Genomic DNA, 252136 nt, shown 5'->3' with positions numbered 1-252136 from the left:
TTGTGAACTGTTCACATTGTTGAACTCATGTCTGGTTGAATCTCTACTTTATATTTATAGCAAGACAAGCGTTGAAACGTCTGAAATTAGTTAAATGACGTTGGCGTTGAAACCCCTCACCCCAGTCTGCAAATTAAATTATTTTACTGACATCTCTGCAGTGACTGAGTGAGAAAACATCAATGAACTCAGTGTATTAATTTGGATTTGCCTCTGTCCCCTTTTGGGACCCCCTAATCACTGTCCAATGTGCTGTGATGTCCGCGTGCTTATGTGCAGTTGTAATGTCTGAGGCTACTGTGAAGGAAATGGGCATGGGCCCATGCAAGCAGCCCTGGAATTTCAAAGACAGGAAGGCCTGTTGATAAGAATCACACCAGACAGTCTGTGCTCTAAACACACTTAGACTAGAACATTATACAATGGTTTCTAATGGACACCACGACCTGTTAAGTAAACAAAGGGCTACTTTAAGATGTTTTTCATTGTCAACATATTTGGTTATGTGTACATGGATAATTATCAGTGTAACCACAACAACTACAGTACAAATACATTCTGTACATTTCAACGACAAAAACATTGACGTTTCTTGGGTAGTTATCATTTTCATTCACAATGGAGCCCCTGCTTATCCATTCTAAAACCCAGACTTTGAATAATATGAATAAAGTAAAAGATTACATTATGATTATTGTTTGACTCTATAACCAACTATAGAGTGGGACTGGACTTTATGACACACTTTCTAGTGACTTAAATGTCTCAAACTAAGGGGGCTACTGTGTTTTGGTGGTAACCATGGCTACCTCCACTTATTATTAAAACTGTGTTTGTGTTTGTCATATCTCCACAGTGTCTTATAGTAATTTCGAGGTAAGTGATCTTATCAATTACATTTTATGATTTCATCTGTCTGTCTGTCAGAGAGAAAGACTTGGTTTGCAGACCATGTATGGGTAAATGTGTGCTGTGTTGTCATATAGCCATGGGATGGAACTATTTCACATTTCCCAAGCTAATTTTAGAAACTCAAGTTCAACTACTCCTCTATAGGCTTGTCTGTCTTTGGGCTAGATCAACATCTGACTGCCTGTTCCCTCTGTCACACAACATTGTTACCACGCCTATTAAAGGTGCATTCCAAATAGATTGTAATGTCTTTGATATATAGTAGTAAAGGAATAGTATTCCTTTAAATATTTTTTTGGTATTTGAATAATTTGAAAAGCTATAAAGTTGCTTGTCTACTGAGTGTCTAGGCCGCCCATCTTCAACAGCAGTGTCTTCCTGATTCGCAATAGGTTCTCCTTCTTGCAGGTTGCAAATGTAAACAACATAGGCCTGACCATATTTCATGTCCCACAAGGAATGTGTTTTTGGTTTATGATCAGGTAAAAAAAAACTGTAGTAAGCTATGTTCCATACTGCCTCTTTAAAGGGCTGAGGAATACTGAAATGTACACTATTCTACATCTCTACCAGTATCTACTGTGCACTGTTTCTAGAAAAGAATGTTTACCTCAGAGATAAGATAAACACACTGACCAATATAGAAAGACGTCTGTTCTCTCTCTTAGTTCAACCACAGATACCATAACACCCTGACATGTCTGTCCCCTCTCTTAGTTCAACCACAGATACCATAACACCCTGACATGTCTGTCCCCTCTCCTAGTTCAACCACAGATACCATAACACCCTGACATGTCTGTTCTCTCTCTTAGTTCAACCACAGATACCATAACACCCTGACATGTCTGTCCCCTCTCTTAGTTCAACCACAGATACCATAACACCCTGACATGTCTGTCCCCTCTCCTAGTTCAACCACAGATACCATAACACCCTGACATGTCTGTCCCCTCTCTTAGTTCAACCACAGATACCATAACACCCTGACATGTCTGTCCCCTCTCTTAGTTCAACCACAGATACCATAACACCCTGACATGTCTGTCCTCTCTCTTAGTTCAACCACAGATACCATAACACCCTGACATGTCTGTCCCCTCTCTTAGTTCAACCACAGATACCATAACACCCTGACATGTCTGTCCCCTCTCTTAGTTCAACCACAGATACCATAACACCCTGACATGTCTGTCCCCTCTCTTAGTTCAACCACAGATACCATAACACCCTGACATGTCTGTCCCCTCTCTTAGTTCAACCACAGATACCATAACACCCTGACATGTCTGTCCACTCTCTTAGTTCAACCACAGATACCATAACACCCTGACATGTCTGTCCCCTCTCTTAGTTCAACCACAGATACCATAACACCCTGACATGTCTGTCCCCTCTCTTAGTTCAACCACAGATACCATAACACCCTGACATGTCTGTCCCCTCTCTTAGTTCAACCACAGATACCATAACACCCTGACATGTCTGTTCTCTCTCTTAGTTCAACCACAGATACCATAACACCCTGACATGTCTGTTCTCTCTCTTAGTTCAACCACAGATACCATAACACCCTGACATGTCTGTCCCCTCTCTTAGTTCAACCACAGATACCATAACACCCTGACATGTCTGTCCCCTCTCTTAGTTCAACCACAGATACCATAACACCCTGACATGTCTGTTCTCTCTCTTAGTTCAACCACAGATACCATAACACCCTGACATGTCTGTTCTCTCTCTTAGTTCAACCACAGATACCATAACACCCTGGCATGTCTGTTCTCTCTCTCTCTTAGTTCAACCACAGATACCATAACACCCTGACATGTCTGTCCCCTCTCTTAGTTCAACCACAGATACCATAACACCCTGACATGTCTGTCCCCTCTCTTAGTTCAACCACAGATACCATAACACCCTGACATGTCTGTCCCCTCTCTTAGTTCAACCACAGATACCATAACACCCTGACATGTCTGTCCCCTCTCTTAGTTCAACCACAGATACCATAACACCCTGACATGTCTGTTCTCTCTCTTAGTTCAACCACAGATACCATAACACCCTGACATGTCTGTTCTCTCTCTTAGTTCAACCACAGATACCATAACACCCTGACATGTCTGTTCTCTCTCTCTCTTAGTTCAACCACAGATACCATAACACCCTGACATGTCTGTCCCCTCTCTTAGTTCAACCACAGATACCATAACACCCTGACATGTCTGTCCCCTCTCCTAGTTCAACCACAGATACCATAACACCCTGACATGTCTGTCCCCTCTCTTAGTTCAACCACAGATACCATAACACCCTGACATGTCTGTTCTCTCTCTTAGTTCAACCACAGATACCATAACACCCTGACATGTCTGTTCTTTCTCTTAGTTCAACCACAGATACCATAACACCCTGACATGTCTGTTCTCTCTCTCTTAGTTCAACCACAGATACCATAACACCCTGACATGTCTGTCCCCTCTCTTAGTTCAACCACAGATACCATAACACCCTGACATGTCTGTTCTCTCTCTCTTAGTTCAACCACAGATACCATAACACCCTGACATGTCTGTTCTCCCTCTCTTAGTTCAACCACAGATACCATAACACCCTGACATGTCTGTCCCCTCTCTTAGTTCAACCACAGATACCATAACACCCTGACATGTCTGTTCTCTCTCTTAGTTCAACCACAGATACCATAACACCCTGACATGTCTGTCCCCTCTCTTAGTTCAACCACAGATACCATAACACCCTGACATGTCTGTCCCCTCTCTTAGTTCAACCACAGATACCATAACACCCTGACATGTCTGTCCCCTCTCTTAGTTCAACCACAGATACCATAACACCCTGACATGTCTGTCCCCTCTCTTAGTTCAACCACAGATACCATAACACCCTGACATGTCTGTTCTCTCTCTTAGTTCAACCACAGATACCATAACACCCTGACATGTCTGTTCTCTCTCTTAGTTCAACCACAGATACCATAACACCCTGGCATGTCTGTTCTCTCTTAGTTCAACCACAGATACCATAACACCCTGACATGTCTGTTCTCTCTCTTAGTTCAACCACAGATACCATAACACCCTGACATGTCTGTTCTCTCTCTCTCTTAGTTCAACCACAGATACCATAACACCCTGACATATCTGTTCTCTCTTAGTTCAACCACAGATACCATAACACCCTGACATGTCTGTCCCCTCTCTTAGTTCAACCACAGATACCATAACACCCTGACATGTCTGTTCTCTCTCTCTCTTAGTTCAACCACAGATACCATAACACCCTGACATGTCTGTTCTCTCTCTTAGTTCAACCACAGATACCATAACACCCTGACATGTCTGTTCTCTCTCTCTTAGTTCAACCACAGATACCATAACACCTTGACATGTCTGTCCCCTCTCTTAGTTCAACCACAGATACCATAACACCCTGACATGTCTGTCCCCTCTCTTAGTTCAACCACAGATACCATAACACCCTGACATGTCTGTTCTCTCTCTCTCTTAGTTCAACCACAGATACCATAACACCCTGACATGTCTGTTCTCTCTCTTAGTTCAACCACAGATACCATAACACCCTGACATGTCTGTTCTCTCTCTCTTAGTTCAACCACAGATACCATAACACCCTGACATGTCTGTTCTCTCTCTCTTAGTTCAACCACAGATACCATAACACCTTGACATGTCTGTCCCCTCTCTTAGTTCAACCACAGATACCATAACACCCTGGCATGTCTGTTCTCTCTTAGTTCAACCACAGATACCATAACACCCTGACATGTCTGTTCTCTCTCTCTCTTAGTTCAACCACAGATACCATAACACCCTGACATGTCTGTTCTCTCTCTTAGTTCAACCACAGATACCATAACACCCTGACATGTCTGTTCTCTCTCTCTTAGTTCAACCACAGATACCATAACACCCTGACATGTCTGTTCTCTCTCTCTTAGTTCAACCACAGATACCATAACACCTTGACATGTCTGTCCCCTCTCTTAGTTCAACCACAGATACCATAACACCCTGACATGTCTGTCCCCTCTCTTAGTTCAACCACAGATACCATAACACCCTGACATGTCTGTTCCCTCTCTTAGTTCAACCACAGATACCATAACACCCTGACATGTCTGTCCCCTCTCTTAGTTCAACCACAGATACCATAACACCCTGACATGTCTGTCCCCTCTCTTAGTTCAACCACAGATACCATAACACCCTGACATGTCTGTCCCCTCTCTTAGTTCAACCACAGATACCATAACACCCTGACATGTCTGTTCTCTCTCTTAGTTCAACCACAGATACCATAACACCCTGACATGTCTGTTCTCACTCTCTTAGTTCAACCACAGATACCATAACACCCTGACATGTCTGTTCTCTCTCTCTTAGTTCAACCACAGATACCATAACACCTTGACATGTCTGTCCCCTCTCTTAGTTCAACCACAGATACCATAACACCCTGACATGTCTGTCCCCTCTCTTAGTTCAACCACAGATACCATAACACCCTGACATGTCTGTTCCCTCTCTTAGTTCAACCACAGATACCATAACACCCTGACATGTCTGTTCCCTCTCTTAGTTCAACCACAGATACCATAACACCCTGACATGTCTGTCCCCTCTCTTAGTTCAACCACAGATACCATAACACCCTGACATGTCTGTTCCCTCTCTTAGTTCAACCACAGATACCATAACACCCTGACATGTCTGTTCCCTCTCTTAGTTCAACCACAGATACCATAACACCCTGACATGTCTGTCCCCTCTCTTAGTTCAACCACAGATACCATAACACCCTGACATGTCTGTCCCCTCTCTTAGTTCAACCACAGATACCATAACACCCTGACATGTCTGTCCCCTCTCTTAGTTCAACCACAGATACCATAACACCCTGACATGTCTGTCCCCTCTCTTAGTTCAACCACAGATACCATAACACCTTGACATGTCTGTCCCCTCTCTTAGTTCAACCACAGATACCATAACACCTTGACATGTCTGTCCCCTCTCTTAGTTCAACCACAGATACCATAACACCCTGACATGTCTGTCCCCTCGCTTACATCTGTTTGTTTACGTTGTAGTTTGACGAGGATTTTACTTTGTTTAGAGTTTTACTGGCCCCACTTTGCATTTAAAAGCCCTGTTGTGCTGCTCTTTTACAAGTGCGGAGTACTTAGAGAGAGTGCTGTCTGTTGCTGTCTAAATGAACATCAATCAAAGAACCTAAATCCAAACATATAATTAACTCTCCACCTCCCCTCCTGCTCTTTCTACCTCTCAGGACATCTATTGACTAACAGACAACGTCAAGTCCCTACTAGTGGCAGAGCACAGTCCTTTCTGATTTAGAGGGACTAAATCAATCTAATCCAAATAAACACTTTTCTTCCAATATATCATCTTGAAACCTGTGCTGTAGGTGGGATGCAGATTGTCTTCATGCGGTTAGTTGCAATTCAACCCTTCTACAAAGCAGGAATCGCATGTTATTAAGTAAAGTCTTAATGGGAAATCTGCCATATGTCCACCTTTGTTTTAATGACAAGAACCAGTTGTGTTTTTGACATTAGTCCTGTCTGTTATTGGGAAATACAACATGGCTAGTGCTACTTCCTGTTCAATCTTCTTTCTTTTCTCAGGGATCATTGGCATCCCATTCAAATGTATCTTGCCTCTGAAAATCTGGACATCAAATGACAATGGTCATCATTAAAGATGGAAATACTGGGATTACACACTTTTACAGCTAAAATCTGTTTTCTCTCTGATTGGTGCCCTATTTAGAATGTGCAAACCAGCAGAGGGTTATCTGGACAGAAGAAAGCTGGATTCTTGAGTCACCTGCTCAATTTAGACTCTAAGGCAGTCAGCAGAACTAACAGTGTAGAACCAGTGAGCGGAACTAATCTCATCAAATATTAAACCTGGTTTGGAGACTGGTTCAGTGGTGCAGGATTCCCCTGGGATCCAACATAGACAAAACTTCAGGATTATAGAACACAGTGTACAGGAAGTGAAACCTGGTGCGGCCATTTTGAAAGAGTAGACTATGCCAAGACGAAACCTACAGAAAATAAGGTCAATGCTGTTTTGTGCCACCACTTCCACTTCAGATTTATAGACAAAATGCATAACTGATGCAGGCAAGGAGAGAGGTGACTTCAACACACTTTGTAGATCTTGTCAACAAGAAGCATTTTGTAAACCACAAGAAACGAGGCCAACACTTCCAGTGTTAACACAGCTCTTTGCAATGAAACTTCCTAACTCTAATTGCATATATATACAGTACCAGTCAAAAGTTTTAGAACACCTACTCATTCAAGGGTTTTTCTTTATTTTTACTATTTTCTATATTGTAGAATAATAGTGAAGACGTCAAAACTATAAAATAACATATATGGAATCATGTAGTCACCAAAAAAGTGTGGAATGGTTGAAAAACAAGTTTTAATGACTCCAACCTAAGTGTATGTAAACTTCTGACTTCAACTGTATTGTAGCGAATGGTGGGGCAGGAAAGCAAACTCGGGTCGCTGGCATGAAACGCAACACACCCTACGTGTCACTCAAATAAGGTTAACCCACTTGGTGGGAATTGTAATGTGGCTCATAAAGCAAGGATCACTACTATATACACTACCGGTCAAAAGTTTTAGAACACCTACTCATTCAAGGTGTTTTCTTTATTTTTACGATTTTCTACATTGTAGAATAATAGTGAAGACCTCAAAACTATGAAATAACACATATGGAGTGATGTAGTAACCAAAAAAGTGTTAAGCAAATCTAAATATATTTTATATTTGCGATTCTTCAAATAGCCACGCTTTGTCTTGATGACAGCTTTAACCTGAAAGACCGCTCAGCAAAGAAGAAGCCACTGCTCCAAAACCGCCATAAAAAAGCCAGACTACAGTTTGCAACTGCACATGGGGACAAAGATCTTATTTATTTGAGAAATGTCCTCTGGTCTGATGAAATAAAAATAGAACTGTTTGGCCATAATGACCATCGTTATGTTTGGAGAAAAAAGGGGGAGGCTTGCAAGCCAAAGAACACCATCCCAACCATGAAGCACGGGGGTGGCAGCATCATGTTGTGGGGGTGCTTTGCTGCAGGAGGGACTGGTGCACATCACAAAATAGATAGCATCATGAGGAAGGAAAATTATGTAGATATATTGAAGCAACATCTCAAAACATCAGTCAGGAAGTTAAAGCTTGGACGCAAATGGGTCTTCCAAATGGACAATGACCCCAAGCATACTTCCAAAGTTGTGGCAAAATGGCTTAAGGACAACAAAGTCAAGGTATTGGAGTGGCCATCACAAAGCCCTGACACCAATCCTATAGAAAATTTGGGCAGAACTGAAAAAGCGTGTGTGAGCAAGGAGGCCTACAAACCTGACTCAGTTACACCAGATTTGTCAGGAGGAATGGGCCAAAATTCACCCAACTTATTGTGGGAAGCTTTTGGAAGGCTACCAGAAACATTTGACCCAAGTTAAACAATTTAAAGGCAATGCTACCAAATACTAATTGAGTGTATGTAAACTTCTGACCCACTGGGAATGTGATGAAAGAAATAAAAGCTGAAATAAATAATTCTCTCTACTATTATTCTGACATTTCACATTCTTAAAATAAAGTGGTGATCCTAACTGACCTAAGACAGGGAATTTTTACTAGGATTAAATGTCAGGAATTGTGAAAAACAGAGTTTTTAAATGTATTTGGCTAAGGTGTATGTAAACTTCCGACAACTGTATATACAGTATACACAATATGCCATTTAGCAGACCCTTTACCCTAAACCCTTTTATCCCAAAATACCTACAGAGAGTGCATAATACACTTGACCATTATAGCCCCAGCGGGATTGAACCCACAACCCTGTCATTGATAGAGCCACACTCTTACCCTGGTGTTGTATCGCTCTGCTGGTCTTTCCCACAAGTTAATCTAAAGTTTTGGAGTGGGTAGAGGAGGTTGAGTTTTGAGCAGGTGGAGTTTTTAAAGGGAAGCAGTAATGGGGAGGGAGAAATGGGAACAGAAAAAGGAACATTCCAGACTTAGTCAAAGTGAAGTGCATTACCCGGGGGCGCCCGATGGGGTTGGCAGGCTCATCGCACGTTACACAACGCCTCCAGTCAACTCCACCAGCGCCAGCTGAGGCTTTACTTAGCGGGATAAATATTTCATACACCACCTTCCCCATCGCATAGGCCTGTCATAGTGCGTTCCCTCTGACAACTAGGCACAACTCCACTTCTGGCCATAAGAGGATGCTGGAGTTTGCATAATTTAGACGGCCCATGCTGTGAAATGTGCCCCGTCGCTTATCAAATATGTATCAGATTTGAACTTCAGGGAGGTTGTATTTGGCATGGGGGTGGGTTGGGGTTGAAGAGCTAGTCCAGACAATAGATGTGTGTGAAGTCCAAAGTAGTAGTGCGACTCTGTCAAGAACTTTTCCTGTCCAGACCACTGGGAAGCTAACGTCCGTGGATGCTGTACATGCTAACGTGTGTGGATGCTGTACATGCTGAGGTGTGTGGATACTGTACATGCTAACGTGTGTGGATACTGTACATGCTAACGTGTGTGGATACTGTACATGCTAACGTGTGTGGATACTGTACATGCTAACGTGTGTGGATGCTGTACATGTCAACGTGCATGCCTGCACACATACAGTGCATGAGAGCAGAAACCTAAAGTCAAAGACATCAGCCAATAGTTTGGTTAACTGGAGCAAGATAATCCACCCACACAATACTGTGTACAGTATGAATGTAACTCTAGAGATCCTAGCCTTGAAGTGGTTGGATGCTTAACTGTTTCCTATTGCTAACACCAACAGTTCAACATTCCAATTGGAAATGGAAGTAAAGAAAGTCTTCCTTTTCAATAAAGGGTCAGCAGCATAAAGGGAACTAACAAAATGGGTAAGCCTACTTCTCCTGACAGAAACGCAGTCTGCACTACCAATTTTATCAGCACTAATAAAAACAAACATTCTCTTATAATTATTACTATTGAATGTATAGCTTTTTACATTGTATGGGGGAACAAATGTGTAGCACCCACCTTAGCCAAGCCATGGCAGCCATTTTGCACCAGAAACATCACCACTCATCACAGTGGAGCAGTGAGGTAGTCACCATAACTAATGGGCCTATGAAAGCAAATGGAGAAGCATGTGAAAATGGTGGTAGCACAGTAGTTGAGCTGTGTGTTTATGAAACAGAAGTGATGATCATCATGGAACAAAAGGCCCATTGACAGCAGTGGGCAGGGAGCCAACGAGGACAGGTGCAGTTACACAGGTCAAGGTGAAACAGGCCAAGACGAGTGGAGAGGAAGAGTAGTGGAGAAGATGACTAGTGGAGAGGAAGGGTAGTGAAGAGGAAGACTAGTAGAGAGGAAGACTAGTAGAGAAGAAGGGTAGTGGTGAGGAAGACTAGTGGGGAGGAAGACTAGTGGGGAGGAAGGGTAGTGGTGAGGAAGACAAGTGGGGAGGAAGACTAGTGGAGAGGAAGACTAGTGGAGAGGAAGAGTAGTGGAGAGTTGCAAGGAACGCTTGCTGTATTGGAAAGTATTTGGGAAATTGTTTTAACTTAATTTCTCAATAATAGTGTAGCTATTTCTGGGGGTAGCCCGAATGGAAAACCTACGACACTGTGACTGTCAGTTTAACACCTTAGCCATTACATGAAGCGATCCAAACCTTTTGATGAGGTCGTTGGTGTTTTACTTGGGATTGGTCAACTCCAGTCCTCGGGGGCTGGAGTGGTGTCACACTTTTCCCCACCCCTAGAAAACACAGCAGATTATACTAATTGCATTCTAAACTGATGATTGTGATACGTTTATTATTGGACTCAGGTGCGTTAGCTGAGGTTGGGGCAAAAGTGTGACACCAATCAGGCCCCCGAGGACCGGAGTTGCCCATCCCTGTGCAAAAATATTATATCTGTGCTCATGCTTCTAGTACAGGGCTCTCCAACCCTGTTCCTGGAGAGGACCCTCCTGTTGGTTTTCACTCTAACCCTAATCTAGCACACCTGAATCTAATAATTAGCTGGTTGATAATCTGATTCAGGTTAGTTATAACTGGGTTTGGAGTAAAAACCTACGGGAGGGTAGATCTCCAGGAACAGGGTTGGAGTTAAAACCTACAGGAGGGTGGCTCTAAAGGAACAGGGTTGGAGTTAACCGGGTTGGAGTTAAACTGGGACATGCTTAACACCCCGGCCATCCTACAATCTAAGCTTGATGCCCTCAATCTCACACAAATAATCAATGAACCCACCAGGCACAACCCCAAATCCGTAAACACGGGCACCCTCATAGATATCATCCGAACCAACTTGCCCTCCAAATACACCTCTGCTGTTTTCAACCAAGATCTCAGCGATCACTGCCTCATTGCCTGCATCCGTAATGGGTCTGCGGTCAAATGACCACATCACTGTCAAACGCTCCCTAAAACACTTCAGCGAGCAGGCCTTTCTAATTGACCAGGCCCGGGTATCCTGGAAGGATATTGACCTCATCCCGTCAGTAGAGGATGCCTGGTTATTCTTTAAAAGTGCCTTCCTCACCATCTTAAATAAGCATGCCCTTTTCAAAAAATGTAGAACCAGGAACAGACATAGCCCTTGGTTCACTCCGGACCTGACTCCCTTGACCAGCACAAAAACATCCTGTGGCGTTCTGCATTAGCATCGAATAGCCCCCGTGATATGCAACTTTTCAGGGAAGTTAGGAACCAATATACACAGGCAGTTAGGAAAGCTAAGGCTAGCTTTTTCAAACAGAAATTTGCATCCTGTAGCACAAACTCAAAAAAGTTCTGGGACACTGTAAAGTCCATGGAGAATAAGAGCACCTCCTCCCAGCTGCCCACTGCACTGAGACTAGGAAACACTGTCACCACTGATAAATCCACTATAATTGAGAATTTTTCTACAGCTGGCCATGCTTTCCACCTGGCTACCCCTACCCCGGTCAACAGCCCGGCACCCCCCACAGCAACTCGCCCAAGACTCTCCCATTTCTCCTTCACCCAAATCCAGATAGCTGATGTTCTGAAAGAGCTGCAAAATCTGGACCCCTACAAATCAGCCGGGCTAGACAATCTGGACCCTCTCTTTCTAAAATTATCTGCCGAAATTGTTGCAACCCCTATTACTAGCCTGTTCAACCTCTCATTCATATCGTCTGAGATTCCCAAAGATTGGAAAGGTGCTGCGGTCATCCCCCTCTTCAAAGGGGGAGACACTCTAGACCCAAACTGCTACAGACCTATATCTATCCTACCCTGCCTTTCTAAGGTCTTCGAAAGCCAAGTTAACAAACAGATTACCGACTATTTCGAATCCCACCATATCTTCTGGTTTCAGAACTGGTCATGGGTTCACCTCAGCCACGCTCAAGGTCCTAAACGATATCATAACCGCCATCAATAAGAGACATTACTGTGCAGCCATATTCATCAACCTGGCCGAGGCTTTCGACTCTGTCAATCACCACATTCTTATTGACAGACTCAACAGCCTTGGTTTCTCAAATGATTGCCTCGCCTGGTTCACCAACTACTTCTCTGATAGAGTTCAGTGTGTCAAATCGGAGGGCCTGTTGTCCGGACCTCTGGTAGTCTCTATGGGGGTGCCACAGGGTTCAATTCTCGGGCCGACTCTCTTCTCTGTATACATCAATGATGTCGCTCTTGCAGCTGGTGATTCTCTGATCCACCTCTACGCAGACGACACCATTCTGTATACTTCTGGCCCTTCTTTGGACACTGTGTTAACTAACCTCCAGATGAGCTTCAATACCATACAATTCTCCTTCCGTGGCCTCCAACTGCTCTTAGATGCAAGTAAAACTAAATGCATGCTCTTCAACTGTTCGCTGCCCCACCTGCCCACCCGTCCAGCATTACTACTCTGGACGGTTTTGATTTAGAATATGTGGACAATTACAAATACCTAGCTGTCTGGTTAGACTGTAAACTCTCCTTCCAGACTCACATTAAGCATCGCCAATCCAAAATTAAATCTAGAAACAGCTTCCTATTTCGCAACAAAGCATCCTTCACTCATGCTGCCAAACATACCCTCGTAAAACTGACCATCCTACCGATCCTCGACTTCAGCGATGTCATTTACAAAATAGCCTCCAACACTCTACTCAACAAATTGGATGCAGTCTATCACAGTGCCATCAGTTTTGTCACCAAAGCCCCATATACTACCCACCACTGCGACCTGTACGCTTTCATTGGCTGGCCCTCGCTTCATACTTGTCGCCAAACCCACTGGCTCCAGGTCATCTACAAGTCTTTGCTAGGTAAAGCCCCGCCTTATCTCAGCTCACTGGTCTCCATAGCAGCACCCACCCGTAGCACACGCTCCAGCAGGTATATCTCACTGGTCACCCCCAAAGCCAATTCCTCCTTTGGCCGCCTTTCCTTCCAGTTCTCTGCTGCCAATGACTGGAATGAACTGCAAAAATCACTGAAGCTGGAGACTCATATCTCCCTCACTAGCTTTAAGCACCAGCTGTCAGAGCAGCTCACAGATCACTGCACCTGTACAGTACATAGCCCACCTGTAAATAACCCATCCAACTACCTCATCCCCATACTGTATATATTTATTTATCTTGCTCCTTTGCACCCCAGTATCTCTACTTGCACATTCGTCTTCTGCACATCTACCATTCCAGTGTTTAATTGCTATATTGTAATTACTTCGCCACCATGGCCTATTTATTGCCTTACCTCCCTTATCGTACCTCATTTGCACACACTGTATATAGACTTTTTTTCCTACTGTATTATTGACTGTATGTTTGTTTATTCCATGTGTAACTCTGTGTTGTTGTATGTGTTGAACTGCTTTGCTTTATCTTGGCCAGGTCGCAGTTGTAAATGAGAACTTGCTCTCAACTAGCCTACCTGGTTAAACAAAGGTGAAATAAAAATAAATAAAAAAACCTTACAGGAGGGTAACTCTCCAGGATCATGGTTGGAGTTAAAACCTACAGGAGGGTACCTCTACAGGAACATGGTTGGAGTTAAAACCTACAGAAGGGTAGATCTCCAGGAACAGGGTTGGAGTTAAAACCTACAAGAGGGTAGCTCTCCAGGAACAGGGTTGGAGTTAAAACTTACAGGACGGTAGCTCTCCGGGAACAGGGTTGGAGTTAAAACCTACAGGAGGGTAGATCTCCAGGAACAGGGTTGGAGTTAAAACCTACAGGAGGGTAGCTCTCCAGGAACAGGGTTGGAGTTAAAACCTACAGGACGGTAGATCTCCAGGAACAGGGTTGGAGTTAAAACCTACAGGAGGGTAGATCTCCAGGAACAGGGTTGGAGATAAAACCTACAGGACGGTAGCTCTCCAGGAACAGGGTTGGAGTTAAAACCTACAGGAGGGTAGATCTCCAGGAACAGGGTTGGAGTTAAAACCTACAGGAGGGTAGATCTCCAGGAACAGGGTTGGAGTTAAAACCTACAGGAGGGTAGATCTCCAGGAACAGGGTTGGAGAGCCCTGCTCTAGTGTTTTCAGTCATATGAATGTGAGAGCACACTGCGTGGGAGTACAGGCACGGTTGTGAATCTACTAAAGAGTCAAGGGGTCAAGTCTGGGATTATTTGCTTGCCAGTGAGTTGTGGAGTAGGAGTGTTATTTTTCTGTTATCTAGCTGGCCTAAGCATACATGAGATGTGCTGCATCTAGCTGGCAGGTATATAATTAAATAGCATAAGACATACTAACATTATAAGTGGTAATACATGTAGTAGGTCTAAAATGGGGCAGCATAAATTGCTAGAGCAGAAAAAGGCCAGTTCCAAAGCAAAAACATTGTTTCATTATGGTAGATAGTTTGAAATTGCCTCCCATACCGAGTTCATTTCGAGATCAAAATAATCATTTTAAATAGTGCCAAAATGTTCTCCTAAGACATGATGTCAAAATAAGACAACAGCTGCTACAGATGTATTTAATATATATTTTTTCAAAATGTGTTTCGTTCTTGTACATTTAAAAAGCAAAATGTTATTCAGCAATAAAATAAATGTGTTTATTGTCTGCCCCAACAAGACAAGAACAAAGCAGGTCTGTCTTCTTCCAGCTAGGAGAGGGATACCATACAATCCAACCATGTGATCGTGTGCCAATAGACACAGAAGGTTAATATATCTCCATAGAAGGTAATGTTTGCCAGTTCCTAATTATTGTTGACATCCATGAAAATGAACCCTTCATGTAAGGTGAAGCTACGCACCAGAAGGCTTGTCTGTTATTTTAGTGATATTGTAAGGGCATTACTAAACCCTACTCTCTAATTCTGCTCAAATGCTGGTCATGAATGACCAGTTATGGTCAAATTATGGTAATTAGTCAAAGTAAGGTTTTGGATTAAGTAAGTTGACTGTTTAGGACTCTATAGAGAATGGTGTTTTCTGTTTAGTCTCATGCCCAAATAAATCAAACAGATACATTAGATGCTGTGGTGAATTTATAATGGCCATAATGTTTAAAGAGTAACTTCCATTATGTTTACACGGCAGACACCACTGGGCACACCACATCATTTCAGCGTGGAAAATGAGCTCATATTTAGTATGTAGATATTGATCAATAAGATTCCAACCTATTTTCACCCACTCAAAAAGACAGCCAAAAGTTTGCTGAATTCCCAATGTTATCATTATGATTTCAACCATTTAAAAGGACATTCAAATTCCAATGGAAAAGCAATGTCTGATTTTTGGTTTAGTTGCACCTAAATGTGTTATAACTCCACTTTCAACCATTTGAAAGCACACCAAAGTTAGAATGTGAATACAATGTCAGATATTTTGTTTATGTATACAACTTAGTGTTATCACTGTGCTTCATCTAATAGCAGAACCAAATGACCTGAATTACAGTTAGTTGAGATTACATTAAAGTACATGGTGCAAGTGATCAATGCCGTTGGAGATTCTGTGCAGATCATTTTGCAAAAGTAATATTGAATTGTGTTTGGTTATCAACACAACCAAATATCACCCTTTGAAGGAGATGTATCTTCTGCTTGGATAGTTCCATCTGTGCCACTGAGTCTGGCTTTAATTCCAGTTTGTCTACAAATGAATAATTGATGTTAGATTTCAACCAAAAATCTAAGTTAAAGAATTGGACTTTGTTTTTGGTTGAGATAGAGACGTGAATCCAACATATTTCTTATTAACTTGTAGATTCCATTTGAAATCAACCAAGGCTTGAAACTCTAGGCCTATATGTATTGTCTATTTTTAGTTCAATCCTGGGCTGAATTTAAACAATAGCTGTTGATGACTTGCCAAATGCTATATAGGCCAGAATAGCATCATTGATGATACATGATTGATAATATCTGGTTACATTTCATTTGCTCTATTGAACCTACCCTTTTGAATGACTTCGATAGCAACAGTGAATCTATTAAGTGGCGATCTCTCAACAATCATTCTCATGATAGCACATTGGTATTAGTCAGTGACATCATAGCTAAGCAGGGCTGGGCTTGGTTAAAACCCTGGATAGGAGACCAAAGGGATAGCTGTAGATAGATCAACTCTCCAGTAGGAGGTGCTTCCCAGCCTATAGTTTTATTGATCTGACCTTGTTTCAAAGGTACAAATTCAACATATTTTATACAAGGTTTGTCTATGTTGAAAATTGGTTACCATGATGACATACTGTACATAATCGTGGTTGAATCTTTACCCTCAAAACAACAGTTGATTACTTTTTTTTAAATCTAATGTATTTCCCACGTAGATTTGTTGACAAATTACATTGAAACAATGTCAATTTAACCAGTTTGTGCCCAGTGGGACATTAATATTGGTCAGACTCTGTAAAGGCAAAATGAGACACAGACATCAGCAGACATCCCACTGGGCAAAAACTGGTTGAATCAACATTGTTTCCACATAATTTCAACCCAAAAATTCAGTGTGATGACGTTGAATCAACGCAGACAACTGATTGGATTAGCAAAAAGTAAGGCAAGTTCGGAAATCCAATGACAGGGTGACATTTTTGGCTGATTTCACATTGAATTCAAGTTAGTTGACAACTCAACCAAGTGTAAATGAAAACTAGATGTTGAACTGACGTCTGTTCCCAGTGGGGGATGGCACGTTCTTCTCCCTCGTCTATGTGTATCTTCAGTGTTCTCCTGCAATGTAAACCAGCTCTGATCTGCCCGTCAGTGATTTGTTGCGTGAGTTCTCAAGATCAGTGGAGGACTGGAGGCCTCGGGATCAAGGGCTATAGAAATGGCAACAGTCCCGTCTCATGTACTAACGCTTGTTTCTTCTCACTGGGATAGAGGACAGACCAGAGCAAAGCAGAGCTGAGCCAGGAAGAAAAATGACTCCCCCTGATACTGGCCCTTGTCTATATGTCCCCCGCTCCTCCTCTTTCCCTTCCCCAGCATCGCTAGCGCCTGTCTCTTGTTTGGATAAGTTAGTGGGGAGACGTCAGCTCGTTGCTGATGTATACCACCTGCCTTGGCCTCTCCCTGAACCTTCCTCCAGCTCCCACCACAGAGACATTCCACTGCCTTTTCTGGGCCTGTGTTTACACAGCAACAGATTACCCAGCACTCCCCTCTATCTCTTTCTACTGGTTAAGGACAGGAGGCCAAGGGGCTACTCCACCACCACCGCTTCGCTGCCAAGATCCTCCCACTCATAATCAGTCATGGTCATTAGGCTGAAAATGGAATGAAACAAGGAGATACTACCAGGTCTCTTCAATAAAGAACTTTCATTTTCGTTTTTTATTGCAAAATGTTTTTAAACCTTTACCATTGCATGCCCTCATGAACAAAACCCAGAGCCGTGGACGGGTCAAAACAATTAGGGCTCACTAGCGAACATGCATGACCTCATCGTTACTGCCCTTTGAGAAGTTTAATGACTGTTGATTTACACTTTATGTTAATTGAAAGCAATGGAAAAACTAGTAGTTTGGATGTGTGCGCACCTAACCATGACGCATGGAGAATGAAAATGATCCGTGGATGAAAGAGAAGTCATTCACATGGTCCTGCAGACCCTGTACTCCATGCAACAGCTTCATTTCAGTTGATCCCAAGCTCATTGACGTCTGTCATCAGGATCTGACAGACTGTAACATTGGCTCTGTGTTGAGTCGAGTTTAGTGGAGAAACCACAGTTCCAGTGGGCAGGAGTTCCTTTTTAGTAATACAAGTATATGTGCTTAGATAAATGAGTTTGTTTAGTATGTTAGACCTACTGTCCTCCTTTCAGGGTAGCCATGTGTACACTGAGTGGTTAATATAACCATGTTGATAGAATCATCACAGGAAAACCCATAAATAATATGCACACAAAAAACACGAACCCAAATCAATCCATGGGTATAGGGTATAAAGGAAAAGGGGGATACCTAGTCAGTTGTCCAACTGAATGTATTTAACTGAAATGTGTATTTTCAGTATAGGGGATAGAGGTATATAGTGACCGTTCAGACAGTGTTTCTGTGTGGCACAGCCACAGCAGCAGCTGTTATCAATCGTGACCACCACCAGACTGTAACGGTCATTCAGTCTCTCCATTACTGACCACACACACACTGATACACCACACATCAAATACTTGGTCTTTACCAGAGAAGCACCACCTGGTGTTTGACCTCTCACCTATAGCCAAGGTTCTACTGCTCTTCCCCCCAGAAACATAAAACATTCAGAGTTAGATCTGGATAGGTTGTGGAACTGTCCCCAAAATGTGCTGCTTGTCTATGATCATTCAGAGAGCCTTCTCCCACTTTAAGGTCTCCTACTAAATTACCCTTACTCAGAGTATATCACTTCATGTCTTCATTAACAGTATATCATTTGTCTTCATTAACAGTATATCATTGAATATCTTCATTAACAGTATATCATTTGTCTTCATTAACAGTATATAATTTGTCTTCATTAACAGTATATCATTGAATATCTTCATTAACAGTATATCATTTGTCTTCATTAACAGTATATCATTTAATGTCTTCATTAACAGTATATCATTTGTCTTCATTAACAGTATATCATTTAATGTCTTCATTAACGGTGACGGTATATCATTGAATATCTTCATTAACAGTATATCATTTGTCTTCATTAACAGTATATCATTGAATATCTTCATTAACAGTATATCATTTGTCTTCATTAACAGTATATCATTTGTCTTCATTAACAGTATATCATTGAATATCTTCATTAACAGTATATCATTTGTCTTCATTAACAGTATATCATTGAATATCTTCATTAACAGTATATCATTGAATATCTTCATTAACAGCATATCATTTGTCTTCATTAACAATTGTGGCAAAGAAGGGGGTCGAGTGATAAATGGCAGATATGTGAGGGCAGAACTAATAAACGGGCTCTGCCCGATCACTAAAATGGCCACCCCGATCAGAACTACAGATCACAAAATGGCCGACTGCCAAAACTACAATTCCCAGAAGCAAGGGGAACCCTCAGAAGGTGGAGCCGACCCACAGATAAAAGGTCAAGAAAAACCAGGAAGAGAGAGAGAGGGCGGGAAGGATCTATGAACCATAGAGAGAGAGACATTCTACATTGGCTGGATTTACCGTGTACGAGCTGGACTGTTTTGGACTTACCTGTTGGCGTTTAGACCTGGACCTACCGAGAACCAGATTTGTGTACCGAACCCTGCTATCCTTGACCTTACCTACGGCCTGGGTGGACCAGGACAGAGAAACAAACATACAGGTACTGTCATGTTCGAAAGAACTTTAATTCTGGGCTGACTTTGGTGACAGTTTCTCACTTAATTTGTGACAAACGCTCCTAGCTTTGAAGAGGTTTGCCACACAATATACACTGCTCAAAAAAATAAAGGGAACACTTAAACAACACAATGTAACTCCAAGTCAATCACACTTCTGTGAAATCAAACTGTCCACTTAGGAAGCAACACTGATTGACAATAAATTTCACATGCTGTTGTGCAAATGGAATAGACAACAGGTGGAAATTATAGGCAATTAGCAAGATGCTTCCTGGCTGATGTTTTGGTCACTTTTGAATGCTGGCGGTGCTTTCACTCTAGTGGTAGCATGAGACGGAGTCTACAACCCACACAAGTGGCTCAGGTAGTGCAGCTCATCCAGGATGGCACATCAATGCGAGCTGTGGCAAGAAGGTTTGCTGTGTCTGTCAGCGTAGTGTCCAGAGCATGGAGGTGCTACCAGCAGACAGGCCAGTACATCAGGAGACGTGGAGGAGGCCGTAGGAGGGCAACAACCCAGCAGCAGGACCGCTACCTCCGCCTTTGTGCAAGGAGGAGCAGGAGAAGCACTGCCAGAGCCCTGCAAAATGACCTCCATCAGGCCACAAATGTGCATGTGTCTGCTCAAACGGTCAGAAACAGACTCCATGAGGGTGGTATGAGGGCCCGACGTCCACAGGTGGGGGTTGTGCTTACAGCCCAACACCGTGCAGGACGTTTGGCATTTGCCAGAGAACACCAAGATTGGCAAATTCACCACTGGTGCCCTGTGCTCTTCACAGATGAAGCAGGTTCACACTGAGCACGTGACAGACGTGACAGAGTCTGGAGACGTCGTGGAGAACGTTCTGCTGCCTGCAACATCCTCCAGCATGACCGGTTTGGCGGTGGGTCAGTCATGGTGTGGGGTGGCATTTCTTTGGGGGGCCGCACAGTCCTCCATGTGCTCGCCAGAGGTAGCCTGACTGCCATTAGGTACCGAGATGAGATCCTCAGACCCCTTGTGAGACCATATGCTGGTGCGGTTGGCCCTGGGTTCCTCCTAATGCAAGACAATGCTAGACCTCATGTGGCTGGAGTGTGTCAGCAGTTCCTGCAAGAGGAAGGCATTGATGCTATGGACTGGCCCGCCCGTTCCCCAGACCTGAATCCAATTGAGCACATCTGGGACATCGTCTCGCTCCATCCACCAACGCCACGTTGCACCACAGACTGTCCAGGAGTTGGCGGATGCTTTAGTCCAGGTCTGGGAGGAGATCCCTCAGGAGACCATCCGCCACCTCATCAGGAGCATGCCCAGGCATTGTAGGGAGGTCATACAGGCACGTGGAGGCCACACACACTACTGAGCCTAATTTTGACTTGTTTTAAGGACATTACATCAAAGTTGGATCAGCCTGTAGTGTGGTTTTCCACTTCCATTTTGAGTGTGACTCCAAATCCAGACCTCCATGGGTTGATAAATTGGATTTCCATTGATTATTTTTGTGTGATTTTTGTTGTCAGCACATTCAACTATGTAAAGAAAAAAATATTTAATAAGATTATTTCTTTCATTCAGATCTAGGATGTGTTGTTTAAGTGTTCCCTTTATTTTTTTGAGCTGTATATAATTGAATGTCTTCATTAACAGTATATAATTTGTCTTCGTTAACAGAATATCATTTAATATCTTCATTAACAGTATGTAATTTAATATCTTCATTAACGGTATATAATTTGTCTTCATTAACGGTATATCATTTAAGATCTTCATTAACAGTATATAATTTAATATCTTCATTAACGGTATATCATTTAATGTCTTCATTAACGGTATATCATTTAATGTCTTCATTAACAGTATGTAATTTGTGTTCATTAACGGTATATAATTTAATATCTTCATTAACAGTATATAATTTAATATCTTCATTAACGGTATATCATTTAATGTCTTCATTAACGGTATATCATTTAATGTCTTCATTAACAGTATATCATTTGTCATCTTCATTAACAGTATATCATGTCTTAACAGTATATCATTTGTCTTCATTAACGGTATATCATTTAATGTCTTCATTAACGGTATATCATTTAATGTCTTCATTAACGGTATATCATTTAATGTCTTCATTAACAGTATCATTTAATGTCTTCATTAACGGTATATCATTTAATGTCTTCATTAACAGTATCATTTAATGTCTTCATTAACAGTATCATTTAATGTCTTCATTAACAGTATCATTTAATGTCTTCATTAACAGTATCATTTAATGTCTTCATTAACAGTATCATTTAATGTCTTCATTAACAGTATATCATTTAATGTCTTCATTAACAGTATATCATTTAATGTCTTCATTAACAGTATATCATTTGTCTTCATTAACGGTATATCATTTAATGTTTTCATTAACAGTATATCATGTCTTTATTAACAGTATATAATTTAATGTCTTCATTAACGGTATATCATTTAATGTCTTAACGGTATATCATGTCTTCATTAACAGTATATCATTTAATGTCTTCATCCAGTAGAGCGTTCATCATTGTGAATTCTAAATGAACCCATCCTGGTGTACGGGCCTCAACACTTGTCTAAGATTAGGAACACACACACAAATGTAAAACTGACCGTGACAATGAAAGACTAGGCCTATATACATTTTAAGACACTGAAGATAAGAACTTGTCATTTCTATAATGATCTCTTCAGTTGCATTATAGTTTATCTCCACAACAAAGAGTGATTGATTGTTCCACGTGTTAATTAACAGGCAACTCAGATAAATAGCCATGAATTGATAGTTGCTACACGGCGCCACCAAGTGGCAGAACATAAAAACATTACACAAATAAAAGAATAGAAAGCACTGCACTACTGAACTAACTGTGGCAGCCGTAGGCATGGTGGATATCATACCCTTTATAATGTGTTAAGTTGAAAGAGTACAGTACTCCTGGTGTTTATTATGGATCCCTATTAGTTCCTGCCAAGGCAGCAGCTACTCTTCCTGGTGTTTTATTATGGATCCCTATTAGTTCCTGCCAAGGCAGCAGCTACTCTTCCTGGGGTTTATTAGTGATCCCCATTAGTTCCTGCCAAGGCAGCAGCTACTCTTCCTGGGGTTTATTATGGATCCCCATTAGTTCCTGCCAAGGCGGCAGCTACTCTTCCTGGTGTTTTATTATGGATCCCTATTAGTTCCTGCCAAGGCAGCAGCTACTCTTCCTGGGGTTATTATGGATCCCCATTAGTTCCTGCCAAGGCGGCAGCTACTCTTCCTGGGGTTATTATGGATCCCCATTAGTTCCTGCCAAGGCGGCAGCTACTCTTCATGGGGTTTATTAGTGATCCCCATTAGTTCCTGCCAAGGCAGCAGCTACTCTTCCTGGGGTTTATTAGTGATCCCCATTAGTTCCTGCCAAGGCAGCAGCTACTCTTCCTGGGGTTTATTAGTGATCCCCATTAGTTCCTGCCAAGGCAGCAGCTACTCTTCCTGGGGTTTATTATGGATCCCCATTAGTTCCTGCCAAGGCAGCAGCTACTCTTGCTGGTGTTTATTAGTGATCCCCATTAGTTCCTGCCAAGGCAGCAGTTACTCTTCCTGGTGTTTATTATGGATCCCCATTAGTTCCTGCCAAGGCAGCAGCTACTCTTCCTGGGGTTTATTATGGATCCCCATTAGTTCCTGCCAAGGCAGCAGATACTCTTCCTGGGGTTTATTATGGATCCCCATTAGTTCCTGCCAAGGCAGCAGTTACTCTTCCTGGGGTCCAAACACATTAAGGCACTTACATTACATATAAAACAAAAGATAAAACAGTACATCATATAACATTATTACACCACTACATATCTACAATACAAAATGTACAATACCACCATACAACAATATTACAATGTACGTGTGTGTAGAGTGCGGAATCTCCTAGTTTCCAAATTATGTAACTAATATATTAATTGTATATTTTTGTATATTCATTATGTAATTACTATACAAAACCCATTTTAACATTCAGAAATTCAACTGTTTTTTGACAAGAGTTTAATAGGAATTGGCCATGGATATGAATCTTAATTAGCTACACATGAAGTGTGCTATAATTAAGCAATAATGCACGAGGGGGTGTGGTATATGGCCAATATACTACGGCTAAGGGCTGTTTTTATGCATGATGCAACGCGGAGTGCCTGGATACAGTCGTTAGCTGTGGTATATTGGCCATATCACAAACCCTGAGGTGCCTTATTGCTATTATAAACTGGTTACCAATGTAATTAGAGCAGTAAAAATAAATGTTTTGTCATACCCGTGGTATACGGTCTGATATACCACGGCTGTCAGCCAATCAGCATTCAGGGCTCGAACCATCCAGTTTATAATCAAGTACAAACCCCAAGAAAATGAAGAGCTATTCCCTCTAGAAATGTCAGTACAAATATCAGTTACATACAATTATTAGCATACTTCAATAACCCAATGGGTGTGGTAACATTAGTTCCAACATCATCATCATGTTTCACCAAAATGTTCCAAGGCAGGAACATTTGCTACAAGGCAGGAATGCTACATTTTGGCAACCACATTGTGTTTTAAACATCTGTCTCCTGAATTTGCTGTTTGCGATAGTCCATCACCATTTTTCTCATGTCTTGGTATGGCTTGAGGTCAGTTAATGTCAGTAACTTGTTTGTTTTGGGATCAGTCCCAATCCATGTCCTGTAAAAGTTGGGAAGACAGTAAACCATTCTCAAAAAATAGTGGTCAAATAATTCATTTAATTAGTTAATTCATTTTACATTTTTACAGTAGGTGAAGACGTTCCTGTTTGAAGAATTGTCAATCAGTTAAATGTCTAAGCCTATTGCAATAAGACACAAAAACTGACACCGAACTGTCACATAGTTGCTAGCAATGTGTTATTTCAGTTCTGCATGCAAGGGATGAGAAACATTTATTTTATAAATAAACTAACAGTCATTTGCTAATATTTGAGCCCACAATTAATACAAATCAAATCAAATGTTATTTTAGCGGATGTTATTGCGGGTGTAGTGAAATGCTTGTGTTTCTAGCTCCGACAGTGCAGCAATATCTAACAGTTTCACAACATATACTCAAATACACATAAATCTAAGTAAGGAAAGAATTAAGAATTACATGAATGTGGCCTGTGTTTAAACAAACTCAGAAGCAGCCGATGAAGAAAACACATAACGACATTAGCTTAATATTTTTGGATTAATTTATAAAAGTAACACGTTAATTATGAATCATAAATAATGACTTATCAATATGAATAACCAGCTTACCTCTTCAGATGTTTCTCAATGGCCTTTCGCTCGTACACGGTTCCCTCCTGGTTCTTCACTGGGTCAACAAACATCTTGTTGGTTAGTGGACAAATCAAGTGTGAGGGTATGAACTTCTCAGTCAACTCTTCACCCAACAATTCCTGTAAATTTAAAAGGAAAGGATTATCATACCCTGAATAAACTGTTACATTAAAGGGGTTGCTGTTAAAATAAATGTATCTGAGAAACTGGTAACGTAGACCAGGTATTTCCAAACTGGGGTACGCGTACAAATGCCGTCGGGGTATGCCAAATAAAAATGTGATTCACATTTAAAAAAATTTAAAATACAAATATTCTTCACATTTTCAAACAGTACATTTCTATTTTCCAACGGGACTATACATTTGGGTGAGGTTTTTCTCTCGCCTGAGTAGCCTCGTTTCACTGCCAAAATAACATTAAACCATCTAGTGTTCAGCAACAAAAAAAAAACACACCATGTCAAATACAGGTAGCCTAGTCAAATAATTAACATCCAATCACATTAACCGTTACTCTCTCGCAGGAAACCACTCTTGCGCAGACATTTAGAAGCGAAACATGACAATTTGAAAAATAAGCCATGGAAGTTTTTGAGCAAGAATAAAGACGACTTTCGAGTAGTAAGACGTGTATAAAAGTAACAGATACCATTAATAAGAAGGGCTAGAAGCATCTTATATGGTGAGCTACCGAGTGGCTAGGACAGGCAAGCCCCATGCTATTGTGGAGGACTTAATTCTTCCTTCTGCCCCGGATATGGCTGGGACAATACTGGGGGAAAAGGTCCAAAAGAACTATACAGACAATGCCTTCATCAAACAACACTGTTTCACGATGCATCAGTGACATGGCAGGAGATGTTTTGAAACAATTACTCCTTCGCATACAAGCCAGTGAATTATATGCGTTACAGCTGACTGAGTCAACAGATGTGACTTTGTGACATCAAATGGACTTTGGTGGTCAAGATGTGTTGGTATCTGTACTGATGGCGCAAAAGCCATGACAGGGAGACATAGTGGAGTGGTAACACGAGTGCAAGCAGTTGCTCCCGACGCCACTTGGGTACACTGCAGCATCCACCGAGAGGCTCTTTCTGCCAAGGGAATGTCTGACAGCTTGAAAGACGTTTTGGACACTACAGTGAAAATGGTTAACTTTGTTAAAGCAAGGCCCCTGAACTCTCGTGTACTTTCTGCATTATGCAATGATATGGGCAGCGACCATGTTACGCTTTTACAACATACAGAAGTGTGCTGGTTATTAAGGGGCAAAGTATTGACACTTTTTTTAAATTGAGAGACAAGCCATAACTTTCAGTTTCTCACACAACTGGCCTGTCTGGGTGATGTTTTTTCCTCGCCTGAATGATTTGAATCTAGGATTACAGGGACTCTCCGCAACTATATTCAATGTGCGGGACAAAATTGAGGCTATGATTAAGAAGTTGGAGCTCCTTTCTGTCTGCATTAACAAGGACAACACACAGGTCTTTCCATCATTGTATGATATTTTGTGTGCAAATGAACTCAAGCTTACGGACAATGTCAAATGTGATATAGCGAAGCACCTGAGTGAGTTGGGTGCGCAATTACGCAGGTTCGTTACCCCTTTCATGCCCTGCCTCCAGTCCACTTACCAATATCTGAACAAGAGAGCCTCATTGAAATTGCAACAAGCGGTTCTGTGAAAATTGAATTGAAATCAGAAGCCACTGACAGATTTCTGAATAGGGCTGAGCTCAGCTTCTTGTCTTGTCAAATCGCGCTGTTAAGACACTGATACCCTTTGCAACCACGTACCTATATGAGAGTGGATTATCGGCCCTCACTAGCATGAAAACTAAATACAGGCAAAGTGTCACGATTGTCGTAGGAACATTCAGACCAAAGCGCAGCGTGAAATCGGTTCGACATCTTTTTATTATAAGTCAACTGCACAAAAAAACTATAAAGAATACACGACGCGTGAAGCTACGGCGTGCTCACAGGTAATTACACAAACAAGATCCCACAAAACACAGTGGGGAAATGGCTGCCTAAATATGATCCCCAATCAGAGACAACAATAAACAGCTGCTTCTGATTGGGAATCATACCAGGCCAACGTAGAAATAAATAACCTAGACCAGAACACCATCCCTAGTCACACCCTGACTTAACCAAAATAGAGAATAAAAAGGCTCTCTATGGTCAGGGCGTGACACAAAGACTGTGCGTGGAAAATGATTTAATACTGAGACTCTCTCCAATACAACCCAACATTGCAGAGTTAGGTGCATCCTTTCAAGCACACCTTTCTCATTAACCTGTGGTGAGTTATTCACAATTATTGATGAACAAATAAGGTTTTAAATGTAAGATTGCTAAATAAAGAGCAAAATTATTGTTTATTATTATTTGTGACCTGGTCCTATAAGAGCTCTTTGTCACTTCCCACGAGCCGGGTTGTGACAAAAACTCACACTCATTCTTATGTTTAATAAATGTATCGTATAGTGTGTGTGTCGTATAAATCGTATAGTGTGTGTGTGTGGCAGGCTTACACAATGATGGCAAAAAACAACATTTGAAAGTGCGCTGACCCTGGTGCTAGAGGGGGTACGCAGCTGGAGGTTTAATGTTTGAAGGGGTACGGGACTATAAAAAGTTTGGGAACCACTGACGTAGACTGTGATATGTCAGTTTTACACGGAAATGTCTGAAAAGTGAATCCACCTCTTTTTACACACAAGTGCCCCTAATAAAAGATGTAGCAGAGCTAACAAAAATAAACATAATTAGATAAGTGCATTCACCTTCTCCATGTCATCCAATGAATGGCCTGCAACTTCCTCTGTGTTTTTCTTGGCCTCTTCTTCATACTTGCATCTGCTGATCAGGTATTCCTCTGCCAAAATACTTTTACAAGACATTTTCATTCAGATAAAATGTAGGTATATGAATTCAATATACTACTATACTATATACTAATAAATATAATACACTATTTCCTACTTTTCATTTTTGATTTTAGAATCAGAGTTAACACCACTCTTGTATTCAGTGTGGTCATCAAATAACGTGAAGCCAACCTGTCCAGTGGATCTTGGGGTTCAGGAACGATGAGCACTCCATATACAGCATCCAAGATCTCTCTCATGGTTATGTGAGCGTTGTAGCTGCGGTCAAATATGTTGTGGCAGATACGACCCACACTGTTTATGTTGCAGTGGTACACCTTTGTCCACATTAAGGATTTTTCATGGCCTCCCGAGTGAGCAGTGGTCTAAGGCAATGCATCGCAGTGCTAGAGGAGTCACTACAGACCCGGGTTCAATCCCGGGCTGTATCACAACCAGCCGTGATCGGGAATCCCATAGGGTGGCGCACAATTTGCCCAGTGTCGTCCGGGTTAGGGGAGGGTTTGGCCCGGGGGGGGGGCCTTTACTTGGCTCATCGCGCTCTAGCAAATCCTTGTGGTGCGCCTGGCGCCTGCAGGCTGACTTCGGTAGTCAGTTGAAGTGTTTCCTCCGACACATTGGTGCGGCGGGCTTCCGGGTTAAGCGGGCGGGTGTTAAGAAGCACTGTTATGCGGGTCATGTTTCAGAGGACGCATGACTTGACCTTTGCCTCCCGAGCCCGTTGGGGAGTTGCAGCGATGAGACAAGATCGAAATTGGGTTAAAATACAAAAAAAATGTTTTAATGATTTTTCATGATGGAAAAAAGCATCAATCAACTGGATAGAATTTGAAAATGTATGACTTAGGTAATAAGAATAAATACACTGTCTTCATGTATTCATTGTGTAGAAGGATACAGGTGTGACAAAGCGCACAAGTGGAGGTTTGACGGGATAGTCAGCTCCAAACTGACAGTACAGCTCAAAGACTCCATCCTCATAAGGTGTTTCAGGAGGGCCTTGCATGAGAATCTTCCAAAATGCTGAATAGATATGGAATCACAGGGTTTAAATGTTTTAGACAATATTCTGCAAAATGATTCACATAATAACCAACTGGTTATGTGGATGGGAAGTTGATTTGACCAGTCAAGCAAACAAACCAATAACTTGAGGCTGTTACGGTCATGGTCCATGTAGACTATATTTAAGCAATAAGGCCCGAGGGGTTGTGGTATATGGCCAATATACTACGGCTAAGGGCTGTTCTTACGCATGACGCAACGAGGAGTGCCTGGATACAGCCCTTAGCCGTGGTATATTGGCCATATACCACAAACCCTCGAGGTGCCTTATTGCTATTATAAACTGGTTACCAACGTAATTAGAGCAGTAAAAATGTTTTATCATACCCGTGGTATACGGTCTGATATACCACGGCTGTCAGCCAATCAGCAATCAGGGCTTCAACCACCCAGTTTATAACAAGCATTAACAATGATATTATAAAGCATTATGAAAAGTATATTTATACTAAGTGTTACCAGATCAATAACACTTAACACAATACCCCAATAATGTTTACTTACTAAAGTCTGACTCTGAAGGCAAAACAGTGCAGAATGGATGTGGGTCACAGTGCAGGCTCTTCAGCTCTTCCAGAAGGCGTTTGTCCTTCTCCAAAAAGCGTCCGCTCTTGGATTCCTGGATCTTCTTTTTCAATGCACTATTTTGTGACATATTCGTTTTGTTAGAGCAATACAGTAGTTTACCTCAATTTCAACATTATATAAATGCTTCTTGAGCATAAGAGTGGTTTACTAGAATAGTATTTAGTAGTGGAAGTAAATGACTCTGTCATCCCAGAATGACATGCTGATAATGGAACTGCTCGTACTTCTCTGTCCCAGTCACTTTATCGTTTAGTCCACTTGGCAGAGCAACCTCTGGCTTCTCATCATAACCCTGGTTGGCGACGAGAGCAACGAGAATGCTCTGTAGAGGCAAATGAGCATTGTTCAGTACAATTCATTTTAAGATCAATGTTATGAACGTACATATTTAAATAAAATAAAAGGTTATTTGTCACATGCAACTTTACCGTGAAATGTTTGTTTACGAGCCCTTCCTAACGATGCAAAGTTTAAAAAATCATACAAATAGAAACACGAGGAATAAAATACACAAGAATGGAACTATATACAGGAAGTACCAGATCAATGTGCAGGGGTATGAGGTATTTGAGGTATGTACATCAAGGCAGGGTAAAGTGACTAGGCATCAGGATAGATAATAATAAGAGTAGAATAAAGTAGAGTAAAATAAAGATCAAGAATCGTATTATTTTATATAGAATATATGGAAACATATGTCCTATTTGAATAGTTTTTGTTTAATAGATCGTACCTCGCTCCTAATCTTGGATATGTCCAATTTCTTCTTCAGCTTCCTCATCTCCAAAGACAGAACAGTTTCCATTTCAAAGAGCTTCAGACCAGCTTTACTCGTCTCTGGTTTGAAACAACACCCTCCTAAAAGACATGGATAGTTTGAAACAACACCCTCCTAAAAGCAATGGATGGTTTGAAACAACACCCTTCTAAATGTAACCTTTATTTAACTAGGCAAGTCAGTTAAGAAAAAATTCTTATTTACAATGACGGCCTACCGGGGAACAGATTTTTACCTTGTCAGCTCGGGGATTCGATCCAGCAACCTTTCGGTTACTGGCCCAACGCTCTAACAACAAGGCTACCTGCCACCCCTAAAAGACATGGATGGATTGAAACAACACCCTTCTACAAGACATAGATGGATTGAAACAACACCCTTCTACAAGAAGACATGGATGGTTTGAAACAACACCCTCCTAAAAGGCATGGATGGTTTGAAACAACACCCTCCTAAAAGACATAGATAGTTTGAAACAACACCCTCCTAAAAGACATGGATGGTTTGAAACAACACCCTCCTAAGAGACATGGATGGTTTGAAACAACACCCTCCTAAGAGACATGGATGGTTTGAAACAACACCCTCCTAAAAAGCATGGATGGTTTGAAACAACACCCTCCTAAAAGACATGGATGGTTTGAAACAACACCCTCCTAAAAGACATGGAATGGATTCAGTTGCTTCATTGTTATAACTTGAAGCAAATATGTATAAAATACGACATTGTTATGTAGGGGCTCAAAAAACACCCAATGGCTGCCTCACATTTTATTAGACTGTAGACTGCTGCCATCTTCATTTAACCAAATGCAATTCAAACTTCCAAGGGAATGCAAACTGTCTGTAAAAGGATGCATCAAAATGAAAACCACACCACTAGTGATATAGAAACCAAGTAAGTCCAGATTTTAAACCCTTTACAACCCTGGTACAAAATATACGTCAATTGTTATCTATATTACAATAAACTGTAATATTATGACATTGAATACTGACACGAAACTCTTTTCCTTCAAATGTTTTTTTATCCCAACTGCAGTAAACTTCATGTCGAAACATTTTGTTTTGCTTGCGTTCTTATGTGCAGTCAGGCCAAAATAATATAACAATGAGAAATGATTCAACAAAATGCATTCATTCTGATTTTGTGTCCATATTTCAACCACAAGAAGACATCATGATGATGGCGTATGTCCACTGCTGGGATATAAACCAGAATCTCTTTAGACATTATACAGTACCTGTTGCATTGCTGATTCCACGCAGCACGTTGTTGTCCACCTTTCCAACAACGATGGCATCAACAACAATGTTATGGCTCATCAGTTTGGTTGTGACAGCATCTGGTTCGGTCATTGATCTACGGATAGAATTATTAACCAATCAATCCCTTTGTGTTAACGCAATGAATGTAACATCAAGGTAATCACTGTTTTACACACTGAAAAAGTATCATTCTATTTACCCATCATCATTCCCATCTGTGAGACATATGATGCGAAGTCTGCAGTCTGGAAATTGCTCTCCAACTTTTTTCAGTTGAGACATGCCACGTTTCAAGGCATCATACAGCACAGTGCATCCATTGGCCTCCAGATTGTGTACGTGTTCCTGTAAGTGCCAAAAATATCTACTAATATCTCTAATATTATGTGACGTTTGCAGATGCATGCTAAAGAATGATATCATGAATGCCACAAAATCCCTGATTGAACGGTAGCGTCAGCAACGCACACAAAAACCACCACATGGGGACAATTTGAAGCGCCTCCATACACATGCAGATCCTCTGAGTGTAAGGGGTGCGTAACTGGTGGCAGTGAAGTCAGACGCCGTAGAGCAGAACTAGGTAAATAGCCGGAGCAGTTTAATTCCAAAACCAACGGCATAAAGAAATAATCGACATGGGTACAAAACCCGACGCGCATCAGTACACATGTGCACAAGCGCTTACAAACAAACAATACCACACAAAGACATGGGGGAACAGAGGGTCAAATACACAATACGTAATGATGGAATGAAAACCAGGTGTGTGGGAAAACAAGACAAAACAAATGGAAAATGAATCAGTGATGGCTAGAAGGCCGGTGACGTCGACCGCCCGAATAAGGAGAGGGACCGACTTCGGCAGAAGTCGTGACACTGAATGCATCACGCTCATCTGTAACATGTACAGTGCTGCTCGTGGCAACATCATATTGCTGAGTCTCAGTTTCAGTCTTTAAAAGAGGTTTGAGGGGAGTACGTATGTGATCTCAGTACAGTAAGTACTTGACTGGATCTTATTGAAATCACCCCGTCGCTATTTTGCATTCATAAAATAGAAATTAGAAAATATATTTACCTTGAAGGTCTCCAGAGTCTCTGTAAATGTGTGGAGAGTTTTAACTGATGAGTCAAACTTCACCAAGCCAATGACATGATGAAAATTGTACGCCATGCTTCTAGTTGCGAAGTTATCAAAGAGCTGTTTAACAGCATCCAACCGTGTTATTGTGTCATCGGAATCATAGCATGTCTCATTCATGGAGGAGCTTGAATCCACTAGCACCTAAAAGGTTGGACGGAGAAGTATTATTTAGCTACAACAAAACGGAGGAGATAATCTAACTATTATATTGTATAACTTTGTTACATCAACATGGATCGTTTTTGGCTATCATCTTTATCATTCAAGGTATCTATCTGTAAGTAAGGCTGCTTTGTGTTTGCCAAAATTTGAGCCATAGCAGGGGGTCAAACTTGCCAAGTGTCAAAACTGACCTTAGCTTAGATGCATCATATATCATATACACTACCGGTCAAAGTTTTAGATCACCTACTCATTCAAGGGTTTTTCTTTATTTTTACAATTTTCTACATTGTATAATAATAGTGAAGACATAAAAACTATGAAATAACACATATGGAATCATGTAGTAACCAAAAAACTGTTAAACAAATCAAAATATATTTTATATTTGAGATTCTTCAAATAGCCATCCTTTGCCTTGATGACAGCTTTGCACACTCTTGGCATTCTCTCAACCAGTTTCACCTGGAATGATTTTCCAGCAGTCTTGAAGGAGTTCCCACATATGCTAAGCACTTGTTGGCTGCTTTTCCTTCACTATGTGGTCCGACTCATCCCAAACCATCTCAATTTGGTTTAAGTCAGGTGATTCTGGAAGCCAGGTCGTCTGATGCAGCACTCCATCACTCTCCTTCTTGGTCAAATAGCCCTTACACAGCCTGGAGGTGTGTTGGGTCATTGTCCTGTTGAAAAAAAAATGATAGTCCCACTAAGCCCAAACCAGATGGGATGGCGTATCGCTGCAGAATGCTGTGGTAGCCATGCTGGTTAAATGTGCCTTGAAGTCTAAATAAATCACAGACAATGTCACCAGCAAAGCACCCCCACACCATAACACCTCCTCCTCCATGCTTTACGGTGGGAAATACACATGCGGAGATCATCTGTTCACCCACACCGAGTCTCACAAAGACACGGCGGTTGGAACCAAAAATCTCAAATTTGGACTCCAGACCAAAGGACATATTTCCACTGGTCTAATGTCCATTGCTCGTGTTTCTTGGCCCAAGCAAGTCTCTTCTTCTTATTGGTGGTTTCTTTGCAGCAATTCGACCATGAAGGCCTGATTCACACCGTCTCCACTGAACAGTTGATGTTGAGATGTGTCTGTTACTTGAACTGTGTAAAGCATTTATTTGGGCTGCAATTTCTGAGGCTGGTAACTCTAATGAACTTATCCTCTGCAGCAGAGGTAACTCTGGGTCTTCCATTCCTGTGGCGGTCCTCATGAGAGCCAGTTTCATCATAGCGCTTGATGGTTTTTGCGACTGCACTTGAAGAAACGTTAAAAGTTCTTGAAATTTTCCATATTGATTGACCTTCATGTCTTAAAGTAATGATGGACTGTTGTTTCTCTTTGCTTATTTGAGCTGTTCTTGCCATAATATGGACTTGGTATTTTACCAAATATTTTTCACATTTACATTTTAATCATTTAGCAGACTCTCTTATCCAGAGCGACTTACAGTAGTGAATGCATACATTTCATTTCATAATTTTTTTTTTCTGTGTTATCTTCTATATACCGCCCCTACCTGGTCACAACATAACTGATTGGCTCAAACGCATTAAGAAGGAAAGAAATTCCACAAATTAACTTTTAAAAAGGCACACCTGTTAATTGAAATGCATTCCAGGTGACTACCTCATGAAGGTGGTTGAGAGAATGCCAAGAGTGTACAAAGCTGTCATCAAAGCAAAGGGTGGCTACTTTGAAAATCTAAAATCTATTTTGAATTGTTTAACTTTTTTGGTTACTACATGATTCCATTTGTGTTATTTCATAGTGTTGATGTCTTCACTACTATTCTACATTGTAGAAAATTGTAAAAAAAATTAAGAAAAACCCTTGAATGAGTAGGTGTTCTAAAGCTTTTGACCGGAAGTGTATATCATTAATTATATATTAATTATCACAAATATGTATGATATACAGTTGAAGTCGGAAGTTTAAAATACACCTTAGCCAAATACATTTAAAAACTCTGTTTTTCACAATTCCTGACATTTAATCCTAGTAAAAATTCCCTGTCTTAGGTCAGTTAGGATCACCACTTCATTTTAAGAACGTAAAATGTCAGAATAATAGTAGAGTGATTTATTTCAGCTTTTATTTCTTTCATCACATTCCCAGTGGGTCAGAAGTTTACATACACTCAATTTGTATTTGGTAGCATTGCCTTTAAATTGTTTAACTTGGGTCAAACGTTTCAGGTTGCCTTCCACAAGCTTCCCACAATAAGTTGGGTGAATTTTGGCCCATTCCTCCTGACAGAGCTGGTGTAACTGAGTCAGGTTTGTAGGCCTCCTTGCTCGCACACACCTTTTCAGATCTGCCCACAAATTTTCTATAGGATTGAGGTCAGGGCTTTGTGATGGCCACTCCAATACCTTGACTTTGTTGTCCTTAAGCCATTTTGCCACAACTTTGGAAGTATGCTTGGGGTCATTGTCCATTTGGAAGACCCATTTGTGACCAAGCTTTAACTTCCTGACTGACGTCTTGAGATGTTGCTTCAATATAACCACATAATTTTCCTTTCTAATGATGCCATCTATTTGTGAAGTGCACCAGTCCCTCCTGCAGAAAAGCACCCCCATAACATGATGCTGCCACCCCCGTGCTTCACGGTTGGGATGGTGTTCTTCGGCTTGCAAGCCTCCCCCTTTTCCACCAAACATAACGATGGTCATTATGGCCAAACAGTTCTATATTTGTTTCATCAGACCAGAGGACATTTCTCCAAAAAGTCAGATCTTTGTCCCCATGTGCAGTTGCAAACCGTAGTCTGGCTTTTTTATGGCGGTTTTGGAGCAGTGGCTTCTTCCTTGCTGAGCAGCCTTTCAGGTTATGTCAATATAGGACTTGTTTACTGTGGATATAGATACTTTGTACCTGTTTCCTCCAGCATCTTCACAAGGTCCTTTGCTGTTGTTCTGGGATTGATTTGCACTTTTCGCACCAAAGTACGTTCATCTCTAGGAGACAGAACACGTCTCCTTCCTGAGCAGGATGACGGCTGCGTGGTCCCATGGTGTTTATACTTGCGTACTATTGTTTATACAGATGAACATGGTACCTTCAGGCATTTGGAAATTGCTCCCAAGGATGAACCAGACTTGTGGAGGTCTACAATTTTTTTTCTGAGGTCTCGGCTGATTTCTTTTGATATTCCCATGATGTCAAGCAAAGAGGCACCGAGTTTGAAGGTAGGCCTTGAAATACATCCACAGGTACACCTCCAATTGACTCAAATGATGTCAATTAGCCTATCAGAAGCTTCTAAAGCCATGACATAATTTTCTGGAATTTTCCAAGCTGTTTAAAGGCCCAGTCAACTTAGTGTATGTGAACTTCAGACCCACTGGAATTCTGATACAGTGAATTATTGTCACGCCCTGACCTGAGAGAGACGGTTTATTTCTCTATTTTGTTAGGTCAGGGTGTGGGGTGGGCATTCTATGTTTTGTATTTCTTTGTTTTGGGCCGAGTGTGGTTCCTAATCAGAGGCAGCTGTCTATCGTTGTCTCTGATTAGGAATCATACTTAGGCAGCCTTTTCCCACCTGTGTTTGTGGGTAGTTGTCTTCTGTTTTGTGTTTCTGCACCTGACAGAACTGTGCGCTTTCGTTTCCCTTTGTTATTTTTTGTTTGAGTGTTTGTTTGATTTAATAAACAATCATGAACACGTGCTGCATCTTGGTCACCTCTCTACGACAGTCGTTACAATTCTAAGTGAAATAATCTGTCTGTAAACAATTGTTGGAAAAATTACTTGTGTCATGCACGAAGTAGATGTCCTAACCGACTTGCCAAAACTATAGTTTGTTAACAAGACATTTGTGGAGTGGTTGAAAAACTAGTTTTAATGACTCCAACCTAAGTGTATGTAAACTTCCGACTTCAACAGTTGATCAGAATATCTTGAATTACCAGTATGGCCTCTTTAGGAGTCCTGGTGGTCATGAAGGTCAGGTCACTTCTGATGTCTCTCATTCTGAAGAGAAATGAAAGACATCCCATCAGGAATAAAAGGGACATGGAACATCACGTCTGGCATTATGAGCTGTAGCTGCAACTAGTTTACCATAGAAATATAACCCACTTCTGAGTTTCCATAGATACACCTATACTATGGACTGTAGTGCATTTCATTTGTTCATTATTAAAGCCATTCAGCCCTGTACCCCAGCTTTTAAATAATGAATCTGGTTATGCTGCCAGATAACCTACATTATACAGCATTTCACAAGTCTGAAGATTAGTAAAGCACATTTCACTTTTCATGTCCATTACACTTTAACAGGAGGTAGAACAGGCTTCAAGCTAGAATCATTAGTTGCTGCATCCATTTTTGGACTCATCAATTAATGATATATACACATTTATTTGTGAAGAATATAACTTAGAAATGCCTCATAAGCGTAGTTCAACTGTCATATCCCATCTGAACCCAACATATAAGATTGTTTTACTCCCAATGTAAACAAAAAAAATCAAAAATAAATGTGAACAAATACTGTATAGCCTCAGAACATGGTTAAAACTATAATGTTGATGTCATGAATGGTTATTCCATCCACACATAGCACGCTCTGAATTTGAGAGTGGTTACATTACTTCAGGTCCATCCCTCAGCTTTTTACCAAAACACAGGTGGGTGACTGCTTTGTTATTGTTACAATGAAGGATTCCAGCTTTAAGGCCAGAAGTTTGATGAAGAAGATAGTTCAGTTCATGAATTGATCAAATGTTTTTTTTTCATGAACAGACCACCAGTTATTGTGATGCTTCATGTCATCGCAAACAAAGTATTTGGCACATTTTCAGATGGAGGTACTTACGCATTTGCCAACTCGTCCACATTCAACGTTTTGAATTTCATAGCTAAGCAATCAAAAACGTCAATATCCTGAGGAGATCCTTTTTGTTTACAGATGTAAACACCAAGGTTATCTGTCAAGGAGAGGCATTTGTTAAAATACAACAAACAAGTATTTCTCCAAAAACAACCTGCAACCAATCATTAGATGACAACCAAATGACAATAATAGTCCAGCTTTTACAATAATGAGACAGCTGAAGCAGAACGTTTATATTCTTCTAAAACGGATCATAAATAAGCAGAGCCCACTCAAAAACATAAACACTACTTATGTTTCAGAGCACACAGTAAAGTTTCAAGTGTTTCAAATATTTTTGTGTTTTTGTTCTACTTGACTTTATAGTACTACTGATATTGATTACTGCATCGTTGGGAAAGAGCTTGCAATTAAGTCATGTCACTGTACTTGTGCACGTGACAAAACTTGAAATGACACCAACATAGACTATGAGGCGTCCTTCAAGAGGCCTGGGTTCAGTCCAAAATATCACACATTGGATAACTTGGGTTAATTATTTCCCAATAATTATTTTAGATTTGCACATTTATGCTAACATCCTACCCTCTAAGGACATTTAAATAGATTGCAGGAATATCTAAAACATTGGCCTAATTCAAACGGAACGTCCATGAGACATTAGGAAACAAGGCCCAGTACTTTGTTGACTACACACTTTCTTTACCCAACCGTGGGACAGACTGTGTTTGTGCCAGACTCGGGGCTCTGACTCTCTATTGGTTACACAGACTTTTGGCCTCCCATCCTTTTCTAGCCACCTCTCACCGGCTTTGTATTCATGTTACCTGATGAAATTGCTGTACAATATGATCTTGTTGCCATCTGATGCACATTCAGATGTCATAAATCAGCACTGCAGAGCTCTCCCTGTCCTCTGCCGTGCCTTGATTGTATTACTGTTGATGATATCTGGGAATGTGCATGTACACCCTGGCCCACCTACAGCTGCTAGCCCCAATTCTGACTTGTGCTCTGATATCTGCTTCACTGATTTCTGCTCTCGTAAAAGCCTGGGTTTTCTGCATATTAACACTAGAAGCTTATTACCTAAATGGGTCAAGTGTGAGTTCACAGCTCCAATCCAGATGTGTTGGTAATTAATGAGATGTGGTTAAGAAAGAGTGTTTTGAATACTGATGTTAACCTTTTCTGGTTATAACCTTTTTCAGTAAGACAGATCTTCCAAAGGTGGGGGAGTGGAAATCTTTACCAAGGATCACCTTCAGTGCTCGGTTGTCTCCACCAAGTCTGTCCCTAAACAATTTGATTTGCTGGATTTAAGCATTAAACTTTCAAATAGTTATTTGTTGACTGTTGCTGGGTGCCATCGTCCATCAGCACCGGCCTGTACCCTACCTGCCCTAAGCTCTCTCCTGGCCCCTTACACTAGGTCTGAATTTGTCCTGAACTCGGACATGCTTAAACTACCTGACCAAGTCCTAAAGCAATGAGACTCCCTAAATATTTCTCAGATTATCAACAATCCCACAAGGTATTACTCCAAACACCCAGAAAAGGCTACTCTCCTCGACGTTATCCTCACAAATAATCCTGATAGGTATCAGTCTGGTGTTTTCTGTAATGACCGTAGTGATCACTGTTTTACAGCCTGTGTTCATAATGGCTGCTCAGTGAAACGACCTGTCCTGATTTGTCATAGACGCTTGCTAAAAAACTTTAATGAGCAAGCCTTCCTTCATGAACTGGCCTCTGTGAAATGGTATAGAATCAGCTTGATCCCCTCTGTCGAAGACACTTGGACCTTCTTTTTAAGATATTTTCAGTGGTATTGTTAACAAACACACCCCCATAAAGAAAATGAGAATTAAAAACAGGTTCAGCCCCTGGTTCGACCGGGATCTTGTAGAGTTACTCCACCTCAAGAATTGCATTTGGCGAAAGGCTCGGCACACGCATACTCAAGCTGACTGGCTCTCGTTCAGGCAAATAACAAATAAGTGCACTCAGGCTATCCGGAAGGCCAAAGTTAGTTACTTTAAGGAGCAGTTCTCTCTCTGTGGGTCTAACCAAAAAGTTCTGGAAAACGGTTAAAGACCTGGAGAATAAACCTCCTCCTCACAGCTGCCCATGTCCCTTAATGTTGATGATGTGGTTGTTACTGACAAGAAGCACATGGCTGAGCTCTTTAATCACCACTTCATTAAGTCAGGATTCCTATTTGACTCAGCCCTGCCTCCTTGCCCGTCCAACATTTCCTCATCTTCTAATGCGACTATCCCCGATGCTTCTCCCTCTTTTTCCCCTGCCCTGCTACAAAGTTTCGCCCTGCAGGCAGTCACAGAGTCCGAGGTACTAAAGGAGCTGCTTAAGCTTGACCCCAAAAAACCATCTGGGTCAGATGGTTTTGACCATTTCTTCTTTAAGGTTGCTGCCCCTATCATCGCCAAGCCTATCTTCAACCTTTTTAACCTGTCTCTCCTCTCTGGGGAGGTTCCCATTGCTTGGAAGGTAGCCACAGTTCACCCTTTATTTAAAGGAGATCAAGCTGATCCTAACTGTTATAGGCCTATTTCTATTTTGCCCTGTTTATCAAAAGTGTTGGAAAAACTTGTCAATAATCAACAGACTGGCTTTCTTGATGTCTATAGTATTCTCTCGGGTATGCAATCTGGTTTCCGCTCAGGTTATGGATGTGTCACTGCAACCTTAAAGGTCCTCAATAATGTCACCATTGCCCTTGATTCTAAGCAATATTGAGCTGCTATTTTTATTGACTTGGCCAAAGCTTTTGATACGGTAGACCATTCCATTCTTGTGGGCCGGCTAAGGAGTATTGGTGTCTCCGAAGGGTCTTTGGCCTGGTTTGGTAACTACCTCTCTCAAAGAGTGCAGTGTAAAGTCAGAAAATCTGCTGTCTCAGCCACTGCCTGTCACCAAAGGAGTACCCCAAGGCGCAATCCTAGGCCCCACGCTCTTCTCAATTTACATCAACAACATAGCTCAGGCAGTAGGAAGCTCTCTCATCCATTTATATGCAGATGATACAGTCTTATACTCAGCTGGCCCCTCCCTGGTTTTGTGTTAAATGCTCTACAACAAAGCTTTCTTATTGTCCAACAAGCTTTCTCTACCCTTAACCTTGTTCTGAACACCTCCAAAACAAAGGTCATGTGGTTTGGTAAGAAGAATGCCCCTGTTCCCACAGGTGTTATTACTACCTCTGAGGGATTAGAGCTTCAGGTAGTCACCTCATACAAGTACTTGGGAGTATGGCTAGACGGTGCAATGTCCTTCTCTCAGCACATATCAAAGCTGCAAGCTAAAGTTAAATCTAGACTTGGTTTCCTCTATCGTAATCGCTCCTCTTTCACCCCAGCTGCCAAACTAACCCTGATTCAGATGACCATCCTACCCATGCTAGATTACGGAGACATCGTTTATAGATTGGTAGGTAAGGGTGCTCTCGAGCGGTTAGATGTTCTTTACCATTCGGCCATCAGATTTGCCACCAATGCTCTTTATAGGACACATCACTGCACTCTATACTCCTCTGTAAACTGGTCATCTCTGTATGCCTGTCGCAAGACCCACTGGTTGATGCTTATTTATAAAACCCTCTTAGGCCTCACTCCCCCTGTCTGAGATATCTACTGCAGCCCTCATCCTCCACATACAACAGCCGTTCTGACAGTCACATTCTGTTAAAGGTCCCCAAAGCACACACATCCTTGGGTCGCTCCTCTTTTCAGTTCGCTGCAGCTAGCGACTGGAACAGGCTGCAACAAATACTCAAACTGGACAGTTTTATCTCAATCTCTTCATTCAAAGACTCAATCATGGACACTTACTGACAGTTGTGGCTGCTTTGTGTGATGTATTGTTGTCTCTACCTTCTTGACCTTTGTGCTGTTGACTGTGCCCGATAATGTTCGTACCATGTTGTGTTGCTACCATGCTGTGTTGTCATGTGTTGCTGCCTTGCTATGACGGCCTTTTGGTAGGCCGTCCTTGTAAATAAAAATTTGTTCTTAATTGACTTGCCTAGTTAAATAAAGGATAAATAAAATAAAGCCTACTTTCTTCCAAGAAAATGAGACGTGGTCCATATACTCCAACATCCTTCAACTGTAATGCTGGAGTCACTGTCAGATTAACGTATTCTTTCACTTTTTCCTTCATCTTGGCAAATGTGTCATCGAGAACAATCTGAAAGCTTTAATTTTTATTCGACACTTAGCATTATTATCAACACATATATTTATATAGAACTTATTGTGTGATAAAAGCAATGTAAAGAGGAATCATACATACTTTTGGCCAGTCACAAGTCCAGATGAAGCCCACTTAGGGAATGTTTTGATGAATGGAGGCAGACTGAGCAAAATCCTTTCAACATCAGAGGCTCTAGACATTGAAGTCTCTGTTAGGATCTCCACAGAGCAGTTTGGGATTCTCTCTCCATCTTAACAATGGGAAAACAGTAAATCATGCAATTAAAGATCATGCTACGTAAAACTATTAAAAAATGCTGAAGATTGCTGATGTTTAGTTTACCTTTGATTTTCTGCAGAACATACTCTCTTTCAAAGACATCTGGTAACCCAGGTACTCGAACTGGGTCGCAAAAACGTTCTCCAGGTTGAGAGTTCAAGTCTATCGGTACATAGACCTCATGTTGTGAACTTTCTTTCTAGGGTAGATAGAAAGGTCAAAAGTATTTATCACACAGGGGTTTGTATGATACATGTACACAGTGTTATGCCTGTAAAGTCTAGGTGCAGTATCTCAATTCACCATTTAAGTTATTTCATAACGTGTTTCAGTAGGCTACAGTAGAAACAGCTTTAATCAACAGCATCTCAAAAGACAATGGGCACACCTTTGCTTCAGATAACAGGTGGGCCCAGCACACTGGTGCATTCTCAAAAACCTCGGAGTCTTCAATGATTTTGTCACCTCTTCTTTTGTGGAGGCTTGGCAACAGCTCTCTGAAAAGATTGTACAATCCTTCAACGATAGCAACCTAAAACAAATGTATACATTTTATTAATACATTTGTGGACATATTAAATGATATTATATTTGTATGCTTTTGTGACAAAATATATCACCTTCTGGGTCCTTGTTCCAACCTCATTTCTGCACAACAGCTGATGCAAACTTTGGGCCAAAGGATTGCACCCACTGAGCTTTCGAATGTATGCAGTCACTTTGTTTAATCCATCTCCAGAACGTTCTTCTCTATCGTTCTGTAAAGATTAGGGGGAAAGCATGGAATGTGTTATAGCAGGGGACGAAGTCCACATCAAAACCAATGAGACAAGCAAAGGAACCCTGTTGCACGCTTGGCCTGAGCATGGTCAAACATGACAAGACAGTGTAATACATTTTGGAATATCTCACAATGGCATAAAGTGAAGAAAAGAAAGCACTGAGTCCTTTCTGGGATTGTTGCACTGAGGGTACGACATCATTGAAGTAGAATTCCATAGTGTCTGGACACTCATCAGGGAAGGAGGACAAAGAAAAGCCCACAGTTGACTCCTCATTGATTCCACAATCTAGCAAAGTCTGTCCAACTCCACCGCGTTCACGTCTGCAGAAACATCAATATTGACTTAATAATGATGGATTATCATGGCTAGTGATGCTTTGTGAAAGAAAACGTATTGATACCATCAGTAGTCAAAACATTAGATGTGCTGGGGTTTTTAAATGTATGTGTTTTTTATGCTATTAAATGTATTACAAATTCCTTAATGATTAAATGAATTAATGAACATAACATTACTTGTAATGGAGGACATGTGCTGGGATTCCACTTTCACCAGAGAGCTTCTGTCTCAGATCTCGTAGTGTGTCACTTGCCAAGTCCACCTTGACCTCAAAGTCTCCCTGTTGATGAAAAGTTTTCATACACTGCTCAAAAAAATAAAGGGAACACTAAAATAACACATCCTAGATCTGAATTAATGAAATAATCTTATTAAATACTTTTTTCTTTACATAGTTGAATGTGCCGACAACAAAATCACACAAAAATAATCAATGGAAATCCAATTTATCAACCCATGGAGGTCTGGATTTGGAGTCACACTCAAAATTAAAGTGGAAAACCACACTACAGGCTGATCCAACTTTGATGTAATGTCCTTAAAACAAGTCAAAATGAGGCTCAGTAGTGTGTGTGTGGCCTCCACGTGCCTGTATGACCTCCCTACAACGCCTGGGCATGCTCCTGATGAGGTGGCGGATGGTCTCCTGAGGCATCTCCTCCCAGACCTGGACTAAAGCATCCACCAACTCCTGGACAGTCTGTGGTGCAACGTGGCATTGGTGGATGGAGCGAGACATGATGTCCCAGATGTGCTCAATTGGATTCAGGTCTGGGGAACAGGCGGGCCAGTCCATAGCATCAATGCCTTCCTCTTGCAGGAACTGCTGACACACTCCAGCCACATGAGGTCTAGCATTGTCTTGCATTAGGAGGAACCCAGGGCCAACCGCACCAGCATATGGTCTCACAAGGGGTCTGAGGATCTCATCTCGGTACCTAATGGCAGTCAGGCTACCTCTGGCGAGCACATGGATGGCTGTGCGGCCCCCCAAAGAAATGCCACCTCACACCATGACTGACCCACCGCCAAACCGGTCATGCTGAAGGATGTTGCAGGCAGCAGAACGTTCTCCACGGCGTCTCCAGACTCTGTCACGTCTGTCACATGTGCTCAGTGTGAACCTGCTTTCATCTGTGAAGAGCACAGGGCGCCAGTGGCGAATTTGCCAATCTTGGTGTTCTCTGGCAAATGCCAAACGTCCTGCGGGGTGTTGGGCTGTAAGCACAACCCCCACCTGTGGACGTCGGGCCCTCATACCACCCTCATGGAGTCTGTTTCTGACCGTTTGAGCAGACACATGCACATTTGTGGCCTGCTGGAGGTCATTTTGCAGGGGTCTGGCAGTGCTCCTCCTTGCACAAAGGCGGAGGTAGCGGTCCTGCTGCTGGGTTGTTGCCCTCCTACGGCCTCCTCCAGGTCTGATGTACTGGCCTGTCTCCTGGTAGCGCCTCCATGCTCTGGACACTACGCTGACAGACACAGCAAACCTTCTTGCCACAGCTCGCATTGATGTGCCATCCTGGATGAGCTGCACTACCTGAGCCACTTGTGTGGGTTGTAGACTCCGTCTCATGCTACCACTAGAGTGAAAGCACCGCCAGCATTCAAAAGTGACCAAAACATCAGCCAGGAAGCATAGGAACTGAGAAGTGGTCTGTGGTCACCACCTGCAGAACCACTCCTTTATTGGGGGTGTCTTGCTAATTGCCTATAATTTCCACCTGTTGTCTATTCCATTTGCACAACAGCATGTGAAATTTATTGTCAGTGTTGCTTCCTAAGTGGACAGTTTGATTTCACAGAAGTGTGATTGACTTGGAATTACATTGTGTTGTTTAAGTGTTCCCTTTATTTTTTTGAGCAGTGTATAAAAGTATTAAAGGTAGACTTAGTGGGATGACGTAGATGCACAAAGTAAACAGCATAGTGGGTCAATTAAAGAGTGCAAGGCAAAACTTCTCAGCTGTTTTGGTCCCATAACTAACGCCTTGTAGAAGATACTGTGCGTGACAAAGAAAATTATGTCCACTACCTGTACCCCCGCACACTGACTCGGTACCGGTACCCCCTGTATATAGCCTCCTTATTGTCATGTCATTTTCTTGTTACTTTTTGATTTCATCGTATTTATTATTTAGTCAATATTTCTTGAACTGCGTTTGATTAATTAAGGGATTGTAAGTAAGCATTTCACGGTAAGGACTACACCTGTTGTATTCGGCCATGTGACAAATAAAATTTGATTTGAGCAAAGTATTGCATCGCGCTCATCGCAATATTTGCAGTGCTGCTCTTGGCAACATCATTTCGCTGAGTCTACCTTTTAAATAAGGGACAGCAATGATTTACGAAGAAATCCAGGGATCGCACCCTTTCATACACAAAGGTTTGGGAAAATGTAGGCTACAGTAATAGCTGATTTGTGCTTTATCCGGAATTCAGTGTGTACGGTAACAAACACAGAATGCGGCATTGAAAAAACTTCCCCCCACTTCACCAGTCAATGTGTAACCATCTGTGTATGGAACGCAGATCCAATAGAGTACACCAATGTAAAGATGAATTCACCTTGAGCATGATGTGGCATCGAACATTATCCTCTCCTGTCATGTCAGTCATCTCTTGCAGTGTCACTAGCAGGGCTTGTCTCAAGTTCTCCTTGGGTGTAAACATGGCATAGAGCTCACTTCCATTTTCAATGTGCCTGTCTTTCAAAGACCCTAATGGGTGAAATAGAAGATGCATGTCAACACAAGGGATGGTCCATGTCATTACACAAGCTTCTTTTCACTCAGATTATACTGAAGTAGACAAGAATTACCAACCCTTTCAAATGGACGTATACAATGATTTGTATCATAATATACTGTAAAGTGTTGTACCATGTCTTAGAGGCTACATGCATTTGATTGTATAGCTGTGATACAGTTATGGGGCCAAAAATGATGGGAACTGAGTGAAATAAGAAAACTATGCAAACTGTATCTGGTTAACTGACATGTGTTGAAGAAAGGATCATCAGTTAGAGGCATTCCATCAACAGTGTAGAGGCACACAGCTTTAGAGTTCTCAATGCCCTCTTGGTGACAGATCCTTAGCATCAGATCTTCAACGGTGTTTGTAGCAGGATCCATGTCTGCATTCAAAATTGTACAAAAGGGAGTAAGGATAGTTAGTGATGTGATGCTTTTGATTTCTCCCCTCTTTCCTATAAGGACTACATAAAGATGGTGTATGTCTCACCTCTGATCTCTTTCAGCTCAGGACAGTGGGGGTACGTGTACCACAGTCGGAAAGACTCCATTGGTTTTTGTACAGGCATCGCTTGCTGTGGCGCTCTGAGTCTTTGGATGAAATCTTTCATTTTTTCAAAACGATTCTTCTCTACTTGACTGAAACCTGTTAGCAAATTAGGGGCATTGGACAAGTTGAATGCATGTCTATGGTGAGTGAGACAACCAATTATTATTTTATTTTTTTAAATAGTGAATTTACATATGACCAATCAGAACAGTTTACATATGAACAAGCAGAACAGTTTACATATGACCAAGCCAAACTGTTTACAGTGGAATAATGCAGTTGTTGGCATGATGGGATACTTTAAATCACCCGAGTCAGTAACCGGTCTGTGACCTTACCCATTTTGTCTAAATCTTCACCATTTACCCCATCGGTGAAATCTCTCTCATCTTGGACACCCAAAGTGAGGAATTTGTGGTAGTAGGCGTCCAGTCTGTGCTGCCGGAGAAGGTTGTATATTGTATCCATCTGAAAAGAACAATCAGGTCAGACATCAAATATTTTGAGAACTAGTTTTGGCACAAGACTTTTCCTCTCAGCCAAATAATGCTCTGCACCAAGAAGAAGAAATAACGTTCCTAGTTTGTAATTCACTTGAGAAAAACAAAGAAAGAATGGGGATTGTATAATGTCAATGTCTCTTTATTCTCTAGAGAACTGCCGTTTCTTCACAAACTAAAATGTTTATTTATTAGTGTTAATTTAAATGTATGAATATGCCTCCAACCTGGACTGCACACCTTAATCACTGGATATTTACTTAGTAATGGCTGTGACAATAGCTTTGACTGTTTGTTGGCCCGTTTAAGTCCTCCGCCTCATGTTCTGGAGTAGCCAAACTGAGTTTTATTAAGACATTACACATATAGCTCTGGAGCAGCTCACACACCTGGGGTGTATTCACAAGGAACCAAACAGAAGCAAATGGAACGAAACGGGGAGGGACCTACCTGAATTTGTCCAATAGAAACTCTTATTTTTCGTTGCAAAACGTTTTGGACCAATGATTACACAACTGATTAAACATATTGCATTCTAAACTGAAGCCCATGATAAGCAGTTTTAAGAGTCAAGTGTGTTGGTAAAGTGTGGCAATAAAGTGTGCCAGTCAGACCCCTGGGGATGGTTGTTCTAAAGTTATCTGATTGGATTACCCCTATCGGATAGGATTAGAATAGTTTTTTTTACAAAACTGAAAAATTGGATTCTGATCCTCCGGATAGGGATAAGGAATTGGTCATTCAATCTGACCTTTAAAATCAGGGATTGTAGGTCATTTTTCAAAACTCAAAGGTAGTGATTAGGATAGTTTTGATCCCAAAAATCTGGATTATCTCGATTCCACTAGGAGGGTAGATTTAGAAAGGTGAAAGGCACTACAACCAAGAAATATCAATGTAACTCAGGGGAGGTTTATCAAAAACGTTCTTCCACCTGAAAACCAAAGGTTCATTATGTTAATGCCCTGAACAAGGCACTGTTCCCCAGTAGGCCATCATTGTAAATAAGAATGTGGCTTGCCTAGTTAAAAAAAAGGTAAAAAAAGAAATAAAATTGACCACAGTATAGGTAAGCCAATGTGGTCAGTTGTTATATTGAGAAGTGTCAAATAAATACATCCATTTACTTACAAGTGAAATGCAGGCTTTACTATTGTGAATCAAGGTACCTTATTCATGTAGTTTTAATCATGTCTGTTTCTCTATGACAATGAAGAAGTAGTAACACAACCTGTCCAGTAGATGGCGAGGTGTAGGCCTGTTCAAAGCACTGAACACCTGGATTCTGTGACCTTGATATTGTAGTATCCGGATCAGAATGATCCTATCCAATTATATTCTGGAAAATCGGCTCAAAAACAGACAGATCGATTTGGTCCTGGATAGCAAAAATTAGGATTACAAAATCCGGATCCTTCTGATCCCCCAAAATGTTTTGAAAAACCGTCCCAAGGACTGAAGTTTGCCCATCCCTGGTCTGGAAAATGCCAGGCTATGCCTAAACCAAGCCTTCCGTTGGTCTGGTGTGCATTAGTATTACCGGTCTATATGACATGTCATTATTTTTCATGTTGCCATTATGAATCAATTATATTAAATGTTACAGTGAGTTTAGCTGGCTAAATATGACATCTGTGCGCGCGCTAAAGTGAGCTAGCTAACATCGTCAGGCCCTGCCAAGTAATAATGGCCAACTTTTCCAGGAACTGTGCAATAATACTCACGTTTACACATTGAAGGCCTGCCATTGGGTGACAGGAGCTATATAGCTATGCCTACTCAGTCGGTTACATTTACACTACGGAGTCTTTTGATAGCTGGGTTCAGCAGCTGCTCGTCTTCAACACAGTGTCGAAGTTTTTGGGGAACTTTTTTGTAACTACGTTTTGATTTCCGCATTTCTAGACTTTTTTTGTAACTACGTTTTGATTTCCGCATTTTACACTTGTTTTACTGTTAGGTGTTGTAGCACCATCTGCTGGAGAGGTGTCGGATTGCTCACCAGGGAACTGCTGTCAGGATTCCAGTTTGTCTTTACACGGTGCACACAGGTGAGTCCGACAGCAGTCCAGTTCCATCTGCGCTGCCCTGCAACAGTAAAATAGGACCGTCTTTAGGACTACTAGGCGCTTCACGGATGGTGAATTATTCTGCCGAACGTCTATTGAATAGCCATTGTTTTGGTTGTAAGGAAATTCCCTTTTATTTTTTATTTTCTCATAATGTCTGCCACTGAAGAGGGGTAAGAATTCCTGATATTATTGATGGTATAATTTGCGGAGCAGATTGATTACATGATTTGGACAACATTTAGCAAATATATTAATAATATTGCAAACGTAATGTATGGTGAAATATGCTGCTGTCTAAAAACAGGAATATCTTACTTTCTACAGAGCAACAACACTTTTGCAGCTATTCTGTTGGTGTAATTCCTACAATAATTAATGCTGTTTTTTTAAGGGTGAGATTGTGCACTTCTTCAACAGATTGTTCTATTACAGATAGCTAGCCTCTTAAAGTGATTGTTATTTGAAGTTTAAAAAATCTATATATCCTGTGACCTGTGTATCTGATAATAATGACTCGTGTAGGTCACCAGTTATAATATCCAATTTGTGAAACGTGCATGCATTCAAAACAGGGATAAGGCCAACATCTGTAGACAGTCTGAAACCCGTGTTGCCCAGTGTTCCTCAAAACAGTGCATCACGCATGCCTCAAGAATCACTTTTATTGACTACTGGCTCAACAACTTAATATGAATGATTAATGAACCACTATCCAATGACAAAATATCAATAGCAAATCCATCTCTATTTTACATCACTGTAACATAGTTTTGTTCTTTGCATAGAGCAGTTTCTTTGCATAATTTTTTTCCTTCAGTCTCCTTTTTTAAACGTTACAAGCATTTCGCTACACCCGCAATAACATCTGCTAAACTCGTGTATGTGGCCAATACAATTTGATTTGATTCACAGCACATAGTAGGGCTATGAGAATCTCTGCCACAGCACAATTCCAGCCACCGGATCTGTCCCTGTTACACAACCGCTCCTTTATGCAGACTCCTCCCCCCTAGAGAATTAGATAAGCCACTCAGAAATAGTACCCTTGCTTGAATGGATAGTAGACTCTCTCCTCCCACAGTGCAGCACACTAAGATGCTGTTAATAATATGTGGGTGGTCAGTTAGATAGCTAGATGGACCTGAGCCCTACTTTTCTAGAAAGTTCTATAGGTGTCTTGTTGTGATGTGTTTTCAGTATACAGCACAGGAGGTTGGTGGCACCTTAATTGGGAAGGACAGGCTTGTGGTAATGGCTGGAGCGGAGTCAGTGGAATGGTATCAAATACATTTGTTTGATGCCATTCCATTTGCTCCGTTCCAGACATTATTATGAGCCTTCCTCCCCATCAGCAGCCTCCACTGGTATATAGGTCAGGTTAGAGGTTACATGTCCACTAGCACACACTAGGTCATGGTTTCCTAGCCAGGCTCTTAATTCCTGACCTAATTCCCTCTCTGCCAGTGAGCTGTAAATAATGAGTTTTTTAAAGGTTGGTTTAGTACAATAATAGAAACATGTTATAGTTTTGAGTGTGCATGCCAAATGTGGGGTGTTTTGAGTGAACAAACTCTGCTGACATTCTTCATTACATTTTGAATTGGAAGTACAATAGGCTACGTAGCTTTAATCCTAGCCTGCATAAACAGTACAATAGCACTCTGAGGTGAAAGGCTTTTTTTGGTCAGGCTAGTGTCTCCACTGTTTTTATTTGAATTGGTACCCCATGCTAACTGACCATCCTATCCAAAGCCACTTATATTACAATAACTTTAGCATGACTTACTCAACCTCACCTTGTTGCTCTGTGTACCGCCAGTCCCATGTTGGTGTCATATATGGGCTGCTCCAAACGCCAGGCTCCAGGGCCTCTGTGGTGCTCCTGATGGACTGGCAGGGATCCCCCTCTCTGTGTGCTCCTTCACAAAGTGAGTTCCTATAGGGCCCCATCCCAATAGCCAAACAATATATTCTTCCATTGAAGTTATCAATCAAAGATCTGAGAGAATTGGGTTGGTTAAAGCAATGGGGTTAGAAACTGAATTTCACTAATCCAAACACATAGGTCATAAGGGAAGAAATTAGGAAGGATGTCTGTTTTAATAACCATGAGGATATTCCAAAGATGAATGTTAAAAATGTGCACATTTTGTCAAAAGATACATTGCATCTTACTGTTTAGCTTTATAGCCATAAGCCCACAGGCCCTTCACTTGATCTATGCTCCATCTACCATTTGAGAGACTGCAGTCGGTTTACATGGTCTGTTTAGCTACTTGTTAACATGTTCAGGGATGTGGGTCACTGTGTCAGGCGCCAAAACCCACTCTCATTAACCCAGAAAGCTAGTGAACCACAAAATGACACGAGCCCAAAGACACTCAGCATTCCTACACACACCCAAAAGCATGCTCTTAAAGTTAGGTTAATCCTTGCTACTTTTAGTAGTGAACAAGTAACCCTTGTACACAAGGACAAGTTTCATCCTAGACTGCCTGGAATATCGCTATGTGTACAGGCTAATATCGCTATGTGTACATGTTAATATCGCTATGTGTACATGTTAATATCGCTATGTGTACATGTTAATGTCACTGTGTACAGGTGAATGTCGCTATGTGTATAGGTTAATGTCAGTCACTGTGTCAATCAAACAGCAATGGTGAAGATAGTAATTCTGCTGGAGGTCCATTGGTTAGAAAATATTACGCTCATAGGCAATAATCATAACAACAGGAATCCTTATTTGAGATAGATGCTAGATCAGGCTAAAGTGTAACCTACCTAGTTCCTAGATAGAAAGCTGACAAAGACATATGTTATGGGTTGAAACCTTGTCCATCTAATAACTGTGGAAGTTCTGTATCGAACAGTGTGCCAACACGTTTTGTATCCCTCTCTCAGGATGGAAGGCTGACAGTGACCCAGGTGACCTCTGTGCGTGGATCTCTCCCCATCCTGCACTTTCACTACCAGCTGAGCGAGCAACGCAATGCATGCTGGGAGACTATGTTCACCCCAGACAGCCTCTTCCTGGAGATCCCAGAGGGGTCACTCCCTGAGGGCAGCAAAGAGGGGTGAGGAGGAACTGCCATCTATCCTCGCTGGCTTTATAGTCATGCATACATACACCTGTTATAACCATGCATTATGCCATCAGTAAGGCTGGAATTAAGTAAAAAAATATACATTTTAAAGATTTTAAATGAAAAAACATGCACTTTCAAACAACAACAAACAAACAACAAATTATTATTTACAATGATGGCCTTTCAAGAGACAAAAGGCCTCCTGCGGGGACGGGGGCTGGGATTACAAATAAAAATGTAGGACAAAACACACATCACGACAAGAGACACCACTACATAAAGAGACCTAAGACAACATGACAACACAACACAGCATGGCAGCAACACATGACAACACAGCATGGCAGCAACACATGACAACACAGCACGGTAGCAACACAACATGACAACATGGTAGTAGAACAACACGGTGGCAGCACAAACATGGTACAAACATTGTTGGGCACAGACAACAGCAAAAAGGTAGAGACAACAATACAGCACCTGAAGCAGCCACAAGTGTCAGTAAGAGTGTCCATGATTGAGTCTTCAAATGTAGTGAGTGTTTTTTGCAGCTCGTTCCAAATGGTACAAAACATCTAGCCGCTCGAGAGCACCTTTACCTGCCGATCTATAAATTACGTCTCCGTAATCTAGCATGGGTAGGATGGTCATCTGAATCAGGGTTAGTTTGGCAGCTGGGGTGAAAGAGGGGCGATTGCAATAGAGGAAACCAAGTCTAGATTTAACCTTATCCTGCAGCTTGGATATGTGCTGTACTGGGTGGAGCCCCAGAGGACTACTTTGGGAGAATCCTGTATATTACAGTGTACATGAGTATGGAAGGGAACACAAAGGAGCAACACTTACATTTGAGATACACCCCTATCTTCTTTCCCCCCTTCTCTCTTATCAGACTCACCAGTCTCCTCATGTTCTCGGAAGAAAAGTTAGGAGTCAGCCATGTGTTTCTGTGGTTCTCCAAAAGCAGAGTGGATCAAGGTATGTCGAAGTCTAGACACATTTTCTTTCATGTGTACTGTATACATCTGGCCCTTCTTTGGACACTGTTAACAAACCTCCAAACGAGCTTCAATGCCATACAACACTCCGTCTGTGGCCTCCAACTGCTCTTAAAAGCTAGTAAAACTAAATGCATGCTCTTCAACCGTTCGCTGCCGCACCAGCCCGCCCGACTAGCATCACTACTCTGGATGGTTCTGACTTAGAATATGTGGACAACTACAAATACCTAGGTGTCTGGCTAGACTGTAAACTCTCCTTCCAGACTCATATTAAACATCTCCAATCCAAAATTAAATCTAGAATCGGCTTCCTATTTCGCAACAAAGCCTCCTTCACTCACGCCCCCAAACATACCCACGTAAATCTGTCATTTGTCATTTACAAAATAGCCTCCAACACTCTACTCAGCAAACTGGATGCAGTCTATGACAGTGCCATCCGTTTTGTCACCAAAGCCCCATATACCACCCACCACTGCGACCTGTATGCTCTCGTCGGCTGGCCCTCGCTACATATTCATCGCCAGACCCACTGGCTCCAGGTCATCTATAAGTCTATGCTAGGTAAAGCTCTTCCTTATCTCAGCTCACTGGTCACGATAACAACACCCACCCGTAGCACGCGCGCCAGCAGGTATATCTCACTGGTCATCCCCAAAGCCAACACCTAATTTGGCCGCCTGTCCTTCCAGTTCTCTGCTGCCAGTGACTGGAACGAATTGCAAAAATCGCTGAAGTTGGAGACTTATATTTACCTCACTAACTTTAAACATCAGCTATCTGAGCAGCTAACCGATCACTGCAGCTGTACATAACCCATCTGTAAATAGCCCATCCAATCTACCTACCTCATCCCCATATTTTTTTAATTTACTTTTCTGCTCTTTTGCACACCAGTATTTCTACTTGCACATCATCAGCTGCACATATATCACTCCAGTGTTCATTTGCTAAATTGTAATTACTTCGCTACTATGGCCTATTTATTGCCTTAAGTCCTCACTCCATTTGCACACACTGTATATAAACTTTCTTTTTTTCTATTGTGTTATTGACTGTACGCTTGTTTATTCCATGTGTTGTTTGTGTCGCACTGCTTTGCTTTATCTTGGCCAGGTCGCAGTTGTAAATGAGAACTTGTTCTCAACTAGCCTACCTGGTTAAATAAAGGTGAAATAAAAAATAAAAATGTTTTATGTGCTTTATATTAGACACATTCAATTAGTTGAATGATTTATTGATAAAAATGTCACGTTAGTGACCTCTAACCTTACTGGTGTTTAAAAAAAAAACATCAGGAATAATGCAAAGTGCACACTAACATTGAAAAAGGGAAACTGAATTTAGAGACTGTCTGAACAGTCACGTTAACAATCCTATGTTTTCTACGTCTTTCCAGCACTCCTTACCAGGACTTTCCACTACATAGGGTTTGAGATTGTGAAACCAGGCCACCCTCTGATACCACCCCGAGCAGACCTTGTGTTTTTGGGCTACTCCATGAGTCCAACATGCCCGGAGTCAGAGGAAGATTGATGTTTGGGTTGATCAGGAGGGGATCACTCATCTGTTGCTCTGACCCAATAGTCTCTTTTCCATGCCTACCTGACCTTTGTTTTTTTTCCTGTGGTGGTGATAGCTTCCTTTCCTTGTTTCCTATTTAAGCATATTGGGACAAGACCTCTCTGTTCCTCTCTGCACTTCTCATATGTACTGCTGTAGTCATGACAGAGAGAAAGCCATTCATTCTGAAGACCTCTTTGGTGATAGAACCTTCAAGGAGATAACCGAAAAGATTGATCCTATTAGGCGGCTGCGTTCTTGACATCTTGCATGTTGTCGCCTGTGTGGCTCAGTTGGTAGAGCAGGGTTGTGGGTTCAATTCCCCCAGGGGAACAGTATGAAAAAATATGCACTCACTACTGTACGTCTCTCTGGATAAAAGCATCTGCTAAATGACTAAACTGTAAATGTTGCCACAGATTCTAGTACAAGTGGGACACTCAGTCCTAAAAATATTTAACTTAAACTCCACAGTGCAGCTAAAGGTGAGGGACTGTAACAATATAAAACTAGTGTACTGGAAGAGGGGGCTAAGGGCAATATGGCACATAATATTGGAATCTAGATGTCTGGATAATTAAATTATGGGTACGCTTTCAGGACTATTTTTTTGACTGAATCGCTGCAACAAATGTATTAAAGTGCAAATGTCTCCATTGTCTTGAATTGAGTGATTGATCCATGTAAACTCCCATTATTGACATGCAGACTTCAAGACTAGTTAAGTCAGTGACAATACATCCCTTAACTGTAATGTTGCTCACACTTACAGGTTTAGCGGAGGTCAGGGGAGCACTTAATACATACTGTGTACTGGACTCACTTTCCATTCTGCTTGTGCATTCTGTTGAGAAGATTAGGCTGCACGTGTGAAAGCAAGAACCTACATTCCACTATAGCTGATTCAACTTACGTACTATGCACACACTCTTCCTACTTTTTATACTATTGTGTCCTAGAATTGCTATATACATTTTAGATTTCCATGTTCATGTAATGACACTAAAGATGGAATAGAATTCCTGTGTTCTTGTCAGTATTGTGTTTTGGCACTTAACACTAGTTAACAGCCCATGTGTAATGTGAATCCAATTATATTACATAAGTATATTGGTTGTTCTAAGTGAAACAAGCTGAACTTAATAACAAGTGCTTTAAAACATTTTGCTACTGTGTGCCCTACTGAACATGACCCAGTTCACAACAGGGAAATTCTCTAAACAATCAGGACATACCCTGTGGCATTAATCTTTCCCTTGCCTTGGCTTTTGGGGGGGGAGTTACTGCAGTCTTGAAAGTATTTCTGAGAAGTGTGCCTGGATACACAATAGTTATCACACCATAATGAAACTAGAGATTCTATCAGCACATTTGCTTTCAATGTTTTAATAAAGAAAAAGACAAACAAGCGCGTAACACATTACGGGACTTTTAGGAAAGTATGAATTCAAAATACGTGTTTATTTGTCCTTCTCCTTCTGTTCTTTGTCTTTCTTGTCCTTCTCGGCCTTGGCCTCTTCAGCCTCGTGTCGTTTGATCAGCTCCTCCACCTCTTTCTGTTTCAGCACCTTGATCTTGGTCTTTCCGTCTTCTCGCGTCAGGGTGGCTATTTCCACTGGGGAGGTCAAGATATCCATGAGTCATACAGTCTATGTTCATATCTCATGCTGTATTACAGACGTATCGCTTAATATGCATATCTCTAGACACACAACATATTTATTATATACAGTATGTGTGCATGATGTACAACAGCTGATGATGTCTGTTTTAGACATCATCACTGCCTACTCCCCATAGAACAGCTGTGAATTAGGATAACACTGTCCCACTCTATACAACATCTCCAGTCTGTGTTTACTCAGTGTTCTCCAAGGCAGGATGGGCTCAGTAGTTGTTTAGAGCGGTGATGTCAGGTGTAGATCTTACCTTTCTCCGCCGAGAGCTTGCTGACGTCCATGGTCTTGTTCAGGACTTTGACGGCCAACGCCAGGGCAGAGGACAGCGACATCTCACCCTCTTTGAAATCCTGCTTCAACATGGACACTGCAGCCTGGGGGCAGAGAAGACAACATGATGATTTATACAAACAGGTGGGTCTAATCCTGATTGCTTAAAAATCGTTCTCCAGCCGGTGTCTATTCCACAAGTTACCACAGGCTAAAACCTCAGTATCACTCGATGAGATAATTGTGTCTATTTTCATTGGGTGGGAGTATGCCACTTAAGCAACCATAAGTCAGACATCCAGCGAAGGGGCTGAATTATTGAAATATGCCATAAAAGTATCAGCTATATGTTAATTCCCAGTCAACACTGTAGCACCATCTACTGTGACGTTTCACGTCTTTACTTTGTGGCAATGCTGCTGCCAAAACATGTGCATTGTGCCAATGTTGATGACAGCAAACAGGCTTACCGCACTGTTGTTGCCGATGCAAGTAGCCTTCCAGCCTCCATAGTTCCCACTGGGGTCACTCTGGTACAGCTGGAAGCCGTAGTGTTTGTCCCAGCCCATGTACAGCAGAGACACTCCAAACGGCCTCTTCCCTGAAGACACATAACACATCAAATACAATCAAACCTGTGCTTACCCTAACTGTACTCTAATGACTCTGGTATGTTCTTTTCCACACAGCCCTTTGGTCCAGTATGGTTTCAGCAACAGTGTAACCAAGGTGGTGTTTACTAGAGAAACCAACTGAGGTGTTTGTGGCATTTGTCTTATAGCTAACCTCCAAACTGTGTGTAGGCCTGTTTGATGTCACACAACGCTGTCACCAACTGCTCACAGGGGATTGGCTCCTGGTACTGCAGTAGATATCTGTGTGAATTAAATAACACATAATCTGTCAGATAAACAGACACGGTGCTAGATCACTAGAGGTGCCTTGTTGGTCTTGCACTAACACTGTACATGGCTTGAATACAAATGAATGAACAAATGGGTCACAGGTAGAGACCGTGGACTTTACTACCCAACGTACCTCTGTGCTATTAGCCTCAGCTCATTGGTTAGAACGTTAGCATCGGAGGTGATTCCGGCAACACTGCAAGCCATGTCTCTGAAAGGATAAAGGTTACGACACCAAATCACAGAGCAGCCCATGGGTATAATGTAGCAGCATGTCTGACATCACCCCAGCTTCAGAGTAGGAGTGCTGATCTAGGATCAGTTTAGCCTTTCTGACCATAATAATAATAATAATGCAGACCTGATCCTAGATCAACACTCCTAGTCTTGAGATGCTTTATGAGAAGATCCTGATATGTCTTGTTGGCATGCTTATAGCAGTGCTACATATAAGCCTGGCAAGAGAGACTATGGTCATACTCACTCATTGAGCTTGTAGATCTTCTCTGAGAAGAAAACCTCATCAAGCAGCTTGTGGATGTTCCGCCTCTCTGCAGCCAACAGCACTCCGTCATTGGCTAAAATCCCAAGACATGAGCCGGCGTGGCCAATAGCCTCCATGGCATACTCCACCTGATATAAGCGTCCTGTAAAACAGCAACAATGAATTGTTATGTCTGACATGGTTGGTTAGAGGAGAACACTTGACAGTATAGTCTTGAATGTGATGGTAACATTGATTATGGACAGTAAATCTTTATTAGAAAGATAACACTTGCCTTCAGGTGAGAAAATGGTAGTCCGGGAATCATATCTACGAGACTACAAAAACAAATAAGTGTTATCAATTTCCCAAGACAGCACCCAAGTAAAAGTTGCAAGGTAGTCAATTGCATCATATTAATCATGTACAGGTAAGTGCCAAAATAAAGGAAACATTTGAGTAAATGAGAGATACCAGGTATATTGAAAGCAGGTGCTTCAACACAGATGTGGTTCCTGAGTTAATTAAGCAAATAAAATAAAAAGTACCCAGTTTTATTGGCTACCATGGCTAGAAGAGATCTCAGTGACTGAAAGACAGGTCTCAAAGGAACATAGGGGGTTTAAAAGGTGTGTGTGTGTCTCAGTCACCAGATCTGAACCCAATTGAAGATTTATGGGAGATTCTGGAGAAGTGCCTGAGACCACCATTAAACAAAACACCAAATGATGGAAGTTCTCATAGAAGTATGGTGTCACATCCCTCCAATAGAGGTCCAGACACTTGTAGAATCTATGCCATGGCGCATTGCTGCTGTTCTGGCAGCTGGTGGTGGTCCAGTGCCCTATTAAAGTTGCACTATGAAGAAATTGCTCTGCCATTTCCTGGTTGCTAAAACTCCAATCGTTTGCCTAATTTTAGTTTGACAAAATAAGTTAGTATAGTGTAGAGCCCTCAAACTCAACTCTGGACCTCGACGCCAGTTCCACTATTTTTTCCATTGTTGCTCTCTGGTCAGGGACTGATTTAGACCTGGGACACCAGATGGGTGCAGTTAATTATCAGGTAGAACAGAAAACCAGCAGGCTCCAGACCTCGTAGGGTAAGAGTTGAATATCCCTGGTGTAGAGAATCATTGTACCATCTAAACCACTGTGAAATATATTTTCCATAACCAAAAATATTGTATTTTCAGCTCTTTGAAACTGGTACAAAACAGAAAGTAAAAGATGCAAAAACAAAACTTAACGAAAAAAAAGCATTGAAATAGCGCACATAGAACAGCTCTACTGCTTCTTAGATTTGCTTTGAAGTAGAATGATAAATCTATAACTCACATTTCTGTGAATTTGGTTGGGTCGCCCAAAAAGTTACATATTGCCACTTTAAGACACTATGTTGGCGTTTCCTTTATTTTTGAAGTTACTTGTACATTACAGATAGCGACGTTAACGTAGCTAGCTACTTACCATGATTCAGCCTGCCTGTAAAATAAAACCTGCGAAACAAATAATTCCAATAATATTAATGAAGTTCCAAAATGCAAAGCTCAAAACAATAAGTGCTGCTGTCAACTGAGGGCATGGCAAATCATGACTACTGTTCATTAGACAGGGGCTGGTAAGTTAACGAACTATATTTGATTAAAGTATAGTTAGTTAGCCAATTAGAAAGTTAACATATAGCTACAGTAGTAGTTAGAGTAGTCAGCAAACGTTAGCGAAGTAACGTTAACGTTAGTTCATTCATACAAGGCAAATGTGTTAAACAGAAATATGATTGCTAGCTAGCATGCTAACCCTTAGCTAGCTATCTTCACAATGACTGGAGAGGCTAGCTGACTTTTGGCGCCGTTTTAACAAGAAGTCACGTTTTGGCAATGTATGAGATTTTTATAGTAAACATGTGGCTAAACAGACAGGAATATAAAACAGCTATTTACCTTAGCTAGCCTGATGTTGTAGTTTGTTGCTGACACACCGCTGTGAAGCAAGCAAGAATAACTAAGAACTTCCGGGTCCCGTATTTTTTGGAGTCCTTCAGAATAAAAGTTCTGTCCTATATACTTTGTAAATTAATAATTATGGTGAAAATGTGCACAATTATCAATATATTTTATAGTAGTTAACATACAAAGAAAAATGTAAAGTATTTCTATAAGATATGTCATTATTTTTTCAAGCCTAAATAGTCAACAATGTTTTTTTGTGTGTACTCCTATCATTTATTGCACCGCACAAAATTATTTGAACTTTGTGTCGCAGTAATAGGGGTCCATTCTACTCAGGAGCACTTTTAGTTTCCAAATCCACAGAGTTTACACCCAGAGGAGCGCCACTGCTCATTTTGCGGGCCCTATAGAGTGGCCCATCAACTTAAAAACAATATTTTTTTATATTGTACATACATATTGCACAATAAAGAATTATCTGTAGGTTGTGTCAAAGTAGAATGGGGGGGGGGGGGGTCCATTCTACTCAAGAACACTTCTAGTTTCCTCTGGGTGTAAACCAGTGGAGGCTATTCAGAGGAGGAAGGGAAGGACCATCCTCCTCAATGAATTTCAACAAAATAAAAATTGTGAAATATTAAAAAAGGTACACTTTTTAGAAAGAACTATACTAAATATATTCACATCACCAAATAATCTATGAAAACACACTGTTTTGCAATGAAGGTCTACAGTAGCCTCAGCAGCACTCTGCAGGGTAGCACCATGGTGTAGCCAGAGGACAGCTAGCTTCTGTCCTCCTCTGGGTACATTGACTTCAATACAAAACCTTGGAGGCTCATGGTTCTCACCCCCTTCCATAGACTTACACAGTAATTATGACAACTTCTGGACGATGTCCTCCAACCTATCAGATCTCTTGCAGCATGAACTGACATGTCAGGATCAGAGAATGAATCTAGTGCTGAAAGCATAAAATATGGCGTCAAATAAGCCACTCTTTATGTGTTATTTGCCGAATCTCAGTTTTCCATGTGGGTTTTATGATGTAACGTCAACTTTATACATTTATATCCCGGGACCATTCAATTTCCAACTCACCCACAGCAATTCTCCATAAATCTGCTGTGGATTACCCAGAATCCCATACCTTTATCACTCAGTGTATTATACAATGTAAACACACTAATCTACCAGGAGGTGGCATAATACCCATTTTATGCAGGAAATTAACAATTTAATTACAGCGTTACAGAGGCAAGAGTGTGCAGGGCGTTATAGAATGTGGGTACTGTCTGTCACCTTGATTACTCTCATTTCTCTCGACAGTTCGCCTACACTTTAATTCGTAGGCTAGGTTGAAGCAACCTCATGATGGGTAAAGGGAACATTTGAGTATAATGTAGTAACCTAAACCTATCGATGTTACATTGAGCTGGGTGAATGGAATATGAATGACAGTCATCCAATATGCTGTAATAGAAATAAGGCCACGCTCATGAAAACATAAGTTTTCCCTCATCTTAAAGGTAAACTGTGTTGATTTGGAAACTAAAAGTGAGTAGAATAGGCCTCCTTTTTACTGCAACACAACGTACAGATAATTGTTTTCGGTGCAATATGTATTCCCAGTATGAAAAAACGATTGGATTCAAACTGAGTGGCCACTTTAAGGAACTGGGAACTCTGAAAAATACGAGGTCAAATCAAGTCCCATTTATTTTGAACCCACTGAAGTCGGAGATTTCACTTTTGTATATTATCTACTTCACTTGCATTGGAAATGTTAACATATGCCAATGAAGCCCGTTGAATTGAATCGAGTTCCGAGTTGTTTTGAACGCGGCACAAACTGCGGATTTGGAAACTAAAAGTGTTCGAGTAGATGGACCCCCTTTTTCTGCGACACAAAAGCACATGCAATTATTTTTTTAATGCTGTTAACAATAATGTAAATTCTAAACATTTGTGTGTGCTATGAATTCGATTACCTTTATTACATTTTTCATATTAAACAAAATTCTAAGTCTGCTAACATTTCCTCATATAATGTTATGGATTTCAACCATTTGTATTATTTTTTATTTCGGGATTTTCATTTTGAAGGAAAATCGCCGAGGTTACAGCCTTATTCTTGCTAGGTTTTGCTTATTCTTGTTGGCTGAACGGAGGTCGGGACACGGGGCATAGAGTTTAGAAAAAGCTATCTCATTGGCAAAGAACCGGTCTTAGAAAATACTGTATAGCGCCATCTATCGTCAAGGTGGTGTCTCTCTGTGGTAGCGCAGTACAGTGGAGGAGAAAAGTTCAATTATTACAAAACCCCCTCGCTTGCTGAGCAAAAAAAACTACGAAAAAACGCCACCTGCTGGAAACCACAAATGTTTTCCCCAGTTAACCCTCTCGCGTTGCCTCTTCCTCTCTGGTTTAGTTCTCCAACATAACATCAAATCATAACCCGGACAGATATCTCTAAATTCGGTATCGCTTTCCTCACCTGCTGATATGACATTGCTATTCTGACAATGTACATAATATTTTGATATACATTTGTCCAACGAGGTAAGTTAACGTTTGCTTGTTTCAAATAGTTAACTGTTAGTTAGCCTGCTTGCTAGCAAGGAAATCAACCAACGCATAGCTGGCTAGCTAGCAATAGCTAGTGACTGGATGCATTATTATTAGCCAGCTAGCTAGCCAATTTGTGGTTACATACAGTCTGACCTACTGTTTACACATGCACAAGTATTCAACCTATGCATTGTTAGTTAGCTACTATTTCAGTGTTATTTCCGGATTGCGCGATTGACAATAGGCTCTTTGGTTTAGGGAACATTGTGTCCTGTGACCTGCAACTAGCAGTAGTTTGTAATGTTAGCGCATAACTACTTAAGCTAGAGAGCACATTGAAGCGCCCCATCAATGCGCGATCTGTTTTTACCTTATCAGGTTTTTGATAACATGGTCATGACTGCTACGAAGCAGTGTGTGTATGACCTTTGATTCTTCCTAACACAAACCCAGTCAGTTTAGACATCGCTCATTTCCCAAGGAGACTTGCGAGATAATGAGTGACACACCACACAACACAGGCCTTGTTTTCTGATGTAGTAGTTTGTGAATCATTGTCATGATACTGGTACAACCTTCAGACCTACTGCCATCTTTAATTCATTCAAAGATGATATATTCAAGACTTCCAATGTTGTGCTACCTGGTGGAGGAAACCGTTGACAGTGTTGTGTGGTCTGTATTTCCCCAGGTAGCGGCTAGTCTGATGAGGGGGCTCTCCAGAAAGGCAGGATGCAACAGAACAGGAACATCCAGATCATTGAATGGGAGGACCTGGACAAGAGGAAGTTCTACTCCTTCGGGGTATTCATGACCATGACCATCCGGGCCACCGTCTACCCGGCCACCCTCATCCGCACCAGGCTGCAAGTGCAGAAGGGCAAGTCGCTCTACAACGGGACCTTTGATGCCTTCTTCAAGATCCTGCGGGCCGAGGGCGTGCGGGGCCTCTACCGCGGCTTCATGGTCAACACCTTCACTCTCATATCGGGCCAGGCTTACATCACCACCTACGAGCTGGTGAGGAAATACGTCTCCAACTATTCCAAGGACAATACCGTCAAGTCTCTGGTGGCGGGTGGCGCGGCGTCCCTGGTTGCACAAACCATCACTGTCCCCATAGACGTGATTTCCCAGCAGCTGATGATGCAGGGCCAAGGGAAGCACCTGACTCGCTTCCGGGTCAAGCTCAAAACGGAGGCCGACGGGAAGACCAAAATGGCATTTGGCCAAACCAGGAACATGATTGCTCAGATCTTTGCGGCCGACGGTTTCCGAGGCTTCTACAGGGGATATGTGGCCTCCCTTCTAACATACATCCCAAATAGCGCGGTCTGGTGGCCTTTTTATCACTTTTACGCAGGTAAAAAGGAGTGTTTGTTTACAAGGATATTTATCCAAGGATCGAGTTCCCGGACACAGGTTAAGCCTGGTTCTGGACAAAGCGCTTCATTGAGCTTTGAGTCCTGGAGTAGGCTTAATCCAGGAAACCGGCCCTTAATGTTATTATTACTATTTTCTTCAAGAAGGGCCGGAGATTAATAATGTCTTATATCTTTATAGTTCATATAGTCAACATACATTGTCTATAAGTAGCATTTCAAAGCACAAATCTTCCACAACGTTTCACAGAACAGCTATCCAAAATGGCGCCCAGTGACTGCCCTCATCTACTACTCCAAGCCATGGCCGGACCACTAGCTGCTGCGACTGCATCCACTGTCACCAACCCCATGGATGTGGTCAGAGCTAGAGTGCAGGTAGAGTGCAACTTCAGCTAAATGCACTAGTGGAATGTAATGGGGTAATGGGGTAAAGGGTCTGTTTGGATAGGCAACCCTGGTCCTGGAGTGCCACAGACACATTTTTTATTTATTTAAACAATTTTTCAACAAAATCCTACAGTGGCTGTTGCACTCCACGACCAGAGTTTCCTACCCCGGGTCTAAATCCTGGCATTGCAAATCGAATTTTACACAAAAAAATGTACATGAATAAATACCTTTGTAACAACAGCCTTGTGTGGGTGGCAGGTTGAAGGCAGGACCTCCGTCATCGAGACGTTCAGGCACCTGCTGGCAGAGGAGGGATTCTGGGGGATGACCAAAGGGCTGTCTGCACGCATCATATCCTCCATTCCCACCGCCATCGTTATGGTCGTGGGCTACGAAACCCTCAAGAGAGTGAGCTTGAGACCGGAGCTGGTCGACTCCAGACACTGGTAGAGGACATTAGCATCCAATCCCAAATCAACCCCTCGCCCAAACCCTCTATGCCCAGGTGAGGGGGTTAGGGGATAGGTTTTACCAATATGGAAATAGCTACAAATTTCTCACTTGAATTTTCACCACATTGTATATACAATCATAGGGGGTAAGGGACACAGATTGATTTGGGATTGGAAATTGTTGTTGTGGCCCTGATTCCAATTTGGCCTCTAGAGCTCCCCTGACCTCACCACTGCATAGGTGATAGCAATAGAGCCTAATATTGGCCCAGGGACTGAAATGGAACTGGGCCAACAAGCTCTGCCTGCTTCTATTCCTTAATGGCTTCCTTGTCCTTATCATTTTGTTTGCCTTTTAAACTACTGCTGCCTTTTAGTGGGGATTTTTATCTTAAGTTGTAAGTGAATGAAGGAACAGTAGTTTGAGATTTGATGTCATTACAATGTGTAATTTGTGACCGGTGCTGAGCGATTAACCGAAATGTTGGTTATTTTTTGTTTTTTAAACAACTAATTGACCCATGTCTGTTGAATTATTTGAATTCCATGTAGTTGTTTTTTTTGTCTGAGCGCTATGCACAGTTTTTCTAGCGATAAATCAGATCAAGCCCGAACTGTCCAATGGAGTTGTAGTTTCCAACAGGCTAATATTCTACATAGTTTAGCGCAGAAAACACGGTAGTCAACTACAATGACCATAAACCATTGCGTGCCAACTTGTCTGGTCTGAGACAGAAGAACGTGATCAGGAGGGATAGAAAACAGTGGCATAGTGAGGCATCTACCTGAAAATAAATTATCCAAGATTGATAGTTGGTATTCAGCAGTCATAAAAGCATGCCTTGTTTACTTTGAAGAACTACTCAAATAGTGATTTTGTCAGACAGCATGGGCAGCAGCTCTGTAAAGATGAGATGACTTGGAATGAAATAAAGTCATCAAATAAGCTTAAAACAAATGAAATATTGAATTAAAGTTGTGAATAAATGATGCTTAATAAGTGATAAGCAGTAATGGGCAGTCACTACTGTCATGGGACTTTTAATTGTTTTACTCTGTGTTACAGTATTCAAACCACATAATGCGCAGTGCATTTAATGTAAAAAAATTAATAATTAAAGAAAACGATAATTTTTTTAATCAAACCAAACCGACCTCAAAAAGTAATCGCTCAGCACTAGTTGGTTCCTTCGGTATAAACACTGAACTGATCCATCACTTCTAATGTATTTCTACTGTCTTAGTAATAGGATAGATGCTCTTAAATCTGTTTATAGCTGCCCTCTGTAGCCTTTATCAGGTTTAGTCCTAGGAGGTAGCAATAGTAAATTGCATACACAAGTTCAGCTCAAACACACAGGACAAAACAACCAATTAGGGCACATGTTCCTCTTCTTCTTTGACTTTTCACTTGCAAAGACCCTCCCCTTTAGTCCTCCCAACCTAATCTCGTCCACCCAGCCAGCTCTCTAGCAATTGAGCCTGGGGTCGGACAAGGTTACTCCCAACACAAAATAAAGAAGTCAGTAGAGTCACATTATTTAACAGAAATCTAGGCTATGGAGGGTAGATGTAAATGATACAGTTATTATATTAGAAGTAGTACATATAACTTTGGGGTGTTTAGGGCAGTCATCTTATTGTGAATGAAAAAAAGATGTGATGTGATCCTGTAAATGATACTGTTAAAGCACATTGTTTCCAATTGTCTTCACCTCAACTCCAATATTCAATAGTTTGACCCTGGTATTTACCATTGCTGCTGTGGCAATATTAGCAATATTCAACGAATGTTGTACTGAACCATCAAGGTTGTTGGCCAATTGTGAAATGCTAACTGTTGTAGTTTAAAATGTTCAGTAAATGACTTCTCTGATGGTTTCAGGGTTGGTACTTTGGGAGGGATTTGTTGTTAGTGTGCTGGACCACCAGTGAAGTGCTCTTTGAGGATCTTGTCCCGATCTTATCCCGGTATTGGGATTCATTGTCATGTGACCATGGCGGGGAATTCAAAACTGCAAGAGTAATCATTTCAAAAAATCAAATAATCAACTATTTTCCTCCATTTGAAAGATATTTCTCCTAAATCTAACCACGCTGTCCGATTTTCAGAGGCATTACGGAGAATGCATAAAGTTAGGTTATGTGAGGAGAGTACATTGACAATAGCTGCGTGTAATGTTTAGCCAATTCAAAGAAGGGCATCAACAGACAGAAAACTAGCTAGAATTATGCACTTACCTTTGACAATCTGCATCAGATGACACTCATAGGACATTATGTTATACAATACATGCATTTTTAGTTCCATCAAGTTCATATTTATATCCAAAAACAGCATTTACAGTCGCGGTGAAATTCAGAATTTTTTTCGGCTCGAATGCACCCAGTGAATCCAGCATTACAAATCACGGAATTACTATTCGAAAACATTGGTAAATTATAATATTGTCATTCAAAGAATAATATATTATCATCTCGTAATTGCTACCGAATGGCCAGATCTCAAAATAACTTTACTGGGAAATCACATTTTGCATAAACTGGGTACTATGCTAACAACAATAAGCTATATGCTAAGCTAAGCTATACCGTTAGCATTAGCATCATCTAATATCGATAATAACATTCTAAATATCCCCTTACCTTTGATTATCTCCATCAGAAGGCGCTGCCAGAGATCCCAGGTCCAGAACAAATGTGGTTTCTTTTGACAAAGTTCATAATTTATGTCCAAATAGTTAGCGTTCAGTAGGCTCCCACAAAATGAGGTGGGCAGTGTAGTCACGTCGAAAAGCTAAAGAAAACCTAGTAAATAATCTATTTACGTTTGTTTAAACATGTCAAACGTTGTTCAGCATTAATCTTTTGGTCCATTTTTAACGTGAAACATCAGTAAACATCAGTAATATTTTCACACAACCTATCAAGTGTCTAGAATAAACGATAATGACAAAGGCACTCTTCTCAGATTCATGCGCAGGCGCAAAAAATGAAGTGATGACGTGTCAACTTGTAAGCTTTCTAATTCGGTCTGTATTCATGACAGATGCTTCCAACAACTTTCTAAAGATCGTTGACATCTAGTGGAAGCAGTAGGAGTTGCGAACTGAATCCTTTCTCACTGTGGTATCTTTAAAACAATGACACTAAATAGTAGTCACAAAATTCTCATTTTTTTTAATCTATTTTTCACAGGTTTTTGCCTGCAATATGAGTTTTGTTATACTTACAGACACCATTCAAACTGTTTTAGAAAATTCAGAGTGTTTTCTATCCGAATGTGTTAATAATATGCATATCCTAGCTTCTGAGTTGGTGTAGGAGGCAGTTAAAAATGGGCACATATTTTTTTCAAAATTCTCAATACTGCCCCCGTGGCCCGTAGAGGTTAAAGGACTCCAGGCAGAGAACGAGATGAGGCATGTCCCTTTGTGTATTGTGGCAGTAAACCTCTGAGTGCAATCTATGTATTAACTTAATCACTTCCAGCTCAAACGTGTTTGCACAATGTACATTTCTTTGAATTTATCAATATATTATTGTCTTAAAAGAAAATGTTCTGAAGTTATTTATTGAAAAAAATATTTGTATTTTCATATTTTTCTGGACAATAGCATAGCAAATGTTCAAACTATACTGAAGAAAAATATAAACGCAACAATTTCAAAGATTTTACTGAGTGACATGACTGGAAATACAGATATGCATCTGTTGGTCACAGATACCTTAAAATAAATGGGTCTCACAATGTGCCTCAGGATCTCATCACGGTATTTCTGTGTATTCAAATTGCCATTGATAAAATGCAATTGTGTTCGTTGTCTGTACCTTATGCCTGCCCATACCATAACCTCACCACCACCATCGGGCACTCTGTTCATAACGTTGACATCAGCAAACTGCTCACCTACATGACGCCAGACACGTGGTCTGCGGTTGTGAGGCCAATTGGACGTACTGCCAAATTCTCTAAAACGATGTTGAAGGTTTTTTGTAGAGAAATGAACATTAAAGTCTCTGGCAACAGCTCTGGTGGACATTCTTGCTGACAGCATGCCAAATACACACTCCCTCATCTTGAGACATCTGTGGCATTGTGTTGTGTGACAAAATGGCACATTTTATAGTGGCCTTTTATTGTCCCCCAGCACAAGGTGCACCTGTGTAATGATCATGCTGTTTAATCAGCTTCATGATATGGCACACCTGTCAGGTGGATGGATTATCTTGGCAAAGCAGAAATGCTCACTAACAGGGATGTAAAGAAATTTGTGCACAACATTTTTAAGAAATAAGCTTTTTGGGCATATGAAATGGGACCAACACTTTACATGTTGCGTTTATATTTTTCTTCAGTGTAGTTTACATCTTACTTGCCTTCTAGGTTCATTTATGTACATTAGTATTTCTGTCTCAAATACTCTGTCATGTATTGGAAAGGGCACTTCTGATGGGCAACAAGGCTACCCTCTTTCGAGGCTTGTTTTGTAAATCCATGCTCCCCTATGGTGAGTAGGGACTGTAATTTGACTTCAAAGAAGACAATAAGCAAGCACATTCAAAATATATAGACTACTGCCTGGAATTTTAATATCAAACTTGACCCAAAAAACAATAATTAAAGAAAAAGGAATCCAGGCAGCACACAGGCTTGCTGTTTAACAAAGTGTGTTCTGTTGTCTACACTGACAACCGAGTGGCTCGTTTAAAACGTCTGCTATGGTCAGTCACATCACATGGCTCCAACATAATGGAGATTTACTAGAAACCAAACGGAAGAAAAAGGAGAGAAATGGGGAGAGACTATACTTGCACTAATGAATAGGACCCAGGCTTCTTTGATGGTTTTGTGTGGCAGTTTTGTTTCACTAACTTGGGTCATTAAAACATCACGATTGGATGGCAGACTCACCTTGGTTGTTCTGCCATGACTAAGGTTAAGCATGACAAATGACCATTAAGAGAATGATAGAGGGGGTCTTTAAGCTAGTCCTTTAGGAGTCCATAGAAAAAGCCCCAGGGCTTTGAAAGGGTCCGCATTGGGCTAGCAGACATTTTGGGAGAGCACAATGCAATTCGCTGCTCTGAATGGCTAATGTCTCCTAGATGTTCTTGTGACTGGGGGGCCTTAGTATGTCTATTTGGAAGTGACGTTCTGACACACAAGGTCATGTATCGGTGTTATTAGGTGAGATGGATAGGATCCATTAGAAGGAGTCCGTTTAATTTAAATGTAATATACAGTCTTAGGGGGAAAACGGTTCTATATAGAACCAAAAAGTGTTCTATCGCTTATTTCATATATTTCGCCCCTAAAGGTGAAGCAAGCAATAGAACCCTTTTTGGTTCTTAAAAAAAAAAGTTTTTAAGAGTGTATGGTTAACTAGTGGCGCAGCGTTCTAAGGCACTGCATCTCAGTGCTAGAGGCTTCACTGCAGACCCTGGTTCAATCCCGGGACTGTATCACAACCGGCCGTGATCGAGAGTCCCATAGGGCGGCGCACAATTGGCCCAGTGTCGTCCAGGTTAGGGGAGGCCGGGTAGGCCGTCATTCTAAATAAGAGTTTGTTCTTAACTGACTTGCCTAGTTAAATAAAAACTACGTCATAGTCCCAAGTGTGCATACAGATTTCAGGGAGGATGAATATCTTGACTAAGCTGTCACCCATTCATTTGTTTGAAATATTTTGAAATTCAAATGTCTATGGATTGTCTCATCACAACCAGCAGAATACTTTCAAAGTTAGAAAATGTTTATCAAATCAGTGAATTATCCCTTTGTGTATTTCTCCCCTCACAGCATGATACTAATAATTAAATAAGTCCACTCACTAAAAAAACTAAAACAAAGCTGCACGAACCTCGTGAAAGGGTAATTCATTCAATGCTTAACACAAAAAATCAAACCATTTCTCTGTTTTTCTTTCCCCTACTGCTCTCTGTGTGTTCAAAGAAAAACAGCACCCAAAGACTAAAGACAAATCTATTGATTGATGAGACAAACTGTGGTGGACCAGCATGCACAGGGAAATAGATGGGAGCCTTTTTAACGTGACACTTCCTGGAGGGATGACAGAGTGCTCCCTGCTCTGCTCTATACATGAATTATCAACTGCTGTCTGGAAGCCACTTTGTCAAAGAGATTGATGAAGAGCCATCAGAAAGAGAACAAATCAGACTTGATGGGAGGGGGAGTGAGTGAAGCTATCGGGGCCTCTCATTCTGTGTTGGGGGGCTGTTTCAGTGAGTTGGTGAGTTGGGGGGGGGGGGTGCTTGGGTTGAATTGGACTTAATGGGAAATGTATTGAATGCATGTTTAGTCTGATCCTTAGCTGTAGCCAGGGAGAGAGGGCTTGTCAATGGGATGAACGTTAGATGGACATTGACTCCCATCGTTTATCAAAGAAAGATCTTAGATCTTATCGCAACTACAATATTGGTTTATATTGGAAACCATAATTGCATTCAACGCTTTATTATATTGCTGTGATGGTGACATCCATGGTTCTTTTCTATGGAATTCATTCCATTTAAATGTCCTATTTGTCCTATTTATATTGCAGGCTTGAAATGAGACCACCTGAACCCCTGTCCATCTGTCATTTAAAATGGTCATTAAGAGGAGGACATTTCACTCACTACAGGACTAGAGAGAGAGGAGCATGCTGTGAGGGGTTATTACAGAGAGAGAAAGAGGAGCATGCTGTGAGGGGTTATTACAGAGAGAGAGAGAGAAAGGGAGGGAGGGAGGGTTAAAGGGAGCGCGTAGGGGAGGGAGGGTGAAAGGGAGCGCGTAGGGGAGGGATAGTGGGACAGTGAGCTGATGAGATACAGAGCATATCAAGAGGCAGAGAGAGATCGGTACACGTCGAGCCTTCCCAAGAAAATGACCAATTTCGCAGGCACTTGGAAAATGAGAAGCAGTGAGAATTTTGATGAACTACTCAAAGCACTTGGTAAGATGTCTATAGTTCTTACCTTCTATCATTAAGAGCTATTTGAAAGAATAAATACTTAACCATATACTATCAAAATCCTAACTGTTCTTTCTCTATTGTGTCCGACTACCAAACCCATCATTATTTTTATCTGTGTTCTATTATTGGGGAAATATTTGAGAAAACAATAATTGGGAGAGACCACAGGCTGCCTGACATCTTGATCATCTTTGAGTTTTACATATATCATCAGTTTTAGGATCATCCCAGCATGTATTAATCCATGTACCTTGTTCATTTGAGATGCATTTGATGTTGATATTCCGAAAGTCAATTGAGTTGGGCATGTATTAAAAAAAAGAATAGAAAATGTACACAAGGTGCACATGTAATATACATATTACAAATCACTTAAGCTTGATCTTGCATGTTGTTTCCTGCCATAGAATAGTCATCTTTTCAGTGAAAGCAGTGAGGGTGGATCATCCCAACGCTGCACTATTGAGCCCAGCTGGTGTGGAATAGATGAGACAATCCACTGTGTATGTTTTCTCAAATACGTCTCCTGTGACTGCACTGAGATCTCACTTCATCTGAGCTCTAGGTATTGGCTTGGACAAAACTTTGGCTTTTGGTGCCATAGTTTGTTTTTTTTCATCGTGGAATAAAGAGATGAGAGGAGAAAAAAAGGTGAAAAGATTGAACTCCTCTCCTCTGGGGAACTCAAGTACACAGATTGTAGTTTTAAATGAGAACAATAAGACTAGTACTGAAGGATACAGTATTTGAGAGAGAGAGAGCAGCTCTGAAAACATATGCAGAGGGGAATGAATGGAAACAGCAAGACATTTTCTCATCCAATTGGTTATATTGCAACTGTGTGACACAGCCAACTAACGCCATAATAACTTCTTGGAGGAATCCATCAGTCTGCAGGAGAGCTAAACAAGGCTAATGACTCCAGCATTCCTTGTTTTCGTCACCTTGTCATAGCGTCCACCCATATTTGCAACATCTGCTGATAACCATCTCATTTGCAGTTGCTTGCCTTGAGAACTCTGTATATAACAACTTGAATACCTACAGTGCACCATTGATATCTTCTCACACTCCAAGAACCTTCTGTCTACCATGACTTTACCACAAATAGGTAACACTGCCACTATGCATTCCTCTTGTAAATAAGCACAACCTACACCTTTGCAAGTGGAATTCAGGATTGTTTTCCTTCTATCAATGTCGCCAGGAGGAGACAGAAATGTAACTGTACTCATCTTTGAATTAGGTGAGGATAGGAGCAAACATGACATACCAGATGTCAGTACAAGTCAAACGATAGCCCCGTGAAGCCGTATTGTCACCATGGGTTCAACCCAGTGGCATGTCAAGGTTGTGTCCAGTCAGTTGTCATAACCTGACAAAGTCAAAACTGATCAATGACACATTCTGACATGCAATTGGTTATGCAGCACTTATGACTGTTAAAGTAAGCATAATGACAGGTGTTATTTGCCCACAGGCGTCAATGCTATGTTGAGGAAGGTGGCTGGTGCCGCGGCGTCCAAACCTCACGTGGAGATCAGGCAGAATGGGGAGCAGTTCTACATCAAGACCTCCACCACCGTGCGCACCACCGAGATCAACTTCCTCATAGGCCAGGAGTTCAATGAGGAGACAGTAGATGGCAGGAAGTGCAAGGTAAAGTCTCTGAGTCTGCCCCATATAATGTAAAGGTAGTCTCTGCCCCATACAATGTAAAGGTAGTCTCTGCCCCCATACAATGTAAAGGTAGTCTCTGCCCCCATACAATGTAAGGTAGTCTCTGCCCCATACAATGTAAAGGTAGTCTCTGCCCCCATACAATGTAAAGGTAGTCTCTGCCCCCATACAATGTAAAGGTAGTCTCTGCCCCATATAATGTAAAGGTAGTCTCTGCCCCATACAATGTAAAGGTAGTCTCTGCCCCCATACAATGTAAGGTAGTCTCTGCCCCATACAATGTAAAGGTAGTCTCTGCCCCCATACAATGTAAAGGTAGTCTCTGCCCCCATACAATGTAAAGGTAGTCTCTGCCCCATATAATGTAAAGGTAGTCTCTGCCCCATACAATGTAAAGGTAGTCTCTGCCCCCATACAATGTAAGGTAGTCTCTGCCCCCATACAATGTAAGGTAGTCTCTGCCCCATACAATGTAAAGGTAGTCTCTGCCCCCATACAATGTAAAGCTAGTCTCTGCCCCCATACAATGTAAAGGTAGTCTCTGCCCCCATACAATGTAAGGTAGTCTCTGCCCCATACAATGTAAAGGTAGTCTCTGCCCCCATACAATGTAAAGGTAGTCTCTGCCCCCATACAATGTAAAGGTAGTCTCTGCCCCATACAATGTAAAGGTAGTCTCTGCCCCCATACAATGTAAGGGTAGTCTCTGCCCCCATACAATGTAAAGGTAGTCTCTGCCCCCATACAATGTAAAGGTAGTCTCTGCCCCATACAATGTAAAGGTAGTCTCTGCCCCATACAATGTAAAGGTAGTCTCTGCCCCATTCAATGTAAAGGTAGTCTCTGCCCCATACAATGTAAAGGTAATGTCCCAATCCTATTCAGATAGCCTTTGTACGGATGAAAGAAAGGAGACAAGCAGAGGAAGCTACATTGAGATGCAGCCCATGTTCACTCATCCAGATCAGATCCCCTTCAGATAAGTGAGGACAGGAAAGTACATGGATGTACTGACATGGACCCTCTTCATTGCATTACACTCATATCAACAGAGCCTGGCCACATGGGAGACAGAGAGCAAAATGTACTGCAGGCAGACTCTCCTGGATGGCAACGGCCCAAGGACCTTCTGGACCAGAGAGCTGAGGGGAGATGAACTCATACTGGTGAGGAAGTTTGTGACTAAAGAAAGGTAGTAGGCAAGGCTGTCATGTCAGGCCCACTCAGTTTTATCCATTTGTACACTGAAAATATAGAACAGCGTTCCTTTCACAAATAATTCATTCAAAGAGCTCAAATTTGTCTATCAAATTAGTTTTATGATGTATACAAATCAAATTGTATTTTTCACATGCTTCGTAAACAGGTGTAGACTAAACAGTGAAATGCTTGCTTATGGGTCCTTTTCCAACAATGCAGAGAGAAAGATAAAGATTAAAATAATAAATAGTGGCATGAGGTAAAATACACACTGAATAACAATAACGAGTAGAACATAGCATGGCTTTATACAGGGAGTAGAAACTAACATGGCTATATATAGGGAGTAGAAAATAACATGGCTTTATACAGGGAGTAGAAACTAACATGGCTTTATACAGGGAGTAGAAACTAACATGGCTTTATACAGGGAGTAGAAACTAACATGGCTATATACAGGGAGTAGAAACTAACATGGCTTTATACAGGGAGTAGAAACTAGCATGGCTTTATACAGGGAGTAGAAACTAACATGGCTTTATACAGGGAGTAGAAACTAACATGGCTTTATACAGGGAGTAGAAACTAACATGGCTTTATACAGGGAGTAGAAACTAACATGGCTTAATACAGGGAGTAGAAAATAACATGGCTTTATACAGGGAGTAGAAACTAACATGGCTTTATACAGGGAGTAGAAACTAACATGGCTTTATACAGGGAGTAGAAAATAACATGGCTTTATACAGGGAGTACAAAATAACATGGCTTTATACAGGGAGTAGAAAATAACATGGATTTATATAGGGAGTAGAAAATAACATGGCTATAGAGTCCAGTGTGTGTGTGTAGAGTCCAGTGTGTGGGTAGAGTCCAGTGTGTGTGTGTGTAGAGTCCAGTGTGTGTGTAGAGTCCAGTGTGTGTGTAGAGTCCAGTGTCTGTGTAGAGTCCAGTGTGTGTGTGTGTGTGTAGAGTCCAGTGTGTGTGTGTAGAGTCCAGTGTGTGTGGTAGAGTCCAGTGTGTGGGTAGAGTCCAGTGTGTGTAGAGTCCAGTGTGTGTGTAGAGTCCAGTGTGTGTGTGGTAGAGTCCAGTGTGTGGTAGAGTCCAGTGTGTGTGTAGAGTCCAGTGTGTGTGTGTAGAGTCCAGTGTGTGTGTAGAGTCCAGTGTGTGTGTGTAGAGTCCAGTGTGTGTGGTAGAGTCCAGTGTGTGTGGTAGAGTCCAGTGTGTGTGGTAGAGTCCAGTGTGTGTGTGGTAGAGTCGTAGAGTCCAGTGTGTGTGTTGAGTCCAGGTTGTGTGTAGAGTCCAGTGTGTGTGGTAGAGTCCAGTGTGTGTGTAGAGTCCAGGTTGTGTGTAGAGTCCAGTGTGTGTGTAGAGTCCAGTGTGTGTGTTGAGTCCAGGTTGTGTGTAGAGTCCAGTGTGTGTGGTAGAGTCCAGTGTGTGTGTAGAGTCCAGTGTGTGTGTAGAGTCCAGTGTGTGTGGTAGAGTCCAGTGTGTGTGTGTGTAGAGTCCAGTGTGTGTGTAGAGTCCAGTGTGTGTGTAGAGTCCAGTGTGTGTGGTAGAGTCCAGTGTGTGTGTGTAGAGTCCAGGTTGTGTGTAGAGTCCAGTGTGTGTGGTAGAGTCCAGTGTGTGTGTAGAGTCCAGTGTGTGTGGTAGAGTCCAGTGTGTGTGGTAGAGTCCAGGTTGTGTGTAGAGTCCAGTGTGTGTGGTAGAGTCCAGTGTGTGTGTAGAGTCCAGTGTGTGTGTAGAGTCCAGTGTGTGTGTGTAGAGTCCAGTGTGTGTGGTAGAGTCCAGTGTGTGTGTAGAGTCCAGAGTGTGGTAGAGTCCAGTGTGTGTGTAGAGTCCAGAGTGTGGTAGAGTCCAGTGTGTGTGGTAGAGTCCAGTGTGTGTGTAGAGAACAGTGTGTGTGTAGAGTCCAGTGTATGTGTGTAGAGTCCAGTGTGTGTGTAGAGAACAGTGTGTGTGTAGAGAACAGTGTGTGTGGTAGAGTCCAGTGTGTGTGTAGAGTCCAGTGTGTGTCTAGAGAACAGTGTGTGTGTAGAGTCCAGTGTGTGTGTGTAGAGTCCAGTGTGTGTGTGTAGAGTCCAGTGTGTGTGTAGAGAACAGTGTGTGTGTAGAGAATAGTGTGTGTGTAGAGTCCAGTGTGTGTGTGTAGAGTCCAGTGTGTGTGTAGAGAACAGTGTGTGTGGTAGAGTCCAGTGTGTGTGGTAGAGTCCAGTGTGTGTGTAGAGTCCAGTGTGTGTGTAGAGAACGGTGTGTGTGGTAGAGTCCAGTGTGTGTGTAGAGTCCAGTGTGTGTGTAGAGTCCAGTGTGTGTGTAGAGAACAGTGTGTGTGTAGAGTCCAGTGTGTGTGTAGAGAACAGTGTGTGTGTAGAGTCCAGTGTGTGTGTGTAGAGTCCAGTGTGTGTGTGTAGAGTCCAGTGTGTGTGGTAGAGTCCAGTGTGTGTGTAGAGTCCAGTGTGTGTGTAGAGTCCAGTGTGTGTGTAGAGAACAGTGTGTGTGTAGAGTCCAGTGTGTGTGTAGAGAACAGTGTGTGTGTAGAGTCCAGTGTGTGTGTAGAGAACAGTGTGTGTGTAGAGAACAGTGTGTGTGTAGAGTCCAGTGTGTGTGTAGAGAACAGTGTGTGTGTAGAGTCCAGTGTATGTGTAGGGTCCAGTGTGTGTGTGTAGAGTCCAGTGTGTGTGTGTAGAGTCCAGTGTGTGTGGTAGAGTCCAGTGTGTGTGTAGAGTCCAGGTTGTGTGTAGAGTCCAGTGTGTGTGTAGAGTCCAGTGTGTGTGTAGAGTCCAGTGTGTGTGGTAGAGTCCAGTGTGTGTGGTAGAGTCCAGTGTGTGTGGTAGAGTCCAGTGTGTGTGGTAGAGTCCAGTGTGTGTGTGGTAGAGTCCAGTGTGTGTGTAGAGTCCAGTGTGTGTGTTGAGTCCAGGTTGTGTGTAGAGTCCAGTGTGTGTGGTAGAGTCCAGTGTGTGTGTAGAGTCCAGGTTGTGTGTAGAGTCCAGTGTGTGTGTAGAGTCCAGTGTGTGTGTTGAGTCCAGGTTGTGTGTAGAGTCCAGTGTGTGTGGTAGAGTCCAGTGTGTGTGTAGAGTCCAGTGTGTGTGTAGAGTCCAGTGTGTGTGGTAGAGTCCAGTGTGTGTGTGTAGAGTCCAGTGTGTGTGTAGAGTCCAGTGTGTGTGTAGAGTCCAGTGTGTGTGGTAGAGTCCAGTGTGTGTGTGTAGAGTCCAGGTTGTGTGTAGAGTCCAGTGTGTGTGGTAGAGTCCGGTGTGTGTGTAGAGTCCAGTGTGTGTGGTAGAGTCCAGTGTGTGTGGTAGAGTCCAGGTTGTGTGTAGAGTCCAGTGTGTGTGGTAGAGTCCAGTGTGTGTGTAGAGTCCAGTGTGTGTGTAGAGTCCAGTGTGTGTGTGTAGAGTCCAGTGTGTGTGGTAGAGTCCAGTGTGTGTGTAGAGTCCAGAGTGTGGTAGAGTCCAGTGTGTGTGTAGAGTCCAGAGTGTGGTAGAGTCCAGTGTGTGTGGTAGAGTCCAGTGTGTGTGTAGAGAACAGTGTGTGTGTAGAGTCCAGTGTATGTGTGTAGAGTCCAGTGTGTGTGTAGAGAACAGTGTGTGTGTAGAGAACAGTGTGTGTGGTAGAGTCCAGTGTGTGTGTAGAGTCCAGTGTGTGTCTAGAGAACAGTGTGTGTGTAGAGTCCAGTGTGTGTGTGTAGAGTCCAGTGTGTGTGTGTAGAGTCCAGGTTGTGTGTAGAGTCCAGTGTGTGTGGTAGAGTCCAGTGTGTGTGTAGAGTCCAGGTTGTGTGTAGAGTCCAGTGTGTGTGTAGAGTCCAGTGTGTGTGTTGAGTCCAGGTTGTGTGTAGAGTCCAGTGTGTGTGGTAGAGTCCAGTGTGTGTGTAGAGTCCAGTGTGTGTGTAGAGTCCAGTGTGTGTGGTAGAGTCCAGTGTGTGTGTGTAGAGTCCAGTGTGTGTGTAGAGTCCAGTGTGTGTGTAGAGTCCAGTGTGTGTGGTAGAGTCCAGTGTGTGTGTGTAGAGTCCAGGTTGTGTGTAGATTCCAGTGTGTGTGGTAGAGTCCAGTGTGTGTGTAGAGTCGTGTGTGTGGTAGAGTCCAGTGTGTGTGGTAGAGTCCAGGTTGTGTGTAGAGTCCAGTGTGTGTGGTAGAGTCCAGTGTGTGTGTAGAGTCCAGTGTGTGTGTAGAGTTCAGTGTGTGTGTGTAGAGTCCAGTGTGTGTGGTAGAGTCCAGTGTGTGTGTAGAGTCCAGAGTGTGGTAGAGTCCAGTGTGTGTGTAGAGTCCAGAGTGTGGTAGAGTCCAGTGTGTGTGGTAGAGTCCAGTGTGTGTGTAGAGAACAGTGTGTGTGTAGAGTCCAGTGTATGTGTGTAGAGTCCAGTGTGTGTGTAGAGAACAGTGTGTGTGTAGAGAACAGTGTGTGTGGTAGAGTCCAGTGTGTGTGTAGAGTCCAGTGTGTGTCTAGAGAACAGTGTGTGTGTAGAGTCCAGTGTGTGTGTGTAGAGTCCAGTGTGTGTGTAGAGTCCAGTGTGTGTGTAGAGTCCAGTGTGTCGTGACGTTGTATTAGTTAATGTGACGACTGTTGCTCATCGAATGATTAACGGTTTATAATTACGTGATTAAATGAATTAAGCAATGAATCAAGCAATTATTAACTCATTAACCTGGGGCACCATGGGAACATTGTTTTGATTGAGTTTCTATTTCCCAAATTAACTCAAAGGATATCAGAATATCGATTACAACAGTCGCTAAATTAATCAGTTTCCTCTACAGTCTCATAATCTGAAAGTCGTATAATCCGGGAATCTGCACGGACCCGGGCTTTACCACTGAATTTACCACACCAATCTTAGTTGATTATTTATTTACTAGCAAGCTAAAATGATGATAAAAATGCACATACACAAAACACAGTCTAGCTATTGATTAGGACTTAGTATAACGGGCCAACACACTATGGCGCTTGTTACCCAAAATGGGGATTTTAAAGAGAGAGAAAGAAAGGAAGTACACGAGAGAAATATACATTTGGGTTCATTTGTCAGCCATGCTTATTTAAAATTAGCCTTGCCCCGAACTGCCGCTCTTATGGGTCAGAATATAATGATGTAATTACGTGTTGTAGTTCTCAGGTGGGAAGCTCCGCGTGGGTCGTTTAGGCTTCTAAATGACGAAGTTCTCCGGCGCAACTCTCTGGTTGTCCTCACGATGTCAGTGTCCTTCTTGGCTAAGTGGTCTGATCCTCACCCTTGATCGGAAAGGGGTCTTCTGAGGACAGACAGCTCTGTAGCTCAGAGCTCACAGCTTCGGCTCGAATGGTGTCGATACCACGATTCAATGGAGAGTGGAGGCTGGGTGGTTCGGCTTGAATTCACCCGCTTAGACACAGCTACTCGTCCGTAGCTCGTGTAGAAAAATATTTCTTTGTCTTCAACCTTGTGTTTCGTTTTGGGGTTCGTCGACTTTGTTAGACCTTGGCTGCAGCTTGGGGTCAATAGTCTACTATGTTAATTCTTCACTCTCCTGTCTTATACCCTCGGGTCAGAAGTGGGCGTAACAGCCTTTAGGGCGATTCTCTGGGCGGACCAAGTACAGGGGGCAAGGCTTAGATTTGGCTAAAAATCTGATTTTAGACACTAACTTCACATTTCATCTTTATCAAAACATTCTGTTTGATTTGGATATTTTCCAAACAGCGTACAATGTATAAACATCAGGCATATACTGGGAAAACTCTTAAAGGTACAATGTTTTCATAATAACGTCATCTCTTAACCTTTAAAAACAAATACCAAAGTTACATACATTTTAATATTCCACTTTTCGTCATAACCACCATTGTGGCTGACGGAAACCATTGTTCCAAAGTTCCTTTATTGCATGTTTAAGGTTCTGAGGCCAGTTCTCCATTGTTAGGACAAAGGAATTTCTCTGTATTATGGGCATGAGGTGTCATAAAACCCCCACATCTTCAGACCCCTAGATCTCTCCTCCTCTGTTGGGGGTTTGGGAGATAATCTGTAGGGTGGTGGTCTCCTGTACCCTGACCTGATCAGGACAGTCATGACAGTCCCCCTCTGGTAGGTTCAACTTGGAATGATTCTGCATGTTGCAACCCACCATAAGAATGACCATCGGATGTCCTGGTCTGTGGATCATCAGAGCAGCCCCCCCCCCTTTAGTGGTTCCGCCTGGTAGGCTTTCCGCAAGCTGTGGATCACCACCAGAATGGATCAAGGAGGTCTGGCAGTGGCTCTGTGTTCCGGCCCGTCGTCCGGTTATCCCGGTTAGTGGACCTAGGCAGTAACTTGGCAGACGTTAATAACGCACAACACTCAGGCAATACATCATTACATTTCCTCCCCAAAGGAGCGGTGTCTTGGCTCTAAGGCTTCCTAAGTGTCAAAGGTAATGAAACGAAAAATTGGAATAAAAACATAAAAGTATACAAAATATGTCTACCACACCTTAATCATCTAATATGGACTATGTTCTATATATGTCCAAGGCCTTGGCTAAATAGCTCTATCATGGCATTGTCTCTAATGTCATGTCTAGGTTGATCCTACTTGCAGGTGGGTAGTTAAGGCACTTGGAAAAACTTGGCCCCTGAAGGCCAAGCTTACATTAGGGACATTACTGGGCTGACCTAGCGAGTTCGGGAGAGGAGGCTGGGACCGGGTCCTGTAAGAGGGTTTCCGGATCCATTGCCACCTTTCCAAAAATCGGGATCGCTTCCGTCCCACGGGTGATCCTAGTATAAGACCTCATTAGGTCTTCCATTGCACGTGTGCGCCTGTGTACGTAGTAGGTGCACACGCCAAGGGAAATGAGACCAAGGATCATGGTAACAGTCAGGATACTGTCCGGCACCGTCCAAGAGCGGGCGACAGACCAATCTTTTGGTCTGTAGTCAGTCGGGTCGACTAACAGTGCCTCATCCAGTACGCTAAGATCGACAGTCATGGGTCCCTCGTACTGGATTTGGTATTGAATGGCTTGTGGTAACTCAAGGGAACGTTTAGCAAAAGCGTCCGGCATTTCAATCTCCGTGTCTATCCGGTCGTCGGGAAGGTGGTATAGAGCGAGGTCGTCTACGTGAATAATCGCCCCCTCTGGTACCGTAACAAAAACAGTCTGGTTGGGGAGGTTTAATTGGGTGATGGAGTCATGGCGTTCGTAAGTCATAGTGGCGGACGCGAACGGTGTGTTGACCAACCATCGGTTCCCTACCACCTCCACTTGTGTGGTGGTGGCCCCATCCCTGGCTGTTAGTTTGGCTCTACAGCGTTCTTCGCTGGTGATAGCTTTAATACCACAAAGACGCTCAGTGTTATCCCTGACAAATGGTTTGCTAGGACAAAGGTAGTGGACATCTTTGGTTAGAGTACACATTAGCAGGTTAGGGGTGAGATAGAAATCTGGGTTGTTTTCCTGGTAAGCTACAACTGGGGGCGTGGCAATCTTTACGTGGGTACTGTCGCGCCAAAATCCTACATTGAGAACCGTTTTCAATCTATAGATATTCTCCAGTTCAACAACCGGCAGCGTCAGTAGAAAACCCACTTCATTACGATCAACATCAACGTGTATTGGGATGGCCGACCCCAGACTATAGGCCAAATGTGATTGTAACGGCCTTAGTGTGGTTGAAGTAGCTGAGGTCAATATGTCGTGCACCATTGAGAGGGGCACTAGATATGAGGGGATTCTATTCATGGCCAAGTGGTCCATAGAAGAGCTAACTTCACGGAGAAAATCCTCCAGTAACAATCGAACCAATTGGACATGGGCATAGTCATGGTTCATGACCTCTGCTAGCTTTCCTACAGACAGGATAGTTTTGTTCAGGAGAGTAGCTTGTGTGTTGACCACCAGAATAGTGTCCTGGAGAGACTTTCCCACATGTTGCAACCTAAGGGCCTGTGCCTTCATCTGCTGCTGGATAAGTGGCATCTCTTCAGTAATCTCCCTAACATTCCTCTTGACTGTGGCTAGACTGACTGCGTTGACGGCAGTGGTACCTAGGGCAAATAGTGACCCTACGGCTGCCCCTATCGATAGTAGCGCCCCGACGAATCGTTTTTCTCGCCTGGGCTCAGCTAGTTCTGACTGGGTTACTGTGAACTTTTGGAGTTGGGCCAACATATGGGCAGTGTCTAGCTGGGCGTGCTTAATTGCCTGGCTGGTCCAGTCAGCCCCGGCCCAACTCAAATGCGCCGCAGGTGGAATGTGTTGGCGGTACACATTCTCTGCATCTAGGCGGACATATACCCTCTGCGTGTGTACTCTGCAGTTAGTTATGAGGAGTCCTGGATCGTCGCGGAGAACGATTCCCGTAGGGGGTCCGTTCGTGATTACGTCTGCTGGGTTGGTTTTGACCAGGGCGCAGAGTGTCAGGATCATCCAAAGGAACTCCATCCTACAGAAACGCATAATCAGAGATTGTTGGATTATTTCAGTTATTTGTATTCGTAAACAAAAATTGTTTTGACAACTATTTTTTTCTGTTTTTCTTATTTTTAATCAGTACAGCGCAGGACGATATCACTAGTGACAACAGATGTATATCTGGTAGCTGGGAAGAGAATAAAAGATATTAGGTGCAACGTACTGGTCTCCTGGAAGGGATCAGCTGAGGGTACTTAAGAATTTTCTTAGTACCTCTGGTTTTTTTGCTAGGGTTTTTATCTATTCGGTGCTGGCTAGCACCCCTTCTATTCCCATGGGGGGAGTGTACAACTTGATTTGGTTCCGGTGGACCCACTTTAATGTGGCGGTTTGTCGACCTTTGCTGATTTTGATCTGGTAAGCTACAGGTGATAGCTTCACCACAATCTCGTGTGGCCCCGTCCAGTGGGGCAGGAACTTTGTTGCGACGCCCGCGGGTTTGGTGTATATGTAGTACCACACCTTATCTCCGACCTCGAACATCTGGTGTGAGGCTTTTTTGTCGTAATAGGTCTTGTCACCTTCTGCACTTCTTTCCAATTGTCCTTGAGCGTACGCAAAGGTAGTCTGGAGATGGTTCCGCAAGTCGGTCACGTATTGGTGAGCCGTGTAGGCGGTGGCTGCGGCGACATCTCCCGGTTGGTACAGGAGATGCAGTGGAAGGGTCATTTGCCGGCCCGTCATCATCTCAAAGGGTGTCATTCCCGTAGACCTGTTGCGTGTGGCTCTGATTGCCATCAGTACCAATGGGAGTTTGAGGTCCCAATCTTTGTGGTTGGCTGCCACATATTTCCTCAAGATTCTGACAATTGATTGGTTGCTCCTTTCTACCCCCCCCGAGCTCCTAGGGTGGCACGCGATGTGGAGTTTAGCTTTGACTCCCAGGAGCTTCCACAGTTCGGTCATTACAGCTGCCGAAAAGTGGGTTCCTCTGTCGCTGTCCACGGTTTCTCATGGCAGGCCGAAACGAATGAAAACGTGGTTTAGCAAAAGAACGGCAGTGGTTTCCGCTATGTCATTGGTCGCCGGCAGGCACTCCACCCACTTTGTGAATGCGCAAGTCACTGTGAGGAGGTACTTGTTGCCTCTGGCAGACCTGGCAACTGGGCCGACCCAGTCGATCTGGATCGAGCTCCAGGGGTAAGACACACCCTTGCGTTGCAGGGGTGCTCTGTGAAGTGGCTTGGTGGGTTGAAACTGGCAGCAAACTAGACACCCCCTCACGTATCGTGCCACGTCTTGTTCCATGTGAGGCCAGTGGGCCACCTGTCGCAATGTTTCGCATGTAGCCTTGACCCCCCTATGGCCTCCACATGGCTCGTCGTGGGCATGAGCTATCATTATCCCCCTCTGTGTTTTAGGAACCACCCACCTTCGAGCGGTGTCGGTTTCTGAAACATACACCAATAGGTCATCTACAAGTGTGAGGTGCTGTTTAGTTGCGTACAGCGAACGCAAGTCGTGTGAACCTGCCAAAGCCAGTTCGGACACTGGGTGGTTGACAGGATCCGACAGGAATGCCATCAAAGTGGCGAGGGACTCATCTTGGTGTTGCATTGCTACCAGGTCGCCATTCATGAATGAATGCGTTAGCAACACATTATGTTTGTGCGACGACGTTTTCCGTGGTGCTACATGGCTACGCGTTACCGCAGACACCATAGCTTCCTCAGTGGGTTTTTCGTCTCGAGCAGCAAACACCCAAGGGGTGCCGTGAATTGCACCAGATTTCGCCATGCTGTCAACATGGTCGTTGCCAAGTTTGTCACGACCAGGTGATTTGGAGTGTCCCTTGACTTTCTTCCAATACACCTGTATGTCGTGTTTGGTGATGAGATCATCACAAGCTAGAATGAGCTCTTTGTTTTTCACCTCTTTACCACTTGAAGTAGTCATGTGCTTTTGTTTCCAAAACGGCAAGTGGCATAAGAAGGTGAGTCTCGCGTAGTTAGAGTCGGTGCAGATCGCCAGTTCTGCCAATCCGTGTTTCACCGCTGTTTGCAGGGTGATCAGCACGCCAGCCACTTCTGCAAACTGGCTGGTCTTGTTGCCAAGCTGAAATTGAAGTGGTTTGCACGGAATGTCGTTGTGCCATACCAATCCCACCCCAGCTTGCAAGTGGTCTAGATGGCGGTAAGAACAGCCATCTACAAATGCCATCGGCATGTCGAGACACACGTTCTCTTCGAAATAGTGATGGTTCGAAGGCAATGGCGGAGCGATGTCACGCGGGGGTGGTCCGGAGTCGGTTTCATCGTCACCACAGTGTTGACACACCGCCAAAGCACTGCCCAAAGGCAGGTTCTTTGCTTTTGCGTAGTTGATTACTACATCATGGCTCTGCAGCGTCATGAGCCAAGCCGCTATCCTGCTGTTGTGTACAGCACCCTCACGGATTCGTTGGCTTTTCAGAAAAGTCACAGGCTGGTGACATGTTTCTATGATCACCTTTTGTCCGCCGACATAACTGGTGAAGTGTTTGATCGCCCAGACTGTCGACAGCAGCGCTTTTTCGCAGTCTGAGTATTTGTGTTCGGCGGGGTTGAGTGTTTTGCTCGCGTAAGCAACCACACGTTTGTCTTGGTCGTATTTTTGGTACAACCCAGCGCTAAGGCAGTGCTCTGAGAAACCGACTTCCAAAAAGAATGTCTTGTCTTTGTTGGGGTATACCAGGCAGGGTGCCTCGCAAAGCAGGTTTTTCAAGGAAGCCACCGCTTCGTTGTGAGTGACATCCCAAACGAATGGGGTGTCTTTCTGAAGAAGGTGAGTCAACGGTTTTGACAAGTCGGCGTAGTTTTCGATGAATTGACGGGAGTAATTACATACTCCCAAGAAGCTGCGCACCTCGTGAAGGTTTGTAGGTGTTTTGATGTTGCGGACTGCTTGGATTCGGTTAGACTGTGGCAGGATGCCCTCGGCACCCACCAGAAGCCCAACGTAGTTTACCTTGGTCCTGCACCATTGCCCTTTCATGATGGCCAACTTAGCCCCTGCAGTCCCGAGTTGGGTGAGAACGTGGTCCATTTCATTGAGGTGATGTGACCAAGTCTCACTTCTCATGAGAACGTCGTCCACGTAAATTATCGTCCCCCTAGAGGCTGCATCTGGCATCGCCTTGTGCAGGAAGATGTTGAACTCTGAGGGGGAGTTCGCATACCCGAATGGGCAACGATTGAACGTGAAGAGCTTGTTCGAGAAAGAGAAAGCCAACTTGTGTTGGTCACGCGGGTCGACTGTCATGGTCCAGAAACCATTTGCCACGTCGACTGTGGAGAAGTACTTGGCGTTTGCCACCTTTGGCAACTCTTGGTCGAGCTGTGTCATTGGCCAACGAGACAACGGAACCAGTTTGTTGAGTTGTCTGTAGTCAATGGTAAGACGCCATTTACCCGTTGGTTTCAGAACGGGCCACACGGGAGCGCTGTACGTACTGTTACATTCCCTGATTATCCGTTTAGCTAATAAGGAATCGATAATCTCTTGTACTGCTGCGTATGCTGCGAGCGGGATTTTGTATTGTCTAACGAACGTAGGAGTTGCTCCGGGTGGCGTAGGAATACGCACCACATGGATACCCGTAACCCCGCAATCCAGCGAGTCTGTCGACCAGATCTCACTGTGTTTGTTAAACAATTCTCTCAACTGATGGCGTTCAGTGTCATTGACAAGAGCATCAGCCTCCGACAGTAGTTGTATTACCTGTGCATGGAAACCAGGATATGGTTCGGCGACATTGTACAGGTCTTCATCGGGTGGTGACGGCATGTCACCTTTGGAAGAGTCATCGGTTGTTTTCTCACAAGAGTGTACTTCGCATGCAGGAGGAGACGCAATATCATCCTCCGTGACGATGGAGTATATTAACAGGTTGCTGTCAGGATCGGCATCCAGCCGGAATGCCGATGTGTCGTCCAGTGGCAATACGGGAGTTAGTGCTATTGCTTTTGACTGACAAGTAAACAGCGTACCTCCCTCGCCATCTAGGTCTAGGGAGGACGGAAGAGGCCCAATCACAGGAACAACTAGTTCAAAATCATGGAAGGCGTAATCGATCAATGTTCCTAGCTGAGTGTGCCGAGGAATGGAAATATCCGCTTGAGTCAGATTTTGTACCAGGAGGTAAGTGGATCTAGCGGTTAGTTCCAACAGTGGGTTGCCATTGATAGTTAGCCCCAAGTCGAATAGTTTTGGAGAGGGTTGGAAGAACGCAGTGGTGCCTTCCATCCGGTATCCGGGCGCCAGGTTCAGTCTTACAGAAACCTCTGTGGTTCTTGCCGGTATCAACATGGCGGACTCAGTTATCGTCTTGCAAGCTTAAATGATGATAAAAATGCACATACACAAAACACAGTCTAGCTATTGATTAGGACTTAGTATAACGGGCCAACACACTATGGCGCTTGTTACCCAAAATGGGGATTTTAAAGAGAGAGAAAGAAAGGAAGTACACGAGAGAAATATACATTTGGGTTCATTTGTCAGCCATGCTTATTTAAAATTAGCCTTGCCCCGAACTGCCGCTCTTATGGGTCAGAATATAATGATGTAATTACGTGTTGTAGTTCTCAGGTGGGAAGCTCCGCGTGGGTCGTTTAGGCTTCTAAATGACGAAGTTCTCCGGCGCAACTCTCTGGTTGTCCTCACGATGTCAGTGTCCTTCTTGGCTAAGTGGTCTGATCCTCACCCTTGATCGGAAAGGGGTCTTCTGAGGACAGACAGCTCTGTAGCTCAGAGCTCACAGCTTCGGCTCGAATGGTGTCGATACCACGATTCAATGGAGAGTGGAGGCTGGGTGGTTCGGCTTGAATTCACCCTCTTAGACACAGCTACTCGTCCGTAGCTCGTGTAGAAAAATATTTCTTTGTCTTCAACCTTGTGTTTCGTTTTGGGGTTCGTCGACTTTGTTAGACCTTGGCTGCAGCTTGGGGTCAATAGTCTACTATGTTAATTCTTCACTCTCCTGTCTTATACCCTCGGGTCAGAAGTGGGCGTAACAGCCTTTAGGGCGATTCTCTGGGCGGACCAAGTACAGGGGGCAAGGCTTAGATTTGGCTAAAAATCTGATTTTAGACACTAACTTCACATTTCATCTTTATCAAAACATTCTGTTTGATTTGGATATTTTCCAAACAGCGTACAATGTATAAACATCAGGCATATACTGGGAAAACTCTTAAAGGTACAATGTTTTCATAATAACGTCATCTCTTAACCTTTAAAAACAAATACCAAAGTTACATACATTTTAATATTCCACTTTTCGTCATAACCACCATTGTGGCTGACGGAAACCATTGTTCCAAAGTTCCTTTATTGCATGTTTAAGGTTCTGAGGCCAGTTCTCCATTGTTAGGACAAAGGAATTTCTCTGTATTATGGGCATGAGGTGTCATAAAACCCCCACATCTTCAGACCCCTAGATCTCTCCTCCTCTGTTGGGGGTTTGGGAGATAATCTGTAGGGTGGTGGTCTCCTGTACCCTGACCTGATCAGGACAGTCATGACAAGTGTGTGTGTAGAGTCCAGTGTGTGTGTAGAGAACAGTGTGTGTGTAGAGTCCAGTGTGTGTGTAGAGAACAGTGTGTGTGTAGAGTCCAGTGTGTGTGTAGAGTCCTGTGTGTGTCTAGAGAACAGTGTGTGTGTAGCGAACAGTGTGTGTGTAGAGTCCAGTGTGTGTGTAGAGTCCAGTGTGTGTGTAGAGAACAGTATGTGTGTGTAGAGTCCAGTGTGTGTGTAGAGAACAGTGTATGTGTAGAGAACAGTATGTGTGTGTAGAGTCCAGTGTGTGTGTAGAGAACAGTGTGTGTGTAGAGAACAGTGTGTGTGTAGAGTCCAGTGTGTGTGTAGAGAACAGTGTGTGTGTAGAGAACAGTGTGTGTGTAGAGAACAGTGTGTGTGTAGAGTCCAGTGTGTGTGTAGAGAACAGTGTGTGTGTAGAGTCCAGTGTGTGTGTAGAGAACAGTGTGTGTGTAGAGTCCAGTGTGTGTGTAGAGTCCAGTGTGTGTGTAGAGTCCAGTGTGTGTGTAGAGTCCAGTGTGTGTGTAGAGAACAGTGTGTGTGTAGAGTCCAGTGTGTGTGTAGAGAACAGTGTGTGTGTAGAGTCCAGTGTGTGTGTAGAGAACAGTGTGTGTGTAGAGTCCAGTGTGTGTGTAGAGTCCAGTGTGTGTGCATAGAGTCAGTGCAAGAGAGTTGGTGCAAAAATAAAGGGTCAATGCAGGTAGTCTGGGTAGCCATTTGATTAGCTATTTAGCAGTCTAATGGCTTGGGGGTAGAAGTGCATCCTGTTGGTTCCAGACTTGGTGTACTGGTACCCCACACTGTTAGTGTTAACACTTCATTCTGAACCCTAAAGAGAGTAGGCCTGCACTTCATACTATGCCCCAAGAGATTATACTGTAGGTTCAAACAGACGCTTGACATCAAAGCTAAGACAAGCTTTTCCACCAGAACACTCCGTATAATGGATTTTGCTCTGCACAGCCTAACTCAGAAACTATTGTCACTGTTACAAACACCTCTGAAAGGGTTCCTAAGGGATTTCAAAGCTTGCTCTTTGATGTATTGGTACAGGCTGATATTATACTGCACAAAAATATATGTTGGCTGTTAAGCTCCTCACATACCAGGTTCTTACATCCATCAAAACCACTTCTTGACTTCTTCACGACACTGGCTTTCATATTAAAAAGAAAATGTGCTTTCTGGAAACTTCTGGCCTGTTTTAATTTTATAGACCAGATTGACAACAATAAATGGGGCCAATAACCTTAGATTCCAGTTTCTAAGTGATGAGGATAACCTCTTTATTGACTCTTACAAAGCCCAGAGGGAAATCAAGAGGAAAGCCTCTATGTAAGGGACTCCTATCTGGATAGCATGCTTGGACTTTGCAACACTCATGACATGTGTGTGTTTCAACTCAAGGGTGTGTAGTTCTGTGCATATTGAGCCATATGATAGGTCTGTGAGGCCGTTGTTGGACAACTGTCTGATTGTTTAGAGAAGGGATCATGAGGTTGGCTCAGAGTTTTGTCCAATATTAGAGGGAGAGGTCAGTGTAACACCTGTTGTTTTTTGATGTCAAACATTTTTCCCGCTAGGCACACAATCTTGTGTTTTACTGTGGAGGAAAATACTTTTTCACTAAATGCTCAACTTGGTAGGGTCTCAAAAGGTGGGAACCATGACTTTTTCTTATTGAATTACCGCAATATGGAGAAAGTCACCACTGCACTGCATCTGCCCATCCACATGTAGCAAAACCCATTTGATGACAAACAAGGTGCCACGATACACTTCTTCCCAGGTCCCACACATCGAAAAATAAACCTCTTGAAAGGTTGATCCCCCACATAACTCCAGAATTTTGTTCTCACAGGCAATGGATCTAAATTTCAACAATTTGAACAATTTGTTTATTAATTCCAGGGAGCTAATGGGCAGCGCCTCATCCTCCACTAAAACAAGCCTGCTCTCCTTCCGGTGACAAAGGAATCTGGACCTGGCCAGGAAAACGGAAATGCAGGTGGCTCATGTCAAAGCATCTATGAGCTGATGAGGAAATTAAGCTTTGAAGGAGGAAGGGAAGGAGGGATGGAGGGGAGGAGGGATGGAGGGGGGTTGGGGGAAGGAAAGTAATGAAGACCGTATGGTCTGGCTTTACTGTATCCAGTGATGTAAGACGGATGGAGTCCAGGATGTGTTCATTAGCATGGAGAAATCTCGGGGGACTAGTTTAGTTTAATAGGACGGGCAGCAGGGGATGTGCCTGTAGTTACTCTGATACTGCATGTGTTCCTGACTGGCACACTGTTCACGTTATCTACAATACTGTTGTCCTGTAGTTACTGATACTGCATGTGTTCCTGACTGGCACACTGTTCACGTTATCTACCATGCTGTTGTCCTGTAGTTACTGATACTGCATGTGTTCCTGACTGACACACTGTTCACGTTATCTACCATGCTGTTGTCCTGTAGTTACTGATACTGCATGTGTTCCTGACTGACACACTGTTCACATTATCTACCATGCTGTTGTCCTGTAGTTACTGATACTGCATGTGTTCCTGACTGACACACTGTTCACGTTATCTACTATGCTGTTGTCCTGAAGTTACTGATACTACATGTGTTCCTGACTGGCACACTGTTCACATTATCTACCATGCTGTTGTCCTGTAGTTACTGATACTGCATGTGTTCCTGACTGACACACTGTTCACATTATCTACCATGCTGTTGTCCTGTAGTTACTGATACTGCATGTGTTCCTGACTGACACACTGTTCACGTTATCTACCATGCTGTTGTCCTGTAGTTACTGATACTGCATGTGTTCCTGACTGGCACACTGTTCACATTATCTACCATGCTGTTGTCCTGTAGTTACTGATACTGCATGTGTTCCTGACTGACACACTGTTCACGTTATCTACCATGCTGTTGTCCTGTAGTTACTGATACTGCATGTGTTCCTGACTGACACACTGTTCACGTTATCTACCATGCTGTTGTCCTGTAGTTACTCTGATACTGCATGTGTTCCTGACTGACACACTGTTCACGTTATCTACCATGCTGTTGTCCTGTAGTTACTCTGATACTGCATGTGTTCCTGACTGACACACTGTTCACATTATCTACCATGCTGTTGTCCTGTAGTTCCTGATACTGCATGTGTTCCTGACTGACACACTGTTCACATTATCTACCATGCTGTTGTCCTGTAGTTACTGATACTGCATGTGTTCCTGACTGACACACTGTTCACATTATCTACCATGCTGTTGTCCTGTAGTTACTGATACTGCATGTGTTCCTGACTGACACACTGTTCACGTTATCTACCATGCTGTTGTCCTGTAGTTACTGATACTGCATGTGTTCCTGACACACTGTTCACGTTATCTACCATGCTGTTGTCCTGTAGTTACTGATACTGCATGTGTTCCTGACTGACACACTGTTCACGTTATCTACCATGCTGTTGTCCTGTAGTTACTGATACTGCATGTGTTCCTGACTGGCACACTGTTCACGTTATCTACCATGCTGTTGTCCTGTAGTTACTGATACTGCATGTGTTCCTGACTGACACACTGTTCACGTTATCTACCATGCTGTTGTCCTGTAGTTACTGATACTGCATGTGTTCCTGACTGACACACTGTTCACGTTATCTACCATGCTGTTGTCCTGTAGTTACTGATACTGCATGTGTTCCTGACTGACACACTGTTCACATTATCTACCATGCTGTTGTCCTGTAGTTACTGATACTGCATGTGTTCCTGACTGGCACACTGTTCACGTTATCTACCATGCTGTTGTCCTGTAGTTACTGATACTGCATGTGTTCCTGACTGACACACTGTTCACGTTATCTACCATGCTGTTGTCCTGTAGTTACTGATACTGCATGTGTTCCTGACTGACACACTGTTCACATTATCTACCATGCTGTTGTCCTGTAGTTACTGATACTGCATGTGTTCCTGACTGACACACTGTTCACGTTATCTACCATGCTGTTGTCCTGTAGTTACTGATACTGCATGTGTTCCTGACTGACACACTGTTCACGTTATCTACCATGCTGTTGTCCTGTAGTTACTGATACTGCATGTGTTCCTGACTGACACACTGTTCACATTATCTACCATGCTGTTGTCCTGTAGTTACTGATACTGCATGTGTTCCTGACTGGCACACTGTTCACGTTATCTACCATGCTGTTGTCCTGTAGTTACTGATACTGCATGTGTTCCTGACTGACTGACTGACACACTGTTCACGTTATCTACCATGCTGTTGTCCTGTAGTTACTGATACTGCATGTGTTTCTGACACACTGTTCACATTATCTACCATGCTGTTGTCCTGTAGTTACTGATACTGCATGTGTTCCTGACTGGCACACTGTTCACGTTATCTACCATGCTGTTGTCCTGTAGTTACTGATACTGCATGTGTTCCTGACTGACACACTGTTCACGTTATCTACCATGCTGTTGTCCTGTAGTTACTGATACTGCATGTGTTCCTGACTGACACACTGTTCACATTATCTACCATGCTGTTGTCCTGTAGTTACTGATACTGCATGTGTTCCTGACTGGCACACTGTTCACGTTATCTACCATGCTGTTGTCCTGTAGTTACTGATACTGCATGTGTTCCTGACTGACTGACACACTGTTCACGTTATCTACCATGCTGTTGTCCTGTAGTTACTGATACTGCATGTGTTCCTGACACACTGTTCACATTATCTACCATGCTGTTGTCCTGTAGTTACTGATACTGCATGTGTTCCTGACTGGCACACTGTTCACGTTATCTACCATGCTGTTGTCCTGTAGTTACTGATACTGCATGTGTTCCTGACTGACACACTGTTCACGTTATCTACCATGCTGTTGTCCTGTAGTTACTGATACTGCATGTGTTCCTGACTGGCACACTGTTCACGTTATCTACCATGCTGTTGTCCTGTTGTTACTGATACTGCATGTGTTCCTGACTGACACACTGTTCACGTTATCTACCATGCTGTTGTCCTGTAGTTACTGATACTGCATGTGTTCCTGACTGACACACTGTTCACGTTATCTACCATGCTGTTGTCCTGTAGTTACTGATACTGCATGTGTTCCTGACTGACTGACACACTGTTCACGTTATCTACCATGCTGTTGTCCTGTAGTTACTGATACTGCATGTGTTCCTGACTGACACACTGTTCACGTTATCTACCATGCTGTTGTCCTGTAGTTACTGATACTGCATGTGTTCCTGACTGACACACTGTTCACGTTATCTACCATGCTGTTGTCCTGTAGTTACTGATACTGCATGTGTTCCTGACTGACTGACACACTGTTCACGTTATCTACCGTGCTGTTGTCCTGTAGTTACTGATACTGCATGTGTTCCTGACTGACACACTGTTCACGTTATCTACCATGCTGTTGTCCTGTAGTTACTGATACTGCATGTGTTCCTGACTGACACACTGTTCACGTTATCTACCATGCTGTTGTCCTGTAGTTACTGATACTGCATGTGTTCCTGACTGACACACTGTTCACGTTATCTACCATGCTGTTGTCCTGTAGTTACTGATACTGCATGTGTTCCTGACTGACACACTGTTCACGTTATCTACCATGCTGTTGTCCTGTAGTTACTGATACTGCATGTGTTCCTGACTGACACACTGTTCACGTTATCTACCATGCTGTTGTCCTGTAGTTACTGATACTGCATGTGTTCCTGACTGACACACTGTTCACGTTATCTACCATGCTGTTGTCCTGTAGTTACTGATACTGCATGTGTTCCTGACTGGCACACTGTTCACGTTATCTACCATGCTGTTGTCCTGTAGTTACTGATACTGCATGTGTTCCTGACTGACACACTGTTCACGTTATCTACCATGCTGTTGTCCTGTAGTTACTGATACTGCATGTGTTCCTGACTGACACACTGTTCACGTTATCTACCATGCTGTTGTCCTGTAGTTACTGATACTGCATGTGTTCCTGACTGGCACACTGTTCACGTTATCTACCATGCTGTTGTCCTGTAGTTACTGATACTGCATGTGTTCCTGACTGGCACACTGTTCACGTTATCTACCATGCTGTTGTCCTGTAGTTACTGATACTGCATGTGTTCCTGACTGACACACTGTTCACGTTATCTACCATGCTGTTGTCCTGTAGTTACTGATACTGCATGTGTTCCTGACTGACTGACACACTGTTCACGTTATCTACCATGCTGTTGTCCTGTAGTTACTGATACTGCATGTGTTCCTGACTGACACACTGTTCACGTTATCTACCATGCTGTTGTCCTGTAGTTACTGATACTGCATGTGTTCCTGACTGACACACTGTTCACGTTATCTACCATGCTGTTGTCCTGTAGTTACTGATACTGCATGTGTTCCTGACTGACTGACACACTGTTCACGTTATCTACCGTGCTGTTGTCCTGTAGTTACTGATACTGCATGTGTTCCTGACTGACACACTGTTCACGTTATCTACCATGCTGTTGTCCTGTAGTTACTGATACTGCATGTGTTCCTGACTGACACACTGTTCACGTTATCTACCATGCTGTTGTCCTGTAGTTACTGATACTGCATGTGTTCCTGACTGACACACTGTTCACGTTATCTACCATGCTGTTGTCCTGTAGTTACTGATACTGCATGTGTTCCTGACTGACACACTGTTCACGTTATCTACCATGCTGTTGTCCTGTAGTTACTGATACTGCATGTGTTCCTGACTGGCACACTGTTCACGTTATCTACCATGCTTTTGTCCTGTAGTTACTGATACTGCATGTGTTCCTGACTGACACACTGTTCACGTTATCTACCATGCTGTTGTCCTGTAGTTACTGATACTGCATGTGTTCCTGACTGACACACTGTTCACGTTATCTACCATGCTGTTGTCCTGTAGTTACTGATACTGCATGTGTTCCTGACTGGCACACTGTTCACGTTATCTACCATGCTGTTGTCCTGTAGTTACTGATACTGCATGTGTTCCTGACTGGCACACTGTTCACGTTATCTACCATGCTGTTGTCCTGTAGTTACTGATACTGCATGTGTTCCTGACACACTGTTCACGTTATCTACCATGCTGTTGTCCTGTAGTTACTGATACTGCATGTGTTCCTGACTGACACACTGTTCACGTTATCTACCATGCTGTTGTCCTGTAGTTACTGATACTGCATGTGTTCCTGACACACTGTTCACATTATCTACCATGCTGTTGTCCTGTAGTTACTCATACTGCATGTGTTCCTGACTGGCACACTGTTCACGTTATCTACCATGCTGTTGTCCTGTAGTTACTGATACTGCATGTGTTCCTGACTGACACACTGTTCACGTTATCTACCATGCTGTTGTCCTGTAGTTACTGATACTGCATGTGTTCCTGACTGGCACACTGTTCACATTATCTACCATGCTGTTGTCCTGTAGTTACTGATACTGCATGTGTTCCTGACTGACACACTGTTCACATTATCTACCATGCTGTTGTCCTGTAGTTACTGATACTGCATGTGTTCCTGACTGACACACTGTTCACGTTATCTACCATGCTGTTGTCCTGTAGTTACTGATACTGCATGTGTTCCTGACTGACACACTGTTCACATTATCTACCATGCTGTTGTCCTGTAGTTACTGATACTGCATGTGTTCCTGACTGACACACTGTTCACGTTATCTACCATGCTGTTGTCCTGTAGTTACTGATACTGCATGTGTTCCTGACTGACACACTGTTCACGTTATCTACCATGCTGTTGTCCTGTAGTTACTGATACTGCATGTGTTCCTGACTGACACACTGTTCACATTATCTACCATGCTGTTGTCCTGTAGTTACTGATACTGCATGTGTTCCTGACTGACACACTGTTCACGTTATCTACCATGCTGTTGTCCTGTAGTTACTGATACTGCATGTGTTCCTGACTGACACACTGTTCACGTTATCTACCATGCTGTTGTCCTGTAGTTACTGATACTGCATGTGTTCCTGACTGACACACTGTTCACGTTATCTACCATGCTGTTGTCCTGTAGTTACTGATACTGCATGTGTTCCTGACTGGCACACTGTTCACGTTATCTACCATGCTGTTGTCCTGTAGTTACTGATACTGCATGTGTTCCTGACTGACACACTGTTCACGTTATCTACCATGCTGTTGTCCTGTAGTTACTGATACTGCATGTGTTCCTGACTGACACACTGTTCACGTTATCTACCATGCTGTTGTCCTGTAGTTACTGATACTGCATGTGTTCCTGACTGACTGACACACTGTTCACGTTATCTACCATGCTGTTGTCCTGTAGTTACTGATACTGCATGTGTTCCTGACTGGCACACTGTTCACGTTATCTACCATGCTGTTGTCCTGTAGTTACTGATACTGCATGTGTTCCTGACTGGCACACTGTTCACGTTATCTACCATGCTGTTGTCCTGTAGTTACTGATACTGCATGTGTTCCTGACTGACACACTGTTCACGTTATCTACCATGCTGTTGTCCTGTAGTTACTGATACTGCATGTGTTCCTGACACACTGTTCACGTTATCTACCATGCTGTTGTCCTGTAGTTACTGATACTGCATGTGTTCCTGACTGACACACTGTTCACGTTATCTACCATGCTGTTGTCCTGTAGTTACTGATACTGCATGTGTTCCTGACACACTGTTCACGTTATCTACCATGCTGTTGTCCTGTAGTTACTCATACTGCATGTGTTCCTGACTGGCACACTGTTCACGTTATCTACCATGCTGTTGTCCTGTAGTTACTGATACTGCATGTGTTCCTGACTGGCACACTGTTCACGTTATCTACCATGCTGTTGTCCTGTAGTTACTGATACTGCATGTGTTCCTGACTGACACACTGTTCACGTTATCTACCATGCTGTTGTCCTGTAGTTACTGATACTGCATGTGTTCCTGACTGACACACTGTTCACATTATCTACCATGCTGTTGTCCTGTAGTTACTGATACTGCATGTGTTCCTGACTGACACACTGTTCACGTTATCTACCATGCTGTTGTCCTGTAGTTACTGATACTGCATGTGTTCCTGACTGACACACTGTTCACATTATCTACCATGCTGTTGTCCTGTAGTTACTGATACTGCATGTGTTCCTGACTGACACACTGTTCACGTTATCTACCATGCTGTTGTCCTGTAGTTACTGATACTGCATGTGTTCCTGACTGACACACTGTTCACGTTATCTACCATGCTGTTGTCCTGTAGTTACTGATACTGCATGTGTTCCTGACTGACACACTGTTCACGTTATCTACCATGCTGTTGTCCTGTAGTTACTGATACTGCATGTGTTCCTGACTGGCACACTGTTCACGTTATCTACCATGCTGTTGTCCTGTAGTTACTGATACTGCATGTGTTCCTGACTGACACACTGTTCACGTTATCTACCATGCTGTTGTCCTGTAGTTACTGATACTGCATGTGTTCCTGACTGACACACTGTTCACGTTATCTACCATGCTGTTGTCCTGTAGTTACTGATACTGCATGTGTTCCTGACACACTGTTCACGTTATCTACCATGCTGTTGTCCTGTAGTTACTGATACTGCATGTGTTCCTGACTGGCACACTGTTCACGTTATCTACCATGCTGTTGTCCTGTAGTTACTGATACTGCATGTGTTCCTGACTGACTGACACACTGTTCACGTTATCTACCATGCTGTTGTCCTGTAGTTACTGATACTGCATGTGTTCCTGACTGACACACTGTTCACGTTATCTACCATGCTGTTGTCCTGTAGTTACTGATACTGCATGTGTTCCTGACTGACTGACACACTGTTCACGTTATCTACCATGCTGTTGTCCTGTAGTTACTGATACTGCATGTGTTCCTGACTGACACACTGTTCACGTTATCTACCATGCTGTTGTCCTGTAGTTACTGATACTGCATGTGTTCCTGACTGACACACTGTTCATGTTATCTACCATGCTGTTGTCCTGTAGTTACTGATACTGCATGTGTTCCTGACTGACACACTGTTCACGTTATCTACCATGCTGTTGTCCTGTAGTTACTGATACTGCATGTGTTCCTGACTGACACACTGTTCACGTTATCTACCATGCTGTTGTCCTGTAGTTACTGATACTGCATGTGTTCCTGACTGACACACTGTTCACGTTATCTACCATGCTGTTGTCCTGTAGTTACTGATACTGCATGTGTTCCTGACACACTGTTCACGTTATCTACCATGCTGTTGTCCTGTAGTTACTCATACTGCATGTGTTCCTGACTGGCACACTGTTCACGTTATCTACCATGCTGTTGTCCTGTAGTTACTGATACTGCATGTGTTCCTGACTGACACACTGTTCACGTTATCTACCATGCTGTTGTCCTGTAGTTACTGATACTGCATGTGTTCCTGACTGGCACACTGTTCACATTATCTACCATGCTGTTGTCCTGTAGTTACTGATACTGCATGTGTTCCTGACTGACACACTGTTCACGTTATCTACCATGCTGTTGTCCTGTAGTTACTGATACTGCATGTGTTCCTGACTGACACACTGTTCACGTTATCTACCATGCTGTTGTCCTGTAGTTACTGATACTGCATGTGTTCCTGACTGACACACTGTTCACATTATCTACCATGCTGTTGTCCTGTAGTTACTGATACTGCATGTGTTCCTGACTGACACACTGTTCACGTTATCTACCATGCTGTTGTCCTGTAGTTACTGATACTGCATGTGTTCCTGACTGACACACTGTTCACATTATCTACCATGCTGTTGTCCTGTAGTTACTGATACTGCATGTGTTCCTGACTGACACACTGTTCACATTATCTACCATGCTGTTGTCCTGTAGTTACTGATACTGCATGTGTTCCTGACTGACACACTGTTCACGTTATCTACCATGCTGTTGTCCTGTAGTTACTGATACTGCATGTGTTCCTGACTGACACACTGTTCACGTTATCTACCATGCTGTTGTCCTGTAGTTACTGATACTGCATGTGTTCCTGACTGGCACACTGTTCACGTTATCTACCATGCTGTTGTCCTGTAGTTACTGATACTGCATGTGTTCCTGACTGACACACTGTTCACGTTATCTACCATGCTGTTGTCCTGTAGTTACTGATACTGCATGTGTTCCTGACTGACACACTGTTCACGTTATCTACCATGCTGTTGTCCTGTAGTTACTGATACTGCATGTGTTCCTGACACACTGTTCACGTTATCTACCATGCTGTTGTCCTGTAGTTACTGATACTGCATGTGTTCCTGACTGGCACACTGTTCACGTTATCTACCATGCTGTTGTCCTGTAGTTACTGATACTGCATGTGTTCCTGACTGACTGACACACTGTTCACGTTATCTACCATGCTGTTGTCCTGTAGTTACTGATACTGCATGTGTTCCTGACTGACACACTGTTCACGTTATCTACCATGCTGTTGTCCTGTAGTTACTGATACTGCATGTGTTCCTGACTGACTGACACACTGTTCACGTTATCTACCATGCTGTTGTCCTGTAGTTACTGATACTGCATGTGTTCCTGACTGACACACTGTTCACGTTATCTACCATGCTGTTGTCCTGTAGTTACTGATACTGCATGTGTTCCTGACTGACACACTGTTCACGTTATCTACCATGCTGTTGTCCTGTAGTTACTGATACTGCATGTGTTCCTGACTGACACACTGTTCACGTTATCTACCATGCTGTTGTCCTGTAGTTACTGATACTGCATGTGTTCCTGACTGACACACTGTTCACGTTATCTACCATGCTGTTGTCCTGTAGTTACTGATACTGCATGTGTTCCTGACTGGCACACTGTTCACGTTATCTACCATGCTGTTGTCCTGTAGTTACTGATACTGCATGTGTTCCTGACTGACACACTGTTCACGTTATCTACCATGCTGTTGTCCTGTAAAGTATCGAAGCCCCAATGGAAGAGGGGGGGGGGCATTTCCTTCTCCAGTGCCTGATACAGACCTTTACCTCCAACGGTGTGTGTGTGTGTGTGTGTGTGTGTGTGGAGGGTTAAAAGCTACTGGCTGTCTGCCTGCCCGCAATAATGTGCCTCATTGATCATGTTGTGTTAGAAAACACCAGTGGACCATGACGCATCTCACGTTAATGTCTCCCTGGACACTTGCTGCACACGGCAGATGGCTCCATCTTAGCGCCATTCTTTAAACCCGAATGATACTTACTTTCCTCCCTCCCTCCCTGGGTGCTGGGGTAATGATGATCTGTGGTGCTGACAAGTTCGGTTGCAGGCTTGCTGCACCTGTGAAAGTACCATAAATCTTTGGGGGCTCGATGCGCCTCTGCCACCCACACATCTCGATCATTTCCCCTCTTCCCTCATTAATTCACTGATACTGTAGCAGCTGCCATGTGCCAAATTGACTGTTTTTGGACAGGAAATCTCAACCAGTTGTGTGCTAAAGCAGTCTTCCATTCTGTCACAATGAGAGTTTGAACAAGAAATATATATACTGCTCAAAAAAATAAAGGGAACACTTAAACAACACATCCTAGATCTGAATGAAAGAAATAATCTTATTAAATACTTTTTTCTTTACATAGTTGAATGTGCTGACAACAAAATCACACAAAAATAATCAATGGAAATCCAATTTATCAACCCATGGAGGTCTGGATTTGGAGTCACACTCAAAATTAAAGTGGAAAACCACACTACAGGCTGATCCAACTTTGATGTAATGTCCTTAAAACAAGTCAAAACGAGGCTCAGTAGTGTGTGTGGCCTCCACGTGCCTGTATGACCTCCCTACAACGCCTGGGCATGCTCCTGATGAGGTGGCGGATGGTCTCCTGAGGGATCTCCTCCCAGACCTGGACTAAAGCATCCGCCAACTCCTGGACAGTCTGTGGTGCAACGTGGCGTTGGTGGATGGAGCGAGACATGATGTCCCAGATGTGCTCAATTGGATTCAGGTCTGGGGAACGGGCGGGCCAGTCCATAGCATCAATGCCTTCCTCTTGCAGGAACTGCTGACACACTCCAGCCACATGAGGTCTAGCATTGTCTTGCATTAGGAGGAACCTAGGGCCAACCGCACAAGCATATGGTCTCACAAGGGGTCTGAGGATCTTATCTCGGTACCTAACGGCAGTCAGGCTACCTCTGGCGAGCACATGGAGGGCTGTGCGGCCCCCCAAAGAAATGCCACCCCACACCATGACTGACCCACCGCCAAACCGGTCATGCTGGAGGATGTTGCAGGCAGCAGAACGTTCTCCACGGCGTCTCCAGACTCTGTCACGTCTGTCACGTGCTCAGTGTGAACCTGCTTTCATCTGTGAAGCGCACAGGGCGCCAGTGGCGAATTTGCCAATCTTGGTGTTCTCTGGCAAATGCCAAACGTCCTGCACAGTGTTGGGCTGTAAGCACAACCCCCACCTGTGGACGTCGGGCCCTCATACCACCCTCATGGAGTCTGTTTCTGACCGTTTGAGCAGACACATGCACATTTGTGGCCTGCTGGAGGTCATTTTGCAGGGCTCTGGCAGTGCTTCTCCTGCTCCTCCTTGCACAAAGGTGGCGGTAGCGGTCCTGCTGCTGGGTTGTTGCCCTCCTACGGCCTCCTCCACGTCTCCTGATGTACTGGCCTGTCTCCTGGTAGCGCCTCCATGCTCTGGACACTACGCTGACAGACACAGCAAACCTTCTTGCCACAGCTCGCATTGATGTGCCATCCTGGATGAGCTGCACTACCTGAGCCACTTGTGTGGGTTGTAGACTCCGTCTCATGCTGCCACTAGAGTGAAAGCACCGCCAGCATTCAAAAGTGACCAAAACATCAGCCAGGAAGCATAGGAACTGAGAAGTGGTCTGTGGTCCCCACCTGCAGAACCACTCCTTTATTGGGGGTGTCTTACTAATTGCCTATAATTTCCACCTGTTGTCTATTCCATTTGCACAACAGCATGTGAAATTTATTGTCAATCAGTGTTGCTTCCTAAGTGGACAGTTTGATTTCACAGAAGTGTGATTGATTTGGAGTTACATTGTGTTGTTTAAGTGTTCCTTTTATTTTTTTGAGCAGTGTATATATTTTTTATTTATTTCACTTGACACCAGTTGTCATATTTGAGATGAACACAAAATGGTCCTGTGTTCTTATCTGAAGGTTCAAAATCTGATCTACAACAGCAGGAAACACTTCTGTTGAGATAACTGGAATCTTTTGTCCCTCTCCCTTCTTTTTCAGACCTTTGGGGCAGACGACGTGGTTTGCACACGGATTTACGTACGAGAAAATAAATAACGTAGCTTCAGGACGGACCAGGACCATCATAATGGGCTCCATCCCCCTTGGTCCAGCTGCAGTAACTCCCCAATACATCCATCTTCAGAGAAATATTTCATAACATAGCATCATATATCAGATTAAACAGACATTTACCATGCTTCATGTAACTAGACCAAACATGCAATTGTATTTAGACAACGTTGTTTCACATGCCAACTGCCACTTTAATAAAACAATGTTTCGTCCTTTTTGTATTTACAGTGTTTTGTCACTATTGGCAATAAGAGACAATATACATATAATTTCAATATATTGTATTATTTGTCTGGTGTCAAGGAAATGTCTAAAGAAATACATCTGCCTGTATCAAGACAAACGTCAGGAAGGAAAATGATTCACTTCATTCTAAGTTTAGGTGACCTATTGCTTTAACATGCAGAAAGTCACGGCAACAACAAGGAACCAAAAAGGAGCATCAGAGATTTGCCCAATCAGAACAGATGCAGACGATGTTTCTCTTGTTCAAGCAACTTGAACGCCACCTAGAGGTTTAAAATAAATTAAACTATGGACAAGACTTCAGTCTATTCAAATAAGAGTTTAATGCCAAACACCATACTACACAACATCATAGAAGTCAAAGAAGAGGTGACAAAGGGACACAGAAAATGGGCTACAAATGTAGTCTTTGTAGTTTGTATATACAATTCAGCTGCCCGGTAGTCCTCCTGTACTCCATGTTCAACACAGTAAATAGAAAAATGAAAATCAGTCTAAAGATAGAAACAGTCCAGAGATTGTCTTTAGCTGGTTACAGCACTGACAGAGTAGCCTTGTGGGCCAAATGTTGATGGGGAAACTTGTCCTATTTGGGTTGTTAAAATGTCCTCCTTCCAGATCAATTGGTGGCAGTTCAACTTCACACACTCCCACGACTACAACTCTCCCCAAAGTATTCCCTGGTGTAGTGGCTTGGATCTATTCCATGAGATCGTTCCATCGGTAGTGTAGGAGCAAGACTTCAGTCAAGTGGATCTGAGGATCTGGTTGATGTCCATAGCCAAAAGTGTTTCTGTTTACATTTGTTCATGTAAATGGGAATGCCCAGGTTCTCATGTGAGATCAGAATTAACATCCAGAATTGACAGGCTTTGCTGGACAGAAACAGAGCCAGATGACAAGGTTCTGGTCAGGCGTGAAGAGGTACCGAGTGGTGGGACATGTGGTTACACAAAATTAAACTCAAATTCATATACGACGATGATGAAACACTGGGAAAATGGAAGTATTATTACCACCAACCCAAAACACTACAGGCTCAACCTTTCTGGGGACAGGATTTCTTACAAAAAAAAGACAAAGGAAGAGCATGTCAAATGCAGTGTGCTTGGTTGTTGATGATGATTAAACTGTAGCGGTTGAATGGTATACATTCACATATACTCAGATGGTTGTCAATGTGGATCTTATTATGGACATGGACCAGATTTGGCGATCAGAATACAATTTCACAAATCATTGTACATGTGTCTACACCTGCACCTTCTGAAAGTGTACAACATGACACTATAAAACAGTGCTGTTTATAATTGGGGGGCCTTTACCACCGTTCTCTTTTATATTGAGACATTATCAATACCTTGTAAAGTAGGCAGAACTACATCTCATCTGGACTGATTTTAATAGAGCATGATTGTGCTTCAGAAACGGACTCGGGAGTCTTACGTCTCTGAGTCATCTTTAAAGTGACATTTACCAGAAAGTAGAGATGTGGATGCTGCATGTGGCTGATTGGTCCTGTGGAGGTGGCATGACTGATCCCTCTACTGTAGCCCTGGAGGAGGAACCTGTGATCCAAGTGGGAATCTTAACACTGCCCGTTACCAATGATGACTGATCCAGACATTCTGATGGATATATTAATGGGGAATTGGTTTAGGGGGTACAAAGCGTTTACATTATGTACAGGGAAAGTGGAAATAGTTTCTAGGCTACATTCATTGTTCAGAAATTCCGAATGGGAACTGGTGCCAATGACTTGAGTGAAAAACCAGATAGACAAATAATGCCTTGAAACATTTTGTATAAAATTATCAATTTCAAGACAATGAAAATGTTATACTTTGCTAAATGAAGGCTTACATGACATAACACGAAAGAAACAGAACACAAAGGAAAAAGGCTCTAATAAAGTTCCTTTGGTAAAAACAGTTGTTAAAATTTGAGCATTTTCAATATAGGCTATTTCTCTTCAGCAACTTTTGACCCGAGGTCTAAACTAAGTCTGTTAGGGTACACATCAATGCACATCTCTGACAAAAAGGACAACTATCAACAAGCTATTTACAAATCAGCAGTATGTGGGTAGTCTGATGTTACTATACTTGACTGACTGGGGGAAAACCTGGTATTTTCGCATAAATCTGCCCAATATCTACACCACGGCTGCCAGAGATGTTTGTGGACACATAGCATACATACCTGTACCACTGACAAAAAGAAACATTCACAGGCTATACAATTATACAAAATCCAAAACCCATCTTGTGGCCTGGATAAAATACATGTTCATAGTACATGCCTGTATGCTAATCTTCCTACTCACAGTGGTGAGAGAGACTTCTGTGGTTCCCCTTAGCTGTTAACCTAGAGACCTGCACACCGGATGGTGTGGTGCTCCTCAACCACTTCAATGGGTGTATATTGCTTCAAAACGGGGGAAAAAGGCCAAGCATTCTGTATGGCGTGTTCTTTCTGCGTGGCTCTCAACAGTATCCATCAGTCTGAGGATCAGTCCAGCCAAGGATCAATAGCTGTTTAACTACAACGGCTTCCTTTCTTGCACTCATAGCGTATTCGGTCGCAGCATATCTTTTCTGCTGTATTCAAAGGTGGCATAAGACAGGCCGGTAGGGGTGGGTGGGGGTTTAGGGGATTGATGGAGAACTGGTTGGTGGCCACATAGGAAATTTGGCTTTTTTTTGCGCTGCAAAGATAGGGAGGGTCCATTTAAAAAGTCCTTATAAAAACAAATATAAAGTAATCTCCGGCAGTTTCCAGAATCCAGCAATTTGCTGCCAAGCTGATTTATTAAAACGACGATAAGTAATACCCTTCCGTCATCTCGTCACCCGGTTGGCTAAGGTGCCCCTGACGAGCTGCCATGATACGTCACATGGTATCTGTTGATGTTCAGGTAATAGAGGACCTGGGGATCCCGGGTGGTGGTGCACGGCAACAGACCCTCGCGACGCTCTCCCATCAGCCACTTGCGGGTGTCGGTGGCCATGTCGCTGGTCACGTGTTCCTTGGCCCAGGTGTCCACCAAGCCTTGGAAGCGGCGGTGCAGGCGAGTGTGGACTCTCTGGTGGGACTGGGGAAGGGAGGGACATCGGGGTTAGCTGTAGTGAAGATCATATCAGCACTCTGACCAACACCATGTTGGTTGAAACATCAGTAAGCGGCCATTTCAAAATATGACATATTCCAATATCTTCAGTGTTTTCCACAAGTACATTAAGTAGCCAGCCAAATAGAAATAGTAGCCAGGTCCCCATGGGCAAATTTTTTTGCGGAAGGAGCTCTATTTAGGTGGCCTATGGTACATTCTAATGCCTTGATTATTGAATACTTTATCGAGTTTACTGCCCAAAATGCAAAAATTTGTTGTAGAAAGACATGACTTTACAATTTAAAATACTGAACATTGATGAATTCAGTTTATTGTTAGTTGTTTTGGATATTGTCTTTCAATTGGCTCATGTTGGTTAATGTTGCATAGACTTACGGTTTTCAAGTCATGTTTAAAAACATTCTGAGCAGTAGATCTCGGATTGCATCTCGACTCAGAAAGTGACCGGGACTCAGAAAAGGTTGGTGACCACTGTTCTAGAGTATTCCCTGCATGAAGCAGCGAGAGCTGCATGTAGCCACGTGTGCACATTTTGTTCATATCCTTTGCTAGTTAGTGAGTTATTAGCCCAGTTAGAGATCATTTGTAGTCAGGGGGGAGTGATTACTTCTTACAAGAGCACAAAATGTGTGCATTTCTAGACATCTTTTAAAAGCAAGTCAGGTAAAGAGACTGTCTTAAAGGGGCAGTGTTGTATTTTGAGACAGGCTTGAATAAGCTAAGTAGCCAATAGGCAGAGGGTAGCATTAGTCTGATTCTATGTAGTAATGGTATGGGAATAATAATGCATTTTATTTTGTAAAGTGGTTTCTTGCATCAAACAACATTTTCAGTCAAGTGTATTAACAGGTTAATGTCAAGCCCACATGTTTTTTTTTAAAGTCTCATGGAATGTAGGCCTACATTGAACACCACACATTGGCTGCTACTGTAGGCTGAATGATAGAACAGCTATTTCCATGTTAAAATGTTATGGGATCCATTTTAGCCATTGATCAAATAGCCACAGTAGCCTACTTGGCCACTGTTAAAACTTAAAGGGAGTACAGCCTCAGTGTTCACAGTAAACACGCGCTGGAAGTTGCACAGAATTTTCATAAATGTTCAAGTTTGTGCTCAGCAGACCTGAAATTTGCTCAGTGCCCCACATATTTTTTAGGGAACATTGGTTGGTGGTGTTGCCTACCTGGTGAGCCCGGGTCAACGCAGTGCGTCTGTACATGTAGTCCTCCGACTTGAACACGTACACCATCTTGTAGGAGTTGAGTTTGAACATGCACTCCATCTTCAGGTCCTCAGCGCTGTGGGACTTCTCCAACGTCCCCGTAGCCGCCTTCGCCTGCTGCAGCTGCTCCCACCCTCTCTGGCACTTCCGTATCCGCCGGAGGTTCCTGATTGGAAGAGGAGAAAGATTGGCATTAGACCAGAGCCAGTAACAATGCCTTGCTTACCTGTGCCCTCTACCCACATAGCAATTCAGTTTACAAGGACAGTTTACGCAAATTTCGGTCAAATCATGCAAGTACTTAGACTGCAATGCACTATATCCATACCATTTGTAACATTGGTTGAGCACAACATGTGTAACTTATGGCTAAATGACAGGACACATGGTTCCAAAATAACAGACCAACGCTAATGCTATTTAGAGGTCAAAATACTCAGTCATTCAGGCCAATGTTTTCCATTTCCAACTCAAAGTCTAATAGATCAGAAAATGTGTGAAATTTGAGCGGGCCGTCCCTGTAAAGATTTGTCTTGATATACCCATGCATAGCAACTCACCCAATAATAAGTTTAACTGGGACACAAATGATTAGGGGAAGGGTAGGCTCTATTGCAGTAGCAGCAGTATTCCTGTACAGTGCACTTCCGTTTGACATTCATATGTTGATTCTCTTGTTAGTCTTTAATATCCTTGGCAAAAAATATTTTGGTCAATCAAATTGAATCCAGATTAAAAATTTTATTTTGCAAGCATTAAAAATGCAATTATTATTCACCCCGCTTTAATGAAAGGTTTAAATGTGTACTTACCACACAGGGTAGAGGTGAGCGAGGACTGAAACCGTGAAGCATATTTTGTCAATGCCACTTAGGACATTGCAGTTAGAGTAGCCAATTTCCAATAGAAATGGGAGAAAGGACATTTCATTTGTTTTTTTACACATTGCCGCCAAAAGGGTTAACAAGCCAGGATATGGGTTGAAAGATACTTTGATGTGCACATACAGTACTTCCACTGACAATGTACAGAGCAGTTATGACCATGCAATGAGGACAACATTTAACTGAGAAGACAACCTGCTGGTTGTCACTGCTGTTTAAAAGGTACTTTTTGGGGTGGAAAATAAGAGAATCATGCCTATTGACTTTTGTACCAACCTCTCATATTCTTGATATGAGAAACAGACAAAATGTGGGTGAGATCACTGATAAATCATATCCAGTCAAGACAAGTAGCAAATATATGCAATGGGTAAAATAAAACAAAAGGGGGGGGGGGACTGACGCCAATTTTTTCCCCCTGTTTTGCATGGGTCCTTCCAGCCCATTGAAATGTATATGATACATTATGGACAGCCATTTTGAAAAATGGCAACAAGCACTGAAAACCAAAGACAGACAGGCTTGATGTGCAACACTCATCTCAGGGCTTAATAGAGGACCCAACCACCCTTCCATGCAATGCTCAGAGAGACGTCTGGAAAGAAATACACCAACATTTGAGCATACAATTCAGACCATTTTATTCACAAGCCCCTTCTCTTTTGTACAAGTGTTGCAGATGCCGTGCTTGACCAGGTTTTCATGAGTTATCAGCACTAGTCTTGGTCAACTCGTATAAAAACCTCACCCACAACAAAAAGATTGCAACGGGAGTGCACTGTATCCTTAAATTGTTTTACACATTATAATAGAGTATGCTGAACACCCCAAATCTCAATCCGTACAACATTTACATGTATCTAAACAGTGATTAGAAGAAGTCACATACAGAATGTTTTTCCTATGAATACAATTACAGGAAACACAGGGCAGCTGATAAAAAAGAAAAATGATTTTATCTGAATCCTTTTCTCTAGACCGACAAAAAGGGGCCTTTGCCTGTCACCAATGCCACAACAAAAAAAATGGCCGTCGTGACAATGCAATTAAGGACACTGTACATATAGAATTTCTGCTCAACCAAATGGTTATCCTCCAACAGAGAAAGTTATTGTACAATAGAACACTAATATGCGCGATGGTATAAAAATACTTCCTTCCCTTACATACATAAGCAATGTGAAAAGTAAACTCCTGTTCATTGCTTTTTTTCCTCCTTTCAGTTTATATCAAACCGCTATTGTAGCCTTATTCTCACAATAAAAAAAATCTAACGAAATACATATATATTTTTTTTACCCAATGATTTGATGACTAGTTTGTTGAGTGGGAAAGTTGAAATAAATACTATCCTACTAATATAATATAAAAATTGCAATATTCATAAATAAAAGGGCCCTGTAAAAAAGAGAAAAAAAAGAGTGAATAAATGGATAAATAATGAGTCTATTTAAAAAGATGGCAGGGTAAAGTGCAATCTTTCGGAGATAAAGGTAGGGGGGCAGAAATGGAGAAACAAGTTGCTTTTCGAGTAGACAGCCAATTACATTCTCTCTAACAAAAACAGGACAGGCACCGTCAGCATTTCTACTAAACATCTGATTTTTTTAGCACTTAGGCCTACTTTTCTGAGGAAAGCAAACACAAAAATGACCTAGTGCACTTGTAGTTCAACTGGTGTGTTCATCACTATTGGCAGAGTTTTTCAAAACAAGTGCTTCGTGGATAAGTCTCGTGGCCCCATTTAGTTTGAGGCTACGGGGAGAAAGCCCTGAAAGTTTGGTTTGTGCAAAAAACACTGACCTGGAACTGACCTGCACGTGGAGAGGGAGATGGGCTTGTACTCATTCTCAAAATGAGCCTTTTTTGGGGGTTTTTGTCAGCTGGTATTGGCTTGTGAAACAGTGCCATTGCCTGTCTTAGAGAGAGCCTTTAGGGGTAGATGCTGTTAGCTGTGCAGACGGGGGAGACACAGCCAGAGGCCTCACCTGGGGAGGAACACAGGCTTTTGGGCCAGGTGCTCGCGCAGCTCTGGAGACGCTGAGTCCGAGTTCAGGTAGCGTCCCACGTAGTCGCACCACCGCTGTTTAAAGAACCAGAAGGGAACTACCGTCACTACACAAGAATCTGACTCATCTGAATCTGTTCTGAATGTCATGTAGCGATGCATTAGACTGATGTCACCACCTGCCTGCCATACACACACACACACACCTCTGTCTCAGCGGGTTCGTCTGAGTTCTCCTCCTCCGTGTCAAGCAGCTCCAGGGTCAGGGTCACGCTGCCTTGGCTCTTCACAAACATCAGCTGGACCACAAACAAACCAGTCAAACAAGAAGACAACCAACAAGACAGACAGCAAAGGTCAGAGAGAACGTACCATCATGAGAGAAAGGGGACAGAAGAACAAAATGAAAGCAAGAGAGAAAACCAGACAGAGAACACATGAAAGTTCAAATGCAACTCAAAGTATTTTGCTCAGACACCATAACATCCCAGGTGGGACAGCCAACCACCCACCCATACTCCCACACTATACCTTGAAGCAGTTTTCGTCGGACATGAGCTGCTCCGCCTTGCGCTGGTATGCCCCCTCGGCGGTCACTCTGGAGGCCTGGGTGGACAGGGCGCCGCCGGTGGCCTTGTTGGTGCTCTGGCTCAGGTAGAGGTCTGTCACGCGCACACAGAGCTCATCACTCACAATGTGCTGGAGCTGGTGATAGGAACCACAATGCCAGGTGTGAGCACAGTCATTAAGTCAGCCATCAAAGTTATCATTGTTTAGGCAGGGTGGGCCCCCATTTAGCTCATTTGACAATTTTGGTGCCTAGATGTTCCTCAAGGTTTGCTTTTTCTTGCTGTCTGGGACCTACCGGAGGGAAAAGACTGTACTGACCTGTCTGACAATGCTCTGGATGAGCTTGTCCATGGTGAAGGCGGTGTAGGCGTGGATGGTGAACATCTCCCTGAGGGAGTCCTCGTACTGGGTGGGCTCCATGTTACCGTCCAGGAGGTTCCGCACCATCTCCAGGAAGGCAGAGTAGTAGTCCTCCACTTCAATGTCCACTGGGAAAGGAAAAGGCCAGGATTTAAAGTGATAGTACAAATGTTTTGTATAATTTCAGCAAGTCGTTTTTGAAAGTAGCGTTCACCAGCCAAAACGGGTCCTGGAAAATTGTGTAAGTTACAAGTGTGTATCAGTTAACTGATCCACCTCCCACTTTTACCTTGCAACCCGATTAGACATCATTCCACCTGCCAATCAACATCAGAGGTGCATTCAGCAAGATGCAACATTTTGAAAAGTTCAGATAGATATACTCTATGTGGAACAAACATGCCTTTCTGACATGTAGCCTAGATTAGAATAAGGATGCAACGGACTATTGGTGGCATTTCTTTCGGCAACGTTTGGCTACTGAATGTGGCCCAGGTAAGGTTGCTGTAGGCTACTTAATCTACATCCCTTGTAGCAGTGTGATCAGATCATTATGGCAAAACATAGCCTACTGAAATGAGATAGTGAGTGTACAACAACATCTACCTCATAGTATGACACTATGGGCTATAAGGATTAATGTCTCACCCTCATCTGTTATTAGTAGGAGAAAGTCTGACTAACGTCTGATCTGATGCATTGATTTGACCGATGTATTTGATTTATTCTCAGTTATCAAAATAACTAAGCATTTACAGTTAACCTGTGTTGCTTCACAAGTGCCCGTCCACTATGAAACAAACGAGCGCAGCTCACATGCATGAAATATTTGAAGCATTGAATGTAAGGATTGTGTGGCTTTCTCCGCTAGGATAAGGTTACAGATGGTATCATATGCATGAATGAGCCATACATTGGCAAAACGTGTCGAAATCAGAAGGTTTAAAAATACAGACAGTTTTCATGATCCCGGCTAGCCTATTGAAGTGATTAGGAAAACATTTGGAGGGAAAATCTCCCCCTGGCTGTGGTGTAAATGATAGGAAGGGTATCTATGTGCAATTGGAACACCAAAGGTCTGTGTTGGAACCATTGACGTTGTCAAAAAAAAACATTCTCCTGGAGATGTTAGCATGTACATGGCATTTTTTTTTAAAGATATGAAAGTAAAAAACAATGTGACAGACTAGACTACTTCAGAGGTATAGCTTTGTAGATATAAAATTGCATGATGAAGGTAAAGTACATTTTCTCCATGGAAAAATGTTACACAGGGAGCAAAACAAATGGGTGATTTGATCTAAACCTCAATGGTCAGTGGGTACACAGCATACTGCAGTTTGGTTTGAAAGGTTGTCTGGACTTACTGGGCTCCTTTAGTCTCAGCTGGACGGCAGGATTCTCACTCTTATCCCGTTTGACGCCCAGCACCTCCCTCTCCCACTCCCGTTCCCTGCAGTCCTCCTCGATCTGCCTCTCTGCCTGCCCATAGATGCGCAACAACCGCAAACAGAGGATCTGGTGCAGGCGCTGGAAAATGTACCAGTTGTTGTTGACGTAGTAGAGGTTGTAGACTTCGTCTAGGCCACGCAGTTTCTGCGCCCCCGTGTTGCCGAAAAGCAGCTTAGACTTAGCGGAGCCGCCACTGCCGGCCAACCCGTTATGCTTCTTTGACCCGTCTTCATCTGGCCCGGTTTCGTCTTCTTCCTCCTCCTCCTCCTCGTCTTCCTCTTCCTCCACATCCGACAGCTCCCCGCGCCGGGCGAACAGCATGTCTGGGATAAAGTGGTGGATGACCTGTTTGATCTTGTACTTGTCCTCCTTCTGGATGCCGGCCTGCCTCTTTACGTGGTGGATGATGAGCGCTGCGGCGTCCTCCAGGATCTGGCTGTCCTGGTAGGTCAGGGTCATGTGGGGCCCGCCAGGCACGGTGGTCGTGTCCTCGGAAGCCTGTTCCTGTCGCTAAATGGAGGCAAAAAAAACAAACAGGTTAGGGTAGCTTAAAAAAAAAAAAAAAAAAAGCTTTCATCAATACTTGGAGACGTTGACACATAGATCAGATCAAGTAAGTGGTATATCACTGCCTCTTACCTCATCGTATATGGTCTCAATCTCATTGAGCAAGGTCTTTGAGCGGAACACCTTGGTGTCATTCTGCTTGAAGTTGATACCTTGGTGGTCGAGGGACTTGAGGTAATACTTCTCATTCTGCTCCCTCCAGATCTTGTTGAATCCTCTCTGGGCTTCCCTCCATTCTTCTTCTTTCATCTTTAACCTGGAACGAGGCCAATCAGAACACATACCGTGGTTAACATGGGATAGCAACATGTTCTCTGGAAGCTGTTGCTTTAAGCCACTTTACAGTTCTCAAATGTACATTTATTGTTCATCACACAACCTCTTCATATCACACCTCTTCAGTACTATAGGGACGGACACAGCCGGGTTCCTCTTGAGCCCGTCGATGATGTCGGCGGCCTTGTCGCCGTATATCCTCTGGATGGCCTTGCGGTGGATGACCTCGGAGCAGCCGCCCATGGTGTTGTCCAGCCGGAACTTGACCTGCTCCTCGGCCGTCAAGCGCGACAGCCTCCTCTGTACCGCCTCCAGAGCTCTTATGGTGGCCAGGTTGGTCTCCAGCACCACGTCCAGCTGCAGGGTGAAGAAGAGTATGGAAAATGTCAGTACATCACTTCAGACAGGACATCACCATACTTTGGTTTGTACTATTAGAATATAACTACCATGAGAGGGGGGAAAGTCTCACCTCGAAACGCTCGTCCTCACATCTGTAAATATGCTCCTCATACTGGGTCTTCTTGGAGCTGACAAAGGTGGAATCCTCTGACCACGAAGGGAACGATACCCACGTGTCATTTAGGACCTGAAATGGACCATACTGTTAAAACTCTGCTCTAACTGATTCACTTGCCAAGATGAGTACTTGAACAACATCTCAGTACTAACCAATTAAACCCCTGTAATCGACTTCACTGGCTGGATGATGCATGCAAAAAAAGTGACTAAAATTCTATTTTCATTGCTCTTTAATTTTCCTATACACAAACATGTATTTGACTAATTCCTCAGGTTTTTATTGATCCTATGATTCCATTTGGTTGACTTTGAAGGGTAACATTTGACTGTGAATAACGGCTAAGCTCACCTCTTTACACAGTGGGGTCCTCCCTGTACACTTGGGCTGTGTGTAGCTCTTGGGTAGCGCCCTGTAGCTGGAGCCCAACCTCTTACAGGAAGCGTAGTCAATCTCCATGGCCATGCCCTCTGTGGTCCTCTCCTTGGGAAAGCTCTCGATGTGGCTGGACTCTCTGTAGCCCAGGAAGTTTTTGAACCAGGAGAACAGCTCTGGGAATTTTCTGCAGATCACATTCCAGAATGGGTGTTAGATGGGCGGCAAAATATCAGGATGAATAACAAAGCTTGTATTTTCACATGCCGTTAACGAACAAGGCCATCTATTTTAATGTAACTATTTTATTTGAACCTTTACTAGGCAAGTGAGGTAAAAACAAATTCTTTTTTTACAATGACAGCCTACCTGGTAACAGTGGGTTAACTGCCTTGTTCAGGGGCAGAACGACATATTTTTACCTTGTCAGCTCGGGGATTCGATCCAGCAACCTTTCGGTTACTGGCCCAACGCTCTAACCACGAGGCTACCTGCCTCTAACCACGAGGCTACCTGCCTTCCCCGTGCTGACAATGTATAGGAGGCCAATAATAGGAATAGAAAAGAATGCCTAAAGCTTTTTAGATCATGAACATGGACATTCATTTTGCCTAACAGACATATTAGCAACACCTTTTTGACATGCTCAGAGTGTCAGAGTTGTACACTACCGACTCAGCCTGATCTTGAGAGGCTGGTGGCCCTGTTAACTCTACTCGTCTGCTGTAGCATGACTGAATTGTCTACACTCCTCACAGCAGAGAAATTAGTTGCAACAGCTATGCAGCGTGTCCTGTAGTCTGGCTGATAAATTGTGCAAAGTTTTGAAATGGTTGTTTGGCGCAGGTGATAGTTGCTTAAAGCTTACCCCAGGAACGGTAGCACTAGCTGCACAAGCTCTGCACGAGAAATCACTTCCTGGTTAAAGATGAGCAGACACCGCAGGAAGTTGTCATAGGCCTCAGAGCTCCGGAGGGCTTTCCTCACCTGTGATAAGAAAGCAGCTCTGTAAATACACACTACAACACACACTGAATGACTTTAAAATTGGGTTAGGGGGACAGCATTTAATCCCAACCAGGCAATTCATTAATTCAAATCATGTTCAGTTGGAACAGAATAAATAATTTCTATAGGTTTCATTCGTATAGATCACATTTTATGTTATTGTAGAACATTCACATTAGGTTTAAAAAAAAATGTAGACGAACCTTTTCAAAGAAGAGAGATTCTGTGCCGATGCTATGTTTGCTGGCCTCAGACATGGCATGGTCTTTCACCAGCATCTTGGGTTTCTTCTGCAAGGGTGGGAAAGAGATGAATTGAGCGTAAATAAGGACTACATTACCACTGACATGGTAGACCAATTAACTGATACAGGGACAGAAGTTTCAGCAGTATATTACAGTTCTACAGTTAGTAAATAAATAAAAATCCCACATTTAAAGAGTTGACAGATCTATGGGACGCTCTAGTCAAAAGTATACCATTCTAAGCTGTCTGAACAGTATTACAACTGTTACTACTGCTAACTAGTTTCTTAATAGCCACGTGTCTGACAACTATGGTTGCAAAGCTACCGGTAATTTTACCAGAATCTTCAGTAATTAACTGGTAATCTATGGTAATTTGGGTAATTTATACTTGAATAACTTTTTTTTATAAAGCAGTAATATATAGTATTCATTTGTTATATCTGTGTCCATATTGTCCATGAGTTTCTAGTGGATAGACCATATGGTTCAAGAAAAAATAGCCTATCACAACTGCCACCGGTTTGGCGACAAAACGTTTACATACAAAGACTTGAAACTGTCAACGAGAGGGCGCTAGTTTACCTTGACGGGAGGCGTGGCGCCCGCTCCAGAATGCCTCCGGATTGGACAGCCGTTCTGGTTAAGCCGCTGCTTGTTGTTCATCAGGGGCCTCTTGACCGTGGTGCCGTGGTCGTTGCGCACCGACTCCGCCCGGTCGGCCGTGGTCTTGCTCAGCAGCTGGAGAAAAGGGGGACAACTCTGGATCAGAGATAAACATGAGAGTTTAAGATAGGCAACATCTGTGTAGATCTGCACAAAACATACAACTATTACATCAAACTGAAAGGCATTATCAGTGCATCTTGATCATGTCTGTCATATGATGTAGTAAATAAAACAGGTGGTATTAGTCATAATAACTATATGATATGACAGTGGCCAAGTTTGTATTTCAATGTCCTCACATAGTTTAAACTCAACTTCTATCATTCTGAAATAACATCTCAGGTAAAGGAAGCATTATCCCTTGCAATAGAGGACTATTTTGGCGTGGACGTGAATCACTCACCACTGAACTGTTGGCGTCCGGTAAGAACTGGCCGAACTCCGAGAGCAGGTCCTCCTGGTTCTTGAAGAGCCGTGCCACCTGAGCGTACACCTCCTGCTCTGTCAATGCTGGGGTGTAGTTGCCCCCCGCCTCCTTCGCGTTTCGCTGCTCCTTCTGCAAAAGCAACAATCAGACAACTGGTTACAGACTACACCAAGAACTTCAGACCACTGGTTATAGACTATAACAAGAATTAACCATGGATGACATAATAGGGCCAATGTAAATAACATTACATATATGTATTTATTTAACAAGGCAAATCAGTCAAGAACACATTCTTATTTACAGTGATGGCCTACACCGGCAAACCCTAACCAGGACGACACTGGGCCAGGGCGGCGCACAATCAGAATTATCTGAATTTCCTTCCTCGAAAGTTTCTTTCTGCAATTATTATCCAGTACATATCTGGTTCTTGTAGCCCTGTTCCCAGAAAGTGACCAGGGAGACCACACAAAGGGCCCACTGCCCCGTCGGCAGTTTCATTGTAGCACTGGAATGGAACCTCAAGTTCATATTGACTGGTGACCCAGGTTACGAACAGATCTCTGTGTGTACACGGTCTTTTGTATAGCTTGTTGTTTATACTGCAAATAAATCACCCTTCATAAAGAAGCCAGATTTATCGAATGCAATGCTTTGTGTGGGGCAGCTCCCGCGCTGTGTTTATACCTGGTAAGTGTGCAGGATCTCCAAGAAGGCTTTGTAGATGTCGGGCTGCCCCTGGAAGCGGTTCTTGATCTTGTTGACGTAGTTGATGGCGTGGTTGAACTCCACGGGCTGGTTGTTCTGCAGGGGAGGCCCGCTGGAAGGGGTGCTGCTCACCGGGGCGTGGGACTGGACCGAGGGGGACCGTGGGGAGGCGTAGGATGGGATTGACGGGTTGGGTTGGCTAGTCGGGGTCAGGGCAGGAGACTGCATCGGCTGTGGGGGGAAAATGAGAAGGACAATGAGTTGCCTCCAAATACCAAATATACACTACCGTTCAAAAGTTTGGGGTCACTTAGAAATGTCTTTGTTTTTACAGAAAAGCTAAAAAAAATGGTCCATTAAAATAGCATTAAATTAAGCCGAAATACAGCGTAGACATTGTTAATGTTGTAAATGACTATTGTAGCTGGAAACAGCTGATTTTTAACAGAATATCTACATAGGTCCATTATCAGCAACCATCACTCCTGTGTTCCAATGGCACGTTGTGTTATCTAATCCAAGTTAATCATTTTAAAAAGGCCAATTAATCATTAGAAAACCCTTTTGCAATTATGTTAGCACAGCTGAAAACGGTTGTTCTGATTAAAGAAGCAATAAAACTGGCCTTCTTTAGACTAGTTGAGTATCTGGAGCATCAGCATTTGTGGGCTTGATTACAGGCTCAAAATGGCCAGAAACAAAGACCTTTCTTCTGAAACTCGTCAGTCTATTCTTGTTCTGAGAAATTAAGGCTATTCCATGTGAGAAATTGCCAAGAAACTGAAGATCTCGTACAACGCTGTGTACTACTCCTTTCACTTAACAGCGCAAAATGGCTCTAACCAGAATAGAAGGAGTGGGAGGCCCCGGGGCACAACTGAGCAAGAGGACATTAGAGTGTCTAGTTTGAGAAACAAACACCTCAAGTCCTCAACTGGCAGCTTTATTAAATAGTACCCGCAAAACTCTAGTCAACAGCGAAGAGGCGACTCCGGGATGCTGGCATTCTAGGCAGTTGCAAAGAAAAAGCCATATCTCAGACTGGCCAATAAAAATAAAAGATTAAGCTGGGCAAAAGAACACAGACACTGGAACTCTGCCTAGAAGGCCAGCATCCCAGAGTAGCCTCTTCTGTTGACGTAGAGAGTGGTGTTTTGCAGGTACTATTTAATGACGCTGCCAGTTGAGGACTTGTGAGGCATCTGTTTCTCAAACAAGACACCCTAATGTACTTGTCCTCTTGCTCAGTTGTGCACCGGGGCCTCCCACTCCTATTTATATTCTGGTTAGAGACAGTTTGCGCTGTTCTGTGAAGGGAGTAGTACAGCGTTGTACGAAATCTTCAGTTTCTTGACAATTTCTCGCGTGGAATAGCCTTCATTTCTCAGAACAAGAATAGACTGACGAGATTCAGAATAAAGTACTTTGTTTCTGGCCATTTTGAGCCCACAAATGCTGATGCTCCAGGCCAGTTTAATTGCTTCTTTAAATCAGAACAGTTTTCAGCTGTGCTAACATAATTGCAAAAGGGTTTTCTAATGATCAATTAACCTTTTAAAATTATAAATTGGATTAGCTAACACAACGTGCCATTGGAATACAGGAGTGATGGTTGCTGATAATGGATCTCTGTATAGATAACTCTATGTAGATATTCCATAAAAATGTTGCCATTTCCAGTTATAATAGACATATAGGACATTAACAATGTCTACACTGTTTCTGATCAATTTTATGTTATTTTAATGGACAAAAGAAAGTGCTTTTCTTTCAAAACCAAGGAAATGTCTAAGTGACCCCCAACTTTTGAATGGTAGTGTACATCAGCACATAACAAGGATAAAACAGTAAAACAGAAAAACAATAATATATTTACATACGCAACTATACAGTAATAAGTAAATTAATACATGTTTACATAACAAATGAAGAAATAAGCCAATGACTTGTGGTTCAAATCTCCAATAGGAAACTAAACATGCAAAAACAAAGAACTTGAGAAGAGGTTCTTGCACAGAATGACACAACAAAGGAAAGGGGTCTTAGTGAGCTGGAACCTTGCTGGTCTTGGCCGGTGTAGGCTGGGTGGGTAGAGTGGTGCTGGCTGTGGCTGTGTTGGTGGGGGGTCCACTGGGCGGCTGCAGGGCCTGGTGATGATGGGGCACCGGCTGGCTGGGTGGCCCCGTAACGGGGAGGTTCTGGACCGAAATTCCGTGCGGGGTGATGTAGTGGATCTGACCTGGCGTGGTCACGTTGACCTGCTCGTTGGTCTGGACCTCGATCTTGTAGCCGGGCGGCAGGAAGGTGTTGAATCCCATGATGAGGTCTGGGTGGCCCTTGAAGAGCTGGGAGACACGGCTGATCACGCCCGGAGTGTCGATGCTGTGAAAGTAAATGTGCGTGTTTAAGATTGACTACATGGTAGTTAGACTGTGCAGAATCACTGATCTACAAATCACCTTGCTTCTCAAATAACTACTAATTAGGTGATCAAGATTAGTGATTCCCCGGCTCGCCTTGCTCAAACTGATCCCCTCAAACACATGGAATATCTTCCTGCAGCAAGAGTTCACAGCTTACATGGATGTTTACAGTGTTTGCTTAGAAAAACAAACTAAATTGTAACTGACCTCTGTGACTTGAACTCTTTCATGATGTCAAGGAAGTCGTTGTAGACTTGAGGCTGATTCCCAAACTGCAGTTTCACTTGGTCCAGGTAGGACAGAGCATCTTCAACCTACAAACACAGTTATGCCAGTCAAACAATCTTTTCAAAGGTATAAGGAGATGAAGTGGGCAAGGAGAGATGAAGTGCCTTAGACCGCTGCTCCACCCTGGACCCCATATTATCCAGTACTTCTCCTTCATAGCTTGTTTTCAGCACTTTTATTTCCATGACTGATGAAAACTAATTTCCCCATGGCTCTCGTCCCTCTGCAGCAGTCATACAGTGAGCAATGTTTGTAACGTGGAATAGCAATACAATGACAGAATGCATGTAGAATTGCAATACATATTGGTACCTAAGTATGGTGATGATATCGTATACCTGGCAACTCCCAGCCCTATTATCTACCATGCTTTGAAATCAACAGGTCCTAATTGAGTCCATCATACCTCCACTTTATTCTGTATTTAGTACATGTGCTTATTTTTATCTCTTGTACATTCAATAAAATATATACATATGAAAAATGCACCTTGAGTCGCTGAAACTGGGCACCCTGTGAGGGGGCCATAGGGGCCAAAGGATGGGCATGGCTCTGGACCACCGCAGCCCCCTGTGATTGGACAGCTGGACTGTGGGGGTGGGGCCCGACAAGTGCAGCGGGACTAGAGGCATGTCCATGGCCACTGGAGTTCTGGGGCATTGTGGGAACCTGGAGGACAAGATTCAGTCAAATATCAGTATTCTGCCTGTGGTAAAATAGTAAACAAAGCCTTGAAAAAGGCAAATACAGAAACTACAGGTTGCTGGTTAATTGGTACTTATAAATTAATGCATTGTAGAATCTAGCAAAAGTATTATTTTCTGTGCAACATGCTCTCATCTCAATTAAAGAGATATGGCAACAGTTCCCATACCTGGTAACCCTGGGGGATGGAGTATTGGATGCCGGGGGAAGGCTGCATGTTGTCGGTGACGGTCTCGTACACGGCTGGGGCTAGGACGCGGTGCTGGAAGCCCTCCGCAGTACCCGGGACTGGGGGGCGACGCTGCTGCTGGGACGCAAATACTGGTTCCTGATCCTCCGCACGCCGCTTCATTGTATACTCATACTCAAAAGAGCTAGGATGCACAGGTACAACACAATTAACATTTAGGCATATTTGATTGATAATGGATAGTCACCCTGACACAACTGCGAATTTCAAGATGGATACATTCATTTAGATCATTTCAGACTCTGTGGCACACATTTATGGCATTCTCCAGTATCTGTCTCACCCACAACTAGTGGCTATATTTCCAAAAATGTGATATGAACGTTATTGTGATCACTTTGGATTGAGAGTGGTAGACCCCCCCAACAAGGCTGGAGAATTCAGTACGTCACAAAGAAGGATGTTTGGCCAGAATATGAGCTAGAATTCACATTGACTGCTTTAGTGGACAATACATAGATAACTATGTAGCTAGCTTCAGTGTGTAGGGACGAGGGACGCATTGGCAAAATACCGACTGGACAACGTTATTCAACCATTTATCAAGCTAGCGTGCTTGCTAAGATAACTAGGAAGTAACGTTACTCTCATCACTCAACATGGTAAACCAACATATGGAATATGGCTAGGGAACACATCCACAAGTCTAATCCAAGTTTCTTATTTAGCGGTGGCGACACGTCCCAAAGACGATCCACAAGCTAACGGTGAGATGTTAACTGGCTAGCGGTTAGCTTCTAAACCAGCAATAAGACCTGCCCATTCCCCTCCCCCTCTGCCAAGAGAGGGCCTGACGCCATCCACTGCTAGCGGAGTCGTGCGCGCCCGAACTTGTGTGGCTAAATGTACGAGCGTGTCAGGTCAAATATGTATAGAGCACTGTTAACTATTAGCCTTTTAATTTTTTAACTAACACGTTAGCATTAGCTGTCGTAGTAACGAAAATTTCAATTAAAAATAGATTTCAGTTAACGTTAGCTAACAAGGATGGTTGACTTCCCGGTGGTCTTTTTAGTAAGCTACTGGTAGCAACACATTGTGGCTTACGCTAACCAGCCATGTTCGAACGTCATCATCATGAAACCCAGTGATTCGACTAACGTTAGCTAGCACAACAACTGTCCTTGCTACCATTATTTCAATACTGTAGCAAATACTGTTTTTCGCTGGATAGTGTGTTTTGACGATTAGCTAGTTACAGTGGTTAATTTGTCCGAATCCTATCAAAAAAATTTAGCTAGCCAACTACTGCTGTACGATGCTGTTCACTAGCTCATGGAACTACTGTAGCTAGCTAATAGTCAAAAACACATTAGCGACATTTTCGACATGCTAAAGCAAGCATCGTTAATGTTTAAAGACTCAGTCTGCCAGCAGAAAGATAACATTTTCTGAGATGTATTAATGCATCGGTCTGACAAGGTTATGTAGCAACTTGCTGTAACAGCACCTAGCTAGCGCCATTTAGTTTTGCTTCAAATGGGCTTAGTTAGCTAGCTAACGTTAGCTTGCGAGATAAAACTCACCTCAACTGACTGAGACCAATAACAACTTGTCGAACCAAATTTTGATTTTCTCAGTCAAATGACAAAGATTCGCCAGTTAAACAGTATCAAGATTGAGGGTGCATATTCCAATTGAAATGTCAAAGAAGAACTGTCCCTGCTAGCAAACCCGCTAACAACAATCCCTGTGGCTAGTACGTTCCTTGAACAGAGGCGTGGTTCCAATGAGGGCGGTTAGTCTCCTCCCATTCTAAATGACTATTGGCAACTCTTCAACAGAGGAAACAATAGCAACAGAACTTCATTGGTCAGATTTCCAATCACTCAGATCAGGAAAATAATTGTTACTTACAGGCATTTTTAGACCTCCGCAAACGTTTTACCATTGAATACAAAATATCATCTATAGAACCATAAACTCGATGATAATGTAAGAAATATAGCTACTGTACCTGTATGAACATAATACGCTACTTTGTGCCTTGTATCTAGACACAGGGATACAACACAACCGCATAAACACACCAATTCATACATAGGTATTATAGTGCTCAACGACTTCATAAACACAACATATAGTATTTATGAACCAGACTATAGATGCTTCACAAATCAGTTATAACCTAAGCAATACTATAAAAGGTGCTTACTTCTGGTGCTTTTCCAAAAGGTAAATTACATGTTCTTATGAATGACTTCGGAGAATCAGTCAGAGGGTTTATGTTTAATGTGTATAAAATGTTTGAATTAAGTGAAATTCATGAGGATTAACACTATTTTAGCGGTAGTGGGAGACCAATACGCCTTTTTGTGACCAATTGCGTATCATACCTGGTTTGTCCTTGCACCTGAAGACTGATAGCCAGATGAACTAAAGCCCCAGCAGGAGTCGTCTTTGTGCTTACATAAGCACGATCTATGTTTGTAGTAAACGTGGAGCGTGAGTAGTATCAATAATATTGATTCGTTAAGGCCGGGTTACTGTAATGATGTGACAACTGTTGGTGGCTTTATAAATACATTTGATCGAATTTGATTGATTCAATGTTGAATAATTCATTGGGAGTTATTAGAATGGTTGTTAAAAAACTTTTAAAACCTTTCAATTTCAGTTAACAGTGGAGGAAACTTGTAAATATGTGTCAACGGCAGTTTAAAAAAAATATAAAATCGAGTATAATTTGCTAATTGCAGGATAATTTTACTCACCCCCACATATTCATTAGTCCACTTTTGATACATTCCCACAAAAGTGTGCATGCCAACATCCAATTAAGATATACTACTTCAAGTCAGTCTTTATGATGTGTGTTCTCAAATGTTATTTGGGCATCTTACCTAAAAAAGATTGTGGAACTAGTTACACACACAAACAGCACTTTTGTATTTCAAAATGTGTCAAATATGGTTGCCCAAATAATAATTTATACCTGAATGAATATATGAGACAAGTTGAGAAAACACATTTTAAATTGACTGAATTCTTGTCAAATTGGAGCTAAGTTTGAGTAATTTCTTTTGTTCAGGTAACACTTGGACCGAAAAGTTGAGTAAACAAAAAAAAAAGTCTGTGGAACCAGTTACTTAATAATAATTAGTTGAAACTAGATTTTATTTATATATATAATTTTTTTTACAGTGCATGCATGACCAGGACAAATTTGAAACAATTACTTTATGTTCATATCCAGGATTACATTTTGAACAGGATTTTTGGACGAAAATAGTTATAAACAGCAGTTAAAAATAGTTAAAGCTCAGACACACCAGTAAGATTGTCAAACGTTTGCCTGGTAAAATTGTCAAACATTTGCCTGCCGACTGTATTTAGCAACTCCGAACAGTGTCGGCAGTCACTCTTTTGTGATCCCACAACAAAGACCTTGGAAGTCGTCACCCACTCACTTTTAAAATACTCCAAACCAGAAGGTGGCAGTAGCTTTGTTTGGCAATGCATATCCGTGCGTCTTGTTTATGGTCTAGATTACCAGACATCTGTGTTTATGTTGCTACTAGCCAGATGGCCACAGCTAGATAACTACCTAGCAAGGTGAAGAATAAACCATTTTATTCACTCTCCATAATCCCAAAGTACCAGCCCATAGCCAAATGTTTAGCTAGCTAACGTTAGGTAGCTAAGGAAACTGCACAACTCGGCAACTAACACAGGCAGCTGTTTCATGGACACTAGCGAATCCATTGTTATTTACATACATTGTCAATACTAACTACAGTGGTTAGCTAGCTTGGAGGAATAATTGAGTATTGTGTCTGTGCACTTAGCTAGTTTCCATCCCATAGCCTACATTGCATATGAAGTGTGACTGGCTCATCCGAGGCTGTGCGGAAAACTGCCCTCTTATTTCCTTTTTTCGTTGTGGGGGTTGGTGCTCTCTGATTGGGTTTCCACTAGCTACCGCAAAGGTCAAAATTGTCTATAGCATAAAAATTAATGAAAACAAACATTTGCTTTCTGGTCTTAATTTAAGGTTATGGTTAGGCATAATGTTAGCAGTGTGGTTAAGTTTAGGTTTAAAATCACATTTTAGGTTTATGACTTTGTGGTTGTGGTAACTAATGACGAACCTCTGATTGGCTCAAAATCAAGTTGTTGGCCACTGACTAGAAGCCGTAGGTTCGTCGCTACCAGGTTGGCACGCAGCAGGAACCGCTTTTGCTCTAGCAAGCGAAGGAACGCCACCCGCTGTGATAAGTACTTTTCGGCAGTGTAATTCTCGGTGTTTCGTGCTTTAAATGTAGAAGCCATCATGGGGAGTATACTGTACAAAATAATTATCTTGAAAAACGACCCATTCAATGTAAGAAGTGTGTCATATCATTAATTCCATTGGTTTCTTATGATGTAAATTAGTATGCAGTAATTCACATGAGAGCTACAATTTAACAACATAGGAATTATAACCCTTTCTCTCTTCAGTGATGAAGCAGGCCTTGAAGTAAGACATGAATGACAGCCAAGACCACGCCCACTGTCATGTTTGAGTCCTCAGCAGGAGCTAGAGCAGGAGAAAGTAGAGGAGAGAATCCAATTGAGGGTAAATATCACTGGTTAGTTCTACTTTATTGGTGAGTGCTGGTCATATTTTCCCTATCGGTTGGACTACTGCCGGGCTACAGCCCCCAAAGATACATTTAAGCTACAGGACTGAGTAAGAGCTGAGCCTGTCTACAAGTCCTACCATTTGAGGCTGTTGTAGTTGGTGCTGCTGTGGTACTAATGGTACCCGTGGGGGTGGTTGCTGGGACCACAGTGGTAGTTGCCAGTGCAGCGGTGGTGGGTACGAGGCTAACAGAGCCGGAGCGGACGGTGTAGCTCCTGGTCAGCACGCTGTCAACCATTACCTGGTTGCTGCTGGCCCTGTCACACTGATCAGGACACTTCTGAGAGGGCCTCGTGGTGACACAGAGATACACTGTACACTCCACGTACATCTGCAGACGACAAGAGACACGATAAACTACACATGCAACACTTGCACTACTGATTGTTACACTATTATGATCATATAGGCTAACGTCGTTAGAGAGAGTCAGACCCAACACCCCAAAAATCTTGGAGAAACATATTGTGAGAATTTGAAATAAGCATTATACACATTTGATGGCCTTTCAGATGGACATATACTGTTATTCAAACAGAGCTGAAAGGGACAAACACATAGTGGCAGACTGACACATTGATTGATGTAATCAATCAATCAGTAAAAACAATAATAAAACATGTTTTAAATTAAATATAAACTGGGTGGTTCGAGCGCTGAATGCTGATTGGCTGACAGCCGTGGTATATCAGACATTATAAACTGGGTGGTTCGAGCCCTGAATGCTGATTGCCTGACAGCCGTGGTATATCAGACCGAATACCACAGGTATGACAAAACATTTATTTTCACTGCTCTATTTACATTGGTAACCAGTTTATAATAGCAATAAGGAACCTCTGGGGTTTGTGGTATATGGCCAATATACCACAGCTAACGACTGTATCCAGGCACTCTGCGTTGCGTCGTGCATAAGAACCGCCCTTAGCCTTGGTATATTGGCCATATACCACAACCCCTCGTGCCATTGCTTAAGTATGGGATATAGGCGCTAGTTAGTCTATTTCTATTTTTAGTCCCTGGGCTTTAGCTCAACTGGATAGTCATGTTGGCAGGTTCCGGATGCCTGAGAGACAATGGGAGCACCCTTCATACCCCTGAAGAGAGATACATGGCCAGAAAGACACACCATGGTTCCTTTAGTTTTGATAGTGCTCAGGTTGATTCGGTATACCCTGACAGTGGAGGTTGACGTCAGAATCTCCAGGGTTCCATTTCCAGCCGAACACCTGAGAAAGAAGGAAGACATTGAATGTTTTTAATGTATGTGAGAGAAGCGGTTTCAAAACAGGCAATCTCAGTAAACTATCCATTTCATAGCGACGTGACAAATTGCTACCATCTCAACTGAGTTTAAATGGACAGTTTTCTGAAATTCCATGCATTGTTTAGTTCATATGGCTTATCGTAGAGCTTGTTTTAAAAACCCAAGTACTCCATTTGGGGTAATAAAAAATAATTAAGATTGGGTAAAAAATTTAGAAAACGATCCCTGACCCCTGATCCAGGATACAGAGGCTGTCAGCCATGTCTTCTGTCTCGGACTCCATGCACTTGCCCACCATCAACTCTGCCCTGTCCAGAGAGGTGTTGGAGAACACATGCAGGTCCAGTGTGTCCAGCCTGCTCGCGGTGCGGACCGACGTCTCTCGGCGGACACGCTGCGAGGAAGGGAGGAGGTGGCGGAACTTGGGGATTTTGGTTCTGTTAGCCATGGGCCCCTCCCCAGGCCGGTAGAACTCCAACCAGAACTTAACGATGCCGAAGGTCTCCTGCTCCGACGGCATGTTGATGGCGTACCGAGGGCCCTTGGCCTCGACGCCAGGGAAACGGCAGGCTATTGGCATAATCAGGGTGGGCTGCCGACTGATGACAGTGTTGCGTACGCTTCGCAGGGTGTTGGTGTACACCATCTCTGAACCAGAGTGCTGAGGAGAAAAGGAACAGGATATCATGTGTGGATATTCTGGTTCATTCACACATCACAGCAGACAGTCTGTTAAAACTGATTTATGGAAGGAGCAGTGGCGTGCATTCATGTATGCAAAGGCAAGCCAGGCTTCCTCAGAAAATTGACTAAGAAAAAAACGTATACAATTATTTATCTTTCATCTCTCTGAGTTTCATAATTTTCCTTCAATTCGCAAGAGGCTGAGTGTACTGTATCTCACCGGTGAAAGCATCCGAGCAAGCGAAACTGTACTCCTCTGACTGTATGTGTAGCCCATCTACCTGATGCTGTCTGGTTAAAAAGAGTGTGACATTGTTGCCGCCCATAGTATTAAACGCAAGGGAATCCAGCAAGCATTTGGTCTTCCTTGATAAAAAAGTATAAAATAATAGCCAATCAGCATTGAGCTAAACTGAGTGAGCTCAAACTGTGAATGGTCCTGGCACACCAAAAAAAAGGTCCAGAGAGGCCAGTTTGAAATTGGCTTCACACCAATCACATCACATCGAGAGCAAAACGTTATTGACAGAAAAAACTTGATTTGTTGCATCTCGTTGCACTGTTATCCTCCAGTGGCTAGCTAGCTAGCTAAAATTTACCCTTTCTTAAATTAGCCATAGATGGAGATAGAGATTTGGACTTGTAGTTTTACTTAATTCTCCTTACTGGCCAATGATTATAACAGTGATTCTTATCCAACCAACCATACATTGTGTCCCTGGCCTGAAAGGATGGAAGTTCATTATGTAGCTAGATGTAGTAGGCTAATGTTAATTAGCTGGCTCATCATTACATGAAAGTTAGGCTAGCGAGCAAGTATTTTAGCCAGGTAGCCTAGGACAACAAAACCTAAAAGCATGTAGTGTATGACAGAATCATAGACCGTTTCATCAACATGACAGGAAGATGCCATTGACATTTCTCTACAAGTAGGCTGGGTCAACATGTTTTTTCTACTTGCAAGAACACATACAGTTGAAGTCGGAAGTTTACATACACTTAGGTTGGAGTCATTAAAACTAGTTTTTCAACCACTCCACAAATTTCTTGTTAACAAATTATAGTTTTGGCAAGTCGGTTAGGACATCTACTTTGTGCATGACACAAATAATTTTTCCAACAATTGTTTACAGACAGATTATTTCACTTATAATTCACTGTATCACAATTCCAGTGGGTCAGAAGTTTACATACACTAAGTTGACTGGGCCTTTAAACAGCTTGGAAAAATTCAAGAAAATGATGTCATGGCTTTAGAAGCTTCTGATAGGCTAATTGACATAATTTGAGTCAATTGGAGGTGTAGCTGTGGATGTATTTCAAGGCCTACCTTCAAACTCAGTGCCTCTTTGCTTGACATTATGGGAAAATCAAAAGAAGTCAGCCAAGACCTCAGAAAAAAAAATTGTAGACCTCCACAAGTCTGGTTCATCCTTGGGAGCAATTTCCAAACGCCTGAAGGTACCACATTTAACTGTACAAACAATAGTACGCAAGTATAAACACCATGGGACCACGCAGCCGTCATACCGATCAGGAAGGAGACGCGTTCTGTCTCCTAGAGATGAACGTACTTTTGTGCGAAAAGTGCAAATCAATCCCAGAACAACAGCAAAGGACCTTGTGAAGATGCTGGAGGAAACAGGTACAAAAATATCTATATCCATTGTAAAACGAGTCCTATATCGACATAACCTGAATGGCTGCTCAGCAAGGAAGAAGTCACTGCTCCAAAACCGCCATAAAAAAGCCAGACTACGGTTTGAAACTGCACATGGGGACAAAGATCGTACTTTTTGGAGAAATGTCCTCTGGTCTGGCCAGGGACAAATAGAACTGTTTGGCCATAATGACCGTCGTTATGTTTGGAGGAAAAAGGGGGAGCCTTGCAAGCCGAAGAACACCATCCCAACCGTGAAACACGGGGGTGGCAGCATCATGTTGTGGGTGTGATTTGCTGCAGGAGGAACTGGTGCACTTCACAAAATAGATGGCATCATGAGGTAGGAAAATGATGTGGATAATATTGAAGCAACATCTCAAGACCTCAGTCAGGAAGTTAAAGCTTGGTTGCAAAGGGGTCTTCCAAATGGACAATAACCCCAAGTGTACTTCCAAAGTTGTGGCAAAATGGCTTTAGGATAACAAAGTCAAGGTATTGGAGTGGCCATCACAAAGCCCTGACCTCAATCCTACAGAACATTTGTGGACAGAACTGAAAAAGCATGTGCGAGCAAGGAGGCCTACAAATCTGACTCAGTTACACCAGCCATGTCAGGAGGAATGGGCCAAAATTAACCCAACTTATTGTGGGAATCTTGTGGAAGGCTACCCGAAACGTTTGACCCAAGTTAAACAATTTAAAGGCAATGCTACCAAATACTAACTGAGTGTATGTAAACTTCTGACCCACTGGGAATGTGATGAAAGAAATAAAAGCTGAAATAAATCATTCTCTCTTCTATTATTCTGACATTTCACATTCTTAAAATAAAGTGGTCATCCTAGCTGACCTAAAACAGGGAATTTTTACTAGGATTAAATGTCAGGAATTGTGGAAAACAGAGTTTAAATGTATTTGGCTAAAGTGTATGTAAACTTCCGACTTCAACTGTACACACACACACACAGAAATCAGAACTATGGACAGCCACATCATATTTAGCTTATGTTGATTTGACTAAATCGTTTTTGGTATCTTTAAGTTGTCACTGTATTAGACTAAGCAGGGGTGATTCGACGATATGGAAATGTTGATGTTGAAATGGTGCTGGAATAGTGGAGGCAGCTCCTACTTTGTTTGTGACTTGCGGTAACTCTCTGTGGTTCTAAATCAATAGTTGTTTAGTGGTCCGAAAATGTCTGAAACATTTATTTATTTATTTTACCTTTATTTAACTAGGCAAGTCAGTTAAGAACAAATTCTTATTTTCAATGACTGCCACTGTGTCTTCTTATTGTCTAGGTCTTAGGCTTATATATCACGATGGCAAGGCATATGAACTAACAGGTTATAGAGCAAACAACGCAATTTTCACAACATGTAGGTTGTAATATGGCATTTTCTCTGGCTTGGCTTCCCCAGTTATTTTACTCATGCACCACTACTGGGAAGGAGCCAATGTAAGTTTTGCATTTGATACAGTGGGCGGAGTCTCGTACCACTCTCTTAGTGCCGCAGCCAGTCAGAGAGATGCTGGCCATCACATGGGTGGAGTTGGAGGTGACACTACAGGAAGGATGGTTGAGCTGGAGCTCTGACACAATCAGGTTCTTCAGGGTGGAAATGGGGAGAACCAGATGCATCTCAGTCTTCCCACATGTCAGCTCTGGAAGGAGACAGAAATAATAATAATAATACATGGGACTTATAGCGCTTTTCATGGACACAAATGGTATAAATGAAAACAAAAACAAAAATACAGTCTCCAAACAAAATATCAGACTAAACAAAACATGAATAAAGAAGGAAAAGAGGGTAATGTATCAGTGTATGGGGAGGGGAGGGATCTGGATAGGAACCTGGTTTAGGGTAAGGGTTTGGGTTATGGTGAAGAGAGGAGGGATCTGGATAGGAACCTGGTTTAGGGTAAGGGTTTGGGTTATGGTGAAGAGAGGAGGGATCTGGATAGGAACCTGGTTTAGGGTAAGGGTTTGGGTTATGGTGAAGAGAGGAGGGATCTGGATAGGAACCTCGTTAAGGGTTAGGGTTTGGGTTATGGTGAAGAGAGGAGGGATCTGGATAGGAACCTGGTTTAGGGTAAGGGTTTGGGTTATGGTGAAGAGAGGAGGGATCTGGATAGGAACCTCGTTAAGGGTTAGGGTTTGGGTTATGGTGAAGAGAGGAGGGATCTGGATAGGAACCTCGTTAAGGGTTTGGGTTATGGTGAAGAGAGGAGGGATCTAGATAGCAACCTGGTTTAGGGTAAGGGTTTGGGTTATGGTGAAGAGAGGAGGGATCTGGATAGGAACCTGGTTTAGGGTAAGGGTTTGGGTTATGGTGAAGAGAGGAGGGATCTGGATAGGAACCTGGTTTAGGGTAAGGGTTTGGGTTATGGTGAAGAGAGGAGGGATCTGGATAGGAACCTGGTTTAGGGTAAGGGTTTGGGTTATGGTGAAGAGAGGAGGGATCTGGATAGGAACCTGGTTTAGGGTAAGGGTTTGGGTTATGGTGAAGAGAGGAGGGATCTGGATAGGAACCTGGTTTAGGGTAAGGGTTTGGGTTATGGTGAAGAGAGGAGGGATCTGGATAGGAACCTCGTTAAAGGTAAGGGTTTGGGTTATGGTGAAGAGAGGAGGGATCTAGATAGCAACCTGGTTTAGGGTAAGGGTTTGGGTTATGGTGAAGAGAGGAGGGTCTTTGTAGTGTATTTCTTTGCTTGTATGTTTTTGTCTTTTCCATATTGGTTGGAAAGAGACGATACATCAAGAACAAGACAGCCAGCCAGCCAGCCAGCCAGCCAGCCAGACAGACAGACAGACAGACAGACAGACAGACAGACAGACAGACAGACAGACAGACAGACAGACAGACAGACAGACAGACAGACAGACAGACAGAAGGAGAGGATCGTGACAGACAGACAGTCAGTCAGACAGTCAGTCAGTCAGTAGTGGATATCAACTACACAGTGTGTTCTATACCTGTTCCAGTGGGAATGGTCTCCATCTGTCCTGGAACAGAAAAAAAGGTGTAAATTATGAACATGTTTTGAACCAAATATTGCACCTATGCTTTACCTCACCCCACTTTCACCACTGTAAACAACTAAGAAACGATCCTTTCACCATGCTTACTCTCGGGGACACACACACACACAAAACAGAAAGAACTGTGATTGTTCTTGTCCTTACTTTGGTAAAGCCACACACATCTGGGTTCAGACTGCAAACTGTGAAGACAAAAGGTTGTGTAAAGTACATCAGACAGGTTGGTTATAACATATGCCTAAACATTATTGGTTGCTGACAAAATGTCAACTTAACATTTATTGTTCTCTTTCCTCAAAAAGTGACCTGTTGGTGTTGGCCAGGAAACAAAGGGGCAAAAGAGGAGGCAGGTTGTTGGGGCTCCGGATCCATGTGAGATTCATGGTGGCCAGGGAACCCTTGGTGTCCAGCGCTGTCCTGAAGAGGCCAGGGGGACCAACCACCACTATCTCTGATACGCTGAAGAAGAGACATACCACAAACACAGTCGACACAGTAGAAATATGCACAGAAACTGACTAACTTCTCCAATAGAAATCCCCGATGAAAGTTTTGAAAACAACCCATTTGTAACTTTTACACACAACTGAGAGAGAGAGCAAGAGAGAGAGAGATGAGAGAAACATGACACAAAAAGAGGAAAACTCATGGAAAAGTTGAGTAGTATAACACACCTCTAGGATGAGTAGTATAACACACCTCTCTAGGTTGAGTAGTATAACACACCTCTAGGTTGAGTAGTATAACACACCTCTCTAGGTTGAGTAGTATAACACACCTCTCTAGGTTGAGTAGTATAACACACCTCTCTAGGTTGAGTAGTATAACACCTCTCTAGGTTGAGTAGTATGACACATCTCTAGGTTGAGTAGTATAACACACCTCTAGGTTGAGTAGTATAACACACCTCTAGGTTGAGTAGTATGACACACCTCTAGGTTGAGTAGTATAACACACCTCTCTAGGTTGAGTAGTATAACACACCTCTAGTAGTAGTATAACACACCTCTAGGTTGAGTAGTATAACACACCTCTAGGTTGAGTATAACACACCTCTCTAAGTTGAGTAGTATAACACCTCTCTAGGTTGAGTAGTATAACACACCTCTAGGTTGAGTAGTATAACACACCTCTCTAGGTTGAGTAGTATAACACACCTCTAGGTTGAGTAGTATAACACACCTCTCTAGGTTGAGTAGTATAACACACCTCTAGGTTGAGTAGTATAACACACCTCTAGGTTGAGTAGTATAACACACCTCTAGGTTGAGTAGTATAACACACCTCTAGGTTGAGTAGTATAACACACCTCTAGGTTGAGTAGTATAACACACCTCTAGGTTGAGTAGTATAACACACCTCTAGGTTGAGTAGTATAACACACCTCTAGGTTGAGTAGTATGACACATCTCTAGGTTGAGTAGTATAACACACCTCTCTAGGTTGAGTAGTATAACACCTCTCTAGGTTGAGTAGTATAACACACCTCTCTAGGTTGAGTAGTATAACACACCTCTAGGTTGAGTAGTATAACACACCTCTAGGTTGAGTAGTATAACACACCTCTCTAGGTTGAGTCGTATAACACACCTCTAGGTTGAGTAGTATAACACACCTCTCTAGGTTGAGTAGTATAACACCTCTCTAGGTTGAGTAGTATAACACACCTCTCTAGGTTGAGTAGTATAACACACCTCTAGGTTGAGTAGTATAACACACCTCTAGGTTGAGTAGTATGACACATCTCTAGGTTGAGTAGTATAACACACCTCTAGGTTGAGTAGTATAACACACCTCTAGGTTGAGTAGTATGACACACCTCTAGGTTGAGTAGTATAACACACCTCTAGGTTGAGTAGTATGACACACCTCTAGGTTGAGTAGTATAACACACCTCTAGGTTGAGTAGTATGACACACCTCTAGGTTGATGTGTATAACACACCTCTAGGTTGATGTGTATAACACACCTCTAGGTTGATGTGTATAACACACCTCTAGGTTGAGTAGTATAACTCACCTCTAGGTTGAGTAGTATAACTCACCTCTAGGTTGAGTAGTATAACACACCTCTAGGTTGAGTAGTATAACACAACTCTAGGTTGATGTGTATAACACACCTCTCTAGGTTGAGTAGTATGACACATCTCTAGGTTGAGTAGTATAACACATCTCTAGGTTGAGTAGTATAACACACCTCTAGGTTGAGTAGTATAACACACCTCTAGGTTGAGTCGTATAACACACCTCTCTAGGTTGAGTAGTATAACACACCTCTAGGTTGAGTAGTATAACACACCTCTAGGTTGAGTAGTATAACACACCTCTAGGTTGAGTAGTATGACACACCTCTCTAGGTTGAGTAGTATAACACCTCTCTAGGTTGAGTAGTATAACACACCTCTCTAGGTTGAGTAGTATAACATACCTCTCTAGGTTGAGTAGTATAACACACCTCTCTAGGTTGAGTAGTATAACACACCTCTAGGTTGAGTAGTATGACACACCTCTAGGTTGAGTAGTATAACACACATCTCTAGGTTGAGTAGTATAACACACCTCTCTAGGTTGAGTAGTATAACACACCTCTCTAGGTTGAGTAGTATAACACACCTCTCTAGGTTGAGTAGTATAACACCTCTCTAGGTTGAGTAGTATAACACCCTCTCTAGGTTCAGTAGTATAACACACCTCTCTAGGTTGAGTAGTATAACACACCTCTCTAGGTTGAGTAGTATAACACCTCTCTAGGTTGAGTAGTATGACACCTCTCTAGGTTGAGTAGTATAACACCTCTCTAGGTTGAGTAGTATAACACACCTCTCTAGGTTGAGTAGTATAACACACCTCTAGGTTGAGTAGTATAACACACCTCTCTAGGTTGAGTAGTATAACACACCTCTAGGTTGAGTAGTATAACACATCTCTAGGTTGAGTAGTATAACACACCTCTCTAGGTTGAGTAGTATAACACACCTCTAGGTTGAGTAGTATAACACACCTCTAGGTTGAGTAGTATAACACATCTCTAGGTTGAGTAGTAACACTCTCTAGGTTGAGTAGTATAACACCTCTAGGTTGAGTAGTATGACACATCTCTAGGTTGAGTAGTATAACACCTCTCTAGGTTGAGTAGTATAACACACCTCTAGGTTGAGTAGTATAACACATCTCTAGGTTGAGTAGTATGACACATCTCTCTAGGTTGAGTAGTATAACATACCTCTCTAGGTTGAGTAGTATAACACATCTCTAGGTTGAGTAGTATGACACACCTCTCTAGGTTGAGTAGTATAACACCTCTCTAGGTTGAGTAGTATAACACACCTCTCTAGGTTGAGTAGTATGACACACCTCTAGGTTGATGTGTATAACACACCTCTAGGTTGATGTGTATAACACACCTCTAGGTTGATGTGTATAACACACCTCTAGGTTGAGTAGTATAACTCACCTCTAGGTTGAGTAGTATAACTCACCTCTAGGTTGAGTAGTATAACACACCTCTAGGTTGAGTAGTATAACACACCTCTAGGTTGATGTGTATAACACACCTCTCTAGGTTGAGTAGTATGACACATCTCTAGGTTGAGTAGTATAACACATCTCTAGGTTGAGTAGTATAACACACCTCTAGGTTGAGTAGTATAACACACCTCTAGGTTGAGTCGTATAACACACCTCTCTAGGTTGAGTAGTATAACACACCTCTAGGTTGAGTAGTATAACACACCTCTAGGTTGAGTAGTATAACACACCTCTAGGTTGAGTAGTATGACACACCTCTAGGTTGAGTAGTATGACACACCTCTCTAGGTTGAGTAGTATAACACCTCTCTAGGTTGAGTAGTATAACACACCTCTCTAGGTTGAGTAGTATAACATACCTCTCTAGGTTGAGTAGTATAACACACCTCTCTAGGTTGAGTAGTATAACACACCTCTCTAGGTTGAGTAGTATAACACCTCTCTAGGTTGAGTAGTATAACACCTCTCTAGGTTGAGTAGTATAACACACCTCTCTAGGTTGAGTAGTATAACACCTCTCTAGGTTGAGTAGTATGACACACCTCTAGGTTGAATAGTATGACACACCTCTAGGTTGAGTAGTATAACACACATCTCTAGGTTGAGTAGTATAACACACCTCTCTAGGTTGAGTAGTATAACACACCTCTCTAGGTTGAGTAGTATAACACACCTCTCTAGGTTGAGTAGTATAACACCTCTCTAGGTTGAGTAGTATAACACACCTCTCTAGGTTCAGTAGTATAACACACCTCTCTAGGTTGAGTAGTATAACACACCTCTCTAGGTTGAGTAGTATAACACCTCTCTAGGTTGAGTAGTATGACACACCTCTCTAGGTTGAGTAGTATAACACACCTCTCTAGGTTGAGTAGTATAACATACCTCTCTAGGTTGAGTAGTATAACACACCTCTCTAGGTTGAGTAGTATAACACACCTCTAGGTTGAGTAGTATAACACACCTCTCTAGGTTGAGTAGTATAACACACCTCTAGGTTGAGTAGTATAACACACCTCTAGGTTGAGTAGTATAACACATCTCTAGGTTGAGTAGTATAACACACCTCTCTAGGTTGAGTAGTATAACACACCTCTAGGTTGAGTAGTATAACACACCTCTAGGTTGAGTAGTATAACACATCTCTAGGTTGAGTAGTATAACACCTCTAGGTTGAGTAGTATGACACATCTCTAGGTTGAGTAGTATAACACCTCTCTAGGTTGAGTAGTATAACACACCTCTAGGTTGAGTAGTATAACACATCTCTAGGTTGAGTAGTATGACACATCTCTCTAGGTTGAGTAGTATAACATACCTCTCTAGGTTGAGTAGTATAACACACCTCTCTAGGTTGAGTAGTATAACACACCTCTAGGTTGAGTAGTATAACACATCTCTAGGTTGAGTAGTATGACACACCTCTCTAGGTTGAGTAGTATAACACCTCTCTAGGTTGAGTAGTATAACACACCTCTCTAGGTTGAGTAGTATAACATACCTCTCTAGGTTGAGTAGTATAACACACCTCTCTAGGTTGAGTAGTATAACACACCTCTCTAGGTTCAGTAGTATAACACACCTCTCTAGGTTGAGTAGTATAACACACCTCTCTAGGTTGAGTAGTATAACACCTCTCTAGGTTGAGTAGTATGACACACCTCTCTAGGTTGAGTAGTATAACACACCTCTCTAGGTTGAGTAGTATAACATACCTCTCTAGGTTGAGTAGTATAACACACCTCTCTAGGTTGAGTAGTATAACACACCTCTAGGTTGAGTAGTATAACACACCTCTCTAGGTTGAGTAGTATAACACACCTCTAGGTTGAGTAGTATAACACATCTCTAGGTTGAGTAGTATAACACACCTCTCTAGGTTGAGTAGTATAACACACCTCTAGGTTGAGTAGTATAACACACCTCTAGGTTGAGTAGTATAACACATCTCTAGGTTGAGTAGTATAACACCTCTAGGTTGAGTAGTATGACACATCTCTAGGTTGAGTAGTATAACACACCTCTCTAGGTTGAGTAGTATAACACCTCTCTAGGTTGAGTAGTATAACACACCTCTCTAGGTTCAGTAGTATAACACACCTCTCTAGGTTGAGTAGTATAACACACCTCTCTAGGTTGAGTAGTATAACACCTCTCTAGGTTGAGTAGTATGACACACCTCTCTAGGTTGAGTAGTATAACACACCTCTCTAGGTTGAGTAGTATAACATACCTCTCTAGGTTGAGTAGTATAACACACCTCTCTAGGTTGAGTAGTATAACACACCTCTAGGTTGAGTAGTATAACACACCTCTCTAGGTTGAGTAGTATAACACACCTCTAGGTTGAGTAGTATAACACACCTCTAGGTTGAGTAGTATAACACATCTCTAGGTTGAGTAGTATAACACACCTCTCTAGGTTGAGTAGTATAACACACCTCTAGGTTGAGTAGTATAACACACCTCTAGGTTGAGTAGTATAACACATCTCTAGGTTGAGTAGTATAACACCTCTAGGTTGAGTAGTATGACACATCTCTAGGTTGAGTAGTATAACACCTCTCTAGGTTGAGTAGTATAACACACCTCTAGGTTGAGTAGTATAACACATCTCTAGGTTGAGTAGTATGACACATCTCTCTAGGTTGAGTAGTATAACATACCTCTCTAGGTTGAGTAGTATAACACACCTCTCTAGGTTGAGTAGTATAACACACCTCTAGGTTGAGTAGTATAACACATCTCTAGGTTGAGTAGTATGACACACCTCTCTAGGTTGAGTAGTATAACACCTCTCTAGGTTGAGTAGTATAACACACCTCTCTAGGTTGAGTAGTATAACATACCTCTCTAGGTTGAGTAGTATAACACACCTCTCTAGGTTGAGTAGTATAACACACCTCTCTAGGTTGAGTAGTATAACACCTCTCTAGGTTGAGTAGTATAACACCTCTCTAGGTTGAGTAGTATAACACACCTCTCTAGGTTGAGTAGAATAACACCTCTCTAGGTTGAGTAGTATAACACACCTCTAGGTTGAGTAGTATAACACCTCTCTAGGTTGAGTAGTATGACACACCTCTCTAGGTTGAGTAGTATGACACATCTCTCTAGGTTGAGTAGTATGACACACCTCTAGGTTGAGTAGTATAACACACCTCTAGGTTGAGTAGTATAACACACATCTCTAGGTTGAGTAGTATAACACACCTCTCTAGGTTGAGTAGTATAACACACCTCTCTAGGTTGAGTAGTATAACACACCTCTCTAGGTTGAGTAGTATAACACCTCTCTAGGTTGAGTAGTATAACACACCTCTCTAGGTTCAGTAGTATAACACACCTCTCTAGGTTGAGTAGTATAACACACCTCTCTAGGTTGAGTAGTATAACACCTCTCTAGGTTGAGTAGTATGACACACCTCTCTAGGTTGAGTAGTATAACACACCTCTCTAGGTTGAGTAGTATAACATACCTCTCTAGGTTGAGTAGTATAACACACCTCTCTAGGTTGAGTAGTATAACACACCTCTAGGTTGAGTAGTATAACACACCTCTCTAGGTTGAGTAGTATAACACACCTCTAGGTTGAGTAGTATAACACATCTCTAGGTTGAGTAGTATAACACACCTCTCTAGGTTGAGTAGTATAACACACCTCTAGGTTGAGTAGTATAACACACCTCTAGGTTGAGTAGTATAACACATCTCTAGGTTGAGTAGTATAACACCTCTAGGTTGAGTAGTATGACACATCTCTAGGTTGAGTAGTATAACACCTCTCTAGGTTGAGTAGTATAACACACCTCTAGGTTGAGTAGTATAACACATCTCTAGGTTGAGTAGTATGACACATCTCTCTAGGTTGAGTAGTATAACATACCTCTCTAGGTTGAGTAGTATAACACACCTCTCTAGGTTGAGTAGTATAACACACCTCTCTAGGTTGAGTAGTATAACATACCTCTCTAGGTTGAGTAGTATGACACATATCTAGATTGAGTAGTATGACACACCTCTCTAGGTTGAGTAGTATGACACATCTCTAGATTGAGTAGTATAACACATCTCTAGGTTGAGTAGTATAACACACCTCTCTAGGTTGAGTAGTATAACACACCTCTCTAGGTTGAGTAGTATAACATACCTCTCTAGGTTGAGTAGTATGACACATATCTAGATTGAGTAGTATGACACACCTCTCTAGGTTGAGTAGTATAACACACCTCTAGGTTGAGTAGTATAACACATCTCTAGGTTGAGTAGTATGACACATCTCTCTAGGTTGAGTAGTATAACATACCTCTCTAGGTTGAGTAGTATAACACACCTCTCTAGGTTGAGTAGTATAACACACCTCTCTAGGTTGAGTAGTATAACACACCTCTCTAGGTTGAGTAGTATGACACATCTCTAGATTGAGTAGTATGACACACCTCTCTAGGTTGAGTAGTATGACACATCTCTAGATTGAGTAGTATAACACACCTCTAGGTTGAGTAGTATAACACACCTCTAGGTTGAGTAGTATAACACACCTCTCTAGGTTGAGTAGTATAACATACCTCTCTAGGTTGAGTAGTATAACACCTCTCTACGTTGAGTAGTATAACACCTCTCTAGGTTGAGTAGTATGACACATCTCTAGGTTGAGTAGTATAACACCTCTCTAGGTTGAGTAGTATGACACATCTCTCTAGGTTGAGTAGTATAACACCTCTCTAGGTTGAGTAGTATAACACCTCTCTAGGTTGAGTAGTATGACACCTCTCTAGGTTGAGTAGTATAACACCTCTCTCTGTTGAGTAGTATGACACACCTCTCTAGGTTGAGTAGTATAACACACCTCTAGGTTGAGTAGTATAACACACCTCTAGGTTGAGTAGTATAACACCTCTCTAGGTTGAGTAGTATGACACATCTCTCTAGGTTGAGTAGTATGACACATCTCTCTAGGTTGAGTAGTATGACACCTCTCTAGGTTGAGTAGTATGACACATCTCTAGGTTGAGTAGTATAACACATCTCTAGGTTGAGTAGTATAACACACCTCTAGGTTGAGTAGTATAACACACCTCTAGGTTGAGTAGTATAACACACCTCTAGGTTGAGTAGTTTAACACACCTCTAGGTTGAGTAGTATAACACACCTCTAGGTTGAGTAGTATAACACACCTCTAGGTTGAGTAGTATGACACATCTCTAGGTTGAGTAGTATAACACACCTCTAGGTTGAGTAGTTTAACACACCTCTCAAGGTTGAGTAGTATAACACACCTCTAGGTTGAGTAGTATAACACAACTCTAGGTTGAGTAGTATGACACATCTCTAGGTTGAGTAGTATGACACACCTCTCTAGGTTGAGTAGTATAACACCTCTCTAGGTTGAGTAGTATAACACACCTCTCTAGGTTGAGTAGTATAACATACCTCTCTAGGTTGAGTAGTATAACACACCTCTCTAGGTTGAGTAGTATAACACACCTCTCTAGGTTGAGTAGTATAACACCTCTCTAGGTTGAGTAGTATAACACCTCTCTAGGTTGAGTAGTATAACACACCTCTCTAGGTTGAGTAGTATAACACCTCTCTAGGTTGAGTAGTATAACACACCTCTAGGTTGAGTAGTATGACACACCTCTAGGTTGAGTAGTATAACACACATCTCTAGGTTGAGTAGTATAACACACCTCTCTAGGTTGAGTAGTATAACACACCTCTCTAGGTTGAGTAGTATAACACACCTCTCTAGGTTGAGTAGTATAACACCTCTCTAGGTTGAGTAGTATAACACACCTCTCTAGGTTCAGTAGTATAACACACCTCTCTAGGTTGAGTAGTATAACACACCTCTCTAGGTTGAGTAGTATAACACCTCTCTAGGTTGAGTAGTATGACACACCTCTCTAGGTTGAGTAGTATAACACACCTCTCTAGGTTGAGTAGTATAACATACCTCTCTAGGTTGAGTAGTATAACACCTCTCTAGGTTGAGTAGTATAACACACCTCTCTAGGTTCAGTAGTATAACACCTCTCTAGGTTGAGTAGTATAACACACCTCTAGGTTGAGTAGTATAACACATCTCTAGGTTGAGTAGTATAACACCTCTAGGTTGAGTAGTATGACACATCTCTAGGTTGAGTAGTATAACACCTCTCTAGGTTGAGTAGTATAACACACCTCTAGGTTGAGTAGTATAACACATCTCTAGGTTGAGTAGTATGACACATCTCTCTAGGTTGAGTAGTATAACATACCTCTCTAGGTTGAGTAGTATAACACACCTCTCTAGGTTGAGTAGTATAACACACCTCTAGGTTGAGTAGTATAACACATCTCTAGGTTGAGTAGTATGACACACCTCTCTAGGTTGAGTAGTATAACACCTCTCTAGGTTGAGTAGTATAACACACCTCTCTAGGTTTAGTAGTATGACACACCTCTAGGTTGATGTGTATAACACACCTCTAGGTTGATGTGTATAACACACCTCTAGGTTGATGTGTATAACACACCTCTAGGTTGAGTAGTATAACTCACCTCTAGGTTGAGTAGTATAACTCACCTCTAGGTTGAGTAGTATAACACACCTCTAGGTTGAGTAGTATAACACACCTCTAGGTTGATGTGTATAACACACCTCTCTAGGTTGAGTAGTATGACACATCTCTAGGTTGAGTAGTATAACACATCTCTAGGTTGAGTAGTATAACACACCTCTAGGTTGAGTAGTATAACACACCTCTAGGTTGAGTCGTATAACACACCTCTCTAGGTTGAGTAGTATAACACACCTCTAGGTTGAGTAGTATAACACACCTCTAGGTTGAGTAGTATAACACACCTCTAGGTTGAGTAGTATGACACACCTCTAGGTTGAGTAGTATGACACACCTCTCTAGGTTGAGTAGTATAACACCTCTCTAGGTTGAGTAGTATAACACACCTCTCTAGGTTGAGTAGTATAACATACCTCTCTAGGTTGAGTAGTATAACACACCTCTCTAGGTTGAGTAGTATAACACACCTCTCTAGGTTGAGTAGTATAACACCTCTCTAGGTTGAGTAGTATAACACCTCTCTAGGTTGAGTAGTATAACACACCTCTCTAGGTTGAGTAGTATAACACCTCTCTAGGTTGAGTAGTATAACACACCTCTAGGTTGAGTAGTATGACACACCTCTAGGTTGAGTAGTATAACACACATCTCTAGGTTGAGTAGTATAACACACCTCTCTAGGTTGAGTAGTATAACACACCTCTCTAGGTTGAGTAGTATAACACACCTCTCTAGGTTGAGTAGTATAACACCTCTCTAGGTTGAGTAGTATAACACACCTCTCTAGGTTCAGTAGTATAACACACCTCTCTAGGTTGAGTAGTATAACACACCTCTCTAGGTTGAGTAGTATAACACCTCTCTAGGTTGAGTAGTATGACACACCTCTCTAGGTTGAGTAGTATAACACACCTCTCTAGGTTGAGTAGTATAACATACCTCTCTAGGTTGAGTAGTATAACACACCTCTCTAGGTTGAGTAGTATAACACACCTCTAGGTTGAGTAGTATAACACACCTCTCTAGGTTGAGTAGTATAACACACCTCTAGGTTGAGTAGTATAACACATCTCTAGGTTGAGTAGTATAACACACCTCTCTAGGTTGAGTAGTATAACACACCTCTAGGTTGAGTAGTATAACACACCTCTAGGTTGAGTAGTATAACACATCTCTAGGTTGAGTAGTATAACACCTCTAGGTTGAGTAGTATGACACATCTCTAGGTTGAGTAGTATAACACCTCTCTAGGTTGAGTAGTATAACACACCTCTAGGTTGAGTAGTATAACACACCTCTAGGTTGAGTAGTATAACACATCTCTAGGTTGAGTAGTATGACACATCTCTCTAGGTTGAGTAGTATAACATACCTCTCTAGGTTGAGTAGTATAACACACCTCTCTAGGTTGAGTAGTATAACACACCTCTAGGTTGAGTAGTATAACACATCTCTAGGTTGAGTAGTATGACACACCTCTCTAGGTTGAGTAGTATAACACCTCTCTAGGTTGAGTAGTATAACACACCTCTCTAGGTTGAGTAGTATAACATACCTCTCTAGGTTGAGTAGTATAACACACCTCTCTAGGTTGAGTAGTATAACACACCTCTCTAGGTTGAGTAGTATAACACCTCTCTAGGTTGAGTAGTATAACACCTCTCTAGGTTGAGTAGTATAACACCTCTCTAGGTTGAGTAGTATAACACACCTCTCTAGGTTGAGTAGTATAACACACCTCTAGGTTGAGTAGTATGACACACCTCTAGGTTGAGTAGTATAACACACATCTCTAGGTTGAGTAGTATAACACACCTCTCTAGGTTGAGTAGTATAACACACCTCTCTAGGTTGAGTAGTATAACACCTCTCTAGGTTGAGTAGTATAACACACCTCTCTAGGTTCAGTAGTATAACACACCTCTCTAGGTTGAGTAGTATAACACACCTCTCTAGGTTGAGTAGTATAACACCTCTCTAGGTTGAGTAGTATGACACACCTCTCTAGGTTGAGTAGTATAACACACCTCTCTAGGTTGAGTAGTATAACATACCTCTCTAGGTTGAGTAGTATAACACACCTCTCTAGGTTGAGTAGTATAACACACCTCTAGGTTGAGTAGTATAACACACCTCTAGGTTGAGTAGTATAACACACCTCTCTAGGTTGAGTAGTATAACACATCTCTAGGTTGAGTAGTATAACACACATCTCTAGGTTGAGTAGTATAACACACCTCTCTAGGTTGAGTAGTATAACACACCTCTAGGTTGAGTAGTATAACACATCTCTAGGTTGAGTAGTATAACACCTCTAGGTTGAGTAGTATGACACATCTCTAGGTTGAGTAGTATGACACATCTCTAGGTTGAGTAGTATAACACCTCTCTAGGTTGAGTAGTATAACACACCTCTAGGTTGAGTAGTATAACACATCTCTAGGTTGAGTAGTATGACACATCTCTCTAGGTTGAGTAGTATAACATACCTCTCTAGGTTGAGTAGTATAACACACCTCTCTAGGTTGAGTAGTATAACACACCTCTAGGTTGAGTAGTATAACACATCTCTAGGTTGAGTAGTATGACACATCTCTCTAGGTTGAGTAGTATAACATACCTCTCTAGGTTGAGTAGTATAACACACCTCTCTAGGTTGAGTAGTATAACACACCTCTCTAGGTTGAGTAGTATAACACACCTCTCTAGGTTGAGTAGTATGACACATCTCTAGATTGAGTAGTATGACACACCTCTCTAGGTTGAGTAGTATGACACATCTCTAGATTGAGTAGTATAACACACCTCTAGGTTGAGTAGTATAACACACCTCTAGGTTGAGTAGTATAACACACCTCTCTAGGTTGAGTAGTATAACATACCTCTCTAGGTTGAGTAGTATAACACCTCTCTACGTTGAGTAGTATAACACCTCTCTAGGTTGAGTAGTATGACACATCTCTAGGTTGAGTAGTATAACATCTCTCTAGGTTGAGTAGTATAACACACCTCTCTAGGTTGAGTAGTATGACACATCTCTCTAGGTTGAGTAGTATAACACCTCTCTAGGTTGAGTAGTATAACACCTCTCTAGGTTGAGTAGTATGACACCTCTCTAGGTTGAGTAGTATAACACCTCTCTAGGTTGAGTAGTATGACACACCTCTCTAGGTTGAGTAGTATAACACACCTCTAGGTTGAGTAGTATAACACACCTCTAGGTTGAGTAGTATAACACCTCTCTAGGTTGAGTAGTATGACACATCTCTCTAGGTTGAGTAGTATGACACATCTCTCTAGGTTGAGTAGTATGACACCTCTCTAGGTTGAGTAGTATGACACATCTCTAGGTTGAGTAGTATAACACATCTCTAGGTTGAGTAGTATAACACACCTCTAGGTTGAGTAGTATAACACACCTCTAGGTTGAGTAGTATAACACACCTCTAGGTTGAGTAGTATGACACACCTCTAGGTTGAGTAGTATGACACATCTCTAGGTTGAGTAGTATGACACATCTCTCTAGGTTGAGTAGTATGACACATCTCTCTAGGTTGAGTAGTATAACACCTCTAGGTTGAGTAGTATAACACACCTCTCTAGGTTGAGTAGTATGACACATCTCTAGGTTGAGTAGTATAACACATCTCTAGGTTGAGTAGTATAACACACCTCTAGGTTGATGTGTATAACACACCTCTAGGTTGAGTAGTATAACACCTCTCTAGGTTGAGTAGTATAACACCTCTCTAGGTTGAGTAGTATGACACATCTCTAGGTTGAGTAGTATAACACCTCTCTAGGTTGAGTAGTATAACACACCTCTCTAGGTTGAGTAGTATAACACCTCTCTAGGTTGAGTAGTATAACACACCTCTAGGTTGAGTAGTATGACACACCTCTAGGTTGAGTAGTATAACACACATCTCTAGGTTGAGTAGTATAACACACCTCTCTAGGTTGAGTAGTATAACACACCTCTCTAGGTTGAGTAGTATAACACACCTCTCTAGGTTGAGTAGTATAACACCTCTCTAGGTTGAGTAGTATAACACCTCTCTAGGTTGAGTAGTATGACACATCTCTAGGTTGAGTAGTATGACACACCTCTAGGTTGAGTAGTATAACACACCTCTAGGTTGAGTAGTATAACACGCCTCTAGGTTGAGTAGTATAACACATCTCTAGGTTGAGTAGTATAACACACCTCTAGGTTGAGTAGTATGACACACCTCTAGGTTGAGTAGTATGACACACCTCTCTAGGTTGAGTAGTATGACACCTCTCTAGGTTGAGTAGTATAACACACCTCTAGGTTGAGTAGTATAACACACCTCTCTAGGTTGAGTAGTATGACACATCTCTAGGTTGAGTAGTATAACACATCTCTAGGTTGAGTAGTATAACATACCTCTCTAGGTTGAGTAGTATAACACCTCTCTAGGTTGAGTAGTATAACACACCTCTCTAGGTTGAGTAGTATAACACCTCTCTAGGTTGAGTAGCATAACACATCTCTAGGTTGAGTAGTATGACACATCTCTCTAGGTTGAGTAGTATGACACATCTCTAGGTTGAGTAGTATAACATACCTCTCTAGGTTGAGTAGTATAACACCTCTCTAGGTTGAGTAGTATAACACACCTCTCTAGGTTGAGTAGTATAACACCTCTCTAGGTTGAGTAGTATAACACATCTCTAGGTTGAGTAGTATAACACCTCTCTAGGTTGAGTAGTATAACACCTCTCTAGGTTGAGTAGTATGACACATCTCTCTAGGTTGAGTAGTATGACACATCTCTCTAGGTTGAGTAGTATAACACCTCTCTAGGTTGAGTAGTATAACACATCTCTAGGTTGAGTAGTATGACACATCTCTCTAGGTTGAGTAGTATGACACATCTCTAGGTTGAGTAGTATAACATACCTCTCTAGGTTGAGTAGTATAACACCTCTCTAGGTTGAGTAGTATGACACATCTCTCTAGGTTGAGTAGTATGACACATCTCTAGGTTGAGTAGTATAACACACCTCTCTAGGTTGAGTAGTATGACACATCTCTAGGTTGAGTAGTATGACACCTCTCTAGGTTGAGTAGTATAACACCTCTCTAGGTTGAGTAGTATAACACACCTCTAGGTTGAGTAGTATAACACACCTCTAGGTTGAGTAGTATAACACACCTCTAGGTTGAGTAGTTTGACACATCTCTAGGTTGAGTAGTATAACACACCTCTAGGTTGAGTAGTATAACACACCTCTAGGTTGAGTAGTATAACACATCTCTAGGTTGAGTAGTATAACACACCTCTAGGTTGAGTAGTATAACACACCTCTAGGTTGAGTAGTATAACACACCTCTAGGTTGAGTAGTATAACACACCTCTAGGTTGAGTAGTATAACACATCTCTAGGTTGAGTAGTATGACACATCTCTCTAGGTTGAGTAGTATAACATACCTCTCTAGGTTGAGTAGTATAACACACCTCTCTAGGTTGAGTAATATAACACACCTCTCTAGGTTGAGTAGTATAACATACCTCTCTAGGTTGAGTAGTATGACACATATCTAGATTGAGTAGTATGACACACCTCTCTAGGTTGAGTAGTATGACACATCTCTAGGTTGAGTAGTATAACACATCTCTAGGTTGAGTAGTATAACACACCTCTAGGTTGAGTAGTATAACACACCTCTAGGTTGAGTAGTATAACACACCTCTAGGTTGAGTAGTATAACACACCTCTCTAGGTTGAGTAGTATAACATACCTCTCTAGGTTGAGTAGTATAACATACCTCTCTAGGTTGAGTAGTATGACACATCTCTAGATTGAGTAGTATAACACACCTCTAGGTTGAGTAGTATAACACCTCTCTAGGTTGAGTAGTATAACACCTCTCTAGGTTGAGTAGTATGACACATCTCTAGGTTGAGTAGTATAACACACCTCTCTAGGTTGAGTAGTATAACACCTCTCTAGGTTGAGTAGTATAACACCTCTCTAGGTTGAGTAGTATAACACACCTCTAGGTTGAGTAGTATAACACACCTCTAGGTTGAGTAGTATAACACATCTCTAGGTTGAGTAGTATGACACATCTCTCTAGGTTGAGTAGTATAACACACCTCTAGGTTGAGTAGTATAACACACCTCTAGGTTGAGTCGTATAACACACCTCTCTAGGTTGAGTAGTATAACACCTCTAGGTTGAGTAGTATAACACCTCTCTAGGTTGAGTAGTATAACACCTCTCTAGGTTGAGTAGTATAACACACCTCTCTAGGTTGAGTAGTATAACACCTCTCTAGGTTGAGTAGTATAACACCTCTCTAGGTTGAGTAGTATAACACCTCTCTAGGTTGAGTAGTATGACACATCTCTAGGTTGAGTAGTATGACACACCTCTAGGTTGAGTAGTATAACACACCTCTAGGTTGAGTAGTATGAACACCTCTCTAGGTTGAGTAGTATAAACACACCTCTAGGTTGGAGTAGTAACACACCTCTAGGTTGAGTAGTATAACACACCTCTAGGTGAGTAGTATACACATCTCTAGGTTGAGTAGTATAACATCCCTCTCTAGGTTGAGTCGTATACACATCTCTAGGTTGAGTAGTATAAACACCTCTCTAGGTTGAGTAGTATAACACACCTCTAGGTTGAGTCGTATAACACACTCTCTAGGTTGAGTAGTATAACACCTCTCTAGGTTGAGTAGTATGACACATCTCTAGGTTGAGTAGTATAACACACTCTAGGTTGAGTAGTATAACACACTCTCTAGGTGAGTAGTATAACACCTCTCTGGTTGAGTAGTATAACACCTCTCTAGGTTGAGTAGTATGACACACTCTCTAGGTTGAGTAGTATAACACCCTCTCTAGGTTGATTAGTATAACACACTCTCTAGGTTGAGTAGTATAACACCTCTCTAGGGTTGAGTAGTATAACACCTCTCTAGGTTGAGTAGTATAACACCTCTCTAGGTTGAGTAGTATAACACCTCTCTAGGTTGAGTAGTATAACACCTCTCTAGGTTGAGTAGTATAACACACCTCTAGGTTGAGTAGTATAACACCTCTCTAGGTTGAGTAGTATAACACACCTCTAGGTTGAGTAGTATAACACCTCTCTAGGTTGAGTAGTATAACACACCTCTAGGTTGAGTAGTATAACACCTCTCTAGGTTGAGTAGTATAACACCTCTCTAGGTTGAGTAGTATAACACACCTCTAGGTTGAGTAGTATAACACCTCTCTAGGTTGAGTAGTATAACACCTCTCTAGGTTGAGTAGTATAACACACCTCTAGGTTGAGTAGTATAACACACCTCTCTAGGTTGAGTAGTATAACACACCTCTCTAGGTTGAGTAGTATAACACCTCTCTAGGTTGAGTAGTATAACACACCTCTCTAGGTTGAGTAGTATAACACACCTCTAGGTTGAGTAGTATAACACCTCTCTAGGTTGAGTAGTATAACATACCTCTCTAGGTTGAGTAGTATAACACACCTCTAGGTTGAGTAGTATAACACCTCTCTAGGTTGAGTAGTATAACACACCTCTAGGTTGAGTAGTATAACACACCTCTCTAGGTTGAGTAGTATAACACCTCTCTAGGTTGAGTAGTATAACACCTCTCTAGGTTGAGTAGTATAACACACCTCTCTAGGTTGAGTAGTATAACACCTCTCTAGGTTGAGTAGTATAACACCTCTCTAGGTTGAGTAGTATAACACACCTCTCTAGGTTGAGTAGTATAACACACCTCTCTAGGTTGAGTAGTATAACACACCTCTCTAGGTTGAGTAGTATAACACACCTCTCTAGGTTGAGTAGTATAACACACCTCTCTAGGTTGAGTAGTATAACACCTCTCTAGGTTGAGTAGTATAACACACCTCTACATTGAGGAGTGAGTTTGGGAAACCATGCTATAACACACCTCTCTAGGTCAGAATGAAAGGTGACAGACACGTTGATCTGCTCATAGGGCAGAACGTAGATGGTGGCTCCCCCTGTTGGTGTCAGTCCTGTAGTGACCGGCTCAGCAGTGCAGCTTGAGGACGCCTCCTCCACTGAAACCAAGAACAAGACAAAAGTTAAGGTTATTTAGTTTTAAACTTTCTTTTCAACCTCCTTCAGGTATCATACTGTATATGATTGCTCCTTTTGAAGAACTTTGGGTGTATCTCAATATAAAATGTTGCTACCGGTACATAAATATGGGTAATTCATCCATTACTAACTACTGTGTTGAAATTGTATTTTTCAAGAGCGCTTGATAAATCAATCCCAGGGTGCCTCAGATCAAGACTGAACAACACAGCTACATTATAGAGTCCAGTATGTATAGTTATTGAGAACAGACCAGCAGAATTTACCTGATGTATTTTTCCCTGAAACAGGCCCATCAATAAAGAGAAGACAGCGTGAAATAGTTTGTGTGTGTCAGTCTCACCTGTAAGGGACAGGTGCAGTGGGATGGAACTGAGTGCTTTGCGTTTGTTGGTTTGGGTTTGGCGTGAAAAGTCCTCCACCATCAGCTGCACAGAGTATTGGCCAGCGGACGATTTGCCATTGTACAACAGCGTACACGTCTCCTATGAAGTAGCAATTAAAACAAATTCAACAACATTTATTTGAAAACAATTGTTCTTTATTTCCCACAGAGCACATGCCTGAAGCCGAAAGCCTAACCCTCAAAAGAAACAAGTCCAACAAATAACTCTAAATTGGTTTAACCTCCCCGCACATTTAGATGGTGTATGATGCATCCATAATGACCGATTAATGTTTCATATTTCTCTGTATAGGAATTAAATCCAACACGGTTCTCTTTCTTGCACCTTTTCTTGGCGGTTTGGGGCATCAATAGTCACTGCTGTGTGGACTAACACAAAGACACAAATAAGTTAAGACTCACCTCCTCCATCTTCAGAAAGTTGTACTGGGGGCAGTCAAGGCATTCTCCAAGGTCAGCCTGGGCAAAGCGACAGAGCACTGTGTCCCCATCCAGGTCCTTCACCGTCAGTGGGAAGTGATGTGGGCAGTTCACACGAGCCCTGACACAAGAATACACACTCAGTTAATATCATATGTTTTTCTCCCCACTTTATTATATATATATTTTCCTCCTGGCAGCTTCATTAAATAGCACCCGCAAAACACCAGTCTCAACGTCAACAGTGAAGAGGCGACTTCGGGATGCTGGCCTTCTAGGCAGAGTTCCTCTGTCCAATGTCTGTGTTCTTTTGCCCATCTTAATATTTTATTTTTATTGGCCAGTCTGAGATGTCTTTTTCTTTGCAACTCTGCCTAGAAGGCCAGCATCCCGGAGTCGCCTCTTCACTGTTGACGTTGAGACTGGTGTTTTGCGGGTACTATTTAATGAAGCTGCCAGTTGAGGACTTTTGAGGCATCTGTTTCTCAAACTAGAAACTCTAATGTACTTGTCCTCTTGCTCAGTTGTGCCCCGGGGCCTCCCACTCCTCTTTCTATTCTGGTTAGCGCCAGTTTGTGCTGTTCTGAGAAAGGAGTAGTACACAGCGTTGTACGAGATCTTCAGTTTCTTGGCAATTTCTCGCATGGAATAGCCTTAATTTCTCAGAACAAGAATAGACTGACAAGTTTCAGAATAAAGTTCTTTGTTTCTGGCCATTTTGAGCCTGTAATCGAACCCGCAAATGCTGATGCTCCAGATACTCAACTAGTCTAAAGAAGGCCAGTTTTATTGCTTCTTTAATCAGAACAACAGTTTTCAGCTGTGCTAACATAATTGCAAAAGAGTTTTCTAATGATTAATTAGCCTTTTAAAATGATAAACTTGGATTAGCTAACACAACGTGCCATTGGAACACAGGAGTGATGGTTGCTGATAAAGGACTGGGACCCTGTTTTGAGAGACTTGAAGAGGCTGTAGCGGAACCGAAGAGCTTGACAATTGGGATGAGATACAGAGGAGAAAGAAAAAAGTATGGAAAGGAAGAATGGTGCTGAGGAAGGAAGGAAGGAAGGAAGGAAGGAAGGAAGGAAGGAAGGAAGGAAGGAAGGAAGGAAGGAAGGAAGGAAGGAAGGAGAAAACGAAAGAGGAGAGAAGGACAAAGAGGAGAGAAAAGGGTCAAAATGTATCAGTCATCATGACCAAATAAATCCCACTACATATTAACAGTCAAAACCGTGAGAATGTGTAGACTAGAGTAAACAGAGTAATGTTTCTATGTGCAGTACAAGACTCAGGTCCAGGTTACAGTGAGTTGAGTTACCTGAGAGGAGGAGGCAGGCTGCAGTAAGGGGGCTGGTTTAGTCTCAATGAGTTAGACTGGTTGGAGGGTCCAGCCCACAAGAACAGAAACACATTCACGTTGGACCTAATTCACAGTTACAGGGGAGTCAAATAAATATGTTTGTTTTTCACTTTTTCTGAAGTGGTGTGACATAACCTGCAAAATGGTTGCGTTATAACACATAGACATTTATATCACATATACAACCTAATGCATATGATATAAAGTAAGAATGATCAGTCATGAAACTGCATTATACATTAATGTTCTGAATTGTGAGGACTGAGGAGGTCTAATGTCCAACTGCTTTAAAGTAAGTTTGTATAACATTTTCACCATTATGAAACCAACTCATGAAACCTTACAGTCTTCAATGTTGCGGAAGCTAGCACTGAACATGTCCAGTCAGTGTGTATTGATTCTATAGATGTTCTACAAAAGCACATCAAATGGTCACGGTGTGATAATAATAACAGGTCTCTCAGCGAATCACATACCCCACATTCACGTTGGCTTTGTAGTTGCTGGGAATGGTCCTCTGCCATTGGCGGACGCACCAGCCAGAGGCGGGCTTCTGTCCTGTGTAGGGTAACGAGGTGGTATGCACGACACAGTCTTCACCTGTCTGACACACTCCGGAGAACGTAGGACAGGGTAGGGCAGAGATCACGGTGTAGTGGGCCCTCACCTGCCAAAGGTCAAAGGTGACGTGAGGTCAGGAGGTCATGTAATTAATTACATGGTAACAATGAGGAACTTGCTTTTTGGAATTCAGCACAATCATTGTCTACCTGTTATTGGTGCCTAAACCACACTGTAGTTATTGGCTATTTACCATTTTATCAAGTAAATTGAAACAAACAAAAACAATGAAAACAACAGGTAAATCGCAGAGACTGTAAAATACCAGTGAAGTAAGTAACCTGGAGGGGCTGTGTGTTTACAGCTGGGAGGTACAGCAAGAACCAATCAACATGGATTTCTAATTCATTTGAATACTGCGCACATGTGCATCGTAACATAGAAAGCCTATCATTATCGCAGTGCATATTTTAGGTCAATCGTGAAATTCCTAATACGCAGTGTTAAAAGCTGACAGTATTGGTAATTAACAATGTGTAACCTCACCATATTTCCTCCACTCTTCTCTAGAGGGACAACATTGACCACTGCACCCAGAGTGGTGGCCTCACAGACAGGGTAGGGCAGGAGCAGGCCTAGGGCCACAACCAGGTGCCCCAGAAAAACTCGGATCAACATCAGAGCTTTTCACACAGGGATGTGTGTCGAAGGAAGCTTGGGCCTCTGGAGACAGAAATGGAGGCCCGTTAGAAGGCAATCACAAACATGAAACACAGACAAACACTCACTCTTATTTTACAAAACAGGATCAATATTGAGACAATGACCAAACATTTGTAAATGTGCTAGTAGTAACACAACTTCAATTATTGTAGTCTTTGTAAAAGTCAACAGGACATCAACACATAAAGGTTAGAATGTTATGAATGTGGACATCCCTGTTGTTTTTGCATAATGTCTCATTATTTTCCAAAATTCCAACACACATGGTTATGGAGACTTCTCTGTCAATAACAGCTAGTTTTCAGATTTCCCTTCCCCGCTCAGACCAATCCCATACAGTCCTTGCTTGAGAAATATTTTTCTGATAAAAAGCATTTTTTGCCCATTTTAATGGATAATCTATTACAGTAAGGTACCAAATGTTACCCAGAAATGTGATATTGATATTAAAACGACTGCATTGGGCCTTTAAGGAGTAATTCCAAGCCTGAGGAATTTCAAGATGAACCTAATTTACCCTCATTGGGTTTCAGTGTTACAGGGTAAAAACTATGACCTGTTCATTTGTATGTGGGGATGGTGTGCAAAGAAAATCTATTCTAAGAATTCAGTTTTTAAAGTTACAAACACTGTACTGTATAACTTCTAAATATGCTGATCTTATTGACTGTCAGTCATTTCATCCATAGCTCCATCAATGAATGAGATCTTACATTTCTCCAGCCCTATCCCTCTGCTTTATAGAAAACCAAGTGGTGGGGCTGCAATTGACTGACAGACTAATTAGGCCTTGCTCAAGGGCACATCAGATTCCTGAAAGTCTATGGGAGATTCCATACACCTTGTGTCCTCTCTCCTCGTTTCCTTATCAAAAGCGATTGGATGAGAAAGCCATGTCCTGCCCCTTTGACATTCTCCTCCAATGGGTTTTGAGAAGGAAATGAGGAGAGAGGATGCAAGGTGTATGCAATTGAAATCTTCCCCAAGGCTGCATTTTCACAGACAGCCAAACGTTGATCTTTTGCCCAATTATTGGTCTTTTGGACAATTATTGGTATTTTGACCAATCGGATCAGATCTTTTGCCAATAATTGGGCAAAAATTGTTGAATTGGACTGCCTGTGTAAACTAAGCTACAGGACTGTTTCACCAGCACAGACTGGACTATGTTCCGGGATTCATCCGATGGTATTGAGGAGTTTATCACATCAGTCACCGGCTTCGTTAATAAGTGCATCGACGACCTTGTCGTCCCCACAGTGACCATACGCACATATCCCAACCAGAAGCCATGGATTACAGGCAACATCCTCATTGAGCTAAAGGCTAGAGCTGCCGCTTTCAAAGAGCAGGACACTAATCCGGACGCTTATAAGAAATCCCTCTACGTTTTCCGATGAGCCATCAAACAGTCAAAACATCAATAGAGGACTAAGATCGAATCCTACTACACCGGCTCTGACACTCGTCGGATGTGGCGGGGCTTACAAACTATCACAGGGTACAAAGGGAAACCCAGGGACGCTTCCCAGGAACGTGAGCCTACCAGACAAGCTAAATGCCTTTTATGCTCACTTCGAGACAACCAACATTGAACCATGCATGAGAGCACCAGCTGTTCCGGACGACTGGGTGATCACGCTCTCCATAGCCGATGTTAGAAAATACCTTTCAACAGGTTAACATTCACAAGGCTGCAGGGCCAGACTGATTACCAGGATGCGTACTCTGAGCATGTGCTGACCAGCTGGAAAGTGTCTTCAATTACATTTTCAACCTTTCCCTGACCCAGTCTGTAATACCTACGTGTTTCAAGCAGAAAACTATAGTCCCTGTGCCCAAGAATGCCAAGTTAACCTGCCTAAATGATTATCGCTCCATAGGACTCACATCTGTAGGCAAGAAATGCTTTGAAAAGCTGGTTATGGCTCACATCAACACCATCATCTCAGACACCCTGGACTCACACCAATTTGCATACTGCCCCAACAAATCCACAGATGACACAATTTCTATTGCACTCAACAATGCCCTCTCCACTTGGACAAGAGGAACACTTACGTGAGAATGCTGTTCACTGACTATTGCTCAGTGTTCAACACCATAATGCCCTCCAAGCTCATCACTAAGCTCAGGACCCTGGGACTGAACACCTCCCTATGCAACAGGATCCTGAACTTCCTAATTGTCCGCCCCCAGGTGGTGAGTGCAGGCAACAACCCATCTGCCACACTGACCTTCAACACGAGGGCCCCTCAGGGGTGCGTGCTCAGTTCCCTCCTGTACTCCCTGTTCCCCCATGACTCCACGACTGTGTGGTTGCGCACGACTCCAACATCATCATTAAGTTTGTTGACGACACAACGGTGGTTGGCCTGATCACCAAAGACGATGAAACAGCCTATAGGGAGGTCAGTGACATAGCAGTGTGGTGCCAGGACAACAACCAAGTTACTTAAATAGACCCCCTGCATTGACCCCTTTTGCATGAACTCTTGACTCATCACATACGCTGCTGATGTTTATTATCTATCCTGTTGCCTAGTTACTTTATTCCTACCAATATGTACATATGTGTATTTTGTATTTATTATAGATCCCCATTAGTTCCTGTCAAGGCAGCAGCTACTCTTCCTGGGGTTTATTATGGATCCCCATTAGTTCCTGCCAAGGCAGCAGCTACTCTTCCTGGGGTTTATTATGGATCCCCATTAGTTCCTGCCAAGGCAGCAGCTACTCTTCCTGGGGTTTATTATGGATCCCCATTAGTTCCTGCCAAGGCAGCAGCTACTCTTTCTGGGGTTTATTATGGATCCCCATTAGTTCTTGCCAAGGCATCAGCTACTCTTCCTGGGGTTGATTATGGATCCCCATTAGTTCCTGCCAAGGCAGCAGCTACTCTTCTTGGGGTCCATTAAGGCACTTACATTACATATAAAACAAAAGATAAAACAGTACATCATATAACATTATTACACCACTACATATCTATAATACAAAATGTACAATACCACCATACAACAATATTACAACGTACGTGTGTGTAAAGTGTGTGTGCTAGCATTTGTGTGCTTATACGAGTGTCTGTACCTTTGTGTGTGTGTCTCTTCACAGTCCCCACTATTCCATAAGCTGTATTTTTATCAGTTTTTTACATCTGATTCTACTGCTTGCATCAGTTACCTGCTGTGGAATAGAGTTCCATGTAAATCATGGCTCTATGTAGTACTGTGTGCCTCCCTTAGTCTGTTCTGGACTTGGGGATTATGAAGAGACCTCTGGTGGCATGTCTTGTGGGGTATGTATGGGTGTTTGAGCTGTGTGCTAATAGTTTAAACAGACAGCTCGGTGCATTCAGCTTGTCAACACTGTCAGCTTGTCTCTCCTCCACTTGGATCCATGAGAGATTGACATGCATATCATTCATTTTAGCTCTCCGTGTATATTTAAGGGCCAGCAGTGCATGCCACAAAGTTCCTCTTTGTGGCTCCTGACCACACGACTGATCAGCAGTCCAGGTGCGGCAAAACTAGGGCCTGTAGGACCTGCCTTGTTGATAGTGTTGTTAAGGCTGCGCTTTATTATGGACAAACTTCTCCCCATCTTAGCTTCTGTATGAATATGTTTTGACCATGACAGTTCACCATCCAGGGTTACTCCAAGCAGTTTAGTCACCTCAATTTCCACATTATTAATTACAAGATTTAGTGGAGGTTTAGGGTTTAATGAATGATTTTTCCCAAATACAATACTTTTAGAACTATTTAGGACTAACATATTCCTTGCCACCCATTCTGAAACAAACTGCAGCTCTTTGTTAAGTGTTGCAGTCATTTCAACGTGTATAGTGTTGAGTCATCCGCATACATAGACACACTGGCTTTACCCAGTGGCATGTCGTTAGTACAGATTGAAAAAGTAAGGGGTCTAGACAGCAGCCCTGGGGAATTCCTGATTCTACCTTGATTATGTTGGAGGCTTCCATTAAAGAACACACTGTGTTCTGTTAGACAGGTAACTCTTTATCCACATATAGCAGGGGGTGTAAAGCCATAACACATACGTTTTTCCAACAGCAGCAGACTATGACCGATAATGTCAAAAGCTGCGCTGAAGTCTAACAAAATATTTTTATAACAATATTTTTATCATCAATTTCTCTGCCAATCATTAGTCATTTGTTTAAGTGCTGTGCGTGTTGAATGTCCTTTCCTATAAGTGTGCTGAAAGTCTGTTGTCAATTTGGTTATTGTAAAATATCATTGGATCTGGTCAAACACAATTTTTCCCAAAAGTTTACTGTTTGGTAACAGGCTGATTGGTTGGCTATTTGAGCAAGTAAAGGGGGCTTTACTATTCTTAGGAAGCGGAATGACTATTGCTTCTCTCCCGGCCTGAGGGCACACACTTTCTAGTAGGCATATTTACCTCAACTACCTCGTACCCCTGCACATCGACTCAGTACTTACCCCGTGTAAATAGTCAAGTTATTATTACTCATTATGTATATATTCCTTGTTTTTATTTTTCTATTATTTCTCTATTTTTCTCTCTGCGTTGTTAGGAAGGTCCCGTAAGTAAGCATTTCACTTTTAGTCCACACTTATTTATGAAGCATGTGAGAAATAACATTTGATTTGATTTAAACGCAGTCTGAGTAAGGAAATAAATGACCTGTTAGACACCACTTCAAGGGACTTGATGGTAAGTTGGTAAAGATACATTGAATTAGGGAATCTCAGAGAAGGAGTGCTGGTCTAGGATCAGATCCCCATCTTATTTATTATGATCTAAATCCAAGATCAGACAGCGATACTACAAAGGAGGATCAATAAGTTAGCCAGCTAAATTGCCTAAATATTCTGAAATAACTTGACATTTTTTGTAAGATATGCTTCAAATGGGCATGGACTAATTGACAACACAAAATACATTTAAGTTTAGCGTAGTTACCCAGAAAATCTAGTTCTGTCTAGTTGTTTATCCAAGTTAGCTGCTTAACTCATTGTGTTTTGTAGTATACCTCTCAGCTCTCCTACTCCAGGAGCCTTTGTGAATACGGGCCCAGGTGTGGTCACAGAAGTGTGAGCAGGCTTTTGTTCCAGCACAACATATCTGACCAGTGGTCATGTACCTGACAACCACCAGGCCCTGAACTTTGTAAGCTGACCAGGAAAAATTCAGCACCCCAACAATGACTGGAGAGAACATTGTTGTGCATAGTCACATTATGTTACCGAGGGAAACAAACTACTTCCCTTAGAGGCAATCTGCAATTGATATATACACACACACACACACACACACACGTTTGTACTTTTAAATTAAACACACTGATTCTTGAATATTACTTATAAATGCATCATGTTAGTTCAACCGTCTTACCCCATGAGAACCAATAATAAGCTTGTTTTACCCCTTTATTTCTGAAAGCAAGTGAATTTAAACACTATAGCTTCATAACATGGTTAAAATTATATATCATAGCTGGTCAGTCTTCACATTCATAGCCATCTATGAATTTGAGTGGTTACATTTTCAGTCCCATCCCTCAGCTATTTACCAGTCATTGGTGGGGTGGCAACTTTGTTAATGGTTGAAATGCATATTTCCCTTTAAAAAAGACTCAGGCACTGAGCATATACCATTGGCACTCCACCCCTTTTCCTTTCCTAAACACGTTAGAACATGTATGGAATCCTGAGGTTTTGACCATTGGTTTAAAAGGTCTGTGCCAAGTATGAAGAAACTTCACAGGCTGCGTTTACGCCAGCAGCCCAATTCAGATCTTTTGCCAATTATTTATTTCTACTGCCCCATATCTGATATGGGTCACAACTTAGTGTGGACAGTCAGAAAAAGAAATCACAATTGGGTTCTCAGGGTCAGTGTAAACACAGCCATAGAAGCTCAAATCCAATAACAAACATTGTCACAACCAAAAAGTATAATGTTTATCAGAGGCCCAACCTCAAGAGATATTTTTTATCTGATTTAAAAGTAATCCTTCAGGAATCTGTCGCTTCCCTCCAATACCAACCTTAATCACTCAACCAAGGGTGTCTTGGTGTTCAGACGGACAGCTGTCTGCAACAAGTTGAGTGGTCCGATAGGAAGTTCAAGCTACATCTCAGCTTTCACGTTACCTAGTACATTGCTGGGAAAGCACTTGATTGAAAAATGAGGCTAAACTGGCTGGACCAGTGGCACTGACTACATTACAATGAGTGACGTATTTTCAGCACAAACTGAAACTCAGCCAAGTAAATTGCATTTTGTAGTCTTTAATTATGGCTTAAGCAACATACCTCACTAGGATGATATCCAGCAGGACTAGAACAAATGGTTTGAGGAGTAACATTAAGAACTGGTTTCTAGACAGATTAAAAGGAATACGTCAGATATTACAAAAATTGTTTCCTTACCTCAGAAAAATAAAAAAAAGTAGTTTATGGACAGTGACTGCAATCCACACTTGGTTTTAATAAACTAGACACTACCAACAAATATTAGCATATTTGTACCAAATCCCTTGTAACTCAATCACCCACATTTAGCATGTTTTAAATTTTATGCCCAAATCATCTAATAATGGGGAGATTTATGCAACATCAACAAGTGAGCCAGAGGAAGACCTAGAACATAAAGAAGCTTCATGAACCGTTAAATAACCCACTCCTGGCTTAATGAAACATTCAGGACAGAACGCACGTTCACTGAGGAAAGAGTTTAATTGGTGAAACTGTTAAATCATTATTTTCATGATTTCCTGAGGAATGTTCAGAATTGTTAGGTTGAAGTTGTTTTTCCTAGACCACTAAAGGGCTGATGAGTAAAAAAACTGTACCGAGCCTGACCGTTGTGTGTTAGTTCCCCTGACCAAATCTACAGTGCAGCAAGTAACAAAAATAGCATTGCATCAGTACTGGATTTACAATTGAAACCACTCTTCATTGAGTCAAGACAAAAATACAGTAAATCAGTCAATCCAGGCCTATAGTGGCGAGGCGTTCGTGTTGAGGGGGGGGGGGGTCCCATTTTGGGGTCAGGGGAGGCGGGAGAGTTGGTCCCTTGGGCCCCCAGTGGTGGTTGTTGCACAACTGTCATGGTTTCCTGCGGGGAGGGTTGAACATCTGGTCCCTCTTTACTGGCCGTTCTTCACATTCAGCATCTTCTCCTGTGGAGGGGCAACGCAACGTATAAAAGAGGAAACCGAAAAAAAAATTTAAAAGGCAAGGGAACTTAATTGTCAAAGTTTGACCCGCAGGACTCCGACTGAATTTCCAGCATTACTTTGTTCCAAACAAGTCTTAAAAATGTTAAGATGGGTCAATAGTTCTGTTCCTACATGGATTTTCTTCACATGTGCACCATACTTTACAGGTCATTCAGAAATATTTACAACCCCAGTCTCACCTTGATCATGGTCTCCAGCTTGATGGCGTCGGCGGCAAACTTGCGGATGCCGTCAGAGAGCTTCTCCACGGCCATGCGGTCCTCGTTGTGTTGCCAGCGGAATTCTTTCTCATCCAGGTGAACCTTCTCCAAATCACAGGCCTTGGCTAAACGGAACAAAGTGAGAGATGTAAAGAATTGCCATTACAGTTTATTCATCCTTGGTCCAATGTGATTACGTAGTTCCTGTCCCCAGGCTTTTGAAGGACTGGTAGTATGGCTGCAATCAACCAGAATGCTTATGGTTTTACCTATAGATGACCTCATTATCCCCCTCAATGGTTTCAGGTGTTTATTGAAGGAAACAATGTATGCATTGGGATGCAAAATAAAGCATCCATTTAAAAAGACGAGCCTCAAAAGATGAACCAGACATTGAAATACACAGGAGTTCCTAAATACAAAGCAATGAATTTGTTTTGCTCTGTAGGTTTGTGAACCATTGCCCGAGGTTGAAATTGAGACTAATAGACATGGTTACGAGACACATTCCTACGCATAAGAGACTGCATAGCCAATGTTGAAGGGGCCTCAGCAAGTTCTCCTTAGGAGGGTCTAACAAAAACAAACTTCGTCTTTAACCTGCTAGTGAGTAACAGTAACCTACGGGGCTCATATTATACCTCAAGGGGTCTTCCAAGCAGACATGCTTTACCAGGTTTCCTTGAACTGCATGACTGTTCCGACCAATTCAAATTATGTTCTTAAAATAAAGTTTAATTCAGCGGAACTCAACTTTTAAAAGTAACCAAAATATTTGGCTTGAATTAGTGTTTATTCATACAGTACATGGTTACCCTCTGCTTTATTACAGAGGAAACATTGTGTCTGGTACATGACACACGCATCCCTCCCATCAGCCCCTTGTTCCCCTCCCATCAGCCCCTTGTTCCCCTCCCATCAGCCCCTTTGTTCCCCTCCCATCAGCCCCTTTGTTCCCCTCCCATCAGCCCCTTTGTTCCCCTCCCATCAGCCCCTTGTTCCCCTCCCATCAGCCCCTTGTTCCCCTCCCATCAGCCCCTTGTTCCCCTCCCATCAGCCCCTTGTTCCCCTCCCATCAGCCCCTTTGTTCCCCTCCCATCAGCCCCTTTGTTCCCCTCCCATCAGCCCCTTGTTCCCCTCCCATCAGCCCCTTGTTCCCCTCCCATCAGCCCCTTGTTCCCCTCCCATCAGCCCCTTGTTCCCCTCCCATCAGCCCCTTGTTCCCCTCCCATCAGCCCCTTGTTCCCCTGTCTGGCACTTTGAGCAGGTTAACATTCAAAACAAAGCCAGAGTGGGAGAATGCAGATTACATTCACAGTACTGTGTAGGAGTCCTGAAGATACGACCTAGAGTTGAAGTGTAAGGGAAGAGAGCTTCTTCCATGTGCTTAAATAACATGTAACCCTCTGTCACAAGCCATAATACAACATTGATAGTATATTTACTGCATCACTGAACCCATATGATGCAGTGAGATTTCCTTTAGAATATGAACCCATGTTAACACCTGCATGGACCAGACCTGAGATGAAACACCATTTGAAACCCTTCAAATACTTTGAGTTCGCACTACACCGCCTTGGGGGCAATATGGGCAGGGTTTGCAGTTAAGACCATTCTATTGGTTCATTAAGCCAGGCAAACACAATCAAGCACAGATTACATATTTGAAACCAGGCCTGACAATAGAAAAATCATTATCTGTGCCCAAGAAAGTAAAGATGACTAAATGACTACCGCCCTGTAGCACTCACATCAGTAGCCATGAAGCACTTTGAAAAGGCCAGTCATGGCTCACGTCAGTCATCCCAGAAACACTAGACCAGGGATGGGCAAACTTTGGCCGTCGTGATTTTGAGGGCTGCATTTTTTGGGGGACCAATGGTCTGTTAAAAATCTATTTGTGGGGGCCTCCGAGTGGCGCAGCAGTCTAAGGCACTGCGTTGCAGAGCTCGAGGCTTCACTACAGACCTGGGTTTGATCCCAAGCCCTGTCACAGGTGGCCGTGACTTGGAGACCCATGAGGCGGCACACAATTGACCCAGCGTCGTCCGGGTTAGGCAGGTCGAGATTCCCTTGTCCCATCATGCTCTAGCGACTCCTGTGGCAGGCTGGGCGCATGCACGCTGACAGTCACCAGGAGTACGGCGTTTCCTCTGACACTGATGTGGCTGGCTTCTGGTTTAAGCGGGCATTGTGTGGCGGGCATTGTGTGGCGGGCATTGTGTGAAGAAGCCGCGTGGCCGGGCTTCAGAGGACGCACAGCTCTCAACCGTCGCCTTGCGAGTCCATATGGGAGTTGCAGTGATGGGACAAGACCAACTACCAATTGGATACCACGAAATTGGGGAGAAGAGGTTATAAAAAAAAAATAAAAAAATAAAAAAAGTGCCCGCACTTTGCCCCAGACCAATTCCCATACCACCAACAGATTACGCAATCTATCGCACTTCACACTGCCCTTGAAAAACCTGGTCAAAAGGAACACCTATGTGAGAATGCTGTTCCTTGACTACAGCTCAGAGTTGAACACCATAGTGCCCACAAAGCTCATCACTAAGCTAAGGATCCTGGGACTAAACACCTCCCTCTGCAACTGGATCCTGGACCTCCAGATGGGCCACCCCCAGGTGGCCATGGTAGGCAACACATCTGCCACGCTGATCCTCAACACAGGGACCCCTCAGCGGTGTGTTCTTAGTCCTGTACTCCCTGTTCACCCATGACTACTTGGCCAAGAACGACTCCAACACCATTAAGTTTGCTGAGGTCAGACCTGGCCATGTGGTGCCAGGACAACAACCTCTCCCTCAACATGCTCAAGACAAAGGAGATGATTGTGGACAGGAGAAAGGACCGGGCACACACCCGTTCTCATCGACGGGGCTGTAGTGGAGCAGGTTGAGAGCGGCAAGTTCCTTGGTGTCCACAGCACCAAATTATCATGGCCCAGACACCAAGACAGTTGTGAAGAGGGCACGACAACACCTTTTCCCCCCCCACTGAGGTGACTGAAGATTTGGCATGGGTCCCCAGATCCTCAAAAAGTTCTAGAGCATCCTGACCGGTTGCGTCACCGCCTGATATCGCAACTGCTCGGCATCCAATCATAAGGGGCTACAGAGGGTATTGCGTATGGCCCAGTACGTCACTGGGGTCAAGCTTCTTGCCATCCAGGATCTATACACTAGGTGGTGTCAGATGAGGCCCCCCCTCTCATTCCTACCGCACAGCAAGCAGTACAGGGGAACCAAGTCTAGGTCCAAAAGGCTCCTTAACAGCTTCTACCCCAAGCCGTAAGACTGCAGAACAAGCAAATGGCCACCAGAACTATTTACATAGACTAACCTGTACCCCCACACATTGCTTCAGTACAGGTACCTCCTGTATATAGCCTCATTGTTATTTTATTTAGTAAATATTCTCTTATCTGCATTGTTGGTTAGAGGCTTATAAGCAAGCATTTCACAGTAAGGTCTACACCTGCTGTATGCAGCACATGTGACAAACAATGTGATATCATGTTCATTCCCAACTGTTCCAGGGAGCTCATACTAGTGTCCTGTAGGAGGTAGCAATGAGTTGTTACCTTTCTGAACCGTGAGCATTGGTGTGACGGTGCTGTGGTCTTTGCTCAGCTCTCCCAGTAAGCCAGGGGAAATGGTAAGCAGGTCACAGCCGGCCAAGGCCTTGACCTCCGCAGTGTTCCTGAAGGAAGCGCCCATCACCACCGTGGTATAGTCATACTTCTTGTAGTGGTTGTAAATCTTGGTCACACTGATCACACCTGAGTGAAGAGAACAAAATAAAGATGTTTGTGTAATAAAGCCACTCCAGTAATGAAGTCAATAAATACAGCCAAGTCCCCAGGTATCTTATTATACTGATAATGTAAGGTCTGGGACTGTTGAGGCCAACACTCATGCTATCAAATGATGGATCAGTCAGCCCATACCTGGGTCCTCATGGGCCTCGTAGCTCTTCTGGGCAGTGTTCTCCTTGTACCAGTCCATGATGCGGCCCACAAAGGGTGAGATGAGGGTGACTTTGGCCTCGGCGCAGGCCACTGCCTGGGCGAAGGAGAACAGCAGGGTCATGTTGCAGTGGACCCCGTGCTTCTCCTCCAGCTCCCTGCAGGTACACACATTGACAGGAACAGCAAAGGACAGTAAACAGCAGAGCTTCCATGGCTGTCAAAACCAACATTTTAGAAACCAATTGACACCAAAATAATTTCTAGGTTGGAGGTAAATTGACAGAACATGGCAGGTAAATTGTTTAACCATTTGCGTCAAATTACAGTTGCCAAAACAGCATGTTTTGAAAACAGTCCACTGTGTACCAACAGAACACCTAAACATTATCACATTTGTTTTTAGTCCACATTCCAAGACGTGCATATACACACAGCTACAGTATTCATTTCTTCAAAAGTTAACTGGATTTCACCTACCAGATAGGGTTAAATGCAAAGAAAGGGCAAATCATTGACTGGGGAGTCTCACACTACTCATTCCACTTAAGCCTAGTGGGCAAAATCCAGTTAGATAACTTTTGAAAAACTGGGCCCAGATGACAGGTGAAGAAATGCCCCTGTAAGGTAGATGACTCATATCCTTCCCTCCCCCTCCATCTCACACCTGCCAGCCTGGATGCCTTCCCATGTTGAGGAGAGCTTGATGAGAACACGGTCCTTCTTGATACCAGCCTCTTCGTACAAGGCAATGATCCGCAGGGCCCGAGCCACCATCTCATCCTTATCGTACGAAAGCCTAATGTCGAGTGGGAGAGGTTGAGTTAGTCAATCTAAATATTAACGCTATGAACGATTACTATTTGGTAAAGCCGTTTTATGTGGACTCCACACCAGTCATTTGAGTCTGAGGCTCTGCTGTGAACTTGTGTTCCGTGAGATTGAGCCTTTAACTTGACTCTATTTACTACCCTGATCTGTAAAGGCTCCAGTTTGCATTTGAGGCAACAAGTTCATTCATCAACTTCGTGGAATTGAGCATATTTGTAAATGCAGTTTCACATGAACCATTCCCCTCCCCATAGAAACTGATAATGCCTACATGGCTATGTTCAGACATTTATATTAAACATAATTGATGAGTGGATGTTATTCTGATAGCTGGTGTCGACAGATACAAAGCACATGATCGACTTATGTAGGCCCGAGCGGCGCAGGGGGCTTTCCTGTACCTGGCGTCTACCTCCGTGGAGACCCTGCCTGGGATCTTCTTCAGGATCTCCAGGCCGAAGCTCACAAACAGCTTGTCCATGGTGTTGGTGATCTGCTCCTCCTCAGGTCTGATGGACAGGAACAGGATACTGGTGAGGTGCAATACCTCAAGCATAGTAAACATGTGATCATAGCTTTCAGCAGTAGACTACGGATTTATTAACCAAGTAATCACAGAGTAGACCAAACATTAGGAACACCAGCCAAATAGAGTTGCACCACCACCTCCTTTAACCCGTCTCCTCCCCTTCATCTACACTGATTGAAGTGGCAACACAGGATCATAGCTTTCACCTGGTCAGTCACATAGAAAGAGCAGGTGTTGTTAATGTGTATATTTAAGCAGTAAGGCCCGGGGGGGTGTGTGTGGTATATGGCCAATATACACCACGGCTAAGGGCTGTTCTAATGCACGACACAGTGTCTATACAGACCATAGCATATTGGCCAAATAACAAAGAGGTGCCTTACTGCGATTAAACTCTAACCAAGATAATTAGCACAGTAAAAAAAAAATATATATATATATATATACACCTGTGGTACAGTCAGATATACCACGGCTGTCAACCAATCAGCATTCAGGGCTCAAACTTCCGTTTATTATGTGCTGTAATAAACTTGAAATGTTCATTCACTTTCCAGTATTCATGGATCTCACCTCAGTTCTACTCAATTTGGCACCGATTAATATTCTAAAAGGGCATTAAATGCTTGGAAATACATTCTAAACAAGGCAAATAATTAATAGGAAAGTCCAAAACTGATGTCTTCAGATGTACTTTAGTGGCTTGGAAATGTGTTCTTTTTTTATATTCTGGTGTAGTTTAGATCAAATGATTAGCGCCCATTGCAAATGGACACCTCAAAGTTGTCAGTCTCCAAGACAATGTTCATAACGGGGTGAAGTGACCGTGAAACACATGTATAATTTGCAGGCATGTGCGAGGCAAGGCAGACTGACCAGCACCCTCAGGGCACCTGCATTGACAACACTTATCATGAGCAAACACCTGGTTCTTTGTTCACTCAAAATCCCATTGTTTAAAGGAGAGGTCAGTTGAGTCACTGAACTACTTTACAAGTGTAGAAGCAGTGCAAAGTTGCATACATTTCAGAGTGCCCATCTTACCCGCCCTTGGCGATGCCGTATTTGATGGCCTGGTCAACCAGATGCTGGTAGGCGGCCATCTTGGCAGCAGCCAGGATGAGGGAGGGGTTGGTGGTGGCATCCTGGGGCTTGTACTCTTCAATGGCTGTTCAGAGAAGTGGGAGAGAGACAACAAGTTAAGAGCAGCTCACAACACTAGGTGTTCATATCCTCACTAGATCTACGCATGAAAAACAAGTGGCCATAGTACAGTGTCCATTGAGACACCGTAGCCAGTACACTTCTCAAAATAATCTGAATTAATCTGAGCAACATTAAGTGACAGATCTCTTAGTGACCTTTTTGCCGAGGAGATCTTAGTCACGCAATTTCACATTAACTGCTTGGTGCAGTATTTCAATGAAAAAGTGTCATTAAACTAATGACAAATACTTTAAAGAAACCCTACTGTTGACCAATCACCTACAAGTGGGTGTAGACTTGGGCTGTGAATTTCAGCTTGCCTCCAGAAAAAAATAAAAAGAACATAAGCAGGAACTCAACCGAACTGTTTGGTCTGTGAAGCATGCGGACGCCTTCAGTACATACAAGTCTTCATAGGACAACTTTATTCACCAATCTTATCCTGAGATGTTTAGCTGTGAAATAACTGCCATCAGCCCTGATAATTCAGTAAAAAGGTCCATTCATATATTGCTTATGCCAATTTTCAATAAAGTCAGTTATACAGGAGAGAGAACGTGCTGGACTGGTCAAGTGGCACTGGTCTCAACCAACAGTGACCTCTCCTGTACATACAAGCCAACTGCAGTTTCCAACTAAAGCAGATTGGGAGGGAAGAGGAAAAAACAGCCCATCTTCTACCTGCAACACTGCAGTAGAAGAATGACACCCGATGTTCAAATTAAACATTCATGGTTAAATACCTTTAGCCTGTGAGGTAGCCTTGTAGTGAAGCATCCTAGGTGAAGGTCTAATACAGAGTGCCTTACAGATTGGGGTAAGTGTGAAAATTTAAATGAAAAACCCAATTTCCTGTTCCTCAGACATTGCAATTTATTTAACTAGGCAAGTCAGTTAAGAACAAATTCTTATTTTCAATAACGCCCTAGGAACAGTGGGTTAACTGCCTTGTTCAGGGGCAGAAAGACAGATTTTTACCTTGTCAGCGGGGGGATTCGATCTTGCAACCTTTTGGTTACTAGTCCAACACTAACCACTAGGCTACCTGCAATGCAAAACAATTGTAACTTGAAAATAAACTTTTTGCTTTTCCTACTTTGCACTGGAGGGCCTTTACTATAACCTTGTTAGCCTAACATCAGGGTACTCTCCAGTTCTGATCAGTATACTTCCTCGTTGTGATATGCCATGTCAGCTACAGTGAGGGAGGCCTGTGGCGATGGGCTTTAGACCAGCTGGCCAAGCTTCTGCCACTGACAGGGAGTAGGCGACACAATGAAACAAAGGCCCCCTGTGTTTCTCTGAAAACTAAAACGTTCTAGGCTCTCGCCATCTCATTATGTTCAAATACCCTACTCTTTTAGCCAGTCCTTATGGCTGGATCTGTCACAGGCAGCGATTTGCAACCCATTCCCACCCATGTGATCACCATTATGTATTACTGCCAGTGATTTAACAATCCAAAACAGCATATCCAAACAAGCCGTTTGGATGAACAGTACACACTGCTGGTAGCTGAATTCTGTTGGAGGTCTTTTGAGAAAGACTTGATAACCAGGCAGTCAGAAAATATTGTGTTTGTGGAAAACATGCAGACACCTCTCCATATCAAGAGCTTTAGATTCACTTTCTGTCAAGACAGATTGTGTAACTATTCAATTAGAGCTTGAGGTGTACCCCAGGGGGTCAGATATTTGGATTAGGCCTATACTTCATACCTGGTAGTTATATAGAATTGATGTATTAATAAAATACACCCAATTAGAAACTAGAGTTGCAGTGTCCTTTCACTACAGTTCAATGATTATGTGCCACATCTGCAATTACCACAGTGCAGTAATTGCACTGAGGTTACAAAAGTAGTTAATAACATGGCATATTAAAAGGGCAACTTCAGGCTAAAGTGTTGCTGCAATTTTCATACTACTTTCCATTTGTTTTGCACACCAGATGACTGCCATGCATAAACACTAGAGTGACCATGTGTTTCCCATGTGGTTAAGGAAGAGTACAGGGTTGCACTTTTAACCATGCACTGACATTTCACAGGGGTTGCTCGATTTGAACAAGCTTGTGCTTGCAACCAGTCAATATTTGATAGAAGATAACACGTGTGGGTTTTACAACATGTTAGGGAAGGTAAAGATGCCAAAAGTGTGTTCCTTAGAGAAAAGTTGGTGAGGCACTTTTCATTTGTTTCTTTTAGTAATTCTCATAGCAGAAAACCTCATCTGTTGGTGAGGTCTTTTCTTGAAGGAATAAGGCTTAGACATTTACGTCATTTAGCAGACGCTCTTATCCAGAGCGACTTACAAATTGGTGCATTCACCTTATGATATCCGAAATCAGTCCAGCCATGTAAGCCTACACAGAGACCAACCCTAAGATAAGACACACTAACCAACCCCATTTGAACAAAGACAGCAACTGGCAAGATAAAGCATGTTCTGTGCCAATGTAATCTGCCGCATTAATCCCATTGAAAGATTAAATACACACCCTCCTCATCATTGGGATAACTGAGGAATTGTTCAACTTACTGAGCTGTTCACCACTCTGCATGCCAGCAAACAATTGTCAATGAGGCCACACTTATAAGCCATCACGAATCAGCTTAAATAACTTCATGTAGCTAAGGTAGACATGGTATTAGGCTTTGCAATACGGACAAACATCCATATGATGTCACACAATATCCCAGACAAGAGTTTCTAATTGAACTTGATCAAGTTTGAAAGTGATTGTTCCTGTTTTAATCCTGACATGACCCACTGGTAAAATGACTGTAGCACCATGAGAAGAGCAACATACAATACTAACTGGTGTGGTTCAACTGTCCTTCAGTATTGTAGTCAACAGGGTTTCAGTCTTCAAAACAGTTGACCAATGAATGCACTGCATCTCACAAGAGTTGGCCAGTGAGGTCCTTTCACAATGGGAATTGGCCAAGTGCACCCTTTCACAACATGAAATCGGGCCTATGGCTACATCGAGGTTCCTCTCACCACAGTCTAAAAACTGAACTGCTGAGGCATGAAGCAAGGTCACAGATACCTTGGTCAATGTTCAGAATCAGAGTAGGCCATCTGAGTGACTGGTCCTATAGATACATTATTCAGGTCTTCCTGCAACAGTGTATTTTCTAAAGAGAGCAAAAACATTGGAAAAACCCCTGTCCTAAAGACCGCTGAATTCAGGGATCAAAACCTGTGAAGCTCCAAAACCTTCACTTATCCTGAGAAGAAACATTGTGTAGACTGTAGCAGCATGTCATCAAAGCCTATCCACTTACAGTGTGCCCCACTTCAGCCTGGTTAACATTACCCTGTGGCAGGCAGACAGTTTGTCTTGTCATCCTGACTTGCAGAGCAAGCATGGGGAAATGTTTGGTTTACACCACAATGGAACTAACTAATGGGTTACATCATTCCTACTTCCTTATTCAAACGGAGGAACCAGTTCTCTGAATCTGGGAGACAGTAATGTCAGTCAAGGGCTGTGAACATATGATTTATACAAATGCTATGTAGCTAAACTACGCTGAATGTGGCATTTTAAATTGTCTTCTGCATTTAGTGTTATTTAACTAAACCCATGTGTCACGTGGGAGAACCAATGCTGACTAGTTGGGCGTGACAACGTCAACGTGCCCTGACAGGAGTAAGTCATCGTTTTAAAAATTGCAATTCCTGTTTGTTAGTTAACAATCAAAGTCTAAATTAAAGACCTGAAAATAGAAATCCATAACTATATAGTTCTTCCCATAGTTAATTAACATTAGTGATCAAGTTGCAATGCATGAAACGTGAGCCGTGGTCATAACTAGCTAGCCACAAGTGCAGTAAGTTAATTATTAGCCAAACATGATACGACTGCTAGCAACATTCATTTAAAAGATAAAAACAGAAGTTTATCGGAATTAATATTCGAGCAGACTACGATAAGTAGATAACGCAACTATAAACCTTGCAACATGTTATATCACTGTTCTAGCTAGCTTAATGCCTGCCTGGCCTTGGCTAGTAGTGCATAGCGGTCAATCCAATCTGGTACCGTTGAAGTCTCCGGTGTCCGCCACGACCACGGTGTGTTTCTTCAGCTGTTCCAACGCCGACTCCATCTTTCGCCGTTTGTCTGGTGACACACTACACATGATGAAGGGAAACAAGAGAGCTTTTATATTCACAAAGCACGTGAGACAGACGGAATTTTGGATCGACGAAAGCGCAGTGTGGACGGCGGCGCTCGGAAGCTGGAGAGACAGGGGCGCGCACGTTGGCTGATTGAAATCGGTTTGAAGCAACAAGTTGCTCTCGTCCAATGGAGAACGATACTTGCTCTCACGCCTCGTACTGCTACTTGAATTGACCAATAGAATGACTTGTCGGGGAAGTATTTCATAGACCTCTTGTGCATATTTAAGGTACATGCATCAGGTGTTGCACACAGTATGTCGTTTTTCATTGCTCTGATTATGAAAACATACTAAAAGCAAAGAAACTCAAAGGAAAATACCAAGATTGTTGGTTGTGTCAAGAGGTTGTAGGCTCATGCACTTAATATTTGAATACATTAATATAATGTAGTACAAAGTCCATCTGTAATAGATAATGTAGGATATAATATGTAATGAATGAACAAAATCTTACCTACATAACTTACATTTACATTACATTACATTTAAGTCATTTAGCAGACGCTCTTATCCAGAGCGACTTACAAATTGGTGCATTCACCTTATGATATCCAGTGGAAAAACCACTTTACAATAGTGCATCTAAATCTTTTAAGGGGGGGGGGGGGGTTAGAAGGATTACTTTATCCTATCCCAGGTATTCCTTAAAGAGGTGGGGTTTCAGGTCTCTCCGGAAGGTGGTGATTGACTCCGCTGTCCTGGCGTCGTGAGGGAGCTTGTTCCACCATTGGGGTGCCAGAGCAGCGAACAGTTTTTACTGGGCTGAGCGGGAACTGTGCTTCCTCAGAGGTAGGGAGGCGAACAGGCCAGAGGTGGATGAACGCAGTGCCCTTGTTTGGGTGTAGGGCCTGATCAGAGCCTGAAGGTACGGAGGTGCCGTTGACACTCACCATGACACTCACTAATTTCCAATTTGATAATAATAGCCACACTTATTTCTTAAAAGATGATATCCCTGCACCTACACATTGAATACCGCATACTGACAGTTATGTACGAGTTACAGATAACTTGATTAACTACATATTAGTTTACAATAGTGCCACGCACAGAAGTAATGGGGAACATTCAGTAAGACTATAAAATTCAAGTATGGAATGCAATTATCTACGTAAATCATACATGATAAAGTGGGTTACAGAAACAAATGAAAAAGATAAAATTAATAATAAAGATAACAATAATAAAAAATGTAACTATTTTACCTTGATAGATGTCTTTGTGTATGTATATTCAGGGTACATACAGGATATGACAAACAGTGTGTTGGACAGTATGTCCTTTTAGTTCATTGCTCTGATTAACAACCCATTTATATGCCTAACATTAGGCCTGGCAAAACATCTCAAACAAAAATACCAGGGGCCGGTTTCCCGAATACAGGTTAAACCTAGTCCTGGATTCAAAATCATTCTTGTTGGAGAGATTGTTGAAAGTATGTTATGGTCCAGGACTAGGCATAATCTGGATTTGTAAAAACAACCCCAAGAGTTTGGTCATGGCAATGAGTTAGTTGCAGGCATATGCATTTGCTTTAGCGAGGGATTTGTGACTGTTCCAAAATTGGGCAGCAGGTAGCCTCGGGGTTAGAGTGTTGGGCCAGCAACTGAAAGGTCACTGGGTTGAATCCTGGAGCCGACAAGGTGAAAAAAAATCTGTTGCTGGGCCCTTGAGCAAGGCACTTAACCAAATTGCTTCAGGGAAGCTGGACAATGGTGACCCTGGCCATGACCCCACTCACTGAGGGTGTCTTAGGGGCAGTTGGGATATACAACAAACATGTTTCCATTACACACTTGTGTGCAACAGGACAAATAAGACCCCCCCCCCCCAAATCGTATTATTTAATTCTAGCAATGTTGGCACAGAGTTTGAAAGCCCCCAGTATATCCACTTTAATGTCAAGTAACAACAACACATGATGATTGTCATCTGGTAGATCTTGGTGTTAGAGCAGTGTCCTGAAAGAAAGCAACTGGTCTGTAGAAGAGATTTACAACACACAAAATTGTATGAATGAATGACAGCGATAGTCAGAGAAATTGTCTAAAGCACACGCAGATGGTACCAAGGTTAACATAAGATATGTCCTGTGCTGTTTGTCATTATCACATAAATGAACAGGAGTCCCTAATGCTAGCAGGGATCTGGGCTTTCCTCACTGCTCTGCAATTGAACCTTCTTATGAACAGTCCTCATATGTTTTTTCAAGGTTGTCATCTGACTGAAGCATTTTCCGCAACTGTCGCACCTAAATGGCTTTTCTCCCGTGTGAATGCGCTGGTGGCGTTTTAGGTCACTTACTGAAATAAAGCCCTTCTCACAGTTGGCACACCGATAGGGTCTTTCCCCTGTGTGTACCCTCATATGCTCATTCAGTCGGTTTCGCCTGAAGCTTTTGCCACAAACGCTGCACTGGTACGGTTTCTCTCCTGTGTGAGTCCTCATGTGTGTGCCCAGGTCCCCCTTGCGGCTGAAGCACTTGCCACATTCTTTGCACCAATGTGGCCTCTCCCCTGTGTGAATTCTCTGATGCGTTTTTAAATGGTTCTTATTAGTAAACCTTTTTCTGCACACAGGGCACTTGTATGGTCTATCACCTGTGTGAGCCCTCATTGGTGCTTTCAGCTCACTGGTTGTCCCAGTGTCAAGAGGACTTTGTCCTTTCTTTGCCTGTGTATGTTTTGACTTTGACATGGTCTGAGAGTTACTGGTTGATTCTAATGCCCCGTAGTCCTCTCCATCATGATTGGTTTTGATCGGTTCTGTTGAGTTGGTGGGAAGGGAGTCTCTCTTGCTGTTCTTCCCAATTTGGTAAAGGTATGAGCTCTGGGGTGAGTCCTGATCACTGGCACTTTCCACACAGGGGGGAATGAATATGGACTCTGTGTCCTCTTGATCACTCCACTCCTGCTTAGAGGGAACCTCCTCTCCAGAGACAGAGACAGTGAGCTGCTGGAGGTCTGAAAGGAAAGATGGGGAAGTTACTGACCATTGAGATATATCAACACACTTCACTTTTACTTCTTCCCCTTAGCTCGCAACACATTTACAGACTAGACTCACACTAACATTACAGAGTGCAGTGAGAAGTGATCACTATCTAATTGTGATGCCTGATTAGCTAGCTAATAACAACTGAGGTTCAGCACAGTTCAGCTGTCATTAACTTGTCCTATGGTTGTCACAGTTGTCTAACTAGCTAGCTAATAATCGTAATAATGTTTACAGAACCATAGGTTGCTGATTCATCTTACACACCTGCTCTTTGTGATTCTCTATCAGGTTTGAAACCGAAATCTAGCAACAGCTTCCGTAGATGGTCGTTCTCCACTTTTGATCTGGAGACTTCTTCCTGGTACGCTGTTATAGTCTTCTCCACTGCCCCAAATATATCCACAGCCGCCGCAGTTAATCGGGCAGTAAGAAACGCATTCAACGAATGTAGTTTAGACATTTTAGGTTGAATAAAGTAATAACATTGAGCCACGGCAAAGATTGGGGATATATCTGTTGAACAGGACTAGGACGTAAACAGAGAAAAGTAAGAACATTTTGTCGTACAAAAGTCGTAAACACTGCCTCTGTTCTTTCATGGTTCATTCATTGGCTGAAACGTCGTACCCGGTATTGCACTGCCACCTGCTGTACTGGAGTAATAGCCGTTCTTATTATAGCTCAGTGCACATAGAAAGGACAGGGCAGAATGGGTATGGATGGATTGATTACATTTAGCACAGTGGTGCTCCATATATATATATGCATCAGCAACTGCTAATGAAGCCACTGAAACCCTTAACAAAGAGTTGCAGTCTGTTTTGGAATGGATGGCCAATAATAAACTGGTCCTGAACATCTCTATAATTAAGAGCATTTTATTTGGTACAAATCATTCCCTAAGTTCTAGACCTCAGCTGAATCTGGTAATGAATGGTGTGGCTGTTGAATAAGTTGAGGAGACTAAATTACTTGGTGTTGGCTAAGAGTTGAGGAGAGACTGACTGCATCACTTCTTCTTTTTATAAGAAACATTAATGTGTTGAAAATTCAAAATTGTTTGCATAGTCAACACACACACACACACACACACACACACACGCCACCAGGGGTCTTTTCACAGTCCCCAAATCCAGAACAAATTCAAGAAAGCGTATAGTATTATATAGAGCCATTATTGCATGGAACAGCGAACCTGGTTTAAAAAAACAGATAAAGCAACACCTCACGGCACAACGCCTCTCCCCTATTTGACCTAGATAGTTTGTGTGTATGTATTGATATGTAGGCTACGTGGGCCATTTTTAAATTGATGTAGTTCTGTCCTTGTCTATTAATGTTCTGTATTATGTCATGTTTTGCATGGACCCCAGGAAGAGTAGCTGCTGCTTTCACAATAAAATACCATCTCTCCTCGGGACCGACAAACTTTTCACAATTTTGTTGTAGTTGTGAACTAGCTCACCTGATTCACCTATTGAAGGGCTTGATAATGAATCATTATAATTCGGGGGGGTGCTTATATTTGTCCTGACATTGTTGTTGTTGCATATCCCAAATCCCCGAGACACCCGCAGGGAGTGGGGTTATGAACAGGGTAACCATTGTGCAGCACCCCTGGAGCAATTAGGGTTAAGTGCCTTGCTCAACGGCAGAGCAACAGATTTTTTTCACCTAATTAGTTGACAAGTTGAAATCAGGGGTGCTAGCTCTGGAATAGATCAAATAAATGGAATGACTGGGGGTCGCCGAGGAGAGGTTGAGATCCGCTGATTTAGCAGACACTCTTATCCAGAGAGACTTACAGAACCAATTAGTGTTAAGTGCTTTTCTCAAGGGTATATCTACAGATTTTTCACCTAGTTTGATCGGGGATTCAAACCAGCAACCTTTCAGTTACTGACACAACGCTCTTAACCGTTAGGCTACCTGACGCCCTGGATCATGAACGGTCACTTTTCTACCACATTTCCATCTACCTGAGCAGAGTTTTTATGAAAAATAGGCTGTCATAATAACGGTCTCTTGTTAATCAAGACATATTTACTGAACAATGCGCCCCGCAACAAATATCCTTGGAGTGCAGATAGTTCACAAAAGTGGAGAAACTCCCTCTCTGCTCCCAAGTCGACAGACAGTCATTCATAAAACTAAAACATGTTTCAGATGTCCTGAGTAAGATTCTATCATAGGGACTCAGGGTGCTAGAAATGCAGTCTTGCTTTGTGCTATATAGAAACAACAGCAATGTGAGTTTTCATGTTGATCATTTTTTTATTGATACCAACATAAAGCAATGCCCGAAAGGTACAGACAGGTAAAGGTTAACTTTGAGATGAAAGTTACAAATGGGCAATGTATAAAAATAAGTGAATAAAAATGAACATTGAATGTGAACATTGAAACATCCAAACAATATTGCTGAAACATGCATTGCACTACACAGATTTCTCCCTGTGTATGTCCCATCTTGAGTTCTCATATCTTCTCTCATGGAACAGCACTTGCCGCAGATGTGTGTGTCATCATGTGTTTCTTCAGGGTTACATTGAGCCTAAAGCATTCGCCGCAATCATGACATCGATACGGTTTCTCTCCCGTGTGAGTCCTCATGTGCTCTGTCAGTTTTTCCTTTCGGTTGAAGCACTTCCCACAATCTTGGCACTGATGCTGTTTGCCTCCTGTGTGAACTTCTTGCATGTGGCGACTTAGATTTAGAACACCTAATCCACACACAGCACACCTGCACGATAACTTATTCCCTGTGTGACTCGCCATATGCGCTCTCAGGTTTCCTTGCAGTGCGTAGCATTTGCCACATTGCATACAGCTGTATGGTTTTGCTCCACTGTGGGATGTCATATGGTCTGTCAGGTGCTCCTTCCGCGTGTAGCATTTCCCACATACATTGCATTGATGTGGTCTCTCTCCTGTGTGGAGCTTCTTGTGACGACTTAAGTGACTTGGAAATGTAAAGCATCTGGCACAGAAAGGGCACTTGTGTGGCTTCTCCCCTGTGTGTGTCCTCATGTGAAGTATCAGTCTCGTGTTTAGACCGAAGCGTTTGCCACATTCATGGCAGCAGAACGATTTCTCCCCTGTGTGAGTTAGCATATGCATCGTTAGGCTATTCTTGCGGTTGAAGCATTTACCACAGTCTTTGCACTCGTATGGTTTCTCACCCGTGTGAGTTCTCTTGTGGATTTCCAAATGACAAGGTCTGTCATAGGTTGCTGTGCACTCGGTACAACTGTAGAGCCTCTTCCTTGTGTGAAGCCTCAATGGCGCTTTCAACTCACTGGTTGTCTTGCCCTCGGTGCAGATGTAAGACCGTTGTCCTTTCTTTAACCGTGTTCTCTTAATTTTGAGAGGCTTTAACTGTGTGAGGGGAGTGTCACTGGTTGATTCTGATATTTTGTTGTCCTCTCCATCTGGATTCGTTTGGATCGGTTCTGCTACAATGGTGGGAAGGGAGTTCTTCAGAGTTTGGTAAAGTCGTGAGCGCTCAGGTGAGTCCTGATCACTGTTGCTTTCCACACAGGGGGAAATGAATATGGACTCGATGATCTCTTGATCGCTCCACTCCTCCTCACAGTGCTGCTGCTCAGGGGGAACCTCATCTCCAGAAACAGTGAGAGTGAGCTGCGGGTGTTCTGGAAAGAAAGATATGAAAGAACTTAAGAAAAATGTATACATTTCAATAAATAATCACCCTCTGTGATTTGAGACTGTTATGACATCATTTATTAGCTAATGTTAGCATAATTTACATACACAGCGTTATATTGGTGCTTTTATTAAGGCTGGTGTATTTGAGCCAGGTGCCCCATTGAAATCCATCGGCAAAGTCGGCACAAAACAAAAGTGATTAATTAGCACGTAGAGTAGGATGCTGTGTTTTCACATGCAAACGTGATTGCTTTTGATAAAAACGCTTAATCTGCCTTCCAAACTAGATTGAAAAGCCTAACATATTTAATGGAACAGAGATGTTGTATGTTTCCGGACAATGCACCATGCTGGCTTGTCGACAACATGACCGAGCGGCGCAGATTACTGTTCCATTTGAAAAGGGCGCTCCTCCCTCACCACTTTCGCCTGTTCACGTCACGGGCCATAGACCGGTGCCCAGCGGCTCAGCATAATCGAATCCGCTCAATGAGTGACGTTTTTAAAGGGCAATGACCCTGCTGACAGCGTTCCCAAACCCATAACCTTAACGTAGCAGGCGTAAAATAAACTAAATCCCATACAGTACATACTGGTATTGATAAGAATAAAAAAAAATGTCAGTGGATTTAAACGTGAGCTTGTCCGAGGTGTCGCTCGACGACAATTGCATTGGAGCGCTGCGATTGGTTGCCAAATATTCGGTGGCGGGGCTTAGCGAAGGGTCAACACTGGTGTGTAAATACACCAGTGTTGCCAAAAGCAGCTAATGGCAAGCTTGTTGATAGTTTACCTGCTTTGTGTAATTTTACATCGGGATTAAAAACCGAATCCAGCAGCTTCTGCAGGCGTTGATTCTCCTCCTTTGAACGAGAGATCTCATCCTGGTACACGGCAAACGCTTTTTCCACTGCCACGGATATCTCTACGGCCACAGTTGTTAATCGGTCGGAGAAAAACGCTTGCAACAACTGCAACTTTGACATTTTTTGTGGAATGACCGTCGAGGGAGATTCGTTCATGCAACACTTCCTGTGAGGAACTGCGTCTAGATCCACAGAGTAAGAGCTGACTGTGTTCATTGGCTGAAAAGAGCAAAACATAAGTTGTGCTACCGCCACCTGGTGCGTGTACTGGAGGAGCGCACATGAAACAACCCAACTCTGTGCGTGAACAACATTTTAACAAATACAGTACAGCCTGAGTTGCCATGTCCGAGGTTTTCCTGGAAATTGGGCTACAATTATGGACATTTTCGGGAATTTGAATCTGGATTGGCTATCCCCGGCCTCAGAGCAATTGAAGAGTATATGTATTGATTTTAGTCTGACTCAATTGATCTCAAAACCCACACAGCTAAATGTGAAAAACCCTGTTAACTCTATTGATTGATTTAATTCTTACAAATAACCCCCACAAATATTTGTCTAGTAGAGTATTTGCATATGATCTCAGTGATCTTTGTCCCATAGTATGTATTAGTTTACGAAACAGAAAAATACTAATCCTCGTTTAATTAAGAAGATAAATTGCAAAAAGTTTTCTAATCAAGGTTTTTTTAATGACATGTTCTACTCTGATTTAGCCACTGTCTCCTGTATTCCTAACCTTGAGTTGGCTCTAGAAAATGTGTCCTCCATATTTATTCCTCTGGCAGATAAACACGTCTCTTTTAAACAATTCAGAGTCAAAGATAGAAAACCAAGGGTTCGATCTTCGGAATTATCTGAGTTTATTCAGAAGAGAAATAATGCCTGGGCTAAAGCAAGAGAAACTGACTGTGGTGGACTGGCAATCTCTCAGACAATAGAGAAACTGATGTACTGGCAATCTCTCAGACAATAGAGAAACTGATGTACTGGCAATCTCTCAGACAATAGAGAAACTGATGTACTGGCAATCTCTCAGACAATAGAGAAACTGATGTACTGGCAATCTCTCAGACAATAGAGAAACTGATGTACTGGCAATCTCTCAGACAATAGAGAAACTGATGTACTGGCAATCTCTCAGACAATAGAGAAACTGATGTACTGGCAATCTCTCAGACAATAGAGAAACTGATGTACTGGCAATCTCTCAGACAATAGAGAAACTGATGTACTGGCAATCTCTCAGACAATAGAGAAACTGATGTACTATCTTGATGAAGACAGCTAAATCAACCGACAGCTTTTCAAGCTCTATCTCAACATTTTAGAAAACAGTAAATCCATTGAAGCGTACAAATTCCTATTTCCTGCCTAAGAATGCAGGTAAAACGAAGTATATGTTGTTCTCTAGAGCGCATAAAAATAAGTCTGATTTAAGCATATGTACTTTGGATGGTGTCCATATTGATTGTGTCCTTGCGTACAAATATCTGGGCCTCTGGATAGATGAAAAGCTGTCTTTTAAAAAGCATATTGATGAGTTAGTTAATAAACTGAGTATAAAAATGTGCTTCTTCTATAGAAATATAGGTCTAGCCTCTTGCTAAAAAGTAGAAAGCAGATTATTCAGTTAACATTCCTATCGGCCTAGACTATGGTGACATCTATATGAACGCAGCTGCCAATTCATTAAAGCTGTTAGATGCAGTTTATCATAGCACAATGCGCTTTATTACGGGTGATGATTTTAGTACTCATCACTACATTCTCTACCAAGAAGTTGGTTGGCCCTCTGATGTCACATAGGTTGATACATTGCTATGTTTTCATTTATGAAGCCCTTTTATAAAACAAAAAGTCCCACTGTAGCTAACATCTTTAACATTCGGCCATCAGATTTGCCACCAATGTTCCGTATAGGACACATCACTGCACTCTATACTCCTCTGTAAACTGGTCATCTCTGTTTGCCCATCGCAAGACCCACTGGTTGATGCTTATTTATAAAACCCTCTTAGGCCTCACTCCCCCTGTCTGAGATACCTACTGCAGCCCTCATCCTCCACATACAACACCCGTTCTGCCAGCCACATTCTGTTAAAGGTCCCCAAAGCACACACATCCCTGGGTCACTCCTCTTTTCAGTTCGCTGTAGCTAGTGACTGGAACGAGCTGCAAAAAAAACTCAAACTGGATCTCTTCATTCAAAGACGCAATCATGGACAGACACTCTTACTGACAGTTTTGGCTGCGTCGCCTGTATTGTTGTCTCTACCTTCTTGCCCTTTGTGCTGTTGTCTGCCCAATAATGTTTGTACCATGTTTTGTGCTGCTACCATGTTGTGCTGCTGCCATGTTGTTTTGCTACCATGTTGTTGTCATGTTTTGCTACCATGCTGTGTTGTCATGTGTTGCTGCCATGCTATGTTGTTGTCTTAGGTCTCTTTATGTAGTGTTGTGGTGTCTGTTGTCGTGATGTGTGTTTTGTCCTATATTTTTATATTATTTTACATTTTTAATCCCAGCCCCCGTCCCCGCAGGAGGCCTTTTGGTAGGCCGTCATTGTAAATAAGAATTTGTTCTTAACTGACTTACCTAGTTAAATAAAAGGTTAAATAAAAATAAATAAAAAACTTGTGTAGCCTACCTGGGCCTGGCAAACAGATTTCTTAAGCTTATTGTTGTAGCCTTGTGTTATTATGCAATTGTTAATGGCCATGTTCAGTTAAGTAAATTGGATTTATCAAAGCTCTATCGCAATTACCGATCAGTTGTTAGAACCCATTAGATTAATGGTAACAGTCAGTCAGATTAGGCTACAGGTAAAAAAAACTAAAAACACTGGCAGTTGTTGACAGGAATATTCAGTTCACATACATATTATTCATATTTTATTCAGTGTTGATATTACGACCCTTTCCTCAGTAGCCTATTCGGAAACAAGCACTTCATACCTCAAAATCGTCTTGATATTCACGTTGAATAAATGAATCTGTCAATTTGAACTAAACAAACTGCTAAATCATTCAGTTTACATCTTGCTTTGGCTACTGTAGTCTATCTGAAATTAGATGTAGTCCTATCAGGGGCTATAGGCTACCTGCAACTAGCTAAGCAAACCATGGCAAAACTGAATTACAATCATAAACCCAGATTTTAGTCTGTAGCCTATACCTATTGAAATGACAAGTCAATCTCGCAAATGGGCCATTGTCACGGTTGTCGTCGGTGAAGGAGGACCAATACGCAGCAGGTATGTGTATGCTCATCTTGAGAATTTATTAACTTCAAAAAATTAACGTACAAAATAACAAAAACACGAGAACTAACAAACGAACAACCTGGCAAAGCCTAAGGCTCAACACAGAACAATCACCCACAAAATACAAACACACCCTACTATATGGGACTCTCAATCAAAGGCAGATAGACAACACCTGCCTTCAACTGAGAGTCCCAACCCCAATTAACCTAACATAGACATACACTCACTAGACTCCACATAGAAATACTTAAACCAAAACCCGGAATTACTAAGTCAACCACCCTTTTAACCAAACACACCACCCTGAACCACATAAAACAAATACCCTCTGCCACGCCCTGACCAAACTACAAAAACAATTAACCTTATACTGGCCAGGACGTGACAGCCATTTATAACTGTGTGTAGTCAACATCTCAAATCAAATCTGGTCACATACACGTGTTTAGCAGATGTTCTTGCGGGTGTAGTGAAATGCTTGTGCTTCTAGTTCTGACAGTGCAGCAATATCCAACAAGTAATATCTAACAATTTCACAACAAATATGTAATACACACAAATCTAAGTAAAGGAATGGAATTAAGAATGTGAATATATGGATGAGCAATGTCAGAGCGGCATAGACTAAGATACAGTAAATAGTATAGAATACAGTATATACATACGAGATGAGTAATGCAAAATATGTGAACATTATTAAAGTGACATTATTAAAGTGACTAGTGTTCCATTTATTAAAGTGGCAAATGATTTCAAGTCTGTGTATGTAGGCAGCAGCCTCTCTGTGTTAGTGATGGCTATTTAACAGTCTGATGGCCTTGAGATAGAAGCTGTTTTTCAGTCCCTCAGTCCCAGCTTTGATGCACCTGTACTGAGCTTGCCTTCTGGATGATAGTGGGGTGAACAGGCAGTGGCTCGGGTGGTTGTTGTCCTTGATGATCTTTTTGGCCTTCCTGTCACATCGAGTGTTGTAGGTGTTCTGGAGAGCAGGTAGTTTGCCCCCGGTGATGCGTTTTGTAGACCGCACCACCCTCTGGATAGCCCTGCGGTTGTGGGCGGTACAGTTGCCATACCAGGCGTTGATGCAGCCCGACAGGATGCTCTCAATTGTGCATCTGTAAAAGTTTGTGAGGGTTTTAGGTGACAAGCCAAATTTCTTCAGCCTCCTGAGGTTTAATAGGTGCTGTTGCACCGCCTTCACCACACTGTCTGTTTGAGTGGACCATTTCAGTTTGTCAGTGATATATACGCAGAGGAACTTAAAACTTTCCACTTTCTCCACTGCTGTGGATAGGGGGGGGGGGGGGGGGGTGCTCCCTCTGCTGTTTCCTGAAGTCCACGATCATCTCCTTTGTTTTGTTGATGTTGAGTGAGAGGTTATTTTCCTGACACCACACTCTCAGAGCACTCACCTCCTCCCTGTAGGCTGTCTAGTCGTTGTTGGTAATCAAGCCTACTGCTGTTATGTCGTCTGCAAACTTGATGATTGAGTTGGAGGCGTGCATGGCCACGCAGTCATGGGTGAACAGGGAGTACAGGAGGGGACAGAGCATGCACCCTTGTGGGGCCCCGGTGTTGAGGATCAGCGTAGTGGAGGTGTTGTTTCCTACCTTCCCCACCATGGGACGGCCCACCAGGAAGTCCAGGACCCAATTGCACAGGGCAGGGTTCAGACCCAAGGCCTTGAGCTTAATGATGAGCTTGGAGGGTACTATGGTGTTGAATGTTGAGCTATAGTCAATGTCTGCCACCTACTACCATACCCCGTTCAAAGGCACTTAAATCTTTTGTCTTGCCCATTCACCCTCTGAATGGCACACATACACAATCAATGTCTCAATTGTCTCCAAGGCTTAAAAATCCTTCTTTAACCTGTCTCCTCCCTTTCATCTACACTGATTGAAGTGGATTTAACAAGTGAAATCAATAAGGGATCATAGCTTCAACTTGGATTCACCTGGTCAGTCTATGTCATGGAAAGAGCAGATGTTCTTAATTACATTTACATTTGTCATTTAGCAGACACTCTTATCCAGAGCGATTTACAGTAGTGAATGCATACATTTCATACATTTTTCCCCCCGTACTGGTCCTCTGTGGGAATCGAACCCACAACCCTGGCGTTGCAAACACCATGCTCTACCAACTTTTAGTGATGGCTATTTAACAGTCTGATGGCCTTGAGATAGGACTGAAAAACAGCTTCTTCGGTCCCAGCTTTGATTTTCACTAGAGACAGCATCCCAGCCAGGCAAACAGCACTCACCTGTCTTAGTATCTGTAACCCATGTATCTGATGCTGTCTTGACAAAAATATGATGGTATGTCATAACCTTTTTGTCCAGACAGTATCAGATATATGGGCTACAGATACTAAGACAGAGAGGAGCTGTTTCTGTCACTCGGATGCTTTCTCCGGTGACATTGAGTCTTGCTCTGTCGTTCTGGTACATACTTTTTATTTAATTTTTTTATTTCACCTTTATTTAACCAGGTAGGCTAGTTGAGAACAAGTTCTCATTTACAACTGCGACCTGGCCAAGATAAAGTAAATTAGTGCGACACAAACAACAGAGTTACACATGGAATAAACAAGCGTACAGTCAATAACACAATAGAAAAAAATAAAGTTTATATACAGTGTGTGCAAATGGCATGAAGAGGTGAGGCAATAAATAGGCCATAGTAATTACAATTCAGCAGATTAACACTGGAGTGATAGATGAGCAGATGATGATGTGCAAGTAGTGATACTGGTGTGCAAAAGAGCAGAAAAGTAAATAAAAACAATATCGGGATGAGGTAGGTAGATTGGATGGGCTATTTACAGATGGACTATGTACAGCTGCAGCGATCAGTGCTCAGATAGCTGATGTTTAAAGTTAGTGATGGAGATATAAGTCTCCAGCTTCAGCGATTTTTGCAATTTGTTCCAGTCACTGGCAGTAGAGAACTGGAAGGAAAGGCAGCCAAACGAGTTGTTGGCTTTGGAGATGACCAGTGAGATATACCTGCTGGAGCGCGTGCTACGGGTGGGTGTTGTTATCGTGACCAGTGAGCTGAGATAAGGCGGCTAGGCAAACTTTAGTCTGAGACTCCCAGCATTGAAGTCCTTTGTGGTGATGAGGGGCATGAGGGGTATTGTACAAAACAACTAATCAGCGATTGGATCGTCTCTAACCAATCAGAGTATCAAAGCCAATGACGATTTTTCTAACTGCCATTTTACCAGTGTGTGTTCTGACTCTAGGTCAAACCATCGGTTTCTGGACCAGTCAGACAGCCACAAATGTGTTCGCATTCAGTGAATTTGGTCTGAAAAGGGGGAAGTGAACTTTACTTTGAAAGTCAACACATGATGAGTGAGCACTATTCTAGGGCACTAGAATCTCTATTTTATGGCACTGTCTGATCTATCTCGAGAGAACGAAGTGAAATAGAACACATTATAATTTCCGTCTGAGCACTACCAGGACGACAGGTGGCGGTAATGGGATTTAAAAGTGAGACACTGTACTTCCGTCCAACTCGAAAGAAGAAGAATATGGATCAATCAAAACAATCGTGCACGAAAGTTGAGGCGGATATGGACGTCGCGTCGTTGAATCCTTTTTACGGTCCGATTCTTGAAAACACAATTTCTACAAGTTTATGTAATACATTTGCCGCAGCCCCTTGACATTCATGGATCGATTCCAAGTATGCACAGAACGCGTTTGGAGAACAGATTTACCAAGTGTTGAGTGTTTTCTAGAATGAAATGGAAGTCAAGGCTATTTCTTTGCAGAAAGGCAACGTTACGCTAGCTAGTCAGTCAGCTAGATAGATAACAGTACCAGCCAGAGCTAGAAGGAACTAGCTAACGTTAGCTTGTAAAGTCAAGCACGTTTTATAAAAACGATTTGCGTTGTATTAACTAACCTGTTTGGCTTTCACGTTTATAGATACAAGTGAGCTTATTTGGTTGTAGACCTAACTTGGCGGATGTTAGCAATAGCCTACAGTACACATTCAGATTATTATTTAAAACAAATTATTTAATATCTACTTTCACCTGTGCTACTTACAACTGGGTTTAAGGAGTTTGCTAAGCTGGTAATTCGATCTAGAATCTGTGGTCTTTAAAAAGGATCCATTGAGACATTATTGTACATTACCTATTGTACTTAAGCTCAGTGAATCTTAAGTTTTTGGCACACTTGGAAATGTTTTAGGGCTACTTCCTGTACTTCTCTTTTCCTTTAACCTTAACACTAGTCAGTGATTGGCTTTGTTGTGAGATGAATGTATTAGATGTACAGCTAGATGAGATGAAGGGTCTTTTCCCATGGTCTTTACCCCAGGTAGGCTGACAACTAGATCACCCATATGCAACATATCCTAATGAACCTCAAAGGCAGACGCCAGGTCGGTTAGAAACAGCAGTAGTAAGTGAATGGGAGATTACCACAGAATCAACAAATGAACCAAATTTCACAGTGACACAAAATGTAAATGACCCACACTGCCCTGTTTCCTCACCTACATTGAAAAAAGAAAGTAATTATATCAAGGTGAAAGATGTTCTAACCAGTGGTGTTCAGGCCAGGGAAATTGTAGATGCTGTTCATCTGCCAAACATAAACCCTGGATTACAGAATGAACGTCAAACAGCGGCTGTTAACTTTGATCAAATTGCAGCCATTTTACAATCACATGGAGAGGGAGGGAACATTAGTGGTTCAAAAAGGCCAAATACTCCTGCATGCACTCAGTGAAAGAAACTGCTAAGTGGGATACCTCTACTACAAGCATTGAACATAGGATGAAGAAGTGTTTTCCTCCTATCAAATCCACCAAGTAGTCTCTCTGTAGAAGGGAAAACCAACCCATCCACACAGGGTTGTAGCCAATTTCAAACAGTGTCGCCAACCAATTGCCAGACGGAAGTTTTCCTCCAAGCCAAAGTACTGCCATCCTCCCTCTGCTAACCAGCCCTACTGCAGCGACCACCTTGGCTTCTGTGCATCAGCAATATGTCATTCTGCCACCCAATTGTAAAACATTGAACATTTCGCCAGCTCAAAGTGAAAAGCGTATGCCCCCCGTCAAGAAACCATGTCCTGTGAGTCAAAGTTTAGAGATCCATACCCCAACTGCATGAAAATAGGTCTAGACCTCAATGTGAGATCAAAAGAAAAACTTCACTTGAAGTTTCTGACTAACGGCGTTATGTTTGAGATTCATAACTTTGCCAACAAGGTAACAACCACTTTTCAGTATGTTGTGTTTGATATTCTAGAACACAACTTTGATCTCGGTTTGCAAAGTGAGCAACGCTGGAAATTTGTCAGTGCTGTTACTGCGAGATTAAAGCAAATCAAGAAGAAATATAACAAAAATGACACAGTTGAAGTGTTCACACTACCTGATCTTCAGAAGAAAGCGAAACTGATTTCTGAAGCATCTTTACTTGCAAAGGCTTCCCAAGACAAGAACTCAAAGACATTGAGACAGAAACTTGCTCAACAAAAGCAATTGGAGAGAAACAAGCAAGTTAGACAAAGTAAATATCAGATGGCTAGGGAGGAAGAGAATGCCATCAAATTTCATAAGGCTCACGAGGCCATGAACAACTTTTTAATGACTTGGTTTTATCATGACAGGCAAGTTACTCTTCAGAATGCCAGTGAAACCATTCCAAATCAGATAGATGTCACGTTGTGCTCTGTTGAAACTGCAACACTTGGCAAAGAGAAAGGACATACTGATGTCTGTTTTAAAGACGAGTCTGATCCTCATCCCATATCTTTTGGGCAAGTCAAGGAGGAACCCATTTTTAGTGAGACTGCTGTCACAAAGTGTGGAGATGAAATGGCAACACATGTCCAGAAAAAGGGAGGTTCTGAGATTGACGTAAAGGTTGAGTCTGATCTAGGCCTACCTCTTCGGCATATCAAGGCAGAGACAAACTAAGACCGTTGCAACACTGTACACCAGTAAAAAGGCAATGCCTTGCCAGAAGAATGAGCTGACCGACATCTGTACAAAGGATGAGCCTGATTTTAACCCCAAATCTCTGCCACAGATAAAGGATGAGGCACCCTGGAATTGAACTGAAGAAACACTGTACATGGACGAAACGGCAACACCAGGCCAGACAAATGGACTCAATGTCATCTCCATTAACAATGAGTCATACAGCACCCTGCATTTCATGGTGAAGATCAGAGGTGTGGAACAATCCCATTTGGTGTCTACAATGGATAGAACTGTGAATAACCCATACCCCTACTGCAGGAGAATAGGTCTAGACCTTGATGTGAAATCAAAACTGGGAGTAAAAAACAAACTTGATTTGCGTTCACTGACAACAGGTGTAATGCTTGAAATTCATGATTTTGCCAATGAAGTGTGTGCGTCATCTAAGGAGATTGTTGTTCGTGTCATTAAACACCATTTCCATCTTGACTTGGAAAACGAACAATTGCTACGCTCCAAAAATATTGGGAACAGACTAAAGCGGTTACCAAAACGGAAAGATATGAAAGAGAAACTCCTGAAGGAACCCTTCACATTCACCAGTCCAGTCCAAAAGCCCCGCCGGAAAACAGCTGCTAAAGGAACTATGCCTAATGCATCACTTGTGTCAAAGTATCAAAGATTGAAAGAAATCTCAGAAAGAAGGCGATTGGATGTAAAGGAAAGGGGAAAAACTGCCATGATGGCAAATGAGTTAAAGAAACCAGCCAAAAGGTTTCCAAAGTCTCAGGTGACTTGTCAGGTCAAAGAACCCTGGTCAATGAACTCAGTTCCAGAAATACCCACAAGGGCAGGCCTGTATCCTCAGCATGCCATCTCTACAAAGCCCCACAGTGGCCTGATGAAAAAGCAAAGAAAATGCAATGTGATAGAATAATATGTATGTTTAAGATAATGACTGAAGTATTCCACCCTGAAACCATATAATTGTATGAAATGTGTTAAGAGTCATAATTCAATAATGTGTGTGACTAGGCCATCGTGTTACTATTTCGCAATATGAGCTGGGTATAGTTGAGACACTCAAGGCCAACTGAACTGTCGACTTGTGAGAACTCTGAAACCAATAACAGGAAAGAGGCCCCCCCAACCTAGGTAGGGGAGTAACTGTTAGAAATGGCTTGCAGAAGATAATGAGAAACTATGTGTTAGCATTGTGGATAAATACAGCCCACCTAAAGAGAGGTGGAGTTTCTACTGATGTGAGTTAATTTGTGTGTGTGTGTGTGATAACAAGATTGTGTTCTCATTTTGAAGTCAGAGTACTCTGAATAAAGTATTAATCTATTGCAGAATCTGAGACTTTGTCTAATTCTTTATTAAATCTGAGATTTACGACCTCTGGGGAAATAGACAAAGTTTGAGTGATAGTTGAGTTCAACCATTGGGATAAAAATTCTCGTGACAAATGTCACAGTGCACTTATAAAAAAAAGAGCAAAGTTTAGTCAGAAAAATGTACTTGCCGACATATACCCACAGGAGGAACCTGATCTTCACTCTGAGCTCACAGCGCAAGCCTCCGACCCAGAAGACAGCCAAGTAGACATGTTTAGGAAAATGATCCTGGATGTAGTCATGAGTGATGAAGTGGACCAGAGGAAGATCTTTGCCAAAATGATTATATGTGTTGGTGACCCGGCTGCCCCAGAGAGGAAATTCAAGCAAATCTTAACTGAATACAGATCAGAGATTTTGCCACACATGGTTGAGCAATATCATGCCTATACTGATGCTGAAAAGGTAATTGTCACAAAAGGTGCCGTGTTGAATTGATCAAACTGCAGCGGTATGTGGATACTCATAGTTTTTTAATAAACAAAAGTAAAGCATCCATAGGGGGGGAAAAAACAATAAATGATACTCACGACAGCAACAGTTTTGCAGGCTATACAAAACGCAGTGAAAAACAACTACCCACAAACACAAAGACAAACACACCCTATTATATAGGACTCCCAATCAAAGGCAACTCAACACACCTGCCTTCAATTGGGAGTCCCATCCCAATTAACTATACATAGAAAACGAACCTAGAACCTATACCCACAACTAACTAACTAAACATAGAAATACATAAACACAGAGCAGTGCCCAAAACCCCTGGAATACATAAATAAAACGACCTACTACCTACACCACCACCCCAAACCATATAAAACAAATACCCTCTGCCACATCCTGACCAAACTCCAACAACAAATAACCCTTAACTGGTCAGGACGTGACAGTAATGCTGTCCCTTGTGAATGAGCTGTTCTGTGGCTTACATTTGATTGACGTCTTAGCTCACCAGGCAAAAACAACTCTTCTACTGTGGGAAAAGCAGATTTTTGGAGATAAGGAAGCTGGTGGCTCTCCTAGCTTTGGGATAACAGAATTGGAGTCTGGAACAGTGCGCTTGGTGAGATCTATGTGTGATGCTGTCCAAGCCAAAAGGCGTGCAAAGGATGACAGGTTTGGGAAATTCGAAAACTTTTTGACCGGCAAAGGAGAATTTGACGAGGTTCGTTTGGTTTCATTCAGAGGAAATAGACTTGACACACTCTTTCATAATGCTGCAGGGGTGTACAGCATCCATGATGATTTGGTGGAGTTTACCAGTGATTACATAGTGGACAGTAGTTTTGTCAAAAGAGTTGCTGCTGATTTGGAGGTTCCACAGTTCAAGGCTCGATTCAGAGCTCTGGGTCTGATTTCTAAGATAATCATGGATCCTCTCTGGAGAGCCTTGACCTTGAAGGGCAACATATTGAAAATGGAAGCACGATATCAAACCCTTGTTACCAAACTCAAGGAGTGGCAGGAGGATGGGAGACAGATTGTTGAGGGAAATGCGTGCTTGTTTGATGACATTGATGTGCCCAAGGACCTTGTGTTTGACAGGCTTACCATATGGACAGACACAGACTTTTATGAGTTGACAGTTCAGATCGTTGAATTGCTACTTGCTAGTTGTCTGAGGATATGTGGCAAGATGCTGTCTAGTAATCCTCATTGCAGGTATGTTCTGCCAACAGATGAGCTGAGAGCCAAGCTGAGGTCAATGCCAAAGAAAGATGCCAGCCTGCAGAGAGATGTTGGCCTCTTGGAGCATCTACAAAGGGCTAAATCGGGAGCCATTTGCATCGCACTGGAGGCCATGGTCATGTTCAAGGGGAGTCGCACCTGGGATTGGCTTCAGTCTTTGGACAGAGAAAAAAGAACCTCAGTGCTGAAAGCACTTCAGCAGGCAGTTAAGCAAAAAAAAGTGTTGGCAACAGAGCGCTCAAGTCTCCAGAATGTGAAAGGCAACCGCACGAAAGCAGTTGTGAAGCCTGGACATGCTGCCACTGAGAAACAACAGAAAATTGCTGAACAGAACATTGAGGGAATGACAGTGAAGTCAGAGGAGAGGGATTCCGAGCTTGAGATTGCAGTTGCCAGACCTCAACAATCACCCCTACAGGGTGAAAGCACAATGACAGTGAAGTCTGAGGAGATGGAGAGGGAAGTAGCAAGACTTCAACAATCAGCCCTACGGGGCGAAGTGAGAGTCCTGCTGAAAAGACTTGTTGTAGATAAACAGAAAGTCAAATCAAATCAAGTTTATTTATATAGCCCTTCTTACATCAGCTGATATCTCAAAGTGCTGTACAGAAACCCAGCCTAAAACCCCAAACAGCAAGCAATGCAGGTGTAGAAGCACAGTGACTAGGAAAAACTCCCTAGAAAGGCCAAAACCTAGGAAGAAACCTAGAGAGGAACCAGGCTATGAGGGGTGGCCAGTCCTCTTCTGGCTGTGCTGGGTGGAGATTATAACAGAACATGGCCAAGATGTTCAAATGTTCATAAATGACCAGCATGGTCAAATAATAATAATAAATCACAGTTGTCGAGAGTGCAACAAGTCAGCACCTCAAGAGTAAATGTCAGTTGGCTTTTCATAGCCAATCATTGAGAGTATCTCTACTGCTCCTGCTGTCACTAGAGAGTTGAAAACAGCAGGTCTGGGACATGTAGCACGTCCGGTGAACAGGTCAGGGTTCCATAGCCGCAGGCAGAACAGTTGAAACTGGAGCAGCAGCACGGCCAGGTGTACTGGGGACAGCAAGGAGTCATCATGTCAGGTAGTCCTGAGGCATGGTCCTAGGGCTCAGGTCCTCCGAAAGAAAGAAAGAGAGAATTAGAGAGAGCATACTTAAATTCACACAGGACACAGGATAAGACAGGAGAAATACTCCAGATATAACAGACTGACCCTAGCCCCCTGACACATAAACTACTGCAGCATAAATACTGGAGGCTGAGACAGGAGGGGTCAGGAGACACTGTGGCCCCATCCGACGATACCCCCGGACAGGGCCAAATAGGAAGGCTATAACCCCACCCACTTTGCCAAAGCACAGCCCCCACACCACTAGAGGGATATCTTCAACCACAAACTTACCATCCTGAGACAAGGCCGAGTATAGCCTACAAAGATCTCCGCCACGGCACAACCCAAGGGGGGGGGGGGGGGCAACCCAGACAGGAAGACCACGTCAGTGACTCAACCCACTCAAGTGACGCACCCCTCCTAGGGACGGCATGGAAGAACACCAATAAGCCAGTGACTCAGCCCCCGTAATAGGGTTAGAGGCAGAGAATCCCAGTGGAGAGAGGGGAACCGGCCAGGCAGAGACAGCAAGGGCGGTTCATTGCTCCAGAGCCTTTCCGTTCACCTTCACACTCCTGGGCCAGACTACACTCAATCATAGGACCCACGGAAGAGATGAGTCTTCAGTAAAGACAAAGGTTGAGACCGAGTCTGCATCTCTCACATGGGTAGGCAGACCATTCCATAAAAATGGAGCTCTATAGGAGAAAGCCCTGCCTCCAGCTGTTTGCTTAGAAATTCTAGGGACAATTAGGAGGCCTGTGTCTTGTGACCGTAGCGTACGTGTAGGTATGTACTGCAGGACCAAATCGGAAAGATAGGTAGGAGCAAGCCCATGTAATGCTTTGTAGGTTAGCAGTAAAACCTTGAAATCCGCCCTTGCCTTAACAGGAAGCCAGTGTAGGGAGGCTAGCACTGGAGTAATATGTCAGGATTCTAGCAGCCGTATTTAGCACTAACTGAAGTTTATTTAGTGCTTTATCCGGGTAGCCGGAAAGTAGAGCATTGCAGTAGTCCAACCTAGTAGTAACAAAAGCATGGATTAATTTTTCTGCATCATTTGTGGACAGAAAGTTTCTGATTTTTGCAATGTTACGTAGATGGAAAAAGCTGCCCTTGAAACAGTCTTGATATGTTCTTCAAAAGAGAGATCAGGGTCCAGAGTAACGCCGAGGTCCTTCACAGTTTTATTTGAGACGACTGTACAACCATCAAGATTAATTGTCAGATTTAACAGAAGATATCTTTGTTTCTTGGGACCTAGAACAAGCATCTCTGTTTTGTCCGAGTTTAAAAGTAGAAAGTTTACAGCCATCCACTTCCTTATGTCTGAAACACAGGCTTCTAGCGAGGGCAATTTTGGGGCTTCACCATGTTTCATTGAAATGTACAGCTGTGTGTCATCCGCATAGCAGTAAAATTTAACATTATGTTTTTGAATGACATCCCCAAGAGGTAAAATATATAGTGAAAACAAAAGTGGTCCTAAAACGGAACCTTGAGGAACACTGAAGTTTACAGTTGATTTGTCAGAGGACAAACCATTCAAAGAGACAAACTGATATCTTTCCGACAGATAAGATCTAAACCAGGACTTGTCCGTGTAGACCAATTTGGGTTTCCAATCTCTGCAAAAGAATGTGGTGATCGATGGTATCAAAAGCAGCACTAAGATCTAGGAGCACGAGGACAGATGCAGAGCCTCGGTCTGACATCATTAAAAGGTAATTTACCACCTACACAAGTGCAGTCTCAGTGCTATGATGGGGTCTAAAACCAGACTGAAGCGTTTCATATACATTGTTTGTCTTCAGGAAGGCAGTGAGTTGCTGCGCAACAGCTTTTCAATTTTTTTGGAGAGGAATGGAAGATTCGATATAGGCCGATAGTTTTTTATACACTGCTAAAAAAAAATAAAGGGAACACTTAATAAACAACACAATGTAACTCCAAGTCAATCACACTTCTGTGAAATCAAACTGTCCACTTAGGAAGCAACACTGATTGACAAATTTCACATGCTGTTGTGCAAATGGAATAGACAACAGGTGGAAATTATAGGCAATTAGCAAGACACCCCCAATAAAGGAGTGGTTCTGCAGGTGGTGACCACAGACCACTTCTCAGTTCCTATGCTCCTGGCTGATGTTTTGGTCACTTTTGAATGCTGGCGGTGCTTTCACTCTAGTGGTAGCATGAGACAGAGTCTACAACCCACACAAGTGGCTCATCCAGGATGGCACATCAATGCGAGCTGTGGCAAGAAGGTTTGCTGTTTCTGTCAGCGTAGTGTCCAGAGCATGGAGGCGCTACCAGGAGACAGGCCAGTACATCAGGAGACGTGGAGGAGGCCGTAGGAGGGCAACAACCCAGCAGCAGGACCGCTACCTCCACCTTTGTGCAAGGAGGAGCACTGCCAGAGCCCTGCAAAATGACCTCCAGCAGGCCACAAATGTGCATGTGTCTGCTCAAACGGTCAGAAACAGACTCCGCAAGGGTGGTATGAGGGCCCGACGTCCACAGGTGGGGGTTGTGCTTACAGCCCAACACCGTGCAGGACGTTTGGCATTTGCCAGAGAACACCAAGATTGGCAAATTCGCCACTGGCGCCCTGTGCTCTTCACAGATGAAAGCAGGTTCACACTGAGCACGTGACAGACATGACAGAGTCTGGAGACGCCGTGGAGAACGTTCTGCTGCCTGCAACATCCTCCAGCATGATCGGTTTGGCGGTGGGTCAGTCATGGTGTGGGGTGGCATTTCTTTGGGGGGCCGCACAGCCCTCCATGTGCTCGCCAGAGGTAGCCTGACTGCCATTAGGTACCGATATGAGATCCTCAGACCCCTTGTGAGACCATATGCTGGTGCGGTTGGCCCTGGGTTCCTCTTAATGCAAGACAATGCTAGACCTCATGTGGCTGGAGTGTCTCAGCAGTTCCTGCAAGAGGAAGGCATTGATGCTATGGACTGGCCCGCCTGTTCCCCAGACCTGAATCCAATTGAGCACATCTGGGACATCATGTCCCGCTCCATCCACCAACGCCACATTGCACCACAGACTGTCCAGGAGTTGGCGGATGCTTTAGTCCAGGTCTGGGAGAAGATCCCTCAGGAGACCATCCGCCACCTCATCAGGAGCATGCCCAGGCGTTGTAGGGAGGTCATGCAGGCACGTGGAGGCCACACACACTACTGAGCCTCATTTTGACTTGTTTTAAGGACATTACATCAAAGTTGGATCAGCCTGTAGTGTGGTTTTCCACTTTAATTTTGAGTGTGACTCCAAATCCAGACCAGGTTGATAAATTGGATTTCCATTGATTATTTTTGTGTGATTTTGTTGTCAGCACATTCAACTATGTAAAGAAAAAAGTATTTAATAAGATTATTTCATTCATTCAGATCTAGGATGTGTTATTTTAGTGTTCCCTTTATTTTTTTGAGCAGTGTATTTTCTGGGTCAAGGTTTGGCTTTTTCAAGAGAGGCTCCCGGTGGATAGAGAGCCGTTTATTATGTTCAACATAGGAGGGCCAAGCACAGGAAGCAGCTCTTTCAATAGTTTAGTTGGAATAGGGTCCAGTATGCAGCTTGAAGGTTTAGAGGCCATGATTATTTTCATCATTGTGTCAAGAGATATAGTACTAAAACACTTTAGTGTCTCCCTTGATCCTAGGTCCTGGCAGAGTTGTGCAGACTCAGGACAACGGAGCTTTGGAAGAATACGCAGATTTAAAGAGGAGTCCGTAATTTGCTTTCTAATGATCATGATCTTTTCCTCAAAGAAGTTCATGAATTTATTACTGCTGAAGTGAAAGCCATCCTCTCTTGGGGAATGCTGCTTTTTAGTTAGCTTTGTGACAGTATCAAAAAGAAATTGCGGATTGTTCTTATTTTCCTCTATTAAGTTGGAAAAATAGGATGATCGAGCAGCAGTGAGGGCTCTTCGATACTGCACGGTACTGTCTTTCCAAGCTAGTCGGAAGACTTCCAGTTTGGTGTGGCGCCATTTCCGTTCCTATTTTATGGAAACTTGCTTCAGAGCTCGTGTATTTTCTGTATACCAGGGAGCTAGTTTCTTATGACAAATGTTTTTAGTTTTTAGGGGTGCAACTGCATCTAGGGTATTGCGCAAAGTTAAATTGAGTTCCTCAGTTAGGTGGTTAACTGATTTTTGTCCTCTGATGTCCTTGGGTAGGCAGAGGGAGTCTGGAAGGGCATCAAGGAATCTTTGGGTTGTCTGAGAATTTATAGCACGACTTTTGATGCTCCTTGTTGGGGTCTGAGCAGATTATTTGTTGCGATTGCAAACGTAATAAAATGGTGGTCCGATAGTCCAGGATTATGAGGAAAAACATTAAGATCCACAACATTTATTCCACGGGACAAAACTAGGTCCAGAGTATGACTGTGGCAGTGAGTAGGTGCAGAGACATGTTGGACAAAACCCACTGAGTCGATGATGGCTCCGAAAGCCTTTTAGAGTGGGTCTGTGGACTTTTCCATGTGAATATTAAAGTCACCAAAAATTAGAATATTATCTGCTGTGACTACAATGTCCAATAGGAATTCAGGGAACTCAGTGAGGAACGCTGTATATGGCCCAGGAGGCCTGTAAACAGTAGCTATAAAAAGTGATTGAGTAGGCTGCATAGATTTCATGACTAGAAGCTCAAAAGACGAAAACGTCGTTGTTTTTTTTTTGTAAATTGAAATTTGCTATCGTAAATGTTAGCAGCACCTCCGCCTTTGCGGGATGCACGGGGGATATGGTCACTAGTGTAACCAGGAGGTGAGACCTCATTTAACACAGTAAATTCATCAGGCTTAAGCCATGTTTCAGTCAGGCCAATCACATCAAGATTATGATCAGTGATTAGTTCATTGACTATAACTGCCTTTGAAGTGAGGGATCTAACATTAAGTAGCCCTATTTTGAGATGTGAGGTATCACGATCTCTTTCAATAATGGCAGGAATGGAGGAGGTCTTTATTCTAGTGAGATTGCTAAGGCGAACACCGCCATGTTTAGTTTTGGCCAACCTAGATCGAGGCACAGACACGGTCTCAATGGGGATAGCTGAGCTGACTACACTGACTGTGCTAGTGGCAGACTCCACTAAGCTGGCAGGCTGGTTAACAGCCTGCTGCCTGGCCTGCACCCTATTCCATTGTGGAGCTAGAGCCCTGTCTATGTTCGTAGATAAGATGAGAGCACCCCTCCAGCTAGAATGGAGTCCGTCAATCCTCAACAGGCCAGACTTGGTCCTGTTTGTGGGTGAGTCCCAGAAAGAGGGCCAATTATCTACAAATTCTATCTTTTTGGAGGGGCAGAAAACAGTTTTCAACCAGCGATTGAGTTGTGAGACTGCTGTAGAGCTCATCACTCCCCCTAACTGGGAGGGGGCCAGAGACAATTACTTGATGCCGACACATCTTTCTAGCTGATTTACACGCTGAAGCTATGTTGCGCTTGGTGACCTCTGACTGTTTCATCCTAACATCGTTGGTGCCTACGTGGATAACAATATCTCTATACTCTCTACACTCGCCAGTTTTAGCTTTAGCCAGCACCGTCTTTAGATTAGCCTTAACGTCGGTAGCCCTGCCCCCTGGTAAACAGTGTATGATCGCTGGATGATTAGCTTTTAGTCTAATACTGCGGGTAATGGAGTCGCCAATGACTAGGGTTTTCAATTTGTCAGAGCTAAAAAAAGAGAGAAAGCTATGGAGCATGAACAACACCATCCAGGTGGACACTATACCATGATGAAACATGATTTGATCAGAGAGTTAGAGAAGTGTGGTGGTTTGTGGGAGAAAGAGGATGATATGGATGAACAGTTGGCTTTATTAGATAAACATGATAGGTATTCTGCAGTTATCTGCCAACTTCAATTCCGGAAATATGTCCTTTGTATGAAAAATGAGAACGGGCTTCTCAACGATTCAGTTGCCAGCATAAAACTTAGCTTTGAAGAACTTGTGACAAATTTGGGGTTATTTATCTCAAAGAACAACACCTCTGAAGAAGTCAAAGCCCGCAGTCTGAAACGAAAAGCAGACACAACTGAGACATTGCCCGACAAACCATCCAAAAAGATGGTGAAAGTGTCTGAGAATGTTGCGGGCAGGGTTTCAAAGTGTGCCACAGGTGTGGTTAAAGATACTGAGCCAATGAAGAGCTACACACCCAGAAAAAAAAAACATTGCCTACCTGCTGACGTTACTGTTCAGGTGGATTAACATGAAAAAGGGCGGGAGATCCTCTAGAAAAGTAGCACTCACAAAGCCAGTACACATCCAGTAATGAAGAGAACAGAAAAACACGAGATTTTAGTGAAACTAGGACCACAGATCTAATTGTATTATGACTAGGTCTACTAAATGGGGGAAAAAGGTTGTTTAGTCTGACAAAAATACAATTTCCTAGGCTTAAGTTTTCATCAGTGTTGAAAATAGATGCATCTTTAGAATCTTCTAGACAGATGTATCAGTAGTGACTGAGCTGTATAAATTGTCACAATGTGTAGATGGGAATGTGAAACAACTAATGCTTTTACTTTATTTAAACTTTATACCAGCAAGAATTTGGACTATGAGCTGCTTCCAGTGTTGACTTAGACCATATTCAGCACAATTCACAATGGTCAAACCTATCCGTGATTCTATCCAGGTTACAGGATAGAGGAGAAAGAAGCGTGTCTTTTGAGAGAGACAATCTACCTACTTGACCCATTTAGGGCCTTTTTTTGCATTTGTCTATCAAAATCATTTTAGTTGGGAAAGGAAGGTTAGTGGGTAAGGTGAACTGGCAAGATGACCCTTGGCTTCCTTCAAAGTCCTTATCACTTCTATGGATATCAAGTTGTCTGATAAGAAGCCGTACCTTGGAAAGTCATTACAGGAATTGGACAGAAAAACCTATGAGACATTTTCAAGTGATGAACGCCCCCATTTTTATTTTTGTTCATTTTTCTTTGGATGGACTTGAATTGCGAATTTTCCGCATGGCAGTTGATCCTTGGGAGAGAACAAAAGCTCATCTACAGTATAGGAGACAAAATCAGTGAGAAATGACAATCATCATAAGTAAAAAAATAAATAAAAAGACGAGCAGTCTGCCTTGTTTTTATTTTTGGTTTGTTTTTCCCGAAGACGATACTTCAGAATTGTTCAAGTTTTACCACTGACGTTTTGGAAATAATCTGTTAAAGGGGGAACTGCCCTTGGTGAAGGGACACTCCCACTGTGGTACAAGTGTAACTCTTTGTTTACCTTGGATGCTGTAATCGCTCACCTGCTGTGGAACAGAAAAGGTAAGTGACTCCTGATCACTTTTTAATGAGCTGTTTTATTTCACACAGAGCAGTGAGTTTAGAACACAGAGGTATGCAGTAGCTGCTGTTTTATAATGTGTTGTCTCCCTTTTTAGAGCTGGACAAAAATGCATAACATGATAAATTGCCTGAATTGATGCGAGAACAATATGTTTATAACAATAATGTGCACCACAGTTTTTAAAAATGATCCTTTAAATTACTTCTAACAGTTTGGTAGTTGTAGCCATCAATTGTCCTGTTAACAATCAGTCATATTAGCAAACTTATTTCATTTCAAACTTCACATTTCTCTAGTATACACTACTTATTGTAATGAACCATATCAGCAAAATGCCTGCGATAAGCAATCGGTATGGTCTGTGTCGATCATTTCCGGTTTATCGTCCCAGCTCTACTCCCTCTACAGGTAAACAATCTGTATTCCGTTTCCCCTGAGGTCGGTCATCTGAGGAGTGCTGTGGTTCTGCTCCTGCTGCTCACAAGAGAAGACCTCAATACCTGGCAGGTTTGAGAGACAACATTTATATAAAAACACACACACCCTTAAACAGAGTCTGAAAGTGCAGTCATATTCTAAGATTGTGTTGTCTTCCACTACAGGTAAACAATCCCAGTGACATGATTCATGTATGCAGCATCTCCTGACCAGCAATACGGTTATCTGAGTGGTCATCTCAGTCTTGTGTCCACTGTTCACAATAGAATACCTCAAGACCTAAAAAAGGTTGGTTGGTAAGTTCTGTCTGTCTGTCTGTCTGTCTCTCGCTCTCTGTCTCTCGCTCTCTGTCTCTCTCTGTCTCTCGTCATCGTAGCCTGTATAACTATCTCTGACTGTGCTTATCTGTCCATAACACTTTTTAATTACCACGTTTCAGATGGAGTTTAGGGAATGCTGCGTCTCTAGAACTGTGGTCCCAGGACAGAAGCAGTGGATGAGCCCTCCTGACCATTCAAACTCAGGCGCTGACATATCAGAAGGCTAGTCCCTGTTATTGATGCAGTTTGTTGTATGTATAATACAGTAAGCTACTCTATCAAAACATATGTATCTATGAATGATAGACGCTTGGTTTTACTTACAGGGTTCCACTAATATTAGACAACAGACAGCATTCAGACATGATGATGCAGACATACTACATCATTACTGCAGGTTAACAGTTAGACAGAGAACCTAACCTATCTTTTTTTGTTACTAACAAAATAAATGTTCTCACAGGGGCAGTAGACACCACCATCTCTACAACCCATGGATCCAGGACAGGGGCAGTAGATACCACCATCTCTACAACCCATGGATCCAGGACAGGGGCAGTAGATACCATCTCTACAACCCGTGGATCCAGGACAGGGGCAGTAGATACCACCATCTCTACAACCCGTGGATCCAGGACAGGGGCAGTAGATACCACCATCTCTACAACCCGTGGATCCAGGACAGGGGCAGTAGATACCACCATCTCTACAACCCTTGGATCCAGGACAGGAGCAGTAGATACCACCATCTCTACAACCCATGGATCCAGGACAGGGGCAGTAGATCCCACCATCTCTACAACCCATGGATCCAGGACAGGGGCAGTAGATACCACCGCCTTTCAAACACCGGGGATGACATATCTGCAGGTTAGTCGCTGTCATAGCTTGTACTCTGTCTAGTGTACCAATGGCTCATTTCTACCACAACAGAATGACGACAGATTCCAACACACAGGGTTTCAATGCTCTTGGACAACAGAAAAGCGTAGACCATTGAGACATGATGATGGTGTCTAAGATGTACTGTGTGTTCTCTCTGACGTTGAACCAGAAGTGCACCATCTGTTGCTCATTCTGGGTAGTGTTGTATGATTAAGCTATTCACACACGGAAATACAATCGTTTGTTAAACCTGTGTGACAATCTCCTCTCGGTGTAGCTCCTCTCGGTGTAGCGATCTCTGTCTGTCTTGAACTTTGTGTTGATTATTATCTAGCATGATTATGGAGCTAGCTGCCGTCTTAACAGCACAAAAAACACTATTACAACTGACTGTTCATTTTAATTCTCAGGTTTCTGTCCTCAGTCTGTATCCAGAGAGTCCCTCATCCTCTTTGGGCAGGATAAGGATCTTAGACCTTGTCCTTGGTGTGGTTTTGGACCAACTCTGTTTCTGTAAAGAAGACACCTTGTCTGCATCATCACATGGCCAACAGACAGCCAACTGACTGCCTCTGGCCTCCATGCCTGTGTTTCTGTCCGCTTAGAGGACTGACTGTTCTGAGACCTGTTGTCCCACATTCCACTGATTCATTCCACAGCAGAACCAAGACTGATTAGGATGTTACAGGACAAAGAGAGACTGATGTGAGTAGAGACTACAGCACCCACAAAGCATTGCAGCTTCCCTTACTGACACTTGCATTGCCTGCTTTTACTACTGTCTCAAGGTAATTTTTTTCTGTGAGTTAATGTTCTGTAAATACTCCCAGGTTTGGTGTTTCAGATGTTCATGGTCTATGTTACCAGTTTTACACTGTGTGGACTTGGGGTTTTTGTTCTCCAGGAAATTGCAGCTTGTGGAAAATATCACACAATTTACTGCTGACAAATTTGACATTTCTATTATGTTGGAACATGTTCTGTTTCTGGATAATAAAGTATACTTTGAATATCATATTTATGGATTATCATTGCTTATAGAAAAAAAACGACATTAAATATGTTTTCCCACTGTAGTCCCTTAAATGGCCACATGGGGTCATCATTGTGCTAACTTGAGTTCAAAGAAGTGTGTGTGTGTGTGTGTGTGTGTGTGTGTGTGTGTGTGTGTGTGAAAACAGCAGGTTAGAATAAGCTAGACAGAGAGTAAAGGAACACACATTACCACCAACACAACTAGAAAATCAACTGCTTCTCATTATTCACTCCTTATAATTCACCTATGAGTGAAGCTGTGTATATATATTGTTTAGTTTCAGCCCTTGTGTATCTTATTGTCTCTTCTGTACAGCATTGATACACCCACAGTAACGTGTATGTGACCAATACAATTTGATCCCTTGGCCAATCCAACTGACACAGTGATTAAGGAAAGAGTCATTCAATAAAAACATGAAGAGGGATGTGTGTTTTACCGTCATAAAACTACAGTGGTGGAAAACTACTGAATCGTCATACTTGAGAAAAAGTAAAAAATATTCAAGATACCTTCATAGAAAATGACTCATGTAACCAGTACAATACTACTTGAGTAACCGGCGGCGCTACTGCCAGCAGTGTATTGATAGCTTTAATCGCACAATTTATATATATATATATAAAAAATTTAAAAAAAGATTACCAGCAATATATATATATATATAACGGCTTTTTAAAAGTTGTTTTAATGGAATTTCAACCATTTTATTGACAACACAGCTCTATGCTCCCTCTGTAGATGCCTACTGGACAACTTATTTGTATTGCTTTTAAATATTTTTTATGAATTTTTATCTTAACACTTTGTTCTAGCTAGCTATTTGTGTAGGTAGCTATCAAGTAAACACAATGGTAAAGATACTTTCATAGAAAGACTCAAGTAACCAGTACAATACAACTTGAGTAAAAGTAAAGATACCTTCTGTAACGCTCGTCTGTTGAAGAAGGGGATCAAAGCGTAGCGTGGTGAGTGTTCATTATAATATTTAATAATAAGAAACACTTTAACAAAAGAAACAAACGAAAGCCAACAGTTCCGTCAGGTCACAATGTACAAAACAGAAAATAACTACCCACAAAATCCCAAAGGAAAAAGGCTGCCTAAGTATGACTCTCAATCAGCGACAACGATGTACAGCTGTCCCTGATTGAGAGCCATACCAGGCCAAAACAAAGAAATACAAAGCATAGAAAAAAGGACATGGAATGCCCACCCAAATCACACCCTGACCAAACCTAAATAGAGACATAACAAAGGCTCTCTCAGGTCAGGGCGTGACACCTTCATAGAAAATGACTCAAGTAACCAGTACAATACTACTTGAGTAAGAGTAAATGCTATACATAAAATTCCTGATATTAAGCAAACCAGACGCCACGATTTTTTACAATGATATTTTTTACAGACAGATAAGAGCATGCTCCCACACTCCCATAAGAGCATGCTCCCACACTCCCATAATTTACAAACACAGTATTTGTGTTTAGTGAGTCCGCCAGGTCAGAGGCAGTAGGGATGATTGATAGGTGCGTATACGGACCATATTACTGTCCTGCCTGAGCATTCGAAATGTAAGAGTACTTTTGGGTGTCAGGGAAAATGTATGGGAGTAAAAAGTACATATTTTCTTTAGGAATGTAGTGAGGGTAAAAGTATAAGTTGTCAAAAATATAAATAGTAAAGTAAAGTACTGACACAGCAAAAAATGACTTAAGTAGTACTTAAAAGTATTTTTACTTATGCACTTTACACCACTGCATGGGGTGGGGGGTTCGGTATGATGAAAAGTGACATGAATTCTATATTAAAATCTTTTTTCTTTATGGTTAGAGTTTTCATAAGCCTGGGAACATAAAAAGTAGACTGCTGTTCCTTTCCACACATTACATCTTTGCATGCGTGCACCTGTATGAATATACAGTGCCTTCAGAAAGTATTCACACCCCTTGACCTTTTCCACATTTTGTTTTTTTACAAAGTGGCATTAAAATGGATTTAATTGTCATTTTTTGTCAACGATCTATACAAAATATATAATATATACGGTGTACACAACATATATAATATATACGATCTACACAAATCTAACATTTGTAAAAAAATATATATGTATATAAATAAAACACTAATATCTTGATTACATAAGTATTCAACCCCCTGAATCAATACATGTTAGAATCACCTTTGGCAGCGATTACAACTGTGAGTCTTTCTGGATAAGTCTCTACGAGCTTTTCACACTTGGATTGTACAATATTTGCAAATTATTCTTTAAACAATTCTTCAAGCTCTGTCAAGTTAGTTGTTGATCATTGCTGGACAGCCATTTTCAAGTCTTGCCATAGATGTTCAAGCAGATTGAAGTCAAAACTGTAACTAGGCCACTCAGGAGCATTGATGTCATCTTGGTTAGCAACTCCAGTCAGAAACTCCAGTAAGAAACTCCAGTAAGAAACTCCAGTAAGAAACTCCAGTGCCTCAGATAGTATTCACACCCCTTGACATTTTACACATTTTGTTGTGTTACAGCCTGAATTTAACATATAGAAAATGTAGATTTTTTTTGTCACTGGTCTACACAAAATACTCAATAATGTCAACGTGAAATTATGTTTTTATTTTTTATTTTTACAAATTAAGAAAAAATTTAAATCTGAAATTTCTTGAGTCAATAAGTATTCAACCCCTTTGTTATGTCGAGCCTGAATAAATTAATGAGTAAAAATGTGCTTAACAAGTCACATAATAAGTGGCATGGACTCAACCGTGTTCAATAGTGTTTACCATTATTTTTTTGTAATGACTACCTCATCTCTGTACCCAACAATTATCTGTAAGGTCCCTCAGTCAAGCAGTGAATTTCAAATACAGATTCAACCACATGGTGCATGGTGAAGTTATTAATTACACTTTGTAGTGACTGGGTGTATTGATACACCATCCAAAGATACAGGCGTCCTTCCTAACTCAGTTGCCGGAGAGGAAGGAAACTGATCAGGGATTTCACCATGATGCCAGTGGGGATTTGAAAACAGTTACAGAGTTTAATGGCTGTGATAGAAAAAACTGAGGATGGATCAACAATATTGTAGTTACTCCACAATACTAACCTAATTGAGAGAGTGAAAAGAAGGAAGTCTGTACAGAATAAAAGATATTCCAAAACATGCATCCTGTTTGCAACAAGGCACTAACGTAATACTGCAAAAAATGTGGCAAAGAAATTAACTTCATGTCTTGAATACAAACTTATGTTTGGGGCAAATCCTATACAACACATTACTGAGTACCACTCTCCATATTTTCAAGCATAATGGTAGCTGCATCATGTTATGGGTAGCCTGTTCCCGACCCAGGATGCAGAAATGTGATTGTTTAGAACACCTGAGCTATCTCCTCTGGTAACTTATTTTCTTTCCCCAGAAATGCCCAGTATTGGCTATGGGGAAATAACTCACTGTCACTTCAGCAGAAATGTCATTGGGACCCCATACCAGGACATATTACAGTTTAGGGAGACGAATGGACTGCTGTTAATCTAAGCAGCACAATGCTTTAACCGTGCAGCTCCCACAGACTCTCTGGAGATGCTGGGAGATATGAAAGTGAGAAGGCCTCGACTGTTGGAAGTTAATTATGCTAATGAAACGTTTGCGTGGCGTTTGGTTCCCTGTGATGCGTGGGACTGACTGGATATTGTGGCTCTATCTAGGTGCTGTTAGGATGCTATGCTGGATGTGATACAGAACAGAGGACCCTATGCTTCTATTGATGTCTACTGTCCGTGTGTCTGTATGAGATTGGGGGCCATATATTCTCATTACCAATAGAGTTAGATGTACTGAGCAGATATACACAGTCTGTTAATCCTCCATACAAAAAAAAACATTCCATTTATTTTAAGTGGTCATTAAACACTGAAGGATCCTATGATATCTGGACCCCAACCTCACTCTAGCCCACCACTCTATGATATCTGGACCCCAAACTCACTCTAGCCCACCACTCTATGATATCTGGACCCCAACCTCACTCTAGCCCACCACTCTATGATATCTGGACCCCAACCTCACTCTAGCCCACCACTCTATGATATCTGGACCCCCACCTCACTCTAGCCCACCACTCTATGATATCTGGACCCCCATCTCACTCTAGCCCACCACTCTGATATCTGGACCCCAACCTCACTCTAGCCCACCACTCTATGATATCTGGACCCCCATCTCACTCTAGCCCACCACTCTGATATCTGGACCCCAACCTCACTCTAGCCCACCACTCTATGATATCTGGACCCCCATCTCACTCTAGCCCACCACTCTATGATATCTGGACCCCAACCTCACTCTAGCCCACCACTCTATGATATCTGGACCCCCACCTCACTCTAGCCCACCACTCTATGATATCTGGACCCCAACCTCACTCTAGCCCACCACTCTATGATATCTGGACCCCACCTCACTCTAGCCCACCACTCTGATATCTGGACCCCAACCTCACTCTAGCCCACCACTCTATGATATCTGGACCCCCATCTCACTCTAGCCCACCACTCTGATATCTGGACCCCAACCTCACTCTAGCCCACCACTCTATGATATCTGGACCCCCATCTCACTCTAGCCCACCACTCTGATATCTGGACCCCAACCTCACTCTAGCCCACCACTCTATGATATCTGGACCCCCATCTCACTCTAGCCCACCACTCTATGATATCTGGACCCCAACCTCACTCTAGCCCACCACTCTATGATATCTGGACCCCCACCTCACTCTAGCCCACCACTCTATGATATCTGGACCCCAACCTCACTCTAGCCCACCACTCTATGATATCTGGACCCCAACCTCACTCTAGCCCACCACTCTATGATATCTGGACCCCAACCTCACTCTAGCCCACCACTCTATGATATCTGGACCCCCACCTCACTCTAGCCCACCACTATGATATCTGGACCCCCACCTCCCTCTAGCCCACCACTCTATGATATCTGGACCCCAACCTCACTCTAGCCCACCACTCTATGATATCTGGACCCCCACCTCACTCTAGCCCACCACTCTATGATATCTGGACCCCAACCTCACTCTAGCCCACCACTCTATGATATCTGGACCCCCATCTCACTCTAGCCCACCACTCTATGATATCTGGACCCCAACCTCACTCTAGCCCACCACTCTATGATATCTGGACCCCCACCTCACTCTAGCCCACCACTCTATGAAATCTGGACCCCCACCTCACTCTAGCCCACCACTCTATGATATCTAGACCCCCACCTCACTCTAGCCCACCACTCTATGATATCTGGACCCCAACCTCACTCTAGCCCACCACTCTATGATATCTGGACCCCAACCTCACTCTAGCCCACCACTCTATGATATCTGGACCCCCACCTCACTCTAGCCCACCACTCTATGATATCTGGACCCCCACCTCACTCTAGCCCACCACTCTATGATATCTGGACCCCCACCTCACTCTAGCCCACCACTCTATGATATCTGGACCCCAACCTCACTCTAGCCCACCACTCTATGATATCTGGACCCCAACTTCACTCTAGCCCACCACTCTATGATATCTGGACCCCCACCTCACTCTAGCCCACCACTCTATGATATCTGGACCCCCACCTCACTATAGCCAGCCACTCTATGATATCTGGACCCCCACCTCACTCTAGCCCACCACTCTATGATATCTGGACCCCCACCTCACTCTAGCCCACCACTCTATGATATCTGGACCCCCACCTCACTCTAGCCCACCACTCTATGATATCTGGACCCCCATCTCACTCTAGCCCACCACTCTGATATCTGGACCCCAACCTCACTCTAGCCCACCACTCTATGATATCTGGACCCCCATCTCACTCTAGCCCACCACTCTGATATCTGGACCCCCACCTCACTCTAGCCCACCACTCTATGATATCTGGACCCCCACCTCACTCTAGCCCACCACTCTATGATATCTGGACCCCCATCTCACTCTAGCCCACCACTCTGATATCTGGACCCCAACCTCACTCTAGCCCACCACTCTATGATATCTGGACCCCCATCTCACTCTAGCCCACCACTCTATGATATCTGGACCCCCATCTCACTCTAGCCCACCACTCTATGATATCTGGACCCCCACCTCACTCTAGCCCACCACTCCTTGTGGAAATGAGAGCGGGAGCGCAACAAAAGACGATGGTGGAATTCCCCTCCCCCTCCCCTCTGGGAGTTCAATGACAGGGTCACGGTCTGCATTTGAACTCAAGGACCAAAGACATCCATGGTCAAAGGTCAGGTCTGAACACTACAGACTGGGGAGATGAGGTCAGGGGTTGCAGACAAACACCCTGCTTGACCTCTTCAGCGCCTTGAACGGCAGAGTAGGACTATGTTTTCTCTGCATTGAATAAAAACAGGATCATGATTTGGCTGCCATCTATAATAGTCTGTCAGTTAGAAGGTTAGTCTGTTTGTGGTCAGTTACTATAGTCTGTCAGTTAGAAGGTTAGTCTGTTTGTGGTCAGTTACTATAGTCTGTCAGCTAGAAGGTTAGTCTGTTCTGGTCAGTTACTATAGTCTGTCAGTTAGAAGGTTAGTCTGTTTGTGGTCAGTTACTATAGTCTGTCAGTTAGAAGGTTAGTCTGTTCTGGTCAGTTACTATAGTCTGTCAGTTAGAAGGTTAGTCTGTTCTGGTCAGTTACTATAGTCTGTCAGCTAGAAGGTTAGTCTGTTCTGGTCAGTTACTATAGTCTGTCAGTTAGAAGGTTAGTCTGTTCTGGTCAGTTACTATAGTCTGTCAGTTAGAAGGTTAGTCTGTTCTGGTCAGTTACTATAGTCTGTCAGTTAGAAGGTTAGTCTGTTTTTGGTCAGTTACTATAGTCTGTCAGTTAGAAGGTTAGTCTGTTCTGGTCAGTTACTATAGTCTGTCAGCTAGAAGGTTAGTCTGTTCTGGTCAGTTACTATAGTCTGTCAGTTAGAAGGTTAGTCTGTTCTGGTCAGTTACTATAGTCTGTCAGCTAGAAGGTTAGTCTGTTCTGGTCAGTTACTATAGTCTATCAGTTAGAAGGTTAGTCTGTTTGTGGTCAGTTACTATAGTCTGTCAGTTAGAAGGTTAGTCTGTTTGTGGTCAGTTACTATAGTCTGTCAGTTAGAAGGTTAGTCTGTTTGTGGTCAGTTACTATAGTCTGTCAGTTAGAAGGTTAGTCTGTTCTTGTCAGTTACTATAGACTGTCAGTTAGAATGTTAGTCTGTTCTGGTCAGTTACTATAGTCTGTCAGTTAGAAGGTTAGTCTGTTTGTGGTCAGTTACTATAGTCTGTCAGTTAGAAGGTTAGTCTGTTCTTGTCAGTTACTATAGTCTGTCAGTTAGAAGGTTAGTCTGTTCTGGTCAGTTACTATAGTCTGTCAGTTAGAAGGTTAGTCTGTTTGTGGTCAGTTACTATAGTCTGTCAGTTAGAAGGTTAGTCTGTTTGTGGTCAGTTACTATAGTCTGTCAGTTAGAAGGTTAGTCTGTTCTGGTCAGTTACTATAGTCTGTCAGTTAGAAGGTTAGTCTGTTCTGGTCAGTTACTATAGTCTGTCAGTTAGAAGGTTAGTCTGTTCTGGTCAGTTACTATAGTCTGTCAGCTAGAAGGTTAGTCTGTTCTGGTCAGTTACTATAGTCTGTCAGTTAGAAGGTTAGTCTGTTTGTGGTCAGTTACTATAGTCTGTCAGTTAGAAGGTTAGTCTGTTTGTGGTCAGTTACTATAGTCTGTCAGTTAGAAGGTTAGTCTGTTTGTGGTCAGTTACTATAGTCTGTCAGTTAGAAGGTTAGTCTGTTCTGGTCAGTTACTATAGTCTGTCAGTTAGAAGGTTAGTCTGTTTGTGGACAGTTATTATAGTTTGTCAGTTAGAAGGTTAGTCTGTTTGTGGTCAGTTACTATAGTCTGTCAGTTAGAAGGTTAGTCTGTTTGTGGTCAGTTACTATAATCTGTCAGTTAGAAGGTTAGTCTGTTCTGGTCAGTTACTATAGTCTGTCAGTTAGAAGGTTAGTCTGTTCTGGTCAGTTACTATAGTCTGTCAGTTAGAAGGTTAGTCTGTTCTGGTCAGTTACTATAGTCTGTCAGTTAGAAGGTTAGTCTGTCTGTGGTCAGTTACTATAGTCTGTCAGTTAGAAGGTTAGTCTGTTCTGGTCAGTTACTATAGTCTGTCAGCTAGAAGGTTAGTCTGTTCTGGTCAGTTACTATAGTCTGTCAGTTAGAAGGTTAGTCTGTTCTGGTCAGTTACTATAGTCTGTCAGTTAGAAGGTTAGTCTGTTCTGGTCAGTTACTATAGTCTGTCAGCTAGAAGGTTAGTTTGTTCTGGTCAGTTACTATAGTCTGTCAGTTATCCTGCAGTTATACCTGTCCAAAATTGTAATCAGTAATGTAACTTTTGGATTACCCAAACTCAGTAACGTAATCTGATTACATTCAGTTACTTTTAGATTACTTTTCCCTTAAGAGGCATTAGAAGAAGACCAAAATGTAAGTTACCAATTGAAAGACATCTATTGCATGACAAATCAATGTTAAAGTTTACATAGCTGGCCATATATGGATGTTACATTTTACTTTATGGGTTGGTTATGTAGGCTTCTTCTAACCCATCGCTTTCTACTACATATAATAATACGATTAAATTATATCTTTACATTAAAAACCGAAGTCCATCAGAATTCCAGTCATTCCAATAACTGTTATACCCCTTGATCTTCAAGAATAGGACTTGGAAATATGGAAGTATAGTTTAGCCAAATTGTTTAACCTGAGCATGACCCCAAAACTAAGGACTTATTAGCCAGTCGTCCTCTGTTGATTATGATTTTGTTGTCATGGAGGACTGATTGGGCTCATTGATTCCAGTTGAAAAATAAACGCTGCCCTCATGGAATGTCATGCTTTACCAAGAGTGTGCAAAGCTTTCATCAAGGCAAAGGTTGGCTACTTTGAAGAATCTAAAATCTAAAATATATTTTGATTTGTTTAACAGGTTTTTGGTTACTACATGATCCCTTATGTGTTATTTCATAGTTTTGATGTCTTCACTATTATTCTACAATGATTTTTTTTATCAGCATGAATTAGATTGAGCTTGAAAAGTCCCACTTTTATTCCACTCTCTTGGATCTGCACTATGCAGCTGTTGCAAGAGGCCATTTTTCACTGGCTGTCCACTGGTTTCAAAAACAATGATTGATAAGCACCTTAAACTTCTTCAATTCAACCATCATTGGGTTCAAATACACATTTAGATTTGTGAACAGCCATCCACAACAACCCCAATCCGTAAGGTGCAGATAGCTGAATGAGAGAGCAGCAATGCTGATTTGAATGTCATTGAGAAAACAGAGGTGTCAAAGATTTTTTTCCGCAAACATCCTTTCTGAATTTAAAAGTAATCCTTGAAGTAATCATCTAGTTTTTCTAAAGTATCGGTAATCTGATTACAATATGTTTGCTGGTAACGTAACGGATTACAGTTACCATTTTTTTGTAATCCCTTACATGTAATGGATTACCTGTCTGTCAGTTAGAAGGTTAGTCTGTTCTGGTCAGTTACTATATTCATGTTACACAAAGCCTTATTCAGACCATATAGATGATCCAACAGAGATAAAACACTCCTAATCATCTGCTATCCAACCCCTCAAAGGGATTCCGGTCTTACAACCTGCACCCTGACTTTATTCTCAATTAGTTTAAGTGTCATACAAAGGGGTTCAATCTGTTGCTGGGATTCACAGGCCCTCTGTGTGTGTGCGTTGTGTGTGTGTATGGTGCGTGTGAGAGAGAAGCTCAAGGAGGGGGAGGGATGGACAGGGGAGGGTGTTCACTCACTCACTCATCCCCTTGGTGCTGGCTGGGCAAAGGGCAGCAACAAAGGCTCTCCACTTCTGTCTGTCTCTGACCATCTAATTCAACCTCATATCAGACCTCTGTCTGTCTGTCTGTCTGTCTGTCTGTCTGTCTGTCTGTCTGTCTGTCTGTCTGTCTGTCTGTCTGTCTGTCTGTCTGTCTGTCTGTCTGTCTGTCTGTCTGTCTGTGACCATCTTATTCAACCTCACATCAGACCTCTGTCTGTCTGTCTGTCTGTCTGTCTGTCTGTCTGTCTGTCTGTCTGTCTGTCTGTCTGTCTGTCTGTCTGTCCCCCTTTTATTCTCCTTTACTTTTTCTCTCTTTCTAAACCTGGACAGGAAAAGGCACAACGCTCGCTCACCATAAAAAATGTGTTGTTTTGTTGGACATAGTCCTCAAGTTTAAAAGATTGACGTTGCGGCCTTCAATGGCCTTCTTCAGATTCTGATTCTTCAGATTCTGATTCTTCAGATTCTGAAGAAGGCCATTGAAGGCCGGAACGTCAATCTTTTAAACTTGCTTTATAAAACGATTAATTTTTAATGGTGAGCGAGTGATGCGCCTTTTCCTGTCTAATGATGTCTACACATTTTTAGGTTGCACCTCTACTCACGTTGGCTGAGCAGCCTCTTCTTCTTTACACTCTTTCTCTTCCTGCCAGCAACACACTTTTCTGACACACACATTGTCTTACCCTGTCTCTCTCTTCATCTGGCAAAGTTCCAGTCAGCAATGTGTGTGTGTGTGTGTGTTTGCACAGTGTGGATGATAGGCTATGTGTATTTGGGCTAAGGGGATTTGCTGGGCTCTGCCCGCCGATGGCCAGGACTGTGTGACAGTTCCAGGACCCTAAGAGGAGAGGAGGGAGGATGGCGAGACGAACATCAAAACAAAAAGGGCAGCAGGGGTGATAATCCTACCTACTGCCCCCAATCTGCCCTTACACTCTGGTGAGGGGGAGGCTGAGTGCACTCATGAGGAGTGGGCGACCAAGGACACTTTCTAGGGGGCTAGCTAGCTAGCTGTCCACTTCCCCTCTGTGGCTCTCTGTTGAGCAGGTGTGCTAGCTGTCTGAATGAACTCATGCTAGAGGGCACTTCTCAGCGGGCTATAGCTAGCAGGTCTCTCTCTATTCACCCACTAAGGGCCCTAGACGATGATGGACGTCCGTGTGTAATGAGGGCCAGACAGGGACCCTTCTGATGCTGATTGATCAGAGCTGGTCCTGCTGTGGCATCCATGTCCATGAATTATGTAATCCTTCTGGTCTGTCTCTGTCTCCACTGGACATGGGGATTTAGACTGAGGACTGTTCTCAACTAAGATTAAAGAGAAACTGTCTCTGTCTCCACTGGACATGGGGATTTAGACTGAAGACTGTTCTCAACTAAGATTAAAGAGAAACTGTCTCTGTCTCCACAGGACATGGGGATTTAGACTGAGGACTGTTCTCAACTAAGATTAAAGAGAAACTGTCTCCACTGGACATGGGGATTTAGACTGAGGACTGTTCTCAACTAAGATTAAAGAGAAACTGACTCTGTCTCCACTGGACATGGGGATTTAGACTGTGGACTGTTCTCAACTAAGATTAAAGAGAAACTGACTCTGTCTCCACTGGACATGGGGATTTAGACTGAGGACTGTTCTCAACTAAGATTAAAGAGAAACTGACTCTGTCTCCACTGGACATGGGGATTTAGACTGTGGACTGTTCTCAACTAAGATTAAAGAGAAACTGACTCTGTCTCCACTGGACATGGGGATTTAGACTGAGGACTGTTCTCAACTAAGATTAAAGAGAAACTGACTCTGTCTCCACTGGACATGGGGATTTAGACTGAAGACTGTTCTCAACTAAGATTAAAGAGAAACTGACTCTGTCTCCACTGGACATGGGGATTTAGACTGAGGACTGTTCTCAACTAAGATTAAAGAGAAACTGTCTCTGTCTCCACTGGACATGGGGATTTAGACTGAAGACTGTTCTCAACTAAGATTAAAGAGAAACTGACTCTGCATGCCATTCCAGAATGTTATTGCATTCCTTTGCCAACCCTCTTCTTTTGTGAATGTGGAATAACAGTAGGTATTTATGATATACAGTACAGTGGAGTCTGAAATGATTAACCCCTTGATAAAGATGAGCAATTTTAAGTGTTGGTTCCAGTAGTTTATATATTTTTCTAAAAGATTCAGTTGGATATGATCTCGGCAAGGTTTTGTATATCTTACCAACCATATGAGTATATTTTCTGATTCAAATAGTATTCCCTCAACATTGCTCTGATGACTGTATAAAATAAATCATTTAAATACTGAGCTATATTTTATGCTCAAAGAAAGGAGAAAATTATATTATTTTGTCATAATATAATTGCTCAGAGAAAGAGATTTTGTTTAACAAGTAATAATTGTTTTTCTCATAAAGGTAGGGGTCAAAATGATTGACACTCCTAAAGATTGTTATAAATAAAGTAATAAAAAGTGTAGTATTTGGTCCCATATTCCTGGCACGCAATGACTACATCAAGCTTGTGACTCTACAAACCTGTTGGATGCATTTGCAGTTCGTTATGGATGTGTTTCAGATTATTTTGTTCCCAATAGAAATGAATGGTAAGGTAAGGCAGGTAGCCTAGTGGTTAGAGTGTTGGGCCAGTAACTGAAAGGTTGTTAGATTGAATCCCTGAGCTGACAAGGTAAATAATCTGTTGTTCTACCTGTGAACAAGGCAGTTAACCCACTGTTCCCCAGTAGGCTGTAATTGTAAAATAACAATTTGTTCTTAACTGACTTGCCTAGTTAAATACATTTAAAAAAATGTACTGCGCAGGTGTCAACCTCATTCCACGGAGGGCTGAGTGTCTGTGGGTTTCTGCTCCTATTCCACGGAGGGCTGAGTGTCTGTGGGTTTCTGCTCCTATTCCACGGAGGGCTGAGTGTCTGTGGGTTTCTGCTCCTATTCCACGGAGGGCTGAGTGTCTGTGGGTTTCTGCTCCTATTCCACGGAGGGCTGAGTGTCTGTGGGTTTCTGCTCCTATTCCACGGAGGGCTGAGTGTCTGTGGGTTTCTGCTCCTATTCCACGGAGGGCTGAGTGTCTGTGGGTTTCTGCTCCTATTCCACGGAGGGCTGAGTGTCTGTGGGTTTCTGCTCCTATTCCACGGAGGGCTGAGTGTCTGTGGGCTTCTGCTCCTATTCCACGGAGGGCTGAGTGTCTGTGGGTTTCTGCTCCTATTCCACGGAGGGCTAAGTGTCTGTGGGTTTCTGCTCCTATTCCACGGAGGGCTGAGTGTCTGTGGGTTTCTGCTCCTATTCCACGGAGGGCTGAGTGTCTGTGGGTTTCTGCTCCTATTCCACGGAGGGCTGAGTGTCTGTGGGTTTCTGCTCCTATTCCACGGAGGGCTGAGTGTCTGTGGGTTTCTGCTCCTATTCCACGGAGGGCTGAGTGTCTGTGGGTTTTCACTCCTCTCTTGTACTTGACTGATGAATTAAGGTCGCTAATTAGTAAGGAACTCCCCTCACCTGGTTGTCTAGGTCTTAATTGAATGGGAAAAACCAAACACCTGCAGACATTAGGCTCTTCATGGAATGAGTTTGGTACCACTGATGTACAGTGTCATTTTAGAGTCACTTTTATTATAAATAAGAATAGACTATATTTCTAAACACTTCTCCAGTCATATGGATGCTACCATGATTGAGGATAATCCTGAATGAATTGTAAATAATTATGAGTGAGAGAGTTTACGGAGGGTCAAAGATCATACCGCCAAGCTACTGTACGCTAACCTATCACCATTACCACATAACGGGAGGGTAGCATGTCTTGGGGTATGATCTTTGACGCTCCGTAAACTCTCTCACTCATAATTATTTACAATACACTGGAAGTATTTTCTACTAAATTGCAATATGATGACCATTCCCGGTCAGGCATTTTGCTATTGCCCTCTCCTTGGCTGAAGGACACACACGCACGCACGCACACACACAGAGTGTTGTGTTCATCCTCTCCCCAAAAACAGGAGAACACTGTGTTTCCTAGAGAGTGTTGTGTTCCTCCTCCCCAAATACAGGAGAACACTGTGCTTCCTAGAGAGTGTTGTGTTCCTCCTCTCCCCAAAAACAGGAGAACACTGTGTTTCCTAGAGAGTGTTGTGTTCCTCCTCTCCCCAAAAACAGGAGAACACTGTGTTTCCTAGAGAGTGTTGTGATAGGTGGCAGGTGGTAGGCGGCAGGTGATTGGTGGCAGGTAATTGTTGATAGGTGGCAGGTGATAAGTGGTAGTTGATTGGTGGTAGGTGGTTGTGTGTGGATGACTCTGAGGCTTTGGGTCATAATATCTTTAAAAATCTGAGCTGAGGAACATTGCTGCTGTGTCCTTGACAGAAGCTTGTCTTTGCCCAGCACACTGGTCGGGCGGCCATGACAGTTTATGGTGGATCGAAGAGGCACAAGTTATGTGTTGGAGGCTGTCGCATCTCTGATAAAGGAGGCAATACATACCACAGGAGTAATAAAACAGGACAAGCCAATCAATATCCAGAGAGGCCGTTTGACCCACGCTTTAAAATGACTTGTCACACTCACTGCCCTATGCCTCTGTCGTTTCAGCCTCAGCTGAGATGGGTCTAGGGGAGGGCTGGATATAATGACGTGGATCTCTTCAGATTGTCTTACAGAGGAATAGTTACTTCAATCGGAATACCGTGTTTTTTATGTATCATTTTTGTTGTTGTTGAAAACTTTGTGTTTGTTTTTGTGTGTGTACCTACCTAACATCGGGAGCCAGTTGAGTGGAAACAGGTGTTTGACCTGAGTAAACAGGGCTGCTGCATAAACAACCTCCTGTTTCCTTCTAGATAAAAGACATCTGCTCAGCCAAGAGATAATATGGTACAAATACACAGATAATGTAGTATGCCCTTACTCTGTCTGTCTGTCTGTCTGTCTGTCTGTCTGTCTGTCTGTCTGTCTGTCTGTCTGTCTGTCTGTCTGTCTGTCTGTCTGTCTGTCTGTCTGTCTGTCTGTCTGTCTGTCTGTCTGTCTGTCTGTCTGTCTGTCTGTCTGTCTGTCTGTCTGTCTCTCATTCCCTCCCACTCTCTACCTGTCTACCTCTCTACCTGTCTACCTGTCTGTCTATGTCTCTACCTGTTTACCTGTCTATGTCTCTACCTGTCTATCTCTCTACCTGTCTACGTCTCTAAATGTCTACTTGTCTACTGGTCTACCTGTCTATGTTTCTACCTGTCTACGTCTCTACCTGTTTACCTGTCTACGTCTCTACCTGTCTACGTCTCTACATCTCTACCTGTTTACCTGTCTACGTCTCTACCTGTCTACGTCTCTACCTGTCTACTTCTCTACCTCTCTACGTGTGTCCTTTCCTGTCCCATCCTGTCCCATTCTGTCATGTCCCAATACAACCTGTCCTGGGATTACCCGGCTCCCTGGGATTAAACTACAATCCCCATAGTGATGTTTCTGGGTGGTGTGTGTGTATTTGGAAGGAGGGGTATGTGTGTGCACATGCAAGGCGTGGGGTTGTAGAAGGGAGGGTGTGTGTGGAGGGGGGTCTGTAGGGTGTCCAACTGTGCGTGTGTCAAGGGTGGGAGGGAGTGTTGGGAGAGAGGGTCGATAAGAGGTTGCATGGGGACAGACAGACAGATAGAGTGCAGTGTGTGTTTGGGGGGGTTCGTTAGTGGTACTAAGAGGTTGCATGGGGACAGACAGACAGATGGAGTGCAGTGTGTGTTTGGGGGGGTTCGTTAGTGGTACTAAGAGGTTGCATGGGGACAGACAGACAGATGGAGTGCAGTGTGTGTTTGGGGGGGTTCGTTAGTGGTACTAAGAGGTTGCATGGGGACAGACAGACAGATGGAGTGCAGTGTGTGTTTGGGGGGGTTCGTTAGTGGTACTAAGAGGTTGCGTGAGGACAGACATAAATCTGGAAGCTATCTGCTGTACCTCACTGAGCTAAAACCAGACTGTGGTATAAAGTCGTTAAGTCTACTATGCGTTACTTACTGAAGGGAGGTTGAGGGGATTACATGGCCAACTCTAGTGCTTCTGTGGATGGTGCTGCCTGCTTCCCTGTCTTGCTGGTTGGTGACAATGACATGAACATGTACTTGGGTTGACATCCATACAAGCATTATACTCCACCCAACATAGTGTGAAATACACACGTGGCGTTTCCATGGTGTTTCCATTGTTTTGGTTGAACGCTAGTCTGATCTATTGATTGAATCCACAGTAGATGACCTGCAGATGACCTCAGAACACATACTGTATTCTACCCTCCACTGCTAAATAAACACAAAACCATAGCAACCTTTTCACCACACTGCATCCTGTCCTTTACACAACCTCCATTGCATATCCACATACAATGTAAAGTGCTTTGAAATCTAGAGCAAAACACAACAATATACATTGTGTACTACTACTACTACTATCACTACTACCACTACCACTACTACTACTACTACCACCACTACTACTACCACTACCACCACTACTACTACCACTACCGCTACTGCTACCACCACTACTACTACCGCTACTGCTACTGCTACCGCTACTGCTACTGCTACTACTACTACTACTACTACCAGGGTTGGGTAGGTTACTTTCGAAATGTAATTCATTACAGTTACAAAATTGTAATCAGTAACGTAATCTGATTACATTCCGTTACTTTTAGATTACTTTCCCCTTAAGAGGCATTAGAAGAAGACAAAAATGTATGTTACCAACTGAAAGACATCTATTACAGGATAAATCAATGTTAAAGTTTACATAGCTGGCCTTATATGAATGTAAAACTTTACTTTATGGGTTGGTTATGTAGGCTTCTTCTAACCCATCACTTTCTACTACATATAATAATACGATAAAATTATGTCTTTACATTAAAAACTAAACTCGAGCAGAATTCCAGTCATTCCAATAAATCTTATACCCCTTGATCCTAAGAAAAGGACTTGGAAGTATAGATTAACCAACTTGCTTTACCTGAGCATAACCCCAAAACTAAGGACATTAGCCAGTCCTACACTGTTGTTTATGATTTTGTTGTCATGGAGGACTGATTGGGCTCATTGATTCCAGTTGAACAATAAACGCTGCCCTCATGGAATGGCATGCTTTGAGCACTACTGAAAAGTGCTATTTACATGTGAAAATGAATGCCATATGCTGCATTTGCTATAGGCCTATTGTTTAGCTTTTTGTTGGTGACACTTTGATATCTTGGTAATATGCAGCTGTTTCAATGGTAAATCCACAGATGAAACAATAACAAAAAAACGTTGAACGTTTCTTCAAGTGCAGTCGCAAAAACCCCCGCCTCTGTTTTGGTAAAAAGCTGAGGGATGGGCCTGGAGAAATATAACCACTCTCAGATGAATAGGCAGAGCTATGGATGCAAGGACTGACCATCCATGAAATCAAACGTATTGTTTGAACCATGTTATAAGGCTATACAGTGTTTGTTTACATTTATAATGTTTACAAACATTGGAGAAAAACAAGCTTATATTTTGGGTTCTCGTGGAGTGTGACAGTTGAACTAAGCTGATGAGGCATTTATAAGTTATATTCTTCAAGAATCAATTGATATACAGTACCAGTCAAAAGTTTGGACACACTTACTCATTCAAGAGTTTTTCTTTATTTTTACTATTTTCTACTTTGTAAAATAATAGTGAAGACATCAAAACTATGAAATAACACATATGGAATCATGTAGTGACCAAAAAAGTGTTAAACAAATCAAAATATATTTGATATTTGAGATTCTTCAAAGTAGCCACCCTTTGCCTTGATAACAGCTTTGCACACTCTTGGCATTCTCTCAACCAGCTTCACCTGGAATGCTTTTCCAACAGTGTTGAAGGAGTTCCCACATATGCTGAGAACTTGTTGGCTGCTTTTCCTTCACTCTGCGGTCCAACTCATCCCAAACCATCTTAATTAGGTTGAGGTCGGGTGATTGTGGAGGCCAGGTCATCAGATGCAGCACTCCATCACTCTCGCTCTTGGTCAAATAGCCCTTCCACAGCCTGGAGGTTTGTTTTCGGTCATTGTCCTGTTGAAAGACAAATGACACAGCGGAGTCCTCAGACTAAAGGATAGATTTCCACCGGTCTAATGTCCATTGCTCGTGTTTCTTGGCCCAAGCAAATCTCTTATTATTATTGGTGTCCTTTAGTAGTGATTTCTTTGCAGCAATTCGACCATGAAGGCCTGATTCACACAGTCTCCTCTGAACAGTTGATGTTGAGATGTGTCTATTACTTGAACTCTGAGAAGCATTGATTTGGGCTGCAATTTCTGAGGCTGGTAACTCGAATGAACTTATCCTCTGCAGCAGAGGTAACTCTGGGTCTTCTTTTCCTGTGGCGGTCCTCATGAGAGCCAGTTTCATCAGCGCTTGATGGTTTTTGCGACTGCACTTGAAGAAACTTTCAAAGTTCTTCACATTTTCCAGATTGACTGACCTTCATGTCTTAAAGTAGCGATGGATTGTCATTTCTCTTTGCATATTTGTGCTGTTCTTGCCAAAATATGGACTTGGTATTTGACCAAATAAGGCTATATTTTGTATACCACCCTACCTTGCCACAACACAACTGATTGGCTCAAAGGCATTAAGAAGGAAAGAAATTCCACTATTTAACTTTTGACAAGGCACAGCTGTTAATTGAAATGCATTCCAGGGGACTACCTCATGAAGCTGGTTGAGAGAATGCAAAGAGTGTGCAAAGCTGTCATCAAGGCAAAGGGTGGCTACTATGAAGACTCTCAAATATCCAAAATATTTTTTTGGTTACTACATGGTTCCATATGTGTTATTTCATAGGTTTGATGTCTTCACTATTATTCTACAATGTAGAAAATAGTAAAAAATAATGAAAAACCCTTGAATGAGTAGGTGTGTCCAAACTTTTGACTGGTACTGTATATATAATTTATAAGCCCAGAAATTGATGTAGCAACTGCAGATTGCCCCTTTATCAAAAGTGTACGAGTTGGTGCCTGTGTCCATTAGGCCTATGGATGTATTTGTTTCATCAGCATGAATTAGATGCAATTAAGGTCACAGTTATGAAAACTTAGGACACTAAAGAGGCCTTTCTACTGACTCTGAAAAACACCAAAAGAAAGATGCCCAGGGTCCCTGCTCATCTGCGTGAACGTGCCTTAGGCACGCTGCAAGGAGGCATGAGGACTGCAGATGTGGCCAGGGCAATAAACTGCAATGTCTGTACTGTGAGACGCCTAAGACAGTGCTCCAGGGAGACAGGACGGACAGCTGATCGTCCTCGCAGTGGCAGACCACGTCTAACAACACCTGCACAGGATCGGTACATCCGAACATCACACCTGCGGGACAGGTACAGGATGGCAACAACAACTGCCCGAGTTACACCAGGAACGCACAATCCCTCCATCAGTGCTCAGACTGTCCGCAATAGGCTGAGAGAGGCTGGACTGAGGGTTTGTAGTCCTGTTGTAAGGCCTCACCAGACATCACTGGCAACAACATCGCCTATGGGCACAAACCCACCTCCGCTGGACCAGACAGGACTGGCAAAAAGTAATCTTCACTGACGAGTCACAGTTTTGTCTCACCAGGGGTGATGGTCGGATTCACGTTTATCATCGAAGGAATGAGCATAACACCGAGGCTTGTACTCTGGAGCGGGATCAATTTGGAGGTGGAGGGTCCGTCATGGTCTGGGGCGGTGTGTCACAGCGTCATCGGACTGAGCTTGTTGTCATTGCAGGCAATCCCAACGCTGTGCGTTAGAGGGAAGACATCCTCCTCCCTCATGTGGTACCCTTCCTGCAGGTTCATCTTGACATTACCGTCCAGCATGTCAATGCCACTAGCCATACTGCTCATTCTGTGCGTGATTTCCATCAAGACAGGAATGTCAGTGTTCTGCCATGGCCAGCGAAGAGCCCGTATCTCAATCCCATTGACCACATCTGGGACCTGTTGTATCGGAGGGTGAGGGCTAGGGCCATTCCCCCCAGAAATGTTTGGGTACTTGCAGGTACCTTGGTGGAAGAGTGGGGTAACATCTCACAGCAAGAACTGGCAAATCTGGTGCAGTCCATGAGGAGGAGATACACTGCAGTACTTAATGCAGCTGGTGGCCACACCAGATACTGACTGTTACTTTTGATTTTTTGACCCCCCCTTTGTTCAGGGACACATTATTCAATTTCTGTTAGTCACATGTCTGTGGAACTTGTTCAGTTTATGTATCAGTTGTTGAATCTTGTTATGTTCATACAAATATTTACACATGTTAAGTTTGCTAAAAATAAACACAGTTTACAATGAGAGGACGTTACTTTTTTTGCTGAGCTTAGCTTGTTCTGTAGCCTACAAAAGCCTATTCCTTCTCAACTACAACTACTAATACTATCACTACCTCTACTATTACTATCATTACTACTATCACTGCTATTATTACTACTACTACTACTACTACTACTATCACTGCTATTATTACTACTACTGCTACTATTATTACTACTACTGTTATTACTACTACTACTACTATCACTGCTATTATTACTACTACTACTACTGTGTCGTGTCTTTGGGTACCATTAAACTGAAGATAGGTTTATCAATTAACTCCCTGTAATTATTATCACGCGACTAAACTGATTAGTCGTTTAATCGTAATTAACTAGGAGATCGGGGCACCAAGAAAAATATTCAGATTACAAAGTTATAATTTTCCTAATATAACTTTCCTATATTATAATATAGGCCGATTATCTTCTGGTTTGAATGGCGTATTTTACCTCTCGTCAAGTCTCATTCCCAAACGTAAATTCTTGGTTATCTGCACGAACCCAGTCTTTACTAAAATCATCCATACATCAATTGTCTTAAAATCATTTATTTACTACACTAAGTAATTAACAGAAAACATACAAACAGTAACTATCGTCACACAGGATTGGTAGGGGAATGTGCCCTACTGGCTAACAAGCATGGCTGGTCTGTTAGACAATGGGTCATAAAACGGTAAGCTGAGAAGTTACACAGAGTTCATTAATATTAACAATTGACAATTGAAGGCTCACTCATTCGGGAACAGTTGCAATCAATATATATTTACGCTCAGTGTGTCGTTCTGATTCTTGTTGGAGTGTAGTTCTGATGGAGAGTCTCTCTCTCGGTTAGAATGGATCGTTCAGAGCGACATTCATGAATGTCGTCATAGAATGGATGTGGTTGGTCTTCGCGTTCGATGATATAATTTACTTAGCTGCAGACTAATAATTAATATCAAAGACTTGTTCTTATTCTGTCGGTCTCGATAGTAAAAGTTAACCACGTGGTATAGTTCACTTTCAGTAGAGTACTTGTCTGGTCAAACCTCTGGGCCAAACTCACGATGGAGTGTAGGCCTGGTCTGTAGAAATGTAAATCAGGGGGTGTTTTATAGGGCCCAGAGAACAGGCTTGTCAAATGACGCCTGGTCCTGTATGTGTCCCTGGGGGCGTGCCTATGACTGAGCTAGACTTGGTTACAGAAATATAATTCTATCACATTAACATCAGTACATAGCATCGCAATGTATTACAAATAGCTTTATCCTTAATAATACATTGTATACAACCATGTGGATTCAGTCTCATCGCTGAGGCTATCATGTAGACCGTTTTAGGGTAATATGGCTATATTGTCTCTTCTGAGTATCACAAAATTGTACCAAGCGGATCAGTTCGTAGCTGGAGTCTTCATCAATCTTCCATATCTTCTCCAGAACACACATGTCGCTAGGTTCTCCAATTCTATGAGTTGGAAGAATTTCCTTTGTCTCTCTATGAAACATGTTGTAGTAGATTCTCCTCTTGGAATTTTTACAACCCTGGGTTGGGGGGGAAGGTAGGTTGGGTGATGGTACAAAGGGGAGGGGGTCAACTGTCCTTCCTGTACCCAAAGAGGCCAACGTCATGACAACTGCTACCACTACTACTACTACTACTACTACCATCACTGCTATTATTACTACTACTACTACTGCTGCTACTACTATCACTACTACTGCTGCTGCTACTACTGCTGCTACTACTATCACTACTACTACTATTGCTACTACTATCACTACTACTACTACAAATATTACTACTACTACTACTACTACTATTACTACTGCTGTGCATCTGCAATAAAGTGAGGATATGGCAAGTCTTATCATTCCTTTGATATGGAATGTGAGGGAGGGAGGGGGAGGGTGGATGAGTGGGTGGAGGGAGGGAGGGAGGAAAGGGGGATGGAGAAGCTCATTCATCAAGTCGTTACAGGAGGTGGCTCTGGTGGTATTTCAACCTGTCCGTCACAGGAGGAGGAGAGGACAGGCAGCAACTCCCAGAGGAGGACAGGAGCCTCCCTCTCGCCCTCCCTCTCTCCCTTCCTCACTGCGTCTCTCTAGCTCTGTCTACCTCACTCTCTCTCTACCTCATCTGTCCTCTTGACTGATTTCACTCTCTCCCTCTCTTTTTTGTATTTCTCCATCATACTGTCTTTCCCTTTACCTGCCCTCCCCCTTTCCCCCTTTCTCCATATCTCTCTCTCTCTCCCTCTCCCTTCTCTGTCTCTGTGCTTCCATCTTTCTTTCTCTGTACTTTCCTCCCGGGAGGCAGCTCTTGACTCTCTGATGTCCTTCGCATGCCAAATATGACTATTGACATTTCAATTCAGCTGGGTTTTTCTCCACTCTGCTCTAGGCTGATGCCTTATAGCCGGAGGACATTTACATGTCAATGGGACAGACAAAGAGATCCAGAGCGTGCATGGCCCTGCCTTGACAGTGACTGTATGTGACTGTATGGGTGGATTGGTGGACTCTCTAGTAATGAGAAGGGCTTTGTTCACTGGTTGTATGTATTGGGCATATACAACATGTATCCAGACTATTTTTGGTTGACACTATGGTGTGTATATGTTACTGTATTGGTGACACAGTGTATGCTGTGTTGGTCGTATACATACTCTGTCCTTCTGTCTGTCTCTTTCAGACAGACCAACACCCTCCATAGTGTCTTTGCCGGGGGGAAGGGGGTGAGAGATGGTTAAAAGGGTGAAGAAGTGGATGAAGTGGAGTCCTCCTGTCCTCTCACAAGTGGTTTTCACACGCCTGCATCTTCATTTGACGTTCCTGCAATCCTCAGTAATGTGTATTACCTCTCTGATTGGTCCCTCGGTACCAAAATGTCCTGCCTTCTTATGATTATCTACACAGAGATACGTTGCATATGTAAATGGTCTATTTGGAGAGACTTGGCTGCGGCTCAAGAGAGGAAAAACCCCTCAGTATTGATCTGGAGCTCTGCGTTTGGCCAGGGTTAAGTGTTCACATTCCATTAGGACCATATTTATGCAGGGGTTTGTATAATTAGGCCATAGTCAATCCCCATTACTGCTTAGCACTATTGAGCAGCTGCTTACTTCAATAAAAATGCATGTCGAATTTAGAGAGGGGAGATGGAGAGGGAGAGATTGTGTGTGTGTGTGTGTGTAATAGCTAAGTCATGTGAATCAATACACACGATACATTAAAACCACCCGCCAGTGCTTGGCAATAGGGGCAGAGGACCTTGTGTACAAAAACGCCCCGTCAATCCCAGAATGCACTCTGAAAGCGGTCCTTTCAACGTTTGTCTCTCTCTCCCTGAGGACGTGATCTCTCCTCTCTCCTCTCTTACTGAGTGCCATCAAGCTATGGCTTTCCCCTGTTCTCCTTTTCTTTTATCATTCTATTTCTGTTTGTTGTTTTTTCAGTCAGGGCTTTCAAGCCTGGCCCCGGTAACCTTGGAAAGGGCTGCCCTTGGTAACACAGGCGGACAGCCAATCAGGTTGCCGTCGCTGTGGCGACCCAGCAAGGACAATTCGAAACCTGGTCATAATGATGTACGTAAGATACAAAAAACATTGAAATATTTTTATGGTTTTATGTCAGTGGAGGGTACCTTCAACTCACATGCACTTACACACTCACCCTCATGTACTTTGAGCCCCCTCAGATTTCTGGGGGGCATGATGCCCCTGCACACACACACGCACACGCACGCACGCACGCACACACACACACGCCTGCGCGCACACACACCGGATGCACAAAGGTGGCACTTAAGGCGTGTATATCTCCTGTCCAGTACTTTATACGATCCTTTTCAAACAACATGAGCCTTGTGGTTCAGGTTTATTGTCCAACGGAACATGTCCTAATGGTACCACTGCAATGCCTCCTGGGAAATGTACAGGGATGTCTTCTGAGACATCATTACTGTGGTCACTTCTAGGAGTAGGATCTGTACTTAGATACAATGGGATCAAGGATAGTAGCAACAATGTCTGGTTAGCAAAGAAATGACAACATCTGGCCTTCAGAAAGTATTCATACCCCCTGACTTTTCCCTCATTTTGTTGTGTTACAGCCTGGATTTAGAATGGATTCAATTGAGATTGTGTGTCACTGGCCTACACACAATACCCCATAATGTCAAAGTGGAATTATGTTCTTCAAAATGTTTACAAATTAATTAAAAGCTGAAACGTCTGGAGCCAATAAGTATTCAACACCTTTGTTATGGCAAGCCTAAATAAGTTCAGGAGTAAAAATGTGCTTAACAAGTCACATAAGTTGTATGGCCTCACTCAGTGGGCAATAATAGTATTTAACATAATGTTTGAATGACTACCTCATCTCTGTACCCCACACATCTGTAAGGTCCCTCAGTCGAGCAGTGAATTTCAAAAACAGATTAAACCGCAAAGACCAGGGAGGTTTTCCAATGCCTTGCAAAGAAGGGCCCCTATTGGTAGATGGGTAAAAAAAAAAGAAAGCAGACATTGAATATCCCTTTTGGCATGGTTAAGTTGTTAATTACACTTTATTAATCACTGCAAATATACAGGCGTCCTTCCTAACTCAGTTGCCGGAGAGAAAGGAAACCACTCAGGGATTTCATCAAGAGGCCAATGTTGACTTTAAAACAGTTACAGAGTTTAATGGCTGTGATAGGAGAAAACTGAGGATGGATAAACAACATTGTAGTTACTCCACAATACTAACCTAAATGACAGAGTGAAAAGAAGGAAGCCTGTACATAATAAAAATATTCCAAAACATGCATCCTGTTTGCAACAAGGCACTAAAGTAATACTGCAAAAATGTGGTAGTGAAAATTACATTTGGGGCAAATCCAATACAACACATTACTGAGTACCACTCTTCATATTTTCAAGCATAGTGGTAGCTGCATCATGTTATGGTATGCTTGTAATTGTTAAGGATTGGGGAGTTTTTCAGGATACAAAAATTACGGAATGGCTCTAAGCACAGTCAAAATCCTAGAGGAAAACCTGGTTCAGTCTGCTTTCCACCAGACACTGGGAGATGAATTCACCATTCAACAGGACAATAGCCTAAAACACAAGGACAAATCTACACTGGAGTTGCTTACCAAGAAGAGAGTGAATGTTCCTGAGTGGCCGAGTTACAGTTTTGACTTAAATATGCTTGAAAATCTATGGAAAGACCTGAAAATGGTTGTTTAGTAATGATCAACAACCAATGTGACAGAGCTTGAAGAATTTTGAAAAGAATAATGGGCAAGTGTTGCACAATCCAGGTGTAGAAAGCTCTTAGTGTCATGGGTGTCGTTGGGTAGAGATGACCAAAACGCAGCGGGAATGTGGATGCTCATCTTTATAATTTATTAAATAAAGAGAACCTCAAAAACAACAAAACAAAAGAACGACAGATTCACAGGCTAAGAACACTAGCAGTGCAAAAGACAACTACCCACAAAAACCCTAGGTGAAAACAAGCTCCTAATATATGACTCCCAATCAGGAACAACGACATACAGCTGTTCCTGATCGGGAGCCACACAAACCACACAGAAATAGACAGACTAGAAAACCATAGAAAATCAACACTAGAACATATACTCAAACCCCAGACTACATAAACCAAACACCCCTTTAATAACACACACAACCCCAACCATACAAAACAAATACCCTTCTGCCACGTCCTGACCAAATTATAATACAATTACTCCCTCTGCTGGTCAGGACATGACAGTACCCCCCCCCCAAAGTTGCATACCCTGAATTCACCTAAACAACAAAAAACAACCAAAAAATAAACCCCTAACTAAAGGGAGGGAAGGGAGGGTGGCTGCCGTCAACGACGGCACCTGCGCTACACCCCCCCCTCCCCAACCCACCTATACTGGAGGTGGCTCAGGTTCTGGCCTACAGCCCTCCAGACTGTAGGCAGACTCTCTTGGCTCCGGATCGTAGGCAGATTCACTCGGTTCTGAGCTGTAGGCAGACTCACATAGTTCAAAGTCAGACTCACTCGGTTCCGGATCGCAGGCAGACTCACTCGGTTCCGGATCGCAGGCAGACTCACTCGGTTCTGGATCGCAGGCAGACTCACTCGGTTCCGGATCGCAGGCAGACTCACTCGGTTCCGGATCGCAGGCAGACTCACTCGGTTCCGGATCGCAGGCAGACTCACTCGGTTCCGGACCGTTGACAGACTCACTCGGTTCCGGACCGTTGACAGACTCACTCGGTTCCGGACCGTTGACAGACTCACTCGGTTCCGGATCGCAGGCAGACTCACTCGGTTCCGGATCGCAGGCAGACTCACTCGGTTCCGGACCGTTGACAGACTTACTCGGTTCCGGACCGCAGGCAGACTCACTCGGTTCCGGACCGCAGGCAGACTCACTCGGTTCCGGACCGCAGGCAGACTTACTCGGTTCCGGACCGCAGGCAGACTCACTCGGTTCCGGATCGCAGGCAGACTCACTCGGTTCCGGACTGCAGGCAGACTCACTCGGTTCCGGACTGCAGGCAGACTCACTCGGTTCCGGACTGCAGGCAGACTCACTCGGTTCCGGACTGCATGCAGACTCACTCGGTTCCGGACTGTAGACCCATTCACCCCTCTCCGAACTGTGGGCCGTCTCACTCGGTTCTGCACAGTGGGCCGTCTCCCTTGGTTCCGAACTGTAAGCCATCTCACTCGGTTCTGCACTGTGGGCTGTCTCCCTTGGTTCCAAACTGTAGGCCGTCTCACTCGGTTCCGGGCTTAACACTCTTACCGGATACTCATGACGGGGTAGTGTTGTCAGATACTCTGGACGGGGCACTGTCGTCGGATACTCTGGACGGGGCACCGTTTCCGAATACTCTGGACGGGGCACTGTCGTCAGATACTCTGGACAGGGCACTGTTTCCAGACACTCTGGACAGGGCACTGTTTCCGGACACTCGAGGCTGGGCTGACGCACTGGAAGCCTGATGCGTGGGACTGGTAGTGGAGGTACCAGCCTGGGGACACGCACCTCAGGGCTAGTGCGGGAAGCAGGAACCGGCCGAGTGGAACTGGTATTACGCACTGGAAGCCCGATGCGTGGTGCTGGTACTGGAAATGCCAGTTTGGGAACACGCACCTCATGGCTAGTGCGAGGAGCGGGAACAGGCTGAGTAGGACTAGGCTGACTCACTGGAAGCTTGATGCATGGTGCTGGTACTGGACGTGCCAGACTAGGGGTTCGCACTTCCGGGTCAGCACGAGAGGCGGGAACTGGAAATACTGGGCCATGGAGGTGCACAGGCGGTCTTGATCGCACCTCCTGCACAACCCGTCCTGGCTGGATGGAACTAGCAGCCCTGTATGAGCGGGGTGCTAGTACAGGGTGAACTGAGCTGTGCAGGGGCCTGATGGTTACCGTGCATAGAGCGGGCGTAGGGTAGCCTGGTTCTAGGAGGCGCACCGGTGACCAGACGCGCTGTGCAGGCATCCTCCTACCAGGCTGGATGCTCACTCTAGCACGGCATCTGCGAGGGGCTGGAAAACCTCGCACTGGACTGTGCGTGCGGATGGGCGAAATCGTGCGCACTTCTTCAAACTGTGGCGCCCTCCACTCCAGACACTTCTCCATATAAGCACGGGTAGCTGGCTTAGGGCTCATCCTTGGCCCAGCCAAACTACCCGTGTGCCCCCACAAAATGTTTTATTGGGAGTGCCTCTCGTGCTTCTCCCTCAGCGCGTACATGGCCTCATACCGACGCCTCTCTGCCTTAGCTTCCTCTATTTCTTCCCGTGGGCGACGGTATTCCCCAGCCTGGTGCCAAGGTCCAGCCCCGTCCAGAATTTCCTCCCAGGTCCATTTCTCCCGCCAGTCCATATCAAATTCCCTTTGCTCCTTACTCCGCTGCTTGGTCTTTTTGTGGTGGGTAGTTCTGTCACGGGTGTCGTTGGGTAGAGATGACCAAAACGCAGCGGGAATGTGGATGCTCATCTTTATAATTTATTAAATAAAGAGAACCTCAAAAACAACAAAACAAAAGAACGACAGACGACAGTTTCACAGGCTAAGAACACTAGCAGTGCAAAAGACAACTACCCACAAAAACCCCAGGTGAAAACAAGCTCCTAATATATGACTCCCAATCAGGAACAACGACATACAGCTGTTCCTGATCGGGAGCCACACAAACCACACAGAAATAGACAGACTAGAAAACCATAGAAAACCAACACTAGAACATATACTCAAACCCCAGACTACATAAACCAAACACCCCTTTAATAACACACACAACCCCAACCATACAAAACAAATACCCTTCTGCCACGTCCTGACCAAATTATAATACAATTACTTCCTCTGCTGGTCAGGACGTGACACTTAGAGACTTATCCAGAAAAACTCACAGCTGTAATCGCTGCCAAAGTTGCTTCTACAAAGCATTGACTCAGGGGTGTGAATACTTGTGTAAATTAGATATCTCTGTATTTCATTTTCATTTGTTTTTTTAAATCTAAAAACATGTTTTCACTCTCATTACGGGGCATTGTGTTTAGATGTGTGAGGAAAAAAAAATATTTAATCAATTTTGAATTCAGGCTGTAACACAACAAAATGTGGAACAAGTCAAGGGGTATAAATACTTTCTGAAGGCACTGTAGCTACTCTGTAAGGACAGGCTGATAAGTACAATTACACCTATCTTGCTGATACAACAGTGAGTGTCTGTAAATCTTGATTTAGGTCGGTGTGCCGTTACACTTCTAATACAGAGTAGACATGCTCATAGATCTACAGGCCTGAGGTATACACGGCTAGGTCTTAGCACTACATGCACTGCACATACAGGTTGGCTATGCGATGCCAGTGAAGTGGTAGAGGTTCATAGCTCACATCTAATTCAGCCTCCAACGAGGGATTAGCATCCCAGATCCATCTAATTCAGCCTCCAACGAGGGATTAGCGTCTCAGATCCATCTAATTCAGCCTCCAACGGGGGATTAGCGTCTCAGATCCATCTAATTCAGCCTCCAACGGGGGATTAGCATCCCAGATCCATCTAATTCAGCCTCCAACGGGGGATTAGCGTCTCAGATCCATCTAATTCAGCCTCCAACGGGGGATTAGCGTCTCAGATCCATCTAATTCAGCCTCCAACGGGGGATTAGCACCCCAGATCCATCTAATTCAGCCTACAACGAGGGATTAGCGTCTCAGATCCATCTAATTCAGCCTCCAACGAGGGATTAGCATCCCAGATCCATCTAATTCAGCCTCCAACGAGGGATTAGCATCCCAGATCCATCTAATTCAGCCTCCAACGGGGGATTAGCGTCTCAGATCCACCCACAGGTTTAACACTTGGGAATTTTGACACAGACAGAAATGTATGTGTGCACATATTCCACAGCGCTGCCGTGACACTCCGGCTTTCCCATGAAGCACTCTGGCGGACAGGCAATACATGCGGCTGTCTCTCCGAGTCTCGCTACAATTACTGTGATCCATTGGAACGGAGAGAGAACCGGGACGATGGGGGGTGTGTGTCTGTGTGTATGTGTGTGTGTGTGTGTGTGTGGTGTGTGTTTGTGTGTGTGTGTGTGTGTGTGTGTGTGTGTGTGTGTGTGTGTGTGTGTGTGTGTGTGTGTGTGTGCGTGTGTGTATATAGCATTATGTGTGTGTTGGGGTAAGTATTTTAGGACACACAGTCAAGCCTGTCTCTTCAGCAGTCCTCCCTCAGTGTCCGTCTGTCTCTCTGTCTGCCACTAAGACAGTCACAGCCAGCCGCAACCAATCACATTAGAGCTAAGACGCACAGCAGCCTGGGAGACGCACTCCTCCTCTTATCTCATTCTCCACTTCCTGTCCTCATGTATTAACTTGACTCAAACATTGTTGATCTAGGTAGGCCTGTTGAGAACCACTTCTAATGTTCAATGACAAAAAAAGGCAGAGTCTTTGAGATACAACACAGATAGGACACAGATCCTTTAGGAGTTGGTGAGGAAAGCAGGGAGAAGCTCTGTCCCCGACTCATTCACCTTACAGCTGCCTGGATGACTGGGTCATTATCGGCTGATTAGATGTCGATAAAGGGGCACCAATGGTACTTTAAATGATGACTCAACCATCGCAAATAAAAATAAAATGGAGGCACAGAAGTATGTTGAATGAGGGGACCTCAGATGATATTGAATGTACATGACCGCATTTTACTGAGACAGTCTTAGTAACAGCATTATACTGAGACAGTCTTAGTAACAGCATTATACTGAGACAGTCTTAGTAACAGCATTATACTGAGACAGTCTTAGTAACAGCATTATACTGAGACAGTCTTAGTAACAGCATTATACTGAGGCAGTCTTAGTAACAGCATTATACTGAGACAGTCTTAGTAACAGCATTATACTGAGACAGTCTTAGTAACAGCATTATACTGAGACAGTCTTAGTAACAGCATTATACTGAGACAGTCTTAGTAACAGCATTATTCTGAGACAGTCTTAGTAACAGCATTATACTGAGACAGTCTTAGTAACAGCATTATACTGAGACAGTCTTAGTAACAGCATTATACTGATACAGTCTTAGTAACAGCATTATACTGAGACAGTCTTAGTAACAGCATTATTCTGAGACAGTCTTAGTAACAGCATTATACTGAGACAGTCTTAGTAATAACAGCATTATACTGAGACAGTCTTAGTAACAGCATTATACTGAGACAGTCTTAGTAACAGCATTATACTGAGACAGTCTTAGTAACAGCATTATCTGGAGACAGTCTTAGTAACAGCATTATACTGAGACAGTCTTAGTAATAACAGCATTATACTGAGACAGTCTTAGTAACAGCATTATACTGAGACAGTCTTAGTAACAGCATTATACTGAGCCAGTCTTAGTAACAGCATTATACTGAGACAGTCTTAGTAACAGCATTATACTGAGACAGTCTTAGTAACAGCATTATACTGAGACAGTCTTAGTAACAGCATTATACTGAGACAGTCTTAGTAACAGCATTATACTGAGACAGTCTTAGTAACAGCATACTGAGACAGTCTTAGTAACAGCATTATACTGAGACAGTCTTAGTAACAACATTATACTGAGACAGTCTTAGTACAGCATGTATACTGGAGCCAGTAACAGCATTATACTGAGCCAGTCTTAGTAACAGCATTATACTGAGACAGTCTTAGTAACAGCATTATACTGAGACAGTCTTAGTAACAGCATATACTGAGACAGTCTTAGTAATAACAGCATTATACTGAGACAGTCTTAGTAATAACAGCATTATACTGAGACAGTCTTAGTACACAGCATTATACTGAGACAGTCTTAGTAATAACAGCATTATACTGAGACAGTCTTAGTAATAACAGCATTATACTGAGACAGTCTTAGTAACAGCATTATACTGAGACAGTCTTAGTAACAGCATTATACTGAGACCAGGTCTTAGTAACAACATTATACTGAGACAGTCCTTAGTAACAGCATTATACTGAGACAGTCTTTAGTAACAGCATTATACTGGAGACAGTCTTAGTAACAGCATTATACTGAGACAGTCTTAGTAACAGCATTATACTGAGACAGTCTTAGTAACAGCATTAGACTGAGACAGTCTTAGTAACAGCATTATACTGAGACAGTCTTAGTAATAACAGCATTACTGAGACAGTCTTAGTAATAACAGCATTATACTGAGACAGTCTTAGTAACAGCATTATACTGAGACAGTCTTAGTAACAGCATTATACTGAGACAGTCTTAGTAACAGCATTATACTGAGACAGTCTTAGTAACAGCATTATACTGAGACAGTCTTAGTAACAGCATTATACTGAGACAGTCTTAGTAACAACAGCATTATACTGAGACAGTCTTAGTAATAACAGCATTATACTGAGACAGTCTTAGTAACAGCATTATACTGAGACAGTCTTAGTAATAACAGCATTATACTGAGACAGTCTTAGTAATAACAGCATATACTGAGACAGTCTTAGTAACAGCATTATACTGAGACAGTCTTAGTAACAACATTATACTGAGACAGTCTTAGTAACAGCATTATACTGAGACAGTCTTAGTAACAGCATTATACTGAGACAGTCTTAGTAACAGCATTATACTGAGACAGTCTTAGTAAAAGCATTATACTGAGACAGTCTTAGTAACAGCATTATACTGAGACAGTCTTAGTAACAGCATTATACTGAACAGTCTGAGTAATAACAGCATTATACTGAGACAGTCTTAGTAATAACACATTATACTGAGACAGTCTTAGTAATAACAGCATTATACTGAGACAGTCATTAGTAACAGCAGTATACTGAGACAGTCTTAGTAACAGCATTATACTGGAGACAGTCTTAGTACAGCATTACTGTGACAAGTCTTAGTACAGCATTATACTGAGACAGTCTTAGTAACAGCATTATACTGAGGTACAGTTCCCCCCCCTTAGAAAACAGCATTATACTGAGACAGTCTTAGTAACAGCATTATACTGAGACAGTCTTAGTAACAGCATTATACTGAGACAGTCTTAGTAATAACAGCATTATACTGAGACAGTCTTAGTAATAATAGCATTATACTGAGACAGTCTTAGTAACAACATTATACTGAGACAGTCTTAGTAACAGCATTATACTGAGACAGTCTTAGTAACAGCATTATACTGAGACAGTCATAGTAACAGCATTATACTGAGACAGTCTTAGTAATAACAGCATTATACTGAGACAGTCATAGTAATAACAGCATTATACTGAAACAGTCTTAGTAACAGCATTATACTGAGACAGTCTTAGTAACAGCATTATACTGAGACAGTCTTAGTAACAGCATTATACTGAGACAGTCTTAGTAACAGCATTATACTGAGACAGTCTTAGTAACAGCATTATACTGAGACAGTCTTAGTAACAGCATTATACTGAGACAGTCTTAGTAACAGCATTATACTGAGACAGTCTTAGTAACAACAGCATTATACTGAGACAGTCTTAGTAATAACAGCATTATACTGAGACAGTCTTAGTAACCAGCTTATACTGAGACAGTCTTAGTAATAACAGCATTATACTGAGACAGTCTTAGTAATAACAGCATTATACTGAGACAGTCTTATTAACAGCATTATACTGAGACAGTCTTAGTAACAACATTATACTGAGACAGTCTTAGTAACAGCATTATACTGAGACAGTCTTAGTAACAGCATTATACTGAGACAGTCTTAGTAACAGCATTATACTGAGACCGTCTTAGTAACAGCATTATACTGAGACAGTCTTAGTAACAGCATTATACTGAGACAGTCTTAGTAACAGCATTATACTGAGACAGTCTTAGTAACAGCATTATACTGAGACAGTCTTAGTAATAACAGCATTATACTGAGACAGTCTTAGTAACAGCATTATACTGAGACAGTCTTAGTAACAGCATTATACTGAGGCAGTCTTAGTAACAGCATTATACTGAGACAGTCTTAGTAACAGCATTATACTGAGACAGTCTTAGTACAGCATTATACTGAACAGTCTTAGAATAACAGCATTATACTGAGACAGTCTTAGTAATAATAGCATTATACTGAGACAGTCTTAGTAACAGCATTATACTGAGACAGTCTTAGTAACAGCATTATACTGAGACAGTCTTAGTAACAGCATTATACTGAGACAGTCATAGTAACAGCATTATACTGAGACAGTCTTAGTAATAACAGCATTATACTGAGACAGTCTTAGTAATAACAGCATTATACTGAGACAGTCTTAGTAACAGCATTATACTGAGACAGTCTTAGTACAGCATTATACTGAGACAGTCTTAGTAACAGCATTATACTGAGACAGTCTTAGTAACAGCATTATACTGAGACAGTCTTAGTAACAGCAATTATCTGAGACAGTCCTTAGTAACAGCATTATACTGAGCCAGTCTTAGTAACAGCATTATACTGAGACAGTCTTAGTAACGGCATTATACTGAGACAGTCTTAGTAACAGCATTATACTGAGACAGTCTTAGTAATAACAGCATTATACTGAGACAGTCTTAGTAATAACAGCACTATACTGAGACAGTCTTAGTAACAGCATTATACTGAGACAGTCTTAGTAATAACAGCATTATACTGAGACAGTCTTAGTAATAACATCATTATACTGAGACAGTCTTAGTAACAGCATTATACTGAGACAGTCTTAACAGCATTATACTGAGACAGTCTTAGTATCAGCATTATACTGAGACATTCTTAGTAACAGCATTATACTGAGACAGTCTTAGTAACAGCATTATACTGAGACAGTCTTAGTAAAAGCATTATACTGAGACAGTCTTAGTAACAGCATTATACTGGAACAGTCTTAGTACAGCATTATACTGAACAGTCTTAGTAACAGCATTATAATGAGACAGTCTTAGTATAACAGCATTATACTGAGACAGTCTTAGTAATAACAGCATTATACTGAGACAGTCTTAGTAACCAGCATTAATACTGAGACAGTCTTAGTAACAAGCATTATACTGAGACAGTCTTAGTACAGCATTATACTGAGACAGTCTTAGTAACATCATTATACTGAGACAGTCTTAGTAACAGCATTATACTGAGAACAGTCTTAGTAACAGCATTATACTGAGACAGTCTTAGTAACAGCATTATACTGAACAGTCTTAGTAATACAGCATTATTCTGAGACAGTCTTAGTATAACAGCATTATACTGAGACCAGTCTTAGTTAACAGAATTATACTGAGACCGTCTTAGTAACAGCATTATACTGAGACAGTCTCTAGTAACAGCATTATACTGAGACAGTCCTTAGTAACAGCATTATACTGAGACTGTCTTAGTAACAGCATTATACTGAGACAGGTCTTAGTAAACAGCATTATACTGAGACAGTCTTAGTAACAGACATTATACTGAGAACAGTCTTAGTAACAGCATTATACTGAGACAGTCTTAGTAACAGCATTATACTGAGACAGTCTTAGTAACAGCATTATACTGAGACAGTCTTAGTAACAGCATTATACTGAGACAGTCTTAGTAACAGCATTATACTGAGACAATCTTAGTAACAGCATTATACTGAGACAGTCTTAATAACAGCATTATACTGAGACAGTCTTAGTAACAGCATTATACTGAGACAGTCTTAGTAATAACATCATTATACTGAGACAGTCTTAGTAACAGCATTATACTGAGACAGTCTTAGTAACAGCATTATACTGAGACAGTCTTAACAGCATTATACTGAGACAGTCTTAGTATCAGCATTATACTGAGACAGTCTTAGTAACAGCATTATACTGAGACAGTCTTAGTAACAGCATTATACTGAGACAGTCTTAGTAAAAGCATTATACTGAGACAGTCTTAGTAACAGCATTACTGAGACAGTCTTAGTAACAGCATTATACTGAGACAGTCTTAGTAATAACAGCATTATACTGAGACAGTCTTAGTAATAACAGCATTATACTGAGACAGTCTTAGTAACAGCATTATACTGAGACAGTCTTAGTAACAACATTATGCTGAGACAGTCTTAGTAACAGCATTATACTGAGACAGTCTTAGTAACATCATTATACTGAGACAGTCTTAGTAACAGCATTATACTGAGACAGTCTTAGTAACAGCATTATACTGAGACAGTCTTAGTAACAGCATTATACTGAGACAGTCTTAGTAATAACAGCATTATTCTGAGACAGTCTTAGTAATAACAGCATTATACTGAGACAGTCTTAGTAACAGCATTATACTGAGACAGTTAGTAACAGCATTATACTGAGACAGTAGTAGTAACAGCATTATACTGAGACAGTCTTAGTAACAGCATTATACTGAGACAGTCTTAGTAACAGCATTATACTGAGACAGTCTTAGTAACAGCATTATACTGAGACAGTCTTAGTAACAGCATTATACTGAGACAGTCTTAGTAACAGCATTATACTGAGACAGTCTTAGTAACACATTATACTGAGACAGTCTTAGTAACAGCATATATACTGAGCCAGTCTTAGTAACAGCATTATACTGAGCCAGTCTTAGTAACAGCATTTACTGAGACAGTCTTAGTAACAGCATTATATGAGACAGTCTTAGTAACAGCATTATACTGAGACAGTCTTAGTAATAACAGCATTATACTGAGACAGTTAGTAATAACAGCATTATACGAGACAGTCTTAGTAACAGCATTATACTGAGACAGTTAGTAACAGCATTATACTGAGACAGTCTTAGTAATAACATCATTATACTGAGACAGTCTTAGTAACAGCATTATACTGAGACAGTCTTAGTAACAGCATTATACTGAGACAGTCTTAGTAACAACATTATACTGAGACAGTCTTAGTAACAGCATTATACTGAGACAGTCTTAGTAACAGCATTATACTGAGACAGTCTTAGTAACAGCATTATACTGAGACAGTCTTAGTAAAAGCATATAACTGAGACAGTCTTAGTAACAGCATTATACTGAGACAGTCTTAGTAACAGCATTATACTGAGACAGTCTTAGTAATAACAGCATTATACTGAGACAGTCTTAGTAATAACAGCATTATACTGAGACAGTCTTAGTAACAGCATTATACTGAGACAGTCTTAGTAACAACATTATGCTGAGACAGTCTTAGTAACAGCATTATACTGAGACAGTCTTAGTAACATCATTATACTGAGACAGTCTTAGTAACAGCATTAATGAGACAGTCTTAGTACAGCATTATACTGAGACAGTCTTAGTAACAGCATTATACTGAGACAGTCTTAGTAATAACAGCATTATTCTGAGACAGTCTTAGTAATAACAGCATTATACTGAGACAGTCTAGTAACAGCATTATACTGAGACAGTCTTAGTAACAGCATTATACTGAGGACAGTCTTAGTAACAGCATTATACTGAGACAGTCTTAGTAACAGCATTATACTGAGACAGTCTTAGTAACAGCATATACTGAGACAGTCCTTAGTAACAGCATTATACTGAGACAGTCTAGTAACAGCATTATACTGAGACAGTCTTAGTAACAGCATTATACTGAGACAGTCTTAGTAACAACATTATACTGAGACAGTCTTAGTAACAGCATTATACTGAGCCAGTCTTAGTAACAGCATTATACTGAGCCAGTCTTAGTAACAGCATTATACTGAGACAGTCTTAGTAACAGCATTATACTGAGACAGTCTTAGTAACAGCATTATACTGAGACAGTCTTAGTAATAACAGCATTATACTGAGACAGTCTTAGTAATAACAGCATTATACTGAGACAGTCTTAGTAACAGCATTAACTGAGACAGTCTTAGTAATAACAGCATATACTGAGACAGTTAGTAATAACAGCATTATACTGAGACAGTCTTAGTAACAGCATTATACTGAGACAGTCTTAGTAACAGCATTACTGAGACAGTCTTAGTAACAACATTATACTGAGACAGTCTTAGTAACAGCATTATACTGAGACAGTCTTAGAACACATTATACTGAGACAGTCTTAGTAACAGCATTATACTGAGACAGTCTTAGTAACAGCATTATACTGAGACAGTCTTAGTAACAGCATTATACTGAGACAGTCTTAGTAACAGCATTATATGAGACAGTCTTAGTAAACACAGCATTATACTGAGACAGTCTTAGTAATAACAGCATTATACTGAGACAGTCTTAGTAACAGCATTATACTGAGACAGTCTTAGTAACAGCATTATTCTGAGACAGTCTTAGTAACAGCATTATACTGAGACAGTCTTAGTAACAGCATTATACTGAGACAGTCTTAGTAACAGCATTATACTGAGACAGTCTTAGTAACAACAGCATTATACTGAGACAGTCTTAGTAATAACAGCATTATACTGAGACAGTCTTAGTAACAGCATTATACTGAGACAGTCTTAGTAATAACAGCATTATACTGAGACAGTCTTAGTAATAACAGCATTATACTGAGACAGTCTTAGTAACAGCATTATACTGAGACAGTCTTAGTAACAACATTATACTGAGACAGTCTTAGTAACAGCATTATACTGAGACAGTCTTAGTAACAGCATTATACTGAGACAGTCTTAGTAACAGCATTATACTGAGACAGTCTTAGTAACAGCATTATACTGAGACAGTCTTAGTAACAGCATTATACTGAGACAGTCTTAGTAACAGCATTATACTGAGACAGTCTTAGTAATAACAGCATTATACTGAGACAGTCTAGTAGATAACAGCATTATACTGAGACAGTCTTAGTAATAACAGCATTATACTGAGACAGTCTTAGTAACAGCATTATACTGAGACAGTCTTAGTAACAACATTATACTGAGACAGTCTTAGTAACAGCATTATACTGAGACAGTCTTAGTAACAGCATTATACTGAGACAGTCTTAGTAACAGCATTATACGAGACAGTTAGTAACAGCATTATACTGAGACATTAGTAACAGCATATAATGAGACAGTCTTAGTAACAGCATTATACTGAGACAGTCTTAGTAACAGCATTATACTGAGACAGTCTTAGTAATAACAGCATTATACTGAGACAGTCTTAGTAATAATAGCATTATACTGAGACAGTCTTAGTAACAGCATTATACTGAGACAGTCTTAGTAACAGCATTATACTGAGACAGTCTTAGTAACAGCATTATACTGAGACAGTCATAGTAACAGCATTATACTGAGACAGTCTTAAAACAGCATTATACTGAGACAGTCATAGTAATAACAGCATTACTGAAACAGTCTTAGTAACAGCATTATACTGAGACAGTCTAGTAACAGCATTATACTGAGACAGTCTTAGTAACAGCATTATACTGAGACAGTTTAGTAACAGCATTATACTGAGACAGTCTTAGTAACAGCATTATACTGAGACAGTCTTAGTAACAGCCATTATACTGAGACAGTCTTAGTAACAGCATTATACTGAGACAGTCTTAGTAACAACAGCATTATACTGAGACAGTCTTAGTAACAGCATATACTGAGACAGTCTTAGTAACAGCATTATACTGAGACAGTCTTAGTAATAACAGCATTATACTGAGAGTCGTTTAGTAACAGCATTATACTGAGACAGTCTTAGTAACAGCATTATACTGAGACAGTCTTAGTAACAACATTATACTGAGACAGTCTTAGTAACAGCATTATACTGAGACAGTCTTAGTAACAGCATTATACTGAGACAGTGTTAGTAACAGCATTATACTGAGACGTCTTAGTAACAGCATTATACTGAGACAGTCTTAGTAACAGCATATACTGAGACAGTCTTAGTAACAGCATTATACTGAGACAGTCTTAGTAACAGCATTATACTGAGACAGTTTAGTAATAACAGCATTATACTGAGACAGTCTTAGTAAACAGCATTATACTGAGACAGTCTTAGTAACAGCATTATACTGAGCAGTCTTAGTAACAGCATTATACTGAGACAGTCTTAGTAACAGCATTATACTGAGACAGTCTTAGTAACAGCATTATACTGAGACAGTCTAGTATAACAGCATTATACTGAGACAGTCTTAGTATAATAGCATTATACTGAGACAGTCTTAGTAACAGCATTATACTGAGACAGTCTTAGTAACAGCATATACTGAGACAGTCTTAGTAACAGCATTTACTGAGACAGTCATAGTAACAGCATTATACTGAGACAGTCTTAGTAATAACAGCATATACTGAGACAGTCTTAGTAATAACAGCATTATACTGAGACAGTCTAGTAACAGCATTATACTGAGACAGTCTAGTAACAGCATTATACTGAGACAGTCTTAGTAACAGCATTATACTGAGACAGTCTTAGTAACAGCATATACTAGGACAGTCTTAGTAACAGCATTATACTGAGACAGTCTTAGTAACAGCATTATACTGAGCCAGTCTTAGTAACAGCATTATACTGAGACAGTCTTAGTAACGGCATTATACTGAGACAGTCTTAGTAACAGCATTATACTGAGACAGTCTTAGTAATAACAGCATTATATGAGACAGTCTTAGTATAACAGCACTATACTGAGCAGTCTTAGTACAGCATTATACTGAGACAGTCTTAGTATAACGCATTACTGAGACAGTCTTAGTAATAACATCATTATACTGAGACAGTCTTAGTAACAGCATTATACTGAGACAGTCTTAACAGCATTATACTGAGACAGTCTTAGTATCAGCATTATACTGAGACATTCTTAGTAACAGCATTATACTGAGACAGTCTTAGTAACAGCATTATACTGAGACAGTCTTAGTAAAAGCATTATACTGAGACAGTCTTAGTAACAGCATTATACTGAGACAGTCTTAGTAACAGCATTATACTGAGACAGTCTTAGTAACAGCATTATACTGAGACAGTCTTAGTAATAACAGCATTATACTGAGACAGTCTTAGTATAACAGCATTATACTGAGACAGTCTTAGTAACAGCATTATACTGAGACAGTCTTAGTAACAACATTATACTGAGACAGTCTTAGTAACAGCATTATACTGAGACAGTCTTAGTAACATCATTATACTGAGACAGTCTTAGTAACAGCATTATACTGAGACAGTCTTAGTAACAGCATTATACTGAGACAGTCTTAGTAACAGCATTATACTGAGACAGTCTTAGTAATAACAGCATTATTCTGAGACAGTCTTAGTAATAACAGCATTATACTGAGACAGTCTTAGTAACAGAATTATACTGAGACAGTCTTAGTAACAGCATTATACTGAGACAGTCTTAGTAACAGCATTATACTGAGACAGTCTTAGTAACAGCATTATACTGAGACTGTCTTAGTAACAGCTTTATACTGAGACAGTCTTAGTAACAGCATTATACTGAGACAGTCTTAGTAACAGCATTATACTGAGACAGTCTTAGTAACAGCATATACTGAGATCTTAGTAACAGCATTATACTGAGACAGTCTTAGTAACAGCATTATACTGAGACAGTCTTAGTAACAGCTTATACTGAGACAGTTATAACAGCATTATACTGAGACATCTTAGTAACAGCATTATACTGAGACAGTCTTAATAACAGCATTATACTGAGACAGTCTTAGTAAAGCATTATACTGAGACAGTCTTAGTATAACTCATTATACTGAGACAGTCTTAGTAACAGCATTATACTGAGACAGTCTTAGTAACAGCATTATACTGAGACAGTCTTAACAGCATTATACTGAGACAGTCTTAGTATCAGCATTATACTGAGACAGTCTTAGTAACAGCATTATACTGAGACAGTCTTAGTAACAGCATTATACTGAGACAGTCTTAGAAAAGCATATACTGAGACAGTCTTAGTAACAGCATTATACTGAGACAGTCTTAGTAACAGCATTATACTGAGACAGTCTTAGTAATAACAGCATTATACTGAGACAGTCTTAGTAATAACAGCATTATACTGAGACAGTCTTAGTAACAGCATTATACTGAGACAGTCTTAGTAAAACATTATGCTGAGACAGTTAGTAACAGCATTATATGAGACAGTCTTAGTAACATCATATACTGAGACAGTCTTAGTAACAGCATTATACTGAGACAGTCTTAGTAACAGCATTATACTGAGACAGTCTTAGTAACAGCATTATACTGAGACAGTCTTAGTAATAACAGCATTATTCTGAGACAGTCTTAGTAATAACAGCATTATACTGAGACAGTCTTAGTAACAGCATTATACTGAGACAGTCTTAGTAACAGCATTATACTGAGACAGTCTTAGTAACAGCATTATACTGAGACAGTCTTAGTAACAGCATTATACTGAGACTGTCTTAGTAACAGCATTATACTGAGACAGTCTTAGTAACAGCATTATACTGAGACAGTCTTAGTAACAGCATTATACTGAGACAGTCTTAGTAACAGCATTATACTGAGACAGTCTTAGTAACAGCATTATACTGAGACCGTCTTAGTAACAGCATTATACTGAGACAGTCTTAGTAACAGCATTATACTGAGACAGTCTTAGTAACAGCATTATACTGAGACAGTCTAGTAACAGCATTATACTGAGACAGTCTTAGTAACAGCATTATACTGAGACAATCTTAGTAACAGCATTATACTGAGACAGTCTTAATAACAGCATTATACTGAGACAGTCTTAGTAACAGCATTATACTGAGACAGTCTTAGTAACAGCATTATACTGAGACAGTCTTAGTAACAGCATTATACTGAGGCAGTCTTAGTAACAGCATTATACTGAGACAGTCTTAGTAACAGCATTATACTGAGACAGTCTTAGTAACAGCATTATACTGAGAAAGTCTTAGTAACAACATTATACTGAGACAGTCTTAGTAACAGCATTATACTGGACCAGTCTTAGTAACAGCATTATACTGAGACAGTCTTAGTAACAGCATATACTGAGACAGTCTTAGTAACAGCATTATACTGAGACAGTCTTAGTAACAGCATTATACTGAGACAGTCTAGTAATAACAGCATATACTGAGACAGTCTTAGTAATAAGCATTATACTGAGACAGTCTTAGTAACAGCATTATACTGAGACAGTCTTAGTAATAACAGCATTATACTGAGACAGTCTTAGTAATAACATCATTATACTGAGACAGTCTTAGTAACAGCATTATACTGAGACAGTCTTAACAGCATTATACTGAGACAGTCTTAGTATCAGCATTATACTGAGACAGTCTTAGTAACAGCATTATACTGAGACAGTCTTAGTAACAGCATTATACTGAGACAGTCTTAGTAACAGCATTATACTGAGACAGTCTTAGTAACAGCATTATACTGAGACAGTCTTAGTAACAGCATTATTCTGAGACAGTCTTAGTAACAGCATTATACTGAGACAGTCTTAGTAAACAGCATTATACTGAGACAGTCTTAGTAACAGCATTATACTGAGACAGTCTTAGTAATAACAGCTTATACTGAGACAGTCTTAGTTATAACAGCATTATACTGAGACAGTCTTAGTAACAGCATTATACTGAGGACAGTCTAGTAACAGCATTATACTGAGACAGTCTTAGTACAGCATTACTGAGACAGTCTAGTAACAGCATTAAACTGAGACAGTCTTAGTAAACAGCATTATACTGAGACAGTCTTAGTAACAGCATTATACTGAGACAGTCTAGTAACAGCATTATACTGAGACAGTCTTAGTAACAGCATTATACTGAGACAGTCTTAGTAACAGCATTATAACTGAGACAGTTTAGTAAACAGCATTACACTGAGACAGTCTTAGTAATAACAGCATTTACTGAGACAGTCTTAGTAAACAGCATTATACTGAGACAGTCTTAGTAACAGCATTATACTGAGACAGTCTTAGTAACAGCATTATACTGAGACAGTCTTAGTAACAGCATTATACTGAGACAGTCTTAGTAACAGCATTATACTGAGACAGTCTTAGTAACAGCCTTATACTGAGACAGTCTTATTAGCAGCATTATACTGAGACAGTCTTAGTAACAGCATTATACTGAGACAGTCTTAGTAACAGCATTATACTGAGACAGTCTTAGTAATAACAGCATTATCCTGAGACAGTCTTAGTAACAGCATTATACTGAGACAGTCTTAGTAACAGCATTATACTGAGACAGTCTTAGTAATAACAGATTTACTGAGACAGTCTTGTAACAGCATTATACTGAGACAGTCTAGTAACAGCATTATATTGAGACAGTCTTAGTAAACAGCATTATACTGAGACAGTCTTAGTAACAGCATTATACTGAGACAGTCTTAGTAACGCATTATACTGAGACAGTCTAGTAACAGCATTATACTGAGACAGTCTTAGTAACAGCATTATACTGAGACAGTCTAGTAAAACAGCATTATACTGAGACAGTCTTAGTAATAACAGCATTATACTGAGACAGTCTTAGTAACAGATTAACTGAGACAGTTTAGTAACAGCATTATACTGAGACAGTCTTAGTAACAGCATTATACTGAGACAGTCGTAGTAACGCATTATACTGAGACAGTCTTAGTAACAGCATTGATACTGAGACAGTCTTAGTAACAGGCATTATACTGAGACAGTCTTAGTAATAACAGCATTACTGAGACAGTCTTAGTAACAGCATTATACTGAGACAGTCTTAGTAATAACAGCATTATTCCTGAGACAGTCTTAGTAATAACAGCATTATACTGAGACAGTCTAGTAAACAGCATTATACTGAGACAGTCTTAGTAACAGCATTATATTGAGACAGTCTCAGTAACAGCATTATACTGAGACAGTCTTAGTAACAGCATTATACTGAGACAGTCTTAGTAATAGCATTATACTGAGACAGTCTTAGTAACAGCATTATACTGAGACAGTCTTAGTAATAACAGCATTTACTGAGACAGTCTTAGAAACAGCATTATACTGAGACAGTCTAGTAACAGCATTATACTGAGACAGTCTTAGTAACAGCATTATACTGAGACAGTCTTAGTAACGCATTATACTGAGACAGTCTTAGTAACAAACATTATACTGAGACAGTCTTAGTAACAGCATTATACTGAGACAGTCTTAGTAACAGCATTATACGAGACAGTCTTAGTAACAGCATTATACTGAGACAGTCTTAGTAACAGCATTATACTGAGACAGTCTTAGTAACAGCATTATACTGAGGACAGTCTTAGTAATAACAGCATTATACTGAGACAGTCTTAGTATAACAGCATTTACTGAGACAGTCTTAGTAACAGCATTATACTGAGACAGTCTTAGTATAACAGCATTATACTGAGACAGTCTTAGTAATAACAGCATTATACTGAGACAGTCTTAGTAACAGCATATACTGAGACAGTCTTAACAGCATTATACTGAGACAGTCTTAGTAACAGCATTAACTGAGACAGTCTTAGTAACAGCATTTACTGAGGACAGTCTTAGTAACAGCATTATACTGAACGTCTTAGTAACAGCATTATACTGAGACAGTCTTAGTAACAGCATTATACTGAGACAGTTTAGTAACAACATTATACTGAGACAGTCTTAGTAACAGCATTATACTGAGACACTCTAGTAACAGCATTATACTGAGACAGTCTTAGCAACAGCATTTACTGAGACTGTCTTAGTAACAGCATTATATGAGACAGTCTTAGTAACAGCATTATACTGAGACGTCTTAGTAACAGCATTATACTGAGACAGTCTTGTAACAGCATTTTACTGAGACAGTCTTAGTAAAGCATTTACTGAGACACTCTTAGAATCAGTACTGAGACAGTCTTAGAACAGCATTTTACTGAGACTGTCTTAGTAACAGCATTATACTGAGACAGTCTTAGTAACAGCATATACTGAGACAGTCTTAGTAACAGCATTATACTGAGACAGTCTAGTAAACAGCATTATACTGAGAAGTCTTAGTAATAACAGCATATCTGAGACAGTCTTAGTAACAGCATTGTACTGAGACAGTCTTAGTAAACAGCATTATACTGAGACAGTCTAGTAATAACAGCATACTGAGACAGTCTTAGTAATAAACAGCATTATACTGAGACGTCTTAGTAACAGCATTATACTGAGACAGTCTTAGTAACAGCATTATACTGAGACTGTCTTAGTAACAGCATTATACTGATACTGAGACAGTCTTAGTAACAGCATTATACTGAGACAGTCTTAGTAACAGCATTATACTGAGACAGTCTTAGTAACAGCATTATACTGAGACAGTCTTAGTAACAGCATTATACTGAGACGTCTTAGTACAGCATTATACTGAGACAGTCTTAGTAACAGCATTATACTGAGACAGTCTTAGTAACAGCATTATACTGAGACAGTCTTAGTAACAGCATTATACTGAGAAGTCTTAGTAACAACATATACTGAGACAGTCTTAGTAACAGCATTATACTGAGACAGTCTTAGTAACAGCTTATACTGAGACAGTCTTAGTAACAGCATTATACTGAGACAGTCTTAGTAACAGCATTATACTGAGACAGTCTTAGTAACAGCATTATACTGAGACAGTCTTAGTAACAGCATTATACTGAGACGTCTTAGTAATAACAGCATTATACTGAGACAGTCTTAGTAACAGCATTATACTGAGACAGTCTTAGTAACAACAGCATTATGAGACAGTCTTAGTAATAACATCATACTGAGACAGTCTTAGTAACAGCATTATACTGAGACAGTCTTATAACAGCATATACTGAGACAGTCTTAGTAATCAGCATTATACTGAGACAGTCTTAGTAACAGCATTATACTGAGACAGTCTTAGTAACAGCATTATACTGAGACAGTCTTAGTAACAGCATTATACTGAGACAGTCTTAGTAACAGCATTTACTGAGACAGTCTTAGTAACAGCATTATCTGAGACGTCTTAGTAACAGCATTATACTGAGACAGTCTTAGTAACAGCATTATACTGAGATGACAGTCTTAGTAACAGCATTATACTGAGACAGTCTTAGTAATAACAGCATTATACTGAGACAGTCTAGTTATAACAGCATTATACTGAGACAGTCTTAGTAACAGCATATACTGAGACAGTCTTAGTAATAACAGCATTATACTGAGACAGTCTTAGTAACAGCATTTATACTGAGACAGTCTTAGTAACAGCATTAAACTGAGACAGTCTTAGTAACAGCATTATACTGAGACAGTCTATTAGTACCGCATTATACTGAGACAGTCTTAGTAACAGCATTATACTGAGACAGTCTTAGTAACAGCATTTATACTGAGACAGTCTTAGTAACAGCATTATACTGAGACAGTCTTAGTAACAGCATTACATGAGACAGTCTTAGTAATAACAGCATTATACTGAGACAGTCTTAGTAACAGATTATACTGAGACAGTCTTAGTAACAGCATTATACTGAGACAGTCTTAGTACAGCATTATACTGAGACAGTCTTAGTAACAGCATTATACTGAGACAGTCTTAGTACAGCATTATACTGAGACAGTCTAGTAACAGCCTTATACTGAGACAGTCTTATTAGCAGCATTATACTGAGACAGTCTTAGTAACAGCATTATACTGAGACAGTCTTAGTAACAGCATTATACTGAGACAGTCTTAGTAATAACAGCATTATCCTGAGACAGTCTTAGTAACAGCATTATACTGAGACAGTCTTAGTAACAGCATTATACTGAGACAGTCTTAGTAATAACAGCATTATACTGAGACAGTCTTTGTAACAGCATTATACTGAGACAGTCTTAGTAACAGCATTATATTGAGACAGTCTTAGTAACAGCATTATACTGAGACAGTCTTAGTAACAGCATTATACTGAGACAGTCTTAGTAACAGCATTATACTGAGACAGTCTTAGTAACAGCATTATACTGAGACAGTCTTAGTAACAGCATTATACTGAGACAGTCTTAGTAATAACAGCATTATACTGAGACAGTCTTAGTAATAACAGCATTATACTGAGACAGTCTTAGTAACAGCATTATACTGAGACAGTCTTAGTAACAGCATTATACTGAGACTGTCTTAGTAACAGCATTATACTGAGACAGTCTTAGTAACAGCATTATACTGAGACAGTCTTAGTAACAGCATTATACTGAGACAGTCTAGTAACAGCATTATACTGAGACAGTCTTAGTAATAACAGCATTATCCTGAGACAGTCTTAGTAACAGCATTATACTGAGACAGTCTTAGTAATAACAGCATTATACTGAGACAGTCTTAGTAATAACAGCATTATACTGAGACAGTCTTAGTAACAGCATTATACTGAGACAGTCTTAGTAACAGCATTATATTGAGACAGTCTCAGTAACAGCATTATACTGAGACAGTCTT

The 252136-nt window shown here is 42.3% G+C and overlaps 10 protein-coding genes across 12 annotated transcripts; 3 read left to right on the top strand and 7 right to left on the bottom strand.

Annotated features, from left to right (window-relative positions):
- The first annotated feature begins 19741 nt into the window (after nt 1–19741).
- LOC115203501 (ornithine decarboxylase antizyme 1) lies at nt 19742–55727 on the top strand. Its single transcript, XM_029768225.1, has 4 exons — nt 19742–19787; nt 52315–52487; nt 53395–53480; nt 54903–55727. Exons 2-4 carry the CDS (start codon nt 52420–52422, stop codon nt 55037–55039), a joined length of 291 nt encoding a protein of 96 aa, XP_029624085.1. The 5' UTR covers nt 19742–19787; nt 52315–52419; the 3' UTR covers nt 55040–55727.
- LOC115203499 (uncharacterized) lies at nt 24157–49239 on the bottom strand. Of its 2 annotated transcripts, none has more exons than XM_029768221.1 (25): nt 49063–49239; nt 47177–47306; nt 46779–46934; nt 46534–46671; nt 46104–46255; nt 43709–43812; nt 43321–43513; nt 43029–43166; nt 42797–42940; nt 42472–42607; nt 42229–42379; nt 41994–42130; nt 37897–38008; nt 36986–37049; nt 32825–33031; nt 31943–32088; nt 31719–31837; nt 30430–30554; nt 29921–30018; nt 29613–29749; nt 28942–29066; nt 28215–28360; nt 27939–28041; nt 25115–25257; nt 24157–24521 (listed from the first exon to the last, which is right to left on the bottom strand). In XM_029768221.1, the coding sequence occupies exons 1-25, from the start codon at nt 49084–49086 to the stop codon at nt 24395–24397; spliced, it is 3255 nt and encodes a 1084-aa protein (XP_029624081.1). In that variant the 5' UTR covers nt 49087–49239; the 3' UTR covers nt 24157–24394. The 2 variants fall into 2 exon arrangements, with proteins under 2 accessions (XP_029624081.1, XP_029624082.1); XM_029768222.1 differs by lacking the exon at nt 49063–49239 and adding an exon at nt 48570–49000.
- A 709-nt stretch (nt 55728–56436) lies between the features above and the next one.
- LOC115203500 (proteasome subunit alpha type-4) lies at nt 56437–60424 on the bottom strand. The gene is made up of 9 exons (XM_029768224.1): nt 60347–60424; nt 59874–59902; nt 58700–58742; nt 58405–58567; nt 58054–58131; nt 57802–57890; nt 57486–57616; nt 56996–57119; nt 56437–56681 (listed from the first exon to the last, which is right to left on the bottom strand). The coding sequence occupies exons 2-9, from the start codon at nt 59874–59876 to the stop codon at nt 56527–56529; spliced, it is 786 nt and encodes a 261-aa protein (XP_029624084.1). The 5' UTR covers nt 59877–59902; nt 60347–60424; the 3' UTR covers nt 56437–56526.
- Nucleotides 60425–62715: 2291 nt separating this feature from the next.
- On the top strand, nt 62716–67054 carry LOC115203498 (solute carrier family 25 member 44). Its single transcript, XM_029768220.1, has 4 exons — nt 62716–62917; nt 63618–64289; nt 64559–64686; nt 64960–67054. Exons 2-4 carry the CDS (start codon nt 63659–63661, stop codon nt 65149–65151), a joined length of 951 nt encoding a protein of 316 aa, XP_029624080.1. The 5' UTR covers nt 62716–62917; nt 63618–63658; the 3' UTR covers nt 65152–67054.
- A 4896-nt stretch (nt 67055–71950) lies between these two features.
- LOC115203497 (cellular retinoic acid-binding protein 1-like) lies at nt 71951–103629 on the top strand. The gene is made up of 4 exons (XM_029768219.1): nt 71951–72112; nt 73614–73792; nt 74866–74979; nt 103334–103629. Exons 1-4 carry the CDS (start codon nt 71980–71982, stop codon nt 103388–103390), a joined length of 483 nt encoding a protein of 160 aa, XP_029624079.1. The 5' UTR covers nt 71951–71979; the 3' UTR covers nt 103391–103629.
- A 324-nt stretch (nt 103630–103953) lies between these two features.
- On the bottom strand, nt 103954–123469 carry LOC115203496 (paired amphipathic helix protein Sin3a). Of its 2 annotated transcripts, none has more exons than XM_029768217.1 (21): nt 123277–123469; nt 121670–121874; nt 121285–121464; nt 120715–120821; nt 120142–120466; nt 118064–118315; nt 117350–117502; nt 116863–117039; nt 116236–116322; nt 115893–116011; nt 115001–115211; nt 114602–114718; nt 114248–114486; nt 113926–114109; nt 113202–113796; nt 111793–111962; nt 111436–111609; nt 111111–111203; nt 110885–110979; nt 107974–108178; nt 103954–106748 (listed from the first exon to the last, which is right to left on the bottom strand). In XM_029768217.1, exons 2-21 carry the CDS (start codon nt 121850–121852, stop codon nt 106515–106517), a joined length of 3900 nt encoding a protein of 1299 aa, XP_029624077.1. In that variant the 5' UTR covers nt 121853–121874; nt 123277–123469; the 3' UTR covers nt 103954–106514. The 2 variants fall into 2 exon arrangements, with proteins under 2 accessions (XP_029624077.1, XP_029624078.1); XM_029768218.1 differs by having other exon boundaries at nt 116863–117018.
- Nucleotides 123470–124838: 1369 nt separating this feature from the next.
- On the bottom strand, nt 124839–160913 carry LOC115203493 (uncharacterized). The gene is made up of 15 exons (XM_029768213.1): nt 160773–160913; nt 154556–154732; nt 153925–154115; nt 153407–153511; nt 152068–152206; nt 151603–151744; nt 151087–151219; nt 133345–133497; nt 133183–133220; nt 132973–133002; nt 131491–131657; nt 127875–128305; nt 127507–127606; nt 126456–126708; nt 124839–126272 (listed from the first exon to the last, which is right to left on the bottom strand). Exons 2-15 carry the CDS (start codon nt 154685–154687, stop codon nt 126190–126192), a joined length of 2097 nt encoding a protein of 698 aa, XP_029624073.1. The 5' UTR covers nt 154688–154732; nt 160773–160913; the 3' UTR covers nt 124839–126189.
- A 531-nt stretch (nt 160914–161444) lies between these two features.
- On the bottom strand, nt 161445–172979 carry LOC115203494 (transaldolase). Its single transcript, XM_029768215.1, has 8 exons — nt 172762–172979; nt 168547–168670; nt 167375–167482; nt 166810–166941; nt 166125–166300; nt 165759–165956; nt 162149–162294; nt 161445–161909 (listed from the first exon to the last, which is right to left on the bottom strand). The coding sequence occupies exons 1-8, from the start codon at nt 172859–172861 to the stop codon at nt 161877–161879; spliced, it is 1017 nt and encodes a 338-aa protein (XP_029624075.1). The 5' UTR covers nt 172862–172979; the 3' UTR covers nt 161445–161876.
- Nucleotides 172980–174115: 1136 nt separating this feature from the next.
- Nucleotides 174116–176499, bottom strand: LOC115203495 (zinc finger protein 239). Its single transcript, XM_029768216.1, has 2 exons — nt 176165–176499; nt 174116–175866 (listed from the first exon to the last, which is right to left on the bottom strand). The coding sequence occupies exons 1-2, from the start codon at nt 176358–176360 to the stop codon at nt 175040–175042; spliced, it is 1023 nt and encodes a 340-aa protein (XP_029624076.1). The 5' UTR covers nt 176361–176499; the 3' UTR covers nt 174116–175039.
- A 1651-nt stretch (nt 176500–178150) lies between these two features.
- LOC115203492 (oocyte zinc finger protein XlCOF22) lies at nt 178151–180676 on the bottom strand. The gene is made up of 2 exons (XM_029768212.1): nt 180363–180676; nt 178151–179553 (listed from the first exon to the last, which is right to left on the bottom strand). Exons 1-2 carry the CDS (start codon nt 180670–180672, stop codon nt 178391–178393), a joined length of 1473 nt encoding a protein of 490 aa, XP_029624072.1. The 5' UTR covers nt 180673–180676; the 3' UTR covers nt 178151–178390.
- Nucleotides 180677–252136: the final 71460 nt, after the last annotated feature.

This window comes from Salmo trutta, chromosome 12 (assembly GCF_901001165.1).
Source record: "Salmo trutta chromosome 12, fSalTru1.1, whole genome shotgun sequence".
NCBI lineage: Eukaryota > Metazoa > Chordata > Actinopteri > Salmoniformes > Salmonidae > Salmo > Salmo trutta.
This window is presented reverse-complemented; position numbering and strand designations above follow the sequence as displayed.

Bases quoted from the DNA above. Each gene is read 5' to 3' on its own strand.
- LOC115203499 (XM_029768221.1), bottom strand. From the start codon at position 49,086: ATGGCAGGCCTTCAATGTGTAAAC. The intron at 43,514-43,708 runs GTAATGTTATGT...ATGTTTCTGCAG, and splicing joins GCACATGTCCTCCATTACAA to ACGTGAACGCGGTGGAGTTG. The intron at 28,361-28,941 runs GTATCCTTCTAC...ATGTGGACAAAG, and splicing joins TTGTGCGCTTTGTCACACCT to GTGTACCACTGCAACATAAA.
- LOC115203500 (XM_029768224.1), bottom strand. The intron at 58,568-58,699 runs GCAAGTGTTATC...GCTGTTTTACAG, and splicing joins TACCATTTTCTCACCTGAAG to GACGCTTATATCAGGTGGAG. The intron at 57,617-57,801 runs GTTAGCTATAAG...ATGTGTCTTCAG, and splicing joins GGCCTACACACAGTTTGGAG to GGAAGAGGCCGTTTGGAGTG.
- LOC115203495 (XM_029768216.1), bottom strand. From the start codon at position 176,360: ATGTCTAAACTACATTCGTTGAATGCGTTTCTTACTGCCCGATTAACT. The intron at 175,867-176,164 runs GTGTGTAAGATG...CTTTCCTTTCAG, and splicing joins TAGAGAATCACAAAGAGCAG to ACCTCCAGCAGCTCACTGTC.
- LOC115203501 (XM_029768225.1), top strand. From the start codon at position 52,420: ATGTTCACCCCAGACAGCCTCTTCCTGGAGATCCCAGAGGGGTCACTC. The intron at 52,488-53,394 runs GTGAGGAGGAAC...CTCTCTTATCAG, and splicing joins CCTGAGGGCAGCAAAGAGGG to ACTCACCAGTCTCCTCATGT. The intron at 53,481-54,902 runs GTATGTCGAAGT...ACGTCTTTCCAG, and splicing joins CAAAAGCAGAGTGGATCAAG to CACTCCTTACCAGGACTTTC.
- LOC115203493 (XM_029768213.1), bottom strand. From the start codon at position 154,687: ATGTTGATCCGAGTTTTTCTGGGGCACCTGGTTGTGGCCCTAGGCCTG. The intron at 133,498-151,086 runs GTGTGTTATAGC...TCTCTTCTTCAG, and splicing joins TTTCATTCTGACCTAGAGAG to CGTATCAGAGATAGTGGTGG. The intron at 133,003-133,182 runs GTAAGGACAAGA...TTTCTGTTCCAG, and splicing joins ATGTGTGTGGCTTTACCAAA to GACAGATGGAGACCATTCCC.
- LOC115203498 (XM_029768220.1), top strand. From the start codon at position 63,659: ATGCAACAGAACAGGAACATCCAGATCATTGAATGGGAGGACCTGGAC. The intron at 64,290-64,558 runs GTAAAAAGGAGT...AACGTTTCACAG, and splicing joins TTTTTATCACTTTTACGCAG to AACAGCTATCCAAAATGGCG. The intron at 64,687-64,959 runs GTAGAGTGCAAC...TGTGGGTGGCAG, and splicing joins TGGTCAGAGCTAGAGTGCAG to GTTGAAGGCAGGACCTCCGT.
- LOC115203492 (XM_029768212.1), bottom strand. From the start codon at position 180,672: ATGTTTTGCTCTTTTCAGCCAATGAACACAGTCAGCTCTTACTCTGTG. The intron at 179,554-180,362 runs GTAAACTATCAA...CTTTCTTTCCAG, and splicing joins TGTAAAATTACACAAAGCAG to AACACCCGCAGCTCACTCTC.
- LOC115203496 (XM_029768217.1), bottom strand. From the start codon at position 121,852: ATGAAGCGGCGTGCGGAGGATCAGGAACCAGTATTTGCGTCCCAGCAG. The intron at 120,467-120,714 runs GTCAGTTACAAT...TTACTTTCACAG, and splicing joins AAAGAGTTCAAGTCACAGAG to CATCGACACTCCGGGCGTGA. The intron at 111,610-111,792 runs GTCAGTACAGTC...TCCTATCACCAG, and splicing joins TCCAGAGCATTGTCAGACAG to CTCCAGCACATTGTGAGTGA.
- LOC115203494 (XM_029768215.1), bottom strand. From the start codon at position 172,861: ATGTGTAGTGTGTCACCAGACAAACGGCGAAAGATGGAGTCGGCGTTG. The intron at 168,671-172,761 runs GTACCAGATTGG...TTCTCTGAACAG, and splicing joins GGACACCGGAGACTTCAACG to CCATTGAAGAGTACAAGCCC. The intron at 161,910-162,148 runs GTGAGACTGGGG...GCCCCTCCACAG, and splicing joins AGCTGGAGACCATGATCAAG to GAGAAGATGCTGAATGTGAA.
- LOC115203497 (XM_029768219.1), top strand. From the start codon at position 71,980: ATGAGATACAGAGCATATCAAGAGGCAGAGAGAGATCGGTACACGTCG. The intron at 72,113-73,613 runs GTAAGATGTCTA...ATTTGCCCACAG, and splicing joins TGAACTACTCAAAGCACTTG to GCGTCAATGCTATGTTGAGG. The intron at 73,793-74,865 runs GTAAAGTCTCTG...TCATATCAACAG, and splicing joins TAGATGGCAGGAAGTGCAAG to AGCCTGGCCACATGGGAGAC.